At 36.4% G+C, this 221,939-nt stretch overlaps 3 protein-coding genes across 4 annotated transcripts; 2 read left to right on the top strand and 1 right to left on the bottom strand.

Annotated features, from left to right (window-relative positions):
- The first annotated feature begins 618 nt into the window (after window positions 1-618).
- Window positions 619-6,965, top strand: TNFRSF17 (TNF receptor superfamily member 17). 2 transcript variants are annotated; one of them, XM_086622373.1, is made up of 4 exons: window positions 619-675; window positions 5,025-5,159; window positions 5,502-5,633; window positions 6,412-6,965. In XM_086622373.1, the coding sequence occupies exons 2-4, from the start codon at window positions 5,045-5,047 to the stop codon at window positions 6,666-6,668; spliced, it is 504 nt and encodes a 167-aa protein (XP_086478499.1). In that variant the 5' UTR covers window positions 619-675; window positions 5,025-5,044; the 3' UTR covers window positions 6,669-6,965. The 2 variants fall into 2 exon arrangements, with proteins under 2 accessions (XP_086478499.1, XP_009980674.1); XM_009982372.2 differs by lacking the exon at window positions 619-675 and having other exon boundaries at window positions 4,862-5,159.
- A 1,414-nt stretch (window positions 6,966-8,379) lies between these two features.
- Window positions 8,380-129,271, top strand: SNX29 (sorting nexin 29). The gene is made up of 21 exons (XM_086622257.1): window positions 8,380-8,443; window positions 14,222-14,286; window positions 15,163-15,215; window positions 18,677-18,801; window positions 23,500-23,680; window positions 25,532-25,602; window positions 26,263-26,511; window positions 28,574-28,943; window positions 29,594-29,712; window positions 34,076-34,157; window positions 34,626-34,708; window positions 42,243-42,306; window positions 43,577-43,705; window positions 49,848-49,930; window positions 54,180-54,286; window positions 59,443-59,559; window positions 62,366-62,421; window positions 63,522-63,603; window positions 79,604-79,744; window positions 97,290-97,429; window positions 126,080-129,271. Exons 1-21 carry the CDS (start codon window positions 8,437-8,439, stop codon window positions 126,207-126,209), a joined length of 2,454 nt encoding a protein of 817 aa, XP_086478383.1. The 5' UTR covers window positions 8,380-8,436; the 3' UTR covers window positions 126,210-129,271.
- Window positions 129,272-170,708: 41,437 nt separating this feature from the next.
- Window positions 170,709-217,929, bottom strand: CPPED1 (calcineurin like phosphoesterase domain containing 1). Its single transcript, XM_086622478.1, has 4 exons — window positions 217,866-217,929; window positions 207,225-207,443; window positions 187,884-188,306; window positions 170,709-171,983 (listed from the first exon to the last, which is right to left on the bottom strand). The coding sequence occupies exons 1-4, from the start codon at window positions 217,927-217,929 to the stop codon at window positions 171,751-171,753; spliced, it is 939 nt and encodes a 312-aa protein (XP_086478604.1). The 3' UTR covers window positions 170,709-171,750.
- Between the last annotated feature and the right edge of the window lie 4,010 nt (window positions 217,930-221,939).

Below are 221,939 nucleotides of genomic sequence, written 5' to 3'. Positions count from 1 at the left end.
GGGGAAGAATGTGCACTGCCTGGAGGACATAAAGCTGTACAAAGTTACCGTCGTCTACTTGCTATGGGTTCTTTTTACTGAACGCATCAAGACCTTAGTTACTTTTCCACAAATGTTAGCTTCTTAATCTGCTTGAGAAAAGCTTCAAACTTAGAAATAGAATATGCATCTTACATCTCACTGAAATAGTATTCCTTTTTTTTTTTTTTTTTGAGATCATCCAGAAAGATGCTATGATCTGGAAAGGAAAACGTAGGTCTACATCATGAACTCATAACTGTTTGTTTCATCAGGCCATCCTAAGCAGATTCAGACCAGTCCAGGCTACCTTAGACTTGCATGAGTTATTTAAGACAGTTTTTGAAAAATTCTTGTGCAGTGTTTTGAGAGCATGTGGTTTTCTAGAAAAGATTAATCCCATCTGCTTCACAATAGTATCTTTTGGAATGTATCTTACCTGTAAATTATCAATGATGTATTTGTCTTTGCTTTAGTAGAGCACGGAAGCCCGAAGTTTGATTTCAGACTTCCCTTTGAACCTCAGAACCTGAGCTATAAAACTGGTCGTCTTTCCAGAAGGTTCTTTAAGGGTGAAACTTTACGTTTCAGAAGTGAAATTTGTAAGTTTCAGAGATGAAATCATATCTCATGTCTGCATCAACTGCACCAGTGAAGGTATTCTTACTGTTGAGAGTTAATTTACATGGTTGTTGTGTTGACAACTTCAGTATATTTTCCCTGGAATTTAGAAATCCTATTTGGGTGTAGCGATGGTGGACATAGAGGGGCAGTATTATACGCAGTGTGTATACCCATTCTAGACTTATCTTATTATTTCTTTTGTTGCCTTTAGATCAACATTTCTCTCTTTAAGCCCACTCTTCACAGTTTTTATGAATAGTAACATATCATATCAAATATGTATCAGTTGTAGGATACATTACAGTAATAAGTAGAGCAGGAGTGCATAACAAAGTTCAGCAAAGACAAATGTAAGGTCTTGCACCTGGGAAAGCATAATCCAGGAGTGCAGCACAGGCTGGAATCTGCCTGTCTGTGGAGCAGCTCTGTGGAAAGGGACCTGGGGGTCAACAAGCTCAATAGGAGTGAACAGTGTGCTGCTGCAGCAAAGAAAGCCAATAGGATGCTGGGTTGCATCAACAAGGGTATCACCAGCAGAGATAAAGTCATTATCCCACTCTACTCATCACTTGTCAGGCCACACCTGGAATACTGTGTTCAGTTTTGGTTCCCGCTATACAAAGAATATACAGACAGGCTGGAGAGGGACCAGAGAAGGGCCAAAGATGATCAAAGGACTGGGAAGCCTGCCATGTGAAGAAAGGTTGAGAGAACTGGATTTGTTCAGCCTTGAGAAAAGAAGGCTTAGGGGAGGCCTTGTCACCATGTTCCAGTATTTAAAGAAGAAAGTATCCAAAGAAGATGGAGACTCCCTTTTCACAAGGAGTCACATGAAAAAGATGAGGGGTAATGGGTACAAATTACTCCCGAGGACATTCCAATTGAACTCAAGAGGAAAATTTTTCACAATGAGAACAATCAGCCATTGGGATAATCTCCCCAGGGAAGTGATGGATTCCCCAACACTGGACAATTCTAAGATTCAGTTGGACAGGGTGCTGGGCTATCTTATGTAGACCGTGCTTTTGCCAAGAAAGGTTGGACCAGATGATCCTTGAGGTCCTTTCCAACCTGGTATTCTATGATTCTATGAACTCCTACTTTGCATGGGCTTAATAATTTTCACTGAAAGCACTTAGTGAATTTTAATAAAGTCACTTTGTACTGTTCCTGTGAAGTAGCTAAATATTACCCATGCAGATATGCAGGAAAATTAGACTAACATTTTCCAGAGAAAGCTACCTCCTTCAGCCAATACCTTTTGAAGATACCTTGCAAGTATCTGTGTGCATTTTGGTTTTAAGCCTGTTTTTTTGAAAACAGTACAAGAACTACATGTGTTGACTTCTGGAGTGCCAAGCATTGTTTTTTTACTCTTTGGTCAGAGATACAGAATGTGGGAGCATATGGGAGAAGTCACAGACATATCTCAATAGAATGCCTCTTCCGTTAAAAATAATTCTGAAGTGGCACATAAAGGTGTTCTGTGTAACAGAACCTATTGCTAGCAACTATTTCAAAGTTTCTTTCTTCATGGTAACAACACTGAACTTCAATTATCTATCTATTAACTATCAATTATCATTGTTCAAGCTTAGTATTATCTGTGTTGCCTTCTTGGGATTTCTACGTGCTATTTAACAACAACATTTCACAATCTCCCAGCAAAAATACTCACCACTGTTGATCTGAACTTCTTTTTCTTCTTTGTGAAGCTGTGAATTAATACCAAAATGCTGTAAACCTACCTATTTAGCAAAACTGCTTTGTTGAAAGCTAGTGTTCGAAATAAATATACAGTTCAGTCAAAAGTAAAAAGAAACCCAACAAACCAAACCAAACCAGTGTCATTATCATACATTTTAAAAAAATGAGGCAAGAAAACTGTAACAAAAGCAGCTGAAACAAAGACAATCCTCTCCCACACCCCTGTTACAACTGGAAAAAAAAGTGTGAAACTGATTAAGGAACTAGTTCATTCATCTGTTATAGTGCACATGTGATTTCCCTAGACTACTAAAAATAATGCTAAAAGTATTCAGCAGCTGTGATATAGTTTGAAAGTTTTGGAATTTGAGAGCTGTCGATTTCATAACGAATTTTGCTATAGTTAAGACTGTACCTGTCCTGCAGATGTGTAGTGTTGGAACCAGCTGAGGAAAACAAATATAGAATTAGTCAGCTGTTTCCTTTCTAAAATAATAAGGGATCTTAGTACAAGTTATAGGTACGAATATAAAAATGCAGAACAATGGAAAGTTGTGGCACAGGAAAATACTATATTTAAGTAAAATTAGAGAACATATCACTGAAGTAAATGGAATTATGCTGATAAAAGATTAAAGCATTAGACCCAGCTTCTCTGTCCTGAAATTCACTTATTGTACCTATGGATACCATGAAGATACTTTCACGAATATCTGCCTGACAATGTGATTATCCTCTCCATGACTGAAAAGATTAACAGCATCTTAAAAGCAAAAACTCAAGTAACTCTATGTGTAAGTTACCAAACGGTGCTTCATCAGAAACAGGAATGACATTCTAGTGATAACTTAGGTTTCTTCCCCTAGAGTGTGAATGTATCACAACCAGTTTTATGACTTCAGCACCAGCATTGGCTTCCTGGTGAAATCTCTGGCATAACCCATGGTCTGTATCCATATTTTCTTTCGTCATGCCTAAATCAGTTTTTGTCAATTCCTGTTTATCCACTAATCTTGAATAGGGAGAAAAGCCCGTAACAAGAAGCCTACAGCTGTACACCTGGCCTATAGAAACAAGTGCCAAGCCACAATAAGCAGTTCCATCTGCTAGAGACTAGAATACAGATTGCTTTGTTAGACTATTCCAGTAAAAACAGTTTGTGTATTCCAACATGGTGCATTTCATGGGAAAATAAGTCTCTCACATAGTAATGTCGTATGAAATTACAATTCCTTATACAATATTTTTCGTTTCTCTTTCTGGTCAGAAAGGCAATTAACTTATGTCAAGGAGAAATAGAACTATAAACAAGTCTGTAATTCTAATCTATCTGTGGCAGTGATACTGGATAGAGGCGGTTACTGCAACTCGCTAGATACTACCTGTTAACTTTGTATTTAAAATAAATTATATTAGATTATAAAGTCAAGATACAAGTAAGCAGTGAAAATTATTTTCTTTGTGACAATCTGTTCTGAAGGCTTTTTTCTTCCTGGAAGAAGAACAAATGCATTTTCAGAAACGTTCCACTCGCTGCATTCACACAGACAAATCTGTGCATGCTCAGCGTGCCCCATCACCTGGCCGAGAAGGCTGTCGTACGCGCTCTACCGCAAGAACAGAATCTATGGCCTGCCTAGTTCCATGCTGGGTACTGCAGTTTTAGTACAGTGACAGTTCTGCATTATGGAAAAATAAGGGAAAATGCAGATAAGGTTTTGAATTAAAATTGTAAAATATTCATATAGCTCTTCAGAATTAGAATGTAATCTTATTAAATTTCTCATGTAACTATGGTTATAAGCAAAAAACCAACTAACCTTCCAAAAATGAACCAAGCAAAAAAGCCAACCAAAACCTAATATACTAGATAAATGATGCCAATTTGGAATTGAGGAACAATATCCCAGTGACTGAATCTCTAGACTTTGTCTTTCTGTTATAACTGAAAGTCTTAAATGTATTTTGTACAACACAATTATGAAGTACAAGTTGAACTTGTACTTTAACAGTATCTCATTTAAAATCAGAAAAGAGTATATTCTAAAAAGCATATATGTTCTAAATATTATTGTCCATCCAGGGAAACAGGTACGAAGGAAGTTGTCTGAAATTGCAGAATCAGTCCGAGGCAAACCTAGAAATGGAATTGGTTGTTTCTTCTTACTGCTATGCCTCCTGCCTCTTATTTTTTTCGTCTTATGCTCCTTGGACAGGGACAAAAAGAACAAAAAGTAAGCATTGCATAGTTTGCATATTACAGGAAAATATAATTACTGCGGCCCATCACCATGAAAAAACCCACAAAATTCTAAAGACAAGAAAATTATTATCAGCTCCTGTTTGGAGATCTTCTTGCTTTTCTATAGTTTGTAATGTTTAGCACCTGTTCAAGAAATATATTCTATAAATAACCATTTTCTGTTTCAGACAAAATTTACATTGAAAATTATCTTGGTGCAGCTGGTCAGTTTTTCTACAATTGTGAATTGCCAAAAAAGGAACAGTAATTCCTTGGGGGCCTCAGAGTTAAATCCTTTTTATTTTACGTGATACTGTGTAGTGGAGCTGTGATCGAAATCTAACCATTATTGCTAGTTGTTCTTAGATTTGCTAAAACTGAGAAGCCCTTTGTGGATGATCCTCACTCTTTTACAATTTCTGTGGCTTTTCAGTTCCATAATTACTGACTGTGATGGCGCACTGCCCCAAAAATGAATACTTTGATAATTTACTGCTCTCTTGTAAGCCTTGTCATCTTCGATGTTCTAGTACACCGCCGCCTTCATGTGAAAGCTACTGTGATAAGGGTAAGTAATATTTCTTCAATATTTGTGGCTCTGCTGGTCATTTTCATGTTGTATTTTACATAGAATTGGAAACATAAAAACTTAAAGAAATCTAAAATCTGGAAAGAGTTTATCAGAATAATATATGGGCTCAAAAATGTTAAAGACATATGCAGTGTGTCCTGTATGAGTATGTGTGTTAAGAAGAGTAAATTTTTAAAGCTCTCAAGCTTTACTTGAGCTGTCACTCAATAGAAGCAGAAGTTGCTCCTTTGATACAGAAAAGTTTTATGTGTTCAACATGTTTCCTATTCATTGGTTATTGTTTACAATTAATTTAATGCATCTCTTTTATTTCATAAGGTACTGATTCAAGTGGAGTTCTTTGGATTTGTTTGGGCTTAGGAGTAATTTTAATGCTCACTCTGTTCACCTTAATGGTCTTGTTTAAAAGGACGCACCTAAAGCAACTAAAAGAAAAACTGAAAAACACAGGTGAATAAATAAGATTCTTTATCAAATAATTTTAGATCATTGTACATTTTAGCTACTCTTACTATATATAAATTTTGCATATAATTTATATTGCAGATTCTGATACCTGTCTTTGTTAGATTGTTTCGTATTCCTCAAATAGTGTCAATGAAGTTATTAAAGGCATTGGGAGATAAAATATCCAGATAATAAGATGTAAAAGCAGCAGTCTCTCTTTGCTGGTTCTGGATCATGTCAGGATTGTTGTGTTGCGTATTCATACCTGGCTTACTTGCTGGTGTTTGAGAAATCATTTATGAACCCTCAAGAACAAAAGATCATCAGAAGGGTTTCATCCTCTTCTCATTGAATGCAAAAGGAATTCTGCCCAGGTAGAGGATACACATTCAATATTAGCTTTCCATCTTATAAGACATTAAATATTTTTACTTAATATTCTAGCCTGTGAGAAGTGTATATGGTATATTTTGGGAAGGTGGAAAAAATTAAGATATTTTTGCATTTCACGAATACTAGTATTTGTGGAGCATTCAGCCAATAATAACTGATTAGAAAATATGTGTTAGATTACTTAAATGCTTAGCCTGAAGTATAGGGGGTGTAATGTCGTAGAACAAAAGATTATCATATATAACTACATCTTAAATCTTTCACTATATCTTAAAACTTTCACTAAGGTTAGGAACATAGTTGGAACATAATGAAATTTGGATCTTTAAAAATGGTGTGTCTGGTATAGCATGATGTATGTACTAAATTAACTTCTGTATATTTGCAGGCTCTTCTGTGGAGCTGAATAACATTCTCAAGGCTAATACTGAAGGCAGTGTGAGTACAGAAGGAATTAGACACTCACTTCAAAGTGAAACATTAATGTATTCAGTGGAAGAATGCACTTGCAGTGACTGTGGCTTGGTAAAACCTCAGACTGGCTTTGAAACTTCATTTCCATTACCAGCTACAGAAGAAGGAGCTACGGTTCTAGTTACCACAAAATCTTTTGATTACTGCAACTATATTCTGGGTGCTGAGTGACTGTGAGAGAAGTATATTTTTTACTGCATAATGAGAAATGAGTTATTCCAGTATAGCTCTTAATACTTGCAGTCAGTGGAGAAGGCTAGTACATCATCCTTACAGATTTTCCATTGAGCTTTCATTAATATTGTCATATTATTTCTAATTCTAGTATCTCTTTGGTCAAGTATTTTTACATTGTTCTCAGGTACTAAACTAGTTACTGGAATTTTTAATTTCTGAAAGTCCCTATGTAGGATGGCTTTTTCTACCTTTAGAGATTATATCTGCTTATGCTGGATATATACAAACCCATCAATAAAGAAGTTTGCAAATATGTATTTTATGTTAAACTCAGATCTTGTGCCAAAAATTGCTTGATGATACACAAGGAATGTTCCAAGAGGCAGAAATGAAGACTCACGTTACATCCCCAGTCTTGTAAAGAATAATTTCAGATAGCTCTTATGATGCTTGAAATAGGAAAGTTCTAACGATGAATACCTTTGTAGAGTATGGATATGGAGTGCCCCTCAGTTAAGGGAGGGGTCACATTAAGGGAGGGTGTGGTGCCGTGGAGCACCACACCTGCAATCTCACTGTATTTCCTGATGGTGCAGACTTTCCTTTAAGTGCCAAGTGTTTTTCAGACTGTATTCTATGAAGATTTCTTTCTAATATTACTGATTTTTTTACTTATTCTCGTTATATGTGAAAGGACTGCTAATTAGACATAGTCATGCTAGGCTACTGTGTGGCCTAAAATAAGGAATGTACTTTGTCACCTCACCTCCCAAGCATTAATGCTATTTTCCTAACATTAGATCAGTTTTATTCCTGAAAAACTGCCAGAACAGAAGCAACAATAATATTTTTATTTGTAGATAACTTGCTATTTCAGGTTCTTGCATGAATGATGAGTTAAAATGTTTTAAGACTAGTAGATTATTGCACAAAATCTATGAACAATGACTATTAGAGCACCTTTGGGATGCTGACCACAGAGTTTGGGCCAGTTACAAGTTAGCCGTGCAGGTCTGGCCACACGCAGCCAAAACCTCTGAAGTAGGCCTACAGAGCTATTAGATTTATTAGTATTACTTGATCTAGGAACTCTTAAAAAAAAAAGTTTACGCTCTGTTGCTCCACAGAGGGTGCAGCAGCATGTGGCAAATACACAGCACTGTATTGAGAGTGTGCAAATATAAACGAGCGAGCTGATGCGTTAAAACGAGTCTGCAATGTTTAAGAAAACGACTGCATTATTTTGTCTTTTTTTTTTTTTTAATTAGAGGTTTCACAATTTCTGTACCCTTTTTTTTCTGAAACATAAACCTTTCAGGACTTTTAGCTGATGTGACAGTATAGAACGTTTTATCTCCACTTTTCCCATCTTGCATTTGCCCGGTGTTTCCTCATTTCCCCGCGGAATTCAGGCTCCGGGAAGCGGAGGGATCGCACAGGATCCCCGCGGGCCGCCTGACGGAGGGGCCGCTCGGCGGAAGGAGGCGAGCAGCTTCGCGCCCTTTTCTCGGAGCGGCACGCGGCGGCAGCAGCCGCGCGCCCGGCAGCAGCCCGCGCTCGGCGCCCCTGAGGGAACGCGGCTCCGGAGGCGGCGGCGGGCGCAGAGCCGCTCCCCGCCGGCACGGCGCGGTGTTTACCTTCCGGGCCGGCGGGGCGGGGTTCCGGGGCGGAGTGCGGGCGCTGGCCGGCCGGCCCAGCTCGGGGCTGTGTGGGTAGAAGGGACGGGGTCCGGCAGACGGAGGGCGCGAGCCCCGCGGCCACCATGAGTGGTGAGTGGGGGCTCGAGCGGGGCTCTCTCCGTTACCAGGGCGCGCTCGGTGGGGCCGCCGGGTCTCTGGGGCACTGTCGGGGCTGGCGCGGGCAGAGCTCGCCCGAGGGGACCCCGCCGCTCCGCTGCCTGCTCGGTCAGGCGTGGCCCTGTCCCCCGCGGGCCGAGGCCCCTGTCTCCCCCTTGCTGCCTCTCCGTGGGATGGGGCTGTGGCGCGGTGAGGCACCGGAGACTCTGGGCTCTGCGGCCCCGCAGTGCGGGGTAGGGCTCAGCCCCTGCCTGCATCACCGCTCCTCGTCCTGGCTCCCGAAGCCCCCCAGAAGTGGGGTTTTATCTCCTTTTAAGTCCTGGAGCCCGCACTCGAGCGTGACACTGGCTCACAGCACAAGCGGTGTTGGTTTTGGGCATCTCCTGCACAACTGTGCAAAATCACGGGGAATATAACCGAGAAAATAAATGACCAAGAGAAAATAATGATAAAAAAATAAAATATGAACTTACTAACATGGGGTTGGTAAGAGAGGTGAGAAGCATGACTAGTGGTAGAAATGGTCCCTTCCAGTATTTAGGGTATGTTGTTGCTGTTTCTCTCACTTGGTCCTGATGAGGATGTGCCGGTTGTGGACGTGTTCGTTTCTGGCCTCTGTGTTACAGTGAAGCAGTGTGTGTGAGTGTGCTCAATCCTGAGGTTTTGGAGGTGTTTGTGAGGGCAAATATTTAAAAGCTTTGGGTGAGAATTGAGACTCATAAACTTTAGGACTGGAGGAAGTATGACCACTTGAATGGACCAGCACGGGGAGTTATTTGGTAGGATGGAGGAAGAAATCTTAATATATTTTTCCTGTAAATAGAAAAGATAGGTGGCACTTAGTATGTCTTAAAACACATTGGCAGGATTTATTTGGATTTTTTTTTTTTTTTTAGTAAGGGAGGTGCTTTAGTAAATGCTTTCGTTCTGCTTATGCAAATTCAGTTATGGAAGTGGCAGACAACACTCTGCACTGGAAAATTAGATTGTATGTTTTTCTCCCACCCCGATTTAATACATGGTGAGATCTGTTGTCAAAGATAGTAAGAAAAAAATCGAGGAGTTAACTGGAGTAACTAAATGCTACATGTTGTATGAATGGCAGTCATTTCTGAAAATAAAACCAAAAATGAAAGTTAAAACACTTCAGTTGTGTTTTTCTCTGTTTTGTTCTTACGTTTGTGGTAAGAAGAAAACAAAAGATTTTTATGGAAGAAGAGATGAGGGGGAAAGAAAAGATTATTGTGGGGAAAACCGTTAATTAGTGTTGTGAAAAGTGCAAGTGACAGTCAAATCTTTCAAACCATGGAAAAAGAAAGTTTCTCAAATGTTTCAGATCTTGGCATGAAATAGACTAAATCCTAATTCTGAAGAATTTCAGAGTCAGCATTTTCATAGGGAAAACCTCAGCCCTTCAATGATGAATTCAGGCTGGGACTAGCCTTGTGCAAATTTGTGCAGATCAGCCTAAATCTTCCTGGGAGACTCATCTTTAGGAGCTCTGTTTGAATTCTGTGACTCAAAAGGCAAAGTGGCACCTCTTGTGGCATAAGACCTCATCATTTAGTTATTTTTAATACCTTTAATATTTTTTTTTAAAGCAATGGGGAGATAAAGATTTATGAGGAGATAAAACATTTAATTACTTGAAATAGAGTAATGCCTAAGGTGACATTAAGGCTGGTAGTTCAGTTGCATGGCTGACCTACCCATGTGTAACCCTTGACAAGACTTGCATGACTTTTCCAACAATTTTGATTAGACGGCAAAATAACAAAAAGAACACTAATTTTGCACTTCTCTGAACTTTACTGTTACACAATGCTGTACAATATTTTTGCAGAATAATGTCGGTGGAACAGATTAGGACAGGGAAGTGTGTTTCACTGTCATGCTTGTTTCAGGTAAAGGATATAGCCAATGTTAACATCATCAGATTTAACCACGTCCTTTTATTAGCGGCTGTAGCAGCACTGTCTACACTTATTTCCCTGCCCAATTTTAGCCCTTAAAAGTAAGAGGGCTGTTCCTAACACATAGTAAGAACCTCCTTCCCTAATGTCTATGATTGTTTTAACGTGTATTTTTTTAGCTACAGTGTATTTGTAGTGGATGCGAAGGTAACTTCCTGTTGATTTGAGCATTACTTTAATATTTCTAAAGCTACTTACTAATTACAACTCATTTTATTGAACAATGTTGAATAGGGTAAACTTTAAAGAGAAGTAACACAACAATACTGGATTTATGTACTTGTCAAGAATTAGGAGTGTTGTCTTGTTAACTGACAATTTCAAAAAGCGTAAAAGTGTGACTAATTTGGGATGAGGCGGTAGAATCATAATAATATAGTACAAGGTAGTATTTAAATTAAGTCTGTGTTTGTTTTGTCTTAAACTTGTACCCTTAGAACCTGTACTAGAGCAAGCAAAAGGAATTGCAGTCCGAAATTTTGCATGCAAAACTTAAAGGAGTATGTAAGAGCAGTCTGATGTTTATTTATTTTTTTTAACCTATATGCTACATGTGGTGCTGAAGAGAGCTGTACCTATAAAGAATTGGATGAAAATCCTGTTTTCCTTTCCTTGCATAGTCAGTTTTCTTCTGCCGTAGGTGTGGATATTTCTGTCAGGGTATGGAGAGAAGTTTGTTTTAAAAATAGGAAAGTGTGAGGCTGAAAACGAAAAATGACAAGGGTCACAGAGGCAGGTGCAGTACCTGAGCCTATTTTTAACAGTTTTTGGCTGAGTAGATGTTGATGGGAGGAGTCGCTTTTAAGTTTCTTAGTTTTTGCAACCTTGTACTTATGTTTTCATAATTATTTTTAGACTCGTGTATGAACTTCCTTTTTTATTGTAGTAGCCTAAATATAGCCTTTTTCCTGAGTAATGCCGTTTTCATGTGTTCTATGTTTTGTATTTGTATGTGTGTTTCTGCAGTTTTTAACACTACTCTGAATCACTAGAAGGGTATTTTTGTCAGTTTGTAATACACTGTTAGTCTTTAAATCAACCAGAGTTGATCACGCTTAATGGATGTTCTTGTCTGAAAATGTGCTTTTTTTTTTTTTAAAGACTTCATTTAGGAAATGAAGACTGTAAAAGAGCGAAATCTTAAATAGGCTTGGCAGAGATTTACTTTTACCTTCCATCTACTTTAAACAAAATCATTGCTAAATAGTGCTACGTTTTCTACACTTACTACAAAGAAAAATATATCCCCTGCTTAAAAAAACACACAACTTAATCTTTCCATTTTTTAAAAAATCGTTAGACTTTGTGAATATTCTTTTTCTTCTACCTGCAAAATTTCTATGTTAAGCACAGCAATGGAAGAACTCTGAAGACGTGCGTTGAGCAGAAACTTTGGCCAGCCCTCAGTATAGGCATTCTGTGGCCTCATAGCCTTGGTAATGGTGAGGTGATCTGAGCTGCTTATGGAAATTATTGGTTCTAATCATGTGTAGTCATACTTGTAATTACTACAAATTTACAAGTAAAATAAAGATGAAATACACATTACACTGCACCTGCTCTGTGTAAATTTAAGGCTATTTGAGATCATATGCTTCAGTCTGTTAGAACATCAGTTAGCATAGTGACAATGTGTAGATTTTCTGTATTTACGCATTTTTTTAACGTTGTTCACAGACAACTAGTTGCAAACCATTTCTGTGTTACCAAATAGATACAAAGGTGCCAAAGAGATGTGAATTTAAAAACTAGCATGTATTGCATTTGGAAGACAAACTTCACCCACATACGTAGTATTTTTATTTGATAGATGTTTTTCAGGTTGTGAAATTATTAATTACATGCATTTGTTCTGAAGTAGTCTCAAACTGTTAATATAAAGAGAAATGTTGCGTTATGCCTGTTCTTGCAGGTATGTGAATAGCATAAGACTGTAAAAGTAAAGAGTTTTGAAACAGTAGAGACAATCTGCAAGTTTGTGTTTGTTCAGTGTTACTGTGCATGAGGGATTGCACTAAAAGTTGGGATTTATTTGTTTTCCTTATTTTATGGTTAGGTGATTTATTACAAGGCATTTAGATGTGTAGGCATGTGTCTCCATTTTTGGCAATGCATGTGTAGTAAGAACACTGAATATAATTTAGTAAAATTGTGATCTGTGAAGAAGCAGGAAGTGGAGTAGTAGTGATCATATGAATTTAACCTTATCTTCACAGTGGGCTAATGACATAGTTGTTTGGAAGTTAAAACCTGCTTAGCGTGGTGTTTGGTTCTGGAATCCTTTGCTAGCATGGAACGTTGTTTGCATCTCCACCTGAGTTTGCACATGTTGGAGTATTTAACTAGCAGAACCAAACCTCATACATCACATGTCTGCACAGTTTGAGTCAGAGCTCAAAACTGGAAGCGTTACTTCTTGAAAATCCACTGTAATCTGCTAAATAAGCATTGTGAAGCCTGTTTAGCTAGCAGCTACATTTGCACGTTTCGTATTGCTGTCTTTATTCTGGAGTTGTGCATTCTAGATATACTGTGGGGCTTTTCTTCTGCTAATCCCATACTTAAGATGAAACAAAAGCAGAATAATTTCAGTAGGACAAAGTCTGTCCCCTCCTGCTGGTTTAGGAGCAAACTACTTTGAATGGGATTATGGAGATAGGAAATTCTGGGATTGGGACCTTGCAACCTTGCAGTGTCAGACAGCAAGAGGAAGAGACACGTATCTTTGATGTCATCTCTATTTCCTAGAGGATTTACTGTGTGCTGTTTGATTTTCTGTATCTGGAGGAACTTGCTAATGCAGAGTTTTGGTAACTGGCTTTCAGTCTATGCATATGTTAGTGGTATGTTCTTTGAGAGGAAAACAAGAACAGAGTGACTTTAATTCAAGAGAGGTCACAGAGGTTTTGGAAGGGTATTTTGAATTTATGCTCAGAATAAAGAAATGATAGAGAGGATGTAGGTTGGTTTAACAATAAATTTTACACAAATTCACCAGAGTTTATAAAGCATATTCTGACAAGCAAAGCATTATGCAATTTGTTGTTGAAATGATTGAGAAGTTAAAGATTATATTGTGTAGTTGCTTTTATAGTAACCAAGTAGATTTTACAGGTGTTAATCAGGAAGAACTATGCTGGCAGTTAAATTTTAAGGGATCTACTGTAACAATTGCTCTATGTTCACCTGACTTAAAATTCTTTCTGCAGTAAGGCTGTATGACAGTAAGAAGATATTCCTGCTGTCTCTTTCTCGTTTTCTGTTCTTTTCTTGTGCTACGGTGATATGATACCCTGGTATTTGTCTCATTATGAACATTTATGGGTTGCAGTGTGAGCTCCATCATACACCTAATCCAACCAACCAAAAAAAAATTACAAAAAAATTAAAAAATCTTAAACTGTGTCAGTTCCAGGTTTGCAATATGGCCTCACAGGTGGTTGTGCTAAGTAGCTAGGGGCAAGCTGTGCTGATTGTGCACAGTTGTGCTGTATTTGATGTTGCCGTGATATGCCTTGTATCATGAAACCAAAATGCTACTAAAATAAGACTCTAGATGGTATTTCAAACAGTATACCTGCATATTACAGAAAGGCTACTTGAAACCTCAAAACATAAATTATACTACATCATTTTACTTAGAGAAAATTTATTAATAAGTTTAATGGAATGATTGACATGGGAAGAAAGTTTTCAGGGCCCTGATGTTGGCCTGAATGTATTTAAAAAAAAAGCCAAACTATTTATTTTAAAATGATATCATTTTGTTGAATTTTAGGTTCACAGAACAATGATACTAAAAGACAGTTTCTTCTAGAACGGCTACTGGATGCAGTTAAACAGGTAAGAAATCTGATACCTATTTCTACAGTACACTGACTGAGTTGTCAGTACTAGCAGGAACTGTCTTTGCCCTTTTTTCTCCTCTTTACCAGACAAAGAAGAAATCCTATCTTTTACACAACACTACTGAGTTTTTGTGTCTGCTAGCAAACAGCTATTATACAGCATTTGTTTAAAATTACTGTTCTTGACAGCTTATATTTGTAATATTTATATATATTATAAATATATACAGTAATAATGTAACATATATTATAAATATATATGTTTGTAGTACTTATATGACTGAACTAAATTGTAGTGTACTGGAAAGGCTAAATTGATTAATATTTTACAGTAGCAGCTTTTTTTCTTTACACTAGGATTTTAGTGAATGGTTAAAATACAGGTAAAGATGGGATTTATTTATGTATGTGTGTATCTTGCATCAACATGAAGTTCAGCAAGTAGAATTTCATACACTGGATTCAATTTAGGAGAGTTTGGGAGGAAAAAGAATGCCTCAAAAGTAAGCCCATGATATGTTTTATAAAGAATGATTCTTCTTTAATTGTAGCACTGAGCTGAGTAGGAGCAGTGCTTGTTTTTGTGGATGTACATTTAAAACTCAAAAGTAGTAATTTTTATGCAATTTTAAATTTATTGAAGGACCTGCAGGTGTGTTGTTCTGGCTAGGAGGAATGTATGTGAACTGCAAGAGTAGCCCGTTAGTGGAACATGATGCTGTAAAGCGTTTTTGGCTGCAGGCTGTATTTGTCAATGCCTTATTTTTTACTGCTTCCTTTTTTGTTATGACTTTGTTTCTTATATATGAAATATTTCAGAATATTGAGTTTTTTAGTGTAACAAAAATTTCTTAAAATCTGTTTATTGCAGTGTCAGATACGTTTTGGAGGAAGAAAAGAAATTGCTTCAGACTCTGATAGCAGGTAAAATAGTCTTAAGAAACTTTTAACATGCTTAGATTATGTACCATAATGACATAAAGCGTGTGGCACAAAATACTTGACATGGTCAAAAAAACCCAGCTCCTTTTGTTTAAACAAACACTGACATGGGACTGTGAATTTTTCATCTCGTTACAAATTTGACAGCCTAACAAAGAGTGTTCTTCTGAATGAAGTTACAAGTGTTTAAGTGGCTGCAGAGTTCGTGACAAAGCATTGAATTCGGAGGTCCAAACGTGAGATTGGCAGAACTTATCTTCCCTAAAACCTCTTTTAAAATGAATGTGTATTTATTACCAATACACCAGCGTTTTGTCAAGCTTGACACTTAAGTGTCAAGTGTGTTTAGCACATAGTCATTAAGTAAATTGTCATTCTAATTTTTTCTTATTCCTGACATGTTTTAAACCTGTTTTTCTTCTTCTTTCTATATGAGACATTGTTTCTTTTTATTAATGTAAGTGAAAAAACGACATTTAATTCCTGTTAGTTGTGTTTTTTGTTGAATATGGCATGTTGGTTTCTAAGGCTTTTAAGATGATGACTGGCAGACAGAAATTGCAGTGCTTTTTGTATCCTATTGAGTCTTTCTCAGAATCTGTCCTGTTGAAGAATCTCAGATAAATAAACGTACAGGATTAAATGCAGTTGTTTGTTGTCCTTTTTATTATGTCATTGAAGTTTGACTCTGCCTTTTGGGAAGAAGCTAACTGTTGATGATTTATAAATGATGCATAAAATTCCCTCCGATCTCCTCCCAATTTAGTCTTTAAGAACATGTCTAAGGGTGTGGTTTCATGACCTTTTTAAGCAATGCCTGGTGATCATCCAGTCCCCTCTGAATTTAATAAAAGAAGAAATAATGCAAAAGATAACTTTCTGCTGTTTTGGTGAGTTAAGTCAGTAAATTCATCGTGTCTTGTGAATGCTAGAGTTGCTGCAAGGATGGGAAGATCACACAGCTAGAAGCAAGCTAGAAGTGCAGAAGAGGAGGAAGAAGCAAAAAGGGATGAGAGGGCAAACCCATCTCCTTTCAGGAGCAGCTTGCAGTGCAGCTCCTGTACATTATCTGTGTGTAAAACTCCAGGCTAATGCTGCAGTCTGCCTTTTGGCTGCTGCTGTCATCCTGTCCTGCCCTTGGCTGTTTCAGCCTACAGTGTTTTGGGGAAATAGACTAAGAGAAATAGTGTTCTATTGAACTAACGTGGTGGAAACAGTTCAGTTCAGGGTCTGTTCACCACAGTTTGTGGGACAAGCTGGTGCGAGGGAGGAAGCAAGAAGGCGCAGATGGGATAAAGGAATGGTGGGGCTGAAGCACCCAGTGGTTGGACTGACTGTGAAACTATAGCTTTTGGCACAGAAGCATCAACTAGAGAGAGAAATTTAATCTTTTCTGTTTAGTTTATGTGAGACAACGTACTGCCGATGTTTGCCTTTGCAGTAGGTTGTGTAAACTCTGCTAGAAGGACGTACCTCCTGTGTAGGGCAAATCCTCTGGATCTCAAACTTGTGCTTTGTTGCTCAGTTTGCTTGAACAACTGCTTTGCTGCAGTCGTTTAATAATTTGAATGGTGACCTTTAGCGTTTGTCTTCTGATAAACAAGGAGAGTTAGGATTCCGAAGATATAATGCTGGCCAAATTTTACTTATAAATATTTTCCTTAGAATTCATTAGACGTGCTAAATAATGGATTACAGCTAGGCAGTTTCAGGATTAAAAAGGAAGTGGAAATTACATTTTTTTTTTTTTTTTAAATTCCATGGTGTTTGAGGTTGTTATTATGCTGAATATTGTGAGATAATTTTGAAAATCAGGATATTCTCCAAATGTAGATCAAAATCCAGTAGAATTCATGATTCTCCAAGTTTTGTTCTCCCAGTGCTTTTTTGTCTTTGACGTTATAATTATTCAGAGTTCTACTATGTTTATGTACACTAGACTTCTCCATGGTTTTCTGTGTTTGTTAATTTAACATACCTTCGTGATACTATCTAGTAAATGTACTACATGTATTGAATGTTAGAGAATACCTGATTTAAAAAAAAAAAATGTTTTACTAATTGCTGAATTTTCCTGTAAAATGCTGCAAAGTTTTCTTGCTTTGATTCTCAGTGTGCATAGGTTTTTAATAATATGAGCTCTTTCACAGAACCTAGTTTCTGTTCTGCTTTTTCTGAATCAAATTTTTTTTTTTCCTTTCTTTTTTTTCTGGGGGGGGCGGGTAATATATCTGCTGGAGTTTCCGTTTTTGACAGCAGCAGTCTCTTTGACAGAAATTAATCACAACTGGTCCACAATAATCTTCAGTATTGTTTGAATTATATTCTGCTTTATTAGTAAAGTTTTCCTAACATAAATGTGCTGGAAAGCATTATGTGTTAAAAGCTCTTCTGTCCAGGGCAGCTATGGTAAATATACCTCCTTTTCTGTCAGTGCTCCTGCTGAGATCTTGAGCTTTTTTTGTGACCCTGTATAGAACTCTGTACTTCTGGAATGCCGGGACAGAGTCCTGAGCCACTTTGTTGACTGTTTTTATTTATTTGCTTGAACTTAGTTAAAGTGTCTGTCCTTTCTTTTAGTCATCAGCTTTAGCAGCCAGGTGACAACTTTCTCAAAGCTTAAGTTTTGATTATAGTTTATTTAATGGCAAAAATAAAACTTAGAGAATGTAAGATTTCAAACAAACAGATCGCATTTGTGTCTGTTATACCTTAAGCCTTATTATTTCCTGTAAGTTACAATAATGTTTCTTTCTTTGACAGGCTGAATTTAAAAACTTTGCTAGTTTACAGTGTTTCTACCTGTGTGAAAATTGATTTATTAACTGGTTATGTTTAAGAAACAGAAATCAGGAAATTTATAAATAGTATTGTAGAGAACAACATCAAAAAATGAAGATTCAACACATCTCCAGAAAAAAAATCTTTCTTATTTTCCTATGTCTAGGATTTCTGAAGGACGTTAAAATATATGTTTAATTGTTTTCCTAGGCATGAATTATAGTGTACTAATGCAAATTAACAAAATTGTGTATAAATTGAATAGGAAGTTATAGGATATTTTCAGAAAATCATTCATTGCGTGTGTAGTATGAAGTATATTTGTGAAAATGTAGCTGCATTACATGAAAAGTAGATAGTCTGAAGCTGAAACAACATGACCAATAACCACTATAGCAGGTGAGGATGATTTCTCAAATCCCTTGCCAGTTCTTCTGAATGTGATTTGTGCCCCAGCTTTGGATAGTCATGATGAGACTGTGGGTATAAATAGATTGTGCTGTTTGCAAATAGTGCCATTAGTGCGTACAAGGGGTCTTTCACTACGTATAAAGTAATGGTTCACCTCTGAACTTTCTATTCAGAGATTTTGAGTAAACCTACTCTATAGAAACATAGTTGATTGCTCTTTTCACGTGATTTCTTTAAAAATTCTGTTGCAGAGTCACTTGTTTGTGTGCTCAGTTTGAAGCTGTGTTACAGCATGGTCTGCGGAGGAGCCGAGGATTAGCGTTAACAGCAGCAGCAATCAAACAGGCAGCAGGTTTCTCCAGTAAAACTGAAACAGGTAATTCATTAATTGTAACTTCTCTGTTTTAGACAGTTGATAAGTGCAAGCAAATGGTGTAATTTCTGTTTAAGTTTTAAGCAGTACACCAAACCGCAGACTGCTGGTAGCATGCTTGATACTTGGACTGTCGTTAAGAAGTGAAAATGGTTATTGCTTTCTTAATCTAGTTTAATTTTTATGCCAAGTTTTTCTAGAAATGTTTGTGTTTGGAAATCTGAACTTCCTACAGTTCCATCATGAATAGTGTCCTTGGCAAACTTATTTTGAATTTTGATAGGGATAAATATTGTGTAATTGTGCTGTTAAGTTTTTACGACAACATTTTCATACTTAACCTTTTCTTACTTTGTTCTTTATCTGCCATATTCTATAGCATTACATATGTTTAACTTCTAAGCATTGATATAATTTTTTTTTAAAAAAACTTGGATTACTTATCTTGATTGGAGATTTTTTTATTACTTTCTCCACATGTAGAGAAAAAGATTCCTTAATTTTTGTTGCCTTCTGTTCACCTTGAAGTTTCTCTTTTTTTTTTTTTTATCAAAAATATTTGAAGGTGTTCATCTTCATTAGTTTTGTTGCGAAGTTCAACATACAGTATCTTTTTTCTTAAATAGGGTACACATAATATAAAGAAGTTTCTTTTTAGCTCTTGAACCTCCATCAAGTGTAAATGTAACATGTAGTGGGGTTTTGGTTTTGGTTTTTTTTAAATATTTTCAGTGATACTAGAATTGTTACTACATTTAATCTCCAGCCATAACTTACAGTTACACCAGACAACTGCATATCATGGGTATAACATTAACACAAAATGTATAGTTTGATGTAACGGTGTTTTTAAATTGCTGTAACAACAAACTTTTTCTGTGTATGATAGGGTGAAATGTTGGGTCCTGTGTGCTGACCCTGCTGATGGGCTAGACCCTCCAGACTTAGCGTTTTTAGGGAGCCAGAATAGCTGTGCTTTTAGAGAAGTTAGTGAGTTTCCCATGTTTACATCTTTTACCTAGTAATGGGCAAGACTCGACACTTTGCGGACTCGAAATGAACAAGTGAGAAAAATTCAGCTGTTTACACAGTCTTTACCGATTTTTTTGTCTCCTCTGTGTGCTTTTTTTCTCTTGTATAATTGGGGATTAGATACTCTGTGGTCTCCTTGAGGCTCTGGGCGGTTTCCATCTCTTCAGCACGTAGTGATTTTCCCATCTGCTTTTTATCCCCCCAGCTTGCAGTTGGGAGTCTTATGCTTTGGTGCCGAGAATGTTCTCCCCTGTTACATCCTCTCTGATTTATGCAAATTTTGTGTCTCTTTAAATTTGAAGACACTATGTACAATTCTTATGATTTCTCTCTTGCCTGTTAGTAGCATCAAGTGTGTATGAAATTTTTGGTCCTTTAGTGTTTTAGTGGTCTGATGTAGAAAGGTGCATCTCTGATACTTGGGAACGTAGTAGCAATTCATCTGTCTGTTCATATGTGTGTCTTACTTGGGGCTTGTCAGTCAGATGATGTGGAGAAAGGGGATAATCAGGAAGGTTTTCTATGTTTGGGAAGTGGAAGAAGGAAGGAAACACTATTTTGACTTCTTAAGAAGCTTAAACAATATGTGGAAGTTCAAGAACAAAAATGTGGCTGCTTTGCAGCAAATTCAATGCTGTACAGTGACTAGTAAGAGAAACTTTTTTTTTTTAAATGGGAGTTATTGGGTTCCACTGCATTTATCCTTGCAAATTACGGTGTTGGCTTTTTATTTTCTGAAAGCAGTTGCAAAATACTTCTATATTTTTATCATTTTGAGGCAAATGAGTCTAGTATGGTTTATATTCTGTCTGATGTAATCACAGGTGTCATCTTTTTCTTTAACATAGTGGAATACTGCTGTTTAGGCTATACATTCAGGCTTTGACAATTGAAAAATAAAATTGTTCAGCAGTTGTTTTTACTTGAAATTTACAGATACTTCATGACAAACTGTACTTTCAAATGGCTGTAAACAATGTAGCATCATTTTGCGTCTAAGAACTTCAGTGTTTTACTTTTTTTTTTTTTTTTAAATGAAAATGAAAGTTTTAAATAAGAAGTCCAGCAGTAGTTCTTTGGAACTATGGCCTAAAAATCCTAGTTAAAATATTTTATTTTTTTAATATAAATTCAAGTAAGCAAATTCCTAAAATCAGTGTGATGGCATGGTCCTTACAGGCATATACAGCTCCTTTAATCTTATATTACTACTTTGTATATCGTAGCTTGCTTGTGAATAGTAGGACATTGTAGAGTAATGCTGAGGACTAATATGGGAAAATTATTAGTTGCTGTGGTTAGAAATGAAAATGATAGACTAAGGATTATGGAATATAAACTTCATTTAATGATACTCTCAATTTAAAGTGAAAGAACTAGTATTTCCAGCTATAGCAAAGAATGTTCTACTATGAGACACTAGTGACAAATATGAGACTGTTCTTTAATTACTTGACAGAACAGACATGGAAATGCACAATGTAAATTGTTTTCTTTACCTTTTTTTTTCATAAGAAGGCACCGAACCTGACTTGAGACTGATATCTATGCTCTCAGCTTGAGACATGCCAGCTGTTTATTGCTGATTAACAATTGGTGATATTGCAGTTATCGGAACTGTGATATGATTAAAGTTAAATAAACCATTTTCACAAAGTGACTAATGTCTGGGTGAGTTGCATAACATCAATGTCTTCTCTGCCTACAGTACAGTAGTACAAATTATATTCTACTGAAATTAAAATGACCTTTCTTCTGAGTAACAAGTATTGGATTGTTTGCTATGAAAAATAATATCAACAATTAGGACTTGGATTTTCATTTAATGCTTGTCTCAAAGAAGAGAACTCAGTCATTTGAAAATGCCACTTACGTTACTGTTTTTATAAAGTATGTCATGGCGGGATGTAGAATATGGAATGCTCTTTATTTCCACTGGATAGATTTTGACGAAAAACTGATGATAGTCCAAATTTTGAAGCTTTTCAAAATCCTTGATGTCTGTAAATAATCAGAATGCCAAGAAACACTGTTTCACCCTCAGCGCAAGGGGAAATCTGCTTATTTTCTCTATTCCTGTAGTATTTTCAATTCCTACTTTAGTATTGTTTAGAGCTTTTGCAGGATGGAAAAATGAGTTTTATTGGTCACAAGAAACAATGAAATAATTAAATCGCTATCTGGTGTTTTAAGGAATACTTTTTTTTACATGTAAATGTGTTTTGTTTTTGAAATGGAAAAAAATATGGGGACATACGATATTTGAATGCTCTTATATGTTCAATGGACCTTCTTATTGTTTGCATGTTAATGTGCCTGTGAGCTCCTAGTTCAGCAAAGTATACCTTTAGTTTTGCATGCTACGTTGTCAATCAGTTGGTCCTGAGATTTACACATTTGTCTAATTTAGAAGAGCTCTGGGTTATTCTTGCATAGCTGTCAGGTCTCTTTGGCAAAACTAGTTAATGAGTAACTTGCTTGTTAAGAGTTTAGGTTTTTGAAATTGTATTACAAACTTTGCTGATCTAATGCTTTATTTGGATTTCAGCAGAGATTAATAAAAACCCCAATAAAACCCCTCAAATGAGCATATTTCACCAAGAAAAGTCATAAGCTGTAGTGAAAACCGATCCAAAATCTGACTGCATGCTCTTCGTTTAGCAGAGAGAAAGAGAAGTGTCATGGATAGCTTTTTCTTAAAGTTTATTCTGCATTAGGAGAGATTGGGAAAAGTGATAAGCAAGGAGTGGCAGGATCAATCTGTTTTCTCTTTTGGGTGATTTTTTTTTTTATCTTTGAGGCAATTTTTTACCCATCTTTAAACATCTACTTTGTGCTCCCTACCTTGAGATTATGATCAAAAGCCAGCATAATATTTCAGGTGATAGTGCACCATTCACTTATATAATAGAATTATTTTCCCTTTTTTGTTAACTTAAAAAAACTGTTGAGCAAAGACATTCATTAAACTGTCAAAAGCAATACCTGCATATCGTCTTTGAGAGATTGATGTGGTTTATTTTTTTTTTGTAATAATTGGATTTCTCAATTTTTTTTTGCTTTTAAAACTATTCTATTTGCCTTAGATCCAATCTCTCAGTGTGTTACTAACTGTATAGATTAACAGCTTTCAAACCATTCTAGTTGTTTAAGCAATTCTCTTTATAACAAATCAAAGCCACGTGTCCGTTCTTGTTATATTTTAAGATACTTTCAAGCAGTATGTATTTGGTGCAACATAAATAACTAATGATTGCCAAGCTATACCATACAGTAATGAGTCCAAAGTCTTACAGGTGAATTATATGATGTTTGGTTGTTCTTTTCACCCTGAGAAAATGCTAAGAGGTGAATTGTAATAAATACGTCCTTCAAATATGTTCTTATTCAGTTAAGAAACAGGAATATGTATGTGTTTTATTGTGCATTTACAGTTACTGATGTAACTGAAAAGTTCTAAGGGCTTAAATAGCCCAAGTTCTGTAGAAATAAATAAATTATTTAACTGGAGTTATAAGAAGATGGTAAATGATTCACCTTTGTTCAGTTATATACCATTACCTGCTTGTTTATGAAATTGCATGTAAATGCATTCAGATATGAGCTTAGTGGGTGTGGTTTTGTTTGTTTGTTTTTTTTTTAATTATTATTATTTTTTTTAAATTCCAGAGCCAGTGTTTTGGTACTATGTGAAAGAAGTTCTGAATAAACATGAACAACAGCGCTTTTATTCGCTGAAGACAATTACTACAGATATTGGTAGAGGCCGGGCTTGGTTGCGCTGTGCATTAAATGAACATTCCCTGGAAAGATATGTTCACATGCTGCTTGCAGATAAGAATCGACTCAGGTACTGTATTTGATATCTTTGTAATGCAGGAAATGTATTGATAAATGAAGTACTGAGGTTAAAAAACCCACCAACCAACCAAAAACCACAACTGTAATAACACACCATATTAATTGCGATGCTGGAGAAGCCACTTAACCTCATACTTTCATTTTGTTAATTTTTGAAATTTTGACAACCGTTAAGATAGTGGCTTGTGCCTATATCAACATGTGAGCTGAAACTGGCTTCGTTCTAGCACCTGAGAATATATGCTTCTTATCTTAATTTCCATCCTTTTTCCTAACTCCCTTCCCTATTCTTTTCACAGTTTTCCTTACTAAGACCTTGATATCATGTTATGAGTTGTCCCTCTTATTGCGTTAAAATAGTTCACAATTGCAGCCTTGATCCTGTGGGTTCATCAGTGGTAATTGCCTGTTGCCTTTTGGAGATGCTCATCCTGTAACTGAAAAGCTCCAGCAGTCAAGCAATAGGTAGCTGCTACTGCAGATCGCTTGGAAGTGGTTTTGTACCAGCTTATGAACCTTCTTGTTACAGAGTTACTGAGAATTACTTACTATGCCTTGTGAAATCAGGTACTTTGGATATGCAAAATGTACTTAAATGACTCCTACCTTTTTCCTTACACATCTTCAGCTTGTTTTCTCTTTGAAAATTTGGAGTATTTTCCTTTTTTAGTAATAACTGTTGAGCTTGATCAAGTCCAGTGGATTCAGCAGAAAGACATTCTTTCCAGTTGCGTCAATTAGTGAATGTGCTGGATAGGATTATTGCCAGAAATTAGTTTGTTAGTACCTCTTTTTCATTTTCAATCTGTTCCAGTCTTTTGTAGCTTTCTTGCAAGACAGATTTTGATATGAAATCAAATAAAGACAAATGAAACAACAAAGGAAAAAAAATCTGAAAACCATTGTGAGGAAATTACTGACTTGGATTGCTATGTAACTAATTACTCTCATGCTTGTAGGAATACTTGTGCAGTATTGTCTATGAAATATTATTTCTAAAAAGGCTTATTCCAGAGTATGTAAGATTTAAATGTTACCCAAATTCAAATGGGATTTACAGAATCAGTTTCCATCCCAATTCTTACCTGTTTTGGAAACTTTTAAATGAATCTGTCAAAATTATTTAATATAGGTTGAGGGTATTCTTTTTTTTCTGTTTTTATGATTAGTTAACTGAATGCTGGCAGTTAAAATGCAGCATCCTGCTACTAGAACAACTAAATTCATGTGTTCACAATTAAATTCATGTTAATTTTTTGTTACATCCAGATTTCTAGTTGACTCTAACTATTTAGGGTAATTGATGTGGTTTTGGATATTGAAACAGGTCACTGAATAATAGAATGGTTTGGGTTAGAAGATACCTTTAGAGGTCATCTAGTACAATGCCCCTGCCGTGGGCAGGGACATCTTTCACTAGATCGGGTTGCTCAGGATGAAGTGCCTCATTTTGTTTGTATTCATGCATTCTAATATTTTATGAAATGGCTTGGTAATTATGGTCAACTATAGTTATTTAAAAACTTACATACCCAGTAGGGCAATAGGAGTAGAGAAATATTGTGACTGCTAATGTAGTGTGAACCTCCTTGCCCTCAGTGGCTTTTTTCCCATTAAAAAAATGCAGAGCTAGACCTGAAGATAAAATACTATTTAACATGTCTTTGCTAACTATTCAGACAGTTCTATATATTTCAGGGTGTTACTGTGAAATGTGATTTGATCCATTGGTGTACTCATACTTACTTTATTTTTCAGAGTTTTCATGTCTTTTAGCCACAGAATGTATGTTAATATAGGACTGCATTTTGTTTCTTTTTTTTTCCTTTCAAATTAATAGTGTCTTCTATGAAGACTGGTCTTTTATGATGGATGAAGAACGTTCTAGTATGATCCCTACGATGGCAGCTGGTAAGGCCTTCTCTTAAATGCTACTGTTGTTGGAAAACTTTCATTTTGGGATGTTATATCTGTTTCTGGTTGTGAGGAGTTTTTCTAACACACTCTTTGCTTATGTAGCATATGTGTATTAGATGCACATTCAAGGTGAATAGTCAAGGATTATGTCAATTTATGCCACGAATTGATGAGCTGTTAAAACACTGAATCTGGCCTTCCTACGGTTCGAAAGTCTTTTCACATAAATTTTCTAACTCTTCACCAGTCAAGGCTAACTTTTTTTTTTAAAAACTAGCACAGTTGAGAGAAAACAAGATGTATTATTCCTGACTAGAAAAGAGCAATGATAGATAGATTACAGTTTCAGTAAAACGAGTTTAAATAAAACGTTATAAATAAACGAGTTCACAGTACTTTCTTCTTATTTAGTGTGCAGCTGAACAGCCATCAAGATAAATTCAGAACTGATTGCATCAGCTTGACTATCATCTGAAAAAGAATGAATAGTACATGAAAGAATAAGAGTTCATGCATGGAGAACTGTGGGAAATTTTTGTGGAAAAATGTTTTATGTGTCATAGCTTTGTCAATCCTTAGGCTCTATCTTTGTAACTTTTGTATGAAGTATATAGTGAGGTTTTGGTCTTTTTTTCCCCTTTCTTTTATCTGAAGGTCTGAACTCCATTCTTTTTGCGATCAACATTGATAATAAGGATTTAAATGGGCAGAGCAAATGCACACCTACCGTGTCTGATTTGTTAAAGGAATCGACGCAAAACGTAACCTCATTATTGAAGGAATCCACTCAGGGTGTTAGCAGCCTTCTTAGAGAGATAACTGCATCATCTGCTGTCTCTATTCTAATAAAACCTGATCAAGACACTGACCCACTTCCTGTTCTCTCAAGGAACGTAAATGCTGGTAAGCATTTTTGCAATGTTGGTGTTCATTCCGAAACTTGTAAAATATTCAAGCATGTTTAAATAACTTTTTCAATTAAATGTAATGCACTGTTACGGAACAAAAACCTTCAAATAAGTGCACTACACATAGAAACTAGCCGAGTGTGAAAAAGTATGAAATTTTTTAGAAATACTGATGTGAATACTGGATGATAAACCTATATTTTAGCTTCGTTGCATCACTGTGAGAGGGAGGCTGAACTGTCTTACTGGTAAAGTGCTTTGCTTGCGACCTGAATTTCAGTTTCTCCTGCATAATATTATGCCTTGCAGTTTCTGATGTAGAGATTTTTCATTTTTAATATGTTTTCTTTTGACACTTTATCAGTCAGAAATACAGTGCCATGTGTCTGTTGTTAGATATCAGATAAAAATCTTAGCTTGTAATCTTTTTCAAGCAGCACCCATGTTCATGATCTGAATTCCATGGTATGAAGTAGGTAATTACCACAATGGAGAATTTACTCATACGCTCTTTTTACATTTAAATGTGTTAGTGTTGCAACCAGTTCGTAGGATGTTAGTTACTAACAAAGACCCAAAGTCTTACTCTCTTATAATTTGAAATTAATCAAACAGTATGTGATCTTCGTTATATATTTTCAGTTCCAAAAATACCAAAGGAATATTTTATCATCTTTATTTCCAGAAGTTGAGCTGAAGGAATATTTTGCTTTATAAAAGTACAAAACTGCAGGAAGACTCTGGGATTTGTGTTTTTCAATTAAGAAACAAAGTTTGAATTTAGGCTTTAAATTGTTTTTGTATGAGAAAAAGGAAGAAAAACCTATCTGCTCTGTGGTAGGAATAGAAGTTGAGATAAAATATGTTTTTTACGGGTGTTTAAAGGAGACTGTCTCAAAACATGGTTTTCAAAACAAAGTAGTGGTAAAGCTTTTGTTCTTCAGCACTTTAAATGAGATGAAAGTAGTAGATGATACTTGACTTGGGATAGCTTTGTTAGTACAGATTAGGCTTGTAAGATCAAATGACAGAATAGTTGACCACATGCTGCTGCATGTGACTCTACCACGTAATGTATGTTGTGTGTACAGTACATGTGTATACAGTACATGTAATGTACAACTTAAAATAAAATGGCACTTCAAAAAAATTGAGTTTGTTCAGATGCCATTATGTGTTGAATTTTAGAGCAAGTTAGATGTTTTCATTAGAGTCTATGTTCTTTGCTGGAATTCTATATGCATCCAGGATAGATTTTAATATCCTCTTACTCTTAAAAGTATGTTAATATTTTTTGTGGATATGTAACAGCTGGAGTTGAATGAAACAAAACAGTTTAGTCCCAGTGTAAGTTGTCTCAATGAGTAAATTTCTGATATTTCTTAGAGTGCTTCAAATCATTTAGCCTCATGTACACATTGGAATCAGTGAGAATAGGTAATAATTTAAAAATAAGTGCTGTCATAGCATAGATGTGATGTAATCAGAGTATTTCGGCATATTTCTTGACCAAGAGCTAATTCCCTGAGGGAGGGAGCAATTTTAATTTCTTTTTCTGAAAAATGACTGCTGTATTTCCAGAATACAGATAAAACTAACTTTATTTGATTGCAGGTTGTGGATTTTGTTTGTGTTATGTGTCTGTTCTTTTTAATTTTTTCTCCCAAGAAGTGTTTCATGTTTTCTGTGTTGTGTAGACATACTCTGCAATATACACTAGCTATATTCCATGGGAGAAACTGATGGGAAGGCTAACATTTTATTTTAAATTTCATTTTATAAGTTAGTTGAATTTTTTTTTCCAGTTTCAATTGAATACTGTTATGAATGCACTCTAAAATATCTTCTAAAATCTGAATTATGTAAGGCACATAAAGTAAAAATGATAGTTACAAATTTAAAAGCTCATATGTATGGAAAGATAATGAAGTGCCTTGTAGATCTAAGTATTTTTTTCTTTACTAAACTCATTTAGTACCTGCATTCTTTTAAGAAAAAACAAGCGTCTTACATTGTTTCTGTTTTTTAAACTTTGGAAACTTTTATGTTACTACTAGATTTGAAATATAGAAAAGATCGAAAAAAGAAGAAGAGAGTGACAAATATCATCTCATTTGATGAAGAGGAAGATGAGCAAAATTTGGGGGATGCCACGAAGACTCTGATTACAGGAGAAAGTTCAGAAGAGAGTGTAGACAGATCTTCAGTTTTTGTATTACCCTCATCTGAAAGCACTCTCGGAAGAAATTTGAATGGGAATGAAAGTAACGATTCGTGGAAGAGCAATTCCGTATTCATGAATGGAGAGTATGAATATCAGAAACTAGATGTGAAGAGCATTGATGATGAAGATGCAGATGAGGATGAGTTATATGGAAAAACGTCAGGAAATAAAGGCACAGAAGGTGAAACTGAAGATTCTGAAAAGTAAGTAATGTTGCAGGAGTCGGTAGTAAGTTTTCTGTGCTTTCCCCCCACCTAGTTCCTTCATGGGTGCTGGCAACTTTATGTAACTAACCGAACTATAGATTTTATTTTTTTTTCTTCTGTCTTTTTGTTTTCTTCTTCGTGTTTTTTTTTTCTTTTTTCCTTTAATCTGATCCCTCGTCCCTCCTTTTCTTTTCCTCCTTTTAATTTTTTTTTCCTTTTCTGTTGTTTAAACCATTTGAGCTTGTTGAAATTGTTGCATGATATAGTCACGCTGTAATTCTGGCCTATTTGAAGTTTCCTTGTTTTTATTATGATATCAACTCTATTTTGACTTCCCAGTAAACCAGCATATTTGAAAAAGAGTAAACCTGTTATCAGCAGAGTAGATAGCTAAACAAGACAGAACTGAGAGAAAAAGATAATTTTAGATACTAATATGCCCTCTTTATTTTTGAAACAGAAATCCCTTTGGAGAAAAAGAGACAAGCACTGCTTGTCTCATCTGCTTTGGAATGGTCTGATCTTTAATGAATTTATGTATGTCTGAATTAAGAAATTGGCAAGCTTATTGAAACCAGTGATATCTCTGAAAGACATATAAGCATTATTGACTGTGTAACAGGTTTGTTGGTTTGTTTTAAATCTAGGCCTCATGAAATAGGCACATGCAATTCTCAGATATGCAGTTGGACTCCTCTGCAGGTCCTGAATGATGACTCAGATGTGCTATTTCCAGTCAGTGCCATTGGCTCTTACTCGCAAACAGGTAGGTATTTGAATTTACCGAATTCCAGCAAAACTTACAACAGAATTTCTAACATGGGACAATGGTAAGCAATAGTGGGATTGTAAGGACATAGAAGATATTGCACAACTGGGATGGGAGATTGAATTGAAATTTATTCTAGATCTGAATCAGAGTTCTCTATTTGAGTGGATATTTAGTTGAAGAGGATTTGTCAATGTCAAAATAAACCAGTTCTGTTGGGATTAAGCTGTGGTCTTGTATGGTATTTTATTAATGTTTAGGATGCTTGACTAGAAAGTATCCTTATTTATTTTCTAAATATCACTAAGCTGGAAGAACCTTCAAGTGTCTTTGAGAATTTGAATTCCAATTAATCTTGACAGATGTCCTGGTTTCAGCTGGGACAGACTTAGCTCTTCTTTTTAGCAGCTGGAAGAGCTCCATGTTTTGGTTTTAGTCTGAGACTTGCTCTGAGAAGAACGCTGACAGCGCGCTGATGTTTAGAGTTGACACTGAGGCCTCAAGGACTTTTCAGCTGCCGTGTTCTTGCCAGTGTGCAGGAGCACAACAGGATAAGGGGGAGCATGGCCGGGACGGAGGGGTCCATGACTCTCCTTATGATTTGTACTTAGACTTAGGATTGAGGCCCAACTGTCCAATAAGTATTCCATGTCATGCAACATACTCTCTCTGTCTTGCTTTGTATTTTTGGGAAACCACAGCTTGCCCCGGGATCTATACCGAGGCTGCTCCAGCAACTAAACTCCACACAGCCGCTCACTCACGGCTATATATAGTGATAAATGTATACAAATGAATGATGTACGATGTAATTGCTCACCACCCCTTGACTGAGCCCTGTCAGATTGGAGAAAGTATCAAATATAGGATGCCATTCAGTAGAAGCTGTTATCGATTTATATACAGGATGAGGAAGGATTGGCTAGGGAATGCTTCTTTGGAAAAGGATATGGGACTGTCAGAATCGTAGAATGGTTTGATACAGAAGGGATCTTCAAAGATCATCTAGTCCAACCCCCCCCAGACATATTTCACTAGATCAGGTTGCTCAAAGCCCTGACCAACCTAACCTTGAATACTTCGAGTGATGGGGTATCCATAAGTTTCTCTGGACAACCTGTTTCAGTGTCTCACCACCCTCATTGAAAAAAAAATTTCTTCCCTGTATCCAACCTAAATCTACCTTCTTTCAGTTTAAAACCATTGCCCCTTGTCCTGTCACTGCAGGCCATGGTAAAAAGTCTCTCTCCATCTTTCTAATAAGCCCTCTTCATATATTGAAAGGCTGCAGTAAGGTCTACCTGGAGCCTTCTCTTCTCCAGGCTGAATAACGTCAACTCTCTCAGCCTGTCTTTATAGGAGAGGTGCTCCAGCCCTGTCATCACTTTCATGGCCCTTCTCTGGACCCACTCTAACAGGTCCGTGCCTTTCTTGTACTGTGGACGCTAGAGCTGGATACAGAACTTAAGGTGGGGTCTCACGAAAGTGAAATAGAGGGGGAGAATGACCTCCCTCAGCCTGCTTGCCGTGCTTTGTTTTATGTAGCCCAGGATAAGATTGACTTTCTGGGCTGTGAGCACCAATTGCCAGCTCATATCTAATTTTTCATCTTCCAGTATCCTCAAGTCATTTTCTGCAGGATGCCCACTAAAGTGGGTGCCAAGCTGATAGTGAATTGGCAGTGCCGTGCTTCTGCAGTAAAAGCATGCTTCATATGGACTTACATAAATAAAAGTGTCATTTGTAAATTCGTGCTCCGTTGGCTCTGTTGTGGCCTCAGCTGCAGAACTGTATGCAGTTTGGGGTTCTGCGCTTCAAGGATGGTGTGGATCATTTGGAGAAGATCTTGAAGCAAGTAATGAAAATGGTCAAAGGTATGGGAAAGACCTGGTACTTTTCCAGTGTCTGTATTGTTACCAAAACCAAACAAAAAACTTCCACAACTCCTGACCTCCCTCCTTCCCCTGAGTTTATATTTTGCTAGCTGTTTATAAAACATTGCTTTTATAAAACCTTGGGTAGGTATTCTTATTTCAGTAACCACTTAAAAACTTCTCAATGGCATTCAAATAGTGTTTTATTTGTACAATATTTCATATTTTTTGCATATACATTATATGTGCCAAGAGTTTAAATGGACTGTTAATTGAAGGCCTGTGAAAAAGTGTAATGTAGTTCTGTAAGTTTGGAGATTAAAATGTGAACTGTAAAATAATGCTGTACTGCCCTCTGCTGTATTTTAAGACGTACCTCTTAAGAAATGCCAGTGGGAAAAAAAAGTACATTTTCTTTTTTTTCTTGTGCTCCCAGTTTTTCAATTTATGAAAGAATGGATTTAAAAAACATTATCTAGTTTGTGGCATAGTGTTCTCTTAAATTTTCTACAGAAACTGTTAGAAAAAGTCCATGGATTTGTGTTTGCTGACTCTAAGAGATTGAAATCTGGAATACTAGAAAACGTTCCTGTTTATAGGGGAGTAAGTGGAATGGGAGCTTGCAGCTGAGCTGTGGGAGTTCATAGCCAGTCAGATGTCACAAGGCATCAGGAGCTAGAGCTAGGGGGTTAGCTGAAATCAAAAGTCAGGAGACTAAGCCAAGACTTGGTACTGGAGACAGATGACCAGAGAGGACAATGGTAGGTGTTAACAGGGGCTTACTTCTATTAAGGAGATACTAAAGACCCTTGTTCCATCTTGCTTCATCTCAGACCTGTTTTGAAGACAATGCTCAGACTACTAGAGATGGTCGACAGATATTTTCAGTTCTTCTCCTGCCCCTCTTTATCTTTATGGTAAAGCCTGTGGTCCAGTGTGCAAGCCAGAATGATACAGCATTGGGCTGGTGAAAGAAATCTTCGTCAGTTATAGAAAACCGCAACACAAATTCTGCTGTCCAATTTCCTGGTTTCAACTTTCCATGCTGTCACTGGGCGCTTCTGAACAGTCCTGAACTGACAGAGTGTGCAAGCAATCTTCACTAAGAGGCCCATCATGCAGCCCAAATGTCAGCCAGTTAGGGAGAGTGATGGACATGGGTATGGTCACCCTCTTCCCATGCAGAAGGACAATTTGATGAGATTGAAAGCTGCCTTAGGCAGTTGTTTGCTTGACTTTGGAAGTTACACTTTTGCCAGATGAAAGATACCGGAGGGAATGTGGCTTAGCTTTTTCTAAGGGCAGTTCAGCCCAGTAGCTAGAAAGCTCATTATGATTATGACAGCATTGTTGCTAAAACATACTTAATGACCTCTTGTAAAATATATAGTTTAACCTAGTATTTTGTTTTATAGGTCTCAGTACAGATAAATAACAAGACATATGTTTGAAATAGATTACAGCATAATCTATGGTGTTGTATGTTAATAGCAATGTTTTCCGTTTTAGTCTGTGGCAGTGCTTCAGGGATGTGTCAGGGCGTATCGTATCTCCATGTAATAGAGATGAGAAAGCCCGAGTGAAAATTTAGTTGCTTGGAACAAAAATGGAGCGTGCATTTTAGGAACTGGGCTTCAGTAAACTCTACAGCTTAAAAAATGAACTTTCTTCTCCTTAGTCATTCTGACATAACGCAAATTCCCATGAACTGTTTATCTAGAATTCCTGCTTTTAAAATTCTGTGCTGTTTTAGCTCATGATTTTAAGATTAGTTTATGGTAACTTTGTAACCCTTACATAGTGAGATGCAGAAAACATCAATAAAGTGTGATTTTTTGTTTCTTTATACCTGAACTGCCTTAATGAGAGGCCGGGTGATGTGTTTGTTTTGATCCTGACAGTTGTGGATCTGGACAGATGCATATTATCCATGCTTTTTAAAAAACATCTTACCTGTCTGATTCCTGATATTTGGTACACATGCATAAGGAGCCAGAGAAAAGCCATGGTCCTCTGTTGGGAATGCATAAAGGACTGGTGTCTTTGCAAGGTTTCATACTGGGGACTAACCGCAAATTCTTTTCCTACAAGTCACAAACAGATCTGTGATGAGTATCAGATGGCGTGTGATGGTTGAGCTCCCGGGGCTGGCAAAAATAACTTCAGTAAGAAGTCTTTTCATAGCTCTGCAGCATTGTTATCAATGTAAAATGTACATCTAAATGATAATTTAGGAATTGTGCAATTTTCATTTTTTTCTAAACTGATGACTGTGTTCCTAAGGGACTTTACAGTCCTGCTAGCCTTCAGGGTGAATGTACAGAAGGCAACCTTGAAGAAAGGATTTAAAATGTTTAAAAGCTTTAGTAAAAATGAGTATTTCTAGTTAAAAATGTAACTACCTTCCTTCTGGTTTTATTTGTATTACTTTTTATTTTTTAAGAACTGTTAACTGAAGAAGCTAATGCTGGTGCATTCTACTTTAGATAACTTGGAGAATGGAGAGGGGCACGAACATGTTGTTCATGCGGTAGAACTGGTTCCAAGAAGATCTGATCTTCCTTACAGGTGTGTGTCAAATATTTTTTTCTTGAAAGAAAGAAATCTTCAACCTGTAGCTGCCAACTTATTATTGTTACCTAGTGCATAGCTACTCAGTACTGAAAAACAAACTTCTTCAGGGTACTTTTGCAAGTGTTTGGAAAGACAAATACAACAAGCCTACACTTCCGTTTTTTGCATAGTTTCACGTATTGAACTTTTCCTAATTATCTTGAAGTCACTTAGTCGTGTCAAATAACAGACAAATTCAGCCTCCTGATTGTTGAAAATAGGTTTTATGTGTTTTTTTTGTTGGTTTTGTTTGTTTATTTTTATGAAATTATATTTTAAAGTTGTATGTTAAAGGATAGTTAAATGTAAGCTGATTGAGTATGGGTAAATATGACAATTCTAGTTTCTGGAATGCTTTTTTCTTAAGTTTCGAATTTAGGATTTTGTTTTCATTTATTGATGATATTGTACTTTTATGACTAGAGTGGAAGTCAGTCCTCCAGCTCAAGTGAATACTTTAAGCAATATGTTGCCTTCAGCCACTGTGCCAGAATCCATGACAATTAGTAAGTACTTCCTTGATGTATCTAGATTGATGGAATTAACTTTGAAAGTCCTGTAACTCTTCGTTTCTACTTTTATTTCAGTAAGGTCTATTTAGAGAGGCATACAGCACTTCATTTCTGATATGCTGTCCACGTTAGAAATGACTACTCTAAAATGATTTATCAATTGGCAGATGCCAGATTATGGTTCATTGTAGCTGGTATTCCATTAGCTTCTCTTTTCACAGAGATGCTAGTGTTGTCCTTATACTAAATGTGGCTTGAGTAGTTAAATGAACAATAATGATTTAATTTGATTAACATCTTTAAACCTCTGCAAGCTCTGAGAACACTCATGGTTGGTTCTGAGGTGATCTTACTTATTTTGCCTGCTTTCCTTACTGGCAAGGTGGGAAAAAACTCCAAACAAACCCAGAACTCTTTCTATATATGCTCAGTCTGTGGTTTTGATATGGAAATCTGCTCCAAACATAAATACGGGTGTTCATAAGCAAAAACTTTAGTTAAGATTAAAGTGGAGGACAGTCATATTTTCAGTGGTGTTAGGAGTTGAGCTGGGCAGGATAAAATAACCTTTACTGTAGAAGGAGATCAGTAGAAGTACAGGCAGTTCATTTACCCCATCTTTAGTCTTTTTGCTTCACATAAAGTTGTAGAACAAAGACTTAATTCTTAAACTGACTAGCTGTCTAAACATGTAAGCAGGTATGCTTTCGTTTTCCTTGCTATACAGAATGTTTTGTAACTGAACTGATGAATATGCCTTTGTTCCTAAAGCTCTGGGGTGTTGTTTGTTTCTTTTTATAAATTTAAATATGTACAAATTTACATTACGACATTTGGGAAGTTAGAAGTTATGCAGTCAAGATTCTTTTCTGAAATTGATTTATGAAATCATCGAAATGAATGAACCCTTAATATATTCTGATCGAATTTTCTAATGTCATATTCAAATGTTATCTGTGTCAGTGTATGTTAAAGGAAGTATACCATGCATTTTCACTGGCTATTGTTTCAGGCTCTGGCATGGGTCTGCTGACAGAGCTTTACAAAGTTGAAAAATCCTTTCTTACAGAGTACTTTACGAAGTGGGAAACTAGTTTGAGTCTTTTAAGTGACATAATTGGACTTACTGTGGTACTTCCATCACTGGATATTCTCTGCTCATGTTATTACTGCAATATCCTTTCATTCTTATGTTTTTGTTTTATTTTTTAGTAATAGAATTTTAGTGGGAAATTTTCTGATTTTATTGCACTCTATTGATTCTATTGTTTCATGGGTATATTAGGTACCAGCAGAGGCCGCAATTGGTCTCCTTCAGTTGCTTAGTTAGTTCCTATGTATAGTTAAGACACCAATAAAATAGAAAGTAAATCTTGAGATTTTCAATTCTGATACTGAAAAATTTGTAAATGAAATGAACCACAGGATCAGCAGAAGCATACAGGCTATCGTTAGTTTCCCGTTTCAGAGAAGGTTTTGGTGGAAGGAAGGGGAGAAGTTAAAACAATCTATAAAGCCAGTAGGACACTTAGTAAATAATGTAATTGTCGTTATAATCAAAATTCAGCGACTACATGTATAAGTTAATACCTTCATAATGGCTGATCCCAGATACATTCAATAAAAATGCTTTTTTTGCGTTCGTTGTTATTGGTCCTAGATTCTCTGCACAGGAAGAATTCAGTGCTGCTATGACAAAGCCAGACACTGAAGCTCTTTTTCTCTATTGCAATTAGCAGAAGAATTATTAAATGGTGAGGCTTATAACTTGGTTGCATAGCAACTAATTCTAACACATCAGACAAGAAAAATGGAATGCAATAGTGTAGTGACAAAAGCTGTGAGGTCTCCAGTGACTGGATTTTTGTGCTGCTTTCTTCTGAAGATGAAGCCTGAAATGAATTTTTTTTCTATGTTTTTAATCTGTTCTTTTCTTGCTTCCTTTCCAATTTACTAGTATAGTGATAACCTTTTCTTGGTTCTTTTGATATGCAGGCTAGAAAATTATGTTGTGAGAAGCTGTAACTTGAAATTTCTGCCATTTTGAATGATTTTCCTGAATTTGTCCCATGCATTTGTAAGGTATAGGTTGACTTAGCAGCAGATAGATCTCAAAAGAATACTCATACCACTCAAGAGAAACGCTAATCCATAGAGCTTCATGGTGTATGTTAGACATCATTTGAAAACTTGCCCTACTTTACAGATCGTCTTATAACCAATTTTATAAAGAATTAAGTTTATTAGGAGTTTTATATTAATGCATCTATTCCATTATGTCATTTTCCAGTTTTTAAAAAATTGTATTTATCTTGTCATATTTGAATCACAAACAACTTGATATCTACTCCAGTTATTGTCATTGGAAGATTATATTTTCAGCATTGTTTCACACCAGAAAAATCTGTCCTAGCAGCATAAGTGTCCACATTTTGTTTTTGCAGTGGAAAAAAAGGAAGTTCAATTTGAAGGATGCTACTTGTGTCCTTCTTTACAAGGTTCTTTGATTATAGTGCTATTTTTAGTAAATAATTGGGAACTTAGTTTTTCAGCTATAATTTTTCTCAGTTTTTAAAGTTGGACTTAACCACAAAGGTCAGCGAAGGTTGTAGCACTGAACATTATTCTGTATTTTTTCATCTATTCTTGAGAAAGCTTCCAGTTTTTCATGATCACTGAAGAACTTTAGTGAATAATCAGACCTACATATTATATTTTTATCCTGGCTGTTTGAGTAAATGAGGTGTATGTTTTTGTTCTTTGTCCTCTAAATAGCTTCTGACCTGCTCCTTAACTCGGTTGCCAGCAGTCACTGACAGGTGCTAAATTCTTGTGACTTCTGTGAAAGCACAGCTGTAGAAAGAGTGCGTATAAATTTCCTAACTGAGAAAAAAGATGCAGTTCATCTTACAGACTTTTTTTTTTGTCAGAACCCTTCTATGCAGTAGAGGACCAACACTGTATTGTCTAACTTGTTTCCTACTAAAATTTATCCTGTTAATAGTGACATGACAGGATAACATTTGCAAGATTTTTGAGCACTAAATACAGCCTTAATAGCCAATGTTCATGCAGGCAGCTTACGGAGCATGTCTTTTAAAGGTCAGACTTCTGATTTAGGATGTAACTAGCCTGCTGGAAGTTTTATTTGTTTCTGAAAATATCTGTGTAAATTTGCACTCAGGAAAATAAAAAAATCATTCCTGTAGACTGCTCCCAGCCCACCCCGATATTCTATCTGCAGGTTTGCAGAGGAGTGCTGCATGGCCTTGTGTACACTGAGAGATGATTTCACTTACAGCTCATTCTCCGTAACAGGTGATTGCAAACCATACTGAGCCAATCTTCGGCTAAACCGCAGAAGAGTTGTGAAATTTAGGGCTTTTCTGGAGATTACTGGGAAGTTGACAGGTGTTTCTTAAAGCATGGCACTTTTTTATATATTTCATGCTCTGAATGTGACCTCATAAAAGCTTTATAGAAGCTAGATTTTGCACGTAGTGTGCAAGTAAATTAAAAAATGTTTTGGAGCAAATATTTGCTTTATTAGTAATAAGGCATGACAGATTAATTTCAACAATAAAAGATAACTTCTGGTGTTTTTAAAAGTGAGATTTATATATGAAAAGTTTAATTAGCACATTCCTTGATTTTTATGTTATCTTTTTTTACTAAGAAGAAAGAACTGTTTTGGAATTACTGGTTTGCACATTGGAATCCTTTTTTTTAAGTTGTTGCAAAAATATCTCTTAAGCTTACATAATATGAAAGACTTCACTAGTTATCTGATTATGTCTGTCTTTGAGACTGATTATCACTTGAATTTTGGATATATTGGTGTTGAATGATGATCCTTAATAACGGTAGTGTCTGTCTCTCCATTAATGTTGCCTTACAGAATGTGAGTGACATATCAAGTACAAAGCAGTTCAGAAGTAGGACATAAACTCTAACATGAGACAGTTTTCTGAAGTGGGTATGCTTGACCATCCTCCCACTGTTTTATTCAAAAAAAAAAAATCGAGTGGGAGAAAGATTGAGGTTGCAAAGTCTGGAAGTCAGAAAATGACAAATTTATGTTTGCTGCTACAACCTTGATTTTTTTTTTTTTTTAGGATTATTTATTCCTTTTTCTAACCCACAGAATGAATGAGACATAAGTCTACTGAAAAAAATAGGTTATGATCATACGCTGATCTCAGAGGCAAGCTTAATACACAGACAAAAGCTTATGACCTTGATGTCCTGGCAGATTTGAAGTGAACCTGCTGCAGTGTATGATACTCAATTTGCTTTGTTTGCATTCAGTTGACTGTTCTGACATGCTGCTAAAATTTTCCAAGAAGCATAAGTGAGAGACAGAAATTATGATTTTTGAAAGTTCTGAATGTTATGCCTGAATTAAATAGGATGATGTCCTTTTGATTCTATTTAGTGACTTGCATCAAAAGATCAAATTAAATTTTCTGGGTTTTTTTCTTGGTAACTTTGTTTATTTAATTACACTAGTGAATGTTATATTTACTGTAGATGGAGAGGTTAAAGAAGTGTTGATGATAAACTGGCTTTAATTTATTCAGCCTCAGAGAATAGCAACTATATCAGATTGTGCATTATCACATTTTAATGACGCTCTTGAAATATTTAAAATGCCGTTGACTTGATGCTTTCTTGAGGAGGATTCTGAATTCAACTTTATAGTTAAAGATCTTTATTTTGTTATAGAGTGTTACTGTACTGAAAGGTTACTGTGGATGTTTTTTGCTTTTTTTATACACTTGTACAAGTCTTGAACACTTACTGGATTATTCTATTTTCCTCATCCTTAGAACAACTTTTTATTTCACAGATAGGCTGATGGATGGTGGCCCATGTTCACAATACTATGTACAGTTTTTTCAGGACTGTTACAGCCCAACATTTTTCCACTGACAAAAACCCCCACCAACAAACCACAAAATAACCAAACAAAAAAATCTCAAACACCTCAACCTTTCCAATCTGCCCTTGAAGTGACAGGGTCTCAACATGACCAAAAGAATACTAATAGTGGGTTGAGTTTCATGATCACCAAGTGGGAAATTTTATAGCTAAATATTAAACTTCAGTCTCAGAATGTAGGGTCTGATGCTTTTTTTTGTTTGTTTGTTTTGTTTTTTCCCTCTCAAAATAAATGCTAGTCAATAGAAGTTATTATAGACCATTATATGAAATGTAGTCATGAAAATAATGGAGCACAGCATATTTTGTCACATAGAATCTTTCCATTCTGATTTTTTCTACAATTGCTACATAAATTTCAGTGGTTACCTGGTCACTTCAGTGCAAGATGAACTTTGCTCTTGCCAAGAAGTTTTTGGTGTTTTTTTTTTCCCCTCATTCGTATCGACTGAAAAGGTGCTCTGTTCTGTCCTGACTGTTTTCTGCTCCGTGCCTTGTGGCAGCAATAGTATGAAACTCAACAATAAGATCACTTGGTAACTGCTTGTCTGAAAAAGTAGCCCAGCAGAAAAAAGCAAAACCAAAACCAGTTTTGAGCTGGGACACTGTGTGTTTAAACACCAGTGGCAGAACAAGGCAGGTGGTAGCCGTGATGGGTAAGGCAAGCTGGAATGTCCTTTTTGCTGAAAGCACAGCCTTAGGAAGACTGATTAAAGTAGCCATATAATCACAGCTTTGGTTTTGAATATGAGTAATATTATTGAGAGAGCAGAAGTCTCCAGATTTTTTTTTTATTATTATTTTTTAATGTGTGTTAGTATTTAATACCCACAAATTTCACGTTTGGCTTTTCTACACGATTAGAATTTTTTATTTTTTGATAGCTGTATAGAGAGCTCATATAAAGATGCTAAGTTACTGTAGGACAAAAATTATTTTTTCTGTGCTGAATTAATGGAGTGCAAAATCCCTCTAATGACCTACTAAAATGTTTCTTCCTAATGTCAGTTGGTTCTTAAGCTGTAATGTGGAATGGGTAGGAAAATAATTGTCTACTTTCTCCATGGCCAAAGAAGCAGAAATGTTTTGGAAAAAATCTAGCATGAAGAAATCGGATAGGCTGATTTCAAGTGAGATGAGAACCTTGCTGAATCCTGCAAGGGGGGAGTTTACCAGCAGATTACCAGTGCCAGACTGGAATTGTGATGTCTGCACTGGCTGATACATTTGATTGACATAGTAAAAGCTTTCATGTTTTGTCCACTACAGAGTTTAGCAGATTAAATCTGGTCCACAGGACAATGTTAAGTTGTTTTTTTTTTTTTAACTGGCAAAAATGTCTGTAACTACAGAAAATATTAAGAAAGGTACAAGTAGATCAGTGGACTGAATCGAAAGGGGAAAAAAACTTTTCCAATGGCTTTACTTACTTGAAGAAATTAAGTAATACCAGTTCTGTTAGTATATTTTCAGTAAAAGCACAAAAAATTTGCTGACATCTGCTTTGAATACTTGTGGAACACAATTGTCTGATTTATTATATATAAACATAGGAGTATTTCATTTAGTTGTCGGGAGGGATGTTTTAATGTAATTATGTCACTGAAGAAGCTCTCGTAAAATTATTGATTAGCATCTGTGAAATTGTTAATGAAATTTTTTTTTAAAATCTGGTTTAGGACATGTGTCCATCCTGATGTTTGCTAGAAGCCGTTCATACCTTTGAAGAGCTGTTGTATTTCATGTATTCCTGCAAGATCTGCAAGTCAGAATCTGTTTTAGATTTTAAAATTAAGTCCTAATATTTTTCTGTAAACTTACAGTGAATAGTAATAGTACAGCTGTACAGTTATGTGCTAGAACCACTTCATAGGAGAAGGGATCCAGGTGAGGCAGCGCTTTGAGCTGATGCTTTTCTGAACAGTATTTGGCTGCTCTGGTATTGCTGTTAAACCTAACCCTAAAGAAGTCTTTAAAAATTCTAAAATTCTGTCATAATTTTTAAAATTTTTTTTTCTTGATGTAATGAAAAAAAGTACTTTTTAATGGATTTATAGAAAATAAAAAGATTTTTACAGGAAATGAGAAGATTCAGAAATCCTGTTGTCTTTAAGGCATCTTTAAGACTGAGCTTGGGAAGAAATGCTATGATGCAGCAATGACATTCTCTCTACTCCCGTGTCAGAATTTATAGCAAGGAAAACAAGCAATTTGAAAAAGTTAAACAAGTAACAATGTATGTGATGAATATGCATGTAGTGGAAAGGTGCATAGTCTCATACCTCTGCAAGTGAAACAAAACAGCTGCAGCCACAGGCAAACTTGTAAACATTTGTATTAAAGCCAGATGCAGACTAATTTAATTTGATCAATAGTTCTGATACTGTGTTAAATAATACCATTTTTGAAAGATTGCTCAAATTAGTGATGAGATTAAGAGCATTTTTATGTCTTCGCTGAATAGCAAATGATGTTGGCATCATCTTAAGTGTGTTGCTGAATTAGTGCCCCTATGTACCTGACTTTTAGATGTGAAATGAGCAAAAATACACACAGACATTAATCTTTTTTTGTCCTTTCTCTTTAGATGAACTTCGTCAAGCTATTGTGGCCATGATGAATAGAAAGGATGAACTGGAAGAACAGAATAGGTAGTTTTATTTTTCTAGTCAAGAGGCACTATAATTAAAAAAAAAAAAAATCTGTTCTCTAATACAAGCTGTCCTTTATGTAAAGCTATGCATAATCTTTGTGTAGTCTTTTTGGTCTATATATTGTTTTTCTGTGAAAGGTAAGCTTAATACTTGAATATTCAGCTGTTGATACTGAAGAGTAATGTTTGCAGGTCAACTTTTTCCTTTGAATTCGAATCCCATATAACTTTTTATCTTGGAAGCTTTTGCCAGTTGTAGTTTTTTTCAAAACCAAAACTTATAGCTAAAAGACTCTTAAGGTCTCTTAAGATAGTTTTCCAAAATAGTAGAAGTTTGTCTTTGTACAAATATTCAGACAATTTCCTTTTTTTCCCTTCTCGTGCAGAAGTGATGTAGGATGGCTAACAATATTACGCTGAAAGTGGCTGTCATTTGTGAGTGTCTTTATGTTTACTTGAGACAAAATGATCTTGTAAATGTAAAAATGATAAGTCGCTTATTTAAAATGCAATCAAACCTTGTTTGATTGCATTTATTTAGCCAATTGGAACACATGATTAGATGAATGAACATACAGATGTATTCAAGAGATACTGTTATGCCGAAGTAGGGCTACTTTGGTAATGAACGTTTTTCTATAGATTTTTAAATTTATTTTATTTTAGTATCAAGACTACCGGACTGATCCCATTTTCCTGCCTCTTATCCTCGCCACTCCCATAATTACAAGTTATTGCCCCATTCAGCTTTGTGTTTTTTGGCAAAAGGACCAGGATGCTTTGAGTTTTACTGATAGGCATCATACTGACCTTTGCTATCTCATCAGAGGTTTTGCACAGAGATCTATGGCAGTGCTCTCAGTAGAGACAAACCTCCTACCTGTCTCCTGCTCTTGCTAGTAAATACATTGCTTATAGATTATTCCTGGGATGTATGGACTTGCACAGAAGCACTGAAACCAGATTATAAACTGTTTTCTGTCATAAATTCTTTCTGCATGATGGTACAGTAGATACTGGAATAGATTGTGCTTTGGACATGTTGCTGAGATGGTAATGCAAATTAATAGCAAGCATTTAGAACTGTTATGATTGTAGCTTTTCATATCTTTGTATAATCAAATCAGGTGAATTTATTACATTGAATAATGAAATTTTAGGATTAGATTAATGGTATCATTCAAGAAACCTGCTCTGTGATTCGTAGTGTGCTCTAATTGATAGGTAGCGTTTGCAGTGTTCTAACAGAGGCTGCTGCCTTCTTCCAGATCTCTGAGAAATCTGCTTGATGGAGAGATGGAGCATTCTGCAGCGCTAAGGCAGGAAATGGACAACTGGAGAAGGAAAGTAGCAGAACAGGAAGAGCGACATGCCACAAAAGTCCAAGCCTTGGCACGGTGAGAAGCACTAAAAGGGTCGTTAAAAAGTAACAGCAGTGGAGCAAGAGAATAAAAAATTCTGCATACAAGAAAAAATCATTTTCAAGTAGTTTAGTATTCAGAGGAACGTAAATGATTTAGGACTAAAAATCCCATGGACTTCAGTTGAATTTAAGCTGGAAAAAACCTTTGGAAGATTTTCTGACAAATTCAGTGAGTTTGTGATTTTTGTTTTGTTGTTAACAGTGAATGAGAGTTTAAAATGTTAATAAAACCACTGTTACAGCTCCAGAGGAAAGAAAATTAGCAGAACTTAGGACAATATCAAGTTTAATTATAAAAGGTAATCAGAATGATATTAAGAAATAAAAGCCATGAAAATAATGGCGATTAGATACAAAGAAATACATGTATGTTTAAGATAAATGTAAGAAGACTTTTCTCTCTTCATATATCTATTTTGTGCAGTTCTAACCCCTCTACCTTTTTTTTTTTTAAATTAGTTTTTATTTTACTTGATACTTGGGAGATTCTTGGTATAGCTGTCTGCCCAGTCTGATATAAATCGCAATGTCAAGGTCCTGATTTTTTCCTTATGTTGGTTATATGATGTTCTTAATGGTGTTAGAGTACCTAGCACTGTCTGCAAACAGTATTTTCCAAACCTCAAATCTGATAACAGCCTTTAAATATAAGGGAGCGGGGAGTCAGCAGAAATGACGTGTCAGTGTTTGTTGTGAACAGACTGATGTTGCTGTCCCAGAATAATGAAATACTCATTCTAGTAGTGGAAATGACTGCTTTGGTGCATGCGTAAGGCGTAGGTTTTTTTTCAAAATGCACAGGCTAGATTGTTGAGATTCTAGCTCTCAGATCTGGAGCCAGTGAGGACTTGTTTTGGAGATTATTTCGTTTTAATATTACTCTTCAGTATTTCCTCTAGTATATGTCTTGTATGGTTCCACACTGAGATTAGTATGGGGACCTCTCTCCTCCCAGCAAGTTCTTACTTCAGTCAGTAGAAATTGTGCTGAGTGGTCCTAGTGTCAGTTAAATTGAGTAGGAATATTTGTGTGTCTTTATTGCCTTCAGTTATATAGAATATGTCAGTGTCAGCTGCTGCTGACACAGATACCCTTCTATATGTACACTCACATATTTAAGCAGTAAAGTGGATTTTCCATACTGTTCAGTGACATTTCCATCTAATCTGTCTTCCTTCTATCTGATTGTTTAAGCATGAGTTTGATTTCTTTGGGCTGATGTTTTTTTTTCTTGTCCTATTGTCAGGTTTTCATGGCTGACCGCTTTATCAACCACTGTATCATAAGCAGCAGTTGTTACCAATTGGTATCAACAGTACCAATTTCTGAAGTGGTGGAACTGCTTTCCCCTAGTGTGAGGAAGGTCATCTGGAAGAGGTTGCTCAGGGTCGTGTCCAGTCAGGTTTTGAATATCTCCACAGATGGAGACTCCACAGCCCCTCTGGACAATGTTTTTGACAGTGACCCATTGGCAGTGCTCTTCCTAACATGGTGCAAGATGCTATTGGCTTTCTTTGCTGTGAAGGGTGCATTGCTGGCTCCAGGTCAGCTTGTTGTTCACCAGGACTCCCAGATTCTTCTCTGTAGAGCTGCGTTCTAGCCCCCAGCATGTATGGGTGCCTAGGGAGCATGGCTGCTCTGCAGATGCAGGATTTTGCACGTCCCCTTGTTGAACTTCAAGGAGTTCATCTGAGTCCAATTCTTCTGCCTGTCCAGGTCCCTCTGAACAGCAGCACAACCATTCTGTGTATCAGCTGCTCCCCAGTTTTGCATTGTCTGTGAACTTGCTGAGGGTGCACTCTGTCCCAGCATCCAGGTCATTAAAGAAGATGTTAAACAACATTGACCCCAGTAGAGACTTCCCTCCAGCTTGCCTTTGTGCCATAGCTATGCTGGAAGAAAAGAATTTTAACCTTCCCCTTGTCTAAATAGGATTTAGCCTAAGAAAGACTTTTGAAAGTAAATGCTACAGTAATAGTGTGCTTTTCTTATAATTCTAAATAAGCTCTAGAGTAAGCTATGATGCCTAATATCTTGGGGATGAGTCACATGTATTGCAAACAACAAATATGCCCCGAATGGTAATAAGATTAGTAACCTGTGCCTTATCACAGGGAGAAGTGTTTGTTTTCTGCGTGTGCGGGCAGAGTGCTCAGTGTCTGTCGTGAAGTACCGCCGTTGAGATTCCTATAAGCTCTTTATTGCATAGCAGAACTAGTATCTGAAAATGATAAATATAAAGCTTTCTTTTAAAACAAAAAAAGTACTTAGAACATTACTAATTCTGCTTTTGATGACACATCAAACCGAACTACTCACTTGGAGAGAGGGAGAGATATGCATAAGTGGGTTTGACATTCATGGGATGTAGGGCAATTGAGACAATGCAAATTCTTCATCGTTTAATATTCACGTTTCAGGTTACAGGAATTGTATAAGCATATTTCTTTGACTCTCTTCCCCCACAGTTTTAGAATTTGCAGTGACATATGGGTGAATCAGGCGTTTGTCATGCACATACCTTTTTAAAGAATAGATAAGGAGCTTTTATAACAAGATCTAAAGAGATGCTCACTTAGACTAACTTGTTGTTTTTAAATGTTAGTCTCCATAGCAATAAGCGAAATTAAATTGAGTATGTTGTGTTGATTCTTATTCTGAAAGTCGTTTTACTTTGTCATATGATAAAAACAATGTTGGGAGCTGCTTAGGTACAACAAATTCTTGTGTCGGCAGTTATTTTGGACTTTGGTTGCATTTCTTTAATGATTCATTGCAACTCATTTTCCAGCACATAAGAAATTTTGCATATAGTTATTTTGGAATATAGATGTTTCTTCTGAATTCTTTTGTTGGTTTATTTTGTGCACTATAGGTGATGCTGCTGCAGTAGTAAGAGTAGTACATTTTAAAAAATAAGTAATATTTTAAACCAGGAATTTGAGAAAGCTGAATAATTTGAAGAATCTGAAATAACAAAAATTTTGGAAATACTTTAAATTCTGCATAATACTCTAGGTGAGAGGAAACTAAGGTTCAGATATTTTGTGATAGCGAAATCTCACTGTTTACCTTGAAAAACTCTCACATAACTAGAGTCAGATTCATGCATCTTTTTATTTTTTTGAGATTTGGTACCTTTATAGTGTTTTCTAAGACACTGTGTTTTTATCAAGACATAGACATCTGTTGGATTTTTGTGGTTGGTTTGGTTCTTTGTTTTTTTTTTGTAAGCCTGAATTCAGAAATAGGACACGTTTTAGGAGTAAGCTCCACAGAAAGCACTTGTTAGTATCTGAGGTTTGTGCCAGAAACTTATTTGCAGCATTCTTCATGCCACTATAGTTAAGATACATGAGAAATTACTTTTTTTCAAGTTCATTTCTTACCATGTGTGATTTACAGAAGGCCTAGAGGAATTTTTGTATCTTTTTCAAGAAGCAGTTATGTGGGTTTTGTGTGTTTTTTTTTTTTTTCCTTGTTAAGGTATAGGGAAATAAGGCCTATAAGGCCTCTTCTCTACAATAAAGTCATAACTTAAAGATTATATTGTTCTTTAACCTTTTAATAAACTTTTTGGAAGTCAGCTTTTATAAAACACTCTTTTTGGTATTCATTTGTATTAACAGCCAGAAATCTTATTTTAAAGAACATAAGATGCGTCTAATTCGACTGGCATAGCAGACCTTAATTGTGCTTGGGGGGGGGGGTGTGTGTGTGTGTGTATATATATATGCTTCAATAAGCTTTACTGTCTGTGGATACTTTGTGGACACTACTGGAAAATAACCAACCTCTTCCAACTCCCCTTGTCCCCCCATAATGATAGTTTTTAAAAGGGATGCTATAGCACGAGAAAGGTGGGAGAGATTTTTACCTGCAGGGCCTTGGTCCTTCTCCAAGAATGCAGCAGAAGTCCCAGCAGGGAGGCTGATCTGCTGCTGTGTTCCGTATGAATCGCATCTCTTTTCCATGCTGTCCTCCCTTCGATGTGAGAACATGCTGCTTGTTGTCCTGTTATATTCATCCTCTTGATATGAGAGTCCTTAGGGAACAGTTGCTACTTTTCCTGGCATGAATTAGCTTGTTGGTGAGGATATGCATTCATCAGTAATATTGCATGCTATCTTTTCATTCCTTATACACATAAAAGTCAGGTATATGTTTCCTAAAATGCAAACTTGTTTTATGCTGCTAAAAAAAAATTACCATTCTTACAGTAGTTTTAGTTTTCTTTTAGGCAGGGTTTCCTCAAATGCTAATTTTTAAATAATAAAATTGAGAAGAGGTGTAATTAGTTTTGCTTCAATGTTAGGCAGGGAATTGAAGGTATTTGACAGCTTACATGTATTATATAGTTGATCATTCCTTGTCATTCCAGATAGTTTTCCAGAAAAGATAATAAATAAGCAAGTTTGTTCCCGCTAAGGGGTTCTGTGACTGTGTACCATTCATGAATATTTAAAGACAGTTTCTTTTCAGTAAAACAGTATTTTGTTTCTGTATTAGTATGATCAATGTCAGTAAACATTGCCATTAAAAAGTAAATCCTTTCCTATTAATGTGTATTTCATAGCTTCGACAAGAAGGATACCTTACACTAGTAATGTCCATGTAAACAAGCCCTTACCATGTGCATACTCTTAAAGGAATTTACTGTTCTTCCTTTTTCTGACTCTGGTTTCTGTACAGGAGTTTAGTAGGATCCTTAAGATTTTCCCTATAATTTGTGAATACATATAGTTGTTTCTGATGAATTTTGAAGTGTGAATGACAATAGAAATATTTACAATTTTAGGGATTTTTATGAAGTGATTTCTTCCGTTTTAGAAAATTGATAAAAGTTACTCCTGTATCACTAATTAAGATTTTAATGTTCTTTTTCTCTTTGCTTACAGTTTTTATTATGACTGGTTTTGTTACCATAATTAGTATTGTATTTTTCCTCTGTTTTTAAGCAAAGACACTATTAATGGCTGAGAGTAGATACACATAATTTTGTAATACTCTGATTTATCTTCAGGAAAAGTACTAAAGCAGAAAATAACTACAGAGTTTAGTTGCGCCTTAAGTAATTTCACTGGATAAAAGTGCTACAGAATAAAATATACTCTGCTATAAAAGTTTGATCCTTACTGGGTTAGCTTGTAAATAAAGTGTTTATTGGAACCTGGATATTTCTTTATCTGGTTTTCTTTGGAGAATAGTCACAGAACTATGAACGAACTCCTACAGTTGCTTAAAAAACTTCAGATAGAATAAAATTTATCCTGCTGTTACATATGTGTGGCATTTAGAAGTTACTGTATTTAAATGTATTTGTATTTCTTTCTTAATAATTTTGGAGAGATTTTGGAGATAAATCTACTCTATCAGAAACTAACTTTGTATTTGTCTTAAGGAAAAAAAAGTGGAGAAATGCATATGGTTTTTTCTTTGTCTTGAAGCCATAAAACTTGAAAGATATTTTGCTAATCTCCTTCTTATGTGTACCCAAATAATAATAATAAATGATAGAGACCTGGAGAAGAGTTAAATTCTGTTTCATAGGATGCTTTAAGTCCATTTTTTTTTTTGTGATTGAATTTCAAACCTTAGGATTTTTTCAATGTAGCTTTTAATGTGCAGTTTTCTAGTTTTATAATCAAACAACCAAAGAAAAGTATGTCTTGTATCATCATTCTGCATGAGTAATCAACAATGGTATAAAGCTTAATCAATGACACATACTAGTCCTGTGCCATTTGAGCAAAGAGGGTAATTTGTAGAAATACTAGATTGTCATCTACTATATAGGTAAAATGACATTATCCTTCTGACTTTCAGCTACTTATTAACATAGGAGAAGTGATCAGTCAGGGAGATTTTTTTATAACTGAGGTTTTGGAGATTGGTGTGCTTTTAGTGGCATAGTTCTGTTTTCCCATGTATTTCAGCCTGATTTTTTTTTCTTTTTTTTCCCCTATCCCCTTCAACTTATACTTACATTCTTGTGACTTATTCTTAAGCACAGAATGTGGAATTCTTTGGAGCACTTCAAAAGATGCTGAAAGCATTGTGTTTATCTATTTTGAGAAAACAAGAATTTTTATTTATTCTATTCTTTTTCTCAACAGAGAAAATGAGGTGCTAAAAGTGCAACTTAAGAAGTATGTAGGAGCTGTCCAGATGCTCAGAAGAGAAGGTCAAACAGTGGAAGGTAAGGACAAAATGAAGGGGAAAAAAAAACCAAACCTATGCACAAGGTTTGTTTTTCTGTATGCTGCCATTGAGACACAGTTTATTGGAGGCATAGGTATAGTAACCAAATGATGGAAGTGACTCCTGGACTTTTACTGACAATAAAAGAATAACCAGTGAACAACCATGTCTGGTTTACAAAGAATCTGTGTGGGTTTTGGTTTTGTTTGTTTGTTTTTTTTTTTTTTTTTTCTTTCTGATTGATTCTGGAATGGATCTCTCTAGATAACCAGCCACCCAATGCTGTGCAAGCCCTGGTCCATAACCAACACTTCAGTCACACAAAACAATAACTAGTGTAGCTGGGGACATGGTTTATGCTTCCACATGCTACCCAGTCTGACATCAGCACTCCTCCTGTTGGAAAATATCAGCATCTGAAAAGATGACAGTTCTCTTTTTGTGAGAGCTGTCCCTGTTGCATCTCTGACTGGGCTATTTGCTGTTGTGTGAACAGTTTTGTAAAGCAGATTGATGTCAAACAAAAGGAATGTTATGTGATGGCATACTATCAAATTACTGCTGAGTAGAAATAATCAAGAAGTCTTTGCTTTCCTTGCTAAGTCTTCACCAAAACAAATGAAATAATTTTCATGACAGTGGGGTTAGCAAGAGATAATTATAGGCCCTATTCATCTCTTCCATCCATGGTAGAGTAATATCTCCCAACAGTGAAAATAACATATTTAGTATCTTTTCCTTTTGCAATAAATACTGATGTGGATTTTTGCACTTATTTTTACAGCATGTTTTCCAGTAGATGGAGTGGTCTTAGCTTTTTCTGGAAAGTTTCATATTGGAAAAAAGTATCAGATGAAAATACAAGTTTAAAAATAATCTATCAATTAATATAATACTGGAACATAAGAATAATTATTTTGAGGGGAGAAAATGTAGTATCTCTAGGTTATACTGTTAGTGTTGTTTTGGAAATCTGTATTTGCAGACTGTTGGAAACAGACTTTGTATTAAGGCCAGACGTTTCACTTACTTTGCTAAGTTGCTCTGACTCTAATGAGCAGATTTTGTATCTGAAATATAACGATTAAGTTATCAGCAGTGTTACCTGCTTTCCTGCAGTGGTCAGTGGTGATAGAAGTGTCCATAACAGGATGAACTGGAGTCTTGCTTCTGAATCATCTTCTGGTGGGACCTGTATTGCCAGTAACTACAGAAGGTGTTTTGAGGGAGAAGGTGGCTTTTCAGAAATTGGCACCCTTTTTTTAATTGTCAGTATTGTGGTCATATAAGTGGCTGTATGAATGAATGCTATATTAATTCTGCTCTTAAGGGCTAGTCACTATACTTATCTGTAGTTTAAAAACTTCATTCATCCTTAAAAGGATTTTTGTTAGTGAGAACACATGTTTTTACTTCCGACTTTGCTGGAGTGTAGTGATTCATATTAAGAATGATTCAAGAAAACCATCACTTAAGCTTCTTATAATAGCAGAAATTATCCTTGATTAGATACTGACAGTTTCCATGATGAGTGTAATTATAGGAAAAGCAAAAAAAATATTCCTAGGCTAGCTATATTCTGCCATGTTAAAATTATGCAGATTAATGAGTGATAAGAATAGAAACTGAGTAGGATGGTCAGATTTTAGAGATGTAAAGGGGGATGGAACAGTACCAACACTTCTGAAAATGAATATATGTATGCTTCATGTTCAAAGGATATTCAATCAATCCACAATAATTTTCTGTAATATTTATCATTAGTGACCAGAGTAAATTACAGCTAGATGCACTATTTTTAATAATTTTTATTACATTCAAACTTCACACATTGTATTTTTATAAAACCAAATATATTGTTTTTCTTAGCTACCGTTGGAGATTTATGTGAAATTTTTAGTAGTACTGGGGCCTCTGACTCAAAAAGTACTTAAGCATGTAAATAATCCCTGAGAACTAATGTTTAGATCAACTTCAAAAAAGGAGGGTGAAGAAAAAAAAGGTTTTTCTTTTATCAGATTTATAAAAAGTATTGCACCCATGGTTTATATATGTAACTTGCACTACCTCATTATAGGCGTTCATGTTTTTTCAGATGCGAACCTTCATAATTAAGAATATTTGCATTATTAGAAAGAGCTATTTGAACTTTTCAGTACATATATTATTGTGTAACTTAAGGCAAATTATTGAATTCCAATTGTAGTATAACTTAAAGTGACCGTAGCAACTTGTCTTAAGTAATTTTGTTCTTAATTAGCTTACGTGCTTAAAAGGATTACAGAGTATATTTACAAGACCTGTTTTATTACTGTGTTCTGAGATTGTGACAATTTTGTGAAGAAAATAGGATGAGGAAACTACTGTTCTCTCTTCTGTTGTCATTTTAAGTTAAAATTCTTGTTAGTTTCTTATATATTAATTCAGACGCTCATAGATTAAGGTTGTTAACTTCTAACCAGCCTTACATGCAGACAAGGACATAGAGTTCTGATCTGTTTAAACTTGGAAAACTTCCAGCTGTTCTCTTTTGCTGTGATGTTAGGAAATTTTCTTCAGTAGGGAGGCATAAACTGTTGCATACAACTAATTTCACTGCTGCGCTATGTTATCATAATGAGTAATTTCAGTGGTGATTAATCTTCTTCCAAATGGTATCAAAACAAAAGTCTTAAATGTACTGTAGATGTTAGAACACTATGTGTTTAGACTTTCTGTGAAACTATTTTGAAGGAGTCAAAATAAATTGAGCTTCTGCTGTTATTTTTATGACTATAAGTAGAGAAGAATCTACATGTTTGCTGCAATAATCAAATCAGATGCTATTGGGTATGGCTTTTAAATAGTTTCCTAAAATAATAAGTGAAACTCAGCCTAATACTTTGCTTTGCCGTGACTTAAAAAAACAACAAAAAAGTACTCAGCAAATATAATTATAAATAAATTGCCAAGAGTCAGAACTGTGTCAAGTTCAGAATATCATACTAGCTTTCAAAATGAGCCATCACTGCCGTAAACTGAGCAGTTTGATGTTGATATTTAAATATTTAATAAACGAACATGCTGATTTCTCAGGCATCAGCAAGAGTTGGATGTGTACTGTTTTTCAAATCCACTTAGGTACAATAATATTATGTATATGAAAATGCTGATCTTAGAAGTTTCTGGCTGAAGAACTTCAAGCAGTATTTCCAAGAAATAACTCTTAAATAGCTTTCAAAATTTACTTACAATAGTAGGAAACTTTTGAATACATATATTTTTCCTCGATGCAATAATCGGTTCCTGGGCTCAAGAGTATTTAGTCAGATGAGTTACGATGTCTTCTATCTACCTCATAGTGGTTGTGCATATAGTTTAGATTTTGAAAAACGGTGAAAGCATTTGTTAAACCTCTCTTTTTTTAGGGCTTGTTTACTTTGTATGTGCTAACTTGGTTTTTTTTAGAAATTCGTGATGTATGAGGAAAAGTTGAATTGGACTTTGTATAACCTGGAGAAGAGGAGACTTACTTAGATTAGCCCTTAAAGTGATCATCAAATACTTAAATGATGGAACAGAAATAGAATAAACTGTAGTTTTCATTCACTGTGGATAAGAAAAGAAGTAATGGAATTAAATGGCAGGTGAAGGAAGTTTGATTAGCTATCAAGAAAACCTTTCTGAGAATACTACTTAAATTTAAATAGATTGTGCAAGGAAGCATAAAATCTCCATTACTGGAGGTTTCTAGGAATAAATTAGACAATTAACTGTCAGGAATGAAATAAATACAACTGATTGTGCTTTATGCAAAAACATGAAATACTAGAACAAAGTATGGAGTGTCCATTCTCAGCCCTATTTTCTGTGATTTCTATGATATGTAAGTAGTCTGTGCAAGTAATATGAAATGATATTTTGGAAGAGAAGTCAAAACAAGATTCAAAAGAGAAGCAGAGGCTTTGTTTTCAAAGGTTTTGGGTAGCAACTGCTAATATATACCTACTGATATTAGATAGTTGTAGTCCTGGAACAGCCAAATGCTTTTAATTTGATTTTTTTTTTCTGTTTAGAGTAGCTGTCTAAATATTGTTCACAAGAAAGCTCCCTGCAACATTTGCATTTTAGTGTTTGTAATACTGTTCAATATTCCATCCTATTTTGATACTTCTAATAACTTTCTTTTAGAGCTGTTACTTCTACGCAAATTGCCTGAGATGTTTATGTAATTTAACATTTTAATTTGAGGTATCTCTTTGTTTTAGTTTTGCCAAACATTGGGAGCACTGATGGTGAATTTACTATTCCAGAGCAAAAACAAATAGAAAACAACGAGGAACTAGCCAGCTCTTATGAAAGAAAATTGATTGAGGTAAAGTTTGTACTGCACAAATTTTATGAAATCATAATTGTAACATAACATTGAAGCTGTAAATAGTTTCTTTCCTTAGTTGTTATTTTTTTTTCCCCATTAGTGTAAAAAGAAAAGTCTGATTTTTTGCTTTAAAAAGAAAAAAATGAAAGATTTAGTTGTCAGGATTCTGTGGTTAAAATACAAATTTGTTCATTCAACTTCAAAGCATATTTAAAGCAATTCAGATAATTAAAAATACTTTTCCTTAACAAGGGGACACATTTATACTTTGATATTAAAATTAAAGTTTTAATAAATAAACAAGTTCCTTAAGGTTATAACTGATAGTGGTGAAGTTGAAAGCATCACAGACAGCAGGTTTCAGGTATTGTGGAAGTTACAATACATAATTACAGGCATTGCTGTGTTGTCAGTTGAGCTTTAAAATGAAGACATACTGCAATTGGTAGCTTTTTCTGTTCTTTTGTACTGTTTTCAAATTGCCAAATTGTGTTTCATTTTTGTATTGCTTTACCATGTAGGTTATTGAAATTGCAATATGGAAACAGATAATGGAAGCTACTAGTTCTGTTGAGATGATCATGTTAGAAAATGTAATAAGACTAATGTAAAATTCATTAAAAAAAAGAAATATTAGAGTTTCATCCTAAATTTAAATACAAATTATTTCCAGACAAAACTAATGAAATTTAATATCTAATACTCATATCTCCTATTAAATATTAAATGAACATTTTTATAAAAGGTAAAACAATTCTCTATGTCTTTCTCTTGCCCAAAATACTCTGAAATTGGATCCTCGTATTAACTGATTAACATGAAGATGACTAAAAACGCAGGTCATGCATCAAAGAGATTAACACAATTCTTCTAAAACATTCATACTTGGTTATCCTTTTCTCATAGGACCATGTGACACTCACTCTCTCCTTAATGCATGCCTTTGGTTGGGTTCTTCTCACTCCTTTGCTCTGTTCTGTACCTATCAAAACAATATCTTAACTAAGAGCAGAGGTAAAACCTCTTTCAGCTTTAAAAGCATCCTCCTTATTTCTACTAAATTTGTTCTGCATGTTCAGGAATTTTTTGCTAACACTTCTGAGTTTGTGGAAGACAATGTTAGCAGTAGCAAGTTATGGGAGTACAGTTAATACCTGGTCTAATGTAAAGCCTGCTGGGTAAAAATTAGTCTGTCAACATTTTTTTGAAAAAAAAAAAAAAAAATTATCAGTTTACACTAGATAATGTTTTGTGGCATGTGAAATTACTTTTTTTGAGTCCTTGATTTTTAGAATCCAGTAATAATATTAATTTAGTTCCAACTCTTGTTCTTTTGGAGGTGAGCTATGAAATGTTTCTGAAAAGTAGTCTGCTGATAGTAACTGTGCCTCTGTACTTTATTGCTTACATCAGATTATCCTTACAAAAGCTGGTTGTATATTTGAAGCATTTTGTGTTAGCTCGTAAAGATAATCCTAGTAAAGGGATAGTGAGTTGCAATTCAGATTAACTATCTCAGCACTGCAGATGAGGTGAAACCTTCCTCCAGATGTGAAATGAGAAGTTCAAAGGATGTAGGGAAAGGTAATAATGATGGTGTTTAGAGATTTGTTTAGATCTTTGTTGTTTAGATCTTTTGTCTTGGGCTTTGACTTTTGCTATGAGGATACATGGAAGGATGCAGCAGCTAGAGACATGCTAGTTTTTGTCCCTCTTATTAACACTTATTAAACTCATTATCTTGTATATCTGATTTTGCTTTTGCTGGTTACTTTCGTTTTCTCTGGCCAGGCACAGGTCTGGCCAGAGTAGTGTTTCTCCTGTTCAGTGTGTTATTGCTCTTTTGTATGTCAGGATTAATCTCGATGAACACTGGTAGTACTGTACGCAATTGGCAGAGACTGTGAAATATTGCAAGCGTTCATGTGCAGTTCATCTGACATGCACAGTTCCCAATGTACTTTGAGTTGAAAGCTACAGCTTATTTTCTTCTTAAAGGTTTTGATGAATTGTGACTTGTGCTTGCCTTATGTAGCCATAGTAGAAAACCAAACAAAATCCCCCCCCGCCCCAAAAACAAACCAAAAAACCCAACCCAAACCAACTGAACCCTAACCCTGTTCTTAAATGGATCTTTCGGTCTACCTTGAACCAAATAACTTGCTTCTGGATGGAAATGTCAAGAATACAAAATGGAAGTTCTGAAAAAGAAAGCAATGACTAAGCAATTTATGGCTCTATCAGTAGATTTTTCTGAACTGTCTGGCATTTTGAGTTTTACTGTTTTTCACTTGTAAAAAAAATGAAATTACTAATATTTAGTGAGATACTTGTTGGTTTTTGAGGACCTTTGAGTTTATTTCTGTTGGAGAATAATGTAGAAGAATGTTGATTTTTAAAAAAGGGCATCTTCTCATGGGAAAAATATACCTGTGCTTCCACTGAGAGCAAAAGGAAGCAATTTCCAGTTCTGTCAAGAGTTTCTTGGGAAGTATGTTGTTTTGCATTTTGTGACGGTCAGGGGAAAAATGCCTATACCTGCCAAAAAGTCATTAATTCACATGTGGCTTGTGCAAAAACTTTTATGAGTTATAGCTGCAAAACTATTTTTGAAAAAATCTGAGTTACACTAAAACACCCTTTTAAAAAAACTTATTAATTTTTTCTCGTTGCAAGTTCTTACAAATCTGTTTCTCTACTCTAAAAGCATTTCCTTCTAAGATGGATTGTATTATTCATATGCTTAGTGAAACATTCCTAGCATGTTTTACGTTAACAGCTGAGTCCTTTGCTATGGAACATTAAGTGGTATTTACCTTTGTCATTTCTCTGGAAAGTGCTCTTAAATGTGGTCATGCTGGACAGTCTAGCTCCAGTGCTGTCAGGCAGCAGGAGTAGACTTAGATTTTCTTTTGGCAACAGCTCTTCAGAGATCTGCTAACATGGAGTCTAAATGTGTTAGTCTCATTTCCCCTTCGTGATAAGGATTTGGGCTCTTTAAGCATGTTTTCTGGTATGACCAGGACTGAATCTGAATGATCATGCAGCCACGGGAAACTTTGCTCATTTGTGTTTTAATTTTCTGCCTTAAACATATTGTGATGGAGGAAAACAACTGTGAAGATGATTGAAGTCCCAGTAGGGAAAATTATTGCTTAAGCTTCAGTGTGGAAAGAATAAAGGAAGATGCGATGACGTAAGATGTAACAAAGGATATAATTATAAGGAGACTTCTTTATTGTTTTTAGCAGACCTTGATGCAGGAAACATAAGAGGAACCTAAATTAATATTGTTATCTGAAAGTAAATGTAAGCTCTCCTTTTGGTTTGCTGCGATGGTAATACATTTTTCTTTGACAAGAAAAAGTATTGAAATAACTTAATTACTAATAAAAGTGATTTTCACAAGTAACATACCTGCCAATTTGTCCTTTTGATAATATATAACAAATGATTTGCTATTTTATTTGCTGTTAAATTTTCTTTTTATTATTTAACTTTACTAGGGGCACTTACATGAAATTCATAGATAGTAGTGACCTGCCTCCAGAAGGGAAACCATGAACTCTTAAGAGATAAGGCAGTAGTCCAAGTTCCTGTGCTTATCACTGAAGGTAGTGGATTGATACTGATCTTATCCAGCTGTGCTTTCCTAATGTTACTGCGTTGCCTCTACAATTCTCTGGCTTTGGATGGTTGTATGAGGAGGCATTTTGAGAGTTGCTGTAACCTGAAGAACAGGTTTAACAATACTCTTGTAGCCTGCTGTGCGCACTGGAGGGGCCACCCAGCCACTGCTACTGTTTGCATCTAACCCTGTTAAAATTGTAGCTTTTCTTGTACTTCCCCGGGACTCTTCATCTGGTGCTCCACTCCTGATAGTGGCCCTCATCAGTGTTCCTTTTCTTTAATATAGCAGTCATATAGAGAGGATTTACTTTGAAACTTCTAGCAGTGGGTTTTCTGAAGAGTCTGGCTTTTCCCTTGAAAATAGTTCTACAAACCCTTTTTGGCTCAAATTTCTTTGCTCTCAGGCTCCAAGTGGCATTATCAGTTCCAGACAACTCCCTTGCCAGTTGTGTTATTTACTGATAGGTCATCCATTGTAATTGTAACTTTCATTCAATTTTATAATATAGCGGTTCTGATAGGACTAGATAAAAATCTTGCTCAACACAGATTTTAAGTTTCTTTTAGACTTGCACCCTATTTCTACTGGTTTCCCCATCACATTCTCTTCATGATAGCACGTTATTGCTACTACTTAGACCTTTGCTATTTGAGAACCCTTGTCCTTTTGGAGTTCTTCCCCCTTAAGCTGTAGGCTTACACTTAACTTCCGTGTAAGAAAAATTTAAGAGCTCAGTGTCATCTTTAACCTTGATTTGAGTTTTCTTGTTTCTTTTGGCAGGGAACCAACTTAAACATAGTTTGCTCTGTACATTGGTATACTTTTCATCCTTGTCATTCATCCAGCCCTGTTCAGTTTCATAAACATCCTGCATCAATGGGTGCTTTCTTGATGCTCTGACTCAAAAATGGAGAGCACAGACATAGCTAGACTTCATGTCCAAAGAGGCCTCACTGCTTGCCTGTGCACAACAATTTGTGCAACAGCGTAACTGTGGTATTTGTGCTCCTTTGACCACTCACAGATTTGCCTGGGATGAGTGGACTTCTAGCTCCAATCCTATTAAAACTCCAAGTAAGAGTTCAGAATTTATTGCTCATGAATTATTGACAGTCTGATGCAGTTTGTGCATTTTGCATTATTCCCAGTTCAAAATATTGTGATTAGTCTGTAACTGTTGAGTGCCGTGTTCATCAAAGAATTAAACTGAGAACAAAATTTTATAGGTGTTTTATTAGAATCAGTTGCCATAGGATCTCTAATAGGAAAAAATTGGACATGGAGTTGATTTTATCCTATTGAATTCAATATAAAAACCTACATTTCAAGGGATGAGTCAGAATTATTTTAACAGCGTCTGTTCTTAGTGGTTGGTTTAAACTAATGTGTTGCAATGAAATGCACTACTTGGAGAGTATGGTAAAATAAAAAATGTAAATAAAAGTTCATATACGTGTAAGAAATTACATAGTGGTTTTATTTTTCAGTTTAGGTGACAATTATCTCCTGGCTTTGATTTCAGGTAGCTGAAATGCATGGGGAACTGATTGAATTCAATGAGAGGCTACACCGTGCTCTGATGGCTAAAGAAGCTCTTGTGTCCCAGATGAGACAAGAACTAATTGATTTGAGAGGGCCGGTAAGTGTTTGTTTATTGCAATGTGGAATACCGCTCTGGTATCACCTCAAAATCATTACTCATGATGAAACAAAATATTTATTAGCTTATAAGAAGTAACAGCTAATACCACATCTGAATATCTTACTTGATATTTCTGGTAGTGTTTGACACTCTTTAGGAGAATTGAATGTAAAATAGATATATTGAGACAATAAAATTGTTTTCTGCCAAGTAGAAAGCTACCAAAGCTTCTCTTTGGCTTTTTGTGTTAAAGGAAAAGATCAGGTTGAAATTTGAAAATGAACAGGGAGGAAACAGGAGGAGTTGAGAATGTTCCTAATAGTTGTCCATCTTCTGAGGGAGGCATATTTTGATAGTTTTTGTTCATATGATTACGTGGTGGTATTGCTCCTTACTTTTTTGTTTGCGCTGGAAGCATTCATGCCTATTTTATCATAACATTTATGTAAAGTGGCTGATGACAGTTCTGTGTGCATTAGTGAAGCAGGGTTTCACCTGTAATTTTCAGCCTTTTAGTAGGAAACAACCACATTATTTTGCTAAGAGATGACAAATGATAAATCACATGCATATTATAGCTATACTTTCTTACTTGGAGATTTTGGGCTGTATGTCTCTATTCAGAGATTTTGTTTTTAATCATGTATCTCCATATCCTAATCCAATAGTTACATTAAAATATAGTATCAATATCTATCAGATACCAAGAGAAAACTAATTCCTAAAACTTTTTTAGTACTATATTTTTAAGGGCTAGCTAAATGCTAGTTGTTATTAGTTGCATATATATATATATTAGTTGTCCAAAATGGAACTGTGAATTGAATACAGTCCTAAAGACTTTTGAATTATCCTCAGAAGTGGATACATTTTAATTCTATATCAGTAAACAGAACTCTGTGCTCATAGTGCATCTGTAGACTTTAATTAGAACTTTAAAAGTTGGTAAAGTGTGTAACTGCAAGAAATTGTGAATATGAATATTTGATCCCCCTTTGACTTATTTGAAAATATCAGCCAAGTTCTTAACATTTTACTATTAAAGTACTATATAATTTACAGTTTTTTATAAAAATAGCTTCTATGATTCTTCACTGTCTTCTCTTTTCCCTTTGATGCTGATAATTAATGTTAATGGCTGTATTTTATAAATGAGTTCTTCACAATGATATTTCCAAATTTCTAGTTATTGGGTTTCAGAACTTCTGCATCAAATAGAGGAATATTAAAACAAAAAGTATGTGCTTTCAAGGGTATGAGGAAGTACATTGATGTAATGTCTCCGTCACTGTGTTTTGCATTACAACGAACAGCACTTTGATTACCATCTCAAAATCAGTAACTAATCTGTTTCAACGTAGCTATGCAAGCACTGGAACTCATTCACGTCATTGTTTTATTTCCAAAGTCCACACTCTGTATTTGAGGGTTTTATGCGAAACTTTTACTGAAGTTAATTAAAATAACTGTATATATCCGGTGGCAGGATTTGCCACTTCAGATACAGGCAAAGAGGGAGTGCAGGTTGTAGGGAAGATAGAAGAACGTCTGTTCTCTGACACAAGAGCCCTGGAAAGCCAGGCTGTGTGCTTACACTGAAGGGTGGACGGGACTGTGAACAGACAACAGCTGATGGTGGGAGTTAAGAGAGAAGTTGTACCTGTCCTTTTCCACCTGATTCCTCTGAAAAAGGGCAGCAGAGGTGTTCAGGACTCTGCATGTATACCCTGTATGTAAGCCCTGCATCTGTCTTGGGTCTGCACAGTTCTTTTCCTCTTTTCCTTTCTCTGGCAGGAATGACTTAGTTTTTGATAAGCCATATCCCTTTAATCTTGGGAAGGCAAAATTCAGTTTTGTCTTGTGAATTGGAGGGTCTTGAGCTGGTCTGTCAAAACATCTGAGAGGTAGATTTTCTTTAGTTCGCTTTGAAATTTTATGTTGCTTTGCTATAAATAAATATATTTTGGTGTACAATAAGCAGTAATATATTTTTAAGTTTCTTAGGCAACAAATATTCTGAAAACAGTAATATGCATGCAACATGCATTATAGAGGCACACTGAACCAATATTTAACTACTGTAGAAGCTGGCTCTGGAAGTTCACAACATTTAGCTGTTTTTCTTCATCAAAACACAGTAGCTATTCTGGGTTATGCTTTACGTTTTACAGTATTTAAAGGAGAGAAGATATCCTTTTATGTTTAACTGACTTTAAGGTAAAAAGCTATTGCTGTTTCAGTTCTAAATGCTCTTTCAGTCTTTTCTCACAACTGCTGCCTCTTTTGATTTTGCAGGTGTTAGTCCGTCATTGCCATCTTTATGAACTTTTGTAGCTATTTAATATTTCGTAAGAACACAGCTAAATGAAATGATCACGTGTCTTTCTCTTAATGGAATGTTGGTTGTAAAAGAAAGTGATCACTAGGTTTTATGTGCTTCATCTCTTTCCCTAAATTGTTTATACATACAATGTACTTTGTTTTAGCATATTTTGATTTAAAGGTCTAATAATGCTGCTTTTTTCCAGGTTTTCTGTACCTTTCAAAATCACATGCTTTTACAATCCCCAATTTGTTTCTTTAGAAAACTATAGCAAATTCTAACATGAAGAACTTGCAAGGGTGATGTGTTCATAGTCCTGTTGCATGATTGTTTATTTTTCTTCTGTTGTTTCTCAGTAATAGTTTTTATTAGCATTTTAAAAATGGAATGTTGAATTGTAATTTCCTTATAATATTATGCTTTGTTAATAGAAAGCATAAAAACCAGTGTGTGGGAATTATTTCTATTTTGTAAATACAGGTCCCTGGAGATTTGAGTCAAACATCTGAAGATCAGAGTTTGTCAGATTTTGAAATGTAAGTTTCATAATACACATTTTTCTTTTTATACTGTCTTTATGAGAAAAAAGAAATAAGCAAATAGATTCAATAGTTTACTTTTCCCATGTTATTTCTAATAACTGAATTCTCAGCTGTGATATCCCGTTGTTAAAAAGTGTGGAGAGCTGCACAGTCCATGCCCTATTGTAGTTTTTGATAACGTTAAATAGAAGGAGTTTAGATTTATGAAGATTCTCTTGGAGTGCTCTTTCAGTGCACTAGGTCTTGGTATTCTACCAAGGCACCAAAAAGTTGCTTTGGGTTTGATAAGTGCTAGATGCTCTTCATAATGTGATGAACTTTCTCATCAAGGCTAAGTTGGATGAGGCTTAGAGCAACCTTATCTAGTGGAAGGCATCCCTGCCCATGGGAGGGAGGTTGGAACTAGATGATCTTTAAGGACCCTTCCAACCCAAACCATTCTGATTCTATGATTTTTACAGAATAACTCCTAATCAATGCATACAAATAGTAGTACAAAAAACCCCATAAACAACCCAGCTGGTCATCCCAGATCATTCCTAGAGTGTTGTGATTTGGAGTTTTGCCGTTATTAGTCAGACTAATGAATCCAGCTTTTTGTGGATGAGGGGGTGAAAATGCAGCTGATGTCTCTGAATTGTAGAAAATTGGGGACTAATTACAAAGAGTGGATGGAAATGGCTTCTCCATAATTGTGCAGTGCTCTTCTGTTATTTAATGAACTAATTTTTTTGCTGAGTTTTGTGGCCGAAAACGTTGAGTTTATTGAAATGAATATTTTTTATTTCATGTGTGTAATCAAATGTTGTCTAATGCACAGTGTAAAAAAACCCCAACAACTCAAAACCCAAAAAAAACCACAAAGGGAATCGTTTCAGTAGTCTTTTTCAGTTATGTTAATTTTAGGGAACACTTTTATATACAGCAGGTATAAAAGGGTCAGGCAGAACTACGATTTTTCTGATACTCATTTGAAACGTTAAGTTGCTTTGTAGATCACTTTGATCACTATCTAAATCACTGGAGGTAGTTGCTTTGCAATTCTTATACGTAAATACAATTCCCTATTTTAAAGTTTTCTCTCTCTTCCTCAGATCAAATCGTGCTCTTATTAATGTTTGGATTCCCTCAGTCTTTCTGCGTGGAAAAGCTGCTAATACATTTCATGTTTATCAGGTAAGCGATATATCTTAACACAGATTCTGTGTAAAAGTTTCTGACTGAAATGGCACATTTGAAGCATTTAAAGATCTCAGTATAATTTCATTAGAGATCAGTTAATGAACAGCAGAAGTACTTTCATATCTATTTATCCGTAGGATTGTGTTGATTATCTAAATAACATATTTTGAGGGTTGGCTTTTAATAGTTTTATGCTTAGAAAGCATGCTAGTAAGATGACTGCGTTGGCCAGGGAGTGCAACAATTCAATATTAATCAGTAATGCCTTCTTCAATATGCATGTACATATTCTGTTTCAATTTGGGAGATATCAGTGACCAGAAACATTACTTGACAGACAGACGGATGTGGCTTACTGTAACAGCTTACTCAAAAGCATGTTAAATGGTGCAATAAGCCTTCACTAGGTGCCGTTGGACGTATTCATAGCATGTTCTGCTTCAGCCGGGTCTGAATGTAGGGTTTCGTGCTCTAGTGTGCCTTGTAGTTAAAGCATTGAAATCCTGTGCTCTTCCTTGATTCCTGGATTCTCAGTTTCAGAACAATTATACCCTTAATGGATAGAATGACAGGGTAAACTTTAAACACTCTTTAATATGCTGTCCCAGCCGGCATTTCTTTATTTTTGGATTATTAGCAGCTGCAACATTTTTCCACTTTTGTTTCAGCCTTAGACTCAGTACTTAGCTCTGAACAAAATTTCTGATGCTTTTTAACATTCCTCTCACTCTGAATGATTTTTGTAGAATTTTGAATCATTTATGAAGTATTGGCAGATAGTTGAAAAATACAGGAAAACATCCACCTTCCAACCAGTAATGGCAATGAAAAATGAGACTTTAGCTAATGGAAAGAAAAGCTAACAATACTGAACAGTTAGTAATTTGTTCAAAAGCATTGAATAATCAATCAAATTCAGGTGCACAAGTGTTTGTGGAAACCTAACTTGTTGACAAGTGTGATTATTTTTGTCTTTCTGGCTTTCACATATTCCTCCACTCTGCTGTCATGGGCTACACATTCTCGAACCCAGACACCGGTGTGCTAACGCAGAAATTCTTAGAAGCATCAATATCCCACCACACCACATCTCTTACTCTACTGATGTTGCAGTTCTGTGACCATTAGAGGAGCTCTGGTTTCTCCTGCTTGTTTCCTGGGTTGCTGTTTTATTCTTTTCATCCTGCTTTATAATTTCTTAGGTTTCTCTTCTTCCTATTACCATGCACCTTTTGCTTTCTACTGTCCACCGTTTCCTCACCAGGCTGGTCAGCCTGTTGGCAAAGATGATATTGTCCCACTTTGTCAGGTGGATTTAATCTCTTCCAGGAGTCCTTGATCCTTAGAGACAGTCCCATGAAGGTAAAAGCCAAATCTGTCAGTGGCAGCTGCTGTGCAACCAGGTATTGATCCACAGGCTCCACCGGCTCCTACACAAGCCTTTTCCCTCACTGGCAAGATCTAGAAGACCAGCTGGGCCCCTATGCACTTCATCCTTGTCCCCAGTGCTGTTTAGTTGCCCTTGATTTGGTAGTAGTCTTCTCTGGAATTAATGTTGCTGCCTGTGTGGATACCAGTGGTTAAATGGCCAGAAGAAACGTAAGAAGGGTGGTACCTCTCATGCACTATTTAAAAAGCTTTGAGTTTTAAAAGTTCAGTCTTTCCTCAAGCGGTTTTACATCTGGGCTGCTGATCAAGCAAAAACTGGAATGTGATGTACCCCAGAATGTTCTTTCTTTTCTTCTTTTTTTTTTTTCTGCAGAAGTCAGATAGAAATTTTGAGTTTCTGGAAGATAACTACAAAATAAGACAATTCCAGAAAAACATTTCATATCTGAACAATGAAGTTTTTTGTGTTTGCAACAATATGATACTTGAATTTCTACTTTCTCTAACTTTATTTTTTTTTTAGTTTTATCTGCAGTACAGATTGAAATGAAGGCATCCTTTAGTTTTTAAGTGCCTTTCTCACTGTTTAGACTTGGCACACTTGTTAATTATGGTGAGAAATGACATGCAACAGTACTGTCTCTACAGCATTAATTTTGTGTCTTTTTAATGTAACTGATATCTGGTGTTATGTGAAGGACAGGAGAGGAGGAATACAACCCAATAGTTGATCTTATCTTTTCTGTTTATTGATATACATACTTAAAAAATGTGCAAGTTCTTCTGAATATGCTCTATTCATTATCTATGCACACTAGCAATTTACGGAACGTATGTCATGGAAAGTTAGAAATTTCTGTCTAGAATAGACATAGAATGTCTGTCGTCAGACTAGTTTGTCTTTAATTACAGAACAGCACAGAATATCATAGAATTCTTCTGGTGAACAGCTGTGTATTTGCTTAACTTTTAATACTTTTAAAAAAAAAGCAAGCAAGAGTTGCCTGCAGAAGTGACATAAAACCTCTATAATTCTTATTAAACTTTGATTTTGGTACCTGCTGTGATCTTTCTGTATGGAAGAATACATTCATGGCATTCCTACCAGATTTTGGTCTCAGTAACAGGAGTATGACTGGGAAGAGTATCTGTCTAGCAAATAACTTTATTTTCTGCGACTGTGCACATGAAAAAAAGAAGTTTACCTAACTAGACACGCGCTCTGTAGCATAGCACTGTGATAAAACGCTGGAAGTGATTGCCGCATCTTTGACCAAATGCGCAGTATGGGCTTGCTGAATATGTCCTGCATTTTGTAGCTACCAGAAAAACATTAATTTATAAAACTCCAGAACAGCATCAATAAGAGCACTGTACATTTATCCTACTAAATCTCTGCCAAAACATGTGTTCCTGATTACAGGGAATTTAGTTCAATGCTGAAATTGTGGAAGAGGATATTTACCAGGCTACCAGTACTTAATGAACAGACAAGAACGGGGAGTGACAATTAGGATAAATGACTGAGCTAATTTCTGAGAGCCCTCTTATTTATAATAAACATTATTTTTGCATTTATCATTTATTTGTCCAGTGGCAGAAAATTAAAATGTATGTATAACTCTCTGTATCAGCTACATGAGAAATTGCTTGTAGTATGTCAATGTAAAGGAAAGTCGCAGTATTGCAGAATGTTGATATTATTGAGATCATTACCTCCATCTGTTGGAGTTTAGATTTCTGTACGAGTACTTGAGTAACCATAACTTGAGATGCAAAAACTGACTCGTGGTTGTGCTGGTTAGTTCCGAGAAAAAGATGTCAAGTAAACTTTGGAGAAAGCTGAAGTGCGACAATTGGAATAGGCAAAGTTTGAAACTTTGGGTTTGAGTAAGCATCATTTTTAGATATGCTAAATACTTATGACTGTACTTAAAGCTAGTTGGAAATTAGCCTTAAGAGGCTTAGCCTGCCTGAAAATTAGATCATACACATAATACTATAAAGGTAAGATGTTGCTGCCAGTGCCAAATGCAGGTGTTACAAAAGGGCATGGACCTTGACCATTGCTTTTACAAGTAGAGGTCATGTAAATGTGTTTCTAACATGGCTTGATTTCTTCTGCATGTTCTGTTGTTAGAAAGCTAAAGAGATTGTCCTCCTCTCCCCTCCTGTTATGAGCTACCTCGTTAACCTTTGCTGGTTTGAAATTATGTATCTCCAGAGCATTTCACTCGGTGGAGAGACAAAGACGATGTGCCAGTGGAAACTTGGTTATGTGACATTTGTCATTGATGTGCTTCAGAGTTGTGCCTCTTCTGTCTCTTTTTGCTCATAAATGCGTATTTTCTAGCAGAAAATAAACTACTGCAGACGTGTTATGTGCCTTGGAAATGACCAAAAGAGAGCGGACAGAATTGCAGAGCACCTCAAATAGTTTGGGGAAGTACAAACTTATCAGTTCCACAGTATCTGTCATCTTATTTCCTGAACTTACAAATGCTTCTTAAGAATATAAGAATTAGGAGAAATCTGGGTAGCTGTGCCTCTTCGAAATCAGTGCCAACTTTGCATTTCTGCTTCTTAAACCAGGAAAAGAAATGAATGACATATTAATTTGCATATCAGGAGGGCCTGACTTGGGCAGGATAAAAATAGACTCGAGCAGGAGTTTTGTTATAGTGCTTACTTTTTCTTTCTTTTTTTTTTTTTAAATTTAATGCAGATTTGTAATGCTGTTTTGAAGGGTGTCTCAAAGCATTTCTTTTTGTCATGTTAGTATTTCAGTATGTTTCAGATGTCATTTTCAAAATCAGTACATCTTCCACCTTAAAAAAACCCAGATGTTCTTCAGTGAATATAGAAGGAAAAGTTTCCAGCTCTAGCATACTTGTTACATAGTTTCAGTCATCAAATAATTTCTTTAATTTCTACTAAGGATTAAGGATTCTGGACAAGCTCAGAAGTAAGGTTGTAGACTTTGAAAGCAAGCAACGTTTTATAATGCATTCTATTAGATGTGCAAATTTTAATCAGATCTCTGTATTTGTAGAGTTACGCGGCACTCTTGCAGTAATTTTAACTGGCAGCATTTACTGATTGTGAATCCTAAGAATTCAGAAACAAGTTGTAGAAACGTAGCCAAGTTTTATGCTCCATTTGAATGACTGAGTTCAAGGAGACAGTTGTGAGTGGCAGATTAATCAGTGCTCACAACTTAGCACTATCTAATGCTGCCTTAAAAATTAACAGAGCCATAGACTTGTATCATTCAACTGTGGATGTTACAACAATTAGATGGTGTATAAATTTTAGTGAAAAAGCTATTTAGAGTTGGATGTGCCCTTCAGTGCAATTACTAAGGGCAACTAAAAATATTTTTTCACTTGTTTTCTGAAATATCACCATTTCATAATAATTGATGAACTTTCAGATGACTACAATAAATAAATGATGACTACAATAAATTAAAAAGCATAGCTGTTGTAATACAGGGCTTTTAAAATTAAATAGCCATTAAGGGCTTTGTTTTCTCTTACACTGTGTATAGTCCTCTGAGGACAAAGAAGTGGCTGTAAGTGTTGGGGAGTTCAATTTTGTCATTCCCTAGGGTATCATATGGGACCTTACCTGATAAGCAGAAAGATGGAAAGACTTCATGTTTCTAGATGGGCTGCTGAGCCATGGTATGGAATAAAATGTTCCATTTGGTTTCCAGTAATACAGGGTAGAGGATATGGAGGCTTCAGAGAGGTGGAGATCTAGTATTTTGCTGCATGAATGAAAAAATATTGGAAAAATAAAGGGCTTGGATTCATCAGGATTTGAATATGTTTGTGGAATAAAGGGAGGTTTTCACAGGAGGGATGATTTTAAATGTGGGACTCAGTTACTGGCACTTGAAGATCATAAAATTTATAAACCGAAAAGTAGAGGAAGGTTTGCATGTAAAGAACAGCAGGTGTCTGAGATGGAAATAGGAATTTAAATAAACTAAAATTAATTAATTTCAACTCTGTTGTAAAAGGAACAACAAAAGCAAAAATTCACTACTGTGACATTTAACTGTAAAAAAGAGAATGAGGGGAAAAAAATGAGGAAGATGGTTAAAAGAACCCTAAAAGGGACAGCTAAGATGGTTTGCAGGTGTAATGGAGACTATATAAAATTTGGATATTGCTCAGAGGAAATCCATAACCTATTTAAAAAAAGAGAGAGGAGAAACAAGAGAAGGATGGCTAAGCAGCAGAATAAGGAAAGTTATTAGAAGTAAATAAATACATTTTTAAAAACTAAATAATTCAGGTCAACTCCAAAGAAAGATAGGAATGTACACGTTCTGGAGGAAAAAAGTAGAAATACAGTGTTACAGGCCTCTTGCAATTTCCAAAAGGCATAAAATCTAATGGTCACTCGCTAAAGTCAGTGAGACAAATACTCAACCTGAATAAGGAGGTCTCAGAGGATAAAATAGTAACAGAAAAATGCATATTTTAAAATCTCAGTTCACCATGGAGTTGTTATGGCATATTCCCATTCTATATTATTCCTTACAGAGGAATAGCAGATTGTCTGTTTTAAATGAAATACCAGTAGATCTTACTGAACAAATAAAGGCTAAATCTCCGCATGCTGTTCACCAGGAATTCAAGGGTGAAATAGCTGAAAACTGACTGATAAATAGCTTCTGACTTAGATACCAGAAGTTTGTAAAGTAGCTAATCTGACACAATTTTTAAAAGGGTTTAGGGAGTTGTAAAAACCAAGTTGTTAGAAATCACTAGGAAAGGAATAGAAAAACAGAAACTGTATTATGCCGTGTGTGATCTCTGGTTTATGTGTGTACAGTTCTAGTCATCTCCAAAGAAATGTATCAGAACTGGAAAGAATGAGGGTAAAAATGAAGCTTTTTCATTTGAGGAGCATGTTAGAAATTCTCAGCCTGCAGGAAAGACACCTGAGAGGGGAATATGATAACAGTCTTTCAAATAATGAAAGACATGGAGAGATTTTTAACTGTCTCAAAATGCAAACTGGAGCATCTGTTGAAACTGCCGTTTCAAAACAAGTACGTAACAGTGGTTTTCTCTACAACATACAATTAAGGTGCAAGACATCTTGCCACAGAGCTTGTGAATACTGAAAGTTTACATGGGTCTAGAAAATAATTGATCTAATTAAATTGAAGAAAAATCAATCCAAACACAAAGACATGACTACTTTCTCAGGAAATCCTTGAATAGCAGTAGTTTGGAAGACAGGCAACTTTTCTGGATAACTATCACTATACCTTTTATTCTTATTTAAGTGTACTGAATACAGTACATTTCATAATTCACCAAAGAATTTTCTGAACTCTTGAAATCGGTATGCCTTGCAGTACAGTAGAAGAAACTTGGAGGTCGTGGTGTAGGATTAACTAAACATGAGTTGCCCTTGTAATGCTATGCTAAGAATGACTAATTTAGTCCTAAACTGGAAGTAATAGGTATGATTAGGAAATCTCTTCCACTAGCATTTATCTTCCATGCATGACGAGATCATTCTGATGTTTTCAGAAGCACATCCTCTCTCTTTATACTTGCTCAGCTTTGTTTTGCTGCAGGTTTATATCTTGACTACTGTCTTGCCATTCATTAGCGCTGACAGATTACTAGTTTAATTAATTTTGCATCTGAGAAGGAAGATTAATTAGATGACCAGTTGACGTCCTTATTATGAATCAACAAATCATAAGTATTATTTAGATGTTACAGGATGAAATTATCTGGACTGTGACAGGAGCTCAGATTAGATTGTCATAAAAATATCTTCTAGCAAGAACATTAGAACAATTAGTTGTCCACTCTGAGTCCAAAAAAAGCTTCAGAGGTTTATTCTCATATGAAGTTTGTGATGGCTATTAGTAAGTGGTAAACTGATTAGTTACAAACCCTAAAGGACCTAGCCACGTGTGAGGAAACTAATGTGTTTTGTGCATAGTAACAGATAAGAAAGCCTGATCCTTTAAACAGACAATTTAAATATTAGGCAGCTTTGTAAAATCAGGGTCATGATGGCAAAAATCTGCTCTTCTGTTATAAACATCTTGTCTTCTCTAGTTAACCAGTTGCTTTCTGATGAGTGCTATTTGTGATCTGTGTGATTTCATGCCCATCTTTTTTGCGAGGCAGATATTGCTCAGTCAGCCTACTATGAAAAAATAAATTCTTACCTAGTATATTGTCAGATGTAAAGAAAGAATCCAGATGAGAATAAAAAAAATTTACATTTACATTTTACCTCTAGATGGTGATAGTTAGTTGCAGTTTCTTTATTGCCTGTGAAGCAAGAAGATTATTGCAATAATATTATTTTATCGTATTTCTCAACTGTAGAGTATCTTGTTATTTTCTGCATACATATGGATTCCGCTTTCCTGTGAAGTGTACAGCAAATGCCATTAGTCATGCCTTTTGTTGCTATAATTACCAATGGCTGACACTTAAGATAATGAAACTGAGATTTTGTGATTCTTAAAGTGATATCAATATTTAAGTGACTGCTTGCAAATCTGTCTTGTTTGCAGAGCAGTAAACATTTTAGATTATACCAAATAAGATTAAACATGCTAGTCAGAGGAGACTGTTCCTATTTGCATATGAATAGGACCCCTCCTAAGATTATAATCAAAAAATGTTCTTTTCTTACACCTTTTTTATTCCTTTGACTCTCTTCAGTCTTACTGTTTAATATTGACTGATATATTTTCTCATAATATTTGTTTTTGCATTACTTTAAACAATGTTCTGGTTTTCTTCTTTACTTCCTCTCTGAAGGAAGAGCAGTATATCTTCATATGAAGGGGCTATTCACAGTACCTGAATGCTCCTGCTTAAACAGAGGGAAGAATTTTCACAGAACACAACATAAAAGAAATGAAGGAGAACAGTATCTGATACTCAAGAGTTTCTGAGGCAGAGAGTGCCAGCAAATTCTTTGGGTAAGAGATGAAACGGTGAAAGCACAGTCTGGGATCTGCCAGATGTGACTGTTGACTTTTAATTTATACGTAGGCCAGCATAGCCTTAGTATTTCATCAAAGGTGGAAGTCTTAACGATTGAAGACAATAGATTGACAGTTAAAATAGTTGAAAAGTAGGCAACAAATGGCAAAAATTAAACCCAAAGTTGAATTTCGTTTTCCTGATATATGAGGAATCGGATTACTTTAGCAGCTGCAGCACTAAGCAGGCAAAACGAGAAAGAATAGTCTTCTAATCATATTCTATCTCAGCAGCCCAGGGCAAGCAGAGAAGTAAATGGCCTAGAATGATTGGGAAAATTTGAGAGAAAGATACGGCATTCTGAAAGAGAGTGATTTGAGGGTGCATGAGCCAAAAAGGTGATGAGTATCCCACTTTTTCCATAATGGAGCCTGATGATGTAGGAGAGAAGCATAAGAGTAAAAATAGGAGAAAATTTTTTAAGTAGCTGGGATGGAGGGAATATACAAAGATGATGTTGGTCCTTGGAGATTTTTGTAATTATTTGTTATTCTAAAAGAAACAATGCAATTTAATACATCTATGTGCTTAAAGAAATACTAATCTGAATGCAAAAATACGAGGAAAATAAAAGTAGAATTTCAATTTTCAAATTATTTTATGCCTACTACAAAAAGAAGAAAATAATTTATATCCAATAAATATCTAGAATAAATAATAGTTATCTTATTTATGAACCGATTGATGAGGCATCCTCCTTTCCCTGGCCAGAGCACCCAAAACACTTTATTTGGAAAAAAAGTCAGCAGTCCTGTCATTTTGCGTATGTTCTCTTCTGCAGAAACTTCTTTCACTGCAGTGGTTGTCATGTATTGCAGTGACTGTATCAGTTCAAAGTACATGTTTGTGAAATAAGTTTTAATTATTTTTGAGTATTATAAATAGTATTTCACTGTTAAAAGAAGCTAATTATGTTATTGAGTGAAACCTTCTGTGCTGATTTGATTTATATTAAAAAGAAAAAGATATTGATTCCATCCAGCAAAAGCGTAGGCATGCTGCTTTTGTTCTTTAGTGTCCAGTCAGTTTAGGGATGTTTTGGTGCATAGAAACAGAACTGTGACTACGGAAAGAAACACAGTGAACATAATTCTGCACATACGTTATTGAATGGATAGGCCTAAAATGCATGACGTTTTTCTATTTAGTAGAACAACATTGGCTGTTTTTAAGATTTGTGCTTTATGTGGATTCTCTCATATGTTTGACACTGTATTGTTCATTTTTATGAACTAAATATTAAAAAGTTGAAGATTTAACAAAATATATTATTTGTAGTCTTTGTGCAAGTAGATAAAATGGTTATTGAGATATGAGCTTCATCACTTTAATTCCTGTTGTGTCTCTGTAAGTAGAAAGGCAGACAAAAAGCTGCTCATATCACAGCTGAAAAGTTTCATTGTTCCGTTTGCTTTTCATTATGCAAAAATTCTTAATTGGATCATTTTCAAAGAGGGAACTTAACCATAAATGCAGTCCTGCAGCTGTGTCAAAATATAGCTTGCATTTGTATTCGTTTCTCGCACTTCAAAGGTAACTCAGGAAAATTCCGCTTGATTTTACGTGCTAAACAGGATCCTATTGTCCTGCAGTAAAGTCAAGAAATGTAACAGGTTCTTTCTTTTTTGCTGTATACTTCCCCTTTGGCTTCATACCTTTTACTTCTTCTATGTGTTTTGAGTGCAGAAATAGTTTTGATAAAAGCTTCCTAAACAGACTGAAAACATCACTCCTCTCAGAAAAGTGTACTATAAAATAGGAAGAAAAGGTAGTTCTAGTCCCCTGAAAAACAATTATTTCTGAAATTGTAAATTTTGATCAAAATATTTTTAATTTAGTGTTCCTTAATAATTAAGATGTACATTAAAGTTAAGTTAGTTTTAAGAATTTTAAAAACTTAATTATCATCATAAATCAATGCTCGAGAAACAGAACAAGTAGCATTTACAGAAGGTCTTCCCAGAATGTCTGAACCTCTGGTTAAAATTAATGATTTTTCTTCTTTCCACAGAAAGACTACTCAGTCATTTTTCTTAAGTTATGTTAGCAATACTTTACAAAATACTGGCAGTTTTGTTTTATGGAAATGTCATGGGTTATAAGATTCGTTTAACCGAATGTTAAGTTAATAATTACTTGGAAGTTGTTGCAATGAATATTCCAGGCTTCTATAATGTCTGTAACACCAAACTCAATAAATACAGAGAATCAGAAGATAGATTTTACTGCTTGCAGTTTGAACTTCATCCGTATCATCTCCGTGCATGGTTTTCGTAGGCTTTTCTAACCCAGGCGTGTTGATACAGGTGTATCAACATAGGCATTTGAAGGAGCAGTCTGTTCTATGTAATTTTTAATTTGTTCCAAGCTTACTTTGTCCTGTCTCGGGAGATAAAAAAAAAAAGGCAAAGTTAAGCATATGATGGCTCCCTCCCTGTACAGTCTCTTCTCCCATCCCCCTGCAATGTTCAGATTGCCAGTTTTAGAAGACACATAAAATCCATGTAAGACCTGTCATTCATTCATTGGTTTATCCTGCTGAGCGCTAGCAATATGCTTCTTAAGATATATGTGTTCTGTTAGCATGAGCAGGTTTGATTATTAATCTCCTCATCCTTTTTTATCTTCACCTGTTCTATCTAAGCAGATATTCCTCTATCTGAAGCAAGTATTCTCATCTTGCAGAAACATTTTATAGCCTCTTTACTGAGAACGAAACTCTGGCAAAAAATTAAAGCATCCCTACTAGCTGATGCCTCATTTCCTTTTTCTTGCTGTACTGAGCACTGAAGTGTAAGGGTAAAACTATGGACCAATGGTGCTCCAAAATTATTTAAATTGTTATTTAAAAGCAAATGTAAAGAAAACTTTGATGAGTCAAGCTTAGCTGAGTTAACATTTAAAAAATAATGGTGCCAATTTACATGTTATGTTTTTGTATTCATGCTGATTGGGTTGTCTCGACCAAACCAGTTGCTAATTTTTCTTTTTGTTGTCACATGCTTGGGCATTGATTTGAGAGGCATATGTAACAAACAAAACGATCTCCAGAAAACCCTTTTTTATTAGGGAGGGAATTAGAAATACAGTAGTACAGTACAAATACAGTAATGCAAAAATAATATTTTTTCTCTTATCCTCCCATTTTCCTTTCTTTTTTTTTTCCCCCCTAATGCTTAGTTATGGTGGCAAATGTCACAGTAGCTTCCTTAGTGTAGATCAGTCTCTTTTGCATTCCCTATACTGCCCGTCTGTCTTTTTTTCTTCATATTTGTGAGAAAAACTATGACCTTGTCCTGCACAGGACTGATTCTTTACAAACTTTCTCAGTATTCGTTATGTCCTTTGAAGTGTTCTGCTGCTGAAATGTTCTGAGTTCTCTTGCATTTTGTGCCATTGAATTTCATATGTGGTTAAGTAGAGTTTCACTGCTCACCTTCTATTAGCATTATTTTCTTCCCTTCTGACATTTTTGTTGCCTCTGGAATGGGACATGGACTCACGGGGACTTTAACTTCAGCGGTTTATATTCGTGGAGCTCTCATCCACAGAGTTCTCTGGCCAGAATTCATTTTTCATTATGTATTCAGATCATCCTACCAGGAAATATGAGCCATATTTGTAGAGAAGATTCAGGAGTAAATTGTTTTAGAGAAGTTCTTCCTAATGCTTAATCTGGTATTTCTAGAACCAGAAATGTCATTGTAACAGAAGATTCTCCAATATCCCATTCAGTATCTATCTTTACCTACAGCGCTTGAGAGAGAGACAAAAAGTGGATCTGAAATATGCTGATCTGTATTTCGCATCCAAAAAGAGAAGTGCCTGTCATAGTCTTCTGTAGATCTGAAGAACGAGTGTTGATTATAGGTGTTTAATCTATGAAGGTACACTGGAACTGGAGCAAGTTGGAATTGTCGCCTTTGTCCTTTTTTCTCCTCAGGCTTTTATACATAAGTAGTGATGAACTGTGTCAGTAGTTACTAGTCTGTTACCAGGATTTAACAGCATTTTTGACTCAGAACTGCTTAAAGATTCCTTAACCTATTAAAGAAACTTTTGGCTCAAAACCCAGTAGCATGGGAGTATGGTTTATTCATTTCAGTGTACAGTCATTAAATGAGTGATTTCAAATTAGTTCTCGGAAGTTTTTTGGCATTTCAGTACTATGAAGTTAGCAGGTAGTTGGCTGAAAAACAAAGTATTAAATTACTACTGGTTTTGATATTTCTCTTCAAATCTTTGACTTCAAACAAGTTTGAGATGAGAAAATAACAGACTGATTCATTATATATACTTATTAACTGAAGTTTTTCCTTCAGCTGCTGTAAATCATCGTTACAAAAAGATTACCAATCAATCTTTACAAAGGAGACCCAGTTGAAAGCTGCTGCTAAAGCAAAAGCTACTTAATTCATTTTTTTGATATATGAGACAATATTAAAGTGAAATCTTTTGTCTACAATTAAATAAGCATTCTAGTGGTGATTTTGATTTGGTCTGTAAATTTTCATTACCTTGAAAATTACTTATTTAGATTAGGAAGTAGATGGTTTCAGGAAAACATGGGCATTTGAAAGCAAATGTAGTGATTTGGAATTTATTTTTATATAGATCAGAGAATGAGCATAAGATTAGTCCTTTCAACTTCCCATAACATCATCGGGGGGGGGCGGTTTGATTGCCGGAGCGGCCTAACCCACAACAAATACTTATCTGTCATATGCTGAGGTATTTTCAGTGGTAGAAAGTAGTGTAACTCTAGGGTGCGACATGATAATTTGGGACCAACATTCACAAAAGTGTGTTTGACAGCTACAGATTTCTTTGATTTCCTATTAAAAGACCGTGAATGAAATTGTGGATACATTCAAGATGATGGGAATAGTCCTAATGACTTTTGAGATGCTTCAAACCATGCTTCTCAAGTTGCTTGATTTGGTATTATTTCAAAATTTTGTCTACAAAGACAATTGTTCCCTATTATTCATGTGCTTAAGTTGTACGATCTGTATTTGATTTAAATGAGGATAACTCTATGCCTTCTATAAGTAGAGTAGGATAAGTTTATCCAAGTAGTTTTATGTTTAGAATTTACTTTGTATGATTTCACAACTGCATTTGCATTAAGTGGCTTGAAATACCTGAACTTGTGAATAGTGTTCCCTGTTGAGGTAATAAAGCTTTAAATGTGTACTATATCATGAACTTTAATATGCCTTTCATACTCTATTATATGATTGTCAATAAATTCAGTATGGCACAAGGCTTCTAACGTTACATTTAATTTCTTAATGTGTAAAAGAAATCCATATCTATATACCTAGAAGAAGAGGAAGAAATTCTTTAACAGCTTTATCTAAGAAATTAATCTGGTTTTGCAGTCCTTAAAAATTTCAATTACAGTGTACTGGATTCCTTAATTAGTTGACTGTGGGTTACAGCCTAACAGGTAATATTGAACTGCGTGATTCACCAAATCGTATGTGCAAAGAAAACTGCGTACTTAAATTAGGATTTCCGTGTTAAATGACTTGGTTAAAAATAATTTAAGCTTTTTTGTTGTCCCCGTCACCCCATAGGGAAGCTGAAACATGAATCTTGGGAATGTCTACAAAATTTTAAATAATTTGCTGACTGAAGCAATAATAATCAGGGAGAGAGATTAGAGCTGGGTGCATAAAGAGTATTTAATATAGTTTTTACTACATTAAATGAATGTTATTGAAATTATTCAAAATACTTGCATGTCATATTTCCCTTCATTTTTCCTTCAGAGGTGTATTGAATTGTTAAAACAGATGGTCCTGTAGGTGTTTAATTATCTTTATCCTGCCTTTATTTTCAAAATGAAAAAGAAATCTGAATGCTTCTTGCAAACTTACAGTGGTTCCATCATTACACTATGAATTCTTGTTAAAAAAACTAGTTAATTTTTGTTTACATATGCATTTGTAACTCTCACAATGCTCTGAATCTCTTTTGTTCTTAGATGTGCTAATTTTGGAATTACAGTATTCATTTTTGTTATTATCATGAAACATGATGAAGTACAATAGTAAGAAAAAAATATACTCATTCCATAGAATCCAATATTATGAATATATGAATATTTTCTACAGTGAAATATTACAATTTGGCAGAAGTTGCATGGTGTCTGCAGGGTATATTGTATTTTGCTGCAAGATGGAAGCCTGCTATAAATTTGAGAAACTAGGTGTCTGTAGAGATAAGAAGACTTAAAGACCAAACCAAAGGAAGGCTGCGTAAGCTGCTTTTGTGGGAGAAGACATTCACTTGACATCACTGGATCTCTGAAATACCATGAGTCCTTAGTAAAATTTCGTTTTTTCTAAGGACTTGGCAAATATAGAGGAGAAGGACCATTTAATGTTTCAGTCATCAGGAAAAACTACAATTCAGTGTTGGAATCAGCCGTATCAAAATCCGAATTTAATTTTTTCCTAGTATTCTCAAAAATACAGCTGCTACTGCTCACTCTTCATGTGATGCTTGTATGTGCTGCGTTTTTACATAAGCATTCTTCTGATACTTGCCTTACAACTTAGTAAATTACTGATTTTTGTTGGAGAATTAAGGCAGTGCAGTGTCACCAGTACTATTCCAGCTTAATTTGTGATGCAAATACTGAGATTATTAACACACACAAGAATGAATAAGCTACAGATTCTACAGAAGCAGCTAAGGAAAAGGTCACTCTGGATATCAAGTTTTGATACTTGATTTATAGTTTCTCACTTGTGCTATTTCAGCATTTTTTTAAACTGTGGTTTCATTTCTGTAGAGGAAATGTTATTCCCTAGTAATGAATGAAATCTCAGCTCTGTAAGTATATTTCACTTCTGCATGAAATTTTACTAGAGAACGTGAATATTTAGAATGTAATTGGTAATATGCTCATGAAATAATTGAGTGGCAAACAAAAACAGAATCACAAACACTACAGCTGTGTTAAATTATACTTAATGTCCTATACAAGCAGAAAGAATGAACTGTGTTTGTTTTCCAAACAATAACATTTCTAGTTTAGACTTCAATGTAATTTTTTAGAAAGTAAATTAAGTTTCATACTTCAGATAAAATTATATTTTGCAATTCTGATGCTACAAAGCTAATTTACAAAGTTGAAAAACTGTGTTGAGTACATAGAAATCAATTTTATAGTGGTAGTATATTATTTTTCCCTTTGGTCACTGGCTAGTAGAATGTGCTGGAAACCATGGCAACAAAAAGTGCTACCATGGTTGCCCCAGAGTCATGTTAAAATGAGTAAGCTATGTTTGTCTTGAGTAATATAATAAAAAGAGAGAAAAAAAGGAGGAGAGGGAAGAAGGAAGGGAAGAAGTTTAATGACCTGTACAACAGAAACAGTGAATGTACAGTTGGAGATGCACCTATGGATAAGTGATCCTGGAACTTCTGGTACCATTGCATCATGAATGTGAAGGTGTTAAGCTGTGAAGCTTTAAAGAATAAAGGAGATACATTGGTTCAATGGTTTGTATTTAAACTGTTTCTTCCATGTCTGTATTTTGCAGGTTTATATTAGAATAAAGGATGATGAATGGAATGTTTATCGAAGATATGCAGAGTTCAGAAGCTTGCATCATAAATTACAGAATAAATACCAGCAAGTGAGGACTTTCAACTTTCCACCAAAAAAGGCCATTGGAAACAAGGTACTAAAAACCACTCATTGTGTCAGTAAGAGTTGGGGAAAAACCCTTTCCTATCACACACACGAAAAAAGAGGTGGCTATGGTGAGTATTTTTTACACCTACTAGACAGTACCTGCTATTTTTATACACTTTGCCCTCATCAGCTGCAGATTCACTGATAATGTAGTGATTTTTCCTCTCACTGGAAGGAAAAATGTTTTTATTAAATGAAATATTGGTGATACAGTAGACAAATGCACAAACCCCAAAAAACTCTGCTGGTCAGCTGTATATATAAAATGTAATCTGTACTCTGTTCTTTTCAATAAGTGCCAGCAATTAACACTACTCAGTAATTGATTAAACATTTCTGTAATTTTTAAAAAGTATCAGTCTAAATTCCTTGAGCTTCCTGTGCTCTTCACCAATTGTAAGTTCTTTGAATGAGCTTTCTAAAGGCGTTTGGGTACTTAATTCCTGTAATCTGTGTCTTTGTGTCTTAGCTCTCCCATTTTAAAATGGGATTTTCTGTGTTTTCCTATGATACAGGGATTTTTCAACAAATACAGTAAATACTGTAGTATGTATGTAGGAAATATGTAATATCACGTAGCTTAATCCTTAATCACCAAAACTTTAAAATGTTCAAGAGCTTAAATACACATTGCAATATAGATCACAAGTCCAGTAAGGATGGAGAAGAGAAGTAATCAAAGTAATTTTTCTTTACAGTGTAGGAATGATCTGAAAACTTTATTTATCACGAGTAAAATATTTGAGACTTAAATCATGCTTATGACTAAAACCGTCTATACTAAACCAGTGGGTGCTTAACTCAGCATTTCTAATGTTAATCAAATTTGTTAGCTTTTATATAGGATTTTCTCCTTTTTAATTTTTTTTCCTTTGTATCACTGAGTTCTTCTATCAGATATCTTAGAAGCACCAACTATAGTGATCAGTGTAGCCATCAAAAAAAAGCTAACCTAATGACTAAAATACTGAGACACCTTCATGACATTTTATTTGACCTAGGACCACGTTAATATGTGTATCACTAAAATGCCACAATCATGCTGATTATATCTGTTGCAACTTTGTCTATGATAGAAAAATCGTCATTGCTAATTTGTATGAAGTAATATAAAATATAAAAAAAAAAGGAAAAAAAGTATTTATAAATTTCTTAATGGCATTCATATGTCAGCGAATGTGGACTGTGAGTATTTAAAGATAGCGACTCTGCTCTGACTTCAAATGGTTTCCCAAGTTTTCTGTGAAAATGAGTAGGTAAGCTTGGCATATGTGATATGAAATAAGTAGTAATGCACATAATCTGGAATAAGTGGTGGTGATATAAATAAATATGGAATGTATCAATAAAATCTGTGGGTCTGTTTGCTTGGCATAAAGTCCAGAGTTAATGTGGTTGTTCATTGCCTACTCACCTAGTAAACGCAAGTAGTTATAAGACCTTTTCTGCTTTTTTTCATATGTTAGAAGATCATGCATTTTACATTTCATTTTTAGTGGATAGTTTTGTAATAGGAACAATGTATTTTCTTCTTTGTTAAATAACTAATTCTTCTTTTTTGAAGTGATTGAGTATCAGCCACTTCAATAAATTACAAAAGCCGTATTTAAGCTTTTTTTTATAGTCTTTCATCTTTAATTACATTAAATACTAATTGAATTACAACTTCAGTTGCACAATTGATGCATACAAAATTATCAGTTGAGCAATTCATTAAAAAATTTACATCGCTTATTCTTTCAGTGCTTTAGCTTTGGGCTAAAATTCTACCTTAATCATGCATAAACCCACAATCACTTTCTATCATATCAGATCTCAGAAGAAGTATCTTTTCTTTACACTAAGAATGGATGCCATCCATTGCACTCCTGAAAGGCTCCTATGATGTGACATAAGCCAGTTGTATAATTGGAATTGGTTAGTGATTATTCTTCTGGCTACCTGCTGTAAATAGCTTGCCAGTTGCAAAGTGGCACTTTCACGTCAGCTTTGCAAGAGCATACCTCAGTTTATCACACAAGAGTTTGTTTCCACAGCACATTGTGTAGGAAAATTTTTGTCCTTTTAGTGGTGTTATTTTCTGTACTATGTCACCATTTGTATTGCATTTAGGAATACTGCATAGTTTTGTGCAGTATGGTGGATCGTGCTTCAGGAACCCTATAGGTCCAGCAGAAACAGTAGTCCCTTGTGACACATTGTGCTGTGTGACTGGCTGAGATGGGTTAATGGCCTTGAGGTGGCCCTCCTTTCCATGACAGAGCAAGTTGAAATAATTGGAAGGTTTAAAAATTCAGTGTAAAATTATTAATTCATGTGGGAATGTCTGTCTTGGAGTTCTTTAGAACTTTCAGTTTAACATGAGGGATTCATGCAGGATGTTACACATGCAAATGTTTAGTAATAAGCTTTAGAAAATATATTGTCAATACTGCTCTTTTCAATACTGCTTTTTAAAATTTAATGGCTACCAAAGCATGTTCCCTTTTAGATATGCTTTAGGTTTCAAAAGAAATTTTTTCTCTCTAATATTAGTTATATTATTTTTTATAGAATTGCAGCTGGTTTCCTATTTCTAGGTTAATCAATACAGTCTTAAAACAGTGCTTAAAGAGCAGTTTCAGTAGCTAATTTCTGCTAATGAAAGTATCTCTATTCAGTTTGTGTCAATCTATGGTTTTCATATCCTTTACAAATCCTCAGTGTTATTAGATGCCCAAATAACATACTGGTAAAACAGTCTGCCATGTGTTAATAGCTAAAAACTACTATTTTACAGCTTTTGGAAAATGGTAGTGTGAGCTTTTATGTTCTTTGGGTCTGTACCTGAATGATGTTATTCATTGCGTGTTTTCAATACACTGTGTTTGGTACTGTGAGGCTACTGAAGGTGATTGCTTATTCTAAATGTTAGTGGCATTGAAAGAGGGTTTTGCTGCAATCGATACCTCCCTTGATACCAGAACTAAATTTGCTGTTCACTTATATGTCTTAGATTGAGGGAACCTCCAAGACCACAAGAGAACACCATGTTCTACAGAATGACCTAGAACTGCTACTGCAGAGTTACAAAATACTATCCACTGTTTTGCTATGCGAAATATTGGAGCTCTGAGGAGGGAACTTGACTGGAAGAGAGTAATGTAGAAAAAGCTGTGGAGAACTATTAATTTTCATGCATAATTTTCCTACTTACTGCAAAAGAAATCAGGGAGGTCAGGTTCAAATGCAAAGTGACAGAATTTATAAATGTTGCCTTGAATCAAGTCGTAATAGATAGTTTAATTACTGAAGGAAAATATAACAATAATGCTTACAAGACTCAATGTATTAAGTTTCATATGTACTAGTCCCCACGCTGGATATTTTCTAAATGATCTCTCACTGCTGGTAGCAAATAGTTCTCAAAATCTTTATAAGTAGTCTTTGCAAAGAATAAGTGTTCTTTCTTCAGTTTATCAGTTTTGTTTCAGTGAAAACAGAAACATATTTGTTCTCTTTTGTTGCATGTGTAAGAGAAATATCTCATATACTCATTGTTGAGAGACGTCCCTGCCCATGACAGGGAGGTTGGATTAGATGATCTCTAAGGTCCCTTCCAGCCTGTGCCATTCTATGATTCTATGATCGTATATTTTTGTACTGCTTTTTAAAACTGCAGATCATTTTATTTAAAACTTACAAATTTGAACTGTATTTTTAACGCTTGAAATGTTTGGTTTTGTAATTTTAGAACCTATTCCCCATGTATCAGCCTCTTGTGGTTTGCTAAGTATTTTATATGTAGGTGTATATACCAAGACTTGTCATTTCAAACGATGGCTTTCTTGCATGAAATAGATTTTCGCCCTTTAGCTAGTCTTCAGGTACTTTGGATCTTTTGAATTCATACTTTGTTTATCGCAGTCTTTGACTACTGACTTCCTGTCAGGTTCCTAACGTCCAAAGAACTGGTTTGGTTCCATGAGCCAGCACACTCTAGGTCTAGAGTGTGCTGAGTTATGTAAAGCTCATGAAGAGAAGCTTCATGTGATCATGCTACTTGATTGCAAAGGGATCTCTGTATGCTTTTGCATAGAAATATAGCTCCTTTTTTTTTGTTGTTCAAGATAAGCCCTTATGTTTAGCTTCCAAACCTTTTTTGGTGCTGTGTTGGTGACTCACTTCTTGAAATGTTGCTTTCAGACTAATGGTTAAGTAATTAACCAATTATTATAGACAAATTATTCTAATTTGTTTAGTTTTGCAATGTCCTTAAATCTCAGTTGCTACTTCTGCATTAGCCGGATTATAACACTTAAAGAATGGATTTTAGTAACTGAGTAATCATCTAATTAAGTATCCTCTTGCAAGAGTATTGTCCCAATAGAGGACATATCAAAATAGAACTGTCTTTGCTTCCACTGAAGATGTGGATTCAGTGATTGTCTAAGTATGTAGAAATTTAATAAGGTAGCTTTCCACTGAGTGCTGACTTGACTGCATGAGATCCTTTGCTTTCCTTTAACACATCGGATACCCCATATGGAAAGAATACACAGCACTTTTCTGAGATTAGAAGAGAGTGACTTTGCCATGACTCCTCAGCTGCTCAAGAGGAACAAAAAAAAAATCTAAAATAAGTTTTCTGTCTAGGACAAAATGTTGAGAGCAACATCATTCATCATTTTAGCCCATGCAACTGGATTCTGTGAGCAGCTTCTTTAGCCATAGCTTGTTTCATGCCCAAATATTAGTTCAATAAAGTAAATATCTCCCTCTCACCTATCAGTGACTAAGCTAAATTTTAGATTATTTTGTGTATGTAATTATTTTTAAAGTTTGTAAATATTATGTATATGTATCTTAGAAGTTATCTATTTATATATACATACATATATGTGAATGCATATGACAACATCAAAGACAGCATTTAGGATATATATGATGTTGGCTTCTGGAATGTGCCTTGAAATTCTGTAAGTTCTATTCACCAGGGACTTTTATCTTTCTCCCATTTATGTCAGTGGAAATCCTGCACTAACAGTGCAGATGGCTTCTCTCTTTTTTTTTTTTTTCCCTCTCCTGCCAGCATAACTGCTTTATTATCAGTATCTGATCTGTTTTCCTGTTGCTGAAGATAATGAAGAGTTTAAGACAGTTTGCAGGATAACTCCTTTAGCATTCAAAAGTATGGAAGGTAAAGATTTTATTGCAAATAAAAGAAAACAGAAGATAGCTCATGTCTTATGCTTATAATGTTTATAGTTTTTTAGAAGTTTATAAAGTACAGAGTTGTCTGGTTGTGTGTATGTATATGTATATATGTGAAGGAATTTGGAGCCATTCAAATTAGAGTTTGAATTTTAATATTTTTGCTCTTCAGGGTTTCACATTATGCCATTGATGTGTAACCTCTGTTACATATTTGCTTACTCTAAAAAGTTCATCTGCCATTTTGGGCCAGCAGGACTTGTCTATTCAGAGACAAGTTCTCTTTTAAAACTGCTTTTTAGACCAGATGATGGAGTTACTAAACTGCTCTTGGAAAGGGTTAAGAGGAGGAGAGACATGAGAGGAATAATTTTTTTTTTTTTTTTTATGGAAGCCCCACACACACCACAAGTTTGACAGAAAGAAGCAAGGGAAAAGGCTGCAAGGCTTTTCATCATGCACAGGTCAAGGAAGCAGTGCTGTCCTGTATTATGGTTCAGAGTTCATGACGGAGTGGTAGGCTGGCCTTGAGGTTCTCCTGAGGAGAACCTTTCTGGGTTAGGGACAGAGGTCGCCAGACCAGTGCATTTCCGTGAAGATTCCAGTACTGAATCCTCTGCTTCCTTTCTCGCTTGTGTTGTACTGTCGCTGTGGTATGAAGTGCTCATGTATCTTCAAGTAACTAAGATACAGTTCTGGTGTTTAAGATTTCGTGTTAACTTTTGTGGAAGTATTTTTCTGTGGGAAAGGAGGGGATAGCTGCTACTGTGTTGATCTGAGGAGAGAGATGAGTGATTTGATGAGAGAGCTGTTTGGGGAAAAAACCCACTTATTTTGCTAGTATTTTTCAGAGCATTATGCTACATGATTTTTGTTTAAGGTCATTGATATATTCAATAGAGCCGTTTCTGCCTCCTCAAGAAAGACCTGTGTGTTTGCCAATCAGTCACATTTGCAACACAGAATATGAGTTCAAAATTCGGTGTTTATTGTCCTATGCTCACTATATTACACAGTACATTATGTAATTTGTATACCTGCCTTAACACAGTAGGTATTTTGCTGTTGTGATCCAGTGAAACTGTAATACACTGTTGACTCACGGATGAACATTCAGTACTGAAACAAGGAATGAAACTTCCTGCATCTTTCAGATCTGGAGAAGGGCCTGTGCTCTTACTTTTTCCAACTTCACTACTATTCCAAAAAATATCTTAGACCATCACATTAATAAAAACACTACCAGTAGTTCTAGACTGATGTGGAAAATCATGTTAATGGTTTAAAGGAATTAGTTCACAAGTTGCATGCATATATCCAATGTACATTTTGTTGCCGTGATGGCAAATGTGATTGTAATAGTTAATGTACTGGCAGCGTTTGAAATACATATTTTAAAATAGGAAGTGTAACAATTCCTGTTGAACTAGTACATAGACAATAACAGAAGAAATATGGAATGCTTGAAAGAGGATGATTCAGAAAGATTCTTAGGGAAGGAAGTAATTTCATTTTAGGCTTGAGTGTTTTTGTGTCCTGATTCGGCAAAGCACTTCAGGACCTTCAAATCCTAAAATTTAAGTATGTGTTTGACTTGCATTGAAATTAGAAGTACAGATATATGTGCTTTTGTACTTTATGGAGTTTAGTAGCTTGTAGAAACTATCCTTTATCAGATTAGTTCGTCACAGGGAGCTATGACTTAGCAGAGAAGAAAGCAAAACTTCTAGCTAATACCTTTGGGGCAGTGAGCTAAATAATATTTCTTAGTACTAAGCTTTGCTATCTGATGTCTTCAAGTAGAATTAGTAGAAAATGATGACTCTCTGATGTTGCAGAATTGGAATACATTTATTAAAGGAGAAAAGCTTTGGAAGTACAAATCCCTAAGTTGTATCTTAAAAATTTGAAGTTAAGGATTGCTTTCATTAATGCTTACTTAACTTGATTTTTTGATGATGTAATACAAATGCCTAAATTTGGTTATTATTGATTTTGAAAGTGAGTAGACTTTAATTTTCAGCCCTCTTAGTGGACGTAACTAGTATGAGTTATTTTCTTACACCATTTTGCCTCGTGGGTTTTAGGAAAAACTACTATAGCTAATGTAAATTTGATAGAATGTGCTTTTGTTGTAGCATGGCTGAAAAGAAAGAGATCCATTTGTATTGTGTTCATATCGGGAAAGGAACTCAAATTAATCTTATATCTATAGCTATATGTGTTAATTCTGTAACTGTTTTTTATGGCATTCTGGAGGCCTAAAAGAACTTTTGTCTGCTAAGTTCACCATGTTATTTCATAACTGGAAAGTTAAATTCTGAAAGAAGTATGAGCTTTATATAGCCATTGAGGTTAAATTAGTACAATCTAGTTTTCAAATAGGTATCTTAATTGAAGTACCATACAGATAGCAATAAAATCAATTTCACACTTGGCGTAACTGTTAAGATTTCTAGTCGCAGCACACCTCTTTTCTGACACTGTCACCTGCACACCATGGGGGACTACAGAGCATTTCAGATTTTGAATCCAGATCCTCTGGGTTTTCTACTGGAGAAGACTGCAGTTGATTGTTTATGTATACAGCACTTAGAAAAAAACATTCAGTTCTTCATTTCCATTTTTTTTTTGGTTGTATCACCACATAAGAGAAGAGAAATAAGTCAGTAGGAAATGGTTGACTTTTATATGACAGATACTTTATAGCAAACACTTCATCTTCAATTTCTGTGGTATGAAATGTCTGGGTTACCTGAAACTCAGCATGAAGGTTAAAGCTAGCACAGGACAGAGTAATATATTTAATTTTCAGTGACTTAATTTGAAAGGTAAACAGTATGTCAACTTACACTTCTGCATCTCTTTCAGAATGTCTAGTGTTTAGTGTGTTCGTTTGGTGCTCAAGTATAACATTTCATGAAAATAGTAAATTGAGTCTTTTTCTTTTCAAGTTACAAAAATTTGCTATTAATTGCAGTAGAAGTTTAGGAAGAAGAAACACAGGCTGTTTATGTCTACAAAATAAAATTTTGCCTGTCAAAAGGTGTTTTTATTTTTGCTGTCTTGTAATCCTGTAGTTAAGAGAAGCAATTTATTCTAACAAATTACTGAAGATGAAGCCCACAGCAGCAGTTCAGATGGTGTTGCTTTACATCCTGACGTTATGGGGAGGGAGGAAAAAGCATGTAATATAATTTACATCCTGCTTGGACAACTGTTAGATAAAAATACTGCAGTTCTATAGCAACTCATGTCATTTAGATATTCCAGTAGCCTCTGGTATAAAACAAAAATATAGAAATAATTTTCTAAATTTATTTTTTATTGTGATGGTGATGCTAAGTTACCAAGTTACTTGGATTAATAAATTTCCTTTTCAAGAGACATTAGCAGGGACATCTGATTACAGAAATAAAACTAAAACTTACTTTCTCTGAAATTTTGCCCAAATTTTTCTGTCTATACCTATCAATATGCTTGATTTTATTACCCCTCTCTGAAATATATTGTTCTATAAATATTGTCAAATTCTAATCTTTTTTGCTCTACAGCTTTTTGGGCAATTGCTGGTACTGATCGTATTCAATGTTAATTTTTAAAAAGTGGAGAATACTAAGTACTGAATACTTCAGATCATGTGAAATGCTAGACATTCCTACATGAAAAATCTGGTTTTCTTCATTGTACCATGTAAAATATCTTTACATGAAGTCACTACAAATAATGGGCACTTGATATCAATATTCCTCATTCATTCAATTTGTATTTTAGAAAACAGGCTCATCCTATCAGAGTGTTTCTAAGTAAAATTTTTATTAAAGGAGCATGTAGTCTTTTGGTTGGGATTAAAGTTCAAAGACCATCTGTTTGGCAGTTGGGATGGTAAACTGCTGTATTAATGAATTTTTCTATCTCCCCTGCCCCCCTCCCTGCCCCCCCCCCCCCCCCCCCAAAAAAAAATAAAATTCATACTTTAACTTGCTAAGAGTTAAAACATTTCAAATAAACATACTTGGACACTGTTAGCCTACAGGTGTAGACAGTAGCCAGAAGCTAGCAGCCTTCTTGCAGATCTCGTTTAGATCCCTTAGATGTTGCTGATGATCAGCACACTAAGCCAGACTGCTGTCATCTTAGCTAGAACTATCAGGGGAGACGTTAGCCAAGAGAGTAGTGTCTGGGCCATTGTGTGGCTCCCTGTAACCATCCTCTTCCAGCAGTTCTTTGGCAGTCTGCACCCACCCATGTTCTCTTAGTATCCCCCCTCCTGACTTGCTGGAACCATCCAACAAGACAGAAGTGGCATAAAATCTGCTTGAAGGTTTTTACTGTGAAGCGAAAATACTTACTGAGATGCAGTAGAGAAACAATTGTTACTGAACTTTGTGGGGAGTTTTGAAAGCAATTTCTTTCACTTGCTGAGAAGGTAGAAGGGAAATTGTAGGTTTTCCTTAACCTGTTTGTGAGTTTGGCACTCTGCTGTGGTTTTCTAATTTTTTAAAATTCATTTATTATTTTATTTTTAAGGGAAGGCTTGTGTATATAAGCTCGTACACTGTAAGCACTGTATGTACCATGTTTCTAAAGGGTTTTGGGGATTGGTTTCTTTTTGTTGTTTCAAATTTAGAGTCTGTCTTTATTGGTCTTCAGGGCATTTTCAAACCTGATAAATTAAGAAAGAGAACTGCAGTGTTGGGGGGAAGCACTGATCTGAGACTCATTTTAACTAATATTGTTGATAGTTATTGCTGTAATATAGGCTAGTGAAAAAAATGAATCTCAATTTCATGAACTGTTGTTGTAGTTTCCAGAATCTCCTGAATAAAAATAGGATAGACTGATAATACTTGGTCTGATGAGAAAACAGAAATAGAATTTCTCTGTTCAATATCTGAGCAAAAGATAAGCCCTAGGGGTCTTGCTGTAAGCTGCAGTTTTCTATTGATGCTTTTTAATGAACAGTTGATTCCTGACCAGTTGACAAATTGACACGTGGTTGACATTTATGTATTCAAATAACAAAATATTTAGATGACACTGGATTTTGTTAGCATAACATTATCAGTTGAGTTCTTTTTCTAAAAGTGGCATTAAACACAACACTAGAAAGAGATCAGGTTTAGTTTTATTCTCAGGATTTCTTTTTTTCTGTTGATATATTTATTCATTTTTAACACTTTTTCTCAAAGAGGATTTTGAGACAGTTTAGCATTTTGGAGGGATGGTATCTCTTGCTTGAAAATGCCAGGTATCTTAAGAAACATTTTTAGTTCCAGGATTCTGTAAATGCTTGAGCCAGTTTAGAGAGGTACAAGACATAGTTTAACTGAGATATATTACACGAGGGAAGAATTTATCAAAATGGGATTGTCTGTTTTGATAGGGCCTGGGGACTACACACTTTTATGTGTCTGTTAACATGCTTGTGCTCTGTACTTGCTTAGAGGAAACTATACAGCAACATTATATTCTAAGCAAGCACGGACAAAACCTTAGTATGACTGTAAACCTTAGTAGCTATAATGCTGTGATATATAAACTACCCTCTTAATATAAAAGGTAAGACTTTCTTCGAAAATTAACATTTGAATAAAAAACCTATTTGTGAGGCATTGCTTGTAGCTCTTCTGGTGACCTGAGAAGGCTGGCACAGCTGCTGAGCAACTGTTTCCTTACTCAACAGGTGACTTTGCTGAACGTCTCTGCATAGTACTGCAGGAGATGCCTCAAGTCTCAAAAAATTAGAAATGCTAATAAAATTTTGCAGTTGTCCACATAAATTTGTGCTACACTGAGGGCGTTGACAGGACTGTAGCTCAGCCTTAGCATGTCTACTGCTGGATGATTTTGCAGCAATGCCTCTTTTCAAATTACTTTATCTAAAAGCATTACTTACTTTCTGGTATTATTGAAGTGAACCCATAGTTGGAGATGGAAATACATCAACTATTTCAGCAGAGAAACATAGAATAATATTTACAATTATGTAGCAAATCTCTGTTTAAAGAAAGATAGATTTTTTTTTCTAAACTGACAGTTGCTTGATTTCTTCTTTGTATCTCAGTCTCTTAAATTCCTGTTTGTTCTACTGAACAGTAAATGTACAAAAAAATCTCACAGTGGGATGAGAAAAATGGCAATTTCATGTATTGTATACTCTTGTTTTGTTGTATAACGCTAGCCTGATTCACCATACAGAAACTGGCAGTACAAGTAGGATGGACATTTTAAGCTCATGTAGTTTCAATAGTTTTGAGATTACTTTGGTATAACATGGTAGTATTTGGTATATTTAGTATTGGAAACTGTACCTACGTAAAACTGTTTCATGATGCAATAGTTACTGAAGGACAGATGTATTCAAGTCATGTTTTGTTGTGACCTTTGCAAGGTGTCAATTAGCCTGTCAAAATTAATACTTGCTATCTATCTATTTTTTAATCACAAAACAGTGAGAATGACTCAGCAATTGAATGTTTAATTAGCTACTATTTCAGCTTCTGATTTCCAGCATCATTTTGAGTTTAATGATGTAAATTGTGTCTTGTAAATAGACAAAAACTGAAAAATAATTTTGTTAAGACTAGTTGACCAAGATGGTGAAAAATGTTAGGCTACACTAGAATAACCTGAGTTGATGTCTGCATTTGCAGGTTCATCTTTGAATAGCACTATTGTCAGCTTTATTTAGGATGGGATGCATTGGATGGTATCAGAGGCTGATACGTCTCTCGTTAAAGTCCTAAAGCCATATTGCATTTTATTTTAATTAAGTTGGATTGAGCCCTGAGTGATTTTGTTGGTTTGTGTTTTTTTGTTTTGTTTTGTTTTGTGTCGTCCCTCCCCCCCAGCGCTAACAAGAGGAGGTTTAGTTAAATGATAAATAATAGCTAGAACATCAGAAGCAGTGCATTTTATGTTGATTGCAACAGCACCAAACCCAGAATATAAAAGTGTTTTATCTGTCCCTAAATCATGGCAGGTTACCATGGCAATCATACCAATTCCAACAGATCATAGAAAGTATTTGAAACATCTTAAGGGAGCTGTCCCATTAATAATGAATAATATCAGTGTTTTGCCATCTGTTACATACTAACAGTGTATATGAAAGACCAGCAGTTGTGTGAAACAATTTAAACTGCAAGTTGGAATGAACTTGACTTGTAATGAAAAACTGCAAAGCAGCGTAACATAAAATATGATATGTCAGACTCTGCTTTTTAATTTTGTAGCTTAACATCATCTTCTGATATCTCTTGAGAGTCTATAAGATTTCCATTATATATTCTCATTTTTAGAGATTTGTGATTTGATATTAGCATTTTGCTATGGACATATACTTGGCAAATTCTCAGTCACAAAGAATTTCGTAAAATATTTTGAGACACATTAATTTCAGATTAAAAATATTTTCCCAGATGTGTTTTGATGCTTCTGCAATCTGAAGCAGATTTGCTTATTAACTGGAATTTTGTGGACTCTTAATCAAAAGTATATGCTCTTGAACTGTGGGCTAGGAAATAACTTTGGCCGTAGTTTGTGTAGAAACAGTAGTAGCTTTATTTTTCAGAAATTACGCCTATGAATTGGAAGTGAGTGCTGGTATGTTAGGTCTCAGTTAACAATTTGTGTAGAATATAAGTTTAGTCTGAATAAATTAGTGCTAAATGTGGCCAAGATACCCTACCGCTGTATATCAGAATCTGTCCATATTTTGTATATAACTGAGTCCTTTTCTATAAAGTACCTTTTCTTTTAATGCAGAGATTCTTAATCAGTTAGGAAAGGCAATGGATTCTGGTTATAGACAATGTATCTCTGTATGTACTAGTTCATTTTCTATTCATGAAATGCTTTCATGGATTGTTTATCAGGTGGTGCTGAATACATGAGGCTTTCTGTTTGGTCAGATTGGAGATGCTTTTCAAGTAGAGTAAGGTAATTTCAGCATCATTACAAAGAGCAGTAGTAGCTGTAGTAGCCAAAAATATCTTAGTGTTGTAGTAGTAGCCAAAAATATCTTCATTGTGATTTGAATCACAACTGGTCAAAAAAACAACTTGATGGTTCAAGACAAAAATTCTTTTTCCTTGTTAGAGATAAGACCTGCTATTTATTCATCTTACCCATTCCATTTCTTCTATGCATTTTTCTTACCTGAATTTCAGGAAATATCTTTGATCTTTGTAATGATACCTATCCGTATTTTTGAGAGCAGGTCTCCTTTTCAGCCATGTTAGCAGGATCTCTCTTCAGTGAGGTCTTGAAAGTATGCATTTATTTAGAACTGTTACTTTATCTTCCCATGCATACATTTATTTTCCTAAAAATGAAACTATATAATCTAACCTTTAATACTGTGAAAATGTAATGTTTTTTTGCAAAAATATATGTAGTTGTAGTTTTAACAAAATTACTTTGTCCCCAAAGTACATCCATATCAAGCATATGTAAATCTATATATTGAATTTTAGGGGAAGATCTTTGCTGTTTCCTGTGTGAATAGATATGCAAGTGTAGATTTATATTGACAGATACGATCTTATACAGTCACCAAAGGTATGTATGAGAAGTATGGGCTTCTTCCACTTACACAAATCCAAATCAAAATCTTTCCTTTTACTTTTTGCATGTAAATAAAGATATTGTTTAGAAGTTGAAATATAAAATATTAAGTAGATTTAAGTTGTAGGTAGCTGGGTCCAATGAAAAGAGGGTAACAGTTACCTCTTTATAATTTGAGACTGAAAAAATTGGCCAGGCTTTGAATCAGTTGTGGCTTTTCTATTGCCAATTATTCTATTTACTATTTTGTGACAAAACCTCTTTTTTACTGCAAGAACTTGGCAATAAGAACTGTGTGGTAAAATAATTCCTCTGAGTAGCTGACCTGCTGTTGTAAAATGCACATTTAGTGACAAAGTATAGACCTACAGCTGAATCGTTTTGACCTTGGTTTGCATTACTTCTGGTAAGGACAGTAGGCCTTAGTACATGCTACAGAATTTCGTGATAAGATTGCTCAGTGTTTGTTTTAGAGATCAAATTTATATGAAACTCAAATAGCATTTTTAACTCTTTTCAGGCTGAATTCAATTTCTAAGATTTTCTGTATTTCGCTTGAATGAATGGCAGAAAAATAACTATATTATAAGCACTAATTTGATCATCTGTAAACAGCAAAAATGCATTCCCTAAGCTTTTTCTGGGAGTCTTAATTACAAAACCCCTTTGTGTCATTGTTATCTGTAGTTAATGAGATTCTTTTCAATAACATAAGGGATAAAAAGTACGTCCATTCAGCATTTTGCTCCTATGTTTATAACAAAGTGGTCCTGCCTGTGAAAGAAGATGTATTTATTCAAATACGTGTGCAGTACAGAAGTCATATTAAAATTAGGAGTGCAGCTTCTGCTTAAGAGCAGATTTTAACGTGATTGAAAGAATTTCACTGAAAATACTGTTGTTGAGGATTTTTGACCAGAAAACTTTGAGAACTGAAAGAAAAAGTGCCAATGAATATCGTGTTTTAAAAATGGAGATTTTTCTATCAATTATGTTTTGAAGCCCTCAAGAAGTGATGAAAGTAGAATCAAGGAAGTACGGTGGAGGTGAGGCCCGTTCTTTGGAATGGCTCTAAGCTGAGGCTGTGTCTGCTCTGGGAGCAATGCTTCTCCTTCCTCTGTTATACACAGTCAAGTAAGATCAGGGGAGAGGATTACTCCGTAATGGAGATGGTCTCACGTGCCAAACATCACCCCTACTCATGTGGTTAAAGCTTTCAGAACCAAAGCTGTTCCACAAACCTTTTCTTTTCCCCGAGATCTCCCATGTGCTACACTTTCTTGTCTTCTGCTTCACACAGCTGATGGTAGCAAATTAGTGCCCCTGCCAATGAGATGATATGGTACTTTGAGTCCTTGGAGTGAAAAGATGGGAAGACAAGGCTGTCTAGTCAAGGCTGAGCTAGTCAAAGAATCCAGTAGGAACAAAAATCTTGGTGAAAAGAGGAAAAATATTAAAACTTATGTTACTCAATTAGTTAATTAGTATTGCACTGTACTTTTATTTATTAGTAGGATTCCATTTTATTCTACGATTATGTGCCACCACCTATTAAAACTTTTACTTTAACGTTTCCCAACAGCTTGTTTAGACTTCTGTTCCACACATTTGTCCAGACTTCATCAGTGCAGCAGGGCATGGAGCAAGCTGTTGCTCTGTTCTGTTTGAGTAGTAACTGTACTCAGTTGTGGAGTACTGAGTGAGTGACTCTGCAGTGTGGGTTGCATGAAGTGTAAACAATGCAGCTTTGTTTTTTAATAACATGTCGGTTTCCAAGAGTTTTCAGACTTCATTTATCAGTAAATCAATTAAGACTAGAATCATTTGCCACACAATTTGTGTATGTTGCTGAAAAACAATATGATAAAGAAAAAATAGCAAACCATGAAATACATATTTTTTTTTATTTTCACACTGATCTTGGTTATTACATATATGAACATAAAACTGGAATGTGAAACAGGGCTGGGCATCTGTGTAAGTTAATATCTAGAAAATTAATCTATATGCATTTTGGAATTTTTGTGAAATGAATTGAATACCCCAAGCACTGCTTAAGTTTTTGAGGCCTGTAAGTATGAATGTTTTCAGCAATTATTAAAGTAACAGTAATTACAATTACATGTTATTAAGTAATCACATGCAAATAAAAGACAAGAGCAGAAAAGACTTCCTTAAATTATAAAAAATGAGGCTGGTTTTAGTATACAGGATTAGTTGCCAATATTTGCAAATGTACCTTACTTAACATTGATTTATTTTATTTTATTTTATTTTATTTTATTTTATTTTATTTTATTTTATTTTATTTTATTTTATTTTATTTTATTTTATTTTATTTTATTTTATTTTATTTTATTTTTTACTATTTTTAATTCTATGAATTTAAATTACTGCTTTGAGAAATGTCATTCAGAATCTTTTCTCATTTTCTTATCTCCTAAAAATATTGCTATTCCTGGTAACTTGTCCTAATGAGAGATAAGAACAGAACAAAATGTCAATAAAGATTCTAGGAACTCTACAGCAGGCGTAGGAGCATCCCTGTTTTGATGATGAGTTAGTCTGTTTTACCGAAGGAAGGAATAATCTTCAGATTTGCATCCCATGCATGGCAGCATGGCTTGAACCTTTTTAATACAATAAATTTATTCAGTGTTTGTTGTCAAATGTATTTATGGTGTTTTGTTGGTGGGTTGTAATTTTTTTTGCAAGAAACAATTTGTTTCAATGGCTTTTCTTGCATAGATAAGTAATACAGGTTGGATAGACACGTCTTGCAGATAATAGTCTTCCTTTGAGAGCTGTAATTGTCTAATAATAGTTTTGGCTTCATGCCTGAAGAACATACTCTGACATTTAAACCAGGTGATCAGAATGCTGCATTTCTGCGATGTACCATACTGGCTGCAGCACAAACCAGCCAGCACCTGATTTCATTGTAAACCTATTAGAGTCTTATGTTAGTGTGGAATGTGTAGGCTATATTATAGTTCACTGTAATTGCAATCCATTACAGGAAAAAGTTTAAGCTAGATGCAAGATACAGGATGCACGTCATTGTGCCGTTTGTTAGACTTTTAATTTAGGTTCATCAGCAGAATGTGGAGTTTGTGGAATTACTTTATTTATTGAGGCCAATATAGTATAAAATCCTGAGATCTAAAATACTATAGGAACTTCAGTAAATGAGAGTTGTTATAATCTTTAAAAAAGCAATCTACTCTATGAAAACTCCATCAGAAAATAATCATTTATTAACATAATAAAAAAGCTGGAGAAATATTAATACATTCTGGAGTTTGTGTACCCAACATCTGAAAAGTATGAATTGTGAAGAAATTGTGGGAATAAATCGTATTTCCTCCTGCGAAGACTGGTAATTCTGGATCTCAAAAAGAATCGCATAAATTGTCTCTGTCTCTATGTCACTGTTATGCACTGCCTTTCTAAGATTGTAGTATTTTATGGAGAGCTGTTGGGAAAAGAATTCTGGTCCATAGAAGAGACGTTCTGCCAAGTAGAGAATTCAGCATCCGTCAGTGGATGTTGTTGCGAAACAGGTTTTTATTAGGTTGCACGGTTTTCCTTTCTCTCTAAGAAGGACAGAATCAAGAGTTTTTTACATAGTGCCAACGTATTTCTATAGACATAATAAACATAAATCATCAAGAGATCAAATTTTATGCCTATTAGGACTGCTTAGTTACATTATATAATTGAAAAACATTATTTGCGCCATTTATATTTTTCCTTTCTATTTTTAGGATGCAAAGTTTGTAGAAGAGCGACGCAAGCAGCTACAAAATTACCTAAGGAACGTAATGAACAAAATTATTCAAACTGTGCCTGAATTCACAGCCAATCCCAAAAAAGAAACTCTTATTCAGCTGATGCCCTTTTTTGTGTAAGTATCTGTCAAGTAGTCAAGAAAATATTAAGCTTTTTTCATCACAATTTAATTTAATATATAATGCAAATATTTCCAAAACCTTTAAAACAATGGGGTTTTAAATAGAAGGCTCTTGTTCAAATGATAAGTGCTTTTGTTATATTTAAAGGAATATATGACATATACAGTAATTTTTGTTTATTTAAATGGTGACTTTGAAAAAAAAAAATCACTGTGTAAATCTTTTTAAAATATCTGAGTGTCCTCAAAATCTGCATCCATAAATACTCTTCAAATATTAGGTGATTTTGATTTCTTTTATTTGGTCTTTTTTAGTTTTGTTTTGCTTTTTTTTTGTGTGGGGTTTGTATTTTTGTTTTTAAATTTATTTTGGGGGATGAGGGTGGAGCGCCATTAGGGTACTTACTAACCAAACTAAAAAGTCAAGCTGTTGAAGTCTTTTTAGCTAAATTTTGCCATCCACTGATGTGTGTTCTGATTTCATTAATGTGAATGTTGAATGTGTCCAGAAATAGTTTAACACAGTTATCTCTTTAAGAATCTCAAAACAATCCCTTTGATATACAATCATACGAGGGATAGTGTTTGTTAAAGTATTTCCATTTTGCTAAAGAGTGTTCTTTACGGTATTTTTAAATGATATTTAGATCTATTTAAGAAATGATATGAATGCAAATTTGATTTTGAAAGTGATGTTAACTTGTTTCTTTCCCTAATATTTTTTCAGTATAATGGTTTTCAGTACTACACTGTACAAATTATGTATAGATTGAACATGCATTCGTAGTAAGCCATCATATTAAATTTGCTGCCCACAAGCCTCTCCACAGGGCTTGTGCCTCCGTGCCTGTGAATCCATGGATGGATCAATTTGCAGAATCAAGACCAATTTAAAATTATTATGTTGCATTAGACATGTACATACTTAGCTATACTATTTGCATAGTCTTGTGGAGAGTTTGATTTTTCAAGTTGTAACCTTATTTCAAGAAAGCTATATTTATTAGAAAATGTAATCGATAAATAGAAGAATGCCAAGATGTATTTTGTGGCATTCATGTTTTTTCAATTTTTTCTGGATTTGAAAAAGCAAAAATCAATTAGATTGGACATCTTCATGATGTTGTTATAAATGGCAAAATTCTGTTAGTAGGGACAAACATCTCAAGAGACTTACCTTTTTCTCCCTAAGAACCTATTTTGTAGAATTTGGCTAAGGGCTGTAAAGATTGAAATGGTTTCACGTACTTCCAGTTGAGGAGCCCATACGTGGCTTTTTGTTAGGTCATTTTAAACAAGTCGTCCTTCAAATTGTGCTTGGTTTTGTTGTTTAAAGAAGAGCGGAGCAAATACAAACCACATTTGCAATTGAATTTTCAACTTAAATAATTTTTACTCTTCCTGTGCAATTATATTTTATTTTAAGATGCTTAAGTATAGCTGTATGAAGTAGTGAACTGATCATTTCTTGTCAACTTCATTTCATAACTTTCTGCTTTAAATGCAGAGCAGGAAAATAAATTCTGAACAGTGTGCTATTTAAGATCCTATCTTTTCATTGGCTTCTTATAATCAATTGTCCTGGATTCCACACAGACAAGTGGTAATGCAGAGTAACAGCTGTAAATGCAGGCTAGCTAGTATTTCCACCTCAACCAGTTTGCTTAGGAAGAAATTCATTTTCAAGCTTTGTGGCATATAAAATATTTTAATAAATGATGATTATGGTTTCAGGTGTACTTTGAGTTGCTGTAGTAATTATAATTACCTCAACAGTCTAAGTGGTCATAAAGATAGCAACACAACTAATATTAAAATATGACAAAAGTGGACAGCCGTCTCAACCAGAAGCTATTAGATTAGGAAATACTGTGGATATTCTAGTTAGAAATATTAATTTGAAGCTTTGGCTTTAATTGATGGAAAACATATTCATAGTAGCAGTTTATTACTTGAACATTGCATTATTTACATGCTTTATCCAAAATTATTTTGGGTTTGTTTTTTTTTAATTTAATTTCAGTTATTAGAATTTAACGTATTTATTCAAAAGTCTGTAATTAATTGTAAAATTCAACAGTGACCAGTGACCATATTGTGAGATTATAACTATGAGATAATACAGTACTGATGTAAAAGCAATGACACTACTTTTCAGGTGTTTTTTTCACCTTAATACACTTTTGTTACAGAAATATTTTATTACAGTATCTTTTTATTCTACTTCGAGAAATGAAATTTCAAGTATAGTTTATTTATAATCCCTTAGCCACCTATGTTAAAAACAGGAAGGGAAAACAAATTTCCTCTTATTCCACAACCCTAAACAATTAACTTGCTTTCTGATAGTTAATCTTATTTCTTTTCTAAGTGTGTAAATAGAATTTAAATCTCATGTTTTTGTTTATTAAAAAAAGTGACAGGTATGAGGACCTGCACAGGAAAATATTCAAAATCACAACCCCACATAATGGGTTTTACCAGTGATGCACAAGTCAGAATAAACACTATTACCCTATTCTGCTCATGTAGAAACGCCCCCAAACAAACAAAAAACCTCAACCCTATTTCTTCTAGTAAATGTAATGAGCTGAATGAGAGACACAATTAATTTCACAGAAAGAGCAACGTTTTATTGAGAAGGCAGCATATTTAAGTAACTTGTTTTCTCAATATGGGTACAATTATTATGTGAAACATTGTGGTACAAAATAAAGCAATTATATCTAAGAAAATAAATTTATTCAAGGAGATTTGCCCAAGGAAGTTTGCCAACACCATTTGTCAACAATGCGTAAACACCAATACAATGCGCTGCGTCGATGCTAACCTTTTTTGGGTGTAGCTAAATGATAGGTTGCAAAAAGACCATGTTTATTTTTAGAGGGTTTTTTGCATCTGGCAATTTCATAATTCTCAACACCTCGCATGAAGCAATGAACTATAGTGGATTCAAGAATATTCTTTGATATCTGGACATTATAGCAAAAAGTTTCTGTTCCTATATGTATCTGTGAATTATTTCCTTGGAGCATTTTCTTAAATAATAGATGCATCAGCATTCTCTCTTAGCTAGAGTAGATGGTTCTCCATGGGAACATTAGTCGGATTCTGGAAAAGCTCAGCTATTGAGCAAAATAACTATATACCTCATCTGCAGCAGACAAAGTGGGTTTCTAATGCATTTTTCTACTGAGATATCAGACTCTTCCTCTGCAGCAGTATTAAATTAATATAAAGATCTTTCAGACAATGATAGAAGGAGCACATTTTAGAAAGTATCATCATTGCTAGGCTATCATTTGAATTCTCAATGTCCTTTATTTTCTGAGAGTCATGACCTGGCACTGTTGGTGAGTAAGAAAAAGCATCTAAAAGAAAATGCATTTCAGTTCCACTGAAATATTACCAACAGTATTGTCCTTCCTTAATGGATTTTGAGCTTTGTCAACAGGAGACCTTGAATATGCTGGACATGTGTATAGTTGCTGATTACATTTTTATTAATGAAAGAGTTAACAGTTACAAAACATTGAGATATTAGTCGTAGGACTGTGCTGTAGAGAGTAGTGATACCTCAGCCTAGGAGAAAAAATTACAGTCTTAATGTGCATAAAAAGTCTCTAGGGCATTAGATCTATGTATAGGAAGCATGAAATATAAGAAAAAAAATAATTATCTGGTCTTAAAGAGTTTCTTCTCATTGCAAAATTTAATGATGGCACTTCAGTGTGAAAATGAAAAATCCCATAAAGGTTATGTCTGATTAGGCATCCTATAGATAGAAATTACAGGGTCAGTTTTAATAAATCACTTTTAAGATCTGATTTAAGTCCTAGAATATGATTATGGTGAACAGAAAATAAGATTAATGTCTCTAAGACTCAATCTACTGATTATTAAATGCTAGAAGGAGTATTGCCTAAAATTTTTGTTGTGAGGTTGTTCCTTTGGAGATTTCTCCCTTCCAAGTGCAGTGATTTCATGCAATCAGGCACAGATCTGATGAAGCAAAACATTTTAGTTGATCTGTATGAAATAGCCTGCCACTCTTCTAAAGAAATAGATTAATTTTACTTTGAAACTCAAGTACAGTTAACAGTTTGCAGTAAAATAATGTGAATCAGTTTGCTAGCATTTCTCTTCATTATTTTATCAAATGCTAGTGGTTAATCATGGAAATGTAATTTGTTTTGATTCCTTACACTGTTAAAGGTCATTAATATATTCTTTCTGTTGTCAGTCTCTATCATTTGTCATCTCAGTTTGTATATTTTTCAATTTTAATGCTGCATTAGCTCAGTCACAGGTTTGGTCAAAGAGTCCTTTATAGTCTGCTTGCAGGTCTTGATGTAAAAAAGAGATTCTGGCTCTGCTAATTTGTCTGTTTACATGCTGAATAACAAATTCTTTGTAATAGTAAAATTGACATCACAAGTTAAATTTCCAGTAGAGCAAAACCTAGATCAAGAATTGGCACTGCTGAATTAGATTGCTACATCTGCTAACTGGTGAAGGCCTGTCTGTTAATACTTAGTTAAATTAACATTTATATGCATTCATGATTAGTTCATTACAGATAAATAAAACTTGTTATAACAAGTACACTCATGTTTTAATCACATTTTTATCAATCTATCTGTAAAATATCACACACATTAGTTCTTCATAAATACATATACAAGAACAGGAGGGATCTTTGGCAACAAACATCACAATTCTTTGGACCATATAATTGAGGCTTTCAACATAAATCATCATAATAGGTTATAAGATTTCAAGTCTGTAAAAAGCTAAAAGCTATAAAATGTTGTGAAAAGAAACACTAAAATGTTGTGATGTTCCATTTTTCTATCTCTGTGGTTTCTGTATCAAATGTCCTCATTTTTAGAAGGTAAAGATTTTCTTCCTATCGTCCTCATATTGGGCACAAGATGAAATAGAAGAAAAATACAAAAAAACTTTTTATACTGTAAGGGTCATGGAACACTCGTAACAAGTTGCCCAGAGAATTTGTAGATGCCCCATCCCTGGAAGTGTTCAAGGCCAGATTGGATGAGGCTTTGAGCAACCTGGTGTAGTGGAGGGTGTCCCTGCCCATGGCAGGGGGGTTGGAACTAGATGATCTTTGAGGTCCCTTCCAACCAAAACTGTTGATTCTATGATTCTATAAGTTGCCCAGAGGTTGTTGATACTCCATCCTTGGGGATGTTAAAGACTTGTCAGTGCACCGTCCTGGGCAACCTTGTGCAGAGGGGTTGGCTAGGCAATCTCCAGAGGTGCCTTCCAAACTCAAATAGTGTATAAATCTATGATTCTGCACAATCTCGACCTGCAATTTTAACTTGAGTTGTGTTTTACATAAACCCTGCACGAAGAAGCGTTAGCTAAATATGCACCTGGTCAAACAGATGTTGTATGTGAACAAGAAAAAGCCTAAACGGTGTGAAACTACTAAAGCTTGTACTCTGCTTTGCAGCTATGCAATACTATTCTTATAAGAATTCTGCCACTTTATTGACTGTTTTGCTTTGGCAACGCAAGTGTTTGAATTAAAATATATGTAAGAATGGTATAAACAGAATTTTGTGAATATTTTCACAGATTACTGTGCTGAGTGTTTTTTTTAATCTTGTTTTCTAGGCCACAGATATGTTACAGCAGTTTCTAGATAACAGTTCTATGTTCTGCTGAGCTGCAGAGCTGGACATTTGTTCTCTTGTGGTAGCTGCTCAAACATATGCTGTAAAGAAAGCAGGGAATCTGCTCAGTAAATCATCAGAAAAGAGGCAAAAGCTGATTCTGAGAAACTTTTGTCAGCGGGGTGTGTTTGAACACCAGAGGAGTCATCAGTTCTCCATGATGATTAGAGGATTGTAATGTTCAAAAAATATGTTGTCTTCATTTCACTGGATGATGTTACTGGCAACATATTTGATAGCAAAAGCTGTGTTCCTAAGTGTTTAGTGTCAATTGTCTTTGAGTCACCAAGTTAAATTGTAGGTTTTCATGAACTGATACAAATTTTAAAGGAATTTTAGGTTTATAAATTTCTCCATTTGCAGGACTTCAAATTTCAATCTCAAATAAGGTGAAAATGTTTTTGTAATATTATTCTGCTTATGTCGTGTTCTAATGTTCTCTGCCTCTTTCTGATTTGTAAGACATCTGTTTTATAGCTACAGAGAGGCTTCTTAAATATTCTCATGATTTCCTTCCTTTAGGACCTGTTTAGGTGGATGGATGGTACTGTATTTATAGCAGCAGTATAGCTCTTATTTAACTAGTCTTTCTGGGTAAAAAGCTACAAAAGATGATTCTATGAAAAAGCAAAATAATTCTAAAGTATGTTTCTCTAGCATGTAAACAAAATAGTTTGATAGGTAATCAGCATTTATACATTGAATGAATGGGAATCCCTCATATTTGAATTCCATACTATTTATATATAACATAAATAAGCAAAAGCCTACACGCATACAGCCATCTATATCAAACAAGCAGTGAATGTTTTTGGTTTACTATTTTACTCTGCAGAAAAAGTGAACTTGTAATATTTTCAGGTATTGATGTGACTATTTATATGTGAGTGCTTGTGTTATCAACTTGGCACTGATTGACTTTAGTATCTCTTGAACAGATCTCCGTTATGTTTTGTAACAGCAAGTAAGCACTCTGATACAGAGGGTTATAATTTACATGAACAAACTGGGAATAGCATTCGTTTAAATATGTGACTTTTAATTAGTAAAGCACCTACTAATGCCGTGCTAATGAAACTAATTTATTGCTATGTTAATTGATTGATCTACTTATAAAACTATGTAGAGACATTACACAATATTTATCTTTCAGTAGAACTGTGTTGCCAAGCACTAATGATTGTTGAAGTAAAAATACCTTAGATATCTAAAATTTGATTAGCATGTTCAGATAATGCAGGAAGTTCCATTGCAAAATGTACTAGTCTTCTGTGAAATTTTTGCTGGTGATAGAATTAAAATATTTGAATTGGAGTAGATTGTTCTTAACAAACATATAGCTGTCTCGCTGTTACTGGTTTCTGTAATTCCTTACTTTGTAACTGACAGGTTTTGGTTTTAGTCTCTCAGCCTATGAGGCTTGACTTAAAGCATTATGCTTGTTTTGATCTAACTGAAATGTCTAGAGGGCAAAAATTGTTTGGTCCAAGTATATGAGAAATAGAATCATAGAATTCACACTTTCATCTCTATTCTTTCTGCAAGAATTGTATTATGATGTTATATTGTCTTTTATTTTGTGTTTTGGCACATATTGACATTGAAGACGTGTATTACGTGGCATTCTACAAATGTATGAAACTTTCCTTTCCCTGCTCTGACTAGTTGAGAGAGTTTGAGTGTTAGAGGAAAAAAAACAAACCATCAGGAGGAATAGAAACAGTGATAAAGAGGGCAAGAATAAAGAAGGAGAGAGAGACACGGTGCTTAATGTTAAAAGGAAGATGGGTTGAATATAGTAAGGAAGTACAGAGAAATACTGGTACTTGAGGCTTACTAGAAGCATTTGGCTTTCTAAAGCTAGTTTTAGCCAAACAAATGAAGATGATGTTGTAGCTTTTGGTTTTACAAGTGATCTATCTGGGGTTTGACAGATTATTTGTGAAATAATTAAGTAATAAATAATTAAAGATCCTGGCTTTAAAGTATAGGACACTAAAAACTTGAAGAGTCATTGGAAAAGTGTGTCAAGTTGCTCAGACAGCATTTGTTGCAATTCTGCTACTCCTTTCCATGTAGTAAAGAACTGACCTACATCCTCCTATTTTGGTCAGACCTGAGGTTTGCAAAGTTATTTCTTACTTTATTACCAGTGGTTAGTCTTTTTAAATAATCTGAATAAATGCTAAAATCTGTAAATTGAGCTAGGAAAAGACAATTATCTGTGGAAGATGATTGCCTGCATAATGCAAACTATAGCATGGTTTTATTCTATTGCGTGTGAAAGACATTGCAGGAGAGTTAAGGAAGCTCTGTTTTAACTTGAGTATGTAATTGACCAAACCTTAGTTTTTCTTTGAGGATTTTTCCAGCACACTTATGTCGGTTAAGAGCGTGTGTATGGAAAAAACAGTCTCTTGAAATACTTACAGAAGGTGCCACTTATGCTGGGAAGAATAATATATCTGTACTAGCAAGAAATTTTATTTGCTCTTCTCTCTTTTGATCCCAAGGGGCAGTTTGCAGTACAGATATGTCATTGAAAGTATTATAGAGAGAAAAACTCCTTAATCTGATCTGTGATCAGAGCTATGATATATCCAAATTTGTATTCATGTTCCCTGTATTCCCCCTCCTTTGCCCTCCGTGTAGTGTGGCATTCTCTAAATATTTCATGTTTGACAGAATTGACATCTTCCCCATCAATGTTTTTTCAATGTGTGATTTTCTTTTGATAGCCAGTCCGAGTTAGTAGATACACATGTTCCAGCCAAAGAGTTTTCAGTCCATGATGTCCTAATTTCAGGATAGTTATCATGGCAATACTGTTAGCAGCATTCACAGTCTTCAAACCGTTACTGTAGATGGAGATATATTCCAAATAACCATCAGCACTCAAGACACCTGCTAACTTCAACTTGGTTCTGCTGTTAGTACTGTTACAAAAGTTAACAGTCAGTAACTATGCCCTAGAGCTTCAATGCAACTTTTAATCAGGAAGAATATTAGGCATAGTTCTAATGATTTACAGGAGGCACATAAAATTATCAACAAGATCTACTTTACATACAAATGTTGTAATCCTTTACATTTCAGATCAAAATTTAAGCAAAGTGAAAATTTGCAGTTGTTAATCTTTTTCTCAATTGTTAAAGTAAAAAGGACTAGAAACTCTGTTTGGTTTTCTTAGTTCTTTATTCCTCTCAGCTGCATTTCCATAGGTTGCATTTCTTTTTCCAGCAGTTGGTCTTAAGAGAAATTTGCCAGCCATGCCTAATGTAAATAGGTTTTACTGAGGTGAAAGAATGTGTTTATGTGCACGTCTGCCTCCTGCCCACCTGTTTTCTTCCTCTTGCTCACACTTCTTGCTCTCACTTGCATTTTCTCAGTCTTTCACTTCAGAGGCAGTGCTGAGCCGGAGGTGTTTCAGTATTCAGTATAAGTTCAATTGAAAACATTTTCTCCTGCAGATTATGGGTAATAGTGAAAGTACTACAGAAACACATCCTTCTAAACTCACTCTAATGATACACCTCAGTGTTGTATTATTCCAGGACTAAGACACCTCAAAGAAAAGGTGTTTGTCATTTGTTTGCCTCAGTAAAACTGGTATGTCATACAGCAACTCCGTAATACTGAAGGATTTTATGTATTGTATTTATTGCCTCTTTATTGAGTCTTACCATTAAAAAAAAAAATCGCTTTCAAATAGTATGACTCTTACACCAATTTCCATCTCAATAAAGACTGAGACTTACTCTGCAGAGTTAATTGCTATGAATTTTTCAACGGGCCTCACAAATTGTTTTTTATGAGCATATTTCCATCAAGTAGACTTTTGTCTACTTTGTATTCAAAGTATTTGGCTGCTTTGTATTCAAAGTGTTCTTTACAGTGCTTATGAGAAGAATAATGTAGTGTATACTGTACTAGAATTGAATATTCTCCAGTCACCACTGGAAGCATTTGAGGGCATATGATGTTCTATAGTTGTCTCAGAATAAACTCTTGTTTAATGCTGCCTGAGAAAGAGGAAATACTGATGTTTTGTGTCTAAAACACATGTACAGAAATGTACGAGAAGCCTTCTTCATTGCATGATTTAAAAGAATGGGGCAAAAATTTAAAGCAAGTAGATTGACTAACAGTCCAAAAGCACTTTATATGTTGTGCTGTTGGTAGTCAATTGGTATTTATCAATTATTTATCAATTTCCTTTATGAACACACAACTTGCAAAGCTCTGAAACAAACGGAGCTTATGTTGAAAAAAGCCATGTTCATTGTTACAGCAAACTTAGTGCAATACAAAATGAGCTTTAACTGTGCTGTGCGTTTTCTGATGAGTCTATTTCCTTCTCTTTTTTGCAAATAGAAATGGCTTCAAGAGTTAGTGAAAATGCCACGTTGCCTACCATGAAAATATGAAGTCATCGATTTATCTAATTTTGTTTCTTTTAACACTTTTATAACATGCAGAAATAGTTTAAAGTCACTTTGAGTTGCTTTTATTACTCTTGATTATGGCTGGTTCCCAGTTTGTACAAGGTACCTAACCATTATTCTTATCTAAGCGAGATGGGGTGCTGGTCAGTTTAACTAAGGAACTGGTTGGATCAAGATGCTTTTCAATGTTTTTTTTTTTTTTGCATGGGCCCCTGGAATTGTATCATCACTTTGTCATTTCTTCTCCTAGTTAACAACAGGCTTAGTAATGAAAGATCATTCTGAGAGAAGAGTCGTCGTTCTTAGTAGCGGTTACTTCTTGCTTTTTGTCTTGCTCTTTTACTGCTTGCTAATAAACTCAGTAAGTCTTTAGCAAGAGACAGGTTTTCTGAACTGTGCAGTTTGTCCTTAACATGCTTTACTTTTAGCAATGCAAGAAGAGGTTAAGATTTTTCTCATAAAAGAACACACAGCCAGTTAAAGTTTTGTGTCATTACAGCAGTGATCCTGTTTCCTTGGTAACAAGCAAGTCACATGCACTCCCTTGTTAAAAAGTGAACTCTTTGTATATTCAGGCATTTCTGTACTGCAGCAGGTGTTTCTGAAATTGGTAGCTAAGAATGGGCTCTTAGAGCCAGTAAAGGAAGTTTCAATTTTGAGGCTGGGCGAAATCGGAAGAATATATTTGTAATTCTTTTCTTTACTTTGCAAGCAACATAAAATTAAATCAGAAAAGAGACTTACAAAAATAGAATTTTAATCTCTGCCATCCCTGTTTTTCTGTTCTACAGTTCTCAGCTCTTGTTTTAAATTCACGTTTCTGTCAATGAGGTGGTAATATAACAACAAATTGTAATGCTGAGTACTCAAAAGTACAAGTTAACTTACACCAATAAAGTAAAATCTTTAGTATGTTTCAGAATTAAACGAGGTGAATTATAAATTATCTTGAAAAAAAACAGGTTGTTTGGAAGACTGATGCATTTGAGCACCAGTTCTTGATATCCAGCAATGAGTAGTCATAGATAGGAAAAATGTTGAGGAATAGGAAAGGAGTTGTTTGTGTCTCACTTCTGCAAGTGACTGTGACTCATAAGACTCTCCAGCACCTTCCCTGTGTTTGAAAATTCTTGTTTCTGTGGCTTGTATCTTTTTTGATACAAAGATGTTTCTTTCTGCTTCCTGTGGTTGGAAAGTTTAGTCTTTCCTTGAAGGTCAGGTTGGGTTTTTTTCTCAGTTCTAGTGGCAGCAGTGACAAAGAAGCCCCACTCTTTTGAAGTCCAGTTGTAAAAAACTCAATTAGCTGTCCATTTACTCTGCTGGGATTTTTACAGTAAACATTAGCCCGGTAACTGAGAATAATGCTGCTTAGGACTATAAATTGTAAAGTCTAAGATATAACTACCATCCATTCCCAAATGTATCTTACATGGATAGGAAGTCAATTTGTAGAGCAAGACCGATATTTAAAATAAATGTGAAGATCACTTGTTATTTTAGTAGAAATAGGTAACTAGTACATTTTTAGACATATAGTTATTGCTGACAGAATATGTAAAACTCTTTCCCAGAGATCTTTCTGCAGCTTAGGGTCTAAATGTGAATCAGCTCATTTTCTGTTGCCTGTCAATAAAAACACATTCCTGTCAGTATACTTACTGCATATTCCCCTGACTGGCAAGTATTTGCCAAGGTGGATTTGGTTAGCTAAATCAAAAACTATTTCTAATTATAAATGCACACACACGTCTTACTTCTATTTTGTCCACACCTAATTCATAAACAATAGACTCAATATTCTTTAAAGCTTCTTATGCCGGTTTTGAATCTGGAACAAATTTTTGCATCCTAGCTATGAAAAGTGGAATACTAGAAATGCTAATATAATTAAGTGTGCAGTACTTCAAAGTACTGTCCTCATTCTTGATATCATGAAAGCATTTTACTATGGCATAAGGTATCAAACAATCAGTTTACCTTTTTTTGCTTTCAGCAATGTTGACAGCCATCTTGAAACCTTTTCTTTGTAATGTGGCGTGATTCCCCTAAATGAATAAAAGAATAAAGTTCTTCTTGTCAGGCTAGCTGTATGATAGCTTCACCTGCCATTTAAATACAGAATTAATGTATATTTCTTGTAAGGATTGTGCTTTTGTACCAATATACTCACTTTACCCTCTTTTTACTGTCTATCTGGACTGCTTAATATATTTAGTTAATGACATATAGGAACAGAATTTAACCCAAGAAGGTGTCATTGTCATAATATGTTAGAGTTCCCAGCACAGTGTCTAGGTTCTAGTTTAAATTAATTTAACAACAGTGCATAAACCCAGAAAAGTCCAGACTGCAACAGCAGGCAGTTGTTCACCAGAGTCGTTCTTTTAACTGGAGTGACTTGTCCAGTAAGAACTTTCAAGTGAGGTTTTCAGCCTGGAGAATTGTACTAAAAATGCCTTAAACTGGTAGTTTTCACAAAATATATTTTGGAAAGTGGAACAGTAGAATAAAAATGTGTCAAAGACTCAGGAGGATTTCTTCACAAAGCTCAGGCAGTCCAGTGTTGCGCTCTGATTGAGGTCTGGGTGACTGAAAACCTGAGAGAGTCAACAGGGAGTTGAGGTCCATATTGTAATAAAGAAATGTGAAATAAGGGAAAACGAAAACATGAAGTAGGTGGATTGCTTTGAAGGCAATAACTTGATGCGTGGGTTGTTAATGCAGGAGAGGGTTGGTTTAGGTGGGGAGCTGTGAGAATGGCTTGACTTCTGGGCAACAGTTTGACTCAGCTACAGAGAAATCAGCTCAGCACAGGAGTTTGTTGAGAAGAACTAGGCGTAAGGAGAAGAGAAGCAAACAAAGCTGGGAAAGTACTGGGTGATAAACTGCATTGTGACTGTTGACAGCCAATTATTCACAATTTATTGTGAATTAATAAAGAAAAACTGGAGAAGGTGAGGAATAAGAAAATAAATGAGTAAGTAAGAGTAGAAGAGAGCTATAAAAAGTACCAGAAGTAAGAGAATGAGACAGTTTGGCCTGAATGAAGAGAACATATGTGAAAATGAAGGGAAAAAGGAAGATGATGGGAAAGAATGAAAAGAAGGAAACATGGAAACACTCTCTCATATGGGATTTATTTTCCTTTACTGATTTTGTGCACACAGAAAAGAAGTGATTTCATTAGAAGTGATTGGGATTTGCTTTCATTTATTGAAATGGCAATGGTAGCTGAAATAGCAACAAAAGAAGTAGTTCACCATAGGCGTATAATTTTTACGTAAACACTGCGTAGAAGATATTTTGTCTTTCCTTTGAAAATAAGCCTTGAAAAAAAATACATAAGTGATTCTGGTATTTTAAAAGATTTGTGTCGGGTATAAGGATTCAACTCCAACTTCTTGAGGTTCTCACAGGCCCACAATGTGCATGTGGGGGGCATATGTGCATCCTCACAAAATTAAATCTAGATGGCAAATTTAATACTATTTAAAATGCGGACATTTGTGATATCATCTATATCAGGCTACTGTGCCCATTCTCTAGGCCTAAGGAATGGACTTTATGGAAAAATACAGGAAACTGAAATACTTGCCTAGATAAGCTAACCAGCAGCTTTTCTAGATGCAATATTATTGTTGATTCTGACGGTATTTGTATCTCTTGATTCATTGTGGCATTCTGTTAGTCTTTTAGTTGTGTGTGTTGCTCAGTCTATGCACGTTGCTAGCTCTGCCAGGATTGCCCAAAGCCTCAAAGTCTGCCTGTCAACTCCATTTACCAGTCTCTTTTTGTTAAATTAAGTCTCATTGAGAGCCTGAGAAAGATGTATTCTCAGTTCAGCAGGCTCTGCAGGGGTTAATATGCTATTTGTATTGCGTTTGTCTCCAGATGGAATGCCATAGCGTTATACTTAAATCTTGGATAAAATAAATGCATGTTTTAGTTCTCATACAAAATGATAATCAAGATTTGCGAAGTATAACCATGAAAACAGTAAAATGCAAAACAATGTATATTAGACTGCTTTCCATTAACCTCCTAGTCTGCATCTGATTACTAACAGTTATAAAATAGTGACATTTTATATTTTTGCATTGAAAGAGACTGACATCTCTACAGGATTAATAAAAACTTTTATTGTAAGCACTTAGAATGTATTTCTACTTGAATACCTAAGAAGACTTGCAGGGCATTTCCTTTCTTCCTTCCCTTCAAATAACAGTAGTTATCAAAGGTTCAGATTTTTTTGTGTTCATTAACAAGTATACATGATTTGTAAAGGAAGCTCAGTCTCATACTCTTGTTTGCAATTGTCTAATTATTTCTTTTTACAATGTAAAACAGTTTCTGGCATAATTACTTGAGTAGGGTTCTTTTAAAAGAATTGCTCCAATAATATACCTAATTTAATGAAAAAAGGTTTTATTCTCTATGTATTTTCCTAAATTCTCTAGTAAATGAGACTAGACACCTCTGTACACTTTATTTCCTTGTGATCCTCTTAGTCCATAAGGATTTGTCCCATTATTCTGCTGGAGCTCACTTTTCCAGAGGAGGAGAGCACAGAGGAGTTGGCAGCTCAAACAATAATTGGGAATGTGCTAAAATGTTGGAATTGTAAGCAAGTGCAGATTCCTAAATGTTTTGCTCTCCCTACTGTATGATGATGTCTACCTTCCAACACATGGGAGCTCTCGAGCTTTAAACTACCAAAGCTGTATCTTTCTGTCTCTTTTCAAAGTCCCAAGTGTTAATATAATGTTTTTAAATGGGCACAGAATTTTCAATATAAAAGGTCCACAAACATAGAATATTATGTTACATCCTAATACATATTTTTATGTAGCATCCAGGTCATCAAAGAGCACCTGATTGGCCAAAAAAATCAAAGTGAATATTTTTATTTGATATGAAGATAATTTTTGTCTCTGTATAATTTGTTAAACTTCAGCAGGTGAGAATACACTAAATTGTCTCTATAGTGACAGTTACTAGAATGAATACATAATGGTAAATGCGGACGATAAGAGTGATTTATTGCATGGTTGTTCAGGACTGTTTCGGGTGTGTCACTGCTCTGTGTGTCCTGTGTACGCCCCACAGATACCTCTGGTACATCTTGCTGGCCAGCAATGCTGGCTGAGCTGTGCAACGTGCATAGACTGAGCAACGCACACATTTATCTGAATAATGTTCTTGTCAGAAAATTTGCCCTTCTTGAGCCAGTTGCCTGCCTACTAAGTTACGTTACCTCCTGGTTTGTAAAATCTGATATCAGACTCCATGACAATTATAAACCTAAAGCATTGATGTCCACTTAATTACCCTTGTTTGCCACGGCAGTAATATTGCCAAAGAATACAAGTTAAACGGGACCACTCTTGGCCAAATCTGTATGAATTCCCTGTAGTGAAACTGTGGCTATCAAAGCTTGCTTTTTGGCCTACTATATCCTGCAAAACAGTTTGTAATATTTATTCTACAGCTGCTCTTAAACTATAATTGCTTGTTAAGTTTCTCTTTATTGAGATTATTTTAAGAAAATTGCCAGCTTTAGATATTCACAGTCAAATATCAGCATATGTAGCTAAAGACTGCATAACAGCTAGTTCGGGAGGTATATTTTGGAGAACTTATAGGTAGGGGAAGGGAACCATCTGCAGGTCTCTTACAGAAAATAAGCGTACTACCAGGAAGTGTTTTGGAAGCTAACCATATAAACATGTTGTTTTGTAAGAAGCCATCTGGTCAGTCAGAGCAATCTATGTGCAAGTGCAGATGGGTATGAGAGCTCTGGGATCCATAACCCTTAGTTACCATTCATGATCTTCAAAACAATGCCTTAGAGGAGACCTCTTTTGATGATATATTATTCCATTGTGTACAGTGATAGCTTGAATGCTCCAAAACCTGATCTCTGTTTTGGAATGGCAGAGTACTGGAAAAGCCCATGACATTTCCAGGAAGAGAAATTTTCAAAGTTACATTCTCCATACAGCTGAAAGCAGATTTCAGGTAGGTAGTGTAGCATGAGGCCTTTGAGTAGATGGGATTATGTACTTTCTTTATGCTAGTAGCCCAAATCTTTCAGTGATTTTTTTTTTTTAATTAGAATTTGAAATGTACAACTGAAGAGGAAAGTATTTATTTAAATATATGTTCACAGAATTAATAGAAACTGATTAATGGAACTGAAAAAAAACCCAAACCAAATAAACTCTTATTTATAATATATTTTATTTATAATATATTTGGAAGTTGCATACCATGCAACTGTAGCACTTGAAGAGGTTTTTGAAGCCACAGTATTCTAACAAAGGGTGAGGTTGTTTTTACTTCTGACTTACTTTGATGTGTTGAAAGAAACTTAAGGGCTTCTGACTTACTTTAACCAGCCTGCATGGCAAAATATATCACTTAAAACTACACTAGCCTGGCCTGAGTGCCATGACCTGGACAAAACTCGGTCTGGAGATCCATTAGAAGTTCACATCTCTGCTTACAGAAATGGAGTCATGAAACTGAGACAGTTTATAACATGTAACTCCAGGTACAAACAACAGTCACTTAAATTCAGAGTGTATGTTCAAGAGAAAGTCTTTGACTTGCCATTTTCAGCTTGAATTCTATTAAAAGGGAAGCTTCACTAAGATATTCACCAGCAACGCAGACCATCTAAAAATCAGTTTTATTCCAAGACTCTCTAAAATCTGGAAGAATGGAAGAAATCACAGACCAGTAAGTGTGTATTTGTTATACAAAGGCAGCAATCTCCAGTGAGAGCGTGATTTAGTGGGTTTCTTGTTTAGGAACCAGGGCCTGAGTAACATGACCTAACAGGTTAGCTGTATCTCCTGTTAGTCAGGGCAGTAGACCTGTGTTCTCTCTTCAGTTCCCGAACACTCATTGTCTTATCACCACATTGTCTTTCTGATACTCTGTGAAACTGAAAATGGTATTTTTTCAGGATAACTGGTGCAGAAAAACAATGAATGATTCCTGTAAGTGACTGTGTGCTTTCATTTCCTACTGATGAGAGTCACAGCGGGGCACAGCAAGCATCAGTCAAGCAGTGTTTGTGTTCTGTAGCCTGTAGATCAGGCCTTGTGCAGAAGTAATCACTGTAGATTAAGGAAAGGGCTCTTTTCATATTGTGTGGTTCTCTGTGACATTTGCAAACATTTTTGGCATAGGATGGCATTTGCAAACAGTTTTGGTGTAGTGTATTTATGTAATCCATTGTCAGAATATCGCAAGCTAAGCTCTCAAACATGAGTTTGTTGTTTACTGCAGATCTCCTGAAATGTCAATGTCTCAGTTCAATTGGCCTTGAGGAATCTGTTAGGGAAGAAAAAAAAAAAGAGGGGAATAAGTATTGAAAATGCACTATTCTTTGAATCAGAATGCTTGTGTGTAAATTTACTTCCATATGCAAATTTTACATAATTACTAGAATGGCAGGTTTTTAAAAAAATCAGTTTGCTAATGAAACAACATGACTTTAAAATTTTTCTCTTTATATAATTGTTAGATTTGGAGTATTGCAAGAAAAAACTATTCTGTAATACTTATTTCACTGGGAATAAAACCAAAGATTAAGTTTATTTACTCTTCCACAGCAGAAAAGATTTTGAGAAGTAAAAGAAGCTTTGCTGGGAGATGGATATATAAGCTTTATTCTTGCCTCTTAGCATATGAAACAGTAAGGAATACTCATGAAAATGTGGTTTAGAACAATCTGTTTATACATCTTACATTGCAGTCTTCCACTGCGTATTCATACTCCTCTCTGCAACACTGACAGTAATGGATAAATGGATGCATCCATTCTAATACGTGAGGCAAATAATCTTCATAAGGGAGATGTCTTTGTACTTGTGCATGTACTTGGCTTTAATCTAGATCATAACACGTTTGTTTATGCCTATCTGCAGTTTTTCAAAATGAGGTGAATTATTTCTTTTCCTTATTTGAACTTGCATTGAAAAATATTTCAGCAGTCATCGGTTTCTCATGTGAAAACAAAATGAATTAGCTACAGGCCTGTATGTCACAGTTCCATCACTGAAATTCAAAATATCCTACAGAAGCTTTGTTCCTTGGTTTTGTTAATCTGCCAGCTATAAACATAGTCCATTTGATTTTGTTGTCTTTCAGATACTGTTTTTGTGGTGTATTTTTAATGTTCGGCAATTCTGTGGTGATAGCAGAATCCATGAACAGTTAGCTGACAGATTCTAGAATAACTTGGTGTAATTATAGGCACTCATCTATTAATAACAAAAATTAATGGTATGCATCCATACTTCCCTGCCATATGACTTCATGTCATTAACAAATGAGTGAAGAAAGTGATTGTTGCTGTTGTTTTAAGGAATGTTCTTTAGACTGTTTCAGAGGTCTCCAAATACATTCTCTGTAGGTACAAATTAGGCCAAATGTCAGTTCAGAAATACAAAATTACCCAAACTGTTGAGGTCTCTGCAGAAATAATAGAGGTATCGTCATCACCCAGTTCTGGTTCATCTGCAGCATGCAGAGATTGCACAGATATCCTCTCCACGCTTCTTCCACTTACTGTTTCAGTATGGCCCTAACCCAGGGACAACACGACTGGAATACTTTGCATATTTACAACATCGATCCAAGTATAACATCAGGCTATTCTTGTCTGTGATGATGCAGTCAGAATAGCTGCACATTTCCTAATGCAGATCTGCTTTATAGTGAAACAGGCTTCTTCAGTTTACTCTTGCTACAATAATCCAATTTTAGACAGAAATTACCGGAAGGATTTCTACAGAGATGACTGACGTTACCATCTCCAAGAGCAGACCAGACTCAATTTTCTTCAAATCTTCACATATTAATTACACAGTCCGCCAGAGTTTGATTATACCAACAGCAGTATGAAGGTTTATATTTAGATTAAGATTTTTAAAAGTGTGACACAATTACACTTACTATAAAGAGTTTAATAAAATGCATGATGTGTAGTAGGAAGGAGAACCACTAATATGTGGGTCTGCAGGGATTGCTGTTCACTGGAGAAAGTGTTAGAAATCTGTGCTTTGCAAATAGCTTGCATAAAATTGCTTAGTTTTGCAACTGCAAAATAAGCCAGAGCCTGTTTCTTACTATTCCATGTCTCCTTTAACCTTGAAATTTTGTTTCTGAAATTTTATTCTAACCTTTGAGAACTCATAAATTAATTCTTTTTAAGAGATTTAATCTATTAGTCTTAATACAGTTTCTGGGTAAATCATAAATATACTGAACAGTTCTGAACATCTGGCTGCTTTAAAAAATCTTTCAGTAGAAGACTCCTACATATTGAGATAAATCTCAAAGCACTAGCTATTGAGAATAGCTAGGTGTGACCAAAGGGAAATAAAATGGGCCTGGTTTGCATTCTCAGGCAGACTGAATATTTTATCATATTTTTACTGTTAGTGCTACCGCTGAGTCAAATGCATCTAAAGCCTGAAGACTCCAACAAAATCCGGGGCAGCTGTATGTATAGGATTGAAAATGCTTCATGTTGAAGTGTAAAGCTGTGGTTACTGCAGTCGAGTTGATGTCTATCACCTGTTCACCTATGTAGGGCATGAATAGTCTTCACATCGCACCAGCGTAGTCCTTTGCTTTTCAGGCCTGTGCAGGAGGAACTGTAAGCAAGGAGGAACTGTAGGCACATGCTGTATTATGGTGTCTTCTAAGACTTGTCTCCTGCCACTTGCAAAGCAGAATTGACCCTAACAAAGATAAAATTCCGCGTAATCTTACTGCCTTCTGGTACTGTATACATTCATATGTAATATTGACCTCTACATATAGATGCTTCATTGATCTGTTTCTAAACCAGAGAAAGCAATACATCAGCAGCTTTTTCAGTTACCATTTAGTTCAAAATTTATTCAGAGCCATAATATGTCCTATATCAAGATTGGCTAGTCTTCCTCACACCAAAATCTTTGTGTGGCTGAAGGCAACAGAACTTAAATCAACAAGGAGAGGAGGAACTCCCTGGGAAGTTCATAGGTAAAAGATGAAGATGCCTTTCTTGTGATCCCATAACTTCCTTATGGGGTAAAACTCAGCTGGGCTACAGAAGCAGATACTTTGGGTAGCAGCAACTATTTACAGGCTTCTCTATGTAGCCGAGAACTGAGAACATTCAGCAGCTCCCAGGTTGCTACTGCCCAGTTGCCAGACATGCAACTCCAGTGCTGGAATTGCATTTAAATGGCTGCCGGCAATATGACAGTCACAGCTGATCACTGTTGTCCTAAAAAATTGGTTTTTCTCTACTATTCTGGCAAGGAGCAAGCTTATTGCAAATTTTATTTATTTTTATTTTGAATTCATTGGCAAAGTTGCATCTGCATTAGAGAGGGACCAAGATGATGCACTTTTTAAAGATTCTGAATCAGATGATACCTGGAGAACTGATCCCAAATTTCAGGAACTTATGTCCAGCAATGTGCTATGCATTTAATTCCCACTGGATATGGTAGCAAATTTTGCTTCCTGTTAACCTAATTTGGAGTTGTAATTAAAAAAAGGATGAGGCTATATTTATCATTGCCATTTTCATTCTTCCAGAGAAAATAATTGAAATGTGACTAAACAGAAAATGTGATTTTGGTTGCCAATTACTGTGGTCTTCTTTTTGCTGGCCAGCCTGATGCCTTTTTAGTTTCTGTCATCCATCAAGAATGTTGCATCCCAAGCGGGCTCCCTTAGTAATTTACCAGGCAATGTCATACCTTCTTTGATTAGCTTCCCTTGCTATGTTATATTAAATGTAAACATTACTCCTTGTCTTCATTGCCAAGATCAAAGTCAGCATTTCCCTTGTTATTCTGTTGACAGTACTCAATTCTGTACTTTATTTACGTATTTTCCCATCTTGATTACTTTTGTTTATTTAGAGAGTACAGGTTTAATTCCACTATGCCAAGACTCAGCTCTCTCTCTGTGATTGTGTTTCCAGGTGCAGGTGCACTGTTTTCCATGTGCTGTCCAACTCTGTGTGAATGTTTTTTTTTTAGCTTAGGGAAACTAAAAATAATAGGCTAAAATTAAGAACAATCTAAAAGCTCCCAAAAGTTGAGCTTAAGACCTATATTTTTGAGTTTTTAGGTCATGGATCACTCTTGGTATCAGGCTTGTAGTCGGAGTGCAGTAAGGTGCCCTTAGTATTTAAAAAATAAAAACCCCAGAAAGAGAGATAAAGAACTGTTCTTCACTTTTATTATTGCTAACATATTTTCCAGGAGACAGTTATGATTCTATAGGATTCTAGGATCAGTTTCAAAGTTTGTTCGTCTTTCACATTCATAGCTCTTATTGTTAACATGACATCCATTCAAATCTGGATCTGTCCCTGAGAACGGTCCTGTCAGCTCTCTTCTGCCTTGTTGCGTATGTTAATACCAGGCTGTAATCTTCATGAAAAATGAAGATACTTGAGAGAAGCAGCTGATACCTCTTAACTTGATGGAGCAATTAAAACTCAAGCACTTGCTTGGAAGATCAAAACAACATGTTTTGATCACAACTTTTCTTTATCATCCATTTGCTTTTATAGTGATTTTAAAAGAAAAGTTTTGTTCTTAAAAATAATATAATAATGGTAATTGCTTTTGCAGGTTGTTTTTTGTGATGGGCAGTTTACTTGCAAAACTCAAAGCAAAGACAGCTAAATTGCATTATTCCCATGGAGACTATGTAAACTGTGTTGAAAAGTGTAAATGATAGTGCTTGTGGGCCCAATATTTTTGCCTGGCTGAATTTGGAGCAAAGAACAGTCGAGGAGCACGGAAGGGACAGAGTCTCTCCACAGGGAAACAGCAGCCAACTGGTTACACCAGAGCCGCTGCCCTCAGCTCGGAACTAAAGCACCAACAGCTGTTTGCTCCAAGCAAATGGAAACACAGGTGGCAGATTTCCAGAACAGGAGACTGGTAACTGTGCTGCATTACCCATGAAGCTCAGTTACGCAGCGTTGAAGGTTAAAAGTCAGACGTGGTGAAGTAAGGCAGGAATACGCACCATGTCTTTAATTGAAATTAGTCTAAATACATCAGTGAGTTCAGTATCAGGTAAATGATATGGATGAACAGGTAGGAAGAAATGTTTTAAGCTTTCAGATTTTTCTTCTCTGTGATATTGGCAAAATTAGGCAGATTAGAGAAGATGGTAAATATTTCTTTTTTTTTTTTTTCCCCACCAATTGGCATGAAAGGTGGTCAACTTCTTGCATTTTTTGTTCTGTATAAACTAGAGGTGGGTAGCTCACTAATGTTAATATATAACTCCTTTTATTGGCTTCTCATACGCTGGTGTCTGAGAACACACTTTCCGTAAATTCTTTCTGTTGTTACTTCCAATGCCAATTGTATTGATTATGGGCTGTTTAAAAGCTAATTTGGTAATTAAGGTTGTCACCATTCCGTGTCGTTTCTGCATGCAAACAACTGGTGAATATGGAGGAGGAAGTTTTTGCTAGTCACTGTAACACACTGCTGTCTCAGCACTTTGAAATTGGTACTTACCAAACACGAGTTTTTATTCCATTTCTTTCAACATATATGATGCATTATGAATCCTAATGCATGTCTTCTGGTTTTAGTTACCTTAACATTGTCAATAAAAATGTATCTTAGATCTGTCTTTGCTTTCCTAAAGATGATAATTACAGTACTATCAGGACAAAATAAATCGGGTATTCAGCGAACACTGTTCTTCTGAAAGCAAATCCTACATTTTGTTATTATATAAACAACCTTGGAACATGTTCTGCTTCCGAGCTATGTGTTCATTAAATTACATATCACTGAGAAGTGGTAGATTCTACTGCTTACACAAATTCAGCTAACCCCAACAGAGTAAAATGTTGGTGATTTCTAGATAGAAATGGATGGAATAGCCAGACTTACTGCCTTTCAACTAATAATTGATTACGCAAAACAATTATATCAATTATAAATAAATAGTGTATTATGTGGCACTTTTTTCTTACATGTGCGTTCAGTGGTTTCTGGCTTTCGAGTTAGTTGTGAAGGGATCATTTGCGTGAGTACATGGCATTTATGCATTATGTTATTCTAGCTGGGGCACCACAAATATTGGAAAGTAACTGTTCCCATGTGCAGATGTCATTATGCATTAGAAAGCCAAGGAACGAGGTTGTAGATACAAATATTGCTCAGACGTAAACTAACGAAAGGTCACTTTTACAGGGTTTTGAGCATTTTCTGAATGAAAGAGAGAGTATTTCATCCAAAATTAATCATAGGTATTACTCATTTTATAGGATATAACTAATGGCTACTAAACATTTACTGTACAGTACCCATCTTGTTGGGCCAACTTCAAAGTAAAGTTAGCAGAAGAAAAAAATATCTGATCATCAGGTACAGTGTCATGGTTACAGAAAAATTCAAGTATCAATGCAGATGACGTTTATGAAGAAAATCTTCATGCTGGTATGGAAACTGTTTTGTAGCATGAGAACATTCAAGTTAGGTTCATTCAAATTATAATGAATGGAAGCATGATTATGTGTTTGTAATTATTTCACAGCAAGAAGAAATTGAATACGTCATGAATACTGTGTTCTGCTGTAGAAGTATGGATGTGGAAGTACAAGGAGCTGTATATTAATCGAACAGTTGGATAGAATATTAGAATTAATGCTTTTCATTTCTTGATCCGTTCAGATCTGATCTTGATAGGAAATGATTATTCAGTTTTTAACCTGACAACTTTACTCTATTAATGTCTTCAGGATTTTCAGTGTCTAAGTGTACTACAGAGGGATTATCTTACCCATATCTTTCTATCTTTTCCGTTCATAGCTGACCATTTAAACATCTCAACTCAGTCATTTGTTTTAATAGATGGAGATCACTGTTTCTTGTTAATAATTGTATTTCATTTCTACAAAAATGGGAGTGATGGCTGGAATGTGGCTCCAATTATTTTTACAATTCAGCAACTGGAAACAAGGATTTTACCCAGATCACTGCAAAGCAGGAGTTACAAGAGTATATAAAATGATTTGATGAAGTCAGTGTCTTAGTTAATAAAGCCACTAAACAGGTGTTCTAGCTGATTTTAATTGGTAGAAGAAGGTGCTGAGATATGTTATATTGGCAAGTCAGAATTAGTTCTCATTTGTCTAATAAAGATCTCTTGATATGGTATAGGCATTGTTTAATACTACCTTTTTGAGGAGGCTGCCTGCTTGAATCCAGTTTACTATATTAAATACTGGGGTTATAACCAGAAATTACATTATTATCAAGACAAAAAAAATATTAATAACATAAGAAACTGGCGAAAAAGAGCCACCAAATTTATCTGGCAGCTAATGCCTTTCTTCATGAAATATGTTTAGGAACAACTCAAGCAAAACTAGAATCATTAATGTCTCCAGAGATGTATTTACATATGTGTGAGAGACAGAGAGAGGGAGGTATGAAATACCTGATCCTGAGCTTTGCTGCACTCCCGAGATGTGCTTGTTGCTTCTGTTCTCCGATCTCTAGCTCTACCAAAGTATTTCCAATTGCAGACATGTTATACCATTTTTATAAGAAACTTCTCTCTCTAATTTTATCCTGAAGAGTAGACAATGAGATGGGAGATAAATTTCTTCATGTAAATGTTCACAACATCAGCTAAGAGAATACTGCAGCTGCATACGCTAAGTATGTGAAGAAAAACACACAGAATGCAGTATACGTTTTGATACATGGAGAGCAACAAATGAAAGGTACGAATAAACTGGAGGCTGATTAAAAAGACCAGTTATTTTAAGCTATTTTCTATAGATGCACCTCAGGCAGAACTTGACACCAAGACAAAATCAATGAAACTGAATTGGCATCCAAACAAATGCCGGGCAGATCAATCAGGAATGCTTAAAAGCTAAACAATGACCTGATGAGAAGAAGGAATTGATTGCTTCAGCATGTTGCTTTTTACTTCAGGATAGGACAAGGTGAGAGTGTAGACAAGAACTTGAGCCCTTAATGCTTGGACGTTCCACTGCTGAAGAGGGTAATGCCTGGCAAGATCTGGCTGCCTGCCAGACTCAGCCTCGAAAATTAAACCCTGTTAAGACTTCATTGGCTAAGAAGGTAATAGAATGAAAAGATGGATGTTATATTAAAACTGAACAGATGTAACTGAAACAGATGTAGACTTAAAGAGTCTACACTAAAGAACTACCACGGGGTAGCTGTTCTGGAAGAGTTATTCTAGAATAGCTACTCCTTGGTTTAGATTTACGTATTTTAAATTTGTATTTTAATCTGAGTAAAACTATCAACTATAAGTGAGTCCTAACTCAAGCCCAAAAAATTAGCCTAGAGACTGTGTTTGCTGAACGAGAGAAACGGGAGGATTTGCAAACATGTGCATGTAGGTATGCTTATTCCTTCCTCCTCCATCGGAAACGCAGATTGGCAAAAATGGATTCAGAGCAAGTGTCTCAATTTCATCTTCATGTGTGTTTGCCAGAAATACGGAGAGAATCATTTTAAGATGGACTCTGCCCAAGAGTTCCTGGAATATCTGACCTATTGAACTGTCAATAAGTTTAAAAAGGTGTCTCATTTAGTGTCAGAGACTGTAAGTATCATTTGACCTCAAGGCCAGAACTAAAGTATTAAATCTGGTAATGGGAGACAGAAGAGGTAGGAGATTAATCTTTTTGTCCTAATTGATTACCATGTATTTTGAGGGTGGTTGGTCATTTTTTCCCCAAATGTAATAGTTAAACTTTCTGGGTGTTACTTGAAAGTCAGCATTTTAATTGTAAAAAGCTACAGCAAGTTTTCTCATCAGGTTTTGGAGGAGGGAAGATGGAAAGGAGCTTAAGAGATATACTTTTAAATGTATGACTTTTTTTAATATTCTAAACATTTTTCCTCATACAACATCTGTTTCCATTGAAGTTGATTAATTTGATTTCAGCTTGTTTCCTTTTTCATGCTGGATGTATGAAGATCTAATTCCTCAGATATAAATGGGTTTCTGTAAACCTACATAGCATAATGATTTGTCTTAGAATTTGGATTGTCATTATAAAAATTAGCTAAGACATTTAAGACAAATTACCTCTAATTTGGTTATTAGATATATCTTGTTCTGGAGTAGCATCATTGAAATTAACAGAATTACTTGCAATTTTTGTCCTTCATTCACAGACATTGGTGTTCTTGTAATTATCCTGAGATGATCTTACCTCAGCCATGCCTGTCAGGGCAGACTGATATTAATTTAGATCTCTTCATTTTAGGGGAATTCATTTTGCACCTTTTGCACTTTTTTCTTTGAATGGCATTTTTCCTCCAGAAGGGAGAAGTCACGTCCCATTGGGCTGATACTAATGTCATTTTGTGGACATGCCAGCAGGAGGAGCTTGTGTATTAAAATGTACTTTCAATAAAGCAATCACCAAATTATAGTAATTGCACATTACACTGTGTTTTCTTCTGCAATGAAACTACCGTGTATCCGTAAAGTAGCTGGCTGGCTGGCTGCCTGATAAAGCTAAAGTACTATCAGCAGTGGCCATCATGCCAGTAAATTAACCAGTTTTAGAGTGAGAAAAGCGCAACGAGGTGAACATTTAATTTTGTTCCATTGTATATTTGATATTTAGATGCTTTCATGTTTACATGTTCTGAAAAATCCATGTTTTAACACAAAATCACAACCCTCTGAAGCCAATATCCCATGCTCTACTTTATAAGCATTAGAATACCAACACTGCATAGCTGCAATTTTATAAATAGTATAAAAATAATGAGTAATAATATCCATGTTACTAAAAGAAATCCATGCTAATGAGCACAGCTGAAATTGGATTCACATGATCAGAATTCTCTACAGCAACTTAGATAGCATTGCTGAGTTTCAAAATAAGAAATCATAGGACCAGGGTTGGAAGTCAAATTGTCCTTGGCTACCAAGAATTAATAACATATGCTAAATTAATTTTTAGTTTTTGTTTTAGTGACAAGAAAAATAAGGAATGAAAGATATAACTTGTTAATCGTGTTATTAAAGGAGAATGTATACCACAGGTATTTCATGTAATTTTTTCATGTGAAGGACTTTCTAGTTACCGAGGCAGCCTGAAGACTGTAAGAGTGCAGTGAATCTTAAATTAGAAAAATCCTTTATTATTGTAACCCAGGTTATTTTACACTGTTCTGCTCAGAATTTAGACAAGTAAAATACACTGCCATTGAAAACCATAATTTTATTTTCTGACAATATTTAGCATCTGAATTGGGCACTTTTTTCCTAGACTGTTTTTTTTATTATTATTTTAGTGAGTAACAGCCAATGTGTGCATTGCAGTTATACAGCTAATGGCTACCAGTGATACAGCTGCCTTACCTTGCAGAAGTGCTCTGCTTCCTGCAAGTGAATTTTCCACTGGGTCCCAGGACTTGTTAAAGGCTTCTGCTTTGCGAAGATCTCTCCCATGTGGGTGCTCAAAATGCTCGAGTGGAGCCTGAGTGTGCCTATGGCTTTTGCAGGGCTGTCTGACCTGTGAGGAAGGTCACTCTGCAGGAAAAAGGGAAATACATAGAGCAAATTCAGTGATGGTTTAAAAATATCTATTTGTTTAATCTTACAAGAACTGCAGATGAGCAATTCCTCCCTCGTGGACTTGTTGATGCACTCTGAAGATAGGTACTATAAATAAAGGTGGTTTTCTTAACTACTAAAAATAAGCTTGGATTTGTACACAGTGTAATTTTATTGTCTAGCTGAGTTGCAAAATGCAAAATTTGGTTTTATTTATTGATCTGTATGTAAGCAGTGTAATTAAAAACCACGTGGAGTCTTCTAAAAGAATGGCAAAAGTACAACGCTATCCCTTTATACTGTAGTTTTCCGAGGAGTCTATAGCTTCTGAATATCACCTAGGTAAGCTGGAATTTTCTGTTACTGCTTGTTGTTGAACTTAATGTACTTCTCAGAGTCTTTTCCAAAAGGCTCATTCATGTAAGTCTGTTGTGGGTCAGAAGAGACTGGAGAATTCCCAACAGGGATGTATTACTAATGTACTTCATCATGATACATCCATCCATAATTAGAGGATTGTTAAGTAGAGAATCATCCAAGCTCTTGTCTATTTTGTTTGTACTTTTATCACTTCAAAATGCTTTTCCCACCATTTCTGAACTGCAACTCATAGAGATATGCTTTTATCCTGTAATTTGCAATCTTCCATAAAGTATTGAAAGTCCTACTAGTTCTCTTTTTTGAAAGAGCCCATTTTGTAATTCACACTCGAGATAGAAAGAATGCAGTTCTGTGTAGCTGAAGATGTGTGCTGTACTTTGCAGTCATGTGCCAGGCTCTCATAACATCTGCTTTTTTCATGCTTGGAGTAACTACAGAATAATTTACATATAACATAACCTAGCTACTTCTGTCTTTATTTCTTGTCTTCCTAGTGACATTCCACCTTCTGGAGAACCAGTAAACAAAAGCAATCGCTCGAGAGTGACTACACGCTTCCCCAAACTATCTCGCAGCCATCAGAGAGAGCCGAGGAGCCTGGAACCTCAGAGTGGTGATCTTTGACCCTTTTTCCTAATTGTGAATACTGACACCACCTACTTCCAGTTGTTCTGTGATTCCTTCCTAGTCTGTATTTATAATTTAAGCTCCTGAAGAGACTACAGCTGCATCAACTTAAATCCTGAAAAGAGACATTCATTACAAAGGGTCATATCCTGATTAATTACTTTGGAAGGCAGTAATCACTTTCTCAAAAGAATATGAGGGCTCTTCATGGGAGCTCAGCGAGCTGATAGGCATTTTCTTTGTTTTGTAAAGCACATTGCACATATTCTCCTTTGTTCTGATGAAGTTCTTCTGTTACTATGAATTCCTTGTTGTCTCCCCTTCTACATGTACATTTTTCTGTTCCAGAGACATGGCTATCATGTCAAGACATTTTTTTTCCTTAAAAGAACAGTTATGATTATCACTACTTAATATGTCAGAAGGGTGTGCTTGAAAGAACCTCACTAATTTATTATCTTTTGTAAATAGAAAGACTGGTGTTTTTTTATTGTAAACCTCAGACACACACAAAGGTTTTTAAAAAACTTGATAAAGTAGGTGACAATTGAAAAGTATTACAGGTGGAAAAATAGCTTTTGTACATTTCTAGTTAGATATTCTCAATAGCTTTCATTTGTGGGAAGTTATTCTTTAAAATCAGAGAACGTAATAATTTTTTAGTGAAATTTCAGTCTTGCTGTAAAGCTGGGTAAAATATTATTGATTTCTACAAACCACTACAAGGCTACACAAAATTGGCATAGTACAAAATAGTGTTTTCAAGTCTCGGGTTATATTTTGGTATTAATTCATTGCTGATGTTACAGAACAGTCCATTATTAACAGGGCAGTGTGGAATTCTTACTCTGATTTTGTAAAACTCTTCACATGGTGATAGTTAAAAATTGCCTGTAATGAAAGTGCCTGTTACCCATCACCTCTTATTGAAAAGTAATTTGTAACGGTACTACTGTAAGTAAAAACATTGACGAGAATTATTACAAGTGATGGAAGTCCTGACATGGATTAACTGGAATCCAGTTCAGTATCCATTAGCTGCACTGCCGTAGGCAGTTAATTGTATGTTAGCTATCTTCTTCTCTTCATTACATTTAAGCAGTGTACATTCAAATTTTCTATCAGTCGTATTTTGGTTTTTGTGTGAGAACATATTTCTTCACAGAAGTTTTCTTAGGTAATGTTACTTAAATTGATGTATCTTGTCATTTTATTATCCATTCATTATATGAAATTCTCACATCAGTAGATATTGTAATCTAATCTTAAACCCTGCAGAAGAAACAGGCTGATGATTTATAACAGGTTTTTTACCTCAGTGCTTTACTAAAGTTCCAGCAAACTGGAGCTTCTCTTCTCCAAACCTGTGACCATTGTGTCGTCGTTTAGTCAGGTAAGTGGTCCAGTCATTTTCAGTGGCCCTTGTTGAGTGGGTTCTTGGCACACAGTGAGTAGCACCAGTGGGAGGGAATTCACTCTTCAGGTCAGAAGTTTCAGTAGATGAAATACCACAAAGTAAAATCATGTCACAGAAGTGAAACAATGTTTTTCAGTCAGTAAGAGACCTCATTTACAAAATAAATAGATGGATAAACAGAAAATCCAAAAGGCCGGGCTGGGAGCTAGCTGATTTGATTTTATTAAAAGATGAGTTACTGTTGGTGTTTTGTGTAAGCTACAGCAGGATATTTATTTAAGAAGAAAGGAAAGTGAGTAGCTTGTCAGTTAATGCTTCTCCAAACTCTTCAGTTTGATACACTGCTGATAGTTTAGTTGGTCTTTCTTGGAAAGAAAAGGAGCAATAATGATGGTCCCACTTTGAAACAATTCTAAATTCATTTTTCAGAAAGTGGAGAGTTGGTTAGTAGCAATATCACACACATCTATTAACATCAAATTGCAAGTAAATCTGAAAGAAGAAACTGTGGAAACCTTTGTGATGTATCTGTCACATGAAGCTGTATTCATTTTGAGGAAATAAATTACAAATTAAAGTACTCCTTATTCGGAAAGTTGCAAATGGTAAGAAATCTCATGTAGTGCAGACTAAATTTAGATTTTTTTTTACTTGTTTAGAAGGATTTTTTTTGTATCTACATTTGTCTCTTAAGAAATTATTTCATTCCTGATTATCTTGCTTCTTGTAATTTTTAATGTGTGTATGTAGATGACATGAAAATACCAAATGTGTTCACTGTGTACAAATCATTCTTCGTTAACTTGAGCTGAATGGTATATCAGCTCCTAAGACTACAGCCTGCAGACAATGTTCACTTTGATACCATAATGGGTGCGTTACTAATCCACTTAAAAGCTCATCTGTGGTTTCTCTTAAATCTCAGAAAATAATCAAATTAAAGCCTTTCTTCATGAGATAGCTTTCCCGCTTTATGCACCTGGTTATTTTGATGATCAGTGAGGTACGTGCATGACTGCAAGTAGATAACTAGTGATATGAATGCTCTAATTTTTAGCACCTCAAGATGTTCAAAAAATGCCCTGTCTTTGAGAGAATTGTACATATCTGTCACAAATCTCACTTTTTTTTTATTTACGAGACTCAACAAAGACTGTTGAAGAAGGTTGACCAGCTATATATAACTATCCCAAATCATTATATTATTCTTATAAAATACCTGTAAGCGAAACAATGATTCTGTCAGTCGAATGACTTTATCAGTTTATTCTGTGTCACCTAATTCCGTGCGTGTAGTTACAATTTTGGTACAAATCTAGTTTCCTTTGGTACTGCCTGATAGCTCTTAAACCCTTGTATGTGGTCAGTGGCGGGTGCACGATGAGTTGATGGGTTCAGCCAGTCGTTGGCTCCTTTGAACAGCACTGTAATCACAGAATAGAGGACATGGTTTAGTGGGGACTTGGTGGTGTTAGGTTGATGGTTGGACTCGATGATATTCAAGGTCTTTTCCAACCTAAACAATTCGGTGACTCTCTGATGCTGTGACTCAGGACAGGCTGGTCCCTGGAGTTGTTCCTACAAGCCTCACGCTACGGCCTGATACGAGGAAGTGTAGAGGAATTGGTAATGGAATTTCCATTTCATTCCTGTTTTATCTTTAAATGTAGTAGGTCTCTAGGGCTGCTCATCTGGAACCTTTAGTGACTATTCAAAATAAGTTGTAAAAATAAGTGGCGCTACTTTTATTTTAATGCTGTTGTCCAATTACATGCAAAATGAGCAATTTCCTAAGAAACAGGGCAGGCAAGACTCTTCCATCTTTTGCAGATATGATTGTCTATCAGTATTCATTACATATTGACTATGTTTTTTCAGAATCTCCTTTATTTGGAGATTCTGTCATTCATTATAAAGGATGTATTGCATCGACTTGGCTTTTGCATTAAATCAAGTTTCTCAATAATAATAATAAATTTCCAAGGTTTATATGAGGCAGGATATTGACATAGTTACAAAGGCGCAAACCGATACGTCCATTAAGTCACATAATCTTAGGAAAATTAATCATTTCAGAGCCAGTCTCTTTTATGGAATGTATTGTTGATGTGATAGTTGTAATCAAATTAAATTATCTTACAGAATCTACTGCAAGTCATAAACCATTATCATTGGATTAATACAAGTATTTATAGAAAGAGCATAATAGCATTGAAGATCACTGGCTCAAAATTGTGACCTATTGCTAAGGTGCGTTTTTCTGTTACAAAGTAATGTTTTATTGTATAGAACAATATCTGCATGGTAGCTGTCAAATTAATTAATAAGAACCTACTAACAAATGGAGTTGACTGACTCAGAGCAGCAAGCTAATAATAAATGAGACTCAGTGAACCCCAAGTGAAGTAACGATACTGTCTGTCAGGACATATTAATGATTTAAGAATATGATATTTTGTTAACAAATCAGTTATTAGTACTTTCAGATATGGATGTCATGCTTTTTGCTTCAAAGCTCGCAGAGATCTCAGTTCTGCTGTAAGTTTCATGCCATTTCAAAACCCCCACATCCCACCTCAAAACATTTTTCATGTAACATCTTTTAATTCTGAGGACAGATAATAAATACCCGTGGATAGAAATACAGTTACCTCCTGGAAATTACTATGAGAAACCTGTGAAACAGCTGTTTAAAGGAAAGAAAGAAAGGTTCTTTCACCAAATTCTTCTCCTGTATGCCCTTGCAAATCTTGATAACTGCACTCTGCTCTTCTAGCTGGAACTCTCGTATATATGAAAATAAACATGTTTAACATGAGAACACCATTTTCTCCTTGGAAACAATAATAATACCTCTGTATTGGAGCTTGAGTCACTTCTGAAAAAGTGGTTAAACAGCTCCACAAATTAAAGAATTTCTCTCCTTCAATTTCTGTAGGTTAGGATATTTCAGTCAGCACCCTGCATCACATGGAATATTAATTTGATTATTATTTAGTCATTTCAGTAATTTCTTAGCATTATGTATTGAAAGAATCACTTTAATATATGAAATTATATATATGAAATATAGAATATGTTTAAAAATCACTTAACCTGCTTTCTATTTCACATATGGAATAGAAGATAAAACAGTTATTCTACACAGTGGTCTGACACTGTATGTTTCATTTCTTTCTTATTCTGCACTAACTGTGCTTTTATGGTCCAGTTATAGATAATTTAGATTATTTATAAAATTTCTTTTAAAAAAATAATCAGAGCATACTTCTAATTAAATAATAATGGCTTAGTTTTTAGTTAATAATGGCGTGAATTTATACTAGAAAACAGCACTGAAATGTTTAGAGAGCAATGAATTTTCCAGATCTACAAATTGATGCAAATATTTGGACTTAAAGAAAAAATAAATTTGTTGCGTCAAAACCAATGTATTGCACTTCCATGTAGGGGGAATCAGTTTCTTTAACAAGATTTCAGAAATTATGTCCATGCCATGACGGAAGTTAAACTGTGGTAGTTGGTCTTTTGAGTGGAGTATTAGTCATTTAAGACACTAAAAATTATAGACGTGTAAATGTGTGGTAGAAAATCTAATTCTTAAAGGCTGCACTTGCTTTCATACTTCACACTGAGATAAATAACTCAGTATCTTGTATGTGGGACCAAACGAGAAGAAGCTGGATTTCCCTTCTGATTGTGGAGGGCTGGGGGTGGGGGAAGGATTTTTTGTTGTTGTTCCTGTTAAACTGTAGGAAAGGTAGTATTAATTCTGAAGCATATGTATGTACAGTATTCACATAAGTATTAATAAACTGTAATATTATTTTAACTTGTTATGCTAATGTTTACATTATAGATTTTTTTAAGCAAATGTGTATATATGTAATTTTCTAAATACTTTCTTATATTTTTTTTTTTAAACATCCTGTGGTAATTTTGTTGTAACCTGGTTGAAATATGCTACTTTACCAAGAAGAAAATAAAAAATAACATCTTTTCTGGTTTGAAATAGAGCATGCTTACACCTTATTTGTTCTTTTCAGCTGTTTTGTAATTGCTTCTGTGATTTATGTTCATTTTTTTCAATGTGTTTCTAGAATGATGTAGGTATCAGACTTTAATTTGTTAAAGTCTTATTATTTCATCATATGAGAAGTAGTATTTATTGAAAGAAATCTTGAACATTTCAGTTTATAATCATGTATTAGATAAAACACTCAAACAAGAAGGAAAAGAATGCCATGCAATTTTTGTCTTGCATGTTGCCATTACAAAAAATCTGCACTGGAGTCACATGGGATCTACTGGGAATTAAGTAGCATACATATAATTTCAGTGTAACTGGTGTTTCAGTGTAGATCAGGAGACTGAGATCTGTACTGTTTTCATGTCTATGATGCTGATTGACTCTGGAAATTTCACTCTCCCTCAGATTTTATTGCCTTTTTTAGAAAGCAAGAGTTCTAAAGCTGGTTTAAAGTCTGTCTGAAGGTCTGTGACATGCGTACGAGCTGATAACCCCCTGAAGAAGAGTGGTGACTTTTATGACCACTGTGTTCACTAGGAAAAAGTTACGAGGATAACTTTTCCCTTACTTTCTGTTCATTGCTGGAGCAGAGCAGGGGGTGCCTCTTCTCTGTTGCTTCTGCCCATGTACAGTGAGCTACACTCCATGCTGCAAGCCAGAATCTTACAGGAAAAGACCCTAAAAAAATCCCTTGAACGGTAAGTGAGGTTTTGTGCAAGGATTGATTTAACATCCTTATATTATTTTGTGGTGTTCGGCTTTCTTACATTTGGAGTCCACATATGTATGTTTCATTTCCTTTTATTGAGATATGACACATTTGGATATTCAGTCTGACACTTTCATATCCAGTTCATAACTGGATGCTGCTAGATTTGGATACTTCACTGGAAAGGAAAGTTTTAAAATGGAAGCATGGCATGTATTTAATCAATTTCCACCAAACAGACAAAACTAATTTAAAAAATATTGTGTTAATAGATTCCTTGTACTCACAGAATTGTCTGCTGATTAATTAAATAAAAAATTTTCAAGCCACTACCATTATACAGAGATCTAATTAGTTGACCTGCTCATGTTAAAAAAAATTTGTACAGAAAGACACTTATTGTAAAATCCATAGTGATGTTTAGGTATGCACATCTTTTAAAACCTGTGGTAGGCCAGGTATCTTTACAGGGGTTAGACGACAGAACTTTTCTTTTAGTTTGTCTTGGCAATCCATAGGATTTTGTTGTTTCTAAGCAAATGTGGATGAGACTTTTTGAACAATTCCAATACTGATACTAGCTACTAATAGTTACAGAATGTAAGCTTTTCATATCATTATTTAAGATCATAAGCAAAATTATGCTTACAAAGTTTTAATTAATAGTTTCAAGCCATAGGTTTTTTTTACATTTCTGTCTGCTTGAGGTACTAGACTCCAAATAGCCCCAGGTTATTGATGGGGCTTGCCTTCAGACTGTATGAAGTCAAAGATCTCACTGTACCAGACGTACAGACAGAACAAGTTACCTGTTCTGAATGGGTGTTTCGTGGCCACTTGAAGTGGGCCACTTCCCGCTGCTGTGGGAAGAGTAAAGTCTGATCATGAGGGGGAAGACAACTGGATTCAAAAACCTAGTCCAGAGAAGGCTGGAAAGAAAACAATTTACGCAGTAATAACGTTTATGTGCATGTGGCAAAAGCAGCGGCTGGCTGAATTGAAACCATATTCCACTGCCTCATCCAGATGCAGAGGTGCTGCTCCTTAATTACCACTTTCAAAATCCCAGGAAGAACAAAATCATTTAAAGGGACTACTGTTTTTTCTGTGAATCCAGGCAAAGAGTCAGGTTGCATCTGGGGAGTTGTAGTGGCCTGGCATTTCTACGTGTGCCTACAGAGTTTTTCTCTTTTCAGGAAAAGACCTGCGCAGGATTTACTGCTTTCTTCCCCGACACGCCCCCCCCCCCCCCAAAATTTTAAGGAAATAAGGAGAAAGCTAAGATTTTTGCTACTGTGCTTCAGTCTTTCTGAATAAGCTTTTAAGTATTGTGAAGTGAATTTACTGCATTCCCCAAATTAAAATAACAGATAACCGATATTTTGGTATATTGTAAGTCATGCTTGATTTTGTTGTAGAAAATCATCATGCAAACTATGGCGTGTATGTGTTTGTCATGCTTATTTTCTGAATTTCTCTTGCCTTTTTTTTTGATCTGCATTGTAACAGTAGGCTTTTATTATTTGTTGATTTGTTGTTTCTAAGCACCATGATGATAACCTTCTTTTACTTCCAATTCAACAATATCCATGCCATTTTCAACTCTGAATTTTCCAATATTTTAAAGTTGGTCAGCAAGTGCATGTACCTCATCCGATACACTCTATATGTCATTGCTAAATAAGTGTCTTTATTTTTGAAGTGATCTTATATCCCTACTCATATGCAGCTTACAATTGTTTCGTGCATTCAGGCCATTCATTAATTGCACCATGAGGTGCTCATTCTGTAGAGCTTTCCTCTGAGCAAACGGTTGTGCTGTGCCCTGGCTGTGTGCACGCAGTGCCCCTGAAAGAATAGGGTGAGCTCCTGCACTTCTTAAAGCGTTTTGTTCCAAATGCCAGGCATGTGGCAGTTTGTGCGTGCTCATTGTATGTGAAGCTTTATATACTCCTTTTTGTGCACTTGGACTTCTGCTCTTTACGTCCTCTTGTAAATTGTGATTATTTTTGGAGTCTCTGCTACCCTCCCCCAGTTTTCTAAGATTCGTATGTCTGGCAAATTCATCTTACATAGTGCTTTAGCTCTGCCTTTAACTAGTTCATTCTCCGATTAAGAATATTTTTTTATTCCTGGTGCTACATGTTGTTCAGAAACAGCTGAGGCACATCTAGAGTTTGTTTCACTCATTGTCTGAGTTCTAAGTCATCAACTTTGCATGCTATAAGCCTCTTTATAATGATTCTAGCATGATATAAGCCTCTTTATAATGATATAACTAGCATTTGCCAGAGCTGTCAAATAGCAAGCCTTTCTTTGGGAATTACTGTTATTGTAAAATAAATTTCACATTCATATTATATAGCTTATACTCTGTGAAAAATATTTACAGGTTAAGAGTTATAGCAACAAAAGAGTGAATCAGGTTAATACTAATTTTTAAATACCTAATTTTAATATTTTTTTTTCTTTTTCATTACTTGGTTCCCTGTTTTTTTCAAGTGCTGTGAATACATGAATTCAGCTGTTTGCAGCTGTTTCAAGTTCAGTGAGTACATCTCAATTTCTAGTAGGAAACTACACTATGATTATTAACATTCCCAAATTTACATGTGGTAAGAAAATTAATTTTTAGCAGTGGAGTGCCTTCCAAAGTGGGAATGTAGGCTTCTAGAGAAGTAGGAAATGAAATATCATTTAATATAGTTAAATAACCTTCCAGTTACAAGTCAAAGCAGGTAACACCTCAGACATTTGTCATCAGAAATATGCGTCATGTCTCCATTCATGTAAACAAGCAAATATACATCTTAACTGTAAGGCTAAATAAAAAAATCAGTATGTCCTTTATACCGTGCAGTTTAAGCTGCTGAACAGTTTGAAGGATCTGCTTTTCAGATCTGAGCTTTAGTTACACATTAATACTTTGTAGCCTACAACTTAGCTACTCACTCAGATTTGTCTTGAAGCAGCTCAAATTCGCAGTGGGCTTTTGTTTAATACAGTGATGGAACACACAGTGCTTTGTGCACCCGAAGTGATACGTGTAGCTTCAAGCAGTTAATAAGATGAAAGGCATTTTGCAGTGATACTTTAATTTCAAACAATACATTAGATATAATTGGCATTTTTGGAAACCATCTGGGTTGATATTTTTTAAGAGTGAAAAAAATCCCAAGTGTGAATTGGCAAACAAGATACATCAGCACCTCTGAGTAGTTCCACTGTATCAAAAAATAGAGGGTAATTGGATGCTAGAAAAAAAGGAAAATGAAAGCACACGTTGTGACACATCAAGAAGCAATAGATAAAGGACTGAGGAATTCAATGTAGGAATACATTAAAAAAAAAAGAAAAAAAAGCTTGTACTACATCAAACTGCCACCATATGTTCCATGATGAGATACAACAAAGTAGATAATGTATCTGTTATGGATTCTGTCAAGCCATAGGACCCTTTGGATATGTCAATAATTAACAAATAACATCTGTTGTCAACTGCTGTACTTAATCAGCATGGGCAAGGCTTTCCTCCCTGCATGACAGAGGTACACTATGATATTCTGCTTTCCCTTAGTAACTGAAAATTTCTTTGACCACATCGCTTTATGCAGAACTCCTGCTGAGATGTAATTAATGGGAAATCTGGCTGTGCAGAAACAGCAGAATACAGCTCGATTGGCAGTACAGTGCTGACTGAGAGTTTTGCCTTCACCTTTGACTACTTTTCAGCCAGATGTGCTTTTCCTGACTGCCTTAATGCCCTACTGTGTACACAGATTGCACTTTCAGAGTGGATGAGCAGCCTTTTCACATATGCAGAGGTCAATGATAGCCCACTATCTCATTTAAAGATGCAGAACAGATACATTGTTTTGTAGACAATAAGAAGACAAAAATGTGTTAAGTCAGAACTTGCTAATTGACTCGGATACAGAGAAACTTTCAAATACAATGCACCTTAAGAACCACCACCAATATAAGGTGAATTAGAAAAGGGCAATTTAAGAACCTGAAAAAGTTCTTAACAGAACTCAGTCTCAAAGCTTCTCTCAGTTGCAGTAGTAGTGGAAGTCCGCAGGAGCTGATCTATTTATCCTTTCCTTTTCTGAATCCATTCTGTCCTGAGAACGTCAAAAGATTCCTCCAGACTAGAGGAATATTGGATGTATTGAAGTAGCTCTATGCCCTTTAAGAGCAGCTGGTACAGAAAAATGGGGATTTTTAAGTCAAAGATCTGACTTTTCATTCATAGCCACTTGTTCAAGAAAGGGTTTTAATAGAAATCTTAGAAATCTTGTGCCCGAACAACAATTTGAAGTAATGAGATTTTCCTTTAATCTTCATTAGGATTCATTACACAGATAATATATGATTCATTACATAGATAATGCAGAATCTAATTAGTTAAGATAATGCTCAGAACTGGCTAGTAGGAGGTGCTTAGGTTGGTAAATAATTTTCGTAAATTTAAGTAAATCTGTTTAATCACAATTGGTTGCTGCTGCAGGTGTCACTGTGCTGATGTAGTGTGAGTTTAAGCATCCCCTCTGCTCCTACCAGACTGATCTTGGTTGCACAGAATAATTCTGTCTCCAAGATTATCACTTTTCTCTCTCCCACTAATTCTGATGATGAAATGCCAACTTTAAACAATAACTGTTTTAACTAAGACACTATAGTATCAAGTCCATGGTATCGAGGAGCTAGACCATGTGCACAGTCCCATTTTAAGGAGCAATGTTACCTCCGTCCCTGATTGCTCTGCTTTGCCAACACAGGGAATTGTCTTGCCTCTCTGTCCCATGGAAACACGTAGTCAAACACCCCTCTCTGTTCTTGACCCATGATCGAGAGTAAGTTAGGGCTGAGAATCCTCACTTCAGGCTTGTCTTTTCACATAGACTGTTCCGACATCGTTTAAACGGAGAACAGAGACCTCTCCCTGAGTTTCATATAAATACATTGTAAATGTTGTTCGTTCTTGCTTGTGAGCTCAAGAGAGAGTTGCATCTAGACTTCTGCTGCTTTGGCTGTAAGAGTGGTGCTGAAGAGCTGAAACTGTCACTGAAGCCCACAGAGATGCATTTTTGGTTGCTCAAAACGGAGGCACATAAAATATGGGAAATATTGTCTGACCTGACAATGTAATTCTATTTAAGAAACAGAAAATGTGCTGGATAATATATGCAGACACCTCTGTCATGAAGCTTCATGTGGTTTCACACCCAATTATGTGTGACCACCTTTGGTTACCATGGCAATTCTCTCTTAATTAGAAACTCACCCTCTGCTTATGGCCTGTTTGTGCTAAAGCATGAAATTCTGCTACACACTTAGGCACTTTATTTATTTGTTCATATGTTGACTGTAACTTACTGTGTCAAATGACTGCTTTATGCAGTAGTACTGTTGTTTCTTTGACTCAAACATTGACTGGACTTGTAAAATTCTTCAGTGTGTCCTTGACCCACTTTTAGTCTGTGTATAATGTAACATGCAACACCGACAGAGAAGGCAGTGGTGTTGGATGTGTCAATATGTGTAATAATATGATCAGCAGGGTGGAGGCAGCTCTCTTACTGCGACTCTGGGGTGCTCAGAGAAGGACTCTTTGTGAAACCTTCAGCCTGCATTCAGGCTCAAGTTGTTTGTGTAACAATTTCGAAAGAAAGGAGTCTCTACACATATAAAAGTATTCCCTAATGTATGAAGTTGGCTGTATTTGTGTCCACCATAGAGTGGACAAAAACCAGCACAGGGTGTTTTGGTGACAGATATAAGGGATTTATTCCTGATCTTATAAAAATAAGATGAGGAAGATGAGAACAAGTTACCTGCAATGTTGAAGTCAATTCTAAAAATTGGGCATCAGATCAGTGCTTGGGGCATGAGCTTGAAAGCAAAGGTTATGATCCTAAGCCCTCTCTCCTGTAATTCTGGAGAGAACAGAGACTTGTGATTCTTAAGTCCAGTGCAAGACTGTGGAATCACAAATGTCTGTGGTTTCTAATCTGAGTGTAGAATCTCAAAGTACAAACGCCTCTTTCTAAGATAAAAAAAATGCCCAAACAAAATGCTACAGCACAGACAATTTCTTTTGAGAGAACAGGACAATAATAGAACAAAATTCAGAAATGTACTCAGATAGTAAGTACATTGATAAGGTGAATATAAGAACTTGCTTAGCAGAATAGAAAAAAAAAAAAGTAGAGGACAAACCAGAATGAATTCATGAATTACAAAGTCCAGAGAGATTGTTTGTGGACTTCTGATCTACTTGTCACAATTACATATAACATGCAAGAAGTCCTTCCCTCTAGTCTTTAATCTGAAGTTCTTGGGCTATAAGAGGTTCAGGATTGCACTTTGAAAATTTATTTGACATAAGATATGAGAGTACTGAGAGAACATGAAACGTTTGGCTTAAAACAAAAGATGACCCCACCTGCTCTCTTTCACAAAGTTCTCTTCTGTATGTCATGACATACACTGAGCGAGGCTCGCGTTACCATCTATGTGAACTCAGCAGCGAGGTTCCAGGCCAATTGTCACTTACTGTATGCTATGAATCTCATAAATGCTAATATCACGTCTTACTAATATGTATCACGCTGGATAGCAGAAGCAAGAGTAATCTTACCTTATACCATATAGCATATTGCACTGTGTCTCTGGATTCTTGTTTAACATACGTTTTTGGTTACTGCTCACAAATGCCACTGTTACATACGAGCAGGACCAAACAAACAGCAAAGGATAATCCAAACCAATTTCAGCTTTGTGGGCACTTTACGGAGGTTAGGAGACGTCAGCCAGGTGATAGCTGAGCTCTCTCAACCTTTTTTTATTTTATTTAATGCTTCTCACAGCTTAGCTTAAATCTGATACTGAAACTCAAACACTGGGTTCAGAACTGAAATGCAATTGTTACTTTTTTGGAACATGCCTGGCATAGACAGAAATGGTGGGTTTAATTTAATCTGTCTGAAAACATTCATTAAACTAGTAATAAATATTTCTTAAGAAGCACAAGTAAATTGGGCAACAGACATGTATCTTTAATTACAATTTTAGCCTTAACAATTGTTCTTGAGTCAGCTGTACAGTATTATTACCATAAGAAAAGCAGTGTATTTTAAAATCTGATGTCACAGTGCAATTGATTAAGGTAAAAGAGATTATCCAGCAGTCAAAAGCTTAACTGAGTACTAAGGAGAGCAGCCAGCTTGTATACACCCAAGTTTGCCAACATTCCCAGTATAAAACAAATGACTCGTTACATGGTATCTCTGTTGTGCCTGGATTCTGATTTTCTATGACTCATCTCTTGATTTACGAAAATAGAATAAGATGAGTAAGAGAGTCAAATTATAAGGGAAAATAGTCTGCAAGCTGTGTAACAGTGTTGGACATTACAAAGAAGAATGATTATTCAACTTCTCTGTGCTCTTTATTGGCTCTGAATTTCACATCAGATCCCTCCTGCCATTGGATTTCTCCTGCAGGGAGGAGTTTTAGAAAAACCTCATGAATAACCAAGGTCAGTCTTCAGTACCGCATAGACGGTAACAGTCTTTCTCCTTTCTGATTACCTTTCTCTATTCAGTTTGTATTCATCTGTTACTGCAAAACTGCATCCCATGGAACACTGTAAAGGCATAGAGCATGTCTATATAATGAAGCGGATAAAAGCTGTTTTCTATTACCACCACATTAAGTTGGGATTGGATTTTGCATTATGAATTACCATGTTATAGCACATATTGCTAAACAGGAATGTAATATTCCATTTAGATGTAACTGAGCGGGAATGTGAGTGAATTTTAAGCATTTGAATAAGGGAAGAGAAGGGTGAAAGAGGAGGAGGGAGCATGTCTAACATTTTTAGTTTTTTAGGTTGTCTTCAATGCATAGCATCCTACAATTGTAATACACAAGTTTTTCACTCAGAGGAGTAAAAAAACTATGCAGTACATTTGACTATAGCTGTCATCAGGGACTGTTTGAAAAATCTTTAATTGCAACATTCAGAAAAATAAATAGTGAGTGTCCCACAGAGAAATGTCAAACATGGGAATCCTCTAGCTGTGCAAGGGCCAACCGCATACGGATCCAGTTTCAAGGCAGTATAAAGCTGTACTACAGAGATATATTCTTAAGGCCGCAGCTTTTCCTCGAGATTCATTCTTTTAAAATTATGTAGAGTATAAGGATCATCAATAAAATATCAAATAAGTTATCTGCTCAAGATGAGAACTAATGCATAAATGGTAACGCTAAGGCTGTAGTTTTAGAGTATTTAGTTCAAGATGTGCTACTGTGAAAAGTAATTTTTTTAAATAACAGTTAATAATTTACCTTTGCTTTGATTTGTAAAATCTTTGTCTATTTGTGTTTCAGCTGTTCATTGTTACATAACTGTTCCCCATGGTCTACGAAAATCAGGTTCAGTCTGAGGTTAAATTGTACCTTGTCAAAGCAGGGATGTGACCCAGTATGAACGACTCGTATGACTCCGTTTGTTTTCCTGCTTTGTACATCTTTTGACTCTGTGTACATGCATGCGTAGGAAGAGGGGAGCAGATGTGAGGGAAAGGTCAGGGATGCTGTGAAGTCTGTGAAACTTTCCTTTTACTTCCATGAGATTTAGATGCCTCCTTAGTGCGGATACATAAAAACGTTCCTCGGTGAACAAGAACGTTGTTTATTTTAAGCAAAGGATAAACTAGAAAAAAAAGGAAAAGTACTAATCAGGTAAAATGCATATGTGGATGACACCCAAATCCAGTATCGACCCATTGTCAGTATAATATTCAACTGACAAGAAGAAGGTTCCCTCACACATAGACATATCTTCTATATTCATAGCAAATAACTGAATTTTTGAAACAACACTGAAACTGGAAAACTGAAACAATTTGTGTGACTGCATGTGTGTATACATATGTGTGTATGAATGTACATCGCACACATATACAAAAGATCTATCCTTACCACTAATGCAAAATCATACATGAAGGAGTAGAGAGTTTATAAATTACACGTTATAGATGAAAGAAAATAAATTTTATTGATTCTTTTCAAATCTGGGGAGTTAGGGTATGAATTGTCCCGGGTTACAAGGAGAGTAAGTGATGCAACGAAGTGTCCCTACGCGGCCCAGTACAATACCAGGCAAAATTCCTGAATGTGATCCCTAAAGCAGTACAGCTCAGGGACATCCTGTCACAGCTCTTTTGCTTGCAGCGATAAGGATAACTAGAACATTTTCCCTCTGAATCAAATCTGCCGTCAGTTCCCTCATGTAGAAATGGAAGGCATGAATTCTGTAGACACCTTCATTCTTCTCTTCTTCCTGAAGAAGTGAGTTAGAAGGTCCTCAAGGCTAAGTGTTTGTATAATATCTCTCATGTGCCTTACCTGCCTTTGCTAAAATATTTGGAGGTGCCAGAACTGTTTTATAGTTTCCTATAAATACCTATGATAGAAATTGATGTTGGGAGGCAAGTCTTTCCTTTTAAAGAAATTTTTCATACCTGCTTGTGTTTTTACAAAAGCAACTCTCTCCTGTGTATATTAGATTACAGTACAATTTGTTTTAAAAATTTAGGGCTCTTCGACTTCCAGTGATTGTTGGAATGACTCTTTCTCTCCTTTTTCTCTATCATTACATACAACTCACAAAGCATGAGAGGCATTTGCTTAAATCCAAAGATTTTCCTTGATCAAAGGATTTCACACTGTAGAAAAGCATATCTTCCAACGTGGTTTAATATGACCATTAAGATCTTAACTTGTAATAACATTATCTACTGAGAAATTCTGGCTTCTGTTACTCATTCAGAATTGCACCTTTTGATTTACATTGATAATAATAATAATAATAATGGTGTTTAGCATTTAGGGAGTTCTTTGCATTGCGCAGGAGGACACAGTTTTTAGTAAAGCTAAATTACAAAGTTTTGCCAATGCACTAGAGAACAGAGAAAAAAGTTGCTTCTTTGTGGCTGTACATCTTTTGTTAGATTTTAGTAAAGTAAATGGTGTTGTTTGACATTATAATAAATGGTAATCCTTTGAAAAGGTCAAGTTATTATGTTCTATTAGCTATAAACAAGGGATAAACAGTGATCATTTTCCCATTGAAGGTGGATTAACTGAGGCTGTAATGAAGTACACAGTATTTTAAGATCAATGCCACCATAGATTAACTGTACCATATATTGAGAGACATTGGGAAGGATTCCCAGTACTTGGTTTCTCCAGATGTGCCACATCCTGATGACAAGTACACAGGAAACACTATCCATGGGCTGACCTTACAGCTCGTTTTCACAGGCTACATCACAGGAAAAAAAAAGCCAAAGTAGCTTTCTCTAAGGCATAGCCCAAGGTGACTGTATGGCTGCTGTGACTCTTGCTCTCTGAGTTTTTGTCATCTCCTATTTGTTATTTTGCGTGTAGGTTAGAGCTTTACAAAGACTTTCAATTAAAGAAAACAGAAAAAAAAAAAAAAAGCCATGCAATTGATTACCTTTTTCTGGTGTCAAAAGGTTTCCCAGAGTCGAAATTTATTTTCATGTTTCCATGTGTGTGCTAGGCTTGTTTCTCTGCGTCTGGCAAGCATAGGTGCCAATGGCACATTTTGGAAGTGGATATTGTCTCATGCTTTTCTCTCTCTGGTGTGACGTTTGTTCTTACCTTACTCATCTTCTCCTCTGTTTCAGACTTGCATTTCACAGCTTGGAAAGCAATTTGTCTGGCCTGCTCACTGGCTGAGAAGCACTGCATACTTGCTGTCTAGCAGCTAGCAAGTCATCTCAAGGATACCTGTCCTGGAAGGAAGTAGAAAAGGTTGTTGTTATTGTAGCCTTTGGAAGGAGGGCTGGTATTCAAACATATTTTTGCATGGTGCTATCTTTTTGTGCTATGCAAGGAAGTAAAAACGTGTTTACATGTGGACAATGAGTAGAAGAGATACCGATACAGACTACAACCGCACATAGGCAGTTGGGGAGGCATTGTTTTGGAGAAAAGAGAGAAAGAACATTGCATAGATAAGTCATGGAACAGATGACATACAGTGTAGTTAATAAAATAAGGTCATTCAAACACCACCTCTTCAAGAGTATATTCGTTATGAACATATATGCCAGTTTTCCTTCTCTTATTCTCAAGGAAACAGCAAATTTTCATGGATGGTGAGAAGAGCCTAGTTTTGGTCTAATGAAAACTTAAATACAATTGCTAGTAAGTTTGAACATTCTAGGAATATTTAATTGGAAATGATAAGTGAGGAGAGCTCTCTATGGAGAGCCACAGTTGTTGCTCATGTGATGTTCCCTTGTTTGCAGATCAGAGATCTTGTAATAGTGAATCAGTAGAAGGATGGAATTAAAAGAAAATATCTTTCACAGTTCTTTTTTGCAAAAAAACACTGTTTTTTTTTCCTGAAAAAAACAGGCAGTGAGACTTTGACTGGTGAAATCTGTGCACACATATTTCTCCTCCAGTCGGCAGCTGGCAGAAAGGATTTCCAAGGTATTTCCAAGGAGTTTTAGGAAGCAACTCATGTTCCGAGGTTAAGCACATGTCCCTTTGAGTGGTTACACACACCCCGTACTGCATGGCTGCAGACATGAATGGCATGAAAAAAGTAATTTGGGGAGAAAAGTTGTTCAGTATTCAGCAGTCATACAGTTCGAGCACAGAGGCCACTGGCATAAATAAATTAAAGCCATTTACATACGTACATAAAGAACATAGTGTGAGATTCCCATTTGTAAAGTGGTGTAATGTACTACAGAGGCTTTTTAGTGTGAAAGAAAGGCACCAGAAGCAATTCTGAAACATACAAAACTGACTGATTGTGTATAATGCTCCCCCAAAAAGAGCCACGTGAGAAAACAAGGCAACAGTAAAAGGTATTGTAAAAAATATTAAAGCAGCATACTAACAGAAAACCTGTTGTTTATTTAGTCCAATATTTACAAAAGGGCTTATGCTCCAGAATTACATTCAAACAGTAAAACTGTAGGACTTCAATGTCTCCCACTATTCTTAAAGAAGCAATCTTTCTAATTTAAGATACATTAAACCCTTCCAAAAAACTTATTTGGGTGGTGAATTCAGGTATTAGTCAGATAATGAGTTATACTCAAAAGCATTCATGAATTGCATGAAGCAAAATGGACTTTCCTTCAGCATGAGAAATGAATGCTTTTCCCCAAGAAGAACTATATAAAAGTAAATCAGAAAGTTCCACTCACATTTCATCCATTTTTGTATTCCTCAGGTCACTTTATAAATACAACTAACAGAGCAGTAGTTGTTGATGGAGATTTATAAAAATGAGCTCCATTGTTTATTTCTTATGGTGTTGGTGAAAAGCACATATAATGGTTTCTGCTTGAGCTTCTTGCATTTTCATCTTTGTGAAACAGTATTTTTTGCTCTTAATATTAAGCAAAATGGCCTACTTAATTTTGAGACAAGTTTTCGGCGAGTTAAATAGATGCATTCAACAGTTGTGTAAATTCTGTAAGATTCAAACATCTCACAAAAATAAAAGTCCATGTTGTAAAAATACAAAATAGGTATACACTGGAAATAATACGGCTTAAAGTGTTTAGTTTTTAATGTATTGACATACAAATCAGATATATATTGTCCAAAATGTAAGATTTTGTAATCACATTAAGAACTCTAGTTTCACGCCAATAAAGACTCAATCTGTAATTAATTTTTTGTAAAGCAACGTAATATGTATATTAGTATTTTAATATACTAAGTGCTCAGAGAGACAAAGGAATCTAATTTTGGTAGGCAAAGATACTAGACTTGCTGGGCAGATCTTAGCTACCGTTGGGGTCCTGATTTTGTAGTCCATTAAGGTTTTTTCCTATGGAGGAAAGCACTTAAACTCAACCTGAAATTTAAGTTAACACTTTTGTATTTTTTCCAAGCATGGTTCCTCTTCCAAATTTTTGAGTCATTTTAGTATAGGATTATCTGGCTGGTGAAGTAATGGATCTGTGTCCAGGCAGTAAGAGAGGAGCTAATGAGCCAGGTTCACTTAGACCCACATGTTAGCATGGCTCTGCCCTCCCTCCCTCACTCCCAATTTGATTTTACACTGAGTACAGTGAAACTTGGCCACAGCTGAAATTTAATCATCTACCCAAAAACAAAGGCAAGACCAAGACTAAGGCAAGGCAAGGCAAGATGGTAGATTTGATGGCCTTCGTACTTTCAGGAAAACTTCTGCAAGGGACTGGAAGTAGCAGTATTAGCCACAGTGGAGGAGCCACATCCCTGCCATTTAAATTTGAGTTACAAACTCAGAAAATGCTATAGTTTAGTGACTCAAAAGAGAGCTCTAGGAGTGCTCACGACAAGAAGAACATGTTAGAATTATGGCTGGTCTGCATATAAATTGAGAAAAACTGATCTGTAGAACTCTATCAGTTTGTTGTGTAAATGAAAAATTGCCTTGAGCAAAAAAACTAGAATAACTTCCACATTAGGGAGCTTAAGCTATAATTTAGCAAAGTTAAAATTCATGAAATCCTATCATCCTTTATAAAATACTGGAATTAATACTGTTTAAGAAAATAAAAAGTTAATCAATATGTCACCTATGAAAATTAATACTATTCCCACAAATAAGATCAGCCAAAGGCAGCATGTACATCTTAATCAAGGAACACAAAAGCAAGAGCTCTGGGGGGAAACTGGAGTGGTTGTCTAGGAAACAACAACAAAAAAGTCTATGAATACTGCTGTTAACAAGCAGTCAAGGTTCATGCAGACAGTGCAACTTTGCAAGGAGCAAATTCTGAGAATTAGAATCTCTTCTGAGAATTCCCAAATAACTTAAAAGTTTTTGAAATCTTGGTTAATTTAGACAAACAGGTGTGATTTGACATGAAAAAAACCCTGCAGCATTGTACATAGCCTGAGCCAGTCACCACACCCTGCATACACATTTTGCATTTTTATGAGTGACTGATTTTTCTCAAACCATCTTCACATCCACAGGTAAATAAACACCAATGAGAGTGTGACACTGACATATTTATTGTAGGTGTTAAATCTGTGCACAGTACTTGTAAGACAATATTGAGAGCCAGCACATAGTATCGTATTTTCCCAGTTATAACAGGTTGGTGGGATGAGGTACTGACAAAACATGATTAAAACATATATATTTGCTTGTTGTTTTTTTTTTTTCTTTTTTAAATTTCATGCACATCTTTTAGCTTTCTGCAGATCAATCTGGAATATCAGACAACTGTGACACATCATATACTTTTATATCAGAAGCCCTAGGGTTTTGTTCAAATCAATTATTGGTTTTACTTGTGAAAGGCCATTTTTAAAGTTCATGAACTGAATCTGCAAATTACCATCCTGCATATCTGTAGTGTTCAGGAGTCAGCATTAAAGGATGAACTTTGTAAATCTTCTGGTCAAACAAGAAAAAAGCATAGTGGGTTTTGGTGTTTGGGTTTTTTCCCCCCCCCTCCAATTTGCAGCAGGATGGTATTAGAGGAAGTTGAGAAAGTGAAAGTGTTATTGATTGCAACATTTTTCCTATCTTCTTTGACAGCTGTTTTGGATCAAGGATATTGGTACCTGAAAAGAGCCTTTTGACTGTAGTCAAGAAACAGTTACCTGTGTAATATTACAGACAGAGCGAGTGGTCTCTCTGAACAGCAGGCGTGTGCGTTATCTCCGCAGCGCAGGAGGAAAAGCCCTTATGATAAGGGGCGATCAGTAATGCCAGTTTCCCTGACACATTTTCTGTCATCCTTCTGAATTTCATCTCCTCTTGGACACTTGCTGACTCCCCAGCCTCACGGAGATAGGGCTGAAATATGAATACAGCAACAGCAACACACATCTATCAGTTCTGTGGCTCGTTAGAAAACACAGGGATGGTATTTTCGCTGTTAGCAGCCATTCCAGATAAGCTCTGAGGCATTCCTGCCCGGACGCAGGTGGCTTTGGGCTCGTGTGAAGTGCACAGAGGGGCGAGCTCCTTCCCGCCCGTGCCCGCCGGCAGCCGAGCCCTCCCTCGGGCGTCTGAAGGAGGCTCGGGTGCCCTTCACCCGCCCTGTTTCCCAGCCGAAATCAACGTTTCTGGCTTTGCCAACAAGCCTTCCTGCCTGCACGAAGCATCTGCCACCTTCTTCGCAGCGGAGGGATCTGATCTCTGAAAGAGGTCACCTCTGCTCCCCGCCACCGCCGCTGGCTGCTGACCAGGGTGTTTCTGTGGAAATTTCTCCTTGTTCATCAATCTAAAGTCTTCCCATACTTTCTTCCCGCGGGGTGCCCTTCTCTAGCAAACTTATCGAAATGAAAACCTGAGTGATTATTTTTGGTTTTTTTTTCTTCCTGGTTGAATACCCGCTCCGCTCTGCAGCACCTCACGGTGACGGACAGCCCTTTTCCCGCCCAGCCCCACCCCGGCGCGGCCGCCTGTAACAGCAAACCGCGGCCGGGCGGCAGGTTCCTCGCTACAAACCGAGATCGGGGGGAGTACGAGGCCTCCGAAGAGGCTGGAGACTGTGGCGTCTACTGTGTAAGTACCTCCAGAAAGATGGCTTTAAGCAGATTCCGAGGCTCCCTCCTCACAAATGTCGTGGAGGGGTGTGTGTGTGGGGGGTGCCCGCATTTCCCGCCAGGCCGGCCTGGTGCCATCCCAGCAGTGCCCAGGTTTCTCTCACCAGCGCCCCGGCGTTGTCCCGGCAGTGCCCGGGTTTCTCTCACAAACAGAGTTTCCAGCCGGCGCCGGCCGTGCCCGAACCCCGGGCGGTGTCAGCCAGGCGCTTTCTAGAACCGTCTGTGGGCGGCGCTGAGGCCTCAGCGGCGCCTTCGCCGGTCCCTGCTGCCGGCGCGGCCCTCCCGCCGCTGACCGCTTCTGCCCTAGAGGACATGAATATGGTTTGTTTGTTTGCTTCTTGGTTTGTTTGTTTGTTTTTAAAGAGCTTTTAGGCCTAGAATGTGTGTTGCCGTAGGGTGACCCCACTGTGCGATACGGAGCTGTACACGGGAAAGCGGTTCGGTAACTGGTGAACTGATGCTGGCCAGCGCATGGCGGGGCTTGTCCCCAGCGTGCTGCTGCCGGCCGGGGTGGCAGCTGCTGGGCTCCAGCAAGAGGCACCAGCTGTTCGGTGCTTGTCTCTTCAGCGGGAAATGCCACGAGGCTCTTCACTGTTCGGCTCTTCACAGTGTTTCCCTTACGGTTGACTTGCTGCTTTTGTTCTTCCTCTGCAAACTAAATGAGGAAGGAACTCGTGAATTAATCGAGGAGGAGGTGTCAAAATTTAAATGATTTCTTTGATAGTATTTACTCAATTTGCAACACTTTTCACTGAGGGAAGTAGTATAATTACTCATAAAAGAGAAATCCTGTGACTTTTAATGTGAGAATTAGGCAGAAGGTTCTGGAGGAAACCTGCAGTTTTCACCACCTCAGGAAGATCAACAAAGTTACCCTTTGTACCTAAGTCGTGGTGAGTCCTCTGCTTTCACTGTTAATGTCATTAGCTCATTTGCAAAGGGTTCACTTCTTTTTACAAAAGTCTATAGCAAAAGACTTGAATTAACTTCATAAGTAGTTTTTGAATTTTATAGTCACTACTTATTTCTAAATATGCATTCATGCTATTGATGGAAATCCTGAAAGAGGTTGGAAACGATCCAAACTTCTTAGCTCTTCAACATTCAACTAGAAACCTTTGTTCTTTCTATCCAGCCCATGTTACAGAGTGGATGCTCTTTCACCTTTGAGTGTATTCATTTCTCCCTTGGTACTTTACTTCAGCAGCACTCACTTGCCACATTAATCTAAGATGAAGTTTATAACCATGTATCTGAAGTTTCCAGGCCTCAGAAGGTACTTGATTTGTGGTATGGGACAGGATTCAATTCAGTTATTGTTTTTAATACAAGTTTAGGTAACAGTCCTTCATAATTCTTTAGCCAATTATATCTATCTGCATGCAGGCCGCCTATCGTATGTGGTTTCATTTATTTGTACGTCGTCAAGCTGGTAAATACAGTTGTCCTCAACTTGTAATAGAATAGAGAAAGACAAACAGGTATGAATAACTTTCCTGGTATGACAGATGGGACTGCAGTAGGAGTATGGTCTTTACGTTTCAGTTGCACTGGTATGATATGGATCAGCATTATAAAATAAGCCCACTAACACTGTGGATAAAGAGGAAGTCATTGGCAAGGCAAGGAGAAGAATTTATGAATACCATTTCCTAATCCTTCACTCTAACCATTAAACTCTGTTGTCATTAAGATCTCAAAAATAAGAGCACATTGTTATTCCTAAACTCTGATACTGTGTTTTTATTCAAAGTTTACATCACATATTGTAATGTATTATGGAAGATGTTGATAAAACAGAATTTCTTAAAGGAATGACAACCTCTCATACGAAGCCTACTTTATTTACAGTGTCTGTGACTCAGTGGCCTGATGACACTGTCACTTGTTGGAAGTTGTAAGTGGAAAAGGCTACAAATAAACCAAGTCTCTAGCTTCTCAGTCATATGCAAGGAAAGTGCTAGCTGGTAATAGGAAATTATATAACTATATAACGATGTGAGCACATCATTTTTTATACAGCCCTGGAAGCAATTTTGCCCCGTTGTCAATTTTGGTATACCTGTTTCTTTATTGGGGCAAGTGAGATATGCAGGTAAATGTACGCATGATCTGTAGATTTCTGTAGGAGAAATACTGAAAGAAGTCTGAACCTGACTTTCTTTCATTGTGAAGGGTTTTGGACAGCTTCTGTCTTTGAAAAAGGAATACAGAATTCCTCTGAATGTGAAGTGAATGAAAAATAGTCTCTGTTCAGGCTATGAGGAGTTACTTAATTAGTTCTCAAAACATGTCAGGGAACAGAACTCTCCAGTGTCTGCAGTAAAATGGCCTAGAATATCTTTCATAGCTTGTTATTTTCTGGTGATTTGCAGCATAATAGCTGTGGAGCAAGAAGATCCCATGTGGTTAGGTTCTTGGTATCTGTTAATAGTGGTGATTTAAAAAAAACACCACACCAAAACAAACAAACAAACAAAAATCCTTCATTCTTGTGCTGATTAGTGAGTGGCATGCTGTAAACCAACAAGATAACTATGGCTGTTTTAGGTAAGAAAAAAGTGTAGTGAGCATGCAGAAAAGTCAGACAGGGAGATAACCCTCACACAAAACTAAATATTGTGTTTAAAAAAGATACAGTGGGTACAATATTAATCTCTGTTGCTTTTAGATGTGGGAGGATAATTCATCCGTTATGATTCAGGAGCAGAGGCAGTCACAGGCCGTATTTTCTCATTGAGTATTGATGGGATGTATTTGTACACATTGGTTGCGAGTATTTTGAATCATTATAGCTATGCCTCTTGTGAAGTGTAGGTGTTTGCATTCCTGACTTTCACAGAGCTTTGAGGGCTTGGAAAAAACAGTCTGTGAGCAAGCTTGTGTTGAATGTGCGTGTGTACGGCTTTCTTTAGCAGAACCAGGAATCTTTGCCAAGCTCTCGCATAATGAATGAGCTTGATGGAAGCAGAGGATGTAAAGGTTCAGTAGAAGAAGGAAAGTAGGTCAGTGCGTGTTTCTTGAAGGTTAGCTATAGGGAAGTTTGGGGCTTCAAGCATTAATCATTGAGTTCTGCACATATTTATCATGGGCAATTATTGGGTATGTCGCTGCCACATTCAAAGTGCTGTGTCCTCTCACCTCCTTCACAATAACCCAGGACTGTATGTTTGTTTTCTTCCTCATTTTCCTGTGTGAAGCTAGAAGTTGTATAAAGATCATGGAAGGGGTAATTTTACCCTCTCTTTTTCCTTCTGTACCACCAAACTAGAGATACTGAGATGATGACTCTGTAGAAGATGCAGCTCCACCTCTTATTTCCACGCTTTTCTGTAAAAAAATCGACTTTTCTGCTTCTCTGGGAGCTTGAGAAGGTTTATTTAGTGTTTGAAAATGAAGCATCGTTTTCTTTTCCTCATGAGAGGACCCAGCTTGATCTTTTGGCTGCAGCGGGAAGGAAGGAAAGCAGTGCTATAAAACATTCAGACCTGCTGTCCCTTGTGAAAAAAAAGGTGTCAGTAGACCATGGAGACCAGGAATTGTAATTAAATGTGGTGTTTTTTCCACATTCTTTACCTTCTACAGTTATTGAGGTGATTCTTATTGAAGAAGTCTCTAGCCTTTCATCCTCTTGTGTGGTTTATCTTCCATGTGTTTGGAGTCAGTGTGGCTGGGATTTCACAAGTATGTCTGTTGTTTGTCTGTCTTTGGGCACCACATTTCTTAGACTTTTAATTCTTGCTGTGGTTAATTGTAGTGAAGATTTGATTCTCCTTCCTCTTCTCTGTCTCTTTTGTAGAGCTTCGATGCACCTTTTTGCAGTGCTCTGTCACTTTGGTCTTTTCTTACACTTGGAATTTTTTCCAAGCAGTTCTGGAATAGCTAATATTGATTTAATTCTGACACGGCTGGTAATGGGCACCTTGCTTAGATAGATTATTTGATCATAAAGCTGCAGAACAGAAATATTCACATGTTATTTCTTATAAAAGAAGTTCAATTTTTTTTTTTTTAACATGAACACACTTCCAAATATTAGGTTTTCTAAACTGTGAACTGTACAGGGTAGCAGGCTTGCCATTAGCTGTTTGCTTGCTTTTCAACAGTAAATAGGAAACTAAATATTAAACTGGAAATGGCAAACAAAAATTGTAAAGGGAGAATATGTGATGCAAACTCTGGCTTCTGGGGAGGTGGAAGGAAAAGGGACGAAAATAAAATATCCAGATTTCCCAAATGTACATTTAATCCCTTTCTTGTCTGTTTGAATGCATTGTAGAATGTTAATCTCTATTACCTCATATCACTTTGCCTTTCCAGCTGCCTTGCTTTTTATGACACATGCTGGATTCAAATTAAGAGTAAGCTTTGTGATTCTCTAATATTTTATTTCATATTTGCATATAAACAGTAAGTAAGCAGCCCCAAAAGGAATGCAAATATTGCATCTATGTTATAATTAGTATTAAGACATTTAAGAAAAAGGGAAAATGGATTTACATTTAGCTATAAAACATTTTATTGAAACAGCTATTTATCATTATAGATATTAATTCAAAGTTGTAGTCAGCTGAGCAGTGGTTTTGGAAATTGCTTACTAGGGATTAAAAGAAATAAGCCTCCCTTTTGTCATAAGCTTCCCTTATGACAAAAATGAACTGTCTTACTTTTACTGTAGTCTACTAAGATATCAAATAGGATTTGCTTATTCATCTGTGTAGCAGTTATACTGTAAAATGTTTTCATCCATTTCACAGACCTATTAGTAACAACAAAATGTTGATATGTTAATACTACAAGGCAGACTGTCTCGCAGTTCCTCTTCTTCTCAGAACAGTATAGGGTCAAGGAGACTCTTGATGTGTTCTTAACGTTATTCCATATTCTTTAAATGCTTTGCAAGTTTATGAGAGTCTTACCTGGATGTTCCTTGCTTTTAAAAAACAATCTCATCCTCGAGAAACTTCATGTTCTCTTAAAAATTTATTTTAAGATGAAGTAGCAAAAAATTAGGTGTCTCCCTCAAGGAATTTCCTTTCACTTAAAAAAAAAAAATCTTACAAGAATTACTTTTTGATAGGCTTTTCCCCAGGGCTTGTTAGCTGTACAGAAATCTGAGTAGGTCTGGTTATCCTGTAAGGATTGTGTTTCTGGTCTTAGACTTTCCAAAATGCTTACTGCCTGTGATAGACCTCTCAGACTTTGCATCTTGTGATATTTTTGTGGTGAAGTGTACTGGGAAAATATTCTTACAAGAATAATTTCTTTTATGCAATTTCAGTACATGCTTACTGGTGAGTATGAAAAATTAATTTGGTTGTGTAGATCCACCTCCTGGGGATAATGAAACCTTGAAGTGCGGGAAGAGAGACAATAACACTCTGCTGTTGTCATCACTCTGTCCGTTCCCTGGGAGTTCCGCTGTTGACCGTAACACCAACAGTAGTGAATGCGCACAGAGAATCTTGTTGGGTGACTGTGCAGTAGTATCCCTGTGGTCTTTGTTTTCTGTTTGTGTCACTGAGGTCTCGTTTCTCATGGCAGTAGTATTAGGATTAGGCATTTAGGATTTTTCCAGATTTTTTTCTGGAAAGCATCTTTGACATGTAGCAGCCTAGAACAGCTAAGCAAGCTCTGCCTCTGTGTGAGAGTAGGGAGAGAATCATTCTATTCTGATCTTTGCATTACCTGCAGACTTCACATTGACATTTTTCTCCTTTGAGGTGGAAAGGGACCACCTGCATTTGCTAATTTGGTGACAAGTTTTGACTGCTGCAGATGGGGTGAACAAGATTTGTCCTGGGAGCATGTGTGTGAAAGGTGGTATCTTTTAGTGCCTATTCTTTGGGCAAACTGTGTTCCCATATGAGGAATATTCAGTCAATCACTCTTGGTAAGTGTTGCTGCAAGTGACCTAGAACTTTGTTTGTTTGTTTGTTTCTGTTCCTTCTGTAATCAGGCAGGCAGAAACATTTGCTTTGATCAGTCATCTTTCTATTTTCTTGTTCCTTTACCCCCAGGTACCAGCTTTTATCATTTCCCACAGCTCCATGCATACAAACACTATAAACAAGTAGTAAAGTTTCTGAGTCATCAGATACAGTTCCTCAGGGAGTCCTGCAGAAGAGAAGTAGATCTAATTTTTGCTGCTGTTGCTGTGCTTATGTTAAGAATCCCATGCCACTGATCTGGTGCTCATTTATAAGAAACAAATCCATAACCGGATGAAGGAGTTCAGGAAAATCAGAATATTTGTGATCTTCTGTTGGGTCTTATGTGCCTGCTAGACAACAGATATATATAGCAGTAACTCCTTCCTCTTGGGTTTTAAAGCAAAAGTGGCAAATAACTGCTGTCATTAACAACTACTAAATTTGCATATTTATTATATTATGCCAATGAAGAGCAGGACTGTGAATAAACTAATGTTATAACTAACAAGGGATATTTTTTGACTGGTGCCTTATGTAGAATTTTATTGCTATGACACTTGCTGGTTTGGTGCCTTCCCAAATGCTGCATTTTCAAATAGCTTCTTCCGGGGAAGCATCCTCAAAGAATTCCCTCCTGATTTGATAGCTCCTGCCATAACACGAATTACATTTTGCCTCCAGAACATTGGTTCTCTGTATTAGAAAACAGTATCCAAAGTCATACATGGATGAAATATGGAAACATTCAATGAAAGGTCATAAAATGCATATAGACTGTCCTTCTTCCAATCTATTTGCTAAGATAACTTGCAAACTTGTGATGTGTATATATATATACACACACATATATAATATGTTGTTGATTACTTCTGTTGTTGAAAGAGAATTATCTAGGAGCGTAAAATAAAGTCACCATCAACCCGATACAATCTTAAAAAAAAAAAACTTTCTATGTCAAGAAAGCATGAAGACAGATAGCACAGATTGCACAGTAGTGCAACTGAAATCAGATTTAACATCAATATCGTATGGTCATGAGAATTTGGTGTACTGTAAATTATTAAACCTAATCCTGACCTAATCCCCTGTCCAACTTTGTTCTTACTGAATTATTACAAAGAAACATGTTAAGGAAACCCCTCCAAAAGAACAGATATTGACATGTGTGTATTAGGAATGGTTGGAACTCAACCAATTGGTGTATTTTTTTCCTTTTATAACCTACATCTTCTTAATGTACTTAGGCTAGTGTGATCTCTTTATCTAGATTATGGTATTCAAATATTTTCCAAAAAATCTTGTTTGGTTTGTTTTGCACCTCTGGGAATGAAAATTACCCTGGGAAGAGTGTTGTCAAGAGGCAAGGTCTTGGAATCTCAGTTATAAATTGAGTTGATACTTGGGAGTTTTAGTAGTCCCCGACAGGTGGGCAGACGCACTGTAGTGTGTAATGCTGTTTTCCTGTGGCTTACTTCTCAATGGCTTTGTAGTTTATGGGAAACAAGCAAACAAATAAATAAGAAAAAATAAAGACAGGGCTCTTTCATTTCTCTTTTTGCATGTAAGTTTTGTTTCTGACAGATTTACTAGAGAAGAAAGCAGGTCAGAATTTCTTAAGTTTTGCCTAAGGTATATGCTCAATGGAATCTGGTTCTAGCTGTAGTGACTTAGTAGATATAAATGGCTTTTTCCAAAACCTCATCTTGATAAAAAATTTTGGCAGTCAAAATTTTTTTATGTCTACAATATTAGGCTTCTAGGAGATGACATACAAAACCACGTTTCTTTCTTTAATGCATGGATTCATGCATTCTTAAAGTTGAAATCCATGGATAAACAAGAGCTATGATCAGTAGATCAGACTGGCATTCTCTTTGAACAAAGAAGACAGACAGGTTTTAATGATACGAATAAAAATAACTTGCTAACAAGTAGATTTGTACAAAATAACCTTGTCTCCATTTGTTACAAAGGACTTAAAGCTCTGTTTTCAAGTGGAATGGAATTTTCGGAGTAAAATTTCAGGTTGTTGTAGATGTTGGGACTTCTGTTGTTTGTGTGACATTTTGTTCCAGTTTGCAAACTTAAAGACCAATAAGCAAATGGCTGCAAAACAACATGGCTATCCAGAGTATGAAACCATCCTTTTCATGTCATTGTATTTTCTTTAACAAAAATGGAACAGTAAGTGGAACTGTGATCAGAGGGTGCCAAAATAAGATTTTATTTTTCATAAATATTTTAATCTGAGTGTCAAAGGAAGAAGAGGTTATGTGCTTATTTCAGCTTAAGTACATGCTTTGAGCAGGGTTTAGACAGATGACCTCCAGAGGTCCCTTTCAAAATAAACTTTTCTCTCTTTCGGTGTTTGATGTATTAACAAAGCGTGTCTGTATGTACGAAACAAAGTGAAATCATGTTTCTGATATCTTTGCAGACAACAATATGCACAAGTGCAAAGAACAGAATTTAGTAATACAGCAGTACAATATTAGGGAATGTTCTGTTGCCTCCAGAATACTTCTGTACTCACACGTTAATGTATCAGAACTTATTTACGTAAGTTTTGGACATGGAAGTCCAAAAAGGACACACATAGGCCACACTCCTTGATACAGTTCCCAACAGTTGTGGTAGATTGTGCTGGCTTTCATGCATTTGTTAATTTAGCCTTTTCAGGGTCTTCTGAGTCCAATATCTCTTTAACAAAGCACATTATTGATGTTTATCTGCTTCATTATCCCATACTCCTAGACCACCGGAGGACACAATTCTGGGCACTTATGCTCAACCTGCTGGCTTTGATAAAACCTTTCCTTGGTAACTTATGTCTCTTACAACCCCTTGCTTACTGAAAGACCTATCACAGAGTATGTGAGTCTGGAATCAAAGTTTTATCATCATTTATTTTGGACAAGGGTCTGCATCTTGGAGCCTCAAAGTCTTAGAATGTGGTGGGTGTTTTTTTTTGTTTCTAATGAAATTCAGCAAACTGAAGTGACTGGCAAACTACTTACTTTGAGACTTGTATGCATATGACTATTTTACTGAATAGCAATGTGAAGGACAGTATAACCAGTCGCCATGTGACATAGTTCTCTAGTTGGTATATGAATATGAAATTATGTCAGTGAGGTAACATTACTTCTTTTTCTCCAGCACGTCAATAAGTAGAAGTATTACATGTGCTTAGAGCTCTAATGTGATTATGTCTCCACAGGATATCAGGATTTAATGTGTTGCATAGAAAGTTTAGCATACGGTATTATGCTCTTCCTTACTGTATTTGCAACCACTGTTGGTTTGACAACTTGAACTGACTCTAAAAATAATATACATTTTGTTTGTATTTTACAAAATAAAAAAATCTTGATTGATAGTCATGAAAGAGGTTTCACAGTTAATGAGGAACATTGTAGAAGCATAATTAGTCAGATGATGATCTAGCATATGCAGGTAGACTCTAACAAATTTATTAGTTTGGCCACCTTGATCTACATTTTATATAACCATTATGACAAAGAAAGTAATCCAGTTTGATTTTAGTGTTCAAGAAGCCCAGAGAATTGTATTTATTTATAATTAAGAATAGTTCAGATCAGTGAGATAACAGCAAAACAGTGCCTTGCAGTATTATTCCAGCCTCATTTTTCCAGAATCCAAAGCGGTAAAAATTCCCAGGAATTTTGTAATGTAGTTGTGATCCTAAGCAGTCTTTAAATTGGATTAGAAGTGAAGTTCCAGATGAGTGTGTCCTATTGTACATAGGCCGATTAGGCCTTTCAGACAGCTGCTTTTTTTCATATTCAGTTCTCATAGCACTATATGCTGACAGTTCTTGTATATACGAAGGAGAAAACGATTTAGAGGGCAGTGATTAGGTTCATCCTAATGGATGGTTGCCAAAATTACTTTTTGCTGAGTTCTTGCCCTGTAATTCTCAGTGAACTCGGTGATAAATGCAGGTCATTCTCTGTTTAAATGAAAACCACAATGTCTGAAGATGACTGTTTGAAAGCAGAAATGTGTAAATATTTTTGAAATAAGTTTTAAGTCTCTTTGCCAGCATTTGCCTTCAGAAGTGCCACCTTTCATACGCAGATCCATCTTCTTCTCTTGCAATGTAAAAATAACAATCTTAAAGAATTGCAGATACTATATTGTAGAACTTAAGTAAACTGTAATCAGCAGACAAAATAACCTGCAGTTAATCACTTTCATTCCTGGTTTTTTTTTTTTGGCTCCATAGCTCCACGTGGTTATTGTAGTTATTGACCATCTTAAAAGGCATTATTATGACACTGTATGCAGCTCTCCTGGTGTTTACAGTAGAGCATTGAGCCTGCAGTAGTTTTCAAGTTCAGGAGTGCAGTTCATGCGGCGTAACATCATCATTGTTTGCTGAGACTTTTTCCCAAAGAGTCCTGCTTTGACTGAAGCACTTAAATGTGATAGAATCACAGAAACTAGTAGGGATAGCTGGCACTCAGCTGACTTTAAAAACCTGGTCAGTTGTTTACTGGAACAGGATGAAAAAAAATCAAGTGTTTGTCATGGGAATTTAAAAAAACTTGTTGTAAAAATACATAGCAAATCTCATTTTTCCTAAGATAGGAAACCATCTCTACCATTTATCCTCCCAAAATCTTCCACTTGATAACTGATGTAGAGGACTAACAGTGAGGGTGGTATGTTTGTATGTTTTGATAAGTACTGCAACAGACAATGAACTTGAAAAAAATTTGTGCAAACTTTTTAGACCAGCCAAATTGTTCTGTTGTCCTTTCTGAAACCATATATACACACTGTCCTCCAGAGATGCTGCCTTATTTTCTCTTTTCAGCCTTTAGCTGGATGGAATTGCAGGGAGGCTGAGAGTACATTGGCTATTGGCACAAAACCAAATCATAGAATCGTAGAATGGTTTGGGTTGGAAGGGACCTTAAAGATCATCTTGGTTTGGGTTGGAAGGGACCTTAAAGATCATCTAGTTCCACAACTGTGATGAAAAATAGGTTTTCTTAAACAGGAACAAAGCTTGTACAATTCCTCTGGATGATTGGGATGTACTCTGCAACAGAGGAATGTTAACGCTTCTTGTTGCTTTTAAAATCTGTGCCTCATTTTAACTGTGGGTTTCAGTCTTTTGAACAAATGCTTTTGTTTCGCAACTCACTCAATCACCCAGATTTCTTTAGTTATATTATACCACCTGGAATGGAAAGAAAAGGAAATGTTTACGGAAAATTGCTATCTGCTGGAAGTGAATTATCAGATCTACTTTTCTTGAGACAAATGTTGAAAAGAGCTTTGTAAAGATTTTTACAATTTGTAGCTCATTGTCAAGTTTAATCAGTACTAGTGTGGAGGCTTTCAGCTGGGCCTTTCTGCAAAGATCATTCAAAGTGTGATACCTGATAAAGATGTTTCTGGTGTATGTTGTGCAAGATGGTAATGTTGAAGAGGCTCTCTGTGTTAAAGCAGGCACTGGTAATCTATGTTTAAAAAATGCATGTGTTCAACATACATATGAAAAGGACTTTTTCTCATGCTTTCTGCCTCCATGTGCATACATTTTCAGAAGAAATTTCCATTGCTTAGGACAGAGAGTGCTCTCTGTTTTCTGGCAGTTATAAAGAGGAACAGTGGTCAGTCTCACACTTAACAATCCAACCAGGTGGTCAACATACTTCCATCAACTGACTTCAGCTGTGGAACACTCTTGAAAAGTAGGGACGACCTTGTCTTTCAGAAGTCATATTGTAGGCTTGTGAACAAGCTGATCATCCGCTCTATCTTAAGCAGAAGAAGGTATGGTGATCTGTAGTGTATTTGGTATGTCGAAGCAGTGTTTTACTTTCTTGCTCTCAATTTCCCTTAAACAGTATCATCCAGCTGTTGAGAGTGAAGTCAAAAGCACATGATGAATGCAACTTTACAATCTGAAGCATACCTCACTGGCAGTTTCTCTATGTTAACACACAGTGTAATTTATGTGTAAAGATGAGGGGGAGGTCTAATTATGCATTTACTGAACATGACATGTCATAAGATCATTGACAGCTAATTAAAAACTTCCAAATTTGTTCAGCATTCAAAGACCTTTTGTAATCAAATACAAATTTCAAATATACACCTTTGTATCTAACATTATGTAGATTCTGTTTTCAGTGACCTTTAAAAAAAATATACCAGAACTTTAGAGGTTTCAAAATGCTGACTAATTTCCTCTTGCACTAATTCCTCTAGAGTAAGCACAAGAGCTTTTAGAAAAAGGTCAACAATTTAATTCACTAACCAGACATATATACATAAATATGTAAAAAGGATATTGATAACCTTTATAAAGAATATATAGGCAGGATAGAAAGAATATAAAAGCATATACGTCTCCCTTATAAAGGATAAATTTGTCATCCTTTTATCACTGTTGTGTAGCTCACATAAGATAGCCTTGCTGTCTTACTCTAGTTCTTGGCTTTGAGGTGGTCATTCCTTATTTTCCCAACTGCCAGTAAATAGTACTGTAGGTGAAAACTTCAGAAGTAGTATACCAGGACTTAGGAACCAATTCCAGCCCTGGACACACTACTTTCAGCTTAGAGCTAGAATATTTTTGCTGCTTGAATGGCTCCTGCTGTTAAGAGAAGCTGGCACCTTAGCTGCTTGTCAATGAAACAAAGTATCTTGGAAGGTTTTGGCTAATGGGGTATCTAGTGACATAACTGTGGGGTAAAGGAGGCAGTCACCAATTCTAGGTGAAAATGCTTGAATGAATTAGTTGCTATCGCAAAATTCACAATATGATTATTTGAAGAATGTATTACCCTCATTCTGAAGTGAAGTAGCATTACTCTGTAAGCAAGAATTGCAAATAACTTATTCAGCAATTTGTCCAAAGCATATTTTGAAATGTGTTCAATAAAATATTCACATAGCATTTGATTTACCTTAGTCCAGAGCAGAAATGTCCTAATTTACATGTAGGGTAAGGAAATAAAAACTTCTACATGTTTTGGTTGATGCTAAATATTAGGTATTAAATTTTTCCAGTACCTTTGCTACTTTTACACTGTGCTTAGTGAAATGTAATGTCGAGGAGCAGAGATGATGACAGGCTGACATTTCTGAATACAACCTTTCCAAATGGTTTGATACCAGGTCAAGTAATCAAATTAGGATATTTCGGAGGATTACTAAGATTTTCATTTACTCCTTCTTTGATGTCACTTAGAAAGTGGCTAACAATTCTAGTGCATCAAAATGTTTTTGAATAATGTTTCTGAAGACTTTTAGAGTCTTAATTTGAGTGAAACTTGGTTTTACTTTGCAAAGGCTGTAAGACTATTCAAATTTGTAAGGCTTTTTTACTAAAAAGCTTTCTTTGATAAATGGCTATTTTTATCAAGACTTCTAAGTGCATTAAAATGCATTAGTCACATGTCTTCTTCAGTACTCATCTCTGAAATATTAGCTACTCATGGCTGAGGTGATAAAAAGGTGCAATGCTGTTGAATACTCAGTAGTACATTACTTGCTGTCATGGTACCAGTTTTCAGGGAGAGTTCAGTCGGGGGGGGGGGGGGGCGGAAATCTACCAGTCTATTCTTTCTTCTTTATTAAGCCTCTGAATGTGGAGAGCTGGCTGGACAATTTCTCCAACGGTTTCTGGGCATAGGCATTAATTTAAAATAATTTTATCGAATCTCAGGTGACCCCATCAGTGTCTGAATTCACGAGAGCCTCCTGGAAACTCAACTTATCCTATTCCCTCTGTAACGCTTCAGTGTCTTGTACTCCAAGAAATCCTATGCACAGTTGGAGGCCCTGTTAAGTTTCTGCACTGAGAACGCTGGACATAATTTAGTTTTCTGGTAGCATTAAAGCCAAAGATGGGCATAAATGTTGAAGAAAAGGTAGCCTGAGTTCCTTAGCTGAGAAATAAATGGTACTGATGAATGCACTGTATATTTGCTAGTTTTTAATTGTAGTTAAAGAATGCAGATTTCAGATGTGTTTTTTATCTTTTAGCTTGACTATTCTTGCTGAGAGACTTCACAATGAAGCCTTTTTTTTCCACTCACCTGGCAAACACTGACAAGCATTTTTTTAAAGAAAATGAGTGGTTATGATTTGTTTAGGCAAACCCTTTCCTATGGCCTTGTAATGTATCAGGCTACTCCAGTGTTTTCCTACAGAGAAGACAGCTCATGTTTAAAGCCACAGATGGGCTGACTGGTCAGGGCAGAATAATAAAGATGTAGTTGATATTAAGCCATGCAGTCAAAATAATAATAAAGATGGGCCTCAAGGTTTGGATATTTTTTACTAATAGCATTTACAAATATTTTACTTAAATGTTTAGAGTAATTTCTAGAAATACATTCCTTGCTGTACTAATATAGAAACTTCTTGCAATGGAATATTTCTATGACTTGCCATTAGCTTTGATATAAAGAGGAAAAAGAGGTAAACATCTGAGAAGAAAGCTATAAAACAGTGTATTGAGACACTCCAGAAACAGGTACGTAAGATCAAAGTAAATTGCAGCAATTCATCTTCTGCTTTTTAAATGTATATAAAGAACTTTAAAAGAAAATTGCAAACTTTTCTCTCAGCCCCTAAGACTGTAAGTTCAGAAAGAAAGAAATGAACCTTTTCAGCAATTAAATATTACATTAAGGATTTGTACACTCAGTGACACTTCCAGAACTTTTTCCTCACTGTAATAAGCAGCCATAAAGACCAATTAGTCTGTAGTGTGTTAGAAGTACATCATGAACGTGTACTAACACTACTACTGCAAGTGACTATGACTTGCCATTTTTTTATATTATGCTGAAAAATTTTGAGTGCTCCCATCAAGCATCAAATTGATCTCTGTCTCATTAACAGACCTTATTTAAGATGTCATTGATTCAGAGTTAATGGGAGGAATAATTAAATGTCCTTTGTGTGGTGATAGTTGAAATTATAAGAAGCCACCAGTAAGCTATGTGGGAAGATCAGTTAGAATTTACTCTGAACCTGATCGATGAAGGTTTGCACTGGAAGTGTGCTTGAAACTCTGGTTTTGCCTGTCTTTGAGGCAGAAAGTGAAGACAGCCAGTGGAGAATGAGAGAAGTCATCAGTAGTAAAGCCAAGGATTCTCTGCCCAGGAGAAACAGAGATCTTTCCATTGTAAATAGTTTTACAGCAAAGAAATACTTGAGTTGAACAATGAATTGGCCCAGCTAAAAGAGCCAACTAATTCTAGTAATGACTAGTAACTTTACATAAAAAAATGAGGTCAACCTCTATCCTCCACACTGCAGCCATGGTTATCTGAAATTCAGTTGTAGAGCTGGAGTCTCAGCCTCTGTCAGATCTCTGAGTCTGTCTTGACTATGTTGTCTGGTTTACCGCCAACTACAATTTTTCTGCTAAGGCTCTGTCAGGCTGTGTCCTAGTTTCCGAACAATATCTTCACTATGTTTCACTCCCCAAGGACAGTATCTACACCAGATTTAATTAAAACTGGGAATGCTAATCAGCAGGTCTTCCAGTAACTGTGAGATTTCTAAGACCTTGACTGCAGTCACTGTCCCAAAGTTGAGTGGCTTTTGCCTTCTAACATTGTAGGAAACATTAAAATCATGCTCCTGGATCACAGATGTGATGTCTGCAGTGCCAGTGTTCCTTACCACTGAAACTTCCGAATAGCGGCAAGTTCATTTGGGAGAAGTACGTCTTCGCATACCTCGGTATAAGGGTTGTGTAATTGAATTCTATAACAAATACCCTTCCTACATTTGCAAAACATAAAATAACAGCAAGACTTTATACTGATGAATACGTGTAAGAAAGATAAAAAGGACCTTGAATAATTTAATGCCCTTCTTTGCAATTAATTAGATCACATCTACACGTTGTAGCTGATACCTGTTTAAAGATTCTGAGACCTTGGTTAGGCAGAGTGCCCCAAGCAGGGCATCTCTGTTGCTCCTTGTGGCCTGTGCAACTGGATCTTCTTCCCAGAACGTATATTACAGGACGACAGGGGGAAGTTGAAGCACAATGCAAAAGCTGGGAAGTAGGTAAATGTCGTGAAGTTGTAAGAGTTGCAACTAGTAGTTGAAGTCAACAAGGCGGAGAATTCTTTACTGTGCTGCTTTAAAGAAAGAGGAGAGGAGCAAGGAAAAGGGAATCGAGTGGAAATAGTAAGCAATAAATGCAAATGCTTAAGTTTGCATTGCTATAATGTTTTCTAAGAGTATGGAAATTTCATGGGTTATACCACAGGAAGTTTTGTGTTTATATTTAATTTCTAGGAACCCAAGGGCAAAGGAAAGCAATTAAAATGTTGAAGACTTAAAAATAAACTTCAGAAGCTTCAAGTAAAATACCTTTAGCTGATTAGTTGTACAATGCATCTTTAATGAGAAATAAATTAGGATTGCATTATTTCTTAGGAGGATAAGGAGAGCCATTAGATATCTACATTGATAATAGAGGGCTTAGAAATAATCTAAGACTATGAGCTGCTTTTCTAGAAAAAAATAGCAAGCTTCTACATGGCCTAATGCACAGATAAGAAAAGCAGTGATACAAATAAATTTATAAAAGTCCTTTCACTAAAAAGCTTAATGCAAGGTGAATTTTAACATAGTTCCATCACTCTCTTGATCTGTTTAGACTCATCCCTTTGATATGTATCCATGTTTCTCTATTTTTGTCAAATCGTTTTGTCTTGAAGTCTGATTTTAGTGCAAACTAATTTATATAAAAAAAGCATGCTGTAAAATTTAGAATTAATTTTGAATGACCCACATTCAAAATACCACCTCCTGCATTTACCCACAGCAAACAAAATTATATTAAAAACAGGGCTCAGAAATGTACTTTATGAAATATTTCTTGTGTTATCCTATCATGACAGTGTACCAAATGAAGGAATAAGAAAAGTCCTTTGATTGGGAAGATTGGCAGCATTTATGTTTTTAAATCAATTGAATTTAAATATGCATTTATTGTCTGGGTTAAATTGCTACACAGTGAAAAGGAATGCTGTTCTCTAAACAATAATTGGTCTATTTCAGCTCTCAAATTGGGTCACAGTAACAGACTGCATTCTCTGCTCTTTCTCTCTTTTTCCTTGCTTTCTTGAAAAAGTGATTGAAACTGATCACTACTGCATTGAGGCAGTGTACTTATAAAAATAGTATTTTTCGTGAAGGCTAGATCCTCTTTCTTATCCTTGTTTTTGATGGTATTGTGTTGTAAAATACCTTAAAGAAGAATGTAGACATCTGCAGTCTGAACAAGATACGCCGAAATGCACTGAATGAGTACAGCAATCCCAGTTATTGCTGGAATTTATTTTTGATAATGAACACTTTACCTTCAGTATGGGATTGTGGTAAAATGAAATAAATTAGAATGATTAATCTTACACTAATTTACAGTCATTGTATTCCTAAACATGCTTTTTAGTCAGAAAAGATGCTTGGGGGTGTGTGGGAGGACAATACTTGTCTACAAAGCTCATGTGCTACATTACTTCTCTCCAGTTGTATCTTGAATTGCTCTAACAATTAAATAGGTTGGGTAGAGTTTTGTTACAGCTGTTACCTCGTGAATCGAAGCAGGAATGCTTTGGATCAGCCTGCTTTTTTACTGAAGTATGTGCACACTTAAAAGTGTACGAGGGGAGTCTGTGGAGCTGTAAGTAGATGCTGTGCCCTGGTTTGAACACAATGGATATCAGGACAATTGGGGAACCTACTTGTATGGTGTGTATATAAGGTGTAATATTAACCAGTATTTATGTTGTTGTTAACAGTGCATGTTGCTGAGGGTATCCACGTTTAACAAATGCATAGACCAGATTGGACCACTTGCCAACGAAGAACTATTCAAATAACCTGCAGGAGCATCTCATGCACCTAAAGAATGTCAGGGAGAGGATGGTGCCAACTTCCAGCTGAGGCAGGTAGCCCGTAGCATGTAATGATTGCTTCCCAGTTCTGTTTCATTTCTTCGCCATGTCTTTATGTGCTTTGACATGTCTTCCATTCGGCTGGATGGAAGGTTACTTCATGGTGTGAAACCTCAGGCCCTGACCTGTTGACTTCTGCCCTAGCCTTGCTGTACTGAGTCTCACCCATCCTATCTCAGATTTATTGTATAACTGTGAGATAAGTCCACAGGCATGGGAGAGCTTGAAGGGAATGGTGGCAGAGAAAAGAGAGTGAGGACCTTCCCAGATAGTGTCTGTGATGTTTATATGAGCTCCTATCCTGCTCCTGTGGTGGAGGCTGGAATGAGACCTGGTGGGAATAGTGATTCCTTTTTTTGCAGCTTGGAAAAAGTGAAGGAAAAAGAGGCAAAGGGAGCAGCTATAGTAGGGAAGTCTTCCGATCCCATCTCTCTTTCACTGTGGAGAAGGCATGTAAATAAATAGCTAGACCAATGGAGGGCAGAAGAGTTTGGGTAACCTGGATTAACTGTGCTTCAATGGAAGAGTTGTGAGAGTAGGAATCTTGGTAAAGCAAAATCAGAGAGGGCTCGTTAGTGTGTGTGTGTACTCCTATTGCATGCTTCTTATGAAGCTTCTTGCTGCAAATTCTCTACATAGCTGATGATCTGGGAAAAGGTAAATTTGTGTATGGGAGGGAGGAATTGCTTTCATCCCAAAGACATCTCAAATCAGGTGGTAGTGCTGACATTGTTTAGACTCCAAAGATATACTAGGCTCAATAATAAGATCTTTATGTTGCTCTGTATTTAGGTTTTGTTTCAAAATAAGAAATGAAAATACTAAATGTGAAAAAACATGAGTAAGATTGTTAACCAATATTTTTAAAGTAAAACACATAGTGTGTTTTTTATTAGGCAATTTCTGACGTGAATTTCTGTAAACAGTAGGCAGCCTGCTGCCAAAAGACACTTCAGCCTCTTTGTAGTAAGCATAGCTGGTCTAGAAGCTCAGTTTTGGAGCATTCTTTTGCCTTTGATAGACCCAAGATAGCCCAGGGATATTGGATGTAAACAAATATGACCCTTATTTTGAACTGTTTAAGATTCCCATGATTTTTTTTCTTTTTCCTACCACAAATCATCTAAACAACTTGAACAGCTACACTGTTAAGAAAGATTATAACTTGTAGTAGGCCTAAGTTTTATCTTATTTTGATTTATTCTACCTTTTCTGGTATACTGATTCTTTTTTAGGATGAGTTTATTCTGGTGCCTTAGCAAAAGTGTTTCCTGAAGGGTAGCAGGTGCTAGGAATGATAATACAAGCTATGGATAGTATTGGGAGCAATGATCAGAGGAAGAGGTTAAAGTAAATGTTACAGTCTCACATAAAATATTTAAGGTTTGAACTCATGTAGAAGTTTATAGTTGCATAAGCATAAATTACAGATTAAAAAAACTTGTCCCAGAAACCATCACAAATCATAAGCAGCTGTAACATTGGCATGCAATGTTTTATTTCATTTATTAAGTGATTATCCTGCATGCTCAGAGCATGGCTAATCCCTATATTTATATTAGGTAGCCTTCTTGGAAAGAAAAAGATTTTGGCAATTCGGAAAAGTCAGGTGCAATCTCTTCCAATGCCCAGTGGCTTCTAGGTCACACCTTGGCCTTCCACCTTTGCAGAGCAGGAACTAGGTATGGATAGAGATAGACATTGCCTCTTCCAGGATTAGCCTAACCTTAAGTAAAGGTTAGGAATCTTGTCTAAGTAAGTGAATCACCTACATTATGGCAGGAGTCAGTAGAGGAATCTTCAGGGGCAGTTCAGTCCATTTAGCTTACAGATCAGTTGCAGGATAGGATGAATTACCTTCTGGAGTAACATAGCTCCATATACATGAAGGAATCTAGTTGACCAGACCGGAACACCAGCTTTTACACAGCTGAAGTAAAGTGAGGGGGCTCCATCTCCTCCTCATTGCTTATGACAGCCCAAGACTTGGAATTAATGGAAGGATAAGACTAAGTTCAGCTCAGGCTTTGTAAAAAAAGACAGAAGATTCATTGTCTTTGCACTTTGCGTCCTGTTAGCACTCTCTTGGTTTCAGTGCTTGCCATATGCTGGAAGAACCATGTTCTTCTGTGGTAGACATTATCTTTGTCTCACACGTATCCAAATACAAGTCATTGGTTTCCTGGCTGGTGTGCTGGTGACACATTACTCAGAAAATTTCTGGACAGGCAGCTTGCCATATCTAGGACTGCTGATCTCAGTTCCTTAGAGCAGTATGAGATACCGTTCTGTATTTCTGTGCCTTTTTTATATAGAAACAGGTGTGAAATATTTGAATACACCTAGATAATGCTATTACCAGTTCATTTAAATGGCCACATTGTATTTTTTAACAACACTGTACTTTTCTAAACAATGTTCAAGAGAAATAGAGATATAGTTAGAAGATGGATGTTTCAATTGCTGGCTACCCAAAAGTGACTAACACCACTATAATTTTAAATAGGATAAGGCTTTAATGGGTCTCCTAGAGGGGAAAAAAAGCTGTTTATTAGTAGAAACGTACTAAACTACCTGCATTTGACAAAGTGCTAATGATGGAAATTACTTCTAGAGAAACAAATGAAAATGTCAATTAAAAAAAAGTAATGGCTCTGAGTTGTGGGTTTTTTTTTTCTTCTTAAGAGAAGTGCTGGGTATGTTTTCTGGATTGCTGGAAAAGCTTTTGGTTTGTGTCTGTTGCCTTAGTTCTGTGGATTGGTGGGGATTTTTTGTGGGTTTTTTTTCCGTTTGTGTTTTTTTCCCCTTCTGTGTCTGCTGCATCAGAGTTCATTTAGACTGGAGGCTAATTTAGTATTCTGGTCTAATGCTTTTTCTCTATGACATGTTTTATTTTTTCCAGTTTTTTACAGAGCATCTTCCAATGAAAATGTGTCCAAGAGCACAGTGCCTGCATTTATCATCTTTGAATTGCCTAATCTTCAGATGGCTGAGTAACAAACAATTAATAAAACCCCTTTATGTTGGGAAGAATGGGATTAGAATGGGTGCAAACTACTCATGAGACTTTGCCCCTTACTAAGAGGAAATTGATTGTTAAACAGATAATCTGAAAAACTTTTCAAAAAAAAGCCCTACAAATCTTTCATTGTTTAAGATGAAACAACTTTAGCTGAACCAGTGATGTGTCAGCCTGCAGTGGCTTGTACAATGACATATATAGAGAGAGGAACTGCATTTTTTAGCAGTGAAATCTGTCGGTTTTAATGCTTTGCATCTTTGCTTATGTTAGCTGTGTCTCTAATTATTTGTTCTCATAGTGGAATAAAAACAGCTACTTGAGGATAACATCTGGAAAAAACAGGCACTAGAAAGCAAGTTGCTGTGCTGAGGTAAGAGAGCAGTCCTTGAAGCAGAGGGACCATAGGACGTGCTCTGCAAAGAGGGATGGCAGGAGAGCCTTTAATGCGGCTGCTGCCCATTCCCAATATAAAATGGGATTAAGTTTTAACAAGACAGCAAGCATTTATTTTCTGTCTGTGATCTCCAGAAGTTGAATACTGTGTATCAAAACATTGCCTCTATTAAAACATACAAGATTAGATGCTCGACCTAAATAAACTAAAGGCCAGCAGTATGCAAACAGGGTAATCAAAGCTTAATGACCTTTTTGGAAAAATTCGGATGTGTGCTCTTAAATTTGTTGTTTGCACTGAAACTGGCAAACCAAGATTGATCTCAAACATTTCTTTAGTAATTTGCCTCCTGGTCATAGGTCTCCACCTCAGATTGTACTTAATTATGTAGTATTTGGTTACTTTCTCAGGTTGCTCTGGTGTTCTAATATGAATTTTCCACATTATAAGAGTCATCAGGGTTATCTCAGCCTTTTAGCTGCCTGCAGGAAACGAAAATGAATTGTGGTCACTGTGGTTTTTTTTTTTTTTCCCTCTCTGCCCAACCCCTTGAGTCCACAGAAATGCAAGAGGACTCGCTCTCTGTTTTGTCAGCACTTTGAACTTTTAGTGGCATCTTGCTTTCAAGTCAGTCATATGCTGACAGAGAGGTACAATTATCAGCCCCGCTGGATGTACAAAAATTATGTCCTCAACATCAAAATGTTTTCTTAAAAGATAATTAGTGTCTCCGTGGGTGGATTGTTTCGTAATTTAACATAATATAAATTATTTTTCTTTACATAAAGATGAGGCACTGTGACCACAAGGACCTCTGCCATTTCAAATTAGGTAAAGCATCACTATTAATTCTAAGTTAGCTAATTATGCTAAGAAAAGCCATCAAATGAAATTGTCTTTCATGCTGGTAAAAAAGCACATTCCTGTTTTATTTTTTTAACTCTCTGCTTCATACAGTAATGTCCAGCAACACGCTATGGTTAAAAATCCTTCTCATGATTGTATTATATAAATGAGGATGTGTTTTCATCTAAGTTATACATGATTGCACCCACTTCATATCAATGAGAAATTAGGTGGAAGTTCTGAGTTGTTACTCAAAATAAGAAATGCTTTGAAACAATGTGCATTGCAAGGGAAATAGATTTTATTTATTTTCCTACTAGCTTAGATTTTAGGATGGCAAAAGTTTAATATGTGTGCTAACTTAGACTGTGTTTGTCAAACTAAGGCAAAATGAACGACTAATGAAATGCTGGATACCCCTTCCTATTTCAGGCTAGTGCAGAGAATTCTTAATTCACTGAAATGAGCTGGACAAGGTCAAAGTACTACAGAGGCCAACCAGGTATGTGTTAATTACATGAATACTTTTTTTTATTATTATTTAACTGTAAACGAATCACGTACACTTGCTAAAAAAACCCAGGTGGATTGCAGCACATAAATTTCTTTCTATATAATTTATTTCTAAAGATTTATTCCAGTGAAGAAAATGTATGTTTTAGGGTTTTTAACATTCAATATTGTGTAATATTACTGTAAGGCATTCTTAAACTGTATTTGGAAACCAAAGCTCTCCCTTTGTCTATGAATCAATGAAGTGACTTCTGATATCAGTATTCTGTACAGAATATTCTTCCCATGCAATTATTCCAACTTCTGAAGCAATAGGAAGAATTTATGCTAAATGAATGGCAGTTAAATTTCAAAAGGAAAATGGTTGTTCCATGTTTAGTTTCTGTCAGTGACATCTATATTAGCTTCATTTATAGACTTTTCATTATAAAAACTAGGATATAACAGAAACTCAAGCTGTGACTGCAAAACAGAATGTGTTTGCTCTCTTATTGCTGCTGCTCTGAAGAGCTAAGAAAATGAAGTATAGGAAATGGGAGAAAATATGACCTCTAGGTAACCAGATCTAATCCAAAGGTTGGTACAAGTCAGGGAGAGTCTGTAGATTTCCGAGTTTTTGAGATTTGTTTTTATAGAGGGAAAAAATGCCCCATTTATATTGTCCAGAGTATAACAGAAATGACTAAATTTATTGATTTTTAAAATACTCTCTCAAATATAAAATAGACTTGAGTTAAAGGGTTATCTAGACGCTACAACTCTCACTCTTGGATACACTTTCTCTCTAACAAAAAAGTCTTATCTACAAGCAAAGTAAAAATTCTCAGAACAGTTCTCAATGAAACATTGCTGTATTAATTCTGCTATTCTTCCATATTCCTCATAGGTCTTTATTTTCAAATGGAGAAACATGTCAAGAACTTTCTTGTTATTTAGGATGGTAACGAGTTGAGAGCTGCTCTGGGGCATGATGCACAATCAGAAATCTGTATCTTCAGCTTGGGGAAACTTTCTGAAACTGTTTCTATTTGTGTAATATGGAAAAAAAACCATCATTTAGCATAGCCTAATTTGGCTTAGCAAGCATATCTAACAGCTCTTTCTCTATGCCTTGGCTGCTCAGTTCATTTAAACTGTAGTATCTATGAACAATCTTTTCGTCTGTGACAACAACCACTCGAAGCCCATGCGTGTCTTCTCCCAGTTGACATCCTATTGCTGATGAAACCACCATTTCCAGTCCTCTGTAGGACCCTCCAGCATTCCTATGGTAATGTCCAGAAAATACAGCTTTAATGCCTGTTTAAAAAAAAAAACAAAACAAACGAGAGTATGTATTTAGTTAGCAGTTGCAGTTTATGTATAAAATGTGTTTACAGTAAAAGATACTGCTGAGGTTGTATGCTGAGGCTCACATAGCTGCTGGCGTTGTAGAGAAAGTTCTATAGCAAGTACAGCTGCAGGTGTCATGTTTACTTTTGTTCTTTGATGGTTCATAAGGCACAGCATTAAATGTAAACCATCTACCTCAACTTGCATTAAAATAATTAGTAAATAGCAATAAATGATTCTAATAGTAGTAATAAATAATTAGTAAAAACTTTATTCCGCTCCACTAGCTCTGTTTAGGGTTACTGAACTTTAACTTTACGCTTACTGCAAGGTGTGCTTGTCATCTTGCTACTCCTTTGGCTAGAAAGATGGAGTACTCTAGAGGAAGCTGATGAAAATTTGAAAAAAATTTCAGTAATAGATAACTGCCTAAAGAATGATGCTACCGAAACATGAGTTGAAAGCCAAGGATTGTGGAGCTGTATTTGTAAATTAACATGCAGAAAATTCACTGAGAGCTTAAACTTGCCTACCTGAGGCCAGTGACCTAAAAAAAAAAAAAAGGGAAACACAAACAAATAAAAAACATAGAAGATAATTTGTAATCTTTTCTCAAAGACTTAGGGGGGTTATCACAGATGGAATAAAGCCAGGTACATCAAAGAAACCTAAGCAGAAGAGGTTGTGAGTTACAATAAAAGAGGAAGAAAGATGAGAACAGCCAAAAAAGGAAAGGTGACAACCTGCAAGAGGAGTCAGGCTTGGTAATGACATAAATTAACATTTATCTAGTGTGGGTTACAAACAAGGCAGGTTTATTCTGATTTCCTCTCTATTTTTTAGGACTTAAGGCTGTTCTGTTTCTTTCTTTTTAAAAAATAGACTATTTATATTTTGGACTGTATTGGGGTAAAATATCACTCCCATTATAAACTAGAAAAGAAAGACATACACTTGATCTGTTGCACGAGCCAACAATATGCTATATCAAAAATTTCTGGGGAGGTGGCATGCTAGTATGATCCAGGCGTGGTCAGGAGTAGAAAAGCTAAATGACCAGCAGCAGCAGGTAAAGAGGACAAACGTACTTCATATTTAAGGCTTTATAAGGTACTTTGAAATCCTTGGCTGAATCATTGACTTAGTGATTGCTAAACGAATGTTCAAAGAAGTCCAACCATTTTTCCCCTTCTCTCAGAATATGATAATTTTACAAAAAATAAATTAAGTTTGCAAATGCTATTGGATTTTGACCAACTTCTAAAGATGATCCATATGCCAGGTGTAGTTCCATGCCATGCTCCTCAGTAGCTATGGGATTTTTGCAGAAATTTTGACACAATTTCATATTAAATGAAATTGTGTCAGCCTCACCTCCAAACCAGTAATTTCTACTTTTTCTTTCTTCTGCCTTGCAAACATAAACAAATAAATTGGTAGCTGTATTCACTACTCTGAATGGCCTTTCTGACTTTCTTTACAGGTCAAATTCATGCTACCATATGGATTATTTTTCCCTCCCCATTTGATGTTTTAATAAAACATTTTTATTACAACAAAATAATGAAACTTTGTTTAGTCTCATGAGTCAATAAGGTAAAGAAAAAGTAATTTTGATGCTAAGTATTTATCTTTCCTGTCAAAATTTGTAAAACCATTAACAAGAGTTGAGAACTTAACTTCTTCCTGTGACAGAACATGCTGTCATAGACAAGCACTCCGTTTTCAGGTTATGCCAGCATCCTTCACGTTTTAGCCGTTCTGTGCACTGTTGATAGATACAGCTGAGTGTCATAGTCAACAGCATTCATAGTTTGGCAAAAAATTATTAATCAGTGTTCTTGCTAATTTAAGATGGTGCATATTTTATTTTGAATGAAAATGTGGAGTTAGTATAAATAGCTAATGTTTCAAACAGGTTTTAGGATTAATTTTTGGCATGTTCAGTCTAAGATCCTTGGATTTCAGACTACTACAGCTTCCTGAAACTGCATCTAGTGCTATTTTGTACTGTTGTGAAACAGAAAAATTACTGGACCAGATGGCTGAAAATACTGGGAAATTTTTATCAAGTGCAAAACATGTAAATTAATTTTATATTTTGTTACAGAAAATGTTTACATCTGGTGTGGATTTACGCTACTATTAATGACAACTCAAAAATTTTCAAATGGACTTAAAGCATTTAGGTGCAATTTCTCTACTGAAATACAACAGGTTGTGTGCTCTGCAATCATAACGACACTTCGATGGTTCTACATAAAGCATCTGAAACTATATTAAGTTAAGTTAATACTGAGTGACTCAAAAACCACAGTAAAAGTTCCCTGACAACTATGACTACATAGCCAGCAGGTTATCAAAATAACTAGCTACTTGATGAGACTGCATCTTTCCTGTTAGTTTGCTATGCTGCCTAAAAAACTGCTGTGTTAAAATAGACAAGTATTTCACTGGCACTGCCCTTAGATGCTGCCCCTTGCTGAACATCATTTGTGTTTTTATTGAAAAATAAACTAACAAGCAAAGGTCTAAACATGTGCCTGTTCCTGAGGAGGACAGCAGTGAAGAGTGAAGCTTAGCACGCGTAGGGGACAAGTGCCAGATACTGTGGGACGTGGGAGGTGCTCCATGATGGCACTCCTTCCCCCTGCGCACAACGAGGGTCTTGCTCACCACCCCAGGCAAAAGCTATCCTTACATATGCAGCACTGATAATTACCTTTCCAACCATTGTTTTTATCATTACAGAATAATAAGCAAGCCTATAAAGATACACAGGGATGGACACTGTGATGACAATACCAAACTTCTTTTGTTATCTCATATATTCCAGCAATCTGACATTCCAAGCTTAACATAAAAGGTAACACACACTTAGTCCTGTTCAAGTGGTAGGCCAGAGAACGGGTAACTTGTGAGATACTATAACCTTAAATGACATTTAAAAAAAAAAGCTAGCAACAACTGATTTTGCCTTCAGACAGAGAAATTCTGGAAAAGAGAGAGGCGATTTAAAGGCAGAGAGCTGTGATTAGGAACACACTATAACTTCACAAGGAAGTCCTTATTTCTCTAGCTAGAAAAACCTTCCACTCTTTCTCCTGCAGGAGGTTTAGACCTCTTTCACAGTGACTAAATGAAAAGAGAAGTAGGTGAACCTGTCTTAAGACAGTTGGCTACAGCAGTCCTTTGCTTTTTGGGAGTAAGTGATTTGAAGACTGGTATAAAATATATAAACTAGGCTCAAAGTATAGTTAAAAATTAAGTGGAAAGCGAAGTGTAAATTATTCTGCTTGTGTGCCTAGTAAAGAGCTACAAGGGTGTTTGTATTTCAAAATCCGAACCCTTCTGAAATAGCAAATGACTCAAGGTGGAAAACAGTGAAGTTACCTTCCCATTGAATAGTGGTATATGGTCATTGTTAGCTAGAACTTGTCTGTTTTCCTGTTTTATCACTACTAATTCTCTTTGCTCAGTGTAATCTGCTCTTTTGTCTGGTGTATGAGTTACACTTGGAAATCAGCATAATAACTTTGAGAGCTTGCTCTGACTCAGCTGCAGGAACCTAGCAGAACAGTTTGTTTTGGGTTGTGTTGTTTTGGTTTTTTTTAATCTTGGGAGAAACCCAATCAGAGTACCTCAAAAGGCAATGGTGGCATACAAAAGCCCTGTGACATAATGTGCTCTTTGCAGAGATTCTGTACTTTCTGTATATTATTTGAGTCCTTAAAATCATAATATAAAGATGTTTTACAACTGATGCTACAGTCATTTTGAGAGTGAGCAGTCGTTTCTCAGCTTCTACCATATTGCAACTTATTATGGTGACTCTCTAACGTAACATACTTCAGCAATTCAAGCAGCAGAACTAAGTGTTTCTTTCTTTCTTTCTCATTATATGCACACCTATCCAAACCACCTCCCTCCTCCACCCACAGCCTTTGTGCCTTGACAGACAGAACGTGCCCATCTAGAGCTGCTTATGGCCTGGCTAGGCATTCTCTTCTCTTGCTTCCTAATATAGAGAGCAAAACTGAACACTGTGGTACCTTTTCATATGACACCCTACTCCTTAGAGTGGGACCCATCTTGCCTTGTGGCATTGTCCTTAAAAGAGCAAGCCCTGAGGGGCTAGGAGTGGATGCTGAGTAGAGGAGGCTGCTCACTGCAGCCTGTGAGTTAAGGCATTAGTGGGGAGGACATTAAGACACACTAAGCTTAATGTTACCAATTGCTTTCAGCACAGAGCAGCCTGTAATGGATTCACATATGCAGCACTTTCCTGTCCCTCAAGAGCTTAACAAATAACCAGTGGTTTCCAGCAGCATTCTAGATTCCACTCTCAGGTACTCATCTAGCACGGACCTGACAGTATCTTGGTCTTTCCCTGCAGAGTTAAGCAGCAGCTAAGTGAAAGATCATGGAATGAACATTTAGAACGCTAACGTTTGGCCTGCTTGGTTACTGCACCAGCTACATCTGTAAAATACCCTCATACCGGTTTCCAGTAAGTGACAACACCAATACAGTAACAAGTGCTTTTCGATATTTTCCACTTTTTCTGCAGGTAAGCAAAACTACTTTAGTCTATGAAAAAGACAGGAAAAAGTAACAATCATAACACCATAGTGAGGTGTAAACCCCTATGACACACTTTTAGTGAGGGAAATAACTGCTTTGTAAGGGAAATAAGTGCTCTCTTTTTACTGGAAGCATCCATGTTCCTCAAGTAGCATCCTGCCACCATCCAGATAATTTAACCTTTGGAATTAAAAGAGGAACAGAAGCTAAGACTTTCTGTCATCATATATGTAAAACAAACCCTGACATACAGGTTCAGTGTAATTAGAAGAACAGAGGATAGAAAAGTAATAAAGCAACTTTATTTATGCTCTAAGTAAAAAAAAATAATCTCCTCTTGTCTGAGAATTCAAGAGAAGATTTTGAGAAACCCATCCTAGACAGCAGACAGACACCAGGTAAAAAGTCTGGCCCATGAATCATGCAGCTTTTTTCTTCTTAGGGCAATACTGCAACTTCACCACAATTACGTTTAATGTCTGTTAACTGCCTACACTCAAGAAGGTATTTCAGTATGGAACTGAAATGTGTGATTTGTAACCCATGCAAATATGATACCTGACACCATAAAGGATGTGATTTAAGACCTCTTTTATCTCCTGTTGGCTATGGGAGGCATATTCTGACTAAACAAGCTGGTGTTTATGGTACTGTTCATCCAAATTCCTCCTTTTAGCATATGTATGTCATTCAGATACTAATTGCACTAGATGGGTGTCTGGTGCTGAAACACCCTCATGGATCTATATGCTGGGCATCAGCCTCTGCTAGAATTTAGTAGCTGCTTTAGATACCTCCCAGTGAAAATTTGGCCCAGACTTCAGATTTCAGGTACTCCATTTCCAGCGCTAGTATTAATTCTTGTTATTGCTGTGTTACAATATGTTGCGTCTTGAACAAAGAAGCAAACTGGTCATTGCTGTGTATTAATAGAAGTCTCACCGATTTTTTTTTTTCAAATTCAGCAGCACTTTTTGTTCACTCAACTGTATTCCACTCACTTTTGTTAGTTAGCATAAGAAGGGAATCTGAACCAGTCAATGCAATAATACCAAGACAAGCAGACAATTTAGTTTTCTCTTGCTTTTGATCTTAAACATAAAAAGAATCTTAGAGATCTATGCACTCTAATTTAATTTATCAATTACAGATGTTTTTCTGAAGTAATACTGTCAAGTTTCTAGCAGCAACTCCCTACTCCCTTTTATTTTTTTCCTAAACTCTGTGAGAAAAGAACAGTGTCCTGGCAGACCTCATTTTTATAGCCTGCTTTAAGGTATCCTGAGGTCAGTTAAATGCATTCATACACAAAAAGGTACAGTCCTTTCCCACTGAAGAAGAAAAAAAAAAAGGTAGAGAGCAGTGATTTGTTTTTAATCCATTGTTTCTGAAACAGCAGTTGGAAAAAGCTTTGATATAAAAGCTATATGAAATACTAAAAAACTACCGTGTAAATAAATGTCCAAAGGATGGCACCTTCACACGCATTTATTATTGCAATTTTTATGAAATATATAGTGATTTGAATTTAAATGTGACGTCAGTATCCACTAACCAAAAAAAAAGCAGGATCCATTACTGTAAGACACTATTCATACCTAATGGATTATTCATTAAAAGAAAAAAAAGGGATTAAAATGACAAAAAGTAAAAAACTGTACAGATAGTTACTATAAAAAAAACCCCAAAACAAACCACACATACTGTCTCTCTGATCATGATCATCATCTGATGTCAGACTGTATAAGAATACAACAATTACCGAGTATCTGCTAGGAATAAAAGGCCTGAACTGCCAAATTATTTTTTGATCAGAACAGGACTGGAAGCCAGAGACTCAGAGCAGGCACCATCCAGTGCTGGTTACCAGGTCTTGCTCGCTCTGTTCTAAAACTGTTCTTGGATCATGAAAACATGAAAATCAATGAGGTCTATGACTGCACTCTAAACATGAGTTTCCAGAATCAATCAACCTGCAAAAAAATATAAAAATCAGTGTCTTTGTAAAAAAGGGTTTAAAGACAGGAATTGATTCTGATTTTGTAAACCAAAGATGTCCTCCTGCCAGCATGCAATTTACCATCATTTTCTGATCAAGCACAAAAAGTCCTTTTTAGTTCTGATCTGACAAAGCTGAATCTGAAAGACAAAGATTTACTGTTTCTAAAGATCTGATCATAACTCTTTTCCCTGTAGAATAATGCATTCCTACTAATGAATGAAATATCTATTATGATACAAATTCTGTGAGCCCAAAGCAGCCTACTTAACATAGGTAATTAATGACATAACGACTAACCAAAACATGGATTGTTCAAGAGACATACATATGCTGATAAGCCTTAGACTCTTCATTAGCTTGACCATGAAACAAGTTTGGTTTTATGCTAATTCATACACTGAATTATGTCACTTCAGACCAGGCGGCTGCAGAGGCTTTGGCAAGGCAAGAGGTGAGTGCTGAGGAGGCTAATGAACAGCTCGGTAATTCAGCATGCTACCTTTGATGCTATCCGTATGTTCATTCATAAGCAGAATCTGTAAAGCACAATAAACTTTTTAAAAAATTTCCAAAAAAATTTCGCATTTTAATTTGGATACCTTTGTCCACCTCAAAAACATGATATGAACACTTTGCTTATGGTTTCTGTTGCAGACATTTCTCAATAGAAAATTCAAAAACACCTCTGAAGACTTTTTCTCCCCCTCCCTTATTTCCAGTGTCAGCTTTCTAAAGCCAGCTCACCAAATAAGTAGCCATTGCACGAGCTTCAGCAACTCTTGTTGATTTGCATCTTATCAGTTTAACAGCTCTGGCAAGATGGACAATTTTTACCGGCATTTCCCATTTTCTCTTGGTTCTCTTCGAACACTGTGAACCAAAACAGCACACTGAATTAAAAAGGACTTTTCTTACGGAGATGATGTAATGGGTACTGTTAAACTGACTTACTGGCCTAGTAGGGAAAGAGATCTAAACAAGTATCTGAAATCTGCTTTGGGTGCTTCATGAAAAAGATTGGTACAGAAAGGGATGACCAGACCAACTAGGCTCAGGAACAACTGCACGTATACAACCATCACATATTCGCAGACTGCAGTAGCTCTCATTTAGAAGAGATTATTCTTTGTAATGGTGACCTCTTACAGCACTTCTTAGTTCCCAAATAACCCAAAGCAGAATAATGTTCTGAAAGAAACTGATTCCTATAAGAAATATTCACCACCTCTAACAGGTCTGGTGATACTGGAAAAAAAAAGGAAAGAAAACTTCAGCTACTCCAATGTTGTTAGCATGCTGCTGATTTTATTTCTGAGAAGAATTAGGTAAGAAAATAGTTCATCACATGAAAATAAACTACATACTGAATATCCTGCAGAAGGCAGTTTGTCTGTTAGCAGGAGAAGCTAACGTTATTTTATAGAATTTTAAAAATGCAGAACCTTATTCCCACAAATTACAGTTTATCACTCAGGAAGCCTCTCTAAACAACAGTTCTGTGGCACCAGGGAAAAGGGTCAGCATGATTTTGACATAATTGCACTGTAAGAGAACAAAGGCATTTAGCTTTGTCTTATGGATAATTCCTCTGAGAGTGATTACGTCCCAGTCTTACTTATTGTGCAGTTGCAGTCCCATAATTCCCAGACTCTTCTCCCTTACTTAGTACTCTACTGCTGTTGTATTCTGTAGCGTAGAAAAATGCAAGGAGGTGGAAGACTGGGCATGTTTTCAACTCTGTTTGAGGCAGGAAAGAAAAGGGACTATGGCCTGCCTTCCCTATGCAGACCAACAGGCAACCACATCTTTTTTTAATCAGTGTTTTAGCCAGCCTTTCTGTTTAAAGAGAAGTTAAGTCATGATAAAACGTCTCTATTTTAAAAGTGAAATGCTAGCCAGTCATCTTTTTGCTTTATGAAACAGACAACAGGCATATTCCATAACATTATGCTACTGAACTGTAATATGATTTTTTAAATTTTGTATTTTTTTTCCCTTTTTCTCTATGTTCTTTTCTTTTACCTAATAAAATTATTATTAGAAATACAGTGGCTGGTCTTCTATCCATCTGCACTGAGGGGAGAGCGCTGTTTCATGTCTGAGTAAGGAGGAGTTGGCCATGTCCCTCTCCCTGGGGCAGAAATCACCCCTAAGCAATCAGGACCGTGTCTGTGTAGGGGCATTCAGGACAAGCTGACACCTGAGCCACAGGATGCATGTGCTTCAAAAGACTGTTTCAAAAAAATAAATAAATAAAATCAAGCGTGCTCTTTGGAGGATCACTCAGAAAGCTTATGCTGTTGAAGTATTGTCATAAGCATCAAATGTCTTCCCACAGAGTGGTATTTCAATAACAATGTGAAGGAGAGACTCGCTTTTTACTGACAAGATTTCCTCTACCAAATTGTGAATGTTGTCATAAGTCTCCAGCTTCTGGTAGTCTGAGCTCTTACAGTGGCAGAGTTCAACGACTTGTAAAAGAACTGTAGTGGAACATTGTACATGACAATAGTACCGAGATCTGAAGTGACAGTACACACTAGCTTCCCATATGAAAGACTTGGTAACGGAGAGGAAAAAAACTGCAATGCAACAGTAAGATTTTTGTGAAATACATTGGTTTTCCTAACTTCTTGAAAAATTAGATGTTTGCCAATTTAATTCAAGAAATACAGACTGAGCCCAAATCTCAAAGGAAATCTAGTTGCAATGATTACAGAAATCCAAATAGGTTAAAACAGGATGGAAAATAATGCACCCACATTTATCTTGAAATATTAGAAAAGAATTAGAAAGAATTTCATACAGAAACTTGCACCTAGAAAACATTTTTTTTCTCACACAGATAATACTGGGCTGGAATTCAGACTTGAACTAGTTTAAATTCCAGGGGTGTCTGACTCCAGTTTCTATAATTACACGCACTTCCATGGCTTGCTTCCAAAAAAGCCTGAATTCAGAAGAAGTTGTTTTCCAACTCTAGTTCCCAACATACAAAAAATATTTTGAGGCAGGTTTGCTGTGTCCAAAATGTGACTGGCCTAGACTCAGTTGGAAATCAAACTGCTCAACCCAGCACTATGGACAGTGTAAAAATATAGGAGAAAATTACCAATATAAAAATAAATCAAAGAAAAGCAAGCAGATTTTCCAAATTAGGAAGAGAATGCCTGGAATAATCAGCATAGGCAATCAGTAGCATGCTTTATTTAGACTGAGCCTTCAATTAAATAAATGCTTTTCTCAGCAAAAGCAAATGAGACTGTAAGAGAAGGCTAAATTAGTGCAATATGAATGACATAATAAATATGTAATGGGTACAGTACAGACCTTGCTTCTCCTCCCATGCACTCTGTAGAGAATTTTGTGAGAAAAAGTGGTACTGACTGAGCAATGAAATTTATCACATGGTCCAGATTATCACCCTTTAAATGCTGATTAATGAACTATTTTTTACAGTAACTGCAGACATGAATCAATGTTCACTGCATTTCATTTACAGATTTATGGCTCTCAATACAGATTACAGGTGAAGTTTAAAGCAAATAAAAGGAGGCATTTCATTAGCTGTGAAAGATGAAACTCCCTCACGCAGACCATTATGAAAGCTGAGTTTTCAAAAATCAACAGAACAAATGCATAAAAGAATCACTAAATTGCACTATATCGATAACATTAATATGATGCAGTAAGTCTCCAAAAGAAAAATTGTTGGAGATAGAAACAGTACTTGGAAGAAATACCATTATGCACTTTGCTGTCTTGTGCACTTCCCAAGGGTTTGGCTAGTAGGAGAAGCAGGAGACTGGGCTATAGGGATCGTTATTCTGGTCTAGTTACTCTGCTTTTATGTTAGCTGTTCCAGTTTCATGATAAAATTCAGTTTAAAATAGAATTTTACTTATCTAAAAATCACTGCTTTAGTGGCCAAACCTCTTGGCTCAATCAAGGACTGAAGAAAGGGGATATACTAGCAAAAGCTGATCCTACATATATTTATCCTCAAAACTGCAGAAGGTTGAGAAAAGCAGCAGTAATACCTGTTCTCAGAACCATTTTGCATTCCAAAATGATGTTCTTTCAGCTTCCTTACAAGAGCACACATTACCGATAGGCATTTTCGCTGTACCTTCTTTCTGCCCTGGGCAGGTGGCGTACGTAATTTTTTCAAGACTCCAGTGCTACAAATGATAACATTTAGTAGTCTTTGCAAACAAAATCTCTCATGTGGAATTGAATTGATTTTACCTCATTGCAATTTGAGAGTGCTCACATCACCCCTTCTGCCAAGCAGGTGTTACAGCAGCAAACAAAGATGTGAAAGCATCAGTCACAGCACTTTTAACAGAACTGTTCAGTGCTCAGGCAGTTCTCAAACCCTGTTCTCCAAAAAAACCCGAATCATTTCCCACCACAGAGCTCCAGAAGAAGGAAACAGCCCCACTGATAGGTGTTGGGGATTTCACCCTCCATTTCAGAACCTCTTCAGTCAACCTTAAACAACATTATAGAATTATTTTGTGCAGCCCTTTAGAAGCTCTGTGTTACCCTACCTTCTTCATCAGATGAGTTGTGTAAATAAAATAGAACTGAATAATTAGAATTTACAGCACATAGCACCATAAGCATCTTAATAAAAATTCCCCTTGTACTGTTGTTTGCAAACACGATCCTGCAAACTTGCAGGAAAACTCTTCCTTAAATTTGCTTTGTAGGCTAAAGAATCCAGTGCTTTATGCAACTGGTGGCCAGTGGGTCTGTGTAAGTGGGAGACAAAATATTAGTTTGTAAAGTGTATCTATGTCAAAAGTACTTTTATATAGGACAACACTGAAAACAGCTTATATAGAGAAGGATCTTCGACTCATTTGTTTTTCCTGTATAATCAGAGGAGAAACAACAGGCACAGACAGAAGGTGATTCCAGATCACCTAATTAGCGTGCTGGTCTAAATAAGCCTTCAGAGGTGCTGTCTCTAGAAGGTCTGTACTTCAGGTTAATTTTTGTGAATGCCTCATGATCTTTCAGTGCAATTTACTTCCTGGTTTTGCTGTTTTTTCCATTTGAAAGCGAAGCTTTCTCATAGACCCAACACAAACTCCAAACAATCCTGGCTTGCTGCATGGTCTAAAGATCAAAAAGAAGTTTTTATCAACCAAAACTACAGCCCAGTGAAGAAAACATTTCAAAAATTAGATTAAGAACAAATATTACTCAATGTCATTACAGACTATACTAAATAAAGGTAATTTCATAGTTGCTGCTGAATTTCTACAAAAAAGGTCTATGTGTATCTACACACTAAATTACGTTATCATACCTCGGGAATGGTCTTAAAAAACACTGTTCGTGCACAGTGACATAGAAGATACCAAATTTGGTCACTCTACCTGTACCATGAGTGCATCATTTCAAGGCTGAAAGATGTTTATCTAAATGACTAAAGTTGAGAATATTTAAATCTAAACTATCTTAAATACTGACACAGCGACATGTAAGCAAGCACTTAGATTACTCACTCAGTGTATGGGCTTTGCCAAAATCAAGGTCTCAATGGCAGGAAGAAGAAAATATTACTCTCTTGTCAACTTTGATTACACAACAAAAAAAATAATGAAACATAGCATATGTTGTCTGGTAAATTTTAGCAACAACAGCTTTCAGCACTCCATGCTTTAATTTGGTGCTCAAATATATCTCTGCTGTGGATATTCAGAAAGCTGCTTCTTCCTTTAATACTACTCTCCTGTCATAACATTTCTAGGAGGAGAATGTAGGATCACACTCTTTTAATGAGCAAAGGTGTTAGAAGTTACATCACCTACAATCACAAATATAATGAAAAAACATGCCATTTAATAAAGTTAGGTTGTTATTTTTCCCCCGTATGTAAAAATTAAGTATTCTTAAGCACATCTGAAAAATAGTTTCGAAGACATTTAGAGGAATTTAAAACTTCTTCATTAAAAGAAGCTGAAGACTGATGGGAATTTCCTTCTGTATTTTATATCTGTTACCTAGCGATTCTCTCTTGAATGCAAAATCTCTCACCTAGGCAGACCACCTATACTCTTCATCCCTCTCTGAACCAAAAATTCTTTTCTCAACTTTGTTGGTGAAAAAACAGCTATTAATTTAGGTTTTATTCAACAGAGCTGTTAAGTTCAGACATTTGCTTATATGTTTTAGTTCATTAGGGCCATTAAGAAACATTTATTACTGCATTGTGTTAAGTAATATAAGTAGTTTCATTGTGTCAGTGATGGTTCCCAGGACAAAAAGTCTGAGAGAAAAGATTGTCCTAGATCAGCAAAAATATCTTATACTTTTCAGGTCACAGAAAAAAAAGTACCTTTAACATCCTAAGAAAATTATACTGGAATAAGGTACGTAAGAAAAAGTATGTCTTCTATGACATAAACTGCTTAATTTAAAAACTAGTTTATTACATATGTTTATCAAAGACACATGACATGCAGACCAGATTTTTGGCTAGACTGCTACCCAGATTCTTCATTTTCCTTACAAAGCTAAGAACAAACATTAACATCAGCACTATAAAATTCTTAAAAGCTGAATATGCATTTCACACAGCAGAGCTGATTGACTCCAGCAGATCTCACGGATGAGAACGTCAGGTCAGCTCATTCACAGCTCTTGCAGACAACTTTTTTCTGTACTTAGCTTCTGCATGTAGAGGAGACAGAGCTTTGAAAACTGAGGCTAAACTTTAGAAGTTATACAAATACGCTCTCAGAAATATATTTTCACTTAAATGATAAACTATGTTCTCAACTGACTTGATTTTCACTGTCACTGAAATCACTTTTTCAAGGACAAGGCTTGTTTTAATGCATTTACAGAAAAAATGGGCTAGAAGGATTTCTTAGACGTGAAGCTTACAAGTATGGTTTAACTTTGCATAGTAGTAATACATATTTACAAGTGCCAGATTTTCAATTTATAAATATTTATCATAAGGACATGATTTTATCTTTAATTAGCCCAACTGTTAAGGACACTTCTAATGTGAGAAATGTAATTCAGTATTTCGTACCAGATGTAGCCTCTACAGCTAGTCTTTTATCTCTGGTTCTAAAGAGCGGATACTTAAACCAAACCCATTATGTAATACATGAGTGATTAGAAGATAATAACTACAGAAGATCTGGGCTCTGAATTTAAAATAATAATCTTCTGAAGTTGCATCCCTCACTTTAAAGCACCTGTGCAATACCACCATACGTGAAGTATCTGATTGTTTTGTGTTTTAATTCTCCAAGAACGTGCAAAGTGAACTGAGGGAAAACCAATGGGATGTCTAATGACACGCTGAAATGGATTATTCTTTGGCAAAGCAGAGCCAGAAAGTAAGTGGAGCCATTGCACACGTGTGCATCTGTCCTATCGTAACTGCCTGTTTGCAATGCACTGATAACCTTCTGTGGTCTTACAAAGACCATTCTTCAATCAAATAATAAAATCGAAACAGAACACACCCGTTACTAAGAAAACTCTGAGCCAACTTTTGATGCAGCTGATTTTTCTCAGCAGTCTGAGTTACACTGAGCTCCTTCCTCTCTGTATTCCTTTAATTCGCAAAATGTTTGATTATTCGATTGTGGATACTACCTACTGACTCATTTACTTTTATACAAAACAGCAAGCAAAAGATAAGTGTTCTAACGTATTCATGAAGGAACCAAACAACACATCATGTTGGGAGGATTTTTAGGGATGGGAACCAAGGACACAACAGGAATTGATGGAGGTGCAAATGGGATGTTGGCACAGAAAGGAGTTTGGGAATTTCTTCTGTAGAGTTGTCTTGTATTGCTGGCTTCCTATTCTCTCTTCCTTTCCCCCATCATTTGAAGCCTACCCAACTTTTGGTTAAGCCTATGGATACACATTAGGAGAATCAGTCTGAAATATCCCTCTAAGAAACATGATAATGTAACAATGATAAATGTTACAATGATAACATTTTGCATAATTTATTTTATCTCTTGATTAATTATATTCCCGGTACTGAGTACTGCCAAATGTTAGTAAACCATCTGGATGACAGAAAACTCTAGAACAGACCTGCATGTTTCCACATTAATGCTTATTTACTAGGATATACCTGTATGCCAATGTCCTTTTGCTAACAAGCTCTCCAATGAACAAGGATGTGTTTTGGGCCAACAGTACATAAGCAGTCATTTAGCTGCCCAACTTTCCGATAGCAATACTTCCCACTATATTAACACTAGCACAAAAATAAAAAAAAAAAAGAGATTATGAGGTATTCTCTTATGGGAAAAAACCCACTTGCAAATCTTGAATCTGCAAATATGTCAGTCCCCTGGATAGCTGTGAATTTTGACCTCACTGATTGGAAACAGTAGGAGGTTCAGAGCTTGGAAATTAGGCTGGTTTTGCATGAGTCCAGGCTTAACCATTATATGGCAAATTAGGAACAATATCATAAACAATTTGCATTGTTTGGTAATCCAAATAATGTGCGTGCTCTCTCACAGATACAGAGAAAACACCACTCCGATGCAGCAGTGGCAGGCTGGCAGAAAATTTTGAGGGACTAGCACACCCCAGGAACATGAAGGCAATTAACAGGAAACAACAGGAACAGCATGGAGGAGTAGCTGCGTACTGTGACTGTCTCCATGGCATTCAAGTTCCATCAAACAAAGCTGAGGGATTTGGTACCATACACTTGTTTAGCACATGTTCCACCTGCCCTTCATTCCAGAAATGGCCCCTATTAGTAATGGATATGCAAAGGACTGATCTTAGCAGAGCAAGACACTTTTTAACACTGAATAAATCTAGAGTACATTACACTTTTGGTTTAAAATTGGCTCAGTGTGGGAGAAAACAACCTCCAAGGTAATTCTGAATTCTGTTTCCGTGTTTTATGTAAAACATAAATGCTATATTTTTCTCCTATGGCAATACCTGATCTTGTACTCCTTAGGCAGGAAAAACTCAGGTTGTCTTACATCTATCAGTACTTGCAAAATGGAATTCTTGCTATTAAAGAGTTTTTCACTTTCATTTTTTTACTTTTCACTCAAGGTTTTAAATTTTGTTTAGTACTTTTTACAGGTGATTAGATTCAGTTGATAATTTTGACCTACAGGGAACAATGAGGCTTATAAGTCGTATCTAAATTTCCTTGAAAGCAGTACCATTTGAGTTAAATCTATTTTGTCTGGCAGCATAGTCATTAACAATTTGAAAGAAAAACTGAAAAATAGAAAAATTTGAGAAAATACCTGCTTTATGAAACTTCTCCATTATCTCTTGACGAACGGATTTTTCCAAGTTGAAATAATCGTGGTCTTCATCAGGTTTTCTCAGAAAGAGAGGGATGTGCTGAAATACTATTATATGCTTGCATTTATGTTTTTCAGCAACAGCCAGTTGCTCATTGAGCCACACATCCTGGGCTTGCTTTAACTCAGGGCATTTGGAAGAATCAAAGTATAACTGAGAATTCAGCACGAGAAAGAAAACACCTCCAACCCAAAAGCTGAAGTAGTCATCTCCCCAGTTCTTGCAATAATTATCTATTGTTTCTCTTGTTGGAGTATTGCCAACATCGTGATTTCCACTGACAAATACCAGTGGGATATCCTGGTCAGTGTTCTTCAGAACATTCTTTAAATCTTGCTCTTGGTCCTTTCTCCATTGAGTTCCTATAGAAAAAAAAACCCACACATTGTAGTGTTTATGCTCTAGTAACAAAATAGTCCATATCAGATGTGATCATGTTACTATGCAGGGATCTAGAGTACATCTTCACTTTAATATTGTATGTCCGCTCAACCCTTTCCCTTCCCTTCAGCAAGGCTCTGGATATGAACCAACGGATAGCGTAGCAGTAGGTGATGTAACGGTCAGTGGTTTGGACAAAAAGGCTTTCACAGGCTGATTCTTTTCATGTATGGGCTGATGATCTGGCGAAAAAAAGCAGCAACCTTGGATGGTGTAACAGCTTTACACAAGGGTAAAAAATGGGTCAACTTCTGGTTTATGTTTTATGGCTGAGCAAAGGAATTAAGGATGTGTTTTTTTCATTACAAGAACTACTTTAACAGCAAAAATATAATTAGTGTCTTGTGGTGACTTGTTTATATGATGAGTCTGTTTTAATAATGAGCATGGCATTAATTTCAAAGAAAGGTAGTTGTGTACTTTGCCAGTTTTTCCTGCATCTCTGTTTTTGTATTGATATGCATACCCGACAGTTACTCTCTGGCTATCAGAAATTTGTCCTTGTCTAGGAAGGTTTATCTAATTGCTACATTAATTTGCAATCACCAAAAAAAAAATTTAGAAAGGATTTTTTTTTTAAAAAGTAGTTATTTTATTCTGATGATGATGGAGTTTTTCAAGTTTTCTAAAGAGTAATCTTTAGTCAGAGGCCATTGATATGTTTATTATTCACGAATTACACTGAACATTTATAAATTGTATTTTGTCCCACAGTACATAACATGTATCTGACACGGGCCTGTTTCACAAATACCAACTGCATTTTGTAACAGGATTTTTACAAGAACTCTGAAATCAGGTTTATAACATTAATTTGCATATGGCTCTATGCAAATCAAGCATCACATTTTTAAATTGTGTTCTATTTTTGTTAACTATACATATATAATACATAGAAATGTATTAGAGAGTCTCCTGTAGTGTAACTATGAGATAAAAGATTTTTTCTCCATGTTTCTTCAAAAGATGTATGATCAGTATGTTGACAAACACTGACACTTAGTAACTATTATTAGCAAATATTTAAATTCCTTTTCCATAACCTATAGATAGAGGTTTAAGTACCACCTTATTGCTGTTACTAGAATTCTACAGCTTTACAAAAATACTAGGAAAAAAACAAATTCACATTATGTCTGAATTATGTCTCAGTGTAAAGACAGATGTGAGATTTGATATGTGGTGCACAAAGCCAAAATCCACAACTCTCTTGTGTTTAACTGCTGTACAGGGTAGAAAGTTATTGCAGCAAAATCTTGGAGTGACTTGAGAAATACTGGGCATGTGATACCCAGCGTAGTCTAGAAAGCAGTGGACAGCAGATCAGTTTGTGGGGTGTATTCATGTACCAGGACCATGGTCAGTTTAAGGCTGTCCTTCCAGTTATGGAAATTATCCTTATTAATCCTAGAAAAAACAGGGCAAACGACATCTCATGTTACTTGGAAGAGCTGGATTTTAAAAAATAAAACAAAAATTTCAATAAACCTGGCACACTGTTGTCCATAGGGTAGGGAACCTGGCTGAGAAAGCTTCTTTTCCTGCCACTCCCCACCTTCCTATGCAAAGAGTTGGAAATTTCAAGCTATAATGATGAAAATGCACGGGGGAGGGGAGGGGGAAGGCTCTATTAAGATATATGTAAACACATTACACCATGTTAATCTCCATGCTATCACTTTGGGAAATTTAGCTAACAGTTTCAGAGTATAAAGTCATTTATGCATAAGTTACAGAAATAATTTGTAGAATTATGTATACCTCTTCCCAGTGGTGAAATTCAAGCTCTAGAGACTAACACTTAGATGAGATTTGTCGACAGCAGGGCACTGCTTCCCTCATTTAATGCAATATTATTTCTATAGCAACAGAGATACATATTCAGTGTTTTATTGCAGAAAACAGATAGCTTAAAATGGAAAACAAGGTCTCTGCCCAAAGAGTCTAGGAAATCATACTAAGTAAAGATTATGTTAGGACCATTGTATCTTGGCTTGACCTTTCCTTGGTAGAAGGTTAAACAGCTTCAAAAGACGACAAACTCATGAAGATAAAGATGGGAAAAGGCAGAGTAACGTCTCTGCACTCTTGAGTGTAGCACTGGCGAGGAAGGGCCGGGACGTACACGCTACCCATGAGCTGTGCTACAGTAGCACACACACTACTTGTGCCGCAGTGAGCCACACCACTATGCAGTGCCCCCCTGAAGACACCTCCCTCTAAATCTACAACTGAGGTAAGTAATAGATAAAGAAGATAAAGAGGAGATAAAGAAGTGAGAAAGAAGGATGCCACTAGAAAACTGCAGTGGTCATAGCATAAAAAAAAAGTCCCTGTTAATCTCTACCAGACGCAGAGCTAGCTATAATATTTAATTATTTCAATTATTATGAAGGACATTTTTATTTGATGCCATGTATTTCTTTAGCTTGGATAGAGGTTTGTTGTAGGTGAATAGGAAAAGAATATAATGCCAAGAGGCAATGTAAAAAAAGAATTTGGGAAGCGTCAGGGTAGATGTAACTGAAATTAATTTCTGTTCTGTTTATCCTGGCATCATGTGCAGTGACATTTGTAAATCCCAGGCTACAATTTTCTGTCTTTAAGTTAGTTTCTGTAAATACAGTCTTGCCCTGAGATAAATGACTTCACAAATTAATAGCCCATAAAGGACAGTGTGGCTTTTCTGAAAAACATGAAAGTGAGAACTGTTGCTACTGTAGTTGCCTACAATTTTCCACAGCTTCCCAGTCCATCATTTTTGAAAGCTGAGTGATGTGAACAGGAGCTCAGAGGTGCAATGTCAATGCCTCTATTGCAGTACATCTTTCTGTTGTATGTTATATCTCTATTTGCCTAAGCATTTCCAGTATTCTTTCCTGCGTTGCTGAAAGGAGTCAAGACAATCTGCCTTCACTCTCTGAGAGAGCAGATTTCAAGAGAGTATTTTAAAAGCATTTTTGGTGAAGCTGGCTTCAGTTAGCAGCAGTAGAATTCACAGATTATTCTGCCAAAGAAATAATCCTTTAGGTACTAATCCACAGTTACAGTTTACTTTGGTATTCCACAGAACAGAGCACCTCTGCAACAAAGCCTTGGGTTTAGTTTTTTTAACACACTAGCTGTAAAAACAACTTGAAGCACTGTTTACCCCCAGACTGTATCTCTGCAATGCATGCTGATTCTAAATTTTTGCATGAGGCAATTCTTCACTTACAGTAACCTCCACCAGCATTGTAACTTTTTCCCCAAAAGTATTCCAAATGAAAAATTAGCAATCAATTAACAATAGCACCCATTTTTCTACTGATATGTATTAGGAGAGGGGAAAATAGAGGTTATAATGGTATTATTAGGTGGGAACGACCCTGGTCGTTTCTGTGTTGGTGTCAGAAGAACTCCAAGTACTCTCTTCTCAAGGCAGGAGAATGCTGCCAGCCTCTGCAAGGGGACACAGGTGTGGTGGGAACAGCTGGAGTATTGGCCTGGATCTCCAACTCATGTCATTTTCCAAGAGATGGAAGTTCTAGTGAGGTAATCCAACTTCTCTTAATGATCAAAGCTATTGGTCAGAAATTCACAGAGAAAAAGACTGTCAGAGGTCAATTACTCCATATTATGTGATAATGCTGCATTTTAGAAAGCTTTCTGCTCTCCAAATATCATCTGAGAAGTCACTTTCAGGGATCTGGCTGGCACAAGCTGACTCAGCCGCAGGGCAGAAGTGCTGCAGCTCAGCCCGTGATACTGATGTTGCTGCTGTTTCTAAACCTCCTTTGGGGACGGGTTTTCTCAGCAGCCAGAACAGTTCCTCTTGTTTCCTGTTCTACAAATCTTGGCACAGACAGTACTATGTCATGGCTTGCTACAGGAAAGGCTATAGGCAAAAAATGTGGACCCAACATCTGAGTTTAAGTTTGACAAGGGGGCCCTGACTGAACCAGAGCACATATTTACATCCCCTCTGATGCTGTGCACCAAGTTACTGTCTCTTGTCTCTGCAATGTCTTTGCTCGGCTTAGACTGAGGGCCAGCATAGGCACTTTTTGGATGAAGCTACCCAAGATGTCTTCAGCTAATTTAACATGTGAAAATGTAGCACAATCATTTCCTGGATTTCTAAATTACTCAGTCTCAGTATCTCAATGTATCTTAAAAGCATCCCAAACTTAGAGGAGTTGCAAGCACACCATTTTTGAAGGAAAGCACAAATTTTCTATTTGAAAAAGAAAGTTTTAAAAAAAAAGTTTAACTATGAGCTTTTATACGAGCAGCACTCTTGAAAAGCCCTTATATGACAACTGCCATTTGCTTAACCTTTAACTCCAGAGACTGATTATCAAAGAACAGGTAAGAGTTAAATTATAGATTAAAATACTATATGAAATATCGGATAGAAATAGTAACTAAATCTGATAAAAGCAAAATAAAAACCACCGATGAAAATGGAATTTATAAAAACATTGGGCCAGTTCCTTTTGTAATATATTATGATACCATGAGAATTACTCTGCCATCTAGAGACAAGTATTTGTTGTTAGAAGCAATCACATCATTGTTACAAACAAACTGAAGACAGATTTGTGTATTTTCCTGGGCCTTACAGTGCATCACAATTGCTTTTAACAAAAAGTCTAATAATTTTGGGTACTTTCCTGTTCCTGAGATGTTTGTCTTTTTTTTTTTCCCCCCATGACTGTCTGCAGTTGCTCTACTCCTTTCACATGTCAGTTAGAGGACTTTCCCTAGTAGTAGTCCCTTACTTTCCAGGGAAGAGAGGAGTCCAAGCCTATATTCACAGCATGCTCCGTTTGTAAGTACCTCCACTGAAACAAACTTAACTGCTACCTCTATCCACCTGTGGGAAAGCAATCTCCTCCTGTTCAAAACAGCGTTGCCTTTCATCTCTGCTGTCGTTTTGGATACCTGGCTGTTGGCTCCAGCTTAACCAGGCTACAACTGCAAGTTGCTACAATGGGCAAGATCCTGCATCATCCCTCTCAGCATCTCTCAGGTGACCCCCTGCCCAGTGACAGCCCCATTGCTGCACCTGTCACTTGGAAGACAGCACAGACCCAAAACCAATGGGATCGTCAATATCAGACTGTATCTTACAGGTTCATTCTGCAATTACGTCTTTACGGCATCTAATTTTTATGTGCCACCATAACTGCACGTTTAACTGTGCTCTAATCTTGGCACATCTCAAATACTGATACACAGTTTTCTCTCATCTTTGCAAACGCAACCCAGCAACCCTTCAGAGAACTGATACAGACGGAGCTTTCCCGGCCCAAAGCTCTGACAGCATTCTTTGCCATGCTGCCTTCTCTCCTAACCCTCCCCATCTCATCGAGATGGGCGGCTCCTCTTTATTGTCCTAGCCACACTCCTACCCTCTTCTCACTTGTTTACATGTTACCATCCCATAAAAGCAATGATTCTCTCATTGTCCATGAACAGTTAGAAAAAACCCACCTTGCTCTCCACTTGGCATTCATTTTCCTGTTATGCTACAAAACTGGGATAATAGACAAGGCACTGGCGTAGACAGAAATGTTGTATCAGGCCACCCAGTTCAGTCTTACTGGTGCTCTTGTTAGTCTGTACTCTTCATTGTTTCTTGGTTTAAACTTATTCCCCTCTAGCATCTGCCATGATGAAGTCAGGCAATAGACTGCATCATTTGAAATTATTACATGCAAGAATAAGCTGATCAATTTTAATAAATTCAGTGTGTTCATGTTCTGAAATAGGTTTTTCCAGCTTAGTCTGTGCTGTATTAGTTAAAACATCTCTTCTCACTTCTTTGGACATAGATATTTCTAATACTAAAATAGCCTGAAAACAATTTTAGGATGTGCAAATAAAAATATTACACAGTTAAAAATAATGTAAATATGACTACTAGACAAAATGACTACTCAGTCTAACTTATGAAGAACGTCATCTCGTTACTTCCACTGAAAAGCAGGAACTGAAATAATTTGTCTATAGCAGAAGTATTTAACTCCAGTTGTAGCTAATAATTAACAATTGCATTAAAGCAATGACAAAACCCCAAAAGTGAACAAGGAAGCCTGTTAGGGGACCAACTGCTCACAGGGTTTCGGCGCATGACATTAAGTATAATGACTGCAAGTGCTGACATTTTTCTCAGTGCCAGCCACGCAGGTGCCCACTTAACAACCTAATTCATGGCATTTACTGTTCCACTTTCTGGTGTGAAAGTAAGTGTTATGCTTCACTTAAGCACAACTCTGCTCTTCTTATCCGTACTCATCTCCCAGCTATGCAGAGCTGCCACATCAAGCATAGGCCATCACTGCCTTTGGGACTGTTCTGCTGATGAAGTAATCACAAGCAGGAAAAAATACCACAATGTTCCATGAGTTACAACAAACTTAATAAAAACATGAAAGTACAGAAGTCTTGTTTCCAATAACTGTTCATTTTTAAGAGACAGAGCAAGATTTTAATCTCTCACACTATCTTCAAATGACTACCTGTAAGAATTTTACGGCTTTTTGAGGCCTTCATCATATTTAAAGTTTCACATTAGGTAGTTACAGCACGACTAGTAACTCTTTGAAACGCTAGTCCCTTAAGTCCGATGAAATTGTCCTCACAGATAAACTAAGAAATGCTTGCAATAAGTGGATACAAGTACTTAAAAAGATACGTACTTTTCCTGATATCTAAGTCATTGTCTACCCTTACAAAGACATCTTTGCCATCAGAACAAGTGCAGAATGAAAAGGCACTATCAGCCAGCGTCAATGGTTCAGACAAACCACTTCTTCCTTAGAATATGCTCTCTCAGTCCAAAAATCTTTTGTCAGTCTTTGTTCCACACTCATGTTGGTTATGGGATGTTCAGAGAAGAGCTTACAACACAAACAGGTGATGCACCATGGTCACGGCAGTAACACAGCTTGCTCAGAGCCACAGACAGGAATCGGATGTTTTAGCCCAATTCTTACCCATTAAAACCATGTTACTTGACTACGTAAGAGTTTGCAGTTTGGAAAAGACTTAGTTCAGCTTGATTAACTGAGTCAAAATTACGTGGGCTACATCTTCTGCCACTGACTTCCAAGGAAGAAGAAAGTCCTTTACAATTCAGAGGGATGGAAAAGCCTGGGAAAATACCTTTTAAAAAGCAAACACTTTAATACTAGAAAGACAATTCTAATCGCCTTGTCTGACCATACTTGCATAATCCAAAGCACTGACTTTGTGCAAGCTACTCTTTACAGACAGCAAAACCAACTCCAGGAAAACAAAGGAGGCAACAAAGACTCTGACACAGAGATATATTTAATGTAGAATGTGTCAAATACATAATTCGAAGTGGATGTCCGCTCCATGTATGCATTTTCAAATGTCCATACATAGGAATTGAATTGCTAAAGCTGAGAATGTGATAAGCTAAACTAAAACCTTCTGGGCTGAGAAAGAAGGAAGAAAATAAATTGTAACTGGACTTTGAGAGATTAAGTTTTTACTAGAACATGGAGAAAAATCTAACTATGATTCCATATATATTTATTATATATATATATGTAAAATCTAATACTTGTACTAGATTTTCAGTACTAGTACTGAGTCTAGTACTTGCACTGATACTTGTATCATAGAAGTATATTATTTGAGACAATTGTATAATTAATTACGTCTCAAAGATTTTCATATCTAGAGAGTTACTGTCAACAGAATCCCAGGTTCAGCTGTAGACTGGACTAGAGATTATGGTCTAAAATACAAATAAATATATACTTGCTGAAGATTAAATATTTGCTTCTGACGACCCAATGGTTTCTTCGCAATATGAGACTGCAGCATGCTGTTGAACATGCACAGAGACTGTCTCATGCTTCCCTACTCTTGGGCTGATTAGTGCAAATTAAATTTCACACTAAGCAGTTTGGAGGCTTTGAATGCTCCATTAGGTTTTACTAGAATCAGATAATTACTATAAAATGTTTGTTTATGCAACCATAGTGACATTTCCTGAAACAGGTATTATTAGATGCTTGACAAATAATGTGCTCCTTACCCAAATTCTTAGACATTATTCATTAGGGTTTGGAGAAGAAAATAGCCAAGATTGGTTTGGGCTCCATCCTACCAAGCTAATCACAGTTTTTGATAGGTTGCAACAGCAAAAGAAATGGATGCAGTGAATTTATTTAGATTAAGCTACCTCATTGACAAGGAATTAGGTCAAACTGAAATGCTGCTCCTGTTATGTCAGGTGAGAGTACAAAAAAAGCCTTATTGATCAGTCAGTGATATATTTATACAAAAATTACCTTATATTTAACCAATAAATTTTTTACCTATAGCCTCATTCCATATAAACATTTCAAAGCCGCTGCTTCTACCTCACACTTAAAAAGTCAATCTGTGCCTCTTCTACTTCGTGCCCTATTATAAATCTCCACTGACAAAGATTCAGGAATTGGGATTTAGCTGACAATTTTGCTGAAACTGCATGTGACAGTAGAACACAGCTGCCTCCTCCCCAGCTGTGACAGGCTGATGCCAGTTAAAAAACACAAACTTGCTTTTGTTAGTAAACCGAGCAGCCAGTTCAGATGGCAAAAAAGGACAAATACAGTACAGGTGACATGCTTACAGTAATTTTTAAAGATGGAACCATATTTTAAGACACCTTTTTTTAACCTGCTGATATGCTTGTTACATGGACAAATCAAACATCGGCATTCATGCTCTTGCCTTCTAGATGAGAAAAGGATTTTTTTTAAAGAACTATTATATTTTTAGTTAAAATTAAAACTTTACAAAATATCTCCTTATACACATACTTCCCCTAAGGACTAGCAGAGTAACTTAATTTTACCTGGCAAGATTTTTTTTGAAATTCACATTCCTTTGTTTTAGCAAAATAGGTTATTTAACAGTAGTTTAAAGCAATAATAAAAGCAGCTTACAGTTAGATTTACTGTGGTAAAAATCCCTTTTTGAGAAAGATATTAAGCATTATCAGGCATTTTTTTCCTTTGTAGAATGTCTTACTAATTCGCTGTATGTAATATTAAGAACTTGTATGGGACCTGACATTTCTCTGTAATTTATTCAGTTCACAAATGTATAAATGGCAGCTTGTGCATTTGCATGCAGATTTCAGCATTACATTCATATCACATCTTGTGTGCAAAACCCACCAGCAGCAAATCTCCAAATCTCCCAACAACTCAGTTACTGAAATGTGAACAAGCTAATTCATATCTAATTTAATAAAGTGGAAGTACAGCAGTCTGCCTCCTAGAAAGGACATCCAGCTGAATCAACTGCAGAACAATTGCAAATTTACAAGTTTGTACATTAAACATCTGTGAAATATTTCCTATGAAGAAAGAACATACACACACAAATGACTGTGCACTTAGATATAATAAGAGTTGTGAAACTCAGTATTATCTCCAGGTTCCTTTTTAGTGGATTGAAAACTGAAAGACAGGTAGAACTTCCTGGGAGGTACCAACTGCAGCTCTGACTGAAACCATGTATTCACTGACCTTTCCTTGTCAAGCCCAACAGTGTTTTTTAAGTAAGAGAATTTAGAACATTCACAATAGCTTTTAAACAATAAAGCTTTGACTAGGAATATTTGCTATGGTATGTGCTTTCCCCTTGACTCAGAAAACTGAATAAGTTAACGGGTTTTCTTAGAGTCACCCTGTAAGGCAAGTGTAATGATATGCTGCAGCCTATGGTTTAAGATTTAATATCTATAAAAAACTACATTTCGGGATGAATTCATATTAATGCACTCAATATTCTACAGAAACAAGAGACAGAAATATTCTGGACTGCAGCAGTTGCACATCAAATTTGGGCACAGGAAAGAGGCTCAGGATAATCCAGTTAGTAATTCTCTCAGGAGAGAAGATGCCTTCAAAAGTAGTGATTATAAACAGAAATGAAGCCATACTGCTGTCTGGACACCAGAACCATCAGCTCTGATGTTCCTCAGCTCTGAAGCTGTCTATTCTGAACGTAAATAACTTCACTCTCTACAGTGTACGTGTCAGAGCTTATAAGAGGTACTGATTGTATAAAAGCCAGTATGCCCAGCTCGTCTTGTATCCTGATCATCAAATTGTCAAGCAGAAGTCAAATGGAGAAGTGCTGATTAGAAAATCATGTCCCTTAATTGCTGCCTAAATATCAACTCAGAATCCCACTATTTGGCGCCTGCTTTTAAAAATCTTGGTGCACATCACCACCTGTATTACTATATGAAAAAACAGTTTGTATGGAAGACAGGATAGGGTACATAATTTTGAGGAGACACGTAGCCAGCAGTTTTGCTTTTCACATACAGCACATAGTGGTGCTCAAAATTGTAATTAGTCGAATTGAGCTGATATGCTTTATTGAGAAGGCAGAGTGTTAGTGAACGTGCAGAAATTGTGGGGGGAAAAACATGCACCAGAGATCCATACACACAGTCATGGGGAGTTGGCTGGCAAGTGAGGAGGTCGCAGGAGAATCAGGATCCCTGGAAGCAGGAGGCAGAGCATGGGACAGCCACACATGCCAACCAAGCAGGAAGGAGCCCAGGATGCTTGAGGCAAAGAGAGAGAGTGGCCAAAGGGGAGAGAGAAATAGGGAGGGACACTGAAGCAGGCAATGCACTTACATCTCCAGCAATCTCACAGTGATTCCATGACAGTGACAATTCCCTCTCAAATGAATGATCTTTTTACAGGATACCAGAGTTTCTGGGTAGCCCATACCTTTTCAGCACTACACATGGCATTGCGCTCAAGGGCGCTCTTTTCCCCAGCTGCAGCAGGTGCCCTGCCCTGCTACTTGGCTGCTCCACCCAATATCTTAAGCAGCCTTTTTCCAGCTCTCCAGGCTGGAATGACCACAATGACCAGTAACAGACCATCAATGAGCTGCTTATATTTTGGGGACCTCTGTTTTCAGCTTGTCACTCTATTGCCAAGACCTCTCCTGTCACCCCATGTTTAAACTGTTCACAGTAACACGGCCCACCCAGCCCCAAGCTCCAGTTCGCACAGCAAGTTCCCATGAGGAGCTGACAGGAAGGCAACTGGGCCAAGACTGCGGCATTACGGAGTCAGCCTGAAGCACACTGGCCGGTGGGCTACAGGGAGCAATGACTGTGAACCCCTCTGACTGTGCCTCTGGGCAACAATGACATTCACAACTATATGTGACCGTTCTATAATTGCCCGGCATAATTAACATTCTCTTAAAAAATCTGGGACGTCTTCAGCAACAGGAAGGTATGAAATGACATTCCGAAAGGATTAGGGGTTTGCCATGAGTTTTAAATTGATATCGGCCAATTTACACCTGCAACTGGCTGTAATGTACCTATGGAACGGATTATGGAAAACTGTACCTATAGGTACCATCTCTCAGCAGAAGATCAGTGCACATCACAGTTACTTTCTCCATCAAGATCAGCAGACAGTTGTTCCCTCCTGTTGAGTTCCTAAAGTTATATTACAAATATAAGACTATGTATCTTCTATGTTGCTTCAGCATGTGGATCTCAGTTGGATTAAACAGCATTTGTTGCTACACTGCTACTCTTTTTAGCACATTTAAATTTTACAGACAGATATGGAAAAAAAAAAACATAGCTGCCTCAACTGCAATTTAGGCATTCAGACTCTAACTGCAGCCTAACCCCATCCAGCTCCATAGTGTGCCTCTGCTTTCTGTCTGGAAGTTCTTCAGACACTTTTTGCTGTGCTCACAGCCCAAAGCATACATTAGATGGCACAATAAAAACATGAAAATATGTAAAAGACACAGTCCTGGAAGATCTTACAATCCAACTATGGCCCAACAGAGAGAGCGAGAGACACAGAGAGCAAGCACACCAAGGAGCACTAAGAAAACATTATCAAATATGACTGCAGCTCTGCAAAGCTAATTGAAACAATTTATCAGATGTTTTAACTCATTCAATTTACAAAAGAGGCATTTATAAAAGCATGTACATTTTATCATACTTTAAGGTACCAATATTCTGCCCAACTCCATGTTGTCACCCTACCACAGAGAACCAAAAAAAGGTTGATCCTTCAGAGAAAAGACCTTTGAAACGGCAGACACATCCTCCTCCCCACCTCTCAGCAAAACAAAGGAATTCTGAAGTAGAGCACAACACTCATGGCTCTGACCTGTCAGGTACTGTTTCCACTCACCTTAGCAGAGGTAAAGGTTCCTTCACCAGAAAGATATATTTCAGAAATGTGTTACAAATAACAGTTTGAAAAGCCTTTAATTAAACAATTTAATAATATAAAACAAAGGTGGAAGAAAAAAAGAAAAATTTCACTACTTGGACTTGATTGACTGAAAAGGCTGATGTCAGATTATATAACACTGAATGACTTGGCCAGGAAACGTGAGTATTAGAGATTATGCCTTCACTTAACTAAAGGAATTAGTACAAGTATTCACAGTGTACTTCAAGTGCCATAATACTCAATTCTAGTGATTTTGATTTCTTCTAATTAACATATACACACAAATGAATCTAAAACTGCAAGCATAAACATTACTTGCTCACTGATCCATTATTACACTGCTAACAGATCAAGCTTAATCAAGTTCTATCAGTTTTTTTGATTATACACATTATTAGACAAGTCTCGTTCCATTTAGTCTCTAAAGAGCTACGTTTTATTACAGTTAGAGCTAAACAAAGTTTGCAGGAGACTTGCTGTCTTACTTGTTCTTTCACCCATGTAAGCAGAGCAATTAAAGAAAAATAATTAAACACCTGGTCTAAAGCTACATCACAGAAAGGACTTTGCTGGCTAGAACTGATGTCTATCAAGTTCCTGATAGCAGTAGCATAATTTAAAAAAAAATGCAGCTTAAACAATTTCCTCCAAAGGAATTCAGCCACATAAAAATAGCTGCTAGTTTCTCAGCTTCACAAGTCAGTGTTTCTCCACAGCTTCAGCAGGGTGACCTTGGCTGCAAACAGCTGAATTCTCTGCTGTTGTAATGAAAGGGGTTGAAATGCAGAAGCTTTTTTACTGGACACCAATCTACACTTGAGGTATGGGATGAAGAAAGAAGAACAATGCTTCATGTTAAACAGCAACAGCAAAGACAGGCAAGAAAGAAGGAGGGGAGTTTGCCCTCAACTTATGGAAGGAGCTATTCTATGGAACTGACACCAGACTTGTTGAGCTTGTGAGTCAGGATCAGAGGGGAAGTGGTCAGCCACTAAAGAGTGGAGTTTTGCTACAGACCACCCAACAGGAGCAAAGAAGTGGATGAAGTCTTCTATAAGCAACTGGAAAAAGTCTCCAGGTCACAGACTATGGCTCTTGTACCTAACCTCCCTGACAGTACTCCAAGAGGGACTCTGGGACAACCTCTTGACACAGATGGAGCAACCAGGGCCCACTTTCCTAACCCTGCTACTCACAAACATAGAAGTGCTAAGGGACGTGATAATCCCTCGTAGCCTTGGCTGCAGCAGCCACTAGAGTGGAGTTCAAGATCCTGAGGGGAGTAAGGAAGGCAGACAGCAGATCTGGGGCCTCAGGACAGAAGACTGGCTTATTCAAGGAACTGGTATATAGGATCACGTGGGAGGCAGCTCTGAAAGGCAAAAGAGTTTCAGAAAGTTGACATATCTTCAAAGACAAGTTCCTCCTAACACAAAAAAGGTCCTTCCTGATACTGGGGCAGGAGAAGTAGAAGACTACCAGGAGAATGATTTGGCTAAATGAGGAACTTGTGCCTGAGTACCGATGGAAAAGGACATAAAGGGAGATGGAAGCAGAGACGGACTTGAAAGGAAGAATATTGAAAAAGTACCTGGGCTTGTGGGGCTGGTGTCAGGAAAACCAAAGCTCTCTGAGGGATGAAACTAACAAGGGCATAATAGGCAGCAAAAGCTTCTACTACTACTATAGCAATAAAATAACAAACAAAGAAAACACAGGCCCACTGCTGAGTGAGGTGGTGACAAGTAACAGCTACTCAGTGTTGCTTTTGCCTGTCTTCACTGAAATGTTCTCCCAGAGTTGAAGGAGCAGAAGAAATATCAGTAGTGGAACAGGATTCATTCAAGTATGTCCTGAAAAATTTCAACCCGAGCAAGTCTGTACGACCTAATGGGATACATCCAAAAGTACCGAGTGAGCTGGCTGCTGTCACCGTGAGGCACCTCTCTATAAATCATCAAAAGGTTGTGGAGCTCTCATGTTGCAGTCTAGATGAGTGGAGAACTAGATGGGTGAAAAACTGTCTGGACTGTTGGCCTCAAAGGGTATTGGTTAATGGAACAATATGGGAAGTTGTCATCAACTGAAACAGAAGGTTCCAACCTGATATGAGGAACAAATACTTCTAAAAATAAAATTCCAGAGTTTTAGAAAAATGCAGTGAAACAAACACATTATCCAATCAACAATATTTTGCAGGTTACCATTTTTGCCATACTAAGTTATGGTATGCTGACTTAATGCCCACAAATGTCTTCAGAAGTAAGTCTTTCATTATCATGGTGTATCTAAGTGTAAGCATCACCTTTATAGAAATTATTTTCAGTAACGCAGTTGCACTATAAGGTATTGCTTAAAATTCTTGCTTATGTACCACAATATTAGCGTTACCAGGAATAGATATCCTATTCTTGATTATGTAATCAAGAAAAACTTCTGAAAATAATATTCAGAGTACAAACTACTTTCAATCAGCAGCTAAATACCAAGATACTGGCACTGATTACTTCGTTGCTCTAATGACATCTATAATGGATTCCAAGTGCTGTGCCTGATTGCTTCCCAGCTGATCAGGATTCTGTTCATCACTTCTAGCTGCTGGAATTCTGAGATTTCTTGGAGTTCCTTCACAAAAAGCTTCACACTGCTTCAGCTAAATGGCTACAGTACATGCTTTAAAACAGTCATCAACTTTACACTTAGTACTCCACAACAAAACGTATTAAGAGAAGAGAGGAAGACCTGGGGGTTTCCCCCCCCTTTATATTGACAAGTATTGATTATAAAGCAGTATAACCCAAAGAATTTGATAGACGTTGCCCAACGGATCATAAAATATAGCTGAACTTCAGCTGATCATAGCTTTCTTCAACAATCATGCTGCAATAGCAACTGTGGCACACTTTCATTAATGCTGATGTTTTCAATTTTAATATAGCTGATATACACAAGTGATTTAAAAGGCAATTTGAGGCATTAAATAAGATACATGTGCAAGCCAAATTCACAATTGTTAAACTTAAATCAATGTCTTGTCTCATGTCATTTCTGATTTTTGCCTACTGAAAAAATGAATTTTTAATCCTTCATTTTATTGAACTAACATGATAAGGGAATTAATATAGCAATTATTCTTGGAGAGACTCCTCAGTGGAGAAGTATGAAATGACTGCAGTACCATTCTACTACAGATATGCATTACATGGGTCTAAACATCCTTGGCTAGAAGAGTGAAAATACTTAAGTTACTCCAGGAAAAAAAATATTACTACTGGTCTTCAATTCTGCAAACATTTATACGTTCGAATTATCTGAAAAGGTATTTGCAATAAAAATTCTTAAATTCCGTTTGCTCTTTTTCATTAATGTTATCTTGCTGAAAAACTTCTTACAATTTCAAATTTTGTAACAAATAATGAAAGTGTTGGCAAATTTTGATATCACTCTTATAATTTTGAAATAGAACTCTTTCTAAAATTTTTTAAAGAGTTTAATCAGTTGCTGACACAAGCAACCATCTCAAGCACAGTATTAGTACTGAAATTAACGGAAAGAAACTTGTGCCATATGACAGTGGAATATAATGGCTCCTGCTTTTTATCTGAGTTGTAACTCGTGCAGAAATACACTAGCGGTTCAAACACATACCCGTGTAAGAGAAGAAATTTAAGAATTCATTCCTCTGTAAGAAGAAAGTCACCTCAATCCCTACAGTTTAGCATAGGAATGTGGCAGAAAACTTCAGAATGCGACTGCAGTACTTCCAAGTTTTCCAAAAACTTTCATCGCAAGGAATGTGGAAGTTTTCATTTCTAACATCAGAGGATTTCTATTTTGATAAAAGAATATGCAGCAGATAAGTTTTTATAAGGCCAATATCTTGGCTTCTTAATGCCAGTGTCTTGCAATATCTCATACAGTAACAGCTATTAACAAGCCAAATCAAAGAAATTGTCAGTAAACATCTTGATAAGACAGTTTTAAAACAGGATACGAGTTGTCTTGCTTTAAAATATATTTTCTTTCAGTTTAACTCTTTTTTGTGATTTAAAGGAGTTTCTATTCCAGAAGCTAGATAAGTGAGATGAAAAAGTAGGAAAAAATCTTCTGAAAATCCTATTATTTCACTTGCAAAATATACATTCGTATAGCTTAAAGTGTTTCAAATTCTTTTAAACACACAAATTTAGATTTATCTTGTATGAAGTATTTTTCTGACTCTGCATTTCTGTCTCTCTGCAGTATCACACATCTCCCTGCCCTCCCAGGCAACTAGTCAAAGCGTGCTGATCCACAGGTATCTGCACCGCAGAGCGATTCACTTTTATCTTCCTCATCAGTTTAGACAGAAAGACAAATGGCTGACTGTAAAATTGTACTTATATGTACAATTTAATTATTAAATTGTGCTTAGATGTTTACCAACTCACAGCACAGCAAGCCATTTGCATAAATACAAAAGCAATAATTAAATCAGTAATTTTTCCAGCTGAATATTCTAAAATTCCTTTTAGTAGTGCATTTCCTTAAGTATTTTATATAACTATGTAACAACACAGACTTATAAAGTATTAAAGAACATAATTTCTATCAACAAGAAATTATTAGATGAATTAAAATATGGTGGCTCAAGTGAGGTAATCATAGAATCATTTAGGCTGGAAAAGACCCTTAAGATCATCAAGTAGTGAACTGCTCTTCTGCACGGTTTCTTGGAAATTGCACTAGGCAGCTTCAAATATTTATACAATCCACAGTACATACTTCACACCATGTAAGTGATCTCAGCAGTACAATGCCCTCAGTTTCTTTTACACGTTTTTTAGCAAAATGAATATATGATAATGTTTTGCAAAACTGTGAGAGGTTTGCATTAAAAATATTACCAAAGTCTGAGACATACGCCAGTAAAAGACATAATAATGACTACAAAGATCCATTATTAGAAAGAAACATAAAACCTGCCACACACAAGACCTATTTATTGCATGTAGCCATTCAGTACCCAGTAGAAGTCAAAAGATTGCTGGCTTTCAGTAGTTGGCACTTTCTATCAACAGAAAATAATCTTGTTTAAAGTCAATATATGTACTCAGAACTCGGCATTGATTTATGAGCCTTTGAGAAATACCCAGGTAAAATGAAATTAACTTAGCTTCCTGGATTATTTAAATTTGAGAGTGAAAGATCCTTTTCAAGAGGATGTAGGACACCCATTATTTGTCCTAAATTTTCTTCCTCTTACAAGGGATACCAAAGATAATATATTTGAACACTTACAGAAATTAAAAGTCCTAATTGAAATCCTTATGAAAACTCTGACATAGGAAGGCCAGATGATTCTTAGGAAGAGATTATTTTATGATTCTGTGTCAAACCTGTACCTCCAAAATTAATGGAAGAACATAAACCAATAAAACAACTGCATGCTAGCAGACTTTACATTACAATCAAGCTACTAGGGTTTTACAAAGTAGATTCTAGCAAGCTTAAATCTGTTGGTTTCTACACTTTCCCACTCTATCACTAAAATTGTGTTCTGGTGAAAAGAAAGTCTGTAGCCTATAAACAATGTTCATCAATTTGACAGCTAAGGTTTTAATATGCACTTTGTGGGACACTGAAGGAATTGTGAACTAACATGCTCAAGATCTTCCTGTGAAAACACGAGCTGAGAAACACCACATCAGGTGCAAGTGGAGTGCAAAGCAGAGCACAGCACAAAGCACACAGGACTATTTGCAAGCTCACTCGGTGGACTGTGCTGTCAGCTACGTAGCTGTGTATAGCTCTGCTTCTTAGCAAGGCTAAGAAACATAAACTTTTGTGCTTATATCTGCTTTTGAGATCACTTGTCAACTGGTAACATCATTTTCTCATTCACTTTCAAGAAGAGTATTTATCTTATTAAAATAGAAAATATTACTAGTCTGTTTTAAACTTACAACTGTCAAACTTTATAACCCACCTTTCTAGATAGTCTGTTGCTCTTCCTCTGACTAGACACCAAACCATGCTGATCCCCGAGTCCCACAGCAACAGGACAGAATGCTAAAACTTGAATTTGCTGACTTTCAGCATTTTAAGAATTTAAATATTGAAGTAGTTGAATTTATTAAGCATTAGGAAGCCAGAAAATTCTCTGAGCTTCACCCACTATAGGTACTCAAAAAGCTAGAGCTGTTCTTTGTTCTTTTCTTGGTTTTTTTTTTTTCCCCCAATGGCTAGAGTCTCTATTTGTCTTCTCAAAGCAATTTGTTTAGAAGAAATAATTTTAATGTGTCTTCTTAGGATTTTTATCTCAAAGAAAACTTCCTCAGGCCCACTGAAAAAAAAGCAACTAACAAAAGTACACTCCTAAAATGAAGGATACAGAAAGTCAGATAAAGAAATCAGAGTAATGTCTCAAGAATTGTCTACAAAGGACACTTTTTTGCCCACACACATAACAGTAGCATACCAAACTCTATGAAAGGATATTATGAAGTAAGGAAATTACATTAGTCTTGTTGCCAATCTTAAATATAAAGAAAATGGAATTACGATTGCCGTTCTACACCTTATTTGCCTTACCTGGCATTCCATGGATAAGATCTCCACACAACACAAAGAACTTGGGTTTAGGGTTTAGTTTGTTAATGGCCTGCACTGCTTGCTCTGCTAATTTGATTTCTTCTCCCCATTCATCATCTCCATTGTTAGTGTCTCCAACTGCCCATGCTTTCATCAGTCCAAACTGAGGATCTGCTCCTTGGATGAAGTAGAAGGGCCCCTTCCATTGGTACTCATCACCTAAGAAGAAAAAAGAGGGGGGAAAAAAAAAATGCTAAGCACTGGAAAAACTTATAAAGAGAATGAGAGTTTCCTTGCATCATTAAATTGATTGTTCTTCACCTAAGAAAGCTGAGGCCACTTTAATGAAAGTACAGAATTCTGTAGTCATTCATATAGGACAAATATAAAGGCAGAAGTACAAAATTTTCCTCTAATGGGAGCTGCAAATAAATGAAAGTACATTAATCTAATTATACCACATGGTAATTACAGACTGATTAGAGGAAAAGTATGTGAATAATTCTGCAAATAGTGCTGGAAATTACAAGACTACAACATAGCTCAAGTGTGTAACATTAGATTTCAGTTGATTCTTTTAAGACTTCAATTATTGCTTCTTTAATTAGGAAGTTAAAGCATACACAACACATTTCACATTTTATGGTTCCAGTAGACTTGTCCTTAAATTATTAAGGAGTTAAATGCTTCTTGGTTTTATACTTTTAGAGAGAAGTTGGATGTAGCACATTTTTTGGAGCTAGCACTGAAGCCACTCAACAGGACCAAGGTCAGCAAAATCCAGCAACATCTGAATTAGCGGAGACAATGAAAATCCTAATTTAGAACTGCTGCAACAGCTCCCAAGACCTATGATAAAAAGGTGAGAACTCAGAAACAAATTTCCATTGGTAGAGTCAGTGCAGACGGAGGGTACAACAGAATTTGTACTGCTACAATTTTCTTGTATACTTGTTTCTCTGGTATTGGAATAAAAAGTACCACAAAAGATGCATGATACATAAGACTACAAACACGTTATGAAAAAAAGTATCTCAACACTGGGCAAATAAAGCAACAGTTGGCTGCAAATTAAAAACGAAAATGGGTATTCTGTTTCCTAGACTTATGTCTCAAGTTGAAATTAAAGTAAAAACAGAAGTACACTGTGGTATCTTCAGCTAAATGCATTCTTTTGCAACCTATTTCAGTTTTGACAGCTGTATTTGGCTTAATTCATTTAGTGTCTTTTTTTTTTTAAACAGCATTTAAACTGTTAAAAACTTACTGACTACATCAATCTATGGTTGAATCTAAAAAAAAGATACAGCAAATTATTTCAAATTAAAATATAATCCATAAATATACTGTCATATTATGTCACTCTGATCTGAAATACACTCTGAGGCAAAACTAATCTTCCAATAACAGTACATGTCCACTGCATGGATTTACTTCTGGTTTTGTTCAGGTGATGTAGAACTGGAGCTTCTTACTTTGCAAGAAGCGGGTATGTTTGTTTCAAGGAAGGTTAGAAAACAGAGGTCAGAATTCATCTCTTGCACCATGGATATGGATAGGCTGGGGTAGGGGGGAGAAGGAATGTGGGCAACTGCTGAAAAGCTGCTTGTAATTGTCATCCGTTGCTATGGCATCGGATCATTTTGCCAAATGCAAGCTTCTACATTTTAGTTAAAGTAACATTTAATTTCTAAACAAAATTATTTATAGTCTGTTAACATCATCCGTTAATTCATACCAACATTGCCTTGTTCAAATAACAATCATGTATTTTATAGATAGAAGCTTTTAGCCACTCATTAGGTTTTAATTCTGAAATGAAATTAACTTTCTCAATTACATAACTTATTCAGAGAACTGAAATGATCCATCTATCCATGATTTTGCAATAGAAGTCTTATGGAACCAGCTGAAAGATACAAAGTAATTTAGGTTTTCATTTTGTCTTGCATGGCAAAATATGACTGCCATAAAAAACAGCTTACATGATGCATCAAAGGCATTGTTTGTGCAGAGAAATCAACTTATAGTTTTTGTAAGTGGAAAGCTATAGAAAAAAAACAGTTAAGGAAGCCTGCATCAGAAATCCTTTATGACCTATACAAAATAAAACCTGAAAAAGAGGAAGTCTGAAACAGGAACTTGTTTTGGAAGAGTAGCACAGTCCTCAAAGTCATTACATGGAAAAAAACTCAGATCTTTGAACAGCGTGGCGGGATTTTTAACACTTGTCCTTTATCCAACAACTCAATAGACCGTATTGATACTCGATGCTGAGAAAAATGTACTTGTTTTGCATTGATTAATCTGAAGCCATAATTTTTACCATATTAGCCTAAGTAAAATATAGAGATATTTATCTATCTGTTTTTACAGAAAAGGCTTAGAAAAGATAGCTTGTCTTTGTTTTAAAAGACTGTGTTTCAATTATGGACATTCTGTTTCCCTTTCCAGAGCCCCGGGGAGGGTTTCTGGTGGCTGAAGGCAGCTGAAGCACCTGCAGCAAGCCAGGGAGCTGGCAGGCAGGCTGGTGGGCACAGGCAGCAGGACTGGGCCAAGCCCCAGGTAACAAAGAGCTTCACCTATAATGCTTGAACAGAGATGAGCCTGGCAAGCAGAAAATGCACTGTCAGGGAGCGTGCAGAGCTGATGCAATACAGGTTGCAAGGCCAGACCGGGGCTACTCTAATATATGCCTCATGGATAGTTTTTTTCCTGCCTTATATTCATGCCAATACAGTAGCTCTCTAGGTTTTAAGTACCTCAATGTTTCCAAGACTGTGCACAGATGCTCTGGTTTGAGTGGGTGAGTGATGGTCATGTGAGGCAGAGAGAGAGACACTGATAAGATGAATTTGAAAAGAGAAGTTCAGTACACAGACAGAATCAAGAAGTGACAGAAGAAAGGAGAAACAGAAGATGCAGGGGTGGAGGTGAAGAGTGGGGAGAAAAGGAAAGAGATAGGAGGTGAAAAGAGAAAGGAGCTGAAAATAATGCAGAGGTATATGCTATATTCTCCTGTAGGAAAGAAAAAAATAAAATGAAGAAAGCGAAGCAGGGACAACAGAAAACATCCAGGTATCAGGGCTACATAAATAACATTTACTTAAAATGTTAGTATAATTACCTGGTCTTAGTCAAATCATTCAGTCAAAAGCTATTTTTGTGGTATTTGATAATTTATCAAATAGTTACAAAAAAATAACAGTAAGGTTGAATAAATATTTTCTACCTTTGTCTTGTTATTTGACCACCCAGCTGGAAACTCTATTTAAAACTAAATAAACCTGGTACTTAAATGAAATTCCATTGGCTTATTACTTATCAAGTGGTAGTTACTGATTCAGTTTGGTATTTACTGACTTTGTTCCCCATGAAGCAAAATAATATATGGGAACAATATATGGACAGTCAGTTTAAACTTACGACTTCAGATTTTGTTTTCAGGAACGTGTTTCAACTACTATAAATAAAAGCAGAATATCATGAAGAGAGTTGTGTTAGTAAACCACCACTGGTTCAAACTTGTATCTGCACCAACTCTTAAGTCTGTTTGAAATTCAGCTCATCCAGGAAATAACTCTGAATTGCCCTCACTGGTCTGTCTGCAGAGGAGTTCATGTAAGTTTTTCCGTATCTGTGCAAAGCGTAACACCAGTCCAGTTGAAGTTTAAAACGTTGCAACTACTGCAATTTGGCTACGTTTGCTTAAACTCCAGAAGCATGCCTGCATGAGTGCTCTTTCAACAGACCAATATGGTAAGAGGGTACCAATGAGAAACAGAATATAAAAGCATCTACCACTACCATAGATGGATCCAGAAGTCTTTTGCCTAACAATTAAACAATTTATCAATGGACTGCGTTCAGAGAATTATTAACAAAACTTCTGTACCCTCCTTCTCTCCCTCTCCAGCTGCTTCTTATCACCCTCGAGCAGAACAGGTACTGTAGGCCATGCAAATGAACCTTGTCTGCTTAAGCAGTAAGTCAGGCACCACAAAACACTGAACCATTTTTTTGGACTTTGCACTGAATCACAAGAAGAGCGTTCAGACAAACTGTTCTGTTGCTATGCTAGGGGAATGCCAAAGTCTGGCAGAGGGTGAGTGACAAACAGCATTGGGCACAACTGGTGGGAGGGGAAACAGCTGTTTTTGCAATGATCATCTAGTCATGATCCAGGTCCTAGATGTTACTCCATAAGGTTTCAATTAAATAGCATGTACAGTAGCTTTCTTCTCTTCAAATGTAGCAAGCAACAACTTTTATGGGAATGACATCAAAAGCATCCTTCTCGCTCGAATTTTCAATTTTCAAGCCTGTAGATGAGCTATGTAGTTGTATTAGGTAAAACGCATGCTACGTAAATGAAGAGAAGATTAGGATTCAATTAATAAAATTTTCCACCTTCTCCATTGCATCACAAAATTGAGCAGAGCTGAGAATGCCTGCAAATTGGCTCTTCATTCCTGTGACCACAGAGGCTGTTTGTAACTTTCTGAATTTACCACAGCAATATGAAAACGCAAATGCCACACAAAAGTCAGCAGATTTCTCAGATAACTGTTTCCATTTCTGAAGGACAAATAATGTCTGTGGAGCTGCTCTTACACATTGCACCACACAAAACTCCTATTTCAAATCTCTTTTTTTTCCAGGCCTCCTTAAGAGCTGCACAGCTGATTGCCACAGAAGAAGTCCAACTTCAGAAAATGTTGTTATGCCTCAGTTTCGATAGCTTCCCACTCTTTTTCTGCTTCCATGTATGCCAAAGCACAGAAAGAGGATCAATGCAATGTATTTTTAGGAGCATAGGCTAAAAAATGGTGCCAGCTTCTAATTTTATCTATGGATTAATTATGTGAAGGGCCAAAGTATTCAGCAGCAATTCATAGGACAAAACCTCAGCTACTTGTTGTGATCATACACAAAAAGACACTTCAAGGACCTAGGTGGTATTTAAACTGAACCTCACAATTTCTAGAGGACAATAGCTGATATCCTGCCGTGCCTTTATTTTTACCCCTTTTGCTTTTCCTAATTACTCCTCCCTTTTCTTCCCCCCCTCTCCAAGGATCACACACACACATATATAGAGATTGCTCATATGAACCACTGCAAGCTGGCCTCTGACAATCACGTAGTACTGGTAGGATTTCCAGTATTTCCCTGGTGGGATTTTTTAAAAAATACATCGTGTGGTTTCAACAGTACATTGGTTTTCTTCTTCCTCTACCCTCTTCGGTGCTTCATGGAAACAAATTCCTTATGAAAAGTGACTCCTGTCCATAGTGTCTTTATAGACACTGTTGTATCAGAGGAGAATGGACGTGGACACACATCTAGTGCTTGCTGAGTATATCATGGGAGGTAATAACTACAAAAAAATGCCCTCATTCTCACATTGGGTTTGCCAGGGGAATTAATGTCACTTCTCTGAAAGATCACAGAATAGCAGAAATAGACACATGGTTCCCTGCCGTAAGCTGCCTCTGCCTACAAAGTGTGCCTGTGATTCTTTTTCTAGGTAAAATTGGACAAGAAGCACAACCTTGGTTTTCCAAAGAAGTTATACACAGGAAGAAAAATGGAATCTTTTAAATGAATGCAGTATTTGTACATCACAAACAATACAAAAGGCAAAATTTTTTTTCCTTGCAATTGTTCTGTGGTTTACCTTTAAATGAATTTGTTTTCATTTCTCAGTTCTGGAATAACTTGAAAAACAACAAAAGTCTTGCACTAAATCCTTAATAATTCCTTGTTTAATATTAAAACATTATTAATAACTATGGCTTCAAAAACATCATTGTTGTTATCTGTATGTCCAAATACAAAAGATTTTAATCTAATGAAACATGTATTCCTTTCAGCTATATTTTCCATGTGCACCTGAGAGACTACCAAAGATATGACTATTGAGAGTTCTGCTGGATGACCAAGCCAACCTATTATGGAAGGCACAATTTTGTGCATCATGGAAAAAATGCTTCAAAACAGGTTTCAAAATACATTTTTTCAAAGAGAAAATAAAACCCTTTAAAAGAGTAATTATTGTAGAAATGGTGTACAATGAGCCTAAACTAGAGAGATAACATCAGTAGAAACACAAACTGGCAATATAGTTTCTCAAATAAATTAGGCAGTGCTATTGTTTTTAGAAGATATACTTTTAAACTTCTTGGATAACTATCAAGGTAGGAAACGTCCCCTCAGATACAGTTTATTTGTACTAAGGGCTACAGAATGCTAAAACTCTAGTCATGCCTTTATGTCCATCCCCAAATTTAACATGTAAATTCATTACAGGCACTTTACAGCCCAAGACTGTAGGTGTGAAGGGGGGTGGCTTGCATAATGACAAGGTGAAGTCACAGAAAGTTGCTCAAAACCCACATAAAAATTTGCCTAATTCATATGAGAGTTGGAGGCAGTATTGGGAATGGAATATGCTAGCTAAGAAGCAGTTCTGATCAGTGCTCAAAAATACTACTGCTGAAGAGCTCTAGAACAGTAATCATAATGTGCCAAGACTCAACACGCATGTGAAAGCCAGAAAAAATGAGAAATCAACCACAGTTGTACTTAATTTCAAAGGAAGGCCAATTATACGTAATTAAGATGCTTTTAAAAAGTGCAAAAATCCCTGAAGGCATCATGGAAACTATTCAAAGACACTATCCCAGAGGCTAGACCATATGCACAGCATTTACTAAGAACTTCAGCAAGACCAAAAAGAATCCAGACTGACTAAACAATATAAACAGCAGCCATAAGGATGCTAGTAAGAGCAGGACAGCATCCTTCAAAAACCTAAAGCATCCAAATAAAGAAAACAGTAAAGATTTTATACACTGAAAGGTTAGATACACAAGTCCAAGATGACAAGCTAAAAAAAGTGAAGAACAATTGGAAATAGCATAAATCTGAAAACTAATAAAGCTCTGTTTAGAGGCATTAGGAGCAGGTAGCCTGCCAGACACTCACTATGGCTAACATGTTCCAGACATGCAAGATGCACCCAAAGATAAAGGCAGAGCAGGAAAAAAAAAAAAGTAAATTTTTTGCATTCATGTTTATTGTGGAGGAACTTGTGGAGATCTCATGTCAGAATTGTTTACGAACAGTGCATCAGATCTGTCTCAAATCAAATTACCAGTAGATGATTCAACAAATAGACATGAACAACAACAAACGACTCAGATCAGCTGGAACCCATGGAAGAACTCAAAAGTGAAAAACAGCCAACCCCTGGAGAGTTACTTCTTGCTTAAAATTGCCTTTGCACTAGAGGCGCAGGAAGATGGCCAGTATCACACCTACATTTAAAAGGGTTTCCTGAGCAATCTGGGAACTATTGACTGCAAAACCAGCATCTGTCCAGGCAAGTTAATGGAAACTGTAACAAAGACAGTAACACTGCACTTACTGATTCTTCTGAAAGAGTCATTGACAGCTTTCATATGGACAAGGGAAATCTACATGAATCTCCAAGAGGTGTCTGTCAGTTACTCACCAAAGACCCTTAAGGAAGCCAAGTTGTCTTGAAATATGAAAGTAAATCCTCACATGCATAAAAAATAAGAAAAAATAGAAGTGGACAAACCACACGGATCCCACTGTAATCTGTAACTGGGATACCTATACTGTTCAACAAACTCAAAACAATCCGTAACAGCAACTGAATAGCGAGGACGTGAAATTTGCTAAAACTAAGCCATTTAACAGTATGAAAATAAGGCCTGGGGAGGTGCTTGGTGAAGAACTGGGGAGAGACTTCATTACACAGTGACGGTTCAAGAAAGCAGATGAACTTCAATACAGAGAAGCGCAGGATAGCGCACATGGGAAAAACACTACCAAATCACATAAAGAACACTAGTTCTAGCAAGTGCTACAAAGAGAAGTCATCTCAACATTCAGAAACAGCAAAAAAGTAGAGATAGGAAAGGCACAGAGCAAAATAAAAAAAATAGACAAACAACTGAATAAAGTAAAAAGTTAGCAAAATATTGGTGAGGGAGGCATGACAGAACATAGAATCACACGTGGAACTGAGAACGTAAGTTTGCAATGCTGGTTATCTGCCTCTTCCAGATAAAGGTTTTGGAACCATTAGCTAAAACCAGCAAAAGACAGGTTCAAAACAGAAACTCTTCTCAACAGTTAAGCTGATGGTACTATCGCTTGTTTAGTTACTTGAAAAAAGTGCTTTACCTACTTGCACAGAAATTCTTTGCACAGCATGCTGTCCGCATGCTTGGGAAAGAAAAAAAAAAACAACCCACACCAAAACAAAAAAATCCATGACTTTTTGGGAGAAGTGGTGAAGACAGAATTTACCCAAACTTACAGTCCTGTTTCTTCACTAAAACACTAATAAAAGTAGTAGATACCCAAAGCACAATTTCACATAATCTCTGCATAATTTCTACATAATTTGTAGAAAAGACAGAGAATATATTAAAAAAGTAAAACCAAAGCATACAGAGGTCTCTTGCCAATAAAGTAGGGTATTTATGCACTGTTTGCTACTATGCTCCACTGATTACATGGATAATTTAGATCCCTAATGTTGAGCTTCTCATCCACACGTCACAAATTAAGAGCAGATGAGAGCAGGTAACAGGTATAACCTCCACATTATGTAAAAGCAGACTGACCAAATTACTGTTAGGGGATAAGGTGTGGAAGAGTGATTTTGCAGAAAGGGTAGTAAGAAAAAAAAGCAAATTAAGCTCTCAATGGTGACTTTCAAATTTTAAAAGGAAACACTGTGCCAGGCTGCAGCAGTGGTAGTTACGTGTTCTGTGTAGCTACCTGTTTAACAGAAGGAGTGAAAACTACAGACTAAGGAAAACAACAAAACACAGGTAACTGATTTTCATCTTAAAGTGCAAGAAACTTTGCCTCGGTTCTGTTTTTTTCTGATCATTTAGTTATTAAAAGGTTGTGTTGAACTTTAGACTCTTAAGAAAGAGCTAAGTAAATTATTGATACAGAAACATTGTACCCAACGATGATAGCTGGACTGTGACAGGCTAAAAAGTTCTGAAAAAGTTAAAAACAACCAGTTGGTAAGAAAAGTTTTATTTATATTGAAAGAATACCAAATAAGGACATTTCAGGAGAAAGAAATACACCTGGAAAACAGATACCCAAATCACATTTTTTCTTCCACGTTTAAGGCAATTTTCAGGAAATACCTAGATAGGGCTTTTGTTCAGAAATTTTTACACTGCTGTTTAACACTCCTTTTGTTATAATTTCCCTATACAGTTGATATAACTAGATGGCTTGTCTGCCATCTGTCCCCTCAACAAATGCTCAGCATTCTGTTCAAAACCAAACACACCATCTGCAATTAATAGGTTGCCAGAATGACTGTATACATATACTTCACATGCTCAGAGTTGGTGATTTTTCTTTATTTGGCAACAAGCAAAGCCAAATATTTCCAGTGAAACGCAAGAAAATACCACAAAATTGTTGAGATTGAATGGCCTTGCCCACCTCACCAAACAAATACAATTTGTAATTTATAAATAAATACAAGGAAATAAAACACCTTTCACGTGCCGCAACAGGAAAAGATTTCTTAACACAGAGCTAGTTACGCACCAGGAACACCTAGGCACACTGCAGAACCTCCATCCTTGGGAGAATTTTACAAACAGGCGAGACACACATATCTCAACATACTCCTCTGTCGGTCCAGCCACAAGACAAGAACCAGCAGGTGGCTGCCATCTTTGTCTGGGCAGCGGCCTCCTCACCTTCATCACCTGGGAGGAGGTAAGTCTAGAAACATGTCGCAATGACTGCCTCGGGCCCCACCAGCCCAGAGGGATAACAGTGCTGCCTCTGCAGTGTGGAAGTGCCAGGGCAGGAATTAGCTGCTGACCTCCACCCTGCGAGAGGCTGAAGCACCTTGAAGAAACTACGATCTTATCTAGCTGCATCCGTTAAGTACACTTGCATTTCACTGAAGTAACATAAACAATTAGCTACCTGTAACTATTAGGTCACCCCTACAGGTACATGACAGCACGGTGCTGGCACCAGCAGTTTCAAAGCTACGGAGATGGGCTTTAACAGCACCGACAAGCACCTCAAAACCAATCTGGTGTCGGACACTGCCGGTATCTTCCCCACGGGAGCCGCATCCACCCGCGCTGCGGACGGGCAGCGGGCAGGGCCGCGGGGGCAGGCGCTTCCGCGCGCCTCTGCTCTCCAGTACCGCCCCAGCGAGCTGCGGAAGCCTCGGGCGCGCCCCGGCGCAGAAACGGGGCAGCGGGCGGCCGCGGCTCCGCGTTCGGCCGAGCCCCCGCCGCCCGGCAGCCGCACGCCGAGTGCCGCCCGCTGCCCCGAGCGGGGCACTCCCTGTCACGGCCTGCCCGGCGCGGGCAGACGGCCCGGGGCCCTGCTCCAGCCCCTCCGAGCGCCTGCCCGCCACCTCCCCCTCCCCGGCACCAAGCGCTCCGCCCGCTGCCGCCGGGGAAAGCCCCGGGGCCCCCCCCGCACGCCCCTCCCGCACCGCCAGCCCCGCGGCGCGGAAGAGAGCCCGCCGGCACCCACAGCCCTATGCCGCGGTTCCTCCGGGCGCTCCCGCCTCGGCGCGGGCCCCGCGGCGCGTACCTTGTCGGAAGGCGGTCAGAGTCCTGCCCCGGGCGCTCAGGAACGGGTCCCCCTGCGCCGCCATACTCCCGCCGCGCGGCCGCCGCCTGGCCCCGGGCCGGCGCGGGGGCGGCACCACCTCCGCGGGGGCGGTGCCTGCGCGCGGGCGGGAGAGGCCCGGCGGCGGGCCCGAGCGCGGCAGTGGGCGCCGAGTGTGGTCGGGCAGCTGCGGAGGGGCCGGCTGCCCCGGGAGAGAGGCGGGGGCTGGGCCCTGGGGGCCGTGGGGTGCTGCGGGGTGACGCCATGTTCGGGAGGCGGGGGGGTGGGCCTGGGCTGCGGTGCGCGCGGGAGAGCGAGCAGCCTGCCCCAGAGCTGCGCTGCCTTTTAAATGAGTAATTATTTGAAAACTAAGAGATCTCCTTCATTTGCAACTGACCTGTGAACTGAAGCAAACCGGTGTTTACTGCATTGGCAGTCTTCCTCTGTGCCTTGAAGGGATGTTTTCCGGGTCAGGTTTCCCTGTAGTATTAATCGCACTCACGAAGTTAGGCAACACCACCAGCTGCTCTTCAAAAAAGGAAAAAAAAAAAGTTACATGAGAAAAGCAGTGTGTCTCTGCCCCCAGGGCCTGCTCGCACTGGCCCCAGCCCGGGCGCCGCTGGCCCGAGCCTGCCCTGCCCGCGGGCCCCGGCCACGGCTGCGGAGCCGTGCGGGCAGGTACCGCGGCCCACGCGGCCTCCGCTTTTCTCGGCACCAGGCTGCACGGTCGGGTAATAACTGAAATACCTCTTGCAAGGCAATGATTTCTGGACTGGAGTCCCTTTTTGACCTCACGATACGGGAAGGATAATACGATTGTGTTTCTGGTTGAACAGGTGGGAGGATCCTGTTCATCTGCACCGTGTGGCGTGCAGAGATCGGAATGCCTCGGCATTCATCTTGTGAAACCTGTAGCCAAGCACTAGGTAAGGTTCCTGTTACCAACTACAACGCGTTCCTATGGCTGGATTATTTTTCCGTCTGAAAAATGGGGGTATTATTATCAGTATTATTATTTCAGTATTAACTGAAAACAGTTTCGTTCCTGCTTGTAAACTGCTTGATGATCATTAGATGGAAAGCACTAGAGGAAGTCTTTTTTATTAAGTTGGTTTTGACAATTCCCCTCTTTACGAGGCAGCATTTGGTACCTTAAGCAAGTAAATACTGAAGGGCATTTTTGACTCCCAAGTGCAGCCCATCTAAATCCTAACACTGTCATAGGGACAGGTGATCATGGTCTAATGCTGCAACAGCCCATGCTAATATAAGAACAACTGGCTGAATTATCCAATGAGATTTTTGACCTTTAATATTTCTTTTCCATTTTCTTCTTATCTGCTTAATAGAGCTGAGCAGTCATAAACCCAAATACATGACTACGGTGTGAGTTAAACTAAACTCAGGATGAATTTTGCAAATGAAATACAATCAAGATCAGGCCAAAAAGTGTAGAGAGAACATTCAAGACAGCATACTGTAGTTTTGTAGCATGAGGATGCAAGCTTGTGATCAGCACACCAAATTACCTTTGTCTTAACCTGGATGTGTTGCTAAAGGTGACCATTTTTCTTAAGTCAAGGTATGCATGTCTGAAAGACTGAATCAGACCTGGCAGAGATGCGGTTTCTAAGATGTTCTAGATTTATCTAAATCTCTGTAATGCCACAGCTCTTTTCTGTAGGCATGTGCAGGAGGCTCTCTTCTACAAAATTCTCTTGTCAGTGCTGTATTTGATGTCTTTGCAGGATGGGTCACAGATTAAGCCTCAGGATTCTCAGCTCTTTCTAGGTGATGAGTATGGTGAGTGTGCAGCATGCCTATGTTGCCTCCTCTTCAAATGGAACCCTCTGATATTACATCAGCTTGAGTGTTGTCTACTGGAACGAGGATGCCACAGGAAATTTCCTTTTTGTAATTTAAACACATTTTCTTGTGATTTTGCAGCCTGAGTGCAGAAGTGTTTTCATCTGCAGAAATAAAGGCACATTTGCCTATAAACGTGAGAACTGAGGATGGGGAGGGTGAGTGCAGGAGGGGGATTTTCTGCTCTCTCCTGCTTCCCTTAGTCTGCCAAATTTGAAGTATGCATTTTTGAAGCCAAGATCATGGACTAAATGCTATACAGCTAAACTCGTTTTACTATGACTAAATCATTTAAAGTTACTACTGATCTATGTTAGTTTAATTATAGATTTTCATGGACTTACTCCAGATGAGGCCTAGATAAAGCAGCAGAATTCTGTCATAAGACTTGATTTGTTTTACAAAGTGTCATGAATATAATGACACTGAATAAATAATTTACAGTACCACGTGTCTGGTCTTATTTATAGAGTATAAATTGAGAATAATTTTACTAATTTTAAAAAGTTAATGTGAGCATACAGAGGAGAATATACCATTCTGGAAGAGCATGCAGTATATTGAAAATAAGATAGATAAAAAGTGAGAAATGGAGGCAATGAAAAGGAAATGCTTATGTAAGGTTTAGCTTAGTAACGACTGATTAGAATACTGCAGATCTAAGAAGTCCATATCTTCTAAGACTTATTCTAGTACGCATTAGATCATGCTGCCAATCCCTACAGTTAACAACTTGAGAGTTCTGAAAATCCAGTAGCAGATACTCTACTTTATTTCTTACTGCAATTTAAAGTACAATTGTATGCACTTTGAGAGACCTAGAGAAAGTATTAACAAAACAAGTAAGTAATTCTAAAATTACTGTCTCTGGTGAGAAATTCATATAAAGAGCAGAATAGTCATGGCAGTGGTTGAAGAAGGGAATCCTTTCTCTATTCTCAGCAAATGACAAGGGGGCAACAAATTGCAAAAATGGAAGAATACAAAAGGTGAAAAGGACAGAACAGGGTTGCTTTAGACATTGAAATTAAAATTACAAAGCACAGACAGATATGCAGATTTGAAACTAAACCATTTTAATCTTATACCTAGAATAGAATGACTATCTGCCATCTGGAATTCAGGGAATCCAATGAAGGTTGGAGGTGTAAACAACACACAGGATTATCAACATGTGTTTTCGGTGCATGCATATTGGAGTCCTTGAGGGATAAGTTAGTGAAAATAATGGGAATTAATAAAACCTGATGGTATAAAAAGGATCACATCATTGTATTTGTTTAGAGACAATATGGACTTACACACGCTGAAAATAAATAATGCATACAGTGCATCAAGCCTATTTTCTATTAATCTCTTCTTCCAGCTCCCATAAATCCTGTGACAGGACAGCATTCCTAGCAGATGTAACATTGTGGAAGGTTTAGCATATGTTACCGCTCCTCTTCTCCAGAACAGCTAATGGATAAAAATTATTAAGTTTTGAAAACTAACAGTAGTATCTCATACTAGCCCACTCTCTCTCTATCTCGGTCTCTGGTTCCATTGCTGAGAGTAAAAAGACTCCAGATGACTATGACAATATAAATAAATTGAGCAATCTGAGCTTAAAACTTAAGATCTGCTCCTTTGACATTCTATACAAACACAAATTACTATACTAAAGAGTGCTTATCAGTGTTAAAAAAGGGTCCTGTTAATATTTTGTCTTGATACAAAATGACGTTCCATTTTCTGAGGGCCCACAAAAAAATATCAAAAATACTAAAAATGTTTTGCACAAACCAACTCAAAAAGATTGGTTGACCAGGACCAATACTTTGTTGCTAGGAAGGGAACAATGATGACATTGATTGTTTCCACAGTTAAGAATCCACAATGTAATTGATTTTTATCTGACTCATTTAGTGTGGGCAGGCTCCATTTGTTCAAGAAACCTGTAATATATTCCTTGAATCACTGTAACTAAGAGAGATATAAAAGTTGATGTAATGAGTTAAACACACTATTTAACTCAATTTGTTTTGCACACTGAATTCTTGTTTCAGACACAGATACAGGTTCTATCTAGATCTACTGGTCGTTTTTGTAAGATGTCTCATTCATTTTGTGGTCTGCCAAATATTCAAGATTTCTACTTTATTCAGGGTGCCTCTGATTTTGGATTTCCCTATCCTGAGATTTCATTTT

The sequence above is a fragment of the Tauraco erythrolophus genome, chromosome 17, assembly GCF_009769465.1.
Source record: "Tauraco erythrolophus isolate bTauEry1 chromosome 17, bTauEry1.pri, whole genome shotgun sequence".
NCBI classification, from domain to species: Eukaryota; Metazoa; Chordata; class Aves; order Musophagiformes; family Musophagidae; genus Tauraco; species Tauraco erythrolophus.
The sequence above is the reverse complement of the archived record's forward strand: the minus strand, read 5'-3'. Positions and strand labels throughout refer to the sequence as shown.

Bases quoted from the DNA above. Each gene is read 5' to 3' on its own strand.
- TNFRSF17 (XM_086622373.1), top strand. From the start codon at position 5,045: ATGGCGCACTGCCCCAAAAATGAATACTTTGATAATTTACTGCTCTCT. The intron at 5,160-5,501 runs GTAAGTAATATT...TTATTTCATAAG, and splicing joins TGAAAGCTACTGTGATAAGG to GTACTGATTCAAGTGGAGTT. The intron at 5,634-6,411 runs GTGAATAAATAA...GTATATTTGCAG, and splicing joins AGAAAAACTGAAAAACACAG to GCTCTTCTGTGGAGCTGAAT.
- SNX29 (XM_086622257.1), top strand. The intron at 42,307-43,576 runs GTAGTTTTATTT...GCCTTCTTCCAG, and splicing joins GAACTGGAAGAACAGAATAG to ATCTCTGAGAAATCTGCTTG. The intron at 59,560-62,365 runs GTAAGTGTTTGT...TTGTAAATACAG, and splicing joins TAATTGATTTGAGAGGGCCG to GTCCCTGGAGATTTGAGTCA.
- CPPED1 (XM_086622478.1), bottom strand. From the start codon at position 217,929: ATGGCGGCGCAGGGGGACCCGTTCCTGAGCGCCCGGGGCAGGACTCTG. The intron at 207,444-217,865 runs GTACGCGCCGCG...TTTTCTTCTTAG, and splicing joins TCTGACCGCCTTCCGACAAG to GTGATGAGTACCAATGGAAG. The intron at 188,307-207,224 runs GTAAGGCAAATA...TTTTTTCTATAG, and splicing joins TCTTATCCATGGAATGCCAG to GAACTCAATGGAGAAAGGAC.